Genomic DNA, 279620 nt, shown 5'->3' on the forward strand with positions numbered 1-279620 from the left:
GAACCGTAGCAATAAAGATAAAAGAAGTTGACCTTTTTTCTGGGTTTCTGGTAAGAAAGGTCAAGAAAGTGCATTTGAGAAACGAGAACATTGAAAGCAAGATTTAAGCTTTTAACAAAACGTGGGGTGAGGACTGAGGAGTATGTTTCAATCATGGAAGGCAACTAGGCCAAACTTGGGGTTGTCAGTTTGTGGAGACAAGAAAGACACATCAAGATCTCGAGAGTTTTATTACCCATCTCTTTCTCAATTCTCTTACATTGCCTTAATTGTTACTATTATTTACTGTCCACACCACACATGGGAGATAGCAGAGGTTTACCTCCTAGAATCTCTCTTCCCCCAAAAAAATTGCTCCGCAATAAGTGGATATTAGAAGCTTTTTGCTTTTGTAAAAGATTCAGGCACAAATGGACACAATTTCACCTTTTATGGAGACTGAAAAGGGATACCTGAAATGTCCCCAAGTCAGTGTGGGCACACCATGGCAAAGCAGGGGGGGGGGGTGAAAAGAAAAGAAATTAGTTCATGAATTGTCGCTACGTTATAATAATGTCTCATGTGTCAGAGCAATGGTAGCGATATTTCTGATTTGAGCAGGAATGAGTTATTGCACAAGAAACCGATACTCATTTTGCATTATAGGTAAAGGGATCTTAATTTTCTTTTCTTGTGTTACATTAATCCAGCAAAAGCCATGTTTTATATGTGATTAATGAAGGTAAAAATACCATAGACGTCACTTTATCAAGAGTTAATATAAAGTTTATTCTTTTTACTTAAAAAAATAAGTAATTTAATTCATATATGTTACATTAAAAAGTTAATTGGTTATTTTTATTAAAATTTCATCTATTTTTACGGTTAAAATTGATGTGGTTGATGAAATAACTAGACAATTACACGTGATGTGTCACATATACCTCATGTTAATATACAAGATTGGTTTTAAATAGTATAAATGAACAAAATTTTTAATGAAAAGATCAAATTACTCATTAATCTAATGTACTAATTTACTCATTTTTTTTCGTAAAAGAGCTCAAATGCATTCCAACTAATAATATAAGAATCCTATATTATTAATGTAGATACCAAACAATATTGATGTGGACCTGTGGTTGACCATAATATTAGCTCTGACTAATCCCTTTTCCTTACCTCTTGATTAAAAAAATAGATCAAACATTTTAAATTCTATTTTTGAAATCATGATTTATTTAATAAAGCAAACAAAAATCTAATTAGGTTTTTGATGAAATGATTTTATTTTCCTTGCATTTCTAAAAATCTAATTATTTTAAACACACTTTTTATGGCATTTCAATTTATTAAAACCGTATCTTTTATATACTTTTTCCGCTTTTTTCAAAACAAATATTTTCACAACAATCTTAATCTTTAGGGAGAAGAAACATATGCTAAAGGGCATATATCAAAATGTACGAGGCTCTTCCATTATGGGGTTTGGGATAGGTCAGATGTACGCACCTTATCCTTTTGCAAAGAAGCTTTTTACTACAACTCGAATCATAGTGGAGCAATGTCGTTGCACAAAGGAATAACCATTGATAACTACCCAAAGCAACCAAGTATCCATAGCAAGTATTAGTTGCAGGAATTTTGGTGAAATCAAAATTTGGCAACTTCAAAATTTCTTTATGAAAAGTTTTATATATATATATATATAGAAGAAACTACTGTTCTTTATAATCAACCATTTTCTGTGTTGGGTGACATTGAAAAGCAAAAGAGACCCTGTTCCTCTTATACGCCTAAATGCTTGCCTATTTGTGCAGGGAGCTTTGACCACGGAAGATATTCATGTGCGCTCTACACTATTTATCTTTGAATCAAAATTTTGTAGAAGAAAAGGATAATAGTAATTAGCCATTAATATTATTATTTACCTCCAGTATGAGGCTCTCAAGCAGCGGCCATGTGTCTATTTTCCTTTGAGTTTACAGTAGGCGTACAAACATGATCCCAAAAACCCAAGAGATTGGCCGAGTACATTCATCTAAAAGCAAGAAACGGGAAAGTATCCCAGGTTATTACGGGTCCTGCAAAGATAAACTTCGACAAGGAAAAGGAGCCCATACTCACCAAATCAAATGGAAGCCCACCAAACAGTAGCCATCCCAATCCAATAGTGAAAAGATCCTACCACAGTACAATTAGCTATTAGGCGTCACCAACATGCAAGGGAACAAATTAAATGAGAGGCTGAGAAAAAGCATCTATTGGACCAGTAGGACATTTTGAAGGCATGATACAGACCAAATAAAACCATTATTTCACATGGAAAAACATTTGAACCCCAAGTTTATCTCCATCAACCCCACCCCTTCGACCCTTCCCCTATTCTATAGAACTCTGACCTCTTTTAGTCTTTTGTAAAAAAAAGGAAAAGCAAAATTGTTGCCATGCAAAATTGTTAAACCGTAAGAGTTGAAGAAACACTCTTTTTCCTACTGTGAGATGACTTTTATGGACATAAAAATCTTGATTAGTGAACTTTATGGACATTCAAGAAACTTAAGCCCAGACAATTCATTACTGCAGCTTAAAGTTGGTTTAGACAGACAACTAAAAATTCCAGGCACAGTGATCCAGTGATCTCCGGAATGATTCACCTCATTTGAGTCTTCTTTCAACTCCCCTCCCAAAAACACTTCTTCCCGTCCAAACATAATAAAAGATTCCTTTTAGTGACAAAACATCAAAGCCAATGACAAATATGTCCAAAGCAGAACAAGTGATCACACCTTCAAATTGCCACATATTGTCTGTGTCAAAGCTGAATTGAGTGTTGTATTCAAGAATACATAATAATTTATTAGGAAAGCCATGATACAAGAGAGAAGCATCACAACCTGCACAACGTTAAAATGATTAACATGTAAAAGAGTTTAAATGCTATAAAGTTTTTCTAATCTCATGTCATGATATCATTAGGGTCGGTATAATCTTGGCTTAACTTTAGAGAAGCTAAGAAATTTTGCCCAAATGAGTTAACAAAAGAAAGGAATTTGAAGGATAACAATTAAGAAAAACTTTGTTGCCAGGGAAAGCAATAAAAGAAAGACTGCATGACAAGCAAGATTGGTAATCGCCATCAACAAAAAGAAATTGACTGCATTAGCAAAACCAAACAATATTATAGCTGCAAACTGAGCAGAAGTATTAATGGATAGATTTGCAAAATAGCTAACAATGAATGCACTGAAGTATTAATGGATAGATCTGCAAAATAGCTAACAATGAATGCACTTACTTTCTCAACAACATCATGAGTAAAAGGAATTTAAACAGAGAAGGAGATATATTATTTTGTAAAAAGGAAGCACCTGAAACCCACTAGAATATAAATAAGGGAAGCTCATCAACGCTTCAAGGTCACCTTTGAATGATGTCCAAAATAACAAGATTGGTGCACAAATTATTCCTTCAAGAATCAACCAAAATTTTTTAGAAGTTCAGATAAAGCCTAATTGTAGTTTTTTATATAGATAAGGATATAAGAAAATTCTATTAGTTCTTTTATTTTACCATTGCACCACATAAGGCCAAAGCTAGTGAGGCCACTGGATTTACCTGAAAAGTTAGGAAATGCTCTCAAATAACTAGAAAGAAATTATCATTCCGTGAGAGACGAAGAGACAAAAATGGCTTAGTACCAATATGAGCGATGGAAGCAAGATATACTGCAGAGCAGATGTTTGCCATAAAAACAATGGAATAGCTATAGGCATCAAATGACAAGTCGCGAGCTCCAGCAACAAATGCACCAATTATAATTATCCCTACACTGATGAAATCTTTGGATTAGTCCATTAGAAAGTTATTAGTCACGCCTTGAACATTCAGATACTGATGCATAAAAGATAACATTTCATATATATAATTGCAGAACATGAAAACTATAGCTATCAATTATCAAACTTTCTATTGCAAGTGACACCCTGTTTTGTTTTCAGGCTTAAAATAATTTTTGCACCTCAAGCAAACTTGCCCAGTTGTCTAAACTTAAATCTTCCCATCAACCACATATTCAAAAGTGAAAATTCAAATGTGTGCAACACAAGAGAGCTCAAAATGGAAGGAGTGCTCTGAGCTTTGTGAATATGAAACCAATGCATTCTTTTTTATGATACAGAACTCTTTTTTTTTTCTTTTGGGGGGTTGGGGGTCTTTGATGGTGCTTGAGCTATGCTCAGGCACCAAGGTTAGCTGATGCTCATGGTGCTATGATGAAGAAATTTTAAGACATCCCAGCTGTCTAGACTTAACTCTTCTGATCAACCGCAGAATTCAAAAGTAAAACTTCAGACATGAGAGCTCAAAATGTCAGGAATGTTGTAAATATAAAAGCAATGAGTTCTTGTTTATGATGCAGAAATCTAAGAAATCTCAGTTCTCTAAGCAACCACAATATTCAATGAAACTTCATATGTGGGCAAGACATGAGAGCTTAAAGTGGCAGGAACCATTTGAATTTTGTAAATGTAAAAGCATTCTTATTTATGATGTAGGAGGTGCACGTACCACATAAACCAAATGCACATGCATGCAGATGCCTTAAATACAATGCATGACTGAATTGTTAGACGAATAGCATATAGAAGGGCTCCGTACCTGCCAATGACATATGATGAGTGTTTCCGTCCTGTCAAAAGATACTCCACAATCATGGTAAAAGCCACAGTAGTCCGCCTTAAAGTGGTGTACATAGGAACATTTATGCCACGAACGGATTCCATGGTGATTAACTTTAACCAGACAAGCAAGTAAAGGGAACGATTAGGAGAAAGATTAAAACTTCACCAAGCACGCATAAAGTGAATATCATACCATGTATAGCAAGTATGAAACTGCCAGAGGGAGGGTATGAACTAGTGTCCTCAATGGTATTAAGGTGATTGGGTTGCTTGTAACACTCTGTGGCTCCCCCTCTGAGAAAGAGATGATCTTCCAGCGTTTCATGGCATAGAGAAATGCACAAGAAGATAGCATCTAAATACACATAAAAGCAACTTCATTTATAAACTACTAAGATAAGGAAAAAATTTAATGTGTTGTGGTTCAATTGTCAAACTCCAAAAGTCAAACAGGGTGCAATGACTGAAGTCTAAATAAGATGAAAGAAATTAAATAGAAATTTGCGATACTGAATTTCTTAAATATGATAGTAATTGATCTGTTAACTGTCAAGAGATAATAAAACAACCAAAATACATGTAAAGCCTAATTGTTGACATCAATAGTATGCCCATGTTTTCTTAGGAGAGGAATAAAAGGAGAGGGGGTTGTACAAGGAAGGTGATTTGATCTTTCTCAAGCTCTTTTTCAACCATACAAAATTATAAGGAAAAGACACTACTAGTGTAAATCCATGATCCTTTACCTCGATGTATATCATTGATTTTTTCAAAAACTTCAACAGTTACTGCAGTTTGCTGATGGGTTGATCTAGTATCTTTTAATAGAGGATCGTTATCAATTAATTGGCAACTATGTTACCTGATTCTTCATTTCTCTACAGTACCCATGTCTAGCATCTGTGTCCAACTTATATTCGGAAATGGATATAGGGTATGATTCTTCAAATACAAGGGAAAACTTTAAAAAAGTTAAACATGCATGCTGGACACATACCTATATCAGATACTCTTCCAAGTCTAGGTAACATAGATTGGCAAAGTAATTTCAAGTAGCAAAGCTTTTCCCCGCTCTTTAAAACCTTTCAGTAGTGTCATGGGTATTTGAACCTTTATGTTATAGCACAAATGAAGAGTTTCTCTAGATATCATAGCAGGCTAAGCACTTTAAAGACCAGATCAGGATGCACATGCTGTGGAAGTAAAGGTAATGCAGAAAATGACAAACTTGCAGTAAACAGTGCCCAATAACTTAAAATTGGACAGAAAATGATATTTACATTACTGAAAAACTATAAGGGAGAGGAAATGTCAAATTGGACAATAACTTCCTGATACAGATAGAAAACGGAAATTTTAAGTGCGAGAGCTTCAACTTTTAGAATCTACTTAGGATTGAAATTGTCATCAATCAGTTCTTTGATCCATATCACTTGTTCTGCTCTGTTCATGAAACATCTTGGGAATATATTCAACTATATATGAAGGGAAGTTTAGCTGCTAGCAATTGTTTATGAAGAAAATTGTCACTGAAGATCTTAAAAAGGAAGATATGCTATAAGTCTTTCAACTGTTGGAACATTTAACTATTCTGCCGAGTATACTTAGGCTAGCTCAGGAAACCAACTTAGTAAGTGATCTACCTGGAAAAGTGTGATCACATTTACATATGGAAAGCTGTAAGAAGAAAGGGCTGCTTTGTTGAACAGAACCAAGAGAACTGTGGAGAGAAAAGAAAAGCATAAACGGAAAAGATAAATTAGTAGTGTTCATGGAAAAACACTAATTAATCAAAAACGGTAACTGCAGAGGCTGAAGGTGATTCAATAAATAACTAGAACCATTTATTTCTATTACCCTTGTGTCAAAATTACACATAAAGCCAAAAATCCTGTAGCTTACAAAAAGCACAAACAGATAAGCAAATGGATTCTTATAAATGGAGATAAATGAAGCGGCAATTATGGTCTCCCTCTCTTTTCTAGTTCATGAAGGAATCCTCTTCAATTACATAAAGACTAATTAAGAAGAACAAAGAATTCAAGACATTATGATCAGACGTAGAGAGAAATAAAGAGATAATAGAATAACAATACCACTTCCAATATAAGTGATTTTTACAAACTTCATTCAAATAAAACAAACCAAACATGGCAAGACTTTCTCAATACTACGGCAAAATTTCCACTAGAACTTTTGTCAGATTGTTACAACCTCGGTAACTCTCTTGAATAGCAGAAACTATTATATAGACCCTTTCCACCATGCAAGCTACACGTCGAAGCAATTGAATTAATACACATAAGATATTTTTCTGTCATACTTACGAGGGGATACAAATCTCGAAACTATCTACAGTTTATTTTTTGTCACGTTCAATAACGGAAAAAAAAAGAAAAAAGAAGATGACAAATCTTTCTACAAGCTAAAAGTATAGAATGAAAAGAATCTATGTATTAATCTGATTGGTGGCCTCCGTTAATATAGATTCAAGCTCAACACACAAATAGACAGTTATTCTACTCTATAATTCCTTCTTCCAAGTAGATAGCTCATTTGCAAAATCTTTGTAGGAAAACTCACAATTCTCCAATACATAGAATAGAGGGTACAACTTCATTTCAAGAACATTTATTTCATTCGATATATTATTATATAACACGATTTTAACCAAAAACTGTTTATAAAATTAGTTCTAGTTTAGTATTATCATTCTATACAAGTTTTCGTGAAATTTAAAAACTGTTTATAAATTTTGTAACGTGTCCATTTAACTCGATATGTTGAGCTCATGATTCAAAAATTCTGTTGACTTGTTTACATTCAACTGTAAGCTAGTGAGATTTTAAATTCCACGGTAGAATGATGATTTATTTGTTGTATTCAAAAACTCTATAACCAAACAAGTGATGAGAAAAAAAATAACAATGAAACCACCTACGTATGCTAACAAATTAAATTAACGAACATGAACTAGAGAAGGGAAAAAGGGCTTGAAAAAAGAAAGAGAATCTTCATAGGTGAAAACGCGAACAATCAAACAGGAAAAAAAATGAAGAGGTTTAAAATTTAGAGACCTGCACTGCACATGTAGCCAAGGGCAGCGTGCGCTCCTCTTCTTTTCCCGGGCAAGACAACGGCGGTTTCACGTCGGAGTTCAATTTTGGAGGGATCAGTTAGTGGCAAACCTTCTTGCTTAATGGAAGTCATGGCCGAATTTTCGAATTCGCTTTCTGTTCGAGAAATGGAATGAGGGAAGAGAAGATTCAGAGTGACAGCAAGCATGAGAAGAAGAGTGTCCTCTTAGTGGAGCGAAAAGCGAAAACCATAAAAAGGGACTTTTGAGTGGGCAGAGCCCGAGAATGTGTTGGACTGAGGGTCCACATTAAGTTAATCCCCCGGTCCCACCCAAAGATATAGATTTTGCTATTAAATGTTCTTTACTTTATTTTATAAAAAATATTAAATAATATTTTTTATTTACTTTACTTTCATAAGAGTGTATGATTGTAATTCTTAATTTTTAATTTATAAGTTTTAATCATATCTGATTTTTTTACATTATATCTAGAATTTATAATTCTTCTTCAACCCATAAATAAAAATATTTCAGTATACTAAAACTCAAATATTTCGCATTAACAATAATAATCATGTCAATCGTGGTAACGCTCAATCAAGATAACTCGTATTTTTAATGTATTGGTAAATGAAATTAATATTATATGTAATAATATTTAAAATAATATTAAAGACTTATTATGAAAAAATCTATAAATAAATATTCTATTTATGAAAAGAAGGTAATTTTTTTGGGGAAAAAAACCAAAAACAAACAAGGAATGTGATGATTGATGTCACAATATTTGTTTGGATCTGCGCTGTGCTTTCCTTACCTGTCAACTTTCCATATTTTTAAATGTTCATTGGCCAACTATGGATACAGCATTTCCTTTTTAATGGTTGGGACTCGGATGATAATTAAAGAAATTTTAGATTTAGATTTAGATTTTAAATTTATTTTGATTATGCGATTTAAATAAATAATTGGGTAAATTTTATTTATGATGACAATATATGATAATTGCATATGGAGTAAGTTTAATTGTAACGCATTTCTCGGTTGTATTTCTTTAATTGCTGGGATATGAATATTGAACGTTGGATTTCTTCTAGTATTACCAAGTTGGTAAAATGATTTAATAATAATTGCACTTTAACAGAATATATCTGACTCAAAAGGTTACCATATTGAAACTTTTTCAAATCAAATTTAACATTGTCTTAAACATTAAAAGAAAAGTGTTTGTATTAAAAGATAACTATTTTGGTATTTGTGTGGTATAATTATATTTGTCATGTATATAATATTTTAATTTTATTTAAATAATATATACTAATATTTATTAAATATAAATTAAACAGTTGAATTTTGAATAACATTCATCTATTCATTCGTTAAAAGTTATCTGAATAATTGTTTATATAATATCAATTTATATTTATATTTTATTTAAGTTTTGTATATATTTAGTATAAATTTACGTATCATTAGACTAACAACTATCAGTTATTGATAACTACTCTAATAATTACTGTTAATTATGGTTGTTATTCAGTAGTTATTTTGTTTTATCAATTCACGTTTGTTTGTACATAAATACAATAGTTGTATTTTCATAATGAATAATATAGTTTTCCTTCATTTTCTTTCAGTTTCTCAATTATCAAACACTGATTTTCTTCTGTTAAATGGTTGTTGATCATATAGTTTATAAAAACATTTTGGATAAAATCTCACTAAAGTCGGATAAGAAGAAAAATTTAGGACTTTAGGGTAGAAGCTTGAAGTTTTATTATGCGAGAAATTGGTATTTATTAGTGTAATGGTTCAATTAATTATTTATATATAATGATTGATTGTAAATTCTGTCTCGTTTTTCATCATTTTCTTACAATAAATATTATATATAAAATCGATATTTAATGATTCAATTAAGATTTTATTAGCTTAACAGGTTTTTTTCCAGCTCAACAATCATTTTACTTTAAATTTGGAGAAGAATGAGTTTTCACGATAAGGTTTAAAAATTGGACATAGATGTCAATTTTGATCTTATAAATCATTACCAGTATCTTTAATAAGCCTTGCAATTCAAAAGTTACATGTGTTTTTTTTCTTTCAACTAGGAACTACTATGAATTATATATAAAATAAATTGTATCTAATTATTTAAATTTTAAAAAATCATCTAAAATGTTTTTTTATTGTTGTACTTACGTGAAGATTTAATATTTTAAAATAATAATATTGTTATAAGCAGAGGCGATTCTAGGGGGCTGGCATGACCCCGGCCCCCTAAAATGAAAAATTGTCATTTAAGCTCTTTAAATATTTTTAAAATTTTAAATTAGTAATGGAAAAAGTACATTTTGCCCCCTTAAATTATAAAAAATTAATTTAATCATTTAAAAATTATAAAAATATAGACTATAAAAAATTAAAATTTCATTCCGCCCTACTAAAAATTTGTTCTAACTTCTAACTTGATTATAAGTTATAAATTTCGCCACCATCATTTTGTTAATCATAATCTCGTTAACAGTAGCATTTTGTTAAAATTTAAGTCTTGTGAATATGCTTACGTGCACACTTTGGAACTTCTACCATTTACTTTGCTAATGATTGATGTTAGTTGTCTCGCACATTGGATTTTGCCTAACCATGGCGTCTCTTAAGTGATCAACTAAAACATGATTTATTTTGTACACATGTCAATACCCATGGCTAAGAGAGGGGGCTACCATCACATATAAATACTTACCATTAGTCTTGGGATGACCTTAGGTCTAGGTGTAGCTAGAGGGGCTCGTAGGTCCCAACCCCTTAAAATAATTTTTTATTTAATTTATTTAAAATTTTAAATTAATAAAAGTAAAATTGCACTTTAATTCACTAAAAATGATAAAAAATTAATTTAATCATTAAAAAATTACAAATATATAAACTATTAAAATTATGAAATTACATTTTTACTATCTTAAAAATTACAATTTAATTTCGCCCTTGCTTAGGTCTTTTCATCATACCTCATATGTAGTAAGAACACCACCTTTATCTATGACTCTCCACATATTTTCTATTTCATGAACCATCACATTTTCATTCTTTACATATTTCTCTTGAAGATATAACACAAAAATAAAATGTTCTATATAATACTAAAAATTTTATCACACGCATTTGAATGTGGAAACTAAATATTTAAGACACAAATGCTTGTTTAAAATAACATACAATAAACAATTGAAAATATAGTTTGAAACTAATTATATAATTGGTGTAGATAATAAATTGTGTACATTGAAACAAAAAATGTGTAAAATATATTAAAATGAAATATTGATTGAATGGTAAATTCTAGGCTTTAGTAATCCATTTTATGCGATTATGCATCTTTTAACTAGGTTTTGTTAAAATGAAATGACTAAAATATTCTCAAATAATATAAATTTTTAATTATGGAATGACATTTTCGTAATTTCTTGACCGAATTGGTGACCGAATTGAGAATGATACCAACTCAGTTAATGGTTTAATAAATAAGTATAGATAAATTATTAATATATTAAAAAGTTCATAATATTTTAAATATAATTATAATACAAATATATATACACTATTTTTCATCTAATTATTTGAATCTATATTTATACTATTTATTAAATATTTTACTAAGTTGGTGTGACCCTTAAACCTTCTCGTTTAAAAATTTAAGAGAATATTATTTTACAATTAAAATAAATTATATTATTCAAGGTAATTTAATCTTTTACTTAAAAATCAATAAAATGTATAGATAAAATTCAAACTCGAATTAATTGGATTAATAAAATTTTAATTTATAACTTATCTCAAGCTTTATTTTAATATTTTAATTTTTATTATACACACTTTATCATCTTAATTGATAGTATCTATATATAAATAATTTGATTGAGTTGATGTCACAAGTTGCTCGAAACACCGGCTCAAGATTGATGTCAACATTATGATAATTTTTTTTTCATTTTAACATTGTACATATTTCATATGTTATAATTAATTAGTTTCACACCATACATTTAATTATTTATTATATATTATTTTTAAACAATATTTATGTTTTAAATTTGTGATTTTCACATGTAATAGGATTTTTAGTATATATTAATATATTTATTTTAAATTTGTGATTTACGGGTTATCATTGTATATAAAAAAGTAGAAAATATTGTAAAAAGTATAATATTTTACTCGTATATAGTGAGGAATTAAGGTAGATAAACAAAAACGGGAGGATGTAATCTAATTGCCTTCCTCTGAGAAACTATCCACGAGTCTCGTTCACGAGGGTCGCACCATGATTCCGCTTGCTACTCCTCCTCGCCTCCTCTCCCTCGTCCCTTCTCATTCCTTCCTTCGAAGTTCGAAGCTAAAAGATAATAGTAACAGTAATAAATTAAAAAATAAAACAGCTAAAAAACAAGGTTTATCCTTCCCTTAAAAATCACTACTAAACGAGAGATAGAAAAAAAAAAAAAGAAAAATCCCTAAACGATGCAAGAAACAGAGATTCACGATTTATCAGATGACGCCGATTACGCCGCGTCTCAGCAACAAGTAAGCTAAATGAAACAATATCACATTCACATTCACATTCAACTTCATCCCTCTGTTCTCCTTTTTTATTTAATTGAATTGTTTTTATTCATTATTCATTTTTTTTTCTCTTTTTGCGCGATTCCATCACATAATTAGTTGTTATTTTTATTAGTTTTCTTGAATTGATTTCTGGTTTTGTTGTTTTTAACTCTCTCTTTTTTGTTCGCAGGGATCGGCTAGCATGATGCGATGCGAAAGTGGAAAAAGAAGCTCGTCAAATGAACCGGAGGGAGCCGAAGTTGTTTATATGAAGGATAATGTTACAATTCATCCTACTCAGTTTGCATCTGAACGGATTAGTGGGAGATTAAAGCTAATTAAGCAAAGCTCTTCTCTTTTCATGGTAATAATCAATTAATTCTCAAGCATTTGTATTTACTCATGTCATGTATAATTTTTTAATTATAATTAGCATTGATGAATTGAACATGCCATGAAGATTGTTTAGAGCTTTGATAATGCTATTTGCCTTGCATCATTTGTTCCGGTTATTTGTATCGTCAAATAGTTATAGGATGTGTATCATTTTAGCATATTTTATCTGTGTTTTGCTGTATTTGATTGTAGACATGGATTCCATACAAAGGGCAAAGTACAAATGCAAGGTTGTCTGAGAAAGGTTTTCAGCTTTGGACTATTGATTCGAATGTCTTATGCACTTGTTAATTTTTTATAGATTATATCATTCGCTGAAAATTTTGTTGAATGGTTTTATCACACAGATATGAATCTTTATACCATTAGGGCGGTACCATTTGCTGATGTGAGGTCTATTCGAAGACACACTCCAGCTTTTGGATGGCAGTACATAATCGTTGTTTTGTCATCTGGTAAGGAACCACAAACTATACTGTTTTTATGGCTTGTGGTATAAGAGGTCGTGATTGTTGACCTATGAAGTTCTATGTTCTATGTACATATGATGTTCAGTTGGTCTTCATGTGAGTGGACAAATATATTTTAAATACAAACTAATTTATATGTTTAAGGCCATATTTTTAGAGATATGTTTTATAAAATCTCTTAGGATATTTTGATGAAAGTATGTTGCAATTGGAGGAGCCACTTTTTAATGTCATATGTTGTATAATTTTGCTTGTGTTGTGCATATGTAGGGAATTTCATCAAATGATAATAAAGGCGGTGTGGTTTCAATTGTACACCGATATTGTGCTCAGAACACTCTTAAAGGAAGATAGTGGATTCTACTGCACATTATGTTGTCTTTGGTTTTGGGACCTTCTGAATAGAACCAATTAGTAGAGAAGCTGATAATTTTTTACTTTTATAGTTTTTTAATCAGTTTTTTAAGTGATAATTAGCAAAGTATTTGGAGATTTGGTTCCTATCTTCTTCTTTTTTCATTCTCTCGCTTATTTATTTCCCTCATAGAGTCTGGTGCCTTATATGAACGATGGAAAAATGAGAGGTCAAATCATTGGACAACTTTATAACTAAACTGAACCAACCCAAAGGAGATACTGCATGCAATAACCTGGAATGGTTGATCATGTAATGAAAATATGCATAATTTGAAAATGCTAAAGCATTGTAATAGGTATCATATATCATAAATAGCTGAAGTGAAGCTTTAAGAAAACTTGTGTCTCTGTCATCTAAATTTCTTTATAAGATTGTGTAAAAATTTCTGCTTTACATCTCTATTATGTCTTAACAGTAAATCTTTTCCCTGGACATTTGGAAATTTATTGGGATTTAGGGTTGTTGGTTTGGTTTAACCATATAAAAATGTAATTTTTGTATTAATGCTTTTCTTTTTAGCATACTGGTTGCTTGGCTACTTTTACCTGAAAGTTGAAAAGACTACTAGGCACAGAAACTTCTGAGTGCTACTGCGACATATTTGTGCTATAGTGCTATTTCATGCATGTAAATGCTCGGTAAATGTCCTGAAAAACCACTTATTAGTTGGCTAGTTGGAAATGTATAAAAATACTACTATTCATTCTACTTGCTAGTCTTTGCAATTCCTTTTGATGATTGCTAAGAGATGATGCAATGGTTTAACCCCATGGATTTATTTCCATTTTTTATTTAAAATCTTTATCTTTACATTTTGTTTCATTTCTAGTTTTATTGTCTGCTAGCCTTTACATTTATTAAAAAAAATAATTGTTTCACAGGACTTGCATTTCCTCCCCTTTACTTTTATAATGGAGGAGTTCGAGAGTTCCTTGCTACAGTAAAACAACACGTTGTCCTTCTGAGGTTGGTTTGTGCTATAGATAATTTTGAGTTCATGATTAAGGTTTTTACAGTCCTTGCTACAGTACCTAGACCAAGAATGTAATCTTGAAATTAACCAAGTGTGGTCCGCCTTATTCTTTCTTATTAAATCTAACGGGAACACAGAAATATATGTAAAGGAATTAGGTTACTAAGAAAAAAAAATCATATATATTGTAAAACTTGTCCTAATTTTTGTTTGTCTCACAGAATTGGTAACCGTACAAGTCATTTGGTTTTGAAGTTTGGTTGATTAAATCTTTTTATGCTTGTTTCTATGTTTTCGTACTGAACTTTCTTTTCAGTGATGACCTATAAACTAAAATCTTAGTAGATATGGTAGATTGTTGGACTCCCTATTATGGGATTTTCCTTGATTCTAGAAAATAACAATGGTTTTTGCATTATTTGTTTCTATAGTATAAGTCTTGATTTTTCATCATGAAGAGTTTGCTACGATAGAGAATTTTTCTTTTGTCAAATGTGCCATTTTTTTGTTAAAAAACGTGTGATTGTTAATTAATAATTACTATTTTTAATGGTAATTGTGCCATGAAGCCCTTTGCCTAAAATGAAAATTTTCTTGCATGTGTCTGGACTTTGGACATAAGCTGAGAAGGGTTTTTTAAAGGGAAGAATTTTAGTGATATAAATACATATATCTTCATACTCATTTGATTCTCTCAGTTCTAAATCTTCTCAGTTCAAAAGAATTTTTTTTTGGAAACATTTAGTATTATGCTTCAATTATGGTCATACATTTGAATATTTTGGTGTTATTTCTATGTCTTTAGTGGACAATTTAATACTAATGATTTATTGTTAGATTTCTTTGAGGTTCTTATTTTTCATCTTATTTTCAGGTCGGCAGAACATGCTAATGTATTTCTTGTGAATGACTTTCAAAACCCCCTGCAGGTTTGTGCATGCTAAGTTACCTGCTTGGCTTGTTTTCACTACAAATTTCTTTAGGTAATTGCTACATAGTTCATTAACTTTTCAGCAACAATGTTTCCCATAGCTTTGGTCCAATATGGGAACTAAGGAATACTATAATTGGTGAATATGTTTTTTTTCTTTGTAAAGGTTAATTTTAAGTGCAGTTCTAAGTGTCATTGTGCCAACTAAAATTGTCTTATCTGCATTTTGTTGTTTTCAATTGGTGAACTAAGATTTTCTAATTGGATATACCATTTTATTTTGTTTGCATTTTGTTGATTGCTTATATACGGGTAGAGAGTTGACTTCATTTTAAACCTTCTAATTGCTCGTAACAGCGAACCTTGTCTTCCTTGGAGCTTCCCAGGGCAGTTTCCCTTTCAATTGTGCCATCAACGCCTGTTTCAGGTGGGGAGTCTGCTTCACAGGAAAATGGAGAGAGGACTGATGTTGATGTCCTTGATGGAAGTCCTAGTATTCGTCAGTTTTATCGAAGAGAAAGGCAAAAGGTTCATGATCCTGCTCGAGACATATCAATGCAACTTTTGGAGAAATTTTCTCTTGTAACCAAGTTTGCCCGAGAAGCAACTTCACAGTTATTTTGGGAAACTCCTAGCAATGCTTTTAGTCTTTTTGAGAGGGGAAGCTCTAACCTGTCTACCATTGATTCTAGTCAGAAACCACGTGATGATGTTCTGGAACTTCCTGTACCTGTTCCTCCAGATCCTCTTGAGGTAACTGTTTGTTCCCTTTGTCAATTATTTGCACATCAAAATAGGTTTGGGTTTATACATTTGGATTGCACTGTCAATTAATTAAGAAGCAATGGTACTTTATCACAGTAGAAAACTGAAAACTGTAATAAAGTTTATTTTCTCATTTGTCTATTTGTATGCAACCCTATCAGTAGTTAGTATGAATGTTACTGAATGAAATTTATTGTATTGCTAGTTTGTGTTGGAAAAGTATAATTTTCTATTAGATAAGTGTGCTCTAATGTGGTGTAGTTAAGAATGATAGATGGGGTGGACCAAATATTAATATGTATGAATTTTAACTTCCATAACCGTTGTGTATTATTGTTTCATTTTTGCAATAGATTTTACATCTCAAGTTGATATGTTTTTGTCTTTATTTTCTGGCAGTTAGACAAACTCTCGCTAGCATGGGGAAAACCCCGACAACCTCCATTGGGATTGGAAGAGGTAAGTGACTAGATGCAGACTTTATTATTTTGTGTTCTTATCTACTTTTCTTCATTTATTTTCGACATTTTTTTCTGATTAGGCTTCTTTGGGTCATACCTTGATCACCAGTCTCTTAGTATATGAAAGGGAATGGATCAGTGATACATTTTCCTTTTTTTTCTGTGCTATAGATTCCATTTTGCATGATCTTTGAAGTTACTACATGCTTTACATGTGTTCTTTTCCATGGCATCTGATTTATTATGTGATAGCTATTATACTATTCTTTTTAAATTTAATTGATTTTCAGTGGGCCACCTTCTTGGATTCAGAAGGGCGAGTGGTGGATTCAAAAGCTTTAAGAAAAAGAATATTTTATGGAGGAGTTGAACACAAATTACGAAAAGAGGTTAGTATTTATACCATGCAAGGAATTCTAAGTGGATTGATTATTCTGATTTAAAATCAATCTTAAACTTAGAGATCATACTTATGATTTAGGTCTGGGAAATATTATTGGGATATCAATCATATGAATCAACATATGCCGAGAAGGAATATCAAAGGTCTAACAGAAAGACAGAATATGAGATTATAAAAAACCAATGGCAGGTTTGTAGTAATTTTTTTCTAGTTATTATGCAGCAATATTTCCTTGCATTAGAGTTTATCAAATTTTAGTTTCAATGATCTGTATCTTTACAAGCAATCAAAAATTTTGCCGCTCAAAAAAATGGTTCTTCTCAGTGAAAGACACATTTGAATGATCTTTATTGACATGATACTTTTCCTTTTATTGCTTCTATGAGATGACTTGTTTGGTACTTGGAAATAGTATTTTTCTTTCTCACCTTTTGGGCTGCCTTAATGGTGCATCACTTGTTCCTTTTGAGGGGAATGGGGTTTGGAGAAGGGGCGGAGCTTGTGTTGACTTTGTGGTTTCTTTTACAAATCTATGTGCTGGGATTGTCGGTTGCCTTTGAGGTAGGTGTGCAACATTTTACCTAATTTGCATGCCTCCAAGACGTGCATCCAAATGGAGGGCGAACCAGTAAAGTGCTTCTTATAAAGACAAACACAGTTATCATGTAAGAGCAGCATATATGGTTTATTGGGGACTCTAAGCAAAATCATTGACTTGAAATGATCTCACCCTAGAGATGACATTTATTTTGGGGTTATTCAATGTTGGAAGCATAATGGAGAATGTAGGTATTCTAATTAAGAGTCCAAGTTATTTAGGTTTGTTTGTAATATTTGTAATTATCTAGGTTGTTTTAGATATTTTAGGTAATTTTGGTCATTTATTGTCAATTATCTTTTTACTTATCTTCTTATATTAGGGCTTTAGGGTTATAATTGGTACTTTACGTTTTTTAGGGTTTATTGATATTTTCTGGAAATTGAGTTGTGAATTTCTTGTTCTATGTCATGTACTCTGTTAATTATATTTCGTTTTCTGGATTACATGGACTAATAATGGAAAGCCCAAAAAGACAGTTATTGATACTTAGTTTTAAGTTGTTATGAGTATGGTAAAGTAAAATCTGTGTCATTGTGACGGATGCTTGAATAAGAAATATTGTACTAGGAAAAAAATCTAGAGCGAACATTTTTGGCTGTTATTTTATCTTTATCAACATTCTCTTCATTACAAAATGGGGGCAACTAGATGCTGTAAGTTAGCAAATTTCATTTTTAGGTTTATTCTAGATGTTATATAAATTCTTAAAGGTATAACTGCTTCAGCTTGCAATGCTCTAGTGACAAAAATACCTATTTGTGTTATAAGCTCAACATTATTCCAAATTCCTGATGTTTGGTTAGAATAATTTGTAGTTTATTTGATGGGACTTAGCAAGGTTCATGCAGTGAGTGTTCGGTTAAATAATGTTCTTACACCTGTTGAAACCATTGCCACACCGTTTTATCTGTTAGTTATCTCCTCATTTTGGAAAAACTTTCTTTTCACACGAAGCTCAGTACGAGTTTGGTGAATATTTTGGCAGAGTATCTCTCCTGAACAGGAAAAAAGATTTACTAAATTCAGGGAGAGGAAAGGCCTTATAGAGAAAGATGTGGTATGTAAGATTCACATGTTTGACTTCAGAGTTTTATATATTTTTTCTTTTGAAAAGTGTATTAGTGCAATTCTAACATTTTTAAGTTCAATGCATCCACTTTGTCTTTTTTAAGGTGAGGACGGACAGGTCGATCTCTTTTTATGGTGGGGATGGCAATGCAAATTTGAGTTTTTTACATAATGTTTTGTTAACGTACTCTTTCTATAACTTCGATCTTGGTTACTGTCAGGTGATTACTCCGGATATTCTTTACTTTTCTTTTTGTTGGTTGTCATTAATAAGTTGATTGCATTCACAGTATGCTACGGTTTTTATGTTGGTTATTTTATTTGATTCAATGAAAAATCTTTGTGTTATTAAATGCAACAAGAATAGTGGTTTAAATTGGATATTTGTGTTATTGGTTGAAAAAAGTGGACATGTATCTAAGTGGGTATCATTATCTAAAACTTTATTCAAAGTTTTTAAGGATAATTGAACATCTATGGTATAATTTTTTTTATATACGAGCATAATTTAATTGTAAAATGTTGTTTTAGGCTTTTTCTATTATTCTTGCAGGGTATGAGCGATCTGCTATCCCCGATTTTATTTGTAATGGAGGATGAATCAGAATCATTTTGGTGTTTCGTGGCATTGATGGAACGCCTTGGTCCCAATTTTAATCGTGACCAAAATGGCATGCACTCTCAACTTTTTGCATTATCTAAGGTTCTGTTTCCTCTCTCTCTCTCACAAAGTATTTGGGTCATTATGTTATTTGCTAAAATGGTACTAAAATATCTTTTACTCGAAAGATTTCTCAAAAAGAACATTTTCTTTGAGAAGCATGTATCTAACCTAGTAATGATACCATAAAAACAGAATGTAAACTAACTTTGCAGGGAAAAAGAGTGTCGGTCCTAGGATTACTACTTGGCTTCCAACTGTTACAATTTTTAAAAAAGTACAAGAGGAAGGATTGGCCCCTGGATCAATACCAGTACCAATCCTTCTGGATGGATTGGTATTGCAAAAAACAATTTTCAAACATCCCACAGCTTCTTCCTTTTTTCCCCAATCAACTCCAAACAGTTGTAAATCATTCCCTAGTTATAAATGGGTGCCTCTGACACTTGTATATATTTTTCATATTGTTTTAAGATTAATTTTCATATCATTCATGCTTATCTTATTATTCTACCTATGTTTAGCCTCTCTTTGTTGAGTTTAGATCTTGTAAACACCTGACCTTTTAAAGTTTCTCTTTTATCCACTCTCATATTCTCACTATTTTAAGCATGTTGTTTAAATGTCTCAGTATCGTTATTTTGAACTTTACCTCTATTTTTGCAGCTGGTGGAGTTGTTAGATGCCCCATTGCATAACTATTTCAAGCAGAAGGACTGCTTGAATTATTTCATCTGTTTCCGCTGGATTCTATTACAATTCAAAAGGTAAGACTCTTAATTCATATGTTGCAAATGCTTGATGTGACGTATTATAGTTTTAATCTCTTTCCAATTTTGTGATGATCTCAACATATTTATCAGGGAACTCGAATATGATCAAACAATGCGATTATGGGAAGTATTGTGGACACATCATTTGTCTGAACACCTTCATCTGTACGTATGCGTAGCTCTCTTGAAGCGCTATCGTGGGAAGATTATAGGAGAGCAAATGGAATTTGACACCCTCTTAAAGTTCATCAATGAACTGAGTGGTCATATTGACATTGATGTAACCCTCAGAGATGCAGAGGCTTTATGTTTATGTGCTGGTGAAAATGGCTCTGCTTGTATCCCACCTGGAACTCCACCTTCATTGCCTCGTGAAGATGGTTTTTTATTCAATTCTGAGCTAGATGATACAGTATTATAAATGTTTATCCCCAACAAGCTTACATGAAATGCAATTAACCGTTTTTCTCTTTTACAAAACAATGAACCTCAATAGATGAGGAAATGATAGCAGTATGTTTTCTTGACCCTTAAACGGCAACATGCCATGCATGAATTAGTTTCTATTTTCGCAAATAGATTATTTGGTGGATTTGTATTGCCGTTTCTTCACTTTTATTGAAGACCAAGAAGGTTCTATGTACTTTTAAATTTAGTTCTTACACTTATTTTTTGGAATCTAGTCTTTTTACTTTTCAGATTTTAAAATTCAACTCCAACTATTAATACAATTAAGATTATTTTGTTAACTTTAAGTGTCATTTTTAGTTACATTGTTACTGATTATTATTATTATTTAAAATGTCACATCAATAAATTTAACAAAAATATTATCGATGTTAATAACGAACTTGAATTTTGAAATATGAAAAATAAAATTATATTTTAACTTTGTAAACAGTCAGAGACTTGTGACATATTTTAATAGATTATTGCATATTATTTAGATAATTAATTTTCAGATTCCCCACATATAAGCAAATATCGAGGGTTGAAATAACGTTGATTATATTATTTAATTTAAAACATTGAATATTGTAGATTGTTAATAATTAATCAAATAAGTACCTAGTTATTTTAATATAAAACTAGAAGTTTTAAATTTAAATATTGAGGTAAGTTTTGACATTATTGTTTTGTTATCTTATGATTGCTATTATTTATTATTATTAACGGTGTGATGGGTGGCATCCTAAAATCATTTATTTAGACTTAAAATTTTAATTCAAAATTTACATCTAGTCCCTATATAATTTTTTCTTTTTAAATAATTTAATTATTTTTCTTTTCTTTTAACTTTCCTTTATTTTTTTTAAATTTTCAGTCTCTTCTTTCTCTCTAGCTTTTTTCTTTTAAATAATCATTTCATTACATTCCTCCCAAGCAAAGCAAAGAAAACTGCTCAAAAGAGAAAAAGGAAAAGGAAAAGTTAGAAGAAAATAAAAGAAAATGAATTAAATTGCTCAAAAGAAAAATACAGGGACTATATATACATTTTGTCTAAAATCTTCATTTGAAATGATGATATTAATGTACTATATCAGCTTATCGTCACACCAACAGCTCATTGACCATAACACAACAAATTAATAATGTAAGTCGTTATAAAATAAATTTTAGAAGTTTGATGATCAAAATATAAATTTAAGCAAACAGAAGTTACTAAAGATATAATTTACCCAAAACTTGTTGGTACAGACAAGTCATTTATTTATTTATTTTTAAATGAAGACAAGTCATTTATTTTTTGTTGAATCTAATTCAATGTTTTAAAACAATGGTGGAAACCAATGAAGGGATCGGCAATCAAACTTCAACGCAATTTAATTTGTTGGGACATATAAGAATGTGATGTTCCAAAAACATTTGTACAAAAATTAGTGTAGTTTGAAAATGGCATGCTTCCGAAATGGGTGGATCCCCTATTATCTACCTTGATTATCGCATTTTACCTGTAGAAGGTTCGTTGTTAATGACAACATTCACATGAGACGATGGCCAACAATTTAATGTTTTGGTCCACTCTTTTGCCCTGTGAATGTTTGATTTAGTAATCATATAAGAAAAAGACAAAACAAAACAACAACTGTATGAATGGGAAAATGGAGGTATACTATGCAGGCGTTGTTCTTCCTAAATTACTAGAAGCAACAATAAAGCATTTAGCTGTTATAACAATTGCCATTTGTCTTTGTTTGGCCAAAAGTGGGGTATTCTTTCCCCCTCATGTACTGTTAAAAGAGTAAATTAGTAGAGAATAAAATCAGCTTGTTGCTGACCTTTTAGCTAAATCGGTTGTGAAAGGAGAATCAAACTTGATACTGGAGCCTCTTTGTAATAATAAAAAAAAGGCAAACTATACCTCGTAATCATTCAATTATTGATAAGTTTTTGTTTTAGTCACTTGATTATAGAAAATAACTATTTAATTAACAACGATTCATGCGGAGATTGGTTTGTATATGAATAGGTTTTTCCAATATTCGAAAGTATTAAAGAAGAAAAATTGATGCTAATAGACCGACCCAACAAGATATGGTTGGTTGGAAAACGACCCAAAGCGTTAAATACTTGAAAAGATGTGTAATTCATAATTGAATTTGGGTCCCAAAATTCTCCCTTGAAAACTTTTTTTATCAACCTGTAAGTAAAATATTCTAGGCCTTTTGGTTGGAATTTTGTCCAAGGCTTTATTTTTAGAAAAGGACGGATGCCAAAAGGGACAAGAAGACACTACATTTAATTTGATTTAAAGCACTTCTGCCTTTTTTTTCTTCCTACGTTTCAAACATTATATGGTAATTGGTATATTATTTATTTATTTTATAATATCCAAAATTATAAGTCTGTCAATCCCACATTCGAATAAAAAGAAAGCATACATTTTTTTCATATGAGTCTGGGGATGAGAGTCAGTGAGAAGTGGGCAGGCCAAGTTCCCATCTCAAATATGCTTTTCCACTTGTAATTACAGAATCTTAGCAAAATCCAAACCGACAAATCATGTCCCCATCCCTCTTTTTGAACTCTACATTTTCATCTTACCCTAACCATATACTTTTGTTTTTAAATTTACTGATTGTTAAAAAAGATTAGACTCACTTTCAGACAAATATTGAAAGTATTGTTGGTCCAAAGTTGATGAATTCTTCAACTGTAGTTGGTATTATGTTTGGAATGTTTATGCTAATTTTATTCTCGAATTTTATTTCTAAACTCCATGGAGAGCATTGAAGGATTCACGGAATGGGAGCCCTTCGCCCATTAAGAAAATGTGTAAGCATTTGCTCTTTATGAGATCTAAACACCTCGAGGTTTTTCATAGAGTCAGGAAACAAAACTTAAGATAAAATCGATTATAGACATTCTAAGCACAATACTGATTACCGCTGAAGGGTTCATCAACTCACAACAAACGATACTTTAAAAAATTTTCCTAGAATGAGTTTGACTTCCCTCGATTCTAGTTAAAAAAAGACTATTGGATTAATAAAGCTTTCAAAAGTAATTATTAAATTATTGAAAGAAATAAATATTTTTTAATAAATATTTAAAAAGATCTAATAACCCAAAAAGAGGGGACCTCTAATGAAAATAGCCTAACAAAAAACACGACTCATTCGCTCCACAAAGTGCACTTTGAGTGAGTGAGTGGTAGACAAATTCATCTAATAATTTTATTCACCATTCAATTTGCCCCCTCCAACACCCCCATTAAATTGGACTCACTTCCCACATCGATTTGCGCATGCGCATAAGACTCAATTGACTAAACAAAGCAGTAGTACCCCCCAGACAATACGTGAAAAATGCCCTACCACTCTCACTCCAACCAAATCTACACAAAATTTCGGTCCACATTTGCCTCCCTACTAATTAACTCATTCTAAAGTTTTGGACCACTGCACCGCCGTGTGTGGGTTGCGCCACCTTGACCCTCTGTTTTACGGGCTTTTTGCCCTCTGCTTCCCATCACGTGAATCCCGCTTGGCAACTTAACTTTGTTGGAACTAGTTCTGTTTAGCATAAAACCAAAAAAGTGAGACAAAAACCTTGGTTTAAAAAAAAAACAGACAGAGTCAATCAAAAATTGTGGAAATCAAGTAGTGAATTATGTTTTATAATTCAGCACCAAAACATAACACAAACAAAATGGTGCATAGGGAATATGTGTTTTGTTTAAACATGACAAACTTATCTTTTTGGGAAAACACCATTTTTTGCTGTGGGTTGCATTCTCCACAATGTTTTTCTTCCTCTCTCTCTTCCATATTCCCATACTAAAATAATAGCCATTAAGAAAAAGTTATTTTCTTGACAGCAAAAGTTGTAGTCTGCCCCAACATTAACTCTTTTTTAAAGAGTTTCTTTGATCTTAAGTGCAGATAATCATAAAAAAAAAAACACTTATTTTATAATATAAATCTATGAAAAAATATTTTATAATATAAATATTCTTCAAAACTATAATCCGAACTATTTATAAAAGTTAAGTTTAAATTTTGTTATTTGTTTTGTACTATGATACTTAATTTTTATATTTTTGAATTTTGAATTTTTACGCATGATCAAACAATAGTTTTAAATTATGTTTTCTTAAAAATTAATGCAATAAATACATTATTACATGTTAGCTTGTTATCTTTACATTATTAATAAAAAATCAGTTAAAGGATTTAGCAATTATTATTTGTTATCAAAATTAAAATTTTAAAATTTAAGGACTAAAAAAGACATAAGTGAAAAATTTGATGCATAATACAAAATTAATAACAGAGTAAGAATTATAAATTTAAAGAATAAAATAAAATATAGAAGAAGTAATAGTAAAATTGGGCAAAGGTTGAAATGTTTAAATTGATGGAACAGTAAGAGAGAGAAAAAAAGAGAGATTAATTTGTTTGTAGGACAAAAGAGATTAGAAAAACGAAAGATGCAAAGAGATGGAGCGGGTCGGAGTTGGGGACTTGGGCACCAGAGGGTTTCAGTTTGACTATCAAATCAAATCATATCTACAACCCTAAACAGGAAGGAACGTCTGCTTTGCTTTCATTCTCAATGGGACCCTATTCCTTTCCTAAATCCTACATTGCATTTATATCCTAATGCACAGAAATTAATATTAGGAAAGATACTTAAAACAATGGTAAATTAACAAAAGGAGCAGAAGGGGGGCAATTAGGTCGGCTAAAAGTGAAGCAAAGCTTGGACCCACTTCACCAAATGTTACCTACTTCACCAAAGCATATTTATCATGAACTTTAAAATCTAGAATATGTATGTTTAACATCTTTAAATTCAAAATAGCACCCTTTTATAATATAAAGCTGGCCACATCATTTATTTTTTATTTAATGCGAATTTATAAATTTAAGCATCACAATCACGTCATATCAACAAAATTATTAACATCTATAAATCCTATATGTGGAGTGATTCACCATATATTAAATTATGCAAACTTTGGTTTTGGTTTTGGTACCAAAGAAACCAAATTTGGGTTTTCAGTTGTTATTGACGTGCAGTGCATGGAGCTGCAACTGGGACTCGCTCTTCCACCTCCTCCTTTAATTCCCATCGAAACCTTCGACCTAAACAGCTATGGTAATTACGAGACTAGAGAGGCTTTGGGTTCCAATGCTTTGAGTTGGCCTCTGCTAAAACTAGGACCAGCTGACAATGACATTAACAACATCCACCACCACAACAGCAGCAGCAGTAGCTCTCGCGGCGGCGGAGCTGGCTGCAAAAATCGCAGCTTTGATGAAGCACCATTCTTCGATGAGAAGAGAAATGTTCCCAAAACGCTGCATCTTTTGCTTTGGACTAACCAACCAAATGATGAAGACGACGACCCTAGCAATGTCCTCCACGAAAATTCTTCTTCTGCCATTTTCAAGTCCTTCACTTTCTCCCTTTCTTTGTTTCTGTGTTCGGATTTTTGTCATTCATGGGGTATTTGTGTATATATATGAAATCATTTGGTTTAATATATAGGAATGGTGGAGAGGGTTTAGTGGGGTGGCCGCCGGTGAAAACCTGGAGGAAGAAGGTACATCACCAAATTCCCAACGGCGGAGCTGAAAACAATCGCTTGCTGGCGGTAGAGAATGGCATTGGTGGTAGGGCTTCAAAATCCACGTACGTGAAAGTAAAAATGGAAGGAGTTCCAATTGCTAGGAAAATTGACCTTAGCGTCCACCATTCCTTTGAAGGGCTTACGAACACCTTGATGAGAATGTTCGGCATATGTAAGTAAATTCAAAACATTAATTAAGTTCAATAGCAAAGGAAAACATGAACCAACTGTTATATTTTTTTTCCCATCTTATTTTGAGAACAGCCGATGGCAATCGAAAGATCTTTAAACTCACATATCAAGACAGAGAAGGAGACTGGTTACTTGCAGAAGATGTTCCATGGAGGTACCTGTTTTTCTTCTTTCTTTTCCTAACCTTATGTTTGTTTAGATAGAAAGTGATGGAACCAAACTTGGTTATTACAGGACCTTCATTCGTTCCTTGAAATGCCTGAAATTAATAAGAAGCAGAGGCTAGGGAGTGTCTTTATCATCATGTTTTCATCATGAACAATCCTGGACGTGGCCATTTTTTTTTTAGTTTGCTTGAATTTAGAATCAGTCTATGAAATATATAGTAATTTAACTCTTTTTTAATCTTAAACAACAATCAAGTAAAGTCTATGAATCAGCTTGAGCCGCCTTTTTTTGTTTAAAAGTTCAAGCACTTGATTGACCACCATGGTTAGTCAGGCTACTATTTAAGAGCAATAAGCTTTGAACGCTCTGCTTCAGTTATTATTCTCTCTCATTTCCTTTCTAACTAATGCTACAATGGAGTGGTAACTTTGGGATATTAGTATTTGATTAAAATCTTCTAGTGGATTTAGTATATGTCTTTTGATTTGATTTTTTTTAAATTTTAAAATTTTGTCTTGACAATACTAAGTTTTGTTATTCTCTAAATTTGATATGGTAAACATACCATCACATGTGTCATATTAGCCTATCATTTTCAAATATCATTCACAAAACAATCTAGTTAGGAATGATCTAATTGGAGAACATGGATTAAATCTACAACTTTACTTATAATATAAGACTAAAACAAAATTTAACTACTATTGTTTAGGTCAAGATTGAAATTTCAAATTTTAAAAGCAAAAAAAATTAAAATTGACTAATTCGAAAAGTATAGAAGATAAAATTAATCAAATTAAAGTATAAAACTAAATTCATAACTTACTTAGATTACAGGGACTAATAACAGAACATGAACCTTTCTGGGCTTTTCAAAAGGGCAAAAATGAGGGATATCCAAGTTACAGAGTCTGGGCTACTAAATGTGCCCTGCTAAGTTTTGTTTAGCATTATTTTTTAAAAGTATTTTTGAAGTCAAAAGCATTTTTGAATAAATAATTTTGGGAGTTATATTAACTTTTACATTTAGGAAAAGTATTTTGAGGTTAAATAATATTTTTAACTTTTATTTATAATTTAAAGTATTTTATGTAATACTTATATTAGATATAAAACATTTTATTGAAATTTATTTCAAATATATAAATTACATATTTGAATTTGTAATGTTTATATTTTAATATTTAAAATATAATTTATATATTTCAATTAAATTTTACAAATAAGTAATATTAATTGCTTAAAATATTTAAATTTTTATTTTATATGTCAAAATATTAATAATGAGTAATAATAAATTGTTTTGATAGTTTTATTGAAATAATAATGAACTTAAACATTATTTAAACGGATTTTTATATTTTATTACAGAATGTCTAAAATGAACATTTATTTTTAAAAGCACTTTTTAACAGTAATACATAAGGCTAGTTTACTATTAAGGTTGAAAAGTGTTTTAGAAAATTGTTGTGAAATTTTTTTAAAAGAGTATTTTTGAAAAGTTTGATAGTATTTACTATTGCTCTTAAAAAGTACTTTTGAGAAAATAAAATAACAATTTTAAACATGATGTAAGTAAAAACTTATTGAGGAATTAAAAGGTAATTTAATTGAAAAGCACTTTTCCAAAAGCAAGTTAAAATTTTGACTTTTTTATTAAGTTAAAATAACAGTTTAAAAATAAAATTTAGTTTGAAAAGCTATCTATTTACTAAATTTTTTTTATTTAAAATCATAATTTAGACCTCAATAACAAACCTATCTTAAACACTTATATCTTAAATCCACCTCACTTACTTCACTTACTTTTCAAAAGGTAACTAAACCAGAGTCATGAGTCATCACTGTTTATCTCATAAATGATGGCACTGGCAGCCTATCTTTGTGATTTGCAAAAAGATTTTCTTTTATTTGAAATCTCGGTTAATATTTGACTATTCGGATTATTTTATCAATAAAGGCCCATTTCTAATTTTATTTACGAAAATAGGCTAATTTTTTTCATTATTTACCGGAAAGGGTCGAAAAATACAAAACGCGTCCAAATAAGAGCGTTTTTAGGTGAAATTTTAGCAAATCGTATCCCTGGGAGAGCGATTTGCTCCGTGTTTTTCTAAAGTTAGGGTTTTTTGCATGTTTAGTCCCCAAGGTTTTTTAATTTAGGGTCTTTAGGGTTTAAGGTCTTGTTAAAATAGTTTAGGGTTAGGGTTACGGTTAGGGTTAGGGTTAGGGTTTTGTTAAAATAATTTGAGTTTAGGGTATAGGGTTTAAGAATTTTAAAAAATAAATTAGGGTTTGGAGTTTTTTTAAAAATTAATTAAGTTAGGTTTTATGGGTTTTAAATAAATTAATTAAATTAGGGTTTAGAGTTTTTTTAAAAATTAATTAAATTAGGGTTTATTTTTAAAAAAGTAATTTTGTGTTTAGGTTTAGGGTTTAGGGAAAATTATTTTGACAATAAGGATTTTGTTTTTTTTCTAAAGTAGTTTCAAAAAAATTAATTTTGAGAAGACAGTTCTGAAAAAATGGTGTCAAAAACGCTTTAAGCAAGATGCACTGTCAGCAAAAATATTGAAAAAAGCTCTCATATGGACGCTCTTTTTTTACATTAGTTCTTGGAAATAATTTTGAGAAGACGGTTTTGAACAAATGGTGTCAAAAATGCTTCAAGCAAGATGTACTGTCAGCAAAAATACTGAAAAAAAGCTCTCACGTGGCACTCTTTTTATACAGTAGTTCTTGAAAAATAATTTTCAGAAGATGGTTCTGAACAAATGGCGTCAAAAACGCTTCAAGCAGGATGCACTGTTAGCAAAATTGATGAAAAAAGCTCCCACGTGGACGCTCTTTTTCTACAGTAGTTCTGGTTTGGCCTTAGGCTATAAATGAGCAAAATTTCATTATCAGGTTGTATAAGTTACAACAAGAAAAATTAGAAAGGCTAAACAGAATAGAAATTGAAGATGAGTGAACGTATTAGTGTTGTTATTTACTATGATGGTAAGGTCTGTGACACCGAGAACGGCGTTGTTTTTTTATCGGAGAACACAGCGCGACTGGTTTTTAACTAGAACATAGATTTGATAGAACTTCGTAAAAGAATTAGGCGTAAAATCTTCGAAACGATGCCAATGAGAGTTTCATCTATTAAGTATCGTTTTGTGCTTCGATTGATCCCGTGACATATGACTCATTTGATATAAAAGGTAGTCATAACTTAGAGGCAATGGTGCATACTCATCTCACTAGTGGACATTTGCGACTTCAGCATCTACTGCTGTTTGAGAGGCATACACGACCTCTACCCGACACTCCGTTAGTGGGAGGTAGAACACAGAAGCACCAGTGTTTGGTGGAAATATGAAATACACAACTCCTGCACGACACTCGGTTAGTGGATGAGACATGCACATCATTGGGTCGATGTTCGATGTTGGAAATACATATTGGGAAATGACGTCAACTTCTAGTGGTTGGCGATCTACATCTGATTGGGGACGTTACGAAATGTCCACAAGAAGGGATGATGTACTCTCTACGACATCCACCGGCGATAGGACCTCGTACGTTGCAGATAATGATGGGTCGGATGATGAGTCCAATGTGGATCCACCTCAAGAGCTCAGACCCAATGGTCTAGAAGTTGCATTATTTTCTAAACTGAAACCTGTTCCAATCGAACCTGAAGATGTTGAAGGGGGTTCAGATGAAGAAGAAAAAGATTCGCGATTCAAGGCGTACCGTCTCCAACCCACATGCATAATGTCGATCTATCGACAGATAATGCATTGGAGTTTCCAAATTTATCACACAAAATGTGTGACCGTACAAGTTCGTAATTGAATTCGGGTGAATTGAAAGTTGGTAAAGAGTTTTCCAGTAATGATAGTTTTCTTGATGCATTGAAACAACATAGCATCATGAACGGGGTTAACAACAACATGGTTAAATCCAAATCCGAGAAGTTTGAGACTAAGTGTGCAGTGCAAGATGGTACATGTTCATGGAAAATCATGGTTTCGGTTAAGAAAAAGATAGGCTTGTGGGAGATGAAAAAGTACAAAGGTCTACATATCTATATTGTCGGTACAGTATCACTACGTGTTTAGGGTTTTTGAATAATACTATTATTATTTAATGTTGCATTACTTAACGTACTTTGTTGACAGGTGTTTCACAAGATCATCCTAAGATAGATTCAAATATGATAGCTACCTTAATACTACCGACGGTGAAGGCGAATCCCAAGACTTCTGTATTGGTCTTAATTGCCAATATTCGTAGCCAATTGAGGTAAACGCCCTCTTACCACAAGGTTTGGATAGCTAAGCAAAATGCATTAGAAAATATGCATTGTGGGTGGGATGCCATATAATGAGGTATGACAGTGGTGTCAGGTGCTGAAGAGGTAAGTCCTAGGTTGTATAACAATGATCGATTGCTTTGTGGATGCCAAGTGTTCAAGCGTCTGTTCTGGAGCTTTAAGTCATGTCGATATGCATTTGTGTACTGTAAGCCATTGGTACAAATTGATGGTACATTTATATATGGTAGATATACCCATCGGCTATTGCTAGTTGTGGCACATGATAGCGGTGGGAGAATCCTTTTAATTGCGTTTGCAATAACACCAGGGGAGTCAGGTGATGGCGTGATTTCTTCTTTCTAGGTTAAGGAGGCATGTCTGCCCCCAACCTGATATCTGCATTATATTGGATCGGGGCACTGGAATACTAGTCGTAATTGAGCGACAGGGAAGCCTATAGGATCGCACACACCATTGGTATTGTCTAAGGTACGTTGCGTCCAACTACTACAAGCAATATCGGTCTACCACTGAACGACGACAAGTGACCAACATGGGTATTTAATCTCTATTAATATAATTTCATTTATAATATTCAATTTATTCTGAATGGAAGAGTGATATGTAATTTTCACGTGTTGGTGATTTTGTGTCCAGTTAACGAACAATGCGTAGACTACCTCTATAACATATCCTCGAACAGTGGGTACAAGCATACGACGGCGGCCTACGATATGGTCATATGACCTCAAACCTGGCTGAATGCATAAATTCTGTTCTAAAAGGAACGCGTTATTTGTCGATAACCTCGGTTGTGTGAGAGACATATTTTCGTTAGTGACACTATTTCCAAAGCGAGCAGTGAGTTATAAAAGCCAAATACAGTGAGGCCATGTATGGTACCAAAATGTATTGCAAGAAATTAATAAGATGAAAGCGCGGGCCAACACCAAGCACACAGTGTGTCACGATCGCGACAACCAATGGTTTCGTGTGACGGAGTTTGACAAACCGAACCAAGGTATTACTGGCGGGCAATATCGTGTATACTTGAGAAATAGTACTTGCGACTATGGGATGTTTGACGCATTTCATTATCCATGCGCTCATGCAATTGCAGCTTGTCAAAATCTTCGTTTGGATCCTATGAGATATGTCGACGAAGTGTAGAAAATAGAATACATGTACAATGTGTGGAGACACGTATTCCCATCGGTCCCAGATGAACGTAAGTGGTTGTTTGTATCGCTTGCTCCGTTTAAGTTGTTACCAGATAGAAAATTACGTCGCAAACTAATAGGTCGACCTTCCACGAGTAGAATACGTAATAATATGGATATTCGGGAAAGAACGAACCAACAGAAATTGTGCGGATGGTGTAAAAACTTAGGTCATACAATTCGATCATGTCTACATCGAAATAGTTGATAATTGTTGTAATGAAACTATGTTGCATTATTTCTATTGTATTATTCAAAAGAACTTATATTTTATTAAAAATATAAAAATAATTTACTATTAAATGAAACAATATAAAAATAGTTTGTACAAATATATTAAAACAATTTATATTAAAATAATATTAAAATAATTTACTATAAAATATTAAAAATAACTTTTATTTTTCAAATAAAACAATATAAAAACAGTTTGTACAAATATATTAAAAAATCAATGTATATGCCAGTCGGAATCAATACCACATAGGGGTGGTCGAAGGTTACGCGCTGAATTCCTCCTTGGTTCAGGTTTCGGCCGGGGTTGTGGTTGTTCCAGTAGGGGTTGTGGTTGTGAGTGTTGGGAGGATGACCCAACTTGATAGAATAAATAATGCGGAGGTGTTTGCATCACCCACAGCGGAGGTGTTTGAATCTCATAAGGTAATGGGGATTGGTAATGAGATGAGCTCCCCGACGGTACCTTGTGCGATCCCTCCTGCGACGATGGCCTACATATCGTCAGTTGAGTGGGAGTCATCAAGAAAAAAGATGCACCGGGCCATACATTCCAACCTGGTATAGGACTGAGAAAAGGAAACATATAAGGGTTAGGATACATATAAGGGCTAGGATACGCACCTAGCATAATCTAAAGAGGTTGTGGTGTGGGTGTCGTCGGTTGAGGCGTTAGGCCCGGTATATGTGTGGGCGCTATTGATGGGCCCGTGCCATCATCCATTCTCTTTAGATTTAAAGGGCCCCGTCATTCTCTTTCGACATGAATTTACCATGCCTTTGCTCTTTCGACAGCAAATATGGCTTGTCATATATCCTAAACTATGACATGTATTCTAGCGCATACGCTAACTCTGGAACGTTGATCGGTTCGCGAGTAGGTATATAATCATATTGATTTTCTGAAATTTCAATATATTCCGAGAAGAATACCGACCAATTCGTATTCGATTGCTGTAAGTCGATTTTGTACTTATCATCGAGTACCTTAAGTGCCACAGAAATCGATTGTCGGAATCCAAATTGCCGCAACACTCTCCGTCTGGTGCATCTCGACAGTAGCATAGTTGACCAATGGGACCTTAACATGCCAAATGTTCGGATTTTGAAAGAATTCATCTAGAATTACTGCTCGAATTATCAGATCCTCGTATGGTGTCTATTGAAACTATATGAACGTGATAAAAATATTAGTTATATACATAATACTAAATACTAAATACTAAATACTAAATATGAAACGACTATTTTATGTATATATATTATTTAATACTTACTTGCGCTTCCGACCGTTGGTCTAATAGAAGTCGTATATCTTCAAGAACGGTAGGTATTCCAACATAACTCGCCGAATGGTTCCACCTAATTAAATAAATTTTTAGCATACAATTATATTTTAAATTTATGTAATAATTGTAAATCTAATATAATTTTACCTCGTTATGAGTGGGAATATATATGGGTGGTTCACTTGAGGATGTAAAATGGAAAGCAAAACTGAACATATGATTGTAGTAGAGGTGCTCATAGGCAGGGCGGTCCGTCGGGAAATATGGGAGGATTCGGGTAAAAATATAGGCCCGAAATATGGGTTTGGCTCGGGCAGCAGTTTTTTGGCTCAGGACCGGTCCGGCCCGGCTCGAATATATAATAAATATATATTTTTTATTTTTTTAATTTTAAAATACATTTTAATTTTTTTATTTTTAAAATAAAATTTTGGTGTTTGTTAAAAAAATGGGCTGGGCTCGGGCTTAGGAATTTTTTCCCTGGCCAGGCCTGGACAAAATTTCAAGCCCATATTTCAGGCCGAGCCCGGGCCTAGGACGCGAGCCGAAATTTTTTTCTAGGCCCGACCCGAACCCGGCCCATGAGCACCTCTAGATTGTAGTAGTGATAGAAACCTCCGATTTTGGCTTTATTTGGTGGTGTCGCCCCGCACATCTCCCGGTACAATGTTGCCAACACGGCAGATCCCCAACTAAATTCGTCAGCTGCTTTAAAATCAACGAGTTTCAGCAGCCACCTCAGATGTACGAGGTTTTGTAACCAACCCATCTCGATCCGACTTCCCTAAATATTATCCGGAATCGCATCGAAAAGATCGTAGCATACGGCTCCCCAATCAACAAATTGAACGGACCCGATGAATGCGAACCCATCCACCGGCAATCCCAATTGTAACTACACGTCATCCAAAGTGATGGTACACTCTTCGCATGGAAGATGGAACGTGTGCATCTTGGGTCTCCACCTCTCCATTAACGCGCTGATGAGTTTCAGGTCCAACTTGCACCCCCACCTATAGTGGTCACGTGCCAAAAACCCGCTTCCCTCAAGTAATTTTCTATCAACAGTGATGGATATAACATTGTAACACCCAATCTACAGACTGTTATAAAAAAATATAAAATAAAAATTAATTAAAATTACATAATAAAAAATATTAATTAATATTCAAAAATTAAAATTAACCCGACCATTGCTAACACATTTTTTAAATTATAAAAAAATACTAATTTAGAAAAAAAATTAAAGGAAATAATTAATTAAAAAGAGCTTTGAGAAATTTAGGGAGAAATTTGAGAGCTTTTTTTGCTAAATTTGGAAGAAATATTGAGTGAAAAAATAGGAGGGGGTTTTATAGTGTATTTTTTTACCGTTAGATCCCCAACGGTCAATAATTGAAATAGTCGTTGAGGAAAAAATACATGGAGCAAATCGCATCCCGGGGGAGCAATTTTACCACGTCAGCAAAAGCGCTTCTATGTCATCGCTCCCCCAGAGACGTGATTTGTTAAAATTTCACCCAAAAACACTTCTACGTGGACACATTTTATATTGTTCGACACTTTCTAGTAAATAATAGAAAAAATTGATTCATTTCCATAAATAAAGTTAGAAATGACTATTGATAAAATAGTCCGCTATTCGCCTATGCGAGATACAATTCATTTTTTATTAAAGATTTACATGTAATAAATATGACGGCCATTACCTGTAGCTATTGATGTGAATTTTTTTTTACATCACTATTTGGGCTTTTAGCGATGGCAGACGGTGTGGTTATGCGAAATGGCGACCGCCACCTGCTATTTGAATCCCCATGGACATGAAGACAAGAGAGATGGTGGCAACAAGGGATGAAGCTGAGCTGGGAGGAGGTGGTGGGGTTCCGGTCGTATTGTGGCTTGTTCCAGGCACAGGAGCAGTCCTGGGGCCATTTCGGACTTCAACACTCAGCTTTTGGCCCTCAGCACAGTGATCGGCGAAAGTGCAAATGAAGTGATGGTCACCGATACTGTTAAGCGTAATTCTCGCAGGTCCGGTGCTCCGAGTAAGGATGGTATTGGCACTGCTGCAGGCGTTGTAAGCAGCCTCGGTCACCTTGGCAACATCATGTTCTCCGGTCGTAAATTTAAACACTGCAAAAAAAAAATCGTCACAAGAAAATTAATATCTGTGAGAAACTGAACAGAGAAATTCTCACCAAGAATATCCCCAACTAAGAAGTTCTTATTGTCTGTCCAGTTATGATATTATTCAGTATAACCGGTTGGGATTATCCAACCAACGGTGTCACCCACAGTGTAAGTTCCAGCATATGTGATCTGCAGCACGTTTGAAGCCAAAACAACAAGTGTTGCAGTCATGCTGACGATTTTCATTGCCATTTTCTTTTATCTGTGTCTGGATATTGATCGTGTTCTCTGCTGCTTACAGTCGTTCCCCCTGGCCTTGGGTCTTTTGTCTCTCTTTTTGCAGTACTGAAGTGTTGTTGTTTATCCTTCTTCCATTATACAGTGGTGGAGGCCGAGTTACAGCTTTCATGGAAGTTGCCGAAGAAACTTGGGGCCTGTCAATTAATTAATAGCGACGTCTTGTGGGGGCAGTTGTTTGAATGCCATCCCCCCATCATTACATTTGCAACTACCTCCATTAAGTCTTCCACTTCCTAAAATTATCATTTCCTTCCCCCTTCGTTTTTAGGTTGTATTATTGTTAACGAGAAAACCCAAAATCCCGCCAAGGAAAAACGAGAGATATCCAAGTTGCAGTCTGGGCTTCTAAATGGGCCGAGCTTGCCAGCGGCAACAACCTGTTAGGTTTGAATGTAAGGCATCTACCCATTAATGGTGACACGAGCACCCTATCTATCTTTGCAATTTTTCTTCTTTTTTAACAAATAAACAGTACCATATAATTTATCAAATGGGATTGGTTCAAGCCTAATAAAAAAGATTACGGGATTACCATATGTATGCCTCCGCCTCTCCAACAATGCATGCCTTTTCGAAAGGGTTAAACTTTGTTTTCTTTTGCTGAAGCTTTAAAGGTTCATCAATGACACCATCAAAAATCTAAACAAAACTGCTTTAAAGGTTCAAATTTCACATGCATGATTTATTTTAATATAAAATTTAACACAATTGTTATATTAAACAAATATTAATAGAAAATATTTAAAATATAAAATTAATTATTGGAACTTATTTTTTACTCCAAACATTATTTCATTTACAAATGACAATTATTTATTAGCTAATTAACAAAGCAGTGGCTAGCAAATATTAGAATTCAAACCCTAAATCCTATCATTTCTTCCCTCAATTTGTAATATTATTAAACTCATATAAGGGCCTCCTACACTTAGAAATGGCATAACTAAAATAGTTTTATTATAATTAGATTTGTGGCTAGGTCCAAAGTTTTATCCGAAAAGTGATAGAGTTAAGATAAAAATAAACTCGAAAAATAGGTTTGAGCAAAAAAAAAAGGCTCATTTAAAAAATGAGTCGAGCTTCAGTAAGATATTTTTTGCCCAAATTTAGCCCGAATTTGTAAAAAAAAAAAAACTGTTATTTTGTTGTTATTTTTATACTATTTTCTTGTCATTTCACTATTATATTGCTAGTATTTTGTAGTTATTATTAGGATATTGTGTAATTCTTATTTTATTGTTAATTTTGTTACTATTTTAGAGGCATTTACTTATTAAATTGCACCTATTTTAGTGCTATTTAAGTATAAAACTTTTTTAATTTATTTTCAATTTATTGGAAAATATTTATTCTAATGTTTTTAGTGTTTTTGATGTATTATATTTATAAAAATATATATATAAAAATAAAAAATAATATGGACGTGTCGGACCCGAGTTTTAACTTTTATCAAGGTTCAGTTTGGACAAAAAATTAAATCCATTTTCGGGCCAAGCCCAAGCCTATCAATCGGGACAAAAATTTTATTAGGGCCCGACTCATGGACAACTCTAATTATAATCCAATTTGTTGTTGGGAATACCGAAAGCAAATTGAAACTATTCAAGCACAATAGATTAACCCGACAAATTACTATTGAATATTAAGATGGGACGGAAAAATCATTAAATGCAAATAAAATAATAAAAATAATAAAACACCAAATTTATGAGATTCAACAATTTAATTACATCATCAAGTACCAACATTAGATGATAACTTCATTAATAGATTTCCCAAAAGTATATTCAACACAGTGGCGGAGAGATTGGGATGAAAACAAACGAAGGCAGAAGGCCTTCTTTTATACGACGGGTGAGGCGGCATAATTTGGTCCCTTTTCCAATAATACGATCAACTTGTGAAGATTTCTCTGATAAAATTTTACTAATGAACCAAGATTTAATACGGTTATAACATATTATTCACTAAAATTGTATAAATTAAATAATGCATGGTAAAACATAATGCTAAAATCATAATATATTATAATACTAAAATCTTAGTATATTACTTTAATTTATTTTTATTATATATCCATGCACGTTTAATTTGTATTTATTAAAATATATATTATTATTTAAATGTTTAATAATATGTTATGCTATAAATATTAAAATATATGTATGGATACTTAAAATTTCAATTTAGTAGTCAAAGTAGGAGGGCGTGAACTTAAGTATCTTTGAAGCACATTTATCAATATTATATATTCATATGCATAAATTATTTATATTTATTTTAATATATCTATTAAATGATTAAAATAATATGTAAAAGTTTTAATTCAGTAACACTGCAAAAATATTTTGTAAATATAATTGTATAAAAGACCAACCCCAGCATTTGAATATATAATATATTCATATTAGTATAAAATAATTTAAAATGTTTTTTAATTTAATAATTTTGAATATACGTTATATTACTTGACAAATTAGTATTCACATCCTTAATTGAATAAACGCATCTTTTTTAGGATTATACAAAGAAAATTATTAAAATAATATAAATAAATCTGATTATACAAATAATATATATGGATTATATTTATAAATAATTTTTGTGATAAATTAGCTAAATATATATAATATATTTAATTAGATAAGCAAGTGACAATCTCTCCTTTTTTATATTTAAATTTTATAATTTTTATTTACATTTCAGAAATCAAATTTAAGTTTAAAAAATTTAAAACAATGCTGAAAATTTTAATAGATAATAATAATAAATATTATGTTATAATTTCAATTAGATAATCAAAATTTTAAAATTTAGAGAAAAAATTGATTAAATATTTATCCATTTTATTTAACTTAGATGTTTATTTATATATTATCTACAAAATTAATTTTGAAATTTAGTTAAATATTTAAGTAAATAAAAATATTTTAATACAGTTTTTACCTTTAAAATGGTCTCCTTTGCATTTTTTGAGATAAAATTATTTTAACATTAATTATCTTTAATTTACTTTCAATAATCATAAATCTATTAAAATTATAATTATCTTTTTACCTACCAATAACTTTATAAATACTGCCGTAAAAACTTACACACGCAATAAAAACTACACTTTCAAGGTCAAAGTTGTATGAATGGCTTCCACCATATCCGTGGTGAAGCTAATTAAACGGCACATTCACTCTCTCAATATGGGTGGATAAATTAAGTTAGACTGCTCCATATGGTTTGAGATTTTTAAGCCTCTTAACAGTAGATTTGATGGTCATTTCTTCTTCACTTTTTGCTTCTTCCTGGGAAGATTTTAGATCGGTTTGTGACTACCAATTCAACAACACTTTGTACTCTCATTTTTTAAAGAAATATAATGTTTTATCTTGAAAAAAAATACTAATTTTAAATGAAAATAAATTAATCTGAAGCTTTTAAATATAACAGTATCAAATATATATTAATTACAAACTTTTAAAATAAAATATTATTTTCAGAAAAAAAGACATTTCTATTATTTAAAAATACATGATAAGGTATTTATTACAAAGTTAAAAACACATAATATCATCTAACATTCAATTGATGTAATTTATTGAAAAATATTAAAATATATTTGAAAAACAAGATAATAAATAAATAAATAAATAAGCATCAATTTTTTATTGGATAGGGATGAGAGGAAATGATATTAAATAATATACAACATACAATATTTTGTATAAATACTTAATTTACATTATTATTAATGAACATATATGAATCTTTAAATAAATTTTACAGAGAGATTATTTAATATTTTGATGATAACTTCACTATTACAAAAGTTACAAACTAATGAAACCTTAATTAAAAGGATTTCCAAAAATATACCTGTAAGTATATTAAAGAAAGTGGGAGAGATTGGGAAGCAAACAAATGGAGGCACAAGACCTTTTATACAACGCCTGAGGCGCCATAATTTGGTCCCTTTTCCATGTGGGGCAAACACGCCAACATCCAACACAATCCCTGTAAAATGAATCTACAGTATAAGATGTCTTCTATCTCTCTGCATAAACAATGGTTTCAGCAATGGACATTGCTTGAATAATGATGGCCAGGGCCGAGAGAAACATGGATAAGGAAAACAAGGTGGCACGTGGTGCAGATGATTCATCGGCAGCTATAACATCGAATGCCACCTTTTGGCCTTGCTCACAGTGAGTACCAACAGTGCAGATGAAGTAATGGAATCCCTCTGTGGTAAAAGGCACCCTTACTCCAGCCACTGCGTACAGAGTCATTTCCGTAGCGTTCGTATTGCAGTTATCGTAATCGGCCTGGTTTCTTACTTGAGCTGCCGTGTGATTCCCAGTCCAGTTGAATACTGAAATATATAACAACAAAAGTACAGCACAAAAGCAGGGGTTAGATTTATAAAAATTATATATATACAAGTAATTAGGGTCTGGTACTGGATATTGTTATTACCTGCTGAATCTCCGACCTTAAATTCATATCTATTTGCCCAGCTAGGATAGTACTCACTAGAGTTACTAGGGGGGACATCCCACCCATAACCGTCTCCCACTTCATAATCAGCTGCAATTGCACCCTTCAAAAATGCCATTGCCACCATTAACAATCCAACCAAGCTCAAACTGAAACGATGGTCAGCCATTTTGTGTTACTCAGGTCGTCCCTAGGGATAATACCCCCTTCTTCTTTGGTCCCTTGGTGAAAAGTTTCGATTTAGCAAGAAAATTTAAGTGGATAATTTGCCAACTACCTGCTGCATAAACATGAACTGTATATATATACAGAAGGGCAAGTCGGTTAGAAGATGACAAGTGTATAACAAACATGGAGGAAAAGTAGAAGTCGAATACGTTCCAGCGTTAGCGTTTGAATGTTCAAATGATTGTGTTTCATTCTTGCATGTTTTATAGGATGAGAGACTGCTTCAATTCAATGATCATGACCTGGTGTATTCCCCTGTTTTGCAGATACAGTTAATCATTCATTCAATGGTGTTACCTATTTGCTGATGAGTAAAAAGTTTACTTAATCACGCAAACCGCAATTGATCAGTTTACTAAATCTTCTTTGACATATATACACATAAATAAGGGGAAATGAAAATAAAAAAAAAAAGGTAGAAGGACGTCACGTTCTATAGATATTAATGTATTGTATATTTTGGTTTTTGTAACCCTAACTTCATCTCAAACATCAGCATTACTAAAACTTGGCGTCATGCTAGAAATCAACTCTTGGGTCAATTTTATCTGTCATCAAACAATTATATATATATTGTTCGTAATTATTGACATTATTAAACACTTGCTTTATGATGTTAACTTACTGATTCTAGATAATTCAAAGCATTTTAATTTCTTAAGTCAGCATACTTTATGCATGTAAATAGCTCGAAGTTTGTTTAACTGTTTTAATACATAATTGTTATTGTCACCAAGGGACTTAACATTTTGCAAATAATATTAATTTTAATGTGTTTTGCTTCAATGGTAAGGTAGAGATTTTCATCTAAATATAATGTTTTATAGTGAAAGTCATTAAAATTGTAAAGATTATATTAAATCTAATTACCTCTTTATAAAAATATGGAGAGAATGGGAAAAGGAAACAAAATTATTCAGTAACTGTAATCTTTTAAATTGTTGGTATGAATTTAGTGATTTAAAAGTTATTATATATTAATTACGTGCGTTAACAAAACACTTGTTTTAGTAGTGTTCATAACATGATAATGAAAGTGGTGCTAAGGGCCGTATTTGAACTACATTCAACCACTCACTTGCATTGTTGTCAAGTGATTAATTCACACTACTAACTGTGCCTTAATTTAGTTTAACCAATGTGGTTACTTGAGCTGGTATAACGTACGTAAATGTTGGAAACACGGCTAATGATAATGTTTTTTTTCCTTTTCCACATTTAATTTTCCTCATGATTAGATAATTGTGACAAATTGAAAATGAAAGGACAGTCGAAAGTATCTACCCTGGACTTTTAAGTCCAATGTCATCAACGGTGAACTCATAGGTAAATGTAAAATCGTAAAATGGGCTTATGATTTCTCATATATGTAAATCTAAGTCGATTTGCCTTAGCCATAGTAAAGTCAAATTAGAGAATAATTGGGTCATGTAAAGGCTTAACGCTTTTTTTTTTAAACAATTTTCACAAAAGAAATAAAAAAGTACAAAATAAAAAAGATTAAGTCAACAGAATTAGGTATCATACACCACCGCCTTGGACGGTGATGTTATAAGATTTTAAGATGACATCTGTTAGATTAATAGTTCAAATTTCAACTTGAAGAACATTCTTGGGCAGTTAGCATAGGCTGAAGGGTGTTGAAAAAAGCAACATCCAGTACGTAATTAATTGCAGGGAGGGCGGCTAGCTATAAGGTTAAATAAATGTGTAGCTAAGCTGAGTTGAATGGTTGAAAGATTATGCAATCAAGATATGGTTAGGTTGTTTTTGCTGGTACCATCCATGTCCTTTTTGTTCAATTAAAGCCATGTGTACCAAATTGTAGTATTGAGATTTTACAAAAGCTGGGCGGTGGGCAGCAGCCACTTGACACCCATCATTCCAAAACCTCCCAAAAAGGAGATACTGAGAGGAGGAAAAACAAGAACCATTCTTTCATTGTGTTTTCAATTGAAAAAAAAAAGGGGGGGGGTCTGATTAATTTGTAAAGCAAATGAATCAAGCTTTTTTATTCAAACATACAAAAATCTCACTCCATATGATAAACTATAATGATAATAACAAAACGAATGAAGACTGTGTCTGGGTATACGCTACAAAGTGTGAAGTATACTGAACTGACATATGAATCTCACATAAAAATGAACAGGCAAAATTAGCAGAACAAAGCTAAGGCAATGGACATGAAAACAAGAGATATGGTGGCAACAAGGGCAGAAGCTGAGCTGGAAGGATTGGGGGTTGAACCAGGTGTGGGAGCAGTGCTGGGGCCAGTTCTGACTTCGATGCTGAGCTTTTGGCCTAAGCTACAGTGACCGTCGAAAGTGCAAATGAAGTAGTGTTCACCGGTCCTGTTAAGGGCAACACTCGCCGGTCCTGTAGTATATCGAACGATGGGATTTGTAGTGTTGCAGTTGTCGTAAGCAGTTTCAGTCACCTCGGCAACATCATGTCGTCCGGTTGTAAAACTAAACTCTGCGAAAACGTTGGAACATTTTTCGTCAAAAAAACACCAACTTCTTTAATTCAAGTAACAAACTTAACTAAGTTGGATCTAAGAAACTCACCAAGAACATCCCCAACCACGAAGGTCTTATTGTCTGTCCAGTCATCATAGAATTCAGTATTATTAGGGTTAGGGACTGTCCAACCGGTGGCGTCACCCACAGTGTAAGTTGCAGCATATGTGCTCTGCAACACGGATGAAGCCAAAACAACAACAACAAGTGCTGCCATGCTGATGATTTTCATTGCCATCTTTCGTGTTCTCTGCTTATACAGTCGCCCCAAGATCTTTGGCTCTCTTAATGTGTTGCTGTTTATCCTTCTTCCCACGGATTAGAATATATATAGAGTGGTGGAGGCTGAGTTATACATTTCGTGGAAGTTGTTGAAATAAGCTTTGGGTCAATTTACAAACAGCCATGTGATGTGGGGGAGCAGTTGTCGAATGCCATCCACACACGGCAAAACCGAGTCATTCCATCGACGTCTTTATCATATTCACATGCTTGACCCTTTCATTTTAAAAACGAAAAAAAAATTGAGGAAGTTTGCCAAGTTTACTAAACTATTAGGAAATTTATGTTTTGGTGGTTCAATTTTAAAAAATTAGAAAATGGTCATTAAAATTGTTGTTGTATGATATTTTTTTTCATATTATCTGTACTAATCGAAAGCTTTCATTCTCTTTATTTTCTACAATTTAATATTTTTCATGAAAAAATTTTAAAACTTACAAATTTGTGAATCAAAATCTAAACAGTTTTATTCTTCAATCTCTAATACTGACTAGAACAACCTGGATTTAATGTATGTTCTTTTACTGGTAGATCAATTATCAAATCATCACTTGGACCTTCCTAGTCAAATTAAAAAAAAAAAACTTAACAACTCAGTAATTTAAATAAAAACTTTCAAATAGTTCAATAACATAAATGAACTTTTGAATCGTTCAGTAACAAATTTATAATTTTTTGAAGTCTAATTTACCCACAAACCAAAATCAGCATTCGCCAATCGCCACCGTCCATTTTAATCTATGAACTTTCAACACGGCAAAGGAAGGGATGAAGTAGAACAAGGTTGACTAGTGGCTGTTTTTTTTTTACATTAGCTTTTAATTGTTTAGTTTACTATTTCTACTGTAATATCATTTATAATTCCGGTTCCATTGGTTTTGATGTCTTTTGTGGACCAGAAGCACTCAACATCTAACAACTTAATTAAAATTAGGTGTTAAAGAATTTTATTAAGATGTTGATTTTCACATTTCACATTTTAACTTTGAACTTAGGACAAAGTACACTAATATTATTATAAACACCGTACGATGCACTTAAGCATATATTAAAGTCGCCATATACAAATTTTGTAAGTCTAATGGGCGTCCCAACGTGAATTATATATTGCTTTGACGATTTCGGTATTTGTTTTCTAAAACAAAATCGCTAGATACGCCATTGCCATTTGTCAATATCTTAGGCTAGATATTTATAAAAATAAATTTCTTTTTGGGTAAACTATAAAGATAGTCAACCAATTATAATAAAAATTCATATTAAGCACTCAAAATAAAAGTTTACAATTTAAGCACTCATATTATATAGTTTAGTCATTTCGGTCATTCCGTTAAAATAACAAACGTCAAGCTAACATGAATAATAAATTTAACCTCAAATTTTACATATTATATCAATTTAGTCATGATTTAAAAATATTAACCCTCAAAATTTATAAATAATCTCAATTTGATCCTAATTCTAAAAATTCAAAGAAATCTATAAAAATACATAAATATTTTAAATATATAATAATAATTTTAAATTTTATATCAGTATTTATATTAATATTAAATAAATATAATTATAGTATTATATTTGAAAAGTATGACTAAATTCCAAATTCTCAAAAAGTACATGGATTTATCGCATATTTTACCCAAAAAGTTCTAACCACGACCTAGTCCGGTTTAAATCATGGCAAATATAAGTTCGGTTCTTTATGTTTTTCATTTACTTAAATGCTGAAATTTGTACCGATCAATATGGAACGAGAATGAAAGCTTGGAAATATTCAAAAAAAACCTTTGGAGCTTCAACTTTTTCTGAATTTACTTGCAGACTAACACCAAATTGTATCAAATTTTCAACCTGTTTGAAAATTCTTTCCTTTACAAGAATTACGTTTGGCTTTAATCGTATGCATCATGTATTTTGTTTTTGTTCATGAAATAAATGGAAAAAATAAAATAACATCAATATATAACTGGCACATATACATTTTTCTTTTTCTGAATAACACTGTAACATATTACTTTAAAAACACAGCATATTACACTCATTTGTAGTATAACTTTACATGTTTGCATATATCAGGTCTCACTAATATATCACTAACAGACACACATGCATTATACAGTTATTTATCATTACATGGGAAGATGACTCAATGAACAATCAGTATAACTATCCCTAAGGAAGCTACAGTCATTTGAAAGGAGTCCAAAAAAATCTAAAAGGGTCACAAGGTGGGGTGAAAGATAAGCCTGCATTATGTTAAAACTATAGCCTATAGGAACTCAAGGCTTGATCTCACCTGAATTGCTTCTTCGGGTTTCATGTTAATTTCGTTGACGCCTGAAGCATTTTGTTCCTCATTGCAGTTTGCCAGTTCTTTCTCCTTGACTGATGTTTCGGATTCAGTAGCGTTGCTACCATGTTCCCCCTTTTCTTCTCCTTCCGCCTCATTTTTCATTTCTTTGGTATTGAGTATGTCGGGTTTGTCCAGCTGCCTGGTTCCAACCCCTTTCTCTGTTTCAGCCACTGGCAGTTCAACATTTCCCTGAGATGTTGTGCTTGCACTCTCGAAACCTTCTTTTTTCCTTTGCGCAACTCCAGACGCATCATCTTGTGTGCCCTTCAATTCTTCAGCATTTTCCTTACCTTCTTTGACATCAGCAGATATATTAGCATCTTCTCCAAGTTTCACTTCTTGTGAAGTGGGTACGGTTTTGCTATCAGCATCTTGTGATTTATAGTGTTCATCTGGCTTTGCAGTGACCTTTCCAGCCTCTCCTTCCACATTATCTCTCTCAGATTGTTTATCCTCTTCCATATAAACGTCTTTAGTCACCTCAGTTCCTTCAGGGGCAGTTTCTGATTCTTTGATGTCCTTTTCTGAAGCAGATGATTTTCTGCCTCGTTTTTTCGGAGGCTCACCTTCTGGCATTGGCATTGCTTTTACCTTCTCACTGATCCTTGCTGATCTCCTAGGGTTCTCGCTAGTCCCCCAACTGAATTCTGATACCAGAGGACCACCAGGGTGTGCTTTAAGGTGCTGTTCCAATTGTCTCTTGTTACTAATTTCCTCCCCCGTCGGAGCCGTGAATATGATCTCATTTTTCCTAGGTGTCCCCCTTTTCTTCGGCATGAACTGCAAATAGAAAGAAACCCCAGATTGTACTAGCTTGTAGATAGGAAATGTATATAGTGACATATATCCAATATATATAGATATTCAAGACCATACATGAAAATCTCCTGATGAACTGAAAGTGAGCATATATGCATGCAAAATCTATGGCAGGTTGATAATCAGTCATCTTAAGTCAAGAAAAGTATGCAGAAAAGCACAGAATAATTCACAAGTTCTTCACTAACCATAAAATGCTTGAATGAGCACAAAAAGGAATGTCAGGTCAAAGATGTAAACTGTGCCTCGCTAAAACAGCCAATTTATACAAGCAATAGCGCTATCACGATTTCCAAAATATTAAGATAAACAAAGAAAAGCAGATACACGTCATCTCCAATATGCATCTTACATACTGCTAAGGTTCATTCTCTTCATAAAAGTTCTAGAGAAATCAAAGCATAAAATAGATAAAACTAAAGATAGTAATCAGAAAATGTCAATATGCTCATCACCCCGAATTAACTTTATGTACACTCCAAGGCAACTTATCACATAAAGTTACTTAGTCCATAGTCCGTAAATGACCAAGAAACGTTCAAATTGAACATAACTCCAACAACATTAGAAAGCACCTGATACATTGGAACATGCTTGAACAAGAAAATCACAATCATAAGAGAAATTAAGAATATAAGTCCCGAGAAACAACAGCATTCTGACATCTAGCAAAACATTGTACACAACAAATCAACACTGAATTAATTGTAAACATCGAAATAAATTCTTCAGCATCGATGTTGATTTCAGATATATAAAAAATCATATAAATTTTACAAATTGCTGAAAGGTTTTGAAATAATGTTTAATCGACTCGCACTCTTTTAACTTCATTCAAAGCCAATAGTTAACATAGCATCTGTCAAATGAACATTACGTCTTCCAAAATCCAACTAAATGGAACTAGAAATTTTATATGGGGTGCCCTAATTTGCTTATTTGTCTCATGAAATTATTTAAAAACAGAAACCCAGAAAGTAAAGAAAAAGCAGCTTCTACACAACTCTAGCTATTGCTTTGCTTCCAGTAAACTGGGAAAACCCAGAAATGTTCAAGAACAAGCAGAGCAAATGAACCCCCAAAACAGAAAAAAAAACTAATCAGAAATTACAATTAATTGAAGAAGCACACACACGAAAAGAAAATCCGAATTGAAAATTATCATTAGTTCCAAAATTCTATCACAAAATTCCCAAATATAAATATTAAAAACATAAATGAACAGAAGTCAAACATCCTAATTAGAAATAATCAAAGCTAGTATAAAGTATAACCCATGTTAAACTGAAGCAACTAAGATTTAAAAGAAAAAGAACCTTTTTCTTCCAACCAGGAGGAGCAGGGAGTTCAAAGCAAACAACGTCCTCTTTGCCACTCTCCATTTCCTTCTTCTCCGACATGCTCGCCATTTACACCTACTAATTACCCATACAAGTAATTTATTTTATTTATAATAAGGAAGAGTATGCTAGAGTGGAAGAAAATGTCGACAACTAGAGATCTCCGGTTTTCTTTCTCTCTCAATTTTTTATTATTATAAATTTTAGAGTTTCTTTTTCAGAATATTATATTTCGACAACAAAATTTATCTTTTTTCCGACACCTGTCCACGATTTATTTACTAATGAGTTTTTTCCATAAATATTTTCATGTATATTTATTATTTAAAATTCTTATCGTATCTTATTCTGATGAATAATTGAATTTTTAGATGGATCTAATTTATATCATTTTCATCTTCAATAAAATATTTAGAAAATAATTACTATAATAAATGTAGGAATGTATATTCTTAGTTGGAAGAAGTATTTGGATTGAGTTTAATAAAATTAATTTTAATCAATAAGTGATTGGGTGTAATGGTAACATACATTATTAATAAAAAGATTCAGATTTGAACTTTGAAAACAATATTGTTGGGAGGAGTAACCATGAACCTTTAATAAGAGTCTATATCATTTACGACTCCAACAGGAAATTAGACACTGATAGTATTAAAAAGAATACAAGAAACGGAAGAATTTAAAATTTTCCCCCTAAAATAATAGCACATGATTTGTGTGGATCAATTATTTTGTAGGTCACCTTTTTCATGTTCCATGTATTGTTTTACGAGAGAGAGAGAGCACATCAAAATGTGAAGAATGTCAAATGCAATCATGTTGTTCGTTTTGATAGGAAATTAAAATTATAAACTTTTAAGTTTTATTGTACAGTTGTGTCGATTGATTTCATCTATATCAATCGATATGGAAATTAGTTTTTAAATCTAAAATTAAAATTTTATTATTTATTTTGAATTTGTTTAATTATTAATTGTTATATGATTATTTAATTTATAAAATGTTTATTTTAAGTTGTTTAGTGATGAATTATATTTGTGAAATTAATTGATTAAATAATATTTTATTTGAGATTTATTTAATCTCATTATTTATTATTTGTAATTTATTATATGTATATATTAAATATTTGTCAAAAATAATGATAAAATTTAAGATGAGACACTGAAATAAATTGATTAAAAAAAACGATACATTCTATATTGATTACCTTGCATGCAAAATAGAAACACCCAATACTCATTGAGCACATGTTTGGATGCTGCGAAATGCCCCATTGGGGAACATTTACAAAGCCTCATACCATTTATAGGTGCAATGAAATCAATAATATATATTTTTTTCTAATGAATATGTTAATATATTATTTATGGTAAGATTATATAAATTTCGATAATTAACAATTAATAACTAAATTATAAATAACTTTAAGTGATATATACTCAAAATGCTCACTCATCAAATCGGTCCAATATAATGGAAAAGGAATAGCCTCCAATTTTGAGAACCGCGAACTGCCCATAAGGCCATAACTATATGGCATTAACGAAAGAAGTAGTCCAACCTGTGCACAAATATTTATATATGTGGGTCATTGAAAATCAAAGTATAATTTTAATTGAATGGATATCCTTTCAAAACATTTAATGCAAGATTTTTAACAGAACAAGGAAAGGAACCCCAAATTGTCAATTCTTTTATGGTCCCCTCATCAGCAATAATGATTGATTTTTATCCCCAAAGTGTAAAATCAGCAACCATAAACCCAAGATGGGAACAGTGGGAAAACCAGTGTGACAAGTTGAAATATGTTGAATTATATCGACAAGTGAAAGATTTGGATACTTGGCGCTTTTTGATTTATGTGAAGCTCATATCGAGAAGCCATCATTTTAAGGTCCAACACCTTGGACTCATAACAAACTTCACTCTTCTATGGCCCATGGTTAGTTCACTTGCGAATAAAAATGAAATCTTACGGCCCATGGTTAGGTTTTTTTTTTTTTTTAAATCTTAAATGTATGAATAAATATCAAAAGAGGTAACTCAATTGTGAAAAGTTATAAAATAATCACCTAATTATTTAATTTTATCTTTTTTAGTCACCAACTGGCTAACGTAATAATGGAAACATCCAAATATCTAAGATAGTTGAGCCCTAAAAGAAAAACTAAAATTGAATACCTAAGTGATTATCTGTAACTTTTATAATTGAATAACCAAATAAAAACCTAGTTGAGTGACTACAAAATGGTATTGAATTTAAAGATAATATATACTTGAAAAGTATAAAATATATGGATTTATATGTGTTATATAATTTAACTTACATTAACCACTATAAGAAATGTAGAGAGATTGTGAATTGTGACATGCAAATTGAACAATAATATTCCAAAAGTCTTAACTATTGATGAACGGGAAATGAACCTTTTATTCATTATTCATCTACTAAATTGAATCATTCGAGTTACAAAGGCTAATGCACCAGCATCGTAACCAAGGTATGAAACACAAATTACATTATTCACATACACAGTTCTATGTTGGTGATTTTGACCTTCAAAAGAGATCATCAGCAACTAAATGTGTGTGTGTGTGTATATATATATATATATATGTCATGTTACTGTCACCATGTTTGAGAGATGAGGAGGTTTTATACACATATAGAGTGACCCTAGCAAAGTTTAAGGCCGGTGACTCTCGACAGGTAAGTTCCTGAATGGATCAGATTCTGCCTACAAGGCTAGCTACCATTCAAAGAAATCCATGAGAAAGTTACAGGTCCCCAACAGCCACTATCTAAGCGGTCCAGCCTCCACAAAACCGAAAATCTTCCTGGTCTAGTATTTTATTAGCTTAGCGTAGCCTTTTACTTTTACCAGTGTCCAAAGAGCTTTTAAAAGGGTAGAATGAACCTTTTAAAGCACTGATTTAAAAAACCCTTTAACCAGAAGGGACCAAAACCATATACACCAATCCACTTAATTGGTATATGAATGAGTACTGTTCAAGGACCAGGACCAGCTACATATGTTGATAATTTCTGAAACATATGTATAAAAATATTCTCATCTTTTTCCAACCAGCTAGCTAATTATTATTCCAAAACAAAGTTTGCCTTTGATTTGAATTGGGGCCGGTTTCTATATGTACTTTGGATAAAAGATCAAATCCATTAATTGGCAGTAGGTGTTGGAGCCATTTGCATATGCCACTTTGCCTTCAAAACGCGACTCATGAGTTAAAATGTACCTATTCTTACCTCCGAGTAAATTTCTTTTTTGTCACCCAATTATAAAAAATTACAAAATAATCACTTAATTATTTGATTGTCTTTTTTAGTTGCTAATCATTAAATGACTGACGAAAAGATGACATTACAACTTTTTAAATTAGTATAACAGCAACTTTAATTCTCAGTATTTATACATTGTGAGTAATTTAACGACTAATGACCAAATAATAAAAATCAAATATATAATTGGACGACTATTTTCTAACTTATTATAGTTGGATAACAAAAAAATACTAATAATTTAGTCACGACTAATGTAATTTACCCTTATATTCAAAGAAAATTTATATTAGATAGCTTTATTCAATCTAGGCCCTCATATGCTAAAATTTAGATAAACCTTAAAAGTTTATAATTTTATATCTGCTCCTAACACAAAATTTCTGACTTTGTTATTGAATCATTTGATAATACATCATCAAAAGTTTATAAAAATAAATCCAACGACTATTATCATCTGATTTTACTCGCAAATTATGAGACTACACAAAGCCTTGGATCATTGTTTTTCAGTTAACCACCAATTATTAATGTTTCAATGTCTTAGGTAACCTTGTTGGTAGTTTGTCATGCTCCTATGTTGAGCTTATCTTGTCGGATGCTGATGTTTCTTTTCACTATTCTTTTTAGGTGATTAATATTTAAATTTAAAATCGATTCAGCTAAAATTTAAATAATGTTTTCTTTCAACATCTTTGGATTACAACCTTATTTCAAAACTGTTCTCATCTTAATTTAACCATATTAATCAAGATGTTTATGAGAACTTGATCTGATTATAAAGTAAAATGTCTATGAGACTTTGAAGTAGTAAGTTGGTGAAAAAGGACTTTTTTTTTTTTCTTTTTCTTTTTTGCATGTAATGGAGAGAGTGCCACCCACGGCTATCAAAGGAGGCAGAGAGTTGCAGATCCCTTTGTCATTAAATGACTGCCAATTTTCTTAATTATAATGCCCTTTTTTTTTTTTTCAAAGTTCATAGGTAATTAGGTAGTACGAATTATATGCTGGTACAGTGGAGACAGCTTGGTTAAAGACTTTCAAAAGTTAAAAAAAGAAAAAACAGCACAGTTTTCAAGATACTACGTACTGTTTCTTTTATGTTTTGTTGCATTGAAGGAGGCCAAAGATTTCTTTCCCTATGATCAAATGTTTACATATATTTGCCTTCAACAGCTTTGGATGATGGTTAGAGGAAATAAAAATAGAACGGTAACAGCAAATGGGTTACTGTCTATGGGGGGATAAAAAAATTGTAACTTTCCCTTGGGGGGTGTCGGGTAGGAATTATGTGGTGTAATAAAAGGTGTATCGACGGGTCTATTCTAACTCATATCTGGGGCTGTTTCATTGTCCTTGGGATTGTTTTATATCTGGATGTATCTTGTCATGTACGTGGTATGAAAAAATTTTGTAACCTCTTTGGAGTCTTCTTCTCCATGAAATCTGAACTTATGTGGTTGCAAAAAAGAAAAAGTGCAGCACATGGATACGTCCTTTTACAGCGATAAAGATGTGGAGAATATGCGAAATATTAAATGTATAACAACATTAAATTATATTATGGGTGAACCCTCTCACAGCAATTTTTTTTCAGCCAACACTTCATTTAATTATCAAATCGTGTTGAGTGTTACAAATTGTTTGTCTAATTTCTCTCTAGACATTCCATTTTATTGAATGATGTTTTCTCCGAATCACCCTCCAAAACATCTCCAAAGGACAAATGGAAAGATTTTCTCGTGTTCCCTTGCATGATGTTTCGAGACGAGAGACGATCATTTTTATTGGAAGATCCAAGTATTTACAAGAATGAATTTCAGGCCCTTCCTTCAATCTAAATGCCATATCAACAATCATTTGCGTATTTAGGGTTGAGTCCAAAATTTGCCGCAAAAACTTTTCTTGGACCCCATCCTAACACCGCCTAATTTTACACGAAACCCTATTTATATATTTATATATAGTATATTTCCATGTAAAAATGAAATCCTTCATCGATTTATATAATAAAACGGTGATTTGATAGAATGGTGGCCGTTAGTACACCATGTGAGTTCTAACCTTTTTCTCCCAATGATTAAAGCATTTCTTTTTTTCAATAAAGCAATTATAATTTTACTGCCTAAATTATTATTATTTGACAAAATAAATTATATTTATTGCTTAATTCTGTTTTTCATCCACAGCACTAAGTCTAGAATATTAAACATTTTCATCATTAGTCAATTAAAACAAAAATTATAATTAGAAATTTATGATATGCTTTATTTAAAAAAAATGCATTATTATAAATATAGCACAAGCAAAAATATATATCCGAGCAATTATAGATACGAACCAATATGAAGCACACAAGAAAATAAAAAGAAATAAGCAAAGCTCATCCACGATATAAGGTTAAAGATCCACACATTACAACTGCAAACAGTGAGACTTGAGCTTGAGTACTTAAGAATCCAAAGCCTTCACATTATTCAAGATGCCAAAACCTCATTGGCATGTTATGCTTCATATAATACAATTTCTAGTGATACTCATACTCCACCCATAAATTCGAGGATAATATACTTAAACCTATGTTTCCTTGAGTGTTACGATAATAATAACATAATACACTTTATATTTTATGCACTATCTATAAATAAATACCATACAAACAAATAAATTTTAATAAGTTTATTGTTAACGTACATATTAATTATATGATATGATAACAATGCATTAAATATAAATCCTCATTTTATTATATTTTCATCCTGACAATGTATAAAAAATTAATAACAAAGTTAATTGGTAAAGGATTGAATTATTAATTTCATGTATTAAATATAAAAAAGTTATATTTATATTTATGCACTACAACAAATTCGTTAATTTTGAGCGTCAATGCTTCGTACCTTATTTAAACCTATTGTAATTCCTTGTTGGTTCTAATAAATTATGGCTTAGCCAAGAGAAAGGAAAAAAAACTTGAAGCCCAATATCCTTTTTGGGTTCAAAAGAAGGTGCAAATTAAAGTGAAAATATATATATTCATTGCAAATTATGTGAATATACACACACATACAAAGTAGTGCAATTGATAAAACGTTTGATTGTCTTGTCGACCAAGATTGTATATTTGTAATCAGATTAGCATGTGCCCCTTTTTATGTGTGATGGACACATTTGGGAGATGATGTAAGGATATATTGTCTAGAAATTATGCCAACCGTTGTGTGTTTTGGGCATAATTAATGATGGATAAGCGCTTGAAGGATCTAATTGCCAAAACCTGTATCAGAGGATGTAGAGCAATTAAGTTACATAAATAGACGCCATTACTTTTTGGCCTGCAGCTTAAGTGCATGCGTGGTTCAAACTACAAAGCAAGCCATTAAATATATATGTCAAATGTTGAAGTTGGAGCATGAAATTAATTAATACCATGTCTTTAATTTACTGCGCCTGTAGTCCAAGTACTAGCTAGTAACCAAAAGAAAGGGTTAGGCACCTAATAAACCGCTATTCTTAAAACCTCTTTCTATTTATTAAAAACTTCTTGCAATCAACTTTTTCCATTCAATTCGAATCTTGAAATCCAACTCTTTTTTTTTAAGAGTTTTACTTGAATTCGTATTTTTAAGAAGTTCGATTCAATTAGTTTCGGACTATAAAACATAACTAAAAGATAAAATCACTTGTGATTAGATATATAAAAAAGTATTTTCAAGTTGGATTCGTATTTGAAGCACTGTTATGGTAAGACACATTACACTCTCAAGGATAATTAGATATAGTTTTGTACTTGAAGCACTGTTATGGTAAGGCACATTACACTCTTATGGAGAGAATGCGGGTTCGAGAATTAGAAATGACATTATTGGAAAAAACAGTTACAAGCCCTAAATATGAACGATAAAAATAAACATGAATAATATTATTGTACCCTTACCCTAACTAAGACACGTGGCAGCACGAGAGGCAACTTAAGAGGCATCCACAAATGACTCTTCATCTAGTACCATCCGATTGGTTACCCAATGACCAACCACTGGCATGCCTCACACTGCCCATAGAGAGGCCACTCATCTTCGACTACTCGTTGGACATTCCATCAAGCCACCCGCCTTTAGCGGATCCTCTGTTAGGCCACCTGCTATTAGCAACACGCTCTCATCCCTAGGAGGAGACCACTAAGGGACAATTGAAGCTTAACAATTTTGTACTACTTCAACAAAAGAAATGTCAAAGCATGCCCATACAGTACTATGCATGACAACAACTAACATATAACTAACCTACCATCTGGCCAACAACACAAAAAAGTCACCATCCGTATTGTCAGTAACATGACACTATCAAGCAAGGGAACCTTCTCGCTCCCTTTTTTACTCCTTGAAAGTTGGCTCTCTACAATCTCTTATATTTATCTCCCTTCTCCTTCCGCCCTAATTCATCCAACTCTAATTGATGAGTCAGTCTCCTTATCACCACCACCACATCTCCTTCCTACATATTCCTTATTGAACACTAATGTCAATAAATATTAAAAAAAATTAGAATCAATATATATTACAATTAATCATTACGCGTATTTAATTAACTTCCTACATCATTAAAATAAATATAGTTAGAAAAAAAAGGCAATGGAATAAAATCTTCGTCCCCTTGGTACGCTGAGGTTGTAGCAAATCGAGGTGAGGATCACTCATTTCTTCATAATAGCACATCGAGCCAAGGTCGGTAATACTTCCAAACTTTCCTTTTTCTTTTCCCTTCAAACCCTAACCCTCTTTACCTGACCAATAGCAAGAAATCGAACCGCCATTTTATCTCTAACTAAACCCGGTTTCCCATACCAAACCACCCTATATTTTTGTCCTCTAGGTCCCAGCATTTGTTGATTACCCCTTTTTTCTTAATTGGCTTTGGTTCCTCTTTATTGGTTCCTATCTCTCTCTCTCTCTCTCTCTCTTTCTCTCTTTCCTTTTAGCTTTCTGATTCCCTCTCTCCGAATAAAATTTTCTATATATAAAGGACATTTCGTTAACTGTTGTGATACATAGCCCCGTCTTAAAGCAAGGAGTAGAGTTACGGGAATAAAAGCTTAGGTTTTTTTTTTGGGAGGGTTCCAAGTGTTGCTTTCTTCTTGTTGTTTTAGCTACTTGTTGCAGGGAAACAATTGGTTCTCTTTACTTTACCTTTTCTTTTCTTTGGTTTTATCTGTTGCTTTCTTCTTGGGGGCCGCTTGTGGTATGGTTGCTATAACCTTTGATTTAAATCCTTTTTATTTGTAACTCGAAAGACATGTCGAACTGCATCGATGTTGCGCCTGAGCAACTCTGCTATATCCCTTGCAACTTTTGCAACATCGTTCTTGCGGTATATATATCTCTCTCTCTTCTTTAAGTATTTATGTATACTTTGGTTTTGGTATTTTCCTTCTCCATATATATTAAATCCTGAAAATAAAAGTGGGTCTTTGCATCTGTGATCAGTGCTCTCTCGTGTTCTTTCTTTCTTTTTTTACTGAAATCTATTGATTTTGTTTTTCTGGGGTTTTCTTGTTTTTTTCTTACCACTTACCAGTCATGTCTCTATCGTCAGCTTCTTTTACAGTCATGGAAAAGTCATAATGCAATGACCAGAGAAAGAAAGAGAGATGGAGAGGAAAAGGCTTAGTACCTTAGCCTTAGCTTAGATATTAGTTACTGATCTTTCTTTTTTTAGTTTATTATTATTACGATGACGATGTTGTTTTTGGTAAATAAATTTAATAAGAGTAAAAATTTCAACGTCCAAAGTCCAAACACAGGCATTTTGTTGATATTCTGATGAGTACAATACCTCAACTCCCTTTGTTTCACTGCTGTTGTTACATACCTTTCCCTTTGCTTAAAATACAGCCACAACTTGGTTCTTTTGCTAACTCAGTTGCTTTACCTAATGGGGGAAAATGAAAACATGAAGATCCTTAGTACCTTGTATCATTTCCCAGAAAACACCCTGCTTAAACACATTAAGAAACCCACCCATGCACCCATTATAGAATTACCATCTTGTATATCCATCCATTGTCTTACCTGATCATCTTCTTCTATGTTTACTGCCTCTTTTCTTCTTTATAGTTTGCTAATTATGGGATTATAATGCGCAGGTGAGTGTCCCATGCAGCAGCCTGCTTGATATTGTGACCGTCCGATGCGGGCACTGCACCAATCTATGGTCCGTGAACATGGCAGCTGCATTTCAGTCAGTTTCATGGCAAGATATTCAGGTCCGAACTCTTTGAGAACTTAAAATTATTGAATAAAAAATATATATAATGTCCATTTCAGGATCTTCAAACCCTCCGAAACCTAGGGCTTCAAAAGAGAAATGCTAAAAGTTTTTTTTTCCAAACACTTTCCTATGAAAAATAGTTGCCGACAGTCACTGAAACCCTAGCAGCCGCCATGATCAAAACCTATTTTATTTGCTTTTATATAGGACTGAATTTTGCGGCTTTGAGAAAGAGGTGCCTGTAAACATAAACTATGTATATTTTTTATGCTAACCCATCACAAAAGCTTTTATCACTTTCTTGTGCCGTTAGTTTATTTTTTTCCTTTGTTTTCTGCTTTTGGGTAGTTTGATTTGATTGACATGTAAGTTAGGGTTCTTAGGTTTTAATGATATCTTTTAATGAACTTCGTCTTCAACAAAAGCTTGGTACATAGATTCTTTTCTAGGAACATAAATCAAAATATTTAAATTCTTATAAATTTACCAAAAATCTAAACGTTTATATATACTATTACAGGCACCGAATCATGCAATGCAGGATTATAGGATGAAAGAATCGGGATCCTCATCCAAATGCAACAAGTTCCCAATGCGACCACCTGCCAACAATGTCGTCACTGAGGAAAGGGTCGTCAATCGACGTAAGTTAATCACATCTCTTTACATATAATACCACCTTTTCTTTTCTTTTCTTCTTCTTCTTCTTTTTTTTTTTACATCATTTTAAAAATAGATATATGCTTGGTTTTCCTTTTTCAGCTCCAGGGAAGAGGCAGCGAGTACCTTCTGCATACAATCAGTTCATAAAGTGCGAAAAATCCTATTGGTTTTGTTTAACATTGCACATAACATTAATTTTGTATTATATATAATTGCTGCATGCTTTTACTATATGTACTCTAATTATGAAATGATGTAGAGAGGAGATCCAGAGGATCAAGGCCAACAATCCTGATATAAGTCACAGGGAAGCATTCAGCACTGCTGCTAAGAATGTATGTTCACTTTAAAGCTGCAAAAATCCATATATAAGAACATTAACATATACATTATAATTGTTAAGGTTTCATATAAAATATTTATGGTTATTCACCATTTCTTTTTTATTTTGTATTCCTGTATATATTACAGTGGGCGCACTTCCCTCATATCCATTTTGGGCTGATGCTGGAAGCCAACAATCAAACTAAGCTGCATGATGTAAGTAATTATATATATATAGTTGAAACAGCTGCTGTGGCATGAATATTGAAATAACACAAAGTTTAGCATATAATAATAACCATAAATTTTGAGTTGTTTTTACCAAGTAATATTTGAGATTAGCAATGGTGAGAAGTATGATTAACTGAAGTTTATGATATTTGAACAGGCCTCTGAGAAGCATATCATGTCAAGGACTGCATTGTTCAACAAGTGATTAGTGTGTTTAAGATTGAAGAAGTAATTAACCTTTCCCCAGTGAAGGCTAGCTATGGTTTGAAATTTGAAGTGAAGAATATATATATATATAGTGTTGTTGATGCAATGTGTATTTTGATTTTGATTTTCAAGAACTTGGATTTATATCCTAATTAGTTTTATGTTATCATGTGATCCACTTTGCTTGGTTTGTGTTATCATAATATTATCCAGTACTTTTCAAAGTGAACGTAATTATGTATGTATAAAATAAATTCCAGTGTTCAGCTTGTGGGAATTAATATATCTCATCTTTGTGAAAATCAGAATATTTAGTAATTAGGGTACTTGTTTAATAAATATTTGACGCAAGATGTCACCTCCAAAAACAAAGTTATATGTATCATCCATTAATTCATTGAGAACAAAAAAGCATGCATACCAATATATGATTATTTTACCGTAAGGATAAATCTCAAATTTAATGTGGTTTGAAGATATCCTAAGTTTACACACACACAAAATTGTCCTATAATCTTATTTACATACTGTAGGCTATAGATTAGGAGAAATCAATTAAAATTTAAACAGAAATATTGTAATCGAAATTTGATTTAAAATGAATCGAATATATATGATGTTAAAATGATTATTTTACCGAAAATGGTTCAAACAATCTGATAAAACCAAACTAAAATCAACTCTAGGCAGATGTTTAAGATTTCATGTGGTGGTGGTCTTTATCTCTCTAATTATTAACTTTTAAGGGTTTATTTAAGTAGATATGCAAAGTTGAGAAAGAATCACATCTATTAAATTGATCATTTTAGAAGATAGATGAGATTTTTTTAATTCTATTAATTTAACTTTGAGAATTTCATCACGATTCACTTTTCTTTTTGGTAAAATAGGTATGATTGGTCCATTAATATGACCATTTTTTTTGTGGCAGTTCCAAAGTTGTAAAATGAGTATTAATCTAAATACATCGATATATGCCATTGTAAAGTATCGTTTTAAAGAAATCTTAAGCTCCACGAAAGGTTGTTAAAATATGTTGCATGCAGTATCATTGGTAAAGCAGTTGCCGCTTAATCCCTTGAAGTCAAGCTGTGTCACATAGAAACATTTATAGCTTATATATATCCCATTAAAACTCTATCTTATAACCTAAATTTACATTTTGAAGCTTAGCTTCTTCTTCTTCTTTTTTTTGGCTATCTTATGAAAACCAGACCCCATATTTTGCTTTTGAATTATTGAAAGAGTGAAGGGGGAAAAGGTTTGTTATAATATTAGTGTTGAAAAGCAAATATCTAAGAAAAGTCATTGTCTGTCTAAGCATGGAGATACAACTCACAAAGTCATAAACCTCTGTGAAAAGTAGTATTTGGACCACCATTTTGCTCCTTCACCAATTCCATTTTAACATGCAGAGAATCTCCCATTAAAAAGCACTAAAGTTGTAATATATATATGTATCATGTATGTATGTATTTTCAGCCTGTGATTTTTGCATTCAACTGTTTGACTGAAACGTGTTTATACTCGTGTAATTATTCTCAAACTGCTTTTTTTTTTTATGAATCATTAAAAATTTCCTTTTTCTCGTGAACGATGTCATTGGATTTCATGTAATGGGGAGACGCATTTTATATATATATATATGCAGAGAGACAACAATTAGGGCATCTTTGAAAACAACTGGGTGTGATGTGAAGTGGAAATGTGGTCACCCCCCACCCCCCATTTCCCACTCTGCTCTTTTCTCAAGAAGATAGCAAATTACAACTTTGAATCAATAACCTACATATTAAAACACCCACACTTTTTCTCTTTGGGTTGCATTAGAAACCTTAATGAATCCAAATTTGTTTGATTAGTGGGATGAAAAGAGAAATGACATAATAAACCACAAAAATCAATCAACTTTTAGGCTTATGAATCTTTTCATTTATATCCTTTCTAACTTTATATGTGATATTTGCAAAGCTAACTTGAAAAACCTATTCACCTAATGTATGTATTTTAACATGTTGAGTGAAGTGAGAAGAGAAGTGGATGTACATGCTAATCAAAGAAACCAAACTATATATTTAGTTGGGTTCCAGTACATGTATACAAATATAAAGTTTAGTTCCTTTTAGATTTTTTACTATTTATGTCAAAGTTAAAAGGAAAGAACAGAACAAAAATGGAGAAAATTAGTTTGAAAGAGAAGAAAGAGTGAGAATAAAATACAGTAGTAAAAATTATGAAATTCAAAGAGGTGCATGTAATGTAATATTATTATAATCATTGGATGCCCTCGGGATCTGAAATTGGATTGTAGTAAGATTTCAAGCTGGGAAATGGATTTTACTTTTTTCTCCATAGGGAGCAGAAGAAGATAACATAAGTAACAAATATATATAATTATGACACATTTTCGACGTTAGTGAAAAATATTATATAATAAAATTTATTATATCATAAATCCTAATTTTTTATGAACATCATCGTAAGAAAAATATTTTAATAATTTTATAATTAAATTGATATCCAACTCCAATATAAGTGTGGGAGAAAAAAAACGAGAAGAAAAGGGCAAGAGTAGCAGGAGGTCTGACATAATAAGAATCTGAAATGTCAAATTCAATGACTTGGTTTCATTGTCATTTCACCTCCCATTTCTCAAAGCCTGACTTCACTGACTAGCTTCTGTCTTTCCCCCCGCACCCATTGGACTCTTTGTTTTTGGTGCTTCAAATCCAGCTGATGGCTGCTCTCTTCCAGTTTACACATCTCCTTTCAAGACCCCACCCCCAACAACAGGCACATATTCTTTCTTGTTTGAATTGGGACCAATACGAGATTCCTCCTGTTCAATGGCATCCATCCCCTACTCTTTTCGACGTATATAAATTCTATAATTTGTGAACACAAATCCAGCCGCGTCCACCCTCATCTTCCCCTCCCTTTGTTTCTTACTCATATAAAAACATCAACCAGGATGATCCAAAAAGGCCCCTAAAAAAAGGAACAAAGCATCATCTATCCTATAAAGATATATTCTCACAAAGAACCAATTTCTGGGCCTTTTAACATGATTCTGTTTCTTTCATATTCCCCTCAAATGGAGAATCACACACCTCATAGTTTGAACACTGCCTTAACCTCAACGAAGAAATCAACCATGAAACAAGGGAGGGTTAAGTGCTATAAATCAAGTAAAGTCTTAAGGTTTCAGCTTTAGATAATTTGCACTCCCAACTCGCACTAAAATTCTTTTAAGGGGAAAAAGAATTATATCATTCCTCTGTCAGTAGCATATGGCTTTTTTCCTTATTGAACTGAAAGATATTCTTGATGGCCTATCAGATCCAAAGTTGAAAATATTATCTGAAGCATCGACATGGGTACGGACATTGCTTGTCGAAGGGAAAGAAAAAAAAAGGCCGCGGAAGATCTGTTTGAGCCGCCAAAGCTAAATGAAGGCCCTGTATGTTCCTCTTTGGGTCGATGCAGAGTGCTACCTGATAGTGATGGCATGATGGAAGGTGTTCAAGGCTCAGAAGACACACCAGAAGATGCAGAAACAGGGAAAGTGAAACCAGTGCTATTATCCAAAGTAGATATCCACCGTTGCTCAGGCTTGCTGACAGAAATAGAAGCCAAAACCGGTTTATTTTTAATGGAGTTACAAGGCCTTTCTGAAGCACCAGCCTTTGAGTGATCCTGTTCAAAAAATTGATGTACACTTATGAGTTCTTAATGGGCAGATAAATAAATGGCATATATAACAAATGAGTTCTTTGATAGACATAGGCAAGTTAACAAATGAGACATAAAATGATTAACTCTGCTCCTGCGTAGTATCATGCTCACAAGATTCGTGATCCCCACAAATTTCAAAATTGCATTATAAAAGGGAAGTAAACTAATGGTACATCTTGTCACCAATGTACTTGGCGTGAAAGAAGAAAAATAGAGACAAAAATAAAATGTCTCTTTCACTTTCCAAGTTGGGATATTGGGACAACAAAACGATTAAAATGATGTTCATATATTCACCATAGTGCATTTGATATAATTCCCATAAAGTATGTCAGAAAAATTAGGGTAAAATAGACTAAATTTTCTAAAAGATATTGACAGCTAATTGAAATGCTTCTAGTTTTAACTTTAAATTACTAGGAAAGTACTAAGCAAAATGTCATAGAACAATAATAGAAGGATGAATGAAGTACCTCCTGTGCAGTCTTGATTTGAGAATTTTGAAATTTTCCAAATCTAGTGACGACCCGGCATTAGTGCCAAACATTTTAATAGTGCTATGAGCTTCAAACTCTGAAGCAGAAGTTCTGTTCACATTCTTAGCTTCAATGGTATTCAATGGGGAAGGCACAGAAAATGATTTCCCTCTATCTTCATTCCACTGAGCAGGACTTCTGTTGTTGATTTGATTCTTGCTTTTAGAAGAACCAAGTCCTAAACATGGCAAACAGTTAGCATTAGCATCTAAAGATTCAGATATTTTACTTGAAGTGGCTATCTTTAACACCTCAGACTTCTCCTTACGAGTGACTAGATTTCGCTCTAGGTGCTCTAATATTGACCTTTCCATATGACTGGAATGTGGATGTTCGGGTGGGATATTGATCTCGGAGCTTCTGTTACCATCTAATGACTGAAAAATTGGAAGAGATACTGATCACTCCTTGTTCCAAGTTGTTCTTGATAGAAGGAAATACGCCCTTGGAAACATTGGAATTTGCCATTGGAAAAGGACTGTTTAACAACGAATGAGAATAAATAGGTCCTCTAGGTTGGGTTTCTGCAGTGCCATTATGTCAAATCCTGCGAATGGATCGCACAGTTCCATGGCCATCATCTGCAAGGTTGCTCCTCAACTTCAAATATGTGTTCAAACAAGTATAGGACTCAAATAGATGTAACAATAATAGTTCAAGTCATGAAAAGGCAAGTTTCAAATAGGCAATAGCTACCTACAACATGATGAATATTCCCTTATTCAGCTTTTGACCATGTCCAGCTTTAGGGGCAAAAATACATAAATTAGACTCTGTTCAACCTAGAAGCACATTGTTTCCCCAAGGCTTTGCTTGGTAGGAAGGATAAAAAGGGGTGGGAATAAAAATTTCTTAGTCTAATGGTTAGTTTCCATAACCGCTTTCCTACTTTAGAGCTTAACAATCGGATTAAACACGTTTCGTTCTTCCCCTTTGTATCTTTCCTATTTCCTACCAAGCAATGCCTAAATGGTCTTCGAAAACAATTTTAGATAATAGTTATGGCACAACAATTACAAAAATGACATAACACAGACTCCATCAGAAAACATAGAACATGCTTGTCCACGCATTGGAAGTAACCAAGAATCCATATTGAGGACCTAGTTATTAACATTCTATGTGAGGGTCAAGGTTCAATTTCCCTTTTCATTAATCCCAATGTAACCATTTCTTTTTCCTTTTCAAGAAAGAGGAAGCTGATTCCCTATATTTATAGCACTACAATGGAAGTATAATGAGTAGTAGTACTATGGCTGCTAATCATGAAAACTTACCTGTCCATATCTAGGAGTTTGCAATTGCTGCAAGGGAGAGAATGAACCATTCAGGAAACCATTACCCTTGTCTTGTACATGATCCAACTGATTACATACAAGGAAGAGAAAAGAAAAAATATTTCTCACGCAGTCGATCAGATGTAATCATAGAAGAATAGGTGCAAAACCCACACCTTTGATTTAGATTTTGAATAAATAGTTCTGAAGTAAGGGGTTCTTGGAATATTATGAAGCCCAAATCTGCCTCTTTGACTGTGGAGTTAGATAACCACGCTGATCCTGTACCATGGAACCCGGCCAACATGTGGATGACTTGGGTGAAGGCAATGGAACAAATGATTCTGATTCAAAATTGTCACTGAGCACTATTGGTCTTTCATCTTTTGATATAGCACTCTTAGAACCTACGTTTACTTCTGGTGTCCTCATTGTCATGTATGCTTTTGCAAGTTCAATAGGTCAGCATCCAGTTTCATTTGGGAGCTGCAGTGTTTCATAGAATAAAATTTTAAATAAATAGGGAAAAAATACGAAGGACACAAGCACATCAAGTTTCAATGTACCTAACAATTGACATATGTTAGGCGTGCCCAACGATGCAACTCTCTGCGTGGACTAACATATTACAGAGATCGACAGACAGATAAAGACTGAGAGATGAGATACTTAACTGATACAATAGAAAAGAAACGAAATTGGGGGAAATGCCCTGAGAGTGGATAAACTAGTATGCATCAGAAAATTTCCCTTTTATGTTGGCAGCTCCACAAGCGCTCAATCTCATCCTAACCAGCCTTCCTTTTCCCAATCAGCCAATAGCTTAAGTAACTTTATTAGATTATTTATCTATGACAAGTCTATTCAAAATTATTAAACTGACAAGTATATCATAACTACTAGAAAAAGAGTTCACTCCTTTTGAGCCTTTCACTTCTTAAGTTACAATTATTAGATATCCATCATATAAGCACCTATGCACATCCAACCTCCCAATGGAAAAAATTATGAGATATTTGCAGCTCCTTAATATCTATGATTGAATAATTAAATCGACATGCATATCATAACCACTTGTGATTAAAGTGCACGTTATTTGCACCTATCACTTCTTGAGTTATAATTATTTCCATCAAATAAGTACCTAAGAATCTAAATGAACAAACTTATAAGAATCTCACAGCTCCTATTCTCTCTTTTCAGTTTATGTTTTAAGGAATTCTACCTTAAAGGGTGAAGCATTCCAGCTTTGGTGAGAATGCAAGATCTTTTGTCTCCTTTCTTTTATGGCATCGGTTCACATCACAACCAACCTAACTAGCTCTATTAAAACCATAAAATTGACACCTATCAATTCAAACCCTTGCTGAACCCACACCAAAGCAACCTTCAAGTTTCAAGTGAAACCACCAATGAGATTACTGCTCATAACCCAAATTGGTAAGGATGTTTATTTCAAATTTTTTTCATTTAGCCCAAATTGAATCTTGTTCTTTCTAAACCAACCAGAACACTAAAATATACTCTCTCGTCCAATTACACCCTAAAATTACAAGGTCTTAACCACCAAACAAATAGATTGCTGTATGTTGATGCAAACCAAATACAAGGTCTTAACCATCAATTTTCTTTTGAAGTTTTTTCTGTACATTTAGACTTTAGACAACAGGACCCCATACCATGTCCATAGGAGGTGTTGCAAACAGAAATTTCAAGGAAAATAAAGAGTTTGGGCAACATACTCTTAAGTTGCATTTTTACACAAGGATTATACATGTACAGTTACTAACATAAGACACAGCATCAACCTCAGTATTTCACGCAGATACCAGTGTTCCAAAATACAAGTTCATTATAATGATTTTCACTCACAGTTGGTTTAGGAAGGGGAGTTGCCACATCCCATACAGCTTTATTTGAATCATCCTATTTTCCTTCCGTGGGCCTCCTCAGGCTCTGAGGACCTATAGTATCTTTGGCACCTCTAGCGGACAGGATTATATCCTTACATTCTTGATGAACTTTAGGAACATCAGCAGACCTTGAATTCATAATCTCAATCATATGATTAATTTCATCCCTGGATACAGTTTATAGATGTTAAAAGCCATATTAGATAATAATCAGCTCTTCACACCAAGTAAATGGTCTCCTTGAAATATAGAAACAAACAGGGATATATGAATAAGTGTGCAGAGAGGGATGAAAGAACAAGTCATTAATTAATAAAATAAAAAATCAAGCTCATTTATAATAGCTGGGATATGAAGAACAGGGAGAGAACGTATAATCTCACCGGATAACAACAAGAACTCACCTTGAAAATGTTTTCTCCTCCATTAGCTTCTCAATTTCCAAAAGTTTGTCATCCTTAATCTCACTGTCAGCACCTTTTCGTTTTTCAGCAAAGTCCAAAACCAGCCTTTGATCCATCACTTGTTCCGCTAGTATTAGCTGTTTTAGAAACTCCAAACTAGAAAAAAAAGTGCAAATATAATCATTCATGCTAACTCATTAAGAAAAGCTAAATTAACCCCCTCTCTTTTTTTTCACTTGAATAGGGGAAGTACAATGTGATTTAACAGAGTTTAATGCCATTAACACAAATATATGGATTTGGTGAACAAAATCCTTACAGTTGAAGAAGAAATTTGATCTTTGCCACTAGGATGTTCCTCCATATCTTCACCCAAGTTCACTGTTTCCAACAGAAAAAGTAACAAAATTCATCATGTAATCACATTAAAACATTTAATGAGCTACTAATCAGAAAAACATAACCCCCAAATATTCTCCCACGCTTGTCACTGACAAAGTTACGTTTCATCACTAAAAAATCCTACTAATCACGAAGAAGAGAAAAATTTTAACGAAGAGACGCGTTCTTTTATATGAAGAGAAAAAAATAAAAACTAACCATGAGTTTGAGGTTCTGGCGGCTGGAGGGTATCGTTCGTGAGGTGTTTAGAGAAGAGAGAGGGGAAGATTCTAGAGGCGCCGCCGGCTACAAGACGGCAAGCCGGATCGACAAGTTTGGAGAGAAAGCGGCCGCGTAGGGATTGGTTCTGCTGAGGGGCATAAGGTGTAGCCGGAGGTCGATGCGGCGGTTGTGTCCTTGGCTTGCAACCGACGCCGCGCTCTATTGTCTGGGGAACTTGCATTGAGTAGGACGGTGTCGTTTCTGTAGTTCTCTCCATTTGGGTGTCTTGTCTCAGCACACGCAATCACGCATCACACTCACTGTGCGAAGTGCTAAAGCACCCTTTTTTACACTTTTTCTTTTTTTTCTTTTCTTCGTTTTCCTTTTTAGATACATTTGGTTTTAAGTTTTAACCCTCTTTCTTTTGTTTTTTCCAAAATTTGGGACCGTTTGATTTAAACCCATAGGCACTTCCCAGTTCCCACAAGGTCACATGAAGAAATTTTATGTATGAGCAGAAGTTATATATAAGGATTAAAACCTATACTATATTAAAGCAAGCTACCGAGAACCATTAGCTCAAATGCTCAATACGATGATGTTTCTGAACTTTGTTGTCCTAGAGTTTTGGATCCAACTATATAAAATACATACTCCCATTTTCATCTCCATCAATGTGTAAATGTGTTTTTATATCATATAATTAATATATTACAGCAATAAAAATATCAAATATTAATAATTTAAAATGTTTTTTTGAGATATAATAATGTAAAATATTGAAATAGGAGTGATTCGCATTTGATAGGGTGCAGCCGAAAAGGAAAAAAATTCCGTAAAAACAACTAATCATCAATCCGTCCTCTTAATCTATAACTAATTGCGGCTTCATCCAAAATTAGCAATCAATTAATTCTAATTCAAAGAAACATTTGATTGTTAAAACCTCGGTTAAAAGTGATATATATTTTTTACATAGTTAATATAAATAAAGATATTTTATTTCCATTTTTAAACTCAAAAGTTGAATGAAAAATACTTTAATTCCAAATACCAAGTGCTTTTCATTAGAAGAGCGCACGTAACGCTAGTGACGTCATTTTATGTTTCAATTTTTTATAGATATAAGTGATCCTATCTATCTTTGATCTAGAAGAGATTTGACCGTAAATTTCATCGGGACCGGTATAACGTGTTTGCTGATCACAGTGTTAACGTGGCGGATTGCACGTGAAATGCTCTGACTGCAAATTTAGACTTTTTGTCATTGCTTGCTTCCATCTCCATGGTTCAAGGGTGAAGCGCCACGTCTGATTCTTACCTCTTCATACATGCATGCTGGATTCTACAAATTGTTAGCTAAAAAACACTATTGATGTCCCTGTTAGTACCCAACACACCTTTCCAGTTTCAGAAACAGAATTATGTTGGTCGTCTTCCTGGGAATTCCTGTACATTCCTTCTCTTTGCAAAACCTGGAATAATGATGAAATCTGATAATAACACTTCTAAGTGACAAGGATTTTAAAATGTTCAAAAAGAAAGAAAGAAAAAACTGTGGCTTTTGTAGCATTCGTGATAAGATCAACAATAAGGAACCAATCTCTTCAGAAACCATCGTGGTTAGCAGCGTCATCCAGTAGAATTGACAAAATGGCTAACCAATTTACACATAATTAAAATACAAGGGAAACACCAACGCAAAACATAAATCTAAACAATTTTATTCATAACATATGCAAAACATCATTAGAGAGATTGCGTCATTGGTCATATCTTATTTGACCTTTTTACATGATACGGCTCCAACGATGAGAAATGTAGAAAAGCTCTCTCCATAACTACAAATCTCATCCTTTATACAAGTACATACATATATATATAAACAAAACAAGAAGGGCATATTAACAAAAGTCAGAAACCGCTAAATACAAAGGAGCAGCCGCCAAAGGAGAAGGCGATGGAGGAGCTCCATGGAAAAAGCTCTGTTCTAATCTCTCACTCGTATTTTCCCTTACTTCTTCTTCTTCTTCTTCTTCTTCAGCATCCCAAAGAAATCGTGCATATGATGCTAGCACAAAACTGCAGTTACATCAAAAGGAATATATGGTTAAATGTTATTAATGATTAAAAAAATCCGTTGTAGTTTTGGAGGTATTTACCAGTCGTCAGGGGCGGATTTAATAGCTTGATCGAAGTAAGCTTCAGCTCTCCGATCATCTTTGTGAGTCTGCCATATTAACTCGGCGTACATAGACAAAATATTCCCATCATTCGGATTTATCAATATTGCCCTCCCACAATATTCCTCGGCTTTCACGAAGTCCCCTCGTACCTGTACGGATTTCCAACGTCAGACTCAAACTCTAAATTCAAATCCTCTTTTTTTCTTTTTGTGATGAAAGACTTGAATCGATGTATAAGCAAATTTACCTCCTTTAAAAATTTAGCGTAATTGCTGAGGAGAAGTGTATTTCCAGGATTAGCCTCGATCATTTTCTGATAATACAAATCGGTACTATCATTTCCTTTTTTCGAATCGCAAAATCCCCATTCGTTATCCTCACTGTCCGAACCACCACCTCCTCTTCCTCCGCCGACGATTTGTCCCCCACCACCGCCTATCCCACACTCTTCCACCTCTTCTTCCTCGACACAGATCCCATCCAAGAGCACGTTATTATTCTTAGCGGTTTTCATCTGGGGGACGACCAGATCCCTCAAATCCGTACCCGACACCGTCCTCATCATCCTCCAACTCGAATCGTCGATCGACCCTGCAGAAATGGAGCACGAACATGAAACGGTTCGGGTCAGGGAACTCTGGTGCAATAACTCCGGCGCAGGAGAGAAATTCTTCGAGTGTGAGACCCATGAGTCACGTATCGGTATTGACGAACTCCTTAAAAGCATTTTTGTACTAAAATGAAATGTTGACAAAAACAGAGAGGATATTTTTTATTATTAAGCCAACGACAAGTACTTTTTTTCGTCCCTCGCTTCTCTGCTGCAACTGCAGTGTTAACAACAGAAGTTGAGAGGGTAGAAACGAGGCGGTGGAGGGATTTTTATATAGAGACCGAGGTGAAGTAGGGAAACGATCTGGTCCGTTGATTTAGTGATTGGATCTGACACATTGATGTGAACGTGCGTTTTTGTTGGGTTGTGTTACTAATATTTTGTATTTTATGTAAATTATATTTTATATTCTAATAATATATATTACGCATATTAAATTATTTATTTTATGTAAAAATTTAATCATCCAATAAATATTAATAGATATTATATTTTAGATAGATAGGTTAGAGATATCAAATCAATTTGAAATTTTATATGTGTGACAAGTATAATTATGTCGATAAATTTAATAGTTGAATCATTAAAATATTAATGGTATAAAAGATACGAAAATGTGTAAAATTGTTGTAGTTTTGCAACGGTATAAATAAATATCTTCCTATAAAATTTGTATAAATCACATATATAATATAAAAGGTGCAGGAGCATATATGGAAATCGTCTTTATAATTAAGTTTTAAATATGATTTTTTAGTTAGAATTTATTTACAAATCAACAACGGTATATAATTACATTAATTAGACATTTAAATATATAAATTTTAAACCCGTAATTATATTTGTTTTATTGGTGATATTTAAACACATCAAACATTATAATAACTTTTTAAAAATGTGCTTATTAATTAACACCAATATTAAACATCATACGGTAATCACAATGTATAAAGGACTCAAAATTGTGACTAATACAATATATCATTATCGATTAATTATCATCAGTTTTATATTTCTTAATCAGTCAATTAAAAATAATTACATAATACTTTCAAAAATTATAATTATATATTATCAAATAAGATACTGAAGTAAAAGGAAAACTTTGAATTTTAAATTATATTTAAAGTGAATCTCATTTTAAATTAAATTTAAATACGATTTTATTTCCATTAATAATAATAACAATAATAAACAACTTTAAACAAGTAATTTTAGCTTCTAATTTGTAATTTGTAATTTCATGCTTTTATGAAATTACATTATTATTTAGAAGAAGAAAAAATCATACCAAACAGTCCCTAGAATTGGCACAATCAAGTAAGTGAACTTTTTCTCCTTAGTCATGCTCGAAGGGGACAAGTACACTTTTAACATATTCAAAAGCAGTAGACCCCACCGGAAATGTCACGTGACCTTAAACCCTTCATCACCGTCGCGGTGTATACCTGAAGTGATTCAACGGTTCTGATTCATTCTCTACACGTGATACAATAAATACCAGAGGCGTTTCCTTCCCCTAGGAAAAGGGTTTTCCCACGGTATACACCCACGAAAAATTAAAAAGCCCTGGGTTTGGGTTGAATTACGAAAGTGCCAGTGGTGCACATAAGTGGCTGGTCTTGACCCATGTGGGACCGATGGTGTAAATTGAAAGCAAGCCTTATTGAAGTGGTGGAGCCCAGGGGGGTTGGGCTCAACGGTGTGGAGTGTGGGAAGGCGTCAAGTCAAGACCGTCACCTCTGGGGTGTGCTATTCATTGGTTATAAGTGGACGGATGCAGCGCCCTTTTATTATATTTATGGGTCCCGCCTAAAGTAATTTCGTCTTTACACTTTAGCCTACCCACTTGCAATAAGGCTAATTTTGTCTTTTGTAGTCTCTAATTATTTCTTCTTCTAGTTGGTGTAATATTTGAAGTGACATTCAAAGCAATAACAATACATTCTTAAATTATTATATTCATTTCAAATTAGTGTCTAGATTTTAAAATATTTCAAATTATGGTCTCAAATTATTAGATATCAATTAATATTTTTATTATTAAAAATGTTAATTAAATAAATAATATGTCAAAATTTATATGATATAATTTATATTATTTTTTAAAATAAAACATTAATGTGTATAAAAAATTAAAATAAAAAACTAACTATTATTATATAATTTTAAGGTGGGTTTGGATGGACGATTGGATGCGGTATGGTGCGTTTAGTTTACTTTTTCTCTCACGCTACAATATCGCTACAGTATTTAATCTTACCGCCACCGCTATCTTTACACTAACCGCAGGTAAATATACCGTCCATCCAAACTCACCCTTAAAATGACAAAAAGAAAATGATCAAAATATTATGGAGATTTGTTTTTATATATATTAACATAGCTTGCTCCTTTTAAAACTTTTTTGTCACTAATATAATAGCTTATTAGAATGAAATCAAAACAAAGTAAAATCAAATTTTAATTTGAAATATTTTCGAACAAGATTCGCATATAATAGACTTGAATTTAAAATAAAATTTAGAAAGAAAAAAAATCACTGTTGAGAGGATTCTTCCGAAAAAAGTCTTTGGAGTGTCGATTTCGAGAATGCCAATCCAATCCCCTAACAATGGAGAACATTGTCCCCCCAAAAAAGTTTTGTCCCTCCTTTAAGGCGAGTCGTGTATGTTTCATGGAGAAGAATGCCTTCAACTATAGTACCATATATCCTAACAATTGACTTATATAGTATATGTTAAGGGTTTGAATCCCACCAATGACGAAATGCTCATGTTGTCTCTTGACAGGTGGTCGATCAAGGGTGCTCTCCTCCATGAACCATACACAACTCTCTATGGAAGGTGGGACAAAACCCTCCTCTAAGAAATAATATTTTTTATTATTGACAATTCGGGTCAATGCCCTAAAAAAAACACTTGAAATTTTTATTCCCAAAAAATCATTATGTCCATCAATATACACATAATAATTATAAGACTCGAATATAAATACTTAAATGTAACCAATTCATCATTCACACAACTCAAACTTTTCTATCACGTTTTTTCAGGTCAAGCATTTTGAAATCTCAAACAATCTTTTTCTTTTTTTTTTTCAACATTACTGTTGGTCAATCGAACCTTTAAAAAGGACCCAAAATGAAATAAATTTATAAATACTGCGATGGAAGTGATTGAAAATGAAATAAAAGCCCAGATAAGGAAAACCCTAACAAGGACCCAAAATGACAAAATCATGGAAACTATTCTCAGCCATTAAATGTAGATCAGCATTTTCATAAGAATACCATTGAGAGGCGCCAATGGGTTTATGTTCTTCGACCATGATGGAAGAGCCGCAAAAAAAAAAACCACTTTCACGACAAAAACAAAGTTAAACAATCAAAATTTTCTTTAAAACTTGTCAATTTTACATTTCAATCCAAATTCATATAAATATTTAAGTAATTTTAACTTTTGAGTAACCTAATTTTGATTATATTGGATATATAATTATATGCCACATACAGTTGACATTTAACTGTTAATATTAAATATATATGTTTTTTATAATAATTATATGAGATACACTTTTCCTTTGTAAATGTTATGTTTGTATGTAATTTTAATATTTAAAATATAAGTACAACTCTCAACATTTTCAATATTGTCTTCATTATAATTTTATCTCCTTAAACGATCTATATGTTGTCAAACACGAAATCAAAAATAAAATCCCAACTCAATATAATATTGAACACATGGACAGTTTGACCCTTTGAAATATTCAAATTAAAAATTTCAAATACTTTATATAAATTGTTTAAAAGATATTTAAAATTTATATTTTGTATATATATTCTTTGAACAATCTCATATAAGTTCTCATTATATCTGTTTATTTTTTTTTACATATTGCCTAAAATTACTTATAGTTCTTCCCCAACCCATAAATAGGAGGATAATGCGCTTCAGCGCACTGGAACCCATGCCTTCCTGCATTAACAATAATATTTATGTCAATCAAACTAAGACTCAATCTGAATTAACTTATTTTACAATTTCTAATAATCAGGTTGTTTCCACAACTCTTTCACTATTTATTTATTATAAAGTATTTAAAATATATTTTATAATTAAAATTAAATAAAAATAAAAAATATTTATTATTAAAATTGAAATTGAATTAGACTAAAGTGATTTGAATCAAAAAATATGTTATCCAAACCTGAGTGGAAGCTAGCTGACCTCTTCCATGTGCGGAAAAATGGGTTAACAAAGTAAATCATATCGATTTAACAAAAATAAATGGGTTTAGTCAAAATTTCAATTTATTAGACCAAGATAATTGATTTCTGCAGTTGGTTTTGAATTTCAAAACTAGGTGCACTCAATAATAACCATTCTCAAGCCCAATACCCCACCCAACCCTAACATTCACATTTAATTCTCCTGTAATAATTCCTCATGATTTTATGTCTTGTCCACGCAAAAAGAAAAAAGAAGTCCATCCGAGAAAATGGCAAACCCCAATAACATAAAAACCAAATGTATAAATCCCATTATCATATGAACCAAAGATGGTTTAGAACACCGCAATCATGAATTTTGACAAATATAAACCTAATTCATGAAAATTTTCAAGTAAAGTGATTTTTCACCAATGTTTTTTTTATAAAAATATAAAATTAAAAATAAAGTTTAAACTTTCAAAACTAACCAATTTAAACGGATGAAACTAGATTTTATTATTTCGATCGGTTTTAACATGTAAGTTGATTCATGAGTTTGTCCATTGATACCATTATTAATACTTATAAATTAAAATTTCAAAATGCGCACCTCTATTATAATGCATTGTTTCTCTTTATCGCATGTGTTTTTTAAATAGATAAACAGTTAATCATGAAATATGTTTCATTATCGTGAAAAGTACTCTACTTCATGTTCAGTATCAATTTGTTTTCTTCATCATAATGAAAGATTTCCTGTTATCCTTAAGACATGCGTACTGTTTTTTTTTCCCTTCATTCTCGAGTGTAGTCAAATCTCACAACTTGGTCGCACAATCACTACATTTTTGGCTTTGTCAGAGGAATGTTTTCTCATGATAATTGTCTCTCCTTGTGCCATTTTCATCTTCATTGGTTCCAATTTGTACCTTGCAGCACCATTTATGCCATTGCTATCCATCTTCTTTTACATGATATTTACACACCAAAGGTGAACTTGTTATAGCAGATTGATAAAATCCCCTGTAATTTTCCATTTCATGATTACAACATCTATGCTGCTAGTCTTTTCTTCTAAGCTGCCAACCCTATATGGGCTACACCAATCCCCGCTTTATAGTTTTGCAGAACTTTTCGTGACTTCGATAAGGATATGTACCATACATGAAAGCTATAGTGTACCTGTATGGGCTTGGACTCACCTTTGTCTCTAAAGCTTTCACCAACCCACCGTCGTGCTATAAAACTATGTCTGCCGTGTACGTATCATTTTTCCAGGTTAATGGACCATGAAATCCTTACAAGATGCTGGAATAGGATCAAAAGAATTTATTACACCATGTTGATGTGTATATGGTAGCTAGCTAGGTTCATATGAAAGTCCCTTTTTTTCTTCTTCCTTGCTTTTTTCCCTTTCCATAGAGAAAAAACCTATGGGGCCGATGCATTACAATGCTGGTCCCGTTACTCTTCATATTTTTAGATTATTCTTCTTTTCTTTTTTGTGGCAAAAGCATCACGTGTTAATGTCTACACCATATTCAATTCAATGATATGCTACGTAACTGCAATAATAATGATTCAAATCAAAGCTCAATTCTCCATGTTTGCAAATGGAGCCTCTCTGTTTGTCTTGGATTTTACTTGTTTTATTTACTGTCATTGGCAGTTGAGTAGATTAGCAGCAATCTTCACCACTGTTTGCTACTGCTGAACCTGGTGGATACCCTACACTAAAACCAAGTTACCAACCCATTTCTTAAAAACATATGTAGCTATAATTAATGTTAAATAATCCTGCAATCATTGTTAACATTTTCAAAACCATATTCCTATAGGCAGCCTACTATTTCCCATTATACTGCCCTGCTAGCATATTAACACACCTATTTCGTTTAACATTTTCACCTACAAATTCAATCTTTTTTATCTGGGGTTTAAAACCATATCCCAAAGGATTAATTTATGTAAGGACTTTGTGTGTGTGTGTGTGTTTTTTTTTCTTTAAATTGGCCCTCTCATTCAATAAAGGGGAACAGCAACAGTTGTGAAAGACAGCAGTAGAAGTAGTAGTTGTAGTTAGTACAAGGGGCTACTATTAGACAACAGGGCTACTTATAGAGTGCCCTTTCATCAGACATCAACCCATGTGATCTTTATTTTTTCTTACCTATTACCTATCATTAAATACCCTTCTTTAATTGTGAATTCTTTCTTTTAACATCGAGGAGTTAAAACCAGTGCACTCTTCATTTTTTTTTTCTGCTGCCATTTTGGCTTTTCTTTTTAACCTGCAACCTTAACACTAAATTAAGGATGAGTTTGGATGAACGATTGAGTACGATGTAATATATTTAGTTTATTTTTTATCTCACGTTATAGTATTATTATAATATCTAATATCACCACCATCATTATTTTTACACTAACTACAAATAAACGCACCACTTACTCAAACTCACCCAAAAAAAATTCATAATAACAAGTAGAAAAGTCTCCATTTCTAGTTTCTTCCTTAAAAGGAATTTATATTACAGTGTCGTATATAGATGAATATATGTTCAGCAGTAAACAGTAAATATTTTCATATATTTTTTTGATAAATCACACATGTTTCTAAATAAAAAAAAGTTAGAATAACACAAATTATGACAGTCATGAATTTGGTTTTACTTTAGTCATTTCAAGCCGTCCACAAAAGAGATGAGGTCTGGTCTCTGCTTTATTAATGTTTTATTCCCTAAAAAGATATGTAAGTCACACTAGGAGTGGTAACACTCTGGTTTTTGTTGTAATTTTTTCACTGTTTCTCGAAAACCATAATAAAAGTTCTTTTTTTTTCTTACTTTGATCCAAAGTTGTTTTACAGAATAAATCAATAATTAACAACCTTCCTTTCATTACATCCGCTTTGTTAACCTACTAACAAAAGCTGAGCTCTCCCTCGGCTTTGCAATAGGAGCCTGTTATAACTTAATTAATCTCGAGACCACATTTACTAGTTTTTTTTTTTTAATTTATGAAGGATGTTGTATATATTAAATAAAAACTTAGTTCAATTGGTGAGACAGGTACAGAAAACCATATAATCTTAATATATAAATCATTTGAATACAAATTCGAATATTTGGTCTGTTAGTCAAAAGTGTTTCCTATATTTATGTTGTGGAATTGAATTGTAAAACTTACTTGCTAATACTTGCTAATGGTGTACGGATTGTAACAAGAAAAAACATTTGAACACGAGTAACATAATCAACAAGTGTTGGATGAGTGATAAAATACATTGTACTTTTAAAGAAAGAACTCAAATTTAATATTTAGAAATAACAAATCCTGAAAAAGTTACTTCAATTGTTCAAAAAAACAATAAAAAGGCTTTGTTCATTGTTTGTTATTTTTAATTATTTTTATGTAAAATTTTAAAGGATTTCGTGTATTTTTTTTATCTCTCCTCCTCCTTCTTTGGCTGAGATGAGGCATTTGCTAATTAAGGATATCATTGATTCGAACTTATGTTCTTGGAAATGAGATGTGTTTTAAGATAATCTCTATTGATGCTCCTAAGAGTTGTGAGAAACGATTTTGACACTTTTCGAATAGAGTCTACAATCCTCATTTAGGTTATCAATAGCTCTTGACTCGTCATTTTTTTTTATTTCGATAAGTTATTATTATGATTACATTTTGTGAAAAAATTCATAACTTCTCAAGATTGCACTACACACTATCAACAATTTCTTATAACATGCTTGATGTTACCACTAACGAAAATCTCACCAAGAGATTTCAAAATATGGATCCTTGATGTCCACAATGTGAGGGGGAAGTGAAATTCATGTTGTTGGTTTTTTTTTTTTAACTTGTATTGTTTGGCTGGTGTAGCCACTCTAATATCATATTACCACTGGATCATCTGGTCGTCGATTGTATAGCTTAGGTCATTACTTCACCTTTTTTCTTTTTACTTTGCTTAATTGAAGGACAATGACTTTTCTGAAGGAGCTTTGGGTCCATGGGAGAGAAGCAGACCAAGTTTTTGGAAGCTGAGAAACTCTAGTTTTAGGCTTTTTATAGATTTTGGTTTTCACTTTCCATGCAAATTAATTACTTGTATGTACTATATCCCTTGGTCTTACACGTTATTTAGCCAAATAATTGTCTTTCACCGGCTGTTTGTATTCATATACAATACTACCCATTCTTTACGTAAACATGATTTTCAAACATGCTGCGTACGGTACGGCTATCTAAATTACTACGGTATATAAAGCTTTCACCATGAATTATAGTATATTATAAGCAAATAAAAAGGGAATTTGGTGGGCTTTGATTCAATAATTCGGAAAAAAAATACGGAAAAAGGAAAAAAAAGTGAAGAAAGAGAGTCAAGCCAGCTTACAAAAAGATGAAAGAAGATGTAACTTCAGTCAATTCATCCTGAAACATGAAGACAGAGAGTAACTATTTCTTGATTGTGAGACTTCAAAAAATAAATTTTAAAGTTATATTCTATGGGACCCCCCACTAAATTCACATCAGAGATGCATTGTATTTTTCTTTCTTTAGTTGCTTTGAGTTGAAACTGACGAGAGATGCTTCTGTTTTTACAGGCAAATTAACCCCCCCAACCATCATCTTCTTCTCATTGCTATCAAAATATTCACATCTTTCTAATTCCTTGAGAAACAAACAATCCCATTCCTTAAAACTCTATGCTGCTGTTGCTGCTGCTTGTAGACAAGACTGATGATGGCTTCATTCAAACACAACCCACTTGAACTAAAAGTCACAGTTCTCAGTGTCATGTTCATCTTTTACCTCACGTTTTTCCCTTCCAAATCAGGTAAATAAAACAAACACGACACATATGAAGCTTATTGTCATCATCATATATGTTAATGTTATGTGTACTAACATTCTATTCATGGATTGTTTTTTGGGGCACAGTATCAGTAACAGCAGGTAATGATAACAATTTAAAGCAAGAGAAAACAGTTCTGGGTTCGAGGCCACCCAAGTGTGTGAACAAGTGTTTCAGTTGCAGACCATGCATGGCTACTTTAGTTGCTTCTCCTAATCATAGAAATACTCGAAGCTCTTCATATCAAGGTGATGAAAGCTATTATCTGCTTGCCTGGAAATGCAAATGTGGGAATAAATTCTTCCAACCTTGACTCCCCTCTCCCCCCCCCCCAAAAAAAAAAAATTTAATGTATACATATAATGCTAAACCCTATTGTAGTTGTCAATGAATCTCCCATTGTCAAACTGCTGGTCTCTTCTCTACTTTTTTTTTCTTGTGCCATAAACATTAATTTAGCTCTATATTGTCTCTCGTTAGTGGTTTTTAATATTATTATGCTAAAGCAGCTAAAGGCCTAAATGTTTTATTACTGTATATCTTTGGTTTAAACAGTGCATGCAATGATTATTTTTCTTTCTGTTTTTTGATTGAAATTTTGTAAGCTTTGGGTGTAAAAGAAGGAAACCAGTTTTCAAGATTTAAGAGAGATCTGCTTGATATCGTCATACTGTTTTCAAGTCTCGGCAACACTGAATTTCAGTTTTTTTTAACACTGATTTTCGGTTTATTAATTAATAGGGATTTGGTACTTGAAAGTTTGACTTTTTTAAACATGGTATTTATGATTTTATCCAATAGCATATGTATTTGGCAGTAACACATTGGAAATAATTAATTTGAAAGATTGCTCTTAAAAATCCAAGAACATTGGAAAACAATATATATTGTAAAAAAATTTCCCATTTTTTCTGTCATTTTTCTTCCATCGGGATTTGATCTTTGTGACGGAAGCTACTAAACAGTAGCAGCATTCAACAAACGTTTCATTGAGGTTCTTAGGGTTCTATTATTTTCTTTGAACCGGCTGCAGGAAAGTGGATATATATATATACCTTTCTTTGTTCTTTGTTTTAATCATCTTATGAGATTGCGCAACGAGGATATTTCTTTTTTTATGGTGTTATTAGGGAATTCAAAGGGGGACTCTACTTTCTTGGTTAAAGAAAATTCGGATCTTTCTCAACACGTTGAAGCTCTAAATTTGATCCAAATAAATATTAAAATTAGAGTAAAATATCAAGCTTTATTGATAATAACAAAGTAGTTGCAGTTTCATATATACAGGGAAAAACCTACAAGACAAGGACTTGCAAAACAAAACAAAACAACACGACCATAACGAAGGTTGTTATAGCAGATGAGAGATCCACTAACCATAGCCAAAGTTGAAAAGGAAACACTCAAGGACCGCCTTAGAGGAGTTTCACACACTAGAACACACTTGAAAGAAAGATATTTATCGACTGATATAAACAACATACTTCATGGGATTGAAAACAACGAAAGCTAAAACACCGACTAGGGAACGGCACATCCAACAGAAATACAACCAAAAGCTATGATGATGATGATTGGAAACTTAAAACCATAACTTGATGATGAAATCCTCCAGGAACCATGGCTATGAAATCGCCTCAGGTGAAGGGAGGCTTTGATTTACAACAGACTTTTACATAGAAAGCCTGCAAAAAACTGAGATGGATAGAGGCCATCTGCAAAAGAGCCTAAGTCCCCAGGAAAAAGAACCAAGTCATAGAGCCAACCCGCATGGCTACTTAGTTGAACCGAAAAACTGTGCCAAATATTTTTGCTACCCGTGGGAGATGACTATACGAGATTGATATTTCTACTGTCTTTTAACGCCAGAAGTGTAGTTGTTCAGTGGCTCGACCCCCGATTAGACAAGGATGTCGCATCTCCACAAGCTTTCCACGAGCAGCTCAATGGTTTGGGTGCTGATTGAATTGCAGTGCTGGAGATTCAACCCCACCAGGGTCTTGCCCAATTTTTTTAGGAAGGTCATGCTTTTGTTTGATACTCCTGAACAACCTGAAAACGAAAGGACTTGCAAGTTGAGTTGCTCTGCGTGAGACAAGGCTGCAATACCGACATCGGTGATTGCACACCTTGACACATCCAAGTCGCTGAGGAAAACACAATTTTCTGCAACTGCAGCCAAACTTGCATCAGTAATCCTCCTGCAACCGTTGAGATTGAGCAACTCGAGGGTTGCGCCATGTAGCTTGGTCAAGTGCAAAACGACCTCATCAGTCAAGTTTAAGCAGCCGCTCAGATTCACTTTCACAAGTCCTGCCTCGCAATTCTCTAGAAGAGGCAGAAGACCTGCATCTGTAATGCCGCAAAGTCCGCTCAGGTCTACGTGCTGAAGCTGAGGGCACAATCTGCCCACCATAGCCAGGCTGGCTGTTCCGAATCCTGGGCAGTTCCTTATAGACAAGGATTTAAGGGAATTGCAAGAGGAAGACAAAGGAGCTTCCAAGGATATATCCTTAATTCCCATACACTTTACTAGGGTAAGAGATTTCAACCCACAGTTTGAGAGAACACCGATAACCCCGGATTGAGTGACCCTGTTGCACTCCTCCAACTGCAAGCACTCAAGAGAACCAGCAGACTTGGCAAAAGCCACCAATCCATCACCAGAAACGAAGCAACACCTGCGAAGGCACATCTGCTTCAGGTTAGCGCAGCCCTTTCCAATGGCTTCAAGACTCACATCAGTTACCCCCCAGCAAGAAGCAATTGTAAAAGAGACCAACTTTTGCAGACCCTGAGCATTACCCATCACCCAAAATCCCTTCTCGCTCACATTTTGTAGACCACTCAGCATTAGATTAGTCACAGACTTGCCATAGTGCCCGATCACAGCAAGAGAAAAATCTGTGATGCTCAAACCCTGAAGCTTAACCTTTGAAAGGACAGAAGATGCTGATGACAACAGGCTTGAAACTCCATGATCCCCAACAAGTGGGCAGTCCTTGATAGAGATGGACTGCAGCTTGGGGCAAAGCTTTCCGATAGCTTGGAGGCCCTCATTACCAATCTTTGGGCAAGATTGGATGCTCAACGCAGTCAAATTAGGGCAGTTGGCGGCGATGGCAATTAGCCCCTTGTTTGAAAGGTGGGGGCACTGACAAAGATCAAGCTTCTCCAACAAATGGCATTCTTTAGCTATCTCGCACAGACCTTCATCTCCAACACGCGGAACATTCCACAAAGAAAGTACCTTTAGAGAAGGACAACCACGAGCTACGGCAGACAGCCCGAAATTAGTTACTCCACGTGAAGAGCTGCTTCCCCTAATAGAAAGCTTTCCTAAACCACCATGACCACTTGTTCCAACCGCCACCGCAGCAAGCCTCATGTCAGTTGCTTTCTTTCCTTCTAAGCACCTTGTAAGATACCCATCATCTTCCTCGGATAAGATCATCTCAACATCACCCGAATTCGAACCAACGTTCTCCTTGACCACCTTTGATGACTCATATTCACCCTTGCGAATGCTGGTCAGAAGCATAAGCCAGTGCTTAGAGACACAAGCACAGGAGCTCCTTTCTTTACCCCCAGAAATGCGTTTAAAGATCTCAACAAGGCATTCATCAGGGAGGACATCGATCGATGGTTGCTTATTCTGCTCAACCTCAGCTTCTCCGAAGTGAAATGGGGCACTAATACGCGTTCTTTTACGAGGCGGGCAGTACACATCAACTTGGAAACTGATTGAACACAATCTACCCAAGTCAGTAGAATTTGTATAAAAGGACCCTCCATTATAGAAATCATCATCACCTGAAAATTCCAATAAACATATCATCACCACCTACTCAGAATATTTCAAAAAAAAGAAAAAGAAAAGGAAAGCTAAGTGAAAATCATACATATTCCTACAATATCCTTTTTTTCCCCTTTCCAAGATCAATCAAACAAAAGACAACCAAGGAAGAACCTTAAAACTATGCAAAGCTTTCAACTTTTAATGCAAATCTTCAAGGATCCAAGCCCGCAACACATATTCATATAACTAATCGTTCCAAAATCCTTTGACTTAGTTTTTCTAGCTAAAAACCAACATAGCCATGCTTTAAAACCAATTCCAGACTTGTAAAGTAAATCAAGCATAAAAACACCCACAAGGATATCTATATCAACATATAATGCTTAAAATTCTATCATCAATCTGAGAATTATAAACATATCTATAAGCTCAAGCCAATCTTTACCCACAAAAAAAGAAGAAAAGAAAAAAGCTTACCACTGTAATTAACAAGAGCAGGCATGGTTGAACTTGAAAGAAAAAACGTTTCTCAAAAGCCTTTAACCCCAAAACGCAAAACCCAACAATAGAAAACGCTAGAAAAACGCAGACCAAGTATAGTCCTTGAAAGCTTGAATGCATCAGAACCTGTTGAGAAGAAAGAATACAGAAACCCCACACAGTAGGGCAAAAAAAAATTAAAAACTCTTAATGAAAGAAGAAAGGAAAAAGCAAAGCTTCTTGTGTTTTAGGTGAAACAGAACACAAGAGTTGTATTTATTTGGTTGAGGAATAAGAAAAAAGAATTTTCCAGTTAATTATTAGTTGAAAATTTGACGTGTTTTTTATTGCAGATACATTATACACTGCACATGCAATGTATCTTTCCTCGGAACCTGTTTCTTTTCTTTTTTATTTTCCTCACCTTTTTTTAGTGCAACTAACACCCCTGCTTATCGCCTACTTGCCTTTGAAATTTAAACATTGAATTCAATTGTGGGCGGTGATTATGTAATTATTTTCCCACCATTTTTCCTCTTTCGTTAATCTTGCCTTCGAAATTTTTATATTTCCAGGTTGATGTTACGTCTTCAAAGTATAGGAACATAACCCTTTTTCTTTCTGTCTTTCTTAATATTATATATTTCATAAATCCTGGTTTGATGTTCAAAAACCAAGTTGACAATCATAATTTTCTTTTGTATTATAAAGAAATTATCTGTGTCAAGTAATCGATGATGTTAGAATTCTACAAATTAATGGAAAAAGTTTTTAAAAAAGCTAAATTTTATTATATGTATTTTAATTTTATATTTTTAAATTTTAAAATTTCAATCATGATTTAAAGGTTATTTCTCCGAAATTTTATGTGATTATTATATGAACAATGTTATATTAACTTGTTGTGTTCAGGAAATACTTACAAAGAAATTATATTATTGTAGTTAATGAATTCAAGGAAAGTAATAATTAAATTTTCAACATTAAAAACTATAGCATTAAAATATGAAAAATAAATGTATACTTCACACGGACTTATAAAAATTACCCAAAAATCTAAAATTACTGATGTTTACATTTCGTGAACCAATAATCAGGATTAGGGCAAGTTCCTTTCATTAATATTTTGAAAAAGATTTTGGTAATTAAAGTATTTATAAGAATATAATTAATGTCTCATTAGCTGACTTTGTTTTATTTAATTTTAAAAAATATAACATTTACATAAATACAGTCAAACCCGTAGAGCTCACCAAGAAAGAAAAATACTTAATGGGGCCTAAATAGGCAGATGCATGAGCTTTTAGGCTCTAAGGGAGAATGATGTACATTGAATTTGATTATTAGTAGTTTGTGAATTTATTTTATGTAGGTCCAATGTATGGCCGGAAATGAGGATTAGATTTGACTAATGGCCTCTTTTTCCTTCTTGTTGGTTTTCAATAAATGGGTTAGAATCGTTGAACTGAAGGTTTAGAAATATCAGCTTTTTGGCTTAATTGATTTTAAAAATTAAAATATTTTATATTTTAAAAGTTCAATCTAATACAAAGTATGAAGGCAACGGGGGTCCCTAATTTTGCTCGTCTTTTCGTTCTGGAAATGGATTAACACGGCGCTTATTAGTGTGTATACACGCCTTTTACTCTCTCTATCTTTCATTTCATCACTAATTATTTAACTATTAATAAATTTCTTTTTTATCACCGAATTATAAAAAGTTACAAAATAGTCCCCAACTATTCAATTTTGAATTTTTTGGTCACTAACTGGCTAACAATAGTAACTTTTAATATAAAACCACGATACTCGACCAGATCGCTGGGTTCGAGCTACAATGTATCACATTCGTTGCCAGAGTAACTACAATTTATAGTAGTCAATTGGATAATCAATATACATTTAACTACAAGTAATTCATGTGTATTAATCGTTATACAATCAATTCGATGTCTTGTACAAGCTTAGGAAAGCTTGTTTGCTCAATCGAGGTCGATATGGACCAAAATGTAAAAAATACAAATTTTTGAGTCTACGTCGCTGTCGAAACCATTTTTAAATTTTTAAAAAAACGGGGATCGACTTTGAAAATGAAAATGGGAGTCGCCACCGATCTTTTATTGGGGTGTGATCGGCTCACCTTAAAACGATTTTGTCTACGAGATTTGAGAAAATAGGTTCGGGAGTCAGTTACGCACGAGGAAGGGTTAGCACCCTCGTAACGCCCAAAATTGGTACCGAATCGATTGTTTAATGTCTTAGTGTCGAGAATTTGAAAAGATTTTAGAATACAATTGTAACACCCCTATACCATATCGACTTAAGGAACCTGATATAAGAATATTACATTTGGTGCCAAATTAATTCTTGGCTAATTACTAATATAATTGAACACAAAACTAATACTTAAAACATACCTAATATATTTCATGCATTTCATCAATAATCATTTCATAAAATAATTATTTCATATATTTCATTTATATATCTCAATTCAATAATTTATCTTATTTCATATCTAAAACCTTATAACATTAGTCTTTCAATTTCCCATTACATTTTAATAATTCATCCATCATCGGTTTCCATTGTCAATTCGTTCTTTTATATTCAATTTACAATTGTAATCTTTAAATACTCAATTCATACATTAAATCAACAAATATATCTCAATAACTTGTATTCAATTAAATTCAAGTATTATTTCACTATTTCAAATTATTTCATTTTCACTTCTCATTTTTACATTATTTCATATTATCAAAATCTATTTCATAAAATTTATCCTTATCTGTTTCTTGAACCATAATTCTTACCCTTTCACATATGTCATATCATTCAGATTTAGTTTTATCAGTAACTTTATTTCATTTGCCCCTATTAACTTGACTCGGACTTGGCGGATACACGGATTCCAACCAAACACACCAAGAATAGTAATCAAGAATGGCGAGTAATAAGATATGATATTCAACACACAAAATGCTGAATCATGTGATAAGATAAGAATAAGATTCGACACACAAAGTGCGAATCGATAATAACGATAAGATAAAGATTCGACACACAAAGTGCCGAATCGAATCGATAATATATGAGTCGGCACATAAGTGCCTAATCAGTAAGCCAGCAAATACCCCGTACTCTTCCATATCCTATGGCATGCCAACTATATCCGACTAGCCCGACTAGTTAATAGGGCATTTAATTCACTTTTCAGTATAATTTCCATCTTAGTTCAATATCAATTATAATTCCTTATTTCAATAAGTTTCACAGTATTGCAGTAATTCATTACTTCAGGATTTTCACAGTTCAATGCAGTACACATAACAGTATTCAGTATTCCATGATTCAGTTCAGTATTAGTCTCACATGTCAATTTCTACTTTCTCGATTTCAATTCCAATAAAATCCATATCACTCACCAATTTCAATATTCCAGTTCAATTCAATAATTCAATTCAAACCATTTCAATTTATATTCAATAATCGCATTTCAATTCAAATTCACTTTCCACTTTTTAATCTACCAATACATATTCCAGATATTCACATGTAATCATACTTCGATTCAATTTAAACCACTTTTCAGTCGATACTCAATTCACGTATTCACACTTATTCATACTTTAATTCACTTTCATTCAATTCATATATATATATATATATATATATATATTTATTTATTCATTTTCCAATCAAATTCAAATCACTAATTACTTTTCAGTTCATATACATTTCAAAGATTCACATATTTTATTTTTATTTTTTATTTCAAGAATAAATATATCTCATCATGCATCATATAATTCATGAAATTAACATTTAACCATTAAATTTCAGCCATATGAACTTACTATTTCATTATCTTTCCACACTTGTTTCCTATGCGCATCACACAAGATATAAACATATCATTTAACCATAGTTGCAAGCTAGTGTATTTAAACATAACTCTTTTTTGAACTAACCACATGATAAACCATTCATGACATTATTTCATGCCAAATCATATACCATACACACATACTATAAAACTTTATTTTCACACATGAGCTTAAGCCATGACCAATAATGCACAAATATAAGCATCATTTCTATTTCATCGTTTATTAATTATAATCAAACACATGACCAATTATACACAAATCATTCATATATTTCCCAATTTTCCTCCTCCTCCTCTCCATTTCACATCCTTAATGTGTATAACACGCTTAAACAATATTAACTATAATTTTACTATTCACTCACATGTATGTTCAAAACTGTTTATCTGAGTTAGGGTCACTAAATTATTTTTATCCGAAGCTACAGAGCTCCAAATTAAGATCCGTTAATTTTACCTGAAACTAGACTTACATATCTTCTTACTATAAAAATTTCAAAATTTTTGGTTTATCAAAATAGTACAGTTTATTCTTTAAAGTTTCTCATGTTTCGCTGTCTGACAGTTCCGACCACTCTTCACTAAGAATGAATTATCTAATTGTACAGAATTTGGATGATGTTTCCGTTTGTTTCCTTTGAAAATAGACTCATTAAGGATTCTAAGCATATAAATTATAACTCATAATTATTTTTATTAAAATTTTTATGATTTTCCAAAGTCAGAACAGGGGAACCCGAAATCATTCTTACATTGTCTCACAAAATTTATTATATCTCATAATTTATAAATCCATTACTTGCACCGTTTCTTCTATGAGAAATTAGACTCAATAAGATTTAATTTCATATTTTATTGACGCTCTAATTAAATTCCTACAATTTTTGGTGATTTTTCAAAGTTAAACCACTGTTGCTGTCTAAAACTGTTTTAGTGCAAAATATTGATTTCCATTTTGCCCCAAATTTCACAGTTCATACAATTCAGTCCTTGCTCAATTAACCACTCAATTAAGATAATTTTTTTCAATTATTACTTTACCTAGACATTTTAAGTTATTTCACAACTATTGAAATTCATAATTTCCACATAAAATCCTAACTTCAAACTCTTTTACTATTAGGTCCCAAACACTCACTTTCTATTCAATTCTTTCAATAAAATCAGCATATGAACAATTTAAAACTCTAATGCCATGCTAAATCATCATATACTTCCACCATGTATTCATAGCAACTTTCAACTTCTTACATGGAATCAAAACCAATGAATTTAACAAGTGGGTCTAGCTGTAAAAGTCACAAAAATACAAAAATTTCAAGAAATATTCAAGAATTGAACTTACTTGCAGTAAAAATATGAAGAAACAGCTTGAAGAAACCCTTCTATGGTGTTTTAGCTGATGAGAATGCAGAAAAAATGAAGAGAAATCTAGATAATTTCACTTTGGTCCTAACTTTATTAAGCAAATTTTGCAATATTCCAATTTTGCCCTTAATCCTCCTTACTTTCTTGCTGATTTCATACCTCTACCGTCCAGCCCAAATAGAACTTGGGTCCATTTTCCTTTTAAGCCCTCTTCATTTTATCATCTAAGCTATTTAATCATTTTTTATAATTTTGCATTTGTTACAAATTAGTCATTTTTGTTCAATTAATTATCGAAACTTTAAAATTTCTTGACGAAACTTTAATACTAAATTTTTAACCCTCCATAAATATTTATAAAAATATTTATGGCTTGGTTTAAAATCTCCGAGGTCTCAATACCTCGTTTTTTTTATTCTAATTATTTTAATATTTATTTCTAGTGCACTATTCACTATTTCAAAATTTTTCCTAACTTCATATTTAACTTATATTCACTAAATTAATAATATTTTCTACTCATTTGTCGAATTTAGTGATCTCGAATCACCGTTTCGACACCTTTGAAAATTCAGGTCATTACACTTTTCCTCGTCGGATTTGTGGTCTCGAAACCACTATTCTGACTAGACCCAAAATCAAGCTGTTACAACAATCCTTTGAAAAGAAAATTTGAATAAAACGAATTGGAGGATGAAACTCATTGATTTCAAGGAAATAGATGGTCACACTCAGTAAGTTAGAGTGTAACATTTTAAATCCGCGAAATTAAGTTTGTCTTTTGACTTTTAAAACCTGTACATTTTGAGAAGGATATCTGATTATTTGGGTTAAGTGAGAAAATCAAAACCCAGTAAGTTAGGGTTCGATTTCACAAAATTCCTAAATATCGAATATTGCCTTGATTTTTAGAAGAATCCTCGTCTCGGGAAAACAACATGTCATACCCAATGCGTTAGGGCACAATATATCGAATCCCCGAGAATGAGATTTTTATCTATGTTTAAAATAAAGAGGATATTCGGTTTCTTAGATCCCGAAAAAGATTGGAATCCAGTAAGTAAGGACACAATCTTTTCGAGTATCCCAAATTCCGAGTGTCGTGTTATTTTGAAAGTTTTTGAATAAATTGGTTTTGATACTGAAATGAGGTTAAGCGTAACTTTGAATGAATAAAAGCGCAATGAAGTAACAATGTTCGATGCGAGGTGAAAATTCGTAAACCACAATACATGTTAGCGATCACAAATAAATCAATAAATACCAATAGACAAATACCATACATAAAAATAATAATCTCACACCACACACCATTTAAATAATAATATGAATGATTAAAGATGAATAGATTAAATAATACAAGGCAAATTAAAATGAAATAATCGTAAAACAAATTTCAAAATGGTAACCAAACGTTTTAAATAGGATTTAAAGTAAGATACGTAAAACAATTTGAATAAGAGGTAAAAGATTTTAAATAAATAGTACATGAAAACGAGTTAAAAGAAAACTAACATAAATCAATTTAAAGCAAGTGGTATGGAATAAATTTAAAATTTATGTATAAAGCAACTAAAAATAAAATCATATATAAATAACTTAAAATAAATCATTTGCAAAGTAGGTTAAAATCATATAATGAATTAAATATGATATATACAAAAGAGGAATTTTAAAATAAACCGATTTAAGGGTAATCAAATTTTGAAATAACATATAAAAATTAAACTAAATAATATATATACATATATAAAAAACAAGTTAAACTAAATAATATATACATACATATATTAAAATAGGTGCTATATACAAAAAGTTTAAAATATGTAAATAAAGTAATAATAAAATAAAATAAAATCGTTTAAAATGTAAAATATATTAAAACAATTTAAATAAAGGTTAAAAGCGAATTGAAACAACAGCAAAATATGGGGGTATAAATAATAAATAATGAAAAGAGGCCAGAGACTATGCTGCAACACGCGTATTACATGGGGGCCCGATTGGGAAATATCTCGCTTCCCCAAAACGCAGTGTTGCAGGCTGGGTTGAAATGAAACAAAAGCATAATACAGGGATAAATTGAAATGGAGGAAGGAGACCAATTCAAATACACCAGAAAAGGGATGGACTGGTCGCACAAATATCCCTCCCTACCCTAGAACATGCGGATCTAGCCGTATTTGGGTCGGGTCATCGGGTCGCAGCCTAAAACGGCACCGTTTCAGAGCCATTGACACAGGCCCTAAATGGTGTCGTTTTTCACACTATAAATACCAACTTTAAAACCCTAAAATCAGCAACTATCAGCCTTAAACAGACTTAAAGAAAACTAAGCATTAGCCCCCCAAACTAAAACCTAATCCCTCACATCCTCAACCACCTCAAGTTCAGAGACTCTCTACTATCAACTCCGATTTGGAACGGAGCAAGCAGAGGTTCCGACGTCGCCGAGGTAAGCTTTTCCTTCCCTTTTTCTTTCTATTTTATATATACTCTTATATATATATGATTAATAATAAAAAGAAAAAGAAAGAATACGCAACAGAAAAGGAACAGAATCAAAAGAGAGAAAAAAAAAACCTTTCTTTTCAATTTTTTGATTTTTCTTTGTATTGATTTCGTGTTTGATACAATCTGTGTGGGTTTTTTTTTTGCTTTACATTGTAGTATTTGGCTTTATATAGCCAAATCGGAAAAAGAAATAAAATGAATATGAAAAATCCCCTCTATTTTCTCTGTCTTTTCTGTTTTTCTATTTCTTTTTTTTGCTGCTTCTGTTGCGTTGCTCGTTTGTTTGTCCTTTGCAGGTGTCGTACGAAGGCTAGTTGGGACGTGTACGGAGGCTCGCGTGAGTGGCAGTGGCGCGCATGCGAGGCCAGAGGCTGATTGCGGCTTGATGGCTTGCTGGAGCGGCGGCTGAGGCGTGCGGCTAGGGTTCCAAGGCTTCTTCTTTTTTTTCTGCTGAAATTGTTTAGGTTGTGGGCCAATTAATTGGGCTTAGGGTTTTTTACTATTGGGTTGGAATTTTGTTATAATGGACTGTTTAATTTTGGGCTTTTATTTGGGTTTTTATTATTTATATTGGGTCGGGCAATATTGGGCCATTACAGTCGCGACTTTGGAGTTTTCTCGTCACAATGTAACTCTCCGTTTAGGGCTCATCGTCACCTTAAAGTAACGACGTTGCGACATGGACCTAGCTCTGTTTCTTGTCGCAATGTTAGAGGTTTCTCATTGGGACGTGACAATCTATTTCTTCTAAAATCAACTTGTTATAAGTTAAAATGAACTAGAAACACTTATAATATTTTGTCATGATATTAAATTAATGGCCTTCCAAAGTATAAAATTCCAAACCTAACTTTAACCATTATACCTTCAAAATAACCAACCAAAAACACATACGAATACACAATTTTTGACCTTCAATTTTGCAAATCAACCTTAGAAGTATATTCAAACATGCTTCCTAAGATTTGCATGTGATTACAACTTAAACAACCTAACCATTTGAAACATTAAACCGAAATACTTAGGTACACGCCAAAAAACCAAAATGAACCACTTAAAACAAACATTGTTCGGTTGGAAACAATAGTCAAGATGCTAGCTTCAAGTCTCAAGGTTTCGAGAATCACTTGAACCTATACACGGAGAAAACAAACCGTACACTGAGCAATAGGCTTTGTGGTACTATCTGATTCAAGATAACATAAACATTTACAAGGATCGTGCATAACACCATTACACAATTTAGCCAAGTTATAATCTACCAATCTAACATCACATTTTAGATACAAAGGAGTAGATGAATATAACAAATAACTAATGCATTCGTCAATATTTGCAAGGCAACTAATCTATACGTACCAATTGGCAATTACCATTTTTCATACGTTATTAGATAACACTAACAAACATTTATCACACATCTTTACATGCTATTAACGTTTTGTTGGAAAATATGGACATCACATATATAATAAAGGTAATTACATGTTATTATTTACTATCATGATAGGTTAGCCCAAATTAAAATTGATCTAATTTGGTTAGAATTTTATTGGGTTTTAATTATTAAATAAAGTATGGGTCAAATATGTATAGATACTCTAGTAATTGAGTTCTAATAAAATTCTAATTAATGATGGGCTAATTAGGAATTAGAACTAATATGCCAAGGTTATAAATATTAGGGTTATGGTCCCCAAATTATACACAAGATATCTTTTCCAATATCCCATCATTAGGAAAGAGAAATAATATTCTTTGAATTTCTTGTGTGCTAATTTGGAAGATCAAATCCCCAATATCAAGAAAAGCTTCAAGGAATTCATGGATTTAGGTGCGCTTACGCATTTAGTTTTATTATTGATTTATTCTTGATGATTTGACATGATAGATCCTGGTTTATTCAATTTTATTTTAGATTTATTTTACAAATCTAACACATTTTACTATTCATGTTCCATGACATTCAAATTATTTATCTTGTTTTCATACCTTCCAAACTCGTTTTTGGAGTTTATTGACTTATTTATATTTATTTCAGTATCACATTCTATTGTCAATCTATTTCTTTTCATATTCAAGTTTTCCAATTCTGATCAGAATGTTACACCCGATGAAACCCTAGTAAAACAGACTCGGATACATGTGTAAACTACACCACACCAGATAGCTCATAAAGTTTAAACTACAACACACTAATGCACTGAAGTGAAAAGCCTAAAGGCATCAAATGCATATTCAAATACTAATACATCCCTTCACCACACTACATTATACTTGGTGATCCGCAACAAATGCTAGATCCTGATATAACATGTAATGATCTTTGTACATACACATATCCTAAGACACACACATTTCATATTTCGTGTTGTGAGTGTACAATTACACTCGAGACACACACATTCCATCTTTTGTGCATCATACAGGGCGTGTTTTTAGCATCCTGTTGCCACTTCAGCTGAAAACGCCTCTTGCACAAGGCGTTTTCTTCCCTCACATTTTCAACCCTAACTCGTGAAAAAAATTTAAAGCCTTAGCCCATGAAAAAAATTCAGAACCCGAGAATCCTAGGTTAATTTTCAAACATCCTATCCTGGGAATCTCGAATGATCATGGGGTCCCACTAAATTTTTTTTTAAAATTCCCTCGGTTTCTTATATAGAAGGGGGTTTCGCTCCCTCTTACTAGATTAACTATCTAGCCCACCGTCCTCTACAAACTAAAAAAATTCTCTTCTATTTTTTTTGTTGAGTGTTGAAACTTTCTGAAAGAAAGATTTATTTGTGTTTATGTTTGAGGGAAATATTCTCATAGTTTTAAGGTATTTTTGAATTCACAGTGATGCGGTGGAGCTCAGAGAGCCACACATTTCATCCGTTACATTGCAACTCGGGCTTGAAGTTCATGGTAGTTATACGGTCACGGGTTGAAGTGTAACTTGGGTCCCCAGTTGGCGATGGTTATGCGGTCATGGAGTCAAATTTAATGCCATTGGAAGAGGATGTTTTATAAACTCCATACATAAGCTTGATACCATAATCATAGGGAAAAACAAATGGGCTTTTCTAGTACAATGAACTTATTCTTTTTTGTCTATCTCCACCAAAGCAATGTCCTTAACCTTATTGTTTGAAACCTATGATAGAGTCGGAGGCAAAAGGACTTTCAAGGGGAGGAGTGACTATGAAACTGGAGAAAAGTTGAAACATGACTCAGGACGATAGCGATTGTTGTTATTAAAGAACTCATTAATGACTACAATCGCTGTCACTCCAACTTGAGTTTCATTTTTTTCTCCAGCATCACAGTCACTCCCCTTCTAAAAATCCTCTTGTCCCCAACTCTGTCACAGGTTTCAGACAATAAGGTTAAGGATATTGTTTTGATGGAGATGGAGAAAAAGAACAAGTTCATTATACTGGAAAGTTCTTTTGTTTTTCCTTATGATCATGGTCTCAAACTTAAGTATGGGGTTTATAGAAACTTGAACCCATGACCATATAACCACTCTCAACTAGGGGCATGAGTAATACTCCAACCCGTGATTGCATAAGCATTGTCAACTGAGAGTCTTAGTTATACTTCAACCCATGATTGTATAACCACTGTGAATTGATAGCTTGAGTTGCAATGCGATAGACTTTTAAAGTGATGGTTTCATCCAAACACGATAGATGAAATGCGTGGGTCTCCGAACACTATCGCATCATCGTGAACTCAAATATACCTTAAAACTATCATAACGTCTGAACGCGTTTTCAGCTTAGGTGACTAGAAAGCGTGGCTTCTGTTTCTCTCTCTAAAATCGATCTATTTCCCTAAAAATAAAATAAAAAACCTCAGACTCTAATTATTTTTTAAAATCGGCCTTTTCATCTAATTTACCCTTATTATGCATGTATTACCGTGGATGGATGAAATAAAATGTAAAATCCGAAAAGCCCAACAGGTTGGCGACGTCGTGATTCTTTCGTCGCTAAAAATCGCTACTAGATTAAATGTATGCATGATGTTTTTTCTTTTCAAAAGAATATTGTGGGCCATATTCCAAAACTACATCCGTCTTAAGAGTATAAAATTCAACGACAACAGCTTTACAAAATCCATTTTCCCCTTCTTTTCGTATTTATTTATTTGACTTGATCAGATTTTAGTGGTTGATCACAACCGCAAATGGTTAAAATGTGTTTACCGTACTTGTATTTTTCTTTTCATAATTTAAAATTTAAGTCTAACTATTAATATTATTATTTCTTATTTGTTAAATTCGGGATAAGTACATAGCTACCAAGTGAGTAGTTCTTTTATTTCAAAATATCGTAACAATAAATTTAACTAAAAAAATTAACAGTGTTAATAATTAAACTTGAATTTTGAAATATAAAAATAAAGAGATTAAATTCTAATTTTTGAAAAATATAGAGACTATAGAGATATTTTAACCATCACAAATAGATAGTATTTTAGGTGGGGAAAATATGATGATATCCATAGGCATGGGGTAATTCATAATTGTCCTTTTCCACTCATAATTTTAATTTCATTCCTCTCTTTTATTTGTTTTAAATGCTTATTTAAAATGAAAAAAAATACAGCAAAAGATATCATGAATTTCAAATTTGACAAACTCAACTTGAAGATGGGGTGGAGGAGATGCATGCATTAGATTTTTATGGTGTAATTCGTTGCCTTGAAGTAAAGAAAAATATGCATTGAATGTAAGTTGTTGGTTGGCATATGGGATTGTATCTTGGTCCCATACCTAGTCGGGGGCTGAAATTAAAATCGAAAAAATAAAAATAAATGTGACTGGAGATAAAATTGTGAGAATTTTATATTGTAATAAAAGGAGAAAGAAAAAAGCAAGGTTGAATAATTGAATCCTATCTCTTAAATTTTACAACCTCAAATTTGTGCTTCACTTTGAATACGTGATGGAAAGAGAGTTTTGATTGCCTTGAACAACATCATTTTCATTGCAGTTTGGTAAATATGACAATTTGGCAAAGATAAGAAATTTGGAAAGTGAAGTCTTTTAAACAAGTCATTCAACTTGTGCAAGTGCCCCCATCCATCTTTATGCACTACTTCTTTTGTCATTCTCTATTCAACCATTTTATTTTTTTAAAATTATATAAATAGAAAAAAAGAAGAAGAAAGAATTATTGCATTAGCTGCACTTTCCAGTTTTCCAGTTCAAGTTCATCATGTTGTTTCAGAAGGAAAGCATGATTTTGATTTTGACAGCATAGCAAGTTGCTGGTACTTGGTAATCTGGCGTATCTCTAATACTTATATATGATATCTCAGTGTCAGACCCAAACATGCAATGCCATTTGATTTTTTTTCCAAGTGGATCAATCATGGAGGTAGCTCATAGTTAATCCAAATTCCAACCAGGATTTTATGTCTACATGGAGCAAGTGCAAACCCCAATTGCAATTTTTATATAGGATATAACTAATGAAATGTTAAATGCAATAATCTTTTTTGAAATAATAAATGAAATCATTCTTAAAAAATGTTTATAAATGACGAATAAGCAAACCCTTCTTTTACATATATATATATATATATATATATATAAAGTTGAGGCAATACCAGGGGATTAGACAAATTGGGTTTATTAAAATTCCTTGTCTTTAACGGGAGAAGACGTAAATATTGGGAATTGGGAGGAAACTAGGAAAAGGTATGCGTTTGGTTTGGTACCAGGAATTCAGCCCAAGTTTCAACATCCAATTTGCTTTATTTTTTTATTACACAAAGGAGAGGCTGAAGGTTAGTTGCCAAATGGGGAAGAATATCATATGCATGAATCAACAAGTTGTTAGAAGATTGGATTTTTAAGTTTAAAAGTTTCAAAATAAGTATTCTTTTTTTGTAATGTTTGTTGTAACTCTTAATTTGTCTTAATGTTTTTAAATAGAATATGTTTGCACATACTGCGTTGTGTAATAAGCCAAAAGCAATGGGTCAAGAAACAAGGATAGAGAAAGGAAAAGAAAAAAAAAAAAGGGAGCTTTCATGTGAATGAGATCATAAAGTTGATTATTTCTCTAAGATTCAATTAATCCTTGCTAGATCATTGTCTTTGTTTTTTTATCAAACATTCATTGAGCGAAGCTGTATCTCTGCATTGGTAAGATGGCTTAGCCGTCGTCGAGATTTGACGCATCGGCAGTCGGCACACAGACAGGATGTTGTGCTGAAAGTATCGGTTAAATTTTAAAATTTAAAACGACACGTAAATTGAAAACGTAATGTTATTCATGTTTAAAGTAGTGTGATACCATTTCCCAGCTTTCGCAAGCCTCGAAAAAGAATGGCAATAGAACGAAATGAGAGCAGAAAGTTACTATACCAGTTTATCTAACATGGCATAATGAAAATGAAGAACAGGGAAGGAGAAAAGCATTGGAACAAAAGAGTGTAGACTGTGGATACTATGAAATTATACAAATTGAAATAGGAACTTCTGTTTTTGATCTCTTTTCCCTTTTTTTGCTTCATTTTCCCCATAGCTATATACAGCTTTCCCTAAATGGTCAAAATCACAAAGATGGACAGTTTTTACTAATTAAATGACTGAAATCGTTTTTTCCTTTTTTTGATATTAACTTCAAGCATACAATCCCTCTTCTTCCCATACTTCCACCAGAAAATCAACCATTTCCTGCAAATTAAGTCATTGTTAGAAGACAGAAAAATTAGTGCAGGCCAAGAAAAGCTTTACATAAAAGCCGGTTACACGAAGCGTAGACTTACGGAAAGAAGAATTGGTCGTGGGAATGGATTCCTGGTCCCAAGTAAACTTTCATAAGATGCATTCGAACTGTAACAATGTAACATCAGGGAAATTAAGATAAGTAGGATTAATACAAACTACAAACACAGAATCTCAAGATGAAGAGTGACACACCTTAATCTGGGCTGTCGACTTTGTCGAGTATGGTTCCTGGGCCTATTACTTCCAATCCATTGGAGTCTGGCCTGATTCCAGACAATAAGACCTACAATGAACACAAATATAATTGTACGTTTTAATTTTGAGAATCTCAAAGTTGACAATAACATCATGAATCAAATTTCAATGATCTATCCTTTACTCATATATTCTGTCGACTTAGAAATATATATATATTATATAATAAACAAAACTTGCCCTGATTTACAAAATCAGATGGGTTGACAATGCCACTGCTGCTACTGCATTGGCTTAGAGTTGGGTTTGATGCACTAATTGATGACAAGCTCCTTTGAGATTGGAGGGCACTGTTTTCCAATTCATACGTGCTGCTGCTCCAAAAATCATCAGAAATGCTAGGCTTCCTCACTCTACGCCCTCGAATTCTCAATCCTTTTGTTGGCTCATCCACAGCAATAATCGGTGTGGGTTTAGTGCAGCATCCGAAACAACCACTGCTCTGTTGAAAACCAGGTTAAAACCAGACACAGATATATAAAACATCTAGCAAGCAGCAACTGCAGAACTGAGCCCGTAGCAAAAGGGTTTTACCATTTTAAACAAAAGTAAATTTGGTAGAAAGCTACATTTTCCCTTTGCTTTTTTCAACTTTCAGAAATAGGAAAATATCACTGAAATTCACTAGTTACACAGCCACACTGTATCAACTGTTAAGTCCTGCAGTAATTTGCCAACTATATCTCCGAGTGGAACGATATCATATAATTGAAAAGGCAATAAAAGAAAAACACTCTGCGTCTGTTAGATAGCTTGAGCAGCTAGGCTAGTATTTACAGGTCTGATTTGCACCAATGACATTAAGGAAGTCCTAAGATTAGCTAATAAAAGGAAAGAAAAACATATTACCAAATTGAAAGCTAAAAAAGTCCCTAAAAAGTAGTATTATTGTTGGTTTCTCAGCTGCTACACTGGGAAGGAGGCATGACATTGTCAACAGATTATTCTGCAAATTTGCAACTATGTTCAGAGTATGTGCATATTCCACTTGGAGAAATCTTTTCCTTTCTAGTATAGACAAATAGATACCTTCTTCCCCAATTACAGATTAATTCCTTGACATACATAAGCACCTTAATCCGGCCATACACACAAATCTGAAAAGACCATGCATATTTTATAGGAAGTTTCATTTGGTCAAAGAAATTATACCCTTTCAAGGATTCCTAGAATGACCAACTAGAAACAAATTTCTTGTGAGCTAGTATGAGATACAGTAACAATAACTCAACCTGTAGAGATTTTGTCCATTTTCGACATTTCCCTCCATGATATTACTAGTATTGCCATCTTCTCATGGTACTAAAGTTGCATTGAAACCAAGTTAAATCATATAAGCAAATTAAGTTTCACAAAACCCCCTTGTTCTCCACCTCCTATCACATGTTTATTAACTCAGGATTTTGTCCTATCCCATCAAACAATTTACAGTTGCAACATATTGTGCATAAACAGCTATGCCATTGTATCTAATTCGTACTAACATGATGCTACTCACCCCCACCAAGAAAAGAAAAAAAATGTGGTTCCTTGTCTTTAAAGATTGGGACTTCCAGTTCCACTTCAACGTTTTTGTTTGGTGATTTATTGAAAAAAAAACTGCGTTTTGGTCCTAATTCCTAACAAAGGCCTCCCTTTTAACTCATATTCTATTAAATTGGTACTCTTTAGCCCAACAATATAGTTGCAAATATTAATCTCGTTTTCTCAGCCTATACGTATTCTCAAATCCAAAGGCCAGCACTAAATCAGGTAAACTGTGACTTAAAACGCGCCTTAAGTATCGCAAGAAACTACAAAAATAAGTAAAAAGAAATCCAAAAAGAAAATAAACCATGAAATCATTGAGGGAAAAAAAATTACCACATGCAATCAAGAAGGTCAGTTACCCAAGTAGTGATCATACGATGAACAGTGACCATTTCTTTTTCTTTTTCTTTTTTCCCGGGCGAAACTACCAAACAACACCGATCATCAGTGTACCTCACAGCCACCAAAAATACAACAATAACCCGAAAAAGAAAAAAGAAAACTGAAAACCCAGCTGAAACAGAAACTGAGGAATCTGGAAATAAATTATTGGGTACTTGATATTATCAATATCTGTTATCCTAATATTGGGGATAGTGGGTGAGAAAGATACTTTGATAGAAAGGAAAGGAAAAAAAAAGGGATAATGGCGGTTGTTGCTGCAATTTGATTGGGCAGTTTAAAAGAAGAAAATCATAATTAGTGAAAAGCTTGAGAAAGTATAATTTATGCTATGATTTCATTTTCCTGGGTTACGGGTGTGGGGTGGAGGAGCTGTTTTTTAACTACTCTTATCTAATCAGAATAAGAGCTATTTGAAGGGGTGTGAAATGCACGCGCTTTAGGGTTTTTGATTAATGATGGATGTACCGTTTTTTGAAATATCGGATTAAATAATTTCGCCAAATCTAAATTATGAATAACTTCCATAAAACAAATATATAATTGGAAACGAAGTTAATTATTATTTTCTTATTTAAAAATTATAAATAATTTGAAACGTTTTATTTCCTAAAAGAAGTTGTTATCAATATAAAAGCCCTAAAACATTGGGTAAATCATTTTAAAATGTTTAATATTGCCCCCAAAGTGGCGCCAATTATGTTATAAACATTTGAAAATTTTTTTCTTTTAAACTTTTTGCCCAAAAATTAATTCCTGTAAATTATCCAATTTCAACAAGCCTGACCCGCATCAGCCCGTCTTGTTTTTTTCTTCATTTAATTGTACACCTAATCCTAATTAGTTAGAAGAAATATGGATATTGTTACTGGGCTTATCATTATGGGTCTATTTAGTTTATCTGGGTTATTGGTCTTTGTTTTACACATCTTATCTTAATAAAGCCCCATACCTTTCTGATACGAGAATTTGGGTTCAATCCCAAACTCCTCCCCGATTATAAAAAAAATTATAATAATAATAATAAAACAATACTTGATCTTTCTTATTCTCAAAATAAAAATCAAACTTATTAACAACAATCAAATAAAATAACCCAATGCAAAAGCAATCCATTCATTTAAATAAACTAATATATTGTAGGTTTTTTTAATTCAAGCATGAGTATACAATTATGATCATGGTTTGTGTTTTCTAATATATATATATATATATATATGTTCATTCAATGTTTATCTATGATTCATATGAATTATAATTAAATTGTTCTTATATCCATTTAAAATGTGTTCATATGCATACAATGATGCAACGTTGCACCCACTTAAAAAGGAATGTCTGTTTGTTTAATCCGAAGTTGGCATAATCAACTCATAAATGTACTGCTTTAAAGTACAGATTCCAAATTTGATTTTGTTGGCAAACTAATTAATTAAATGAGTTTCACTTTTATCAACGGCTAAAATAATTATTTTTAAGTTACAATTATAGGAAATAAATTATTATAAGCACTACATAAGGTGAAATTTATAATTACAAAAGTAGTGAAATTTAAATTCCAAATTATAAAGTTTTTAAAATCAAGGATGAAATTTAGTAAAAGTATCATAGAGATCTCTTTATCGGAAGTTAGATTGTATTTTACTTTTCTCTATTTAAGAAACGGTAAATTAGTTTATTTTGTTAAAATTCCATTCATTTGCATAGTTAAAAACAATGTAAGTAACAAAATAACCAAACAATCACGTGTAGCTCATGCTGCTGTACTAAACCAATTTTAAACCATAAAAATAATTAAAATTTTTAAATGAATGACCAATTTACTCTTTGATCTAACCTACCGTAATTAATTTATTTATATTTTAAATAAAGAGACCAAAATTCAAACCGAATTGTGGATTAAATATGGTTAATCAAAATGGATGCAAACACTTGAGAAATGAATGGCAACATCAACTCTACGTCATTACCACTTAATCAAATAGCCTAAAACCCATTATATTAATCTTATATTTAGTAAATAATGGCGGTGATCCTTATCCTGCCTCGCCATTGTTATTATATAGGGCAAAGCCAAAGGCACACTCATCAGCTTACCTCACCCACCTAAATTCCTCAAAGTAATTAGTTACTTTTAATTTAGCCCATTTCGTAAAGAACCCAAATGCCCCTTTTTCTTTTTTGTCTCTCAATAATATACAAACATAAAAAGTGGAAGGAGAATTAATGAGGTCATATGGGAAATGGGATTTTGATCAAATTATTGGGTAACTTTATCTTAATTAATATTATGTAAGTTGGTTGAGGAGCTTAACTTAAGCAAAAAGCATTGGCCCTTTATTTTTTCTGACTTAATGGGTAAGTGGGACCCTATTGGACCACTTTATTAAAAGAATGTAAAAAAGATCCCCCAAGGCATTGCCTCTTTTTTTATTTAAAATTACAAAAATTAAATAATAATAATAATAAAGGTTAACTAGTGAGGTAATTGAGGGGGCAAAGGGATCCGGGGAAGCATCTAAATCGGCATCTTTTATAGCATTGAGATTTGGTTATGTCATGTGCCTTTTTAGTGATGTGGTGACCTTTGATTGAAGCATTTTTCTTTTTTGAATGGGGATGTGTCATATTCCACTGCCTTAGTGTGGCAACTCCTAATTCCCCAAATATTCAAACCTTAGACCTACCAAATTATATTTACATTTCCTTAATGTAGATGTCAAAATTTAATATTAATCTCAAATAGAATGGGTAAAATCTTTTGAACGGAATGCTATATTTTGACTTGAAAGATGGACTTGACATCATAATGGTATGTGTAAATGAGATATTTAGCAAAACAATTATAGTGTAAATTAATTCTGATTATGCATGCTACACTAAGAAATATCACACATTAAACGGTAAAAAATAAAGGGAAAAGAGTTGGTAACTTTTTATCCACTTTAGTTTCTTTCAAGTTTGAGTCTTAGCCAACTTGTAAGCGTAAGGTGCTTAGAAGTCAGCTTTCAATTATCCATCTCCTATAAAGCTGAATTCAAATGTATCTTTTACCCCATCTTTTTTTCGACATTTTTTGGTCACTTAATTAGCTCATAATCTGGGGGTCAGGATGAAAAATTTTCTAATTTCATTATTTTTAATTTTTATATTTTTAAAATTTAAAATTCTATCCACATAAAAATGATATCTATAAATTTTGTTTATTTAATTTTTTTTTTCCGAAATATTATGCGACACCATTTTTATCACATGTATAATGATATGTTAGATTATTATTTTTATACAATATTCACAAAAAAATTATACTTTAATTAATGAATTTAGCAATTAGTATTCAAGTCGCGAGTGAAATTTTAGGGTGTGTTTGTTTGCTGGAAAACATTTTCCGGAAAATGTTTTCCTAATTTTACAGTGTTTGGGAGCCTGAAAACATTTTACACTTGGAAAATGTTTTCCAAAACACGGGTAAAATGGCCTCAATTCAGGGAAAATGTCTTACCAATTTCAATTCCGTAAGACATTTTCCGGAAAATCCCTCCCTCCTTCCGACCTTCTCCTTCTTCAATCTATCTTCCCCTCACGAATTTGCAGGATCTAAACGTCTCAAAGTTGGCCCATCGTCGATTTTGTAAGTATCCCCTTCTGTCTTCCCCTTCTGGTAGCTTGCAATTGGGAATTTTTACAGTTCTTTTTGGTATCCCCTTCTATCTTCCAATATATGTCAACAAACAGTTGTTTGCAATTGGTTGAGACAACTTCAATTCCAACACCATGACTTCAACTTCTTCATGTCTCGTCAGTTCCAAAATCCCTAATGTTAACCCTGGTCATAGTTTTTTTTTTTTTTACAAAGGAGGCCACAGTTTCTCGATGAAATTGCCACTAATTCCATTCCAATTCACTGCTGTTAAGTGCCAATCATCCCTCGAATTTGCTCCATTTTACTTCAATTTCATCCATATTTATCGTACCAATCCATCCAAACATAAACTACTTGCCGTTCTTAAAGCCGCTGCCATGCTCCTTGAAAGCCATTGTGGTGCCTTCAATTTTTGTTTCCATCTCCTTTAAAAAATTTGATGCTTTCCATATTGTGGTTGTCTTTAATTTAAAGCTGCTCTGTTTTTTATTAGTTCAAACCCCAATTTGTTGTTGCTTACTTGAATCGTGTTACAAGATGTTGCTTTGCTTCATTGCTAAGAGGTTAGTATCAATAAGGCTAGCTCCATATATTAATTATTTAGTCGAACGATGTTATGGTCAGTTTACATATATTAAAACATACATATATTAAAGAGTTATTCCGACTTTTGACATCTAGTCTTTTGCTGTATATTCTGAAACTATTTTGGTTATTTTTCAGTCGCCAAACGTGCGGGGTGGCTTCCTCAAGGTGATAGTTATCCCAAAGCTAGCCATGTTGGTTTTGACTTGTTCTTGGAGAAGATGGCAAGCGTTTTGAACCCGTAACAATCAAGTAGTTCATTTAGTTGATCTACTTGATGAAGCCAAGAACCAAGTAAAGCAAAGACTTATCGAGCATGGTATGATATTGAACCTTATCTCTGTTGTTACAAATGTTTTCAACTCTTTTCAACTACCTTATGTTTGTCGGTCTATTAGTGACGTATTTATTCTTGCAAGTCCTTACAGCTTGTTAAATTGTGTAGCCTTTGAACTTTTCAACCTCTTGTATCTGAAATTGTTACTTTGTGTGCGAATCGGTAAGGGTGAAGAATGGACCGAGGAGGAGATTGAGAGTATCATTGATGCAGATTGGTTATGGTCTTTGTAAAGTAAGCTACTTATTATTATATCAAGTTATTTATGTTAAATTAGTATTGCTATGATCTTCTCAGTAGTTCTTGTACTATTTTGTTTTCTTTTTAATATTCATTTTGTATATTCTAGATGTTTATGTTATGATCTTTTTATCTTGATTACTATAATTTAAAAATCCTTTTGGAATGTGTGTTTATTTTGCAGAAAGTAATTTGCAAGGAGCCTCAAGAGTCAAAGATTCCCCCATCTCTTCTTTTTAGTGATAAATTTTGATTTTCTTGATGCAGTCATGCCATTTATACATTTCTGCGAAATTTTGAAGTTGTAATGAAGTTGTAAAATGGCTTGTGTTATTCAAGTTGTTGGTATTAAATTTTGGACTCTGAGTAATATTTGAATCCGCTTTACTTTTGTTGATAGGATATTGAATCCTTTTTTTGAATCCATTTTGTTTTTGGGGATGACAGATTCTGATATACGAATTGATTAGCTACTTTACTTTTTACAATTTTTTGACTTGCTAAATTCGGATATTTTGGCAGATTCAGATCTTTGGTCTGTTTGTTAATGCATATTCAGACCGAGTCACATAGATGTAGTTAGTTTTGCCTAAGTTTTTGAGGGACTTGGTTCTTATGTTCCCTTGCTCAATTTACAGATGAAGATGCATATGTTTTTCTGGTTAACTGGTTGGAAAGGTTTCCACAATACAAGCATAGAGATTTCTATATGTGGGTAATGGAAATTGAGTATTATTATAAATAAATCATTGCAATATATGTAAAAACAATTTCAAATATAAAAAATTATTAATATATATTAATATAGGTAAAAACAACTTTTTCAAAAAGTATTTTTAGGAAATCTGCCAAACAGTAGAAAATATTTTACACAGATTCATCAAAACACCAGAAAATATTTTCCAGTAAATCATTTTACTTTACAGAAAAGTAAAACATTTTCCATAAATTATTTTACTGGCAAACAAATGAACCCTTAAATTTTAAAAAACATAAAAACTAAAAATTATATCAAATTAAAAAATAAAGATTAAATCATAGCTTATTAAATTCATAAACAATCATTTATCTTTTTAAAAAGTACATCAAAGGCATATCGTGAATCAGTCATCACTCTCGGAAAGAGGAAGAGAAATGCCTGCACACCAAGTTGTATATAATTTGTAATTTTAGAGAAAACGAAAAAAAATAGAAATAGAAATAACAATAACAATAAATGTCCTTGATATGATATCTCTCTGTGTGGAGAAATGTGATTGGGTCGTTGCAAGAAAATGGTTTCACATGGCTTGTCCAATCAGCGCTCAAACATGTTGGGGACAAGACAAGATACTGCAGGGATAAATAATAAATAAATTAATGCTTGATTATTGGGTCATCAAACATTGGAAAACCTACTCCAATTGTTTTTTCGAACCATGGCTGCCTAGGTTGCATGATAATTAGTACATATTACATGATTATTTAAGAAAAATATTCAATTGTTCAGAAAAAAAAAGGGGGAATTTGAAATAACTTAAAATTGGGGAGAAATTTGAGATTTGCACAAAGAGGCTCCCCACAAGTACGAATTCAAAAAAAAAAAAAAAGACAAGGTGGGGGTGATGAGAAGAAACGATTGTGTTCCAAACTCACAGCAACTTTTTTCCAACTATATTTTCAGTTGGCACATGCCTTCTTTTTTGAGGCTTTCCTTCCAAGTTTCTCTGATAATTCCCATAGTTTTAGATTTTTATTTTTTGGGGGCCAAACATAATTTTACATAAAGATATATAAAAAAATATATAATATTTAATGAATGTAAAATAGTATAAATCAAGTTTAAGAATAGTTGTATCAGCTTAAAGATTGAATGACTTAAAAGTCTGATTCAAATTACATTTTATTATTTATAAAAGACTTAAATTTGATCTTAATGTTAATTTGGCATATATATATATATATTTCTTCTTATTTGATACCTAAATTAGCTTTAATGTTTATTTTAATGTTTTCATAATTTATACTAAATTTTCTTTGTCCCAATAAAATACTTAAATTTATCTTTAATATTCAATTTGTCACCTTAATTTTGTGTGTCCCAACTAAGTAGTTATGATTTTCGTCAAAGTACACGTATCAAATATTCATTAGATTACATAATGTTATTTAGTCTAAGTACTAAATTAAACATTATAACTATGCTAAAATTATAAATTAAAATGAAAAAACTCTTTATAAAATATTTGAAATATCCATTTTAATTAATAAAAAATGTAAATATTAATAATAAAAAATCTTATCTGGTTGAATCAAAATTTGAGGAATCTATACTGTTATCGTAAATCTAACCCGTCCATTCGTAAGTGTGAAAAGGTCCTTCCGTCATGGAATCAACTAAGAAAAAAAAAGAAGGTAGTTTAGTCAATACAAACATGAACACACATCATTTGTCATGCAAAAGTTGTTTAAGTACATGGCTGAAACTCTACGCTTAATAATGTAAACAAAGACATAACATATACATACAACATCATCATGTGACCCTATGCTAAGTTTTGCCAGCTTGTGATAATTTCACTATTTTAATACTATATATTTTTAAAAATTTAAAAGAATTAAATTAAATTATTATTATTTTCAAGAAGTCAAAATGTAATATTATCATTATTAATTTAAAATTTTATAAATTACAAAAATATAAATAAAAATTTCCTATTTTAAAGAGGCCGAATACTCTCAAAGCACCTCAACAAACAGTTTCAATTTTTTTTTAAATTTTAGGAATTCTCACATGATGTTAAGATGTATTACAAATAATATTAAAAATTTAGGTGTTCATTTTACAATTTTTCTTTTGGATAAAATGTATTGTGAGCCATTAAAAATAACTCTGACAAAGATAAAATCGAAATATGTTTCCTAATAATAAAATCCCAAGTATAGAGTATGAAATTGAAAATTATGCCACTATTCAAGACGTGACGTAAGCTACAAAATTCCAAAACATTCGGGTACATGAATATTTGTGTGTTGTGAGGTTAGTAAATTTGTTTAGTCCATCCATTTTTACCTTAACTATTCATCTGAATTCAGAGGACAGATGTTAATTGTGATCAAGCTATATCCCTCGACTACGTTTAAAATTTAGATGACTTGTCCATGCGAATTAACTTCTTCTAATGGTAAAGGAAGACTTTAATTTAAATAAAATACTAACATATTATTAATTACTGAATTGAACCTTGACAGCTCTTTTTGAGTTAAAAAAAAGAAAACCCATTAGTCAACATAATTAACATCTCTGGCCCCAAAAAATTAAACATAATTAACATCCAAACATTTGATTGACTTACTGACCATCAGTTAAAAACTTCCTACAAACAACTAAGATGAAGAAGAAAAGCTTTGGTATTTACAAAATTACAAACTACAGACACAAACTGTAGTGAAAAAGAAAAACACAAATTTCAAATTTGATTGTACAATAATTAAAGACCAAAATCTGTATTCTTTTTTTTTTTTGGTACTTTAAAAAAAATTAGCAGGAGTAAGCTAATCGTTGAACACCACGATCCCTGAGAATTCCAGTGTATAAAGCAACTCTATTAGCAGGCATTCCTCTATCTTTACCTCCACCAAATTTCTTGAATTTAGTCGATGAATTCAAAGCTGCTGAATTGTTGATTCTAACACGATTTTTCAGCTGTTTTCTGAATTCTTCTCCATCCTTTCTTGGATCAACCACATCTTCAGCAAAGTGCACTTTTTTCTTCTTTTTTTCCTCCCTCTTCTTCCCCTCTTTAAAAAAACAAAAAAATCAAAGAAAACAATTGTTAAAAGCAGTAAGGAACACGGACACCCCATTTTGAAACATATGCATGCAACTGTTACCAGAAGATATGCAGGAACGGAGAGCTTGTTGAGAAGGCTGTGAGATTTGATCCAAAAGGTAAGATTTCTGAAGACGGAAAGCAAGGAGGATTACAGTACCAGAAACTGCCATAGCTGTTGCTAAGACCACTCCTTGTGAACTCAATATTGAAGCCATAATGGGTGAAAAGGAATGATGGGGAAGAGAGACTGGGGGGGGGGGGCAGTTTTCTGGTGTTTACAGAGAGATAAATAGAATGATGATGGTTCATAAATCATAACATAAACTAGTGTGAATGATGAATAAAAAATATTGGATCAAATGGGGCAATAATTTATATATCTAGAAAGGAAGAGAAGACTTGATTGGTGGGTTTAATTTTTTTTCCTTTAAATATAAAAAAAAAAAACCTAAGAAATGTAATGAAAGGCTGAAAAAGCCAAAGGAATGGGTGATGAGTGGTGTTGTTGGCTTTTAGAGAAGGGATTGTGGGATTGGGATCTCTTAACTGCTGCTCGTGCACTACACGGCAAAGCCCGACGGCAATACCTTTGCTGCTGACGTCTATTCATATTTGATGGCCAATTCTTTTATTTTTCCAACACCAAAATTGGCAGCGCGTGATCTGCACCGTCCATTTTTAGTTTTTAATTTGTTTTTGGCCTTTCAGCTCATTGTAATTGACTAGTTTCCAGAGACTTTGGATAAGAATGTTAACGGCGCTTTCAATGCTTTAGTGTTTTTTTTTTTTTTTCAAAATTGCCTTTCTTGATTTTTTTCCATATTGCAAGAAAAATGAGACAATGTGTTGGCATTTTTTTTTTCTTGTGCAATGGGGAAAATTTTCTAATATATGTATATTTTTCAACAGAAAGTTAGAATCTCATGAGAAAGATCAGGCTAATTAAGGAAATGACCAAAAACAGGAGGCAAAAAAACAAGAGGATAGAGACTTGTAAGAAACCGACAATGATCTGTGTAATGTTAGAAGATCGACAAAACATATGTGCTATAACTTTTGTCTTGGAAACTCTAACAAACTCCACACAAAATTGTTTCACTAAAACTGGAGAGTGAATATCACGCACTGGAAAATAAAATGAAGGGAGCGTATGGAGAAGTTGAACAGCTGAATAGTTTTATAAGTTAATTTAGGGTTGAAGAATGGTTGCATGGTGTCATCCATGATGTGTCAGACTGTGGCATGCCAAAATATTGGACAGTGGAGTTTTTAAGATGCTCAGCTTAGATCTCTGGTTGAAGATTGGAAAACGACTGTGTCACCAATGGGATAATTGCTTTGGTAATTGCCAGACATTAAAAATGAAAAAAAGCTGCTGTTTTAGGGCTTCATTGGCACATGCTTGTCTTCAATCATTAATGTCCGCTTGCGGTTCAGGTTTGCAGACAAATATGGCTGTTTCTACTAATTTGTTTAACAAATTGAAGATAAACACGTCCTCATTTGTTAAATCTTTCTGATTAGACATGACCTTCAATCTCTCAGATAATCAATGAAGGGCCGTGTATCAACACTTACAAGCCCTAGTAATACTAATTACATATCTCCTTCATTAAATATAAACATTCAAATCTTAAGTTGTTAGGAATTAGCTGTAATACCACGAAAGCAAGTTATTGTACTCCAGTTTTTTTCTTTAAAATAGATAATTCAATTCTTATATATTAAATTAAAGATTAAATTAATTTTTTGTTAAAAATTTATCTATTTTACTTTTAAATTTTAAGCATAAGATACACGTGGCATGTCAAACATTACTATCTTATTATTCTATTAATTATGTCAATTTTTAACAGTAAAAAAATAAAATTTTAATAGAAATAAATAACTTATATGAATTAATTGGCCTCTTTTTTTTAGTAGAGGGACAAAATATAGTCCAAGACTTAATATAGGAGCTTCTATGGTATTTTTATCGAATTAGCTTATTAAAAATAAAAATCAATATTTAAGAATTAGATAGGAAGTCAAATAAATTAATTCAACTAATTTTAAAAATTAAAATGGATAAATTAATACTTATTAAAAATATTCAAAAAGATTATAAAGCATTAAAAATTAGAAAAACAAACAAACATAATGATAAAATCAAAACTTTTTGGGTTTCTTTTTCAATTTACTTAGAGTCTTTATCAAGTTTTTAACAAATTGAAATGGTAATTATTTTGGATTTTATGTAGTCCAAATTTTGAGGATTAATTTTTAATTTAATCATTTGAATAGATTGATTTAATCTGAGTTAGACAACCAACAAAATAACGGATAAAGTAGCATAGTAAAAGTGGGTGAGATGTGAATTCTTAGAATAATTTTGATTTAGACAGATTTTTCTTTTTGCGTTTCTCTGGGCAAACGTAACAAGCTAAGCGATTGAAATCGGATAAGGGAAGTCCTTTCACAGCTTTCTATTCGACTCGGCATTGAAAGTATCCCTTGATTTACATCAAATCAAATCATTTAAGCCCAGGAAAAATTCGTTTTTTAAAATGGTAATCTCAACAAATTTCCTCGCACACACCCACTTACATTTAAAGTCCAGAAAGATAGTTGTAGGGCAAAACTTTCTTAAACTTAATTTGTAGCCACACGTTAATAGCTTGATGTGGCAAATGTGAGTACACATTTCTATTATTTAAAGACTAATGAATAAGTATGTCAGAAAATCGTGGGCGGATATGACCTAAAGTAAGAAAAGATTGAAGAAGATAGGACTCTTTGTTTTTCCAAAGTAGTTAATATTTTTAGATTGAAATGGATGAAAATTGAAAAGGTCAAGATTTTACTAAAGCAAAACCAGTTTCAGTAGACTGATGGAGTCCACTTGGTGTAGTTTTCTGCAAATTGTTTGCTACAGATAACTACCCCATAAAGCCATAAACAAAGAAGTCCATTATGGCGAAACTTTGGTTTTACAAGTAAATATGCTGAAGCAGTAATAATAATATAATGAGAAAATGGAGCTTCCTGGAAGTTTCCAGTTATCATAGGACTTGGTAAGTCAACAGATTTGGAGTAATGGGTTGGCAGATTCTGATTTTTGGCATTTTGCCATTGGAAATTAAAACTTCAAATTATTGGTTTTTTGGATGGTATGATAGAAGATCATCCAAGCGCATATTTTAAAATATATTGTACTTACTCTACACATGTAGAAGTTGAGATAAGTTTGGATGTTTACCAAACAAGAAGTTGTCCCTGCAAATATTATTTTGGTCTTTGAAAATGGGGAAGCTAATAAAAAAGGAAAAGATTTAGCTTTTGGTTTGGAGAGAGTACCAAATTAGTAGTATTGCATGGATTTGTAATTAAGGCCTTGCTAATCCAATCATATGACTATCTATAAGGATGTAAAATAGACCATCCAATCCAATGGATCCATAGGATATGGGGCTTAAACCTCAGGGAAATTCTTGGCCGGATGAGATCACCAGTTTAAGGGCTGCATCATTTGTTTTTTTGATCAATAACATTTTAATTCATTTTCCATAACAAGACAAGAGAGGAAGTTAGAGGGAATCACAGTAATATTGCAAACCGTGTCAAAGAGATACGTTTTTGTCTACAAAAGTGGATGAGGTATGAATTTACGAAGACATACGATAGTAAGAGGTGTCTGGAGTAAGATCCTGGGCTACTTGCAGAAGGTGCTCTATATTGATTTCAGGGTAGTGTTGTAATAGCTTTAAGTTAGCTGCAAAATCACCACTCAATAGCCTGCTTTTCACACACAACAACATGGCACAGCATACACGTAGAAGCATTTCCTGCACAAGGAACAGTTTGCTATCAACAATTATGCCTTCATTTAAATTTACAGAAAGTAGAAAGGACTATACTATTAGAGATAGAGAGACCTGGATGCCGAAAGGACTACTTATAAGAGAATCCCAGATTCTTAAGATAGATTGGAGATTGAATTCTTGAGTAAGTAGTAAAGTTATCCACCGGAATCCGTAGTATTGAGGCTTAACCTGTTCATTAAAATACATGGTATAAAAAAGAGGAGTATGCAGAAGGCTAGTTTCATAGTTGATACAGTTTGATGATACCTTAGCAGAAATCAAAATGAATAAAAGGGTTTAATAAACACCTTATATACTTTGTTTAAAACTTGCCTTAGAAGTGAATTCAAGATGTCGCCATAGTTCCTCATCATTGGCTTTCAGTAAGTCTGACAAGCGAGAAAGAGTAGAAAGGATGCCCACAGAACTATTATCTAATTGTTGACAGAAATGATCCACCGAGTCACTCAAGAGTAGGACAAAACATGAAAAGCTGTCTGCTTCTGCATTCGACTGCATAATAATGGAATTAAATGAATATATAATACCAAACCAAGCTCTTACGTCTCAATGACTTGCTTACAACAACAGAATTTGTTGCCATAAATGACCAAGGATCATATAACAAAATGGTTCACAAGGAAAAAGAGAATAAAACATGGTTCTTACTGCATTCTTCTCATCTGTATCAGTGCTAAATACATAGTATAATGGTGCCAAGACCTCATTCATGCCTTGGACATAACGGATGGCGGGATTGAGTTTCGAAAATAGGAGAAGAACATTCCTCATTGATTCCTATAAACAAAAGCACATCCCAGCATGGAGTGAGTATTCAAACCACAAGAGGTGCTAACATGGATGCTTGATCATCTATTTGCAATTTGGAGCGCTGATAGAACAGAGTGTGTTTGACTAGAAAATACACCATGGAGGTAAGAAGAAAAAGCCATGTACCCTGTGTTTCCTGCCGAATGATGATTCTCCTGAGAAGAATTTCATTTCAGGATGTGTGCGTTGCAAATCACGGTCGATCTGTTCTGCGATTTCCGTATGCTGGAAACCAATGTATCCATTATAAACATTTGCAAAATTATAACATAAAAAAAGAATCCATCAATGGTTGATACCTATTGAACCGAGATTTACCTCAAAGTATTGATGCCAAACACTAGCCTTACCAAGGCTCAAAGGGTGATCTTCATGAGAAATTTCGTGCCGTATAAGTGGTCCAGCAGTATCACTATGAGCATTATTATGCTCATTAGACTGAAATGCTTCTTCTTTCATCCTTGCAAGTTCTGACTAGATTCCATACTAAGATTAGTGGAATAAAACTTCTAATATACTACCTACCTAAACGGCATTTCTATTAACATGTAAGGTATTCTCCAACTACATTAAACAAAATCTATTGACTAAGCAAATGCTGCATCATAAATAGTTTCTTACAGGAGTCAAAAGAAGCTCTTCTTTCAACTTAGCATATTTTTTCCGATTTTCACTCAGCTCTTTTTCCCATAAGTCCCGAGATGGAGGTAAGTAACCCAGTATCAGCTGCAAGAATTTAACATTCAAAGACAAATAACAAGTTAGATTCTGGTATGAATATCAAAACTCTGGCGGCCTTCGGCTAGCCAATGTAGCCGAGCAGCATTAGGGTTTTTGGTAATCACATTGTTAGAGAAGGGGATGATTCAGGCCAACCAAACAACATTGCTTATCTTCATAGTTCATTATTTTCCCAACTGTTTAAGTTTTAAATTATGTAGAATCTTTGTTACCCGACTCTTCATTTCTTTAAATTACTCCTGTTCGGCACTACATCTATATCAAGGCTACATAATATTCAATAATCTAGCTAACGTGGGCAAAAAACTGATAATGCTTGCAACCAAATGAAGAAATTTATTAATTAGAATGATTTTAAGAAAAATTACTTTCCAAACAGTTGCACGCAAATTTCCTCCTTCGGGAATCCCAGTGCTAGCAATTCTTTGGAGTTTTTCCAAATTTATCTCCTTCTGAGAAATCTGAATTGTACCACAATAATAATGAATGATCAACATTATGAAGAAAAGGATCTATAATTTAATGTTAAAAAGAAAATGAAATACAACAAATCTCTGACCTCGTACTCAATATCAGACCTTTTCTCATCAGCTTCAATAGTTTTGATAACCGAAATGTGACTCGACCCGTCTTTTTCGTGCCTCGGTTGACGCCCGTTATGTTCCAATTCTGCATCCGCTTTCATCTTCCTCTTCACCATCGGCTCCTCTTCTTGAACTTCATTATGATCATGATCATCATCAGTTTCACTTTCACGATCGGACCTGAATCCGGTTGGTTGAAGAATCTCGAGCTCTTCACCCAACTCGCAAACCGAGCCGGATCCTCCGCTATCTTCATCCTTGTCTTCGAATCCGGCGACTAAACTGCCGAGTCGATCGGGAAGCTTGAGCTTTTTGCCTTTGAGCATGGTGATGTGGTAGTGGGTGATTTGGGACTGAGTCAGGCGAGAGTTGGGATGCGATTTGGTTCCATGGAAAGTCTTGTTTGAGAGATTGCAGAGTAGGTTTCATGACTCAGAACCGTTCCCTTGGCTCCATGAAGAAGACTGGTAGTTATAAACGGTTTGAATGTTAGGTGGGTCCATACCGTCTTTTGCACCAATACAAAGTTCTCACGTGTACTATGTTAACTAGCCCTGTGGCACAGTGGATGAACAAAAAACAAAGGGTCCATAAAAAATTAGATAATAAACAATTTTTTGGAAAAATAATTATTACTAAAACAATTTGAAAATTGCACAAATAAAAAACAATTATTATAAAATTAAAAACACCAACAAATAGTTAGAAAAAGTGAAAGTTGAACCAAAACTTATAAAAGACTTGTGGTTATATTTAAAAAAATACTAAAATGATTGAGTTAACTAAAATATTTAATTTTTATTACCAGAAAAATATTTAAATTTATATTTAATTTTGGCTACTTGTTTATTTTCGATTAACATATTACACCAAATTGGACCAATAAAATTGTATAATATTTATTTTTTTTAAATATTTGAAAATGTTTTGGGATTGATAATGTATTTATAATGAATTAACTGACATAACAAACTTTAATTTTTCCGACGAGTTGAAGGAAATAATAAAGAACCATTTGCTGCTTCGATTAAAATTGAAAATATAAAATCTTGTACAGTAAAATTCAACTTTGCACAGCCGGAAAGAAAGGTACCCCTCAGCTGCATCTTTAGTTTTTATGGTCCTTGAAAACTTTATATCACATTAATGCACTCGTTACGTTTCATTCTTAAATGACCTCTTTATGGAACAAACACCCTTTAACATCTCTTTCGCCATTGCTGCCAGAAAGGTCAAAATGCGCCATGAATGCAACAGTAAAGTTTATGACACAAAAACTTGCATCCCCTTGAATCACACTGTACAACTCACGACAGCCTTAGTACCGAAGCAAATGCTTAGCTGTAGCTAGTCAATGGCTCGATGACAAAAAATGATTTGGTAACCCAAAAGGCACCAACCGGGGAAGAAAATAAAGGACCACAGGCTGCACATGGGATAATTAAACAACTTACGATTTTATCTACGGAGCTGTTTCAGTTCCTAGGCCTGAGGGGCTGGGCTGAAGTTGATGCCTTTGCTCTAATCTTTGACATTTCACCATCTACCTGTAATGGTGGTCCAATATTATTTTCCTCATCATCAATATTGTAACTGGGAGGAAGGAGCCCAGTTTTCGTTGCTTCTCGCACACCTGTCTCATCACCATTAGTGTAATAATAAGCTGATACTGCTTTCTAATGTAGCCGCTGGGTGTTTCATGTTACAATATGAAAGGAAAGACTAAAATCCTATACTTCATCTTCTTCATTTATTTTCTGTTCAGATGTCAATTTGTATTAACTATTTCGTAATATCTTTATTTATACTTTTTTCTTTATATTAATTTAATGTGACAGAGTTAATTTAACATTAACTCGTGAATCCAATTACAAAACACTAAAATTTAGTGTGAAGTGAGGATTGATTTCTTTCTAGGCTACAATTTTTCTTGTGATGTTCCATATAAGATTATTGTTTTATTATAAAAATAATATTAAAATAGATGGTAAGTCAAATTTTCTTTTAATGGCCTTGTACTGGTGAAAAGGGAAGCTCAGGAAAAAAAAATTGATTGATAATCTCCGACCTAATTAACTCTTTGTATTTGGGTGTTAGTGATTGAGATTCAGCCACGACATGCATTCGTTACAATCGTGAAAACTCATATACGTCAAAAGGTGACCACATTAGACTTCTTCAACATAGGCCATTTAAGCTCCATTTCTTCTACTACAAAAAGATTATTGAAGTTTTAAAAGCTGTCACTAGGAGGAGGTAAGCATCTACTCTGGGAGTTGGTTTAAGAGACTTCAGTTAGCTGCTTACATATATCTAATCTAAGCACTTCCACTTAAGATCAGTACCTCTGTTATCAATAGCTCTTTGAGCCGAAAATTTAGTTTTCTTAGCTTATATATATGTATGGTCTTAGCTATATGGATAAGCTGCTAATAATAGCATTAATTATAATATAGAGATCAGTTCAAATTCTATATAAAGAGTAAGACTCGCCAAATTCTAAGCAGATAACACAGAATTTGGTGAGAGCGTGGTGAGTAATCAGTTTCTGATCATCAAAAAGAGATATTTATTACATCAAATCATCTCATATATAGATTTGCAAAAGAAAAAAAAATTGGGGGGCCGGGGGGAGGGTCCTTTTTTGAGTTTTGCACTAAGAATCCTTGTCCGAACAAATGAAAGCTGATCAGTCGGTATTTTTCCCAGCAATAGATGCCGACACACTGTGTATTGGTTCCTTTGGAACTCTTTGATTTCATGATCATTGGGCCTACATTAATAGTTATGCCATGTGAAGTTCATAAACTCCCAAGATAGATTGCCCAAAGCATTAGTTTACTAGATATAATTACCTTTTCTTTAATCATTATTCTGCATTAATATTTTTAATGGTTTTAAAAGAGTAATCATAGATTGAGTATTTGCCGATGAAAAAAAGGTTGTCCCGTCATTATTTTCTTTAAACTACATATTGCATGGGAAAGCAAACGGAGTCGTTTGATAGGTTCTTTAAGGTTTTAAAACAAAGGTTTAGGTGACGATGCTAATTGCCAGCTACATGGTACAAGCCTTTTACTTGGCCGACAATTCATCTTTTCAGTAAAAAAAAGCTTCTCCATATATACTATATATCCCTCATTCTCTCATCAGTTCTTATGTACTTGATTCATCTTCTTCTCTGAACCTCCTTTTTTTCCCGTACCTGTTTCAGATTCAAATACCTGCTTTCTGTCTCCAAATTATGGTGCAATCAAAGAAGTTTAGAGGTGTCAGGCAACGACACTGGGGTTCCTGGGTATCTGAAATTCGCCATCCGTTACTGTAAGTAAGCTTCAAGCTTTTTCTCAGTGTATTCAACATCGATTTTCTTGTATCTTTTATGGTATATATATTTTGTTGCAGAAAGAGAAGGGTATGGCTTGGCACATTCGAAACAGCTGAAGAAGCAGCCCGAGCTTATGACCAAGCAGCGATCTTAATGAGTGGGAGGAATGCAAAAACCAACTTCCCCCTATCACAAACAGCAAATGGAGACCCGGAAGGCAATGAAAGTTCCCATTCATCATCACCTCCAAACGAACTATCTGAACTTCTCCATGCGAAGCTTAGAAAATGCAGCAAGGCACCGTCTCCTTCCATGACTTGTCTAAGGCTTGACACCGAGAATTCCCACATCGGGGTGTGGCAAAAGCGAGCAGGGAAGACCTCGGATTCCAATTGGGTAATGACTGTCCAGTTCGGAAAAGGGAATGCTCAAGCTTCCGCCAAGGGTTCCAATACCCAGGGACCCTCGGCTAGTAGCGAAGTGAGAGGAGAGATGGATGAAGAGGAGAGAATTGCACTACAAATGATAGAAGAGCTGCTTCATAGGAACTGTTCTTCTTCATTTGGTGTGGCAGAAGAGGAGGGTAACTTGTTTGTTTAGTCCTTAATTTTCTTAAATGAGTTAAGAAGTCCATGTGTTTATAGGATACAAAATATCATGCCATTCATGGGTGAATTTATACATAAAAGAATTTCAAGTATGTGATAGATTATAATTATAGGTTTACAGAATAGAGAAGGTGTCAGTTATGTTTACAAGAGACGGAAATAACATAATCATATGATTACACTATTTCTCATATGCTTACTCTCTCCACCATACTTTAATCTTTTTGTCTTTTTGAATCTTGACACTCCATCTATTCACACCTTTGCTTTTTGTTTTGTTTTTAAGATTTTATTGCTTTTTAGGGCAACAAAATGCTTAACTTTTTATTTTAATTATGTGTAGAAATTTGCGGTTTAAAAAAGCTTATGGATGTGTTCTAATTTTCATGATGTTTATTATGATCGTGGGATTTCTTTTCAAAGAAAATGATGTTTGATTGACAAGCAAAAGCAAGGCAAGCTTCTTTAATTAGATTGTAATCGTCTCCCTTAATTAAAGCTTGGATGTCTTAATCTACTTATCCATCATTTACTAAGTTATATTTACTTTTCTATTTAAGAGAACAGTTTTAAATTTTGTATCAATTTTTTTATTAATTTGGTGCCACGATTTAATTGAACACCAATTTAATTAAGAAATTATTAAAATTTTATATAATTTACATTATTATAAACATCAATAAAATTATTATAATTTTAAATATTAAGTTCTATTTCGCTTTTATATAAAATTTTAATTTACATAATTTTGTCTCATTCACATTGTAATTATAATAAAGCATTATATACCTGCTGATACCCTGTTAGGCAATTTAATATTTTTTCATTCCTAACAATCGGTCTTACTTCTTCTTCTTCTTTTTGAAATTATCCTTATATAATATATATATGTGTGTGTGTAGGGATTAATCTAAAAGCCTAAAAATTATATGATCTTATGTGAAGAAAGCTTCATACGAAGCTTATTAAAGCTATAATCTTGGTAGCAATACATGACAATATCATCACTTCACTTCAATGCCACAGTTTGAGGCACTTAAAATGCAGACGAGTTGGGTCGCTAACTCCTTCCAATATTCAAAATCTACAATAAAAAAATAATATTTTCAAAAAATAAAAAGTTTTCGATTAAATTCACAATGAGATAAGTGAAGGTAGTTGGGTTTGTTTTAAATGCTATGTTGTTTAATTGAATATGGAGAGAGATGGGGGGTATATGTTTAGGGCTTCATTTTCAATGGTCCATCCCATAGGCCACATCCATCACCCAATTCCTGTACCTTTGATTTCACCCCGTATAAAAGTGATAAGTGCTGCCAACCCAAGTTATACACATATATATATATATTTATATATTTATTAAACTAGAATAATTCTTTTTAAATATTTTTTATAAATGAAACTAAAAATTTATTTAAAAAATTAAAATATGAAACCGATGAATTATTTTTAAAAATTTTTACATTTTTATATTTTAAAAAATAAATTTAAAATTTTCAATCAATATCTTTTCTTTAATATTTTTTAAAATAAAAATAATATTTATTTTCTAAAATCCAACACACATGGGCCGGATTGAAGCTCGATTCCAAAAAAATTCATACTCAAACTCATTTTTGGACTGACCTGTCTCATTCAAAAAACTCATTTTACTATTAAAATTTTTTAAAAATATATTTTTAATAAATATTTTACTATCAAAATAAAAATAAATTTATCTTAACTAATTCAAATTAAATTGAACCTTTTAAACCGGATGAACAGAACCGAGCAAATAAAATCATCCATTTGATCAAATTTTCTATTCCATTATATTTATTGATACATCAAAAAGAAAAATTGGCCACCGTCATTTCATTCGTCGGCTAAATAAAGAAGTTAGTAAATGAAGATGATATTTCAGCAAGTAAAGATTTGAAGGAATGAAAGTTAAATAAAAAAGATTGAAGGACAAAACAAATCACAACTTTTACATTGGAAAATTAGTTTTTTTTAATGCCATTGAACAACATTCAAAACTGATATTACAAAACTTATGAACTTGACTTTAATGCCATTTTTAGCAAATAAAAATACGAAATATACCATAAAATTTTCTTTTTCATACTCAAATCACATTTCCAATTCATTTAATTTATTTTCAAAACCCAAATTGTAAAAAAAATTATATTCAATTTTTTTCTTATATCGAAAAGGCCATGTCAAGGAACAAAATAGATAATAAAAATAGAGAACCAATAATTTTCCTTAATATTTTTATTTTTTATGTTTTTTAAAGAATGGGTATTTAATATTTTTATATAGAAGATATAGAGAAAATTTGGAGGTTTAAAATAATTTTCCTCATTTTCTCTCACTTTATTTATTTTTGAAAAATTCATTTACTTTTATTTTAATTTTTAGAATTTTCTAAAAGTTTTAGAAAAGAATGATATTTTATCATTTTATATATTATAACTAGATCAAATTGACAGGAAGTATAAAATTGAAAATTAAAATTATTATTATACCAATTAAAAAGTGTCACCTAATAGTCGAGTGATCAAAAAAATAAATTTGTAAATTTTAGTGATCAAATTGTAACTTTATAACAGCCTATTTTCAGTGAAATCGGAATAGTGATTTCCGGACCACAAACCCGAGATAGGAAGAAAATTCATTTTAATATTATTTTATGATCTATGGTATGATAGGAATGTCGTATGAAAATTTCGTTAAGAAATTTTACCAATTACATGTCTAATTTGTTAAAAAGAACTAAATTTAAAAAAAATTGCTAAACTTACTAATTATGATAATTAAGTGACTAAATAGCTTAACTAATAAATATGGGAAGGCTTAAGGCATAAATATGTCTAAAGTAAAAGGATGAGGCGGCATAACATAGGAAAATAATAAAAATAAAACCAAATTAATGGCAAAATTGTAAATAAGTTGAAATTAAACTAAAACAAATTGAAATTAAAGGATTCTAGACGTTTTCATCATCAATTTTGGTTCATAAACAGACTTAGAAGAGAGTTTAAGCTGGTTTTCATATTTTTGCTTCATGTGAGTTCAATTCTTACCCGTTTCTTATATTTTTTATGTTTTTCAGATTGTTACAATTAGGTCCAACTAAATCTTACCTTAGTTTTTATTTTATTGAAAATCTTACTTTTTTATTTTATTGAAAATTTTGGAAGTTACCATTGATGATTTTATATTATTTTAGTTATTAAATGATGAATTTGAGATGTTGATGGGTATTTAAATGTATTTTGTTAAAGAATTTTGATGAAATCATGATTTAGGGACTAAATTGAAAAGATGATGAATTCATGAAAATTCTAAATCTTTATGAAATTCATGGGTTTCTATTGTGATATATGGAAATTGGCTAGGCTTGGAATAAGGATTAAATAGTATGAATTTCACTTTTCGAGCCTAGGGACGAAAACATAATTAATCAAAAGTATAGGGGCAAAATGTAATTTTACCAAAGATGTGTATTGGACTGAATTGAATATGAATTGTATTAAATTGATGTTAAATTCATTTATATAGATCCGAATGGATCAAATACGGAGTTAAATCAAGGAAAAGAAAAAGTATCAGATTAGTAGACAACAAATCAACGTATAATTGTCGAGGTAAGTTCGTGTAACTAAATTGTATATTTATATGATTTAAATTGAATGTTATGTATTTGAAATGTATAAGTGCCATGTATATGGAATTAATCACATATTCGACGATGACCGACAAGTATTAAGTCCCGTTTGAATAAATGAAATTCGATGGATACAGGGCTCCCGAATTGGTTGTGGTCCTGCATGTGTTGCGGACATACCACAACTCGCAAGAGATTCCCATTATTAGCTCTCATGAGCATCTCGATATTAGCTCTATTGAGCAACCCGATACATGGCTCTCACGAGCTGTAATACCCCGAAAATTTCTACAGTAAGAAAGTAAGATAGTATCCTTGATATAGTAAAATAAGAAAATAAAGTAACAATAAGGGAAATTTTGAGTTATGTCAACACTTGGAAATATATTATCGTATATTAATTTAAGAAAGGACTAAATCATAAAAGTGAGAAAAGTTTTGTTGCTCAATAGTAAATACTCAAAATTTGAGGGGTTAAAATGTAAATATGAAAAATTTAAAGTACCAATAGTGTAAATATTTTAAGGGTGGAATGATCTAGAAATTAAGAAAAATGGATGAATTGAGACCAAATTGAATAGGTGAAGAATAGGTGAAGAATTGACGGTAAAAAGGATCTAGGCCGGATGGGTGATCGTATCCTAATATAGCCCTCCCGAAGAATATGTGTAAAATAGATTTAGCCTGGACGGGTAATCTAAATTAGGGTTTGAATTTAGCCTGAACTGGTAATTCAAATCTAAGCTCATTAGAGTAAATTGTCGTTGTAGGGAATTTAGCCTAAACTGGTAATCCCAATAATACTTTATGAGATTATATTACAGGGGATTTAGCCTGGACTGGTAATCCCGTTGTAAGAATGAGGTTTGCGAGAGTGTGCTATCTGAAATGGAAATGTGCGTACATGAATATGAATAGACGGACCCAGAATTGTACGCTAAAAGTGTACCTCTGAAAATTCATCAAATTTCTGAGAAATTCAACAGGATAAATATGGGAAATAATAAGGGTAATAGAAAACATGGAATTGAATTATTATTGGAAATATATTATCGAATTTAATACTCAATTTGGATTGAACGCGGAATTGAGTACAATCGTTCTGTGCCAAATGATGAATTGATGGATAAGACCATAACTGGGTTATGGCACTATGAACGTAAGACCATAGTTGGACCATGGCAGTTTTTACATGTAAGACCATAGCTGGGCTATGGCATTCTGATGATAAGACCATAACTTGGTTATGGCACTACGAATGTAAAGGATGAATGGACGGCAAATTACCCGAGTAAACTGAAGTTCAGCATTTGTTGCGAATTTTCGTGTTTACTATCTATTTAGCTCTCATGAGCTTCTGTTCAGCCTTTGGGCTTCTAAAAATGATGTACTCATATCCGTAAGTCGTTTTTCGAAAGGTAAAATATCGAAAGTTGTTTTGAATGATATATATATAAATATGAAGAAATGGTAAGAGAATGATATGTATTATGATGTGTATTTAAATCAATATCTTGATATGTTGATATATGGAAATTATGTAAGTGGAGACAAGTAAATAACTCAAGTGTGACATGTCAAGAAAATAAGTTTATCAAACTTGAAATTATATGTAATATGTGCAAGTATGCTAACTAGTGTAGTTGTTTGATGCTTAGGCAAGTGCCAAGCTATTGGTTGAATTGGTAAGTATTTAAGTGAAAATATGTTAGTGCTCATGAAAAAGTGGTAAGGTTTAGATTAAGCAATTTCTTATGAAATGACTTATCATGTGATCAGTTCGAGAAAGGCTTTAGTTAAATGCACTAGCTTGTGACTATGGTTGAATGATATGTTTATGACTTGTGTGACATGCATATGGAATAAGAGTGGAAAGTAAAGAAATGCAAATGAAAATAAAGAAATTATGAAGAGTTAAAGTTATATAAAATCCTACTAAGCTTGGGATAATATGTTTAAGTGATACTGTGGATTTATTCACCTTGTGAGTTGATGAATATAGCTTCATGAGTATTGTGGTATCAATATTGGGTTATCCTTGATATGTATAGATTTCATATTTTAAATGAACTAATATGATTAAAGACTATACGAGCTTACTAAGCATTCATTGCTTACGTATTTATTTTTATTTACCCTATAGATTATTGGAAGCTCGATTAGGTTGGAAGCTTGTCGGAGATATATCACACTATCCATTGGTTCTATCGATAATTTTGAATGATTTGATTATGGTTATAATGGCATGTATAAGTTAATTTGGCCAACATTGGCTCATTAATATTTTAATTTTGATTGGTTTCAAATATGAATGCTAGATGAAATGAAATGTATGATAATAAAATTGTAAACTCCGGTAATGTTTCGTAACCCTGTTTTGGCGACGAATTCGGGTTAGGGGTGTTACATGAGCTTCTCGTTAATAGCTATTCTGAGCATCCCGATTGGATGTGATCCTGCATGTGTTGTGGACACACAGTAGCTCTTATGAGTGTCTCGATATATGGATCTCTAGAGCTTCCCGATTAAAGGCTCTTTTATGAGCTTCCCGATTAATGGCTTTTTGGAGCTTCCCGATTAATGGCTCTCTGGAGCTTTCCGATATTTGGCTCGCAAGAGCTTCTCGTTACATAGCTCACATGAGCTTCCTGTTATATGGCTCGAAAGAGCTTCCTGATTATATGCTCGATTTGGCATACCTGTATATGAATTGACGAATTACAGAATTGTATATTTTGTGTGTACCACCCGTGTATCCATCAATATTTAAATGGTTCAATGGGCAAAGTTATAGTATGAGACAATCTGAGCTCGAGACGAATTATTATATAAATATATTCAAAATACATGGATATGATTTGTACATGTCATAGGGAAAAATTGATGTGAAAGTATATGTACATGGAAATATGATTATTGTTGAGTTCATACATGTTCCTTGATATTTATATGAAATACATGTCTAACATGATTGATGAGGATATGTGCTAGGGTTTTTGGTCAATTTGCTTGAGTATGCCTTAGATGTTTCCTTTTATGTGATTAAATGGTAAGTTAAATTTCATGTTATACGAACTTACTAAGCTTTAAAGCTTACTTTGTTTTATTTTCCCTGTTTTATAGTACTCGGAAGCTCGTAAAGGTTGGAAGCTGGTCGGAAGCTGGTCGGAGCTACATCGCACTATCCATCGGCTCATTCGATATATATAAAATTTCAATTTTGGTTATAATGACATGTATAGGCTAAATAGCCAATGTTGGCTTTTAAATGTTATGTTATAATTAGCCATTAGAATGACTTGTGTTGGACATATTTTGATGTAATTATATATGGCCTTATCATGCTTGATGTGAGATTGGTATGGTGGAAATATGAATAACTCATAAGCATATTAATGGTTGCTTTGAATTGGTATAATAGATACAAATAGTCCTATATGTGTGATTGGGCAAATAGGCAAGTATAATTACTTGATTATATGTGGAGTTATGTCATAATTAAGACTTAATTTGGTTTTGTTTGAATGACTTGTGTTGGCTTAATGTAGGTGGTAGACAACTTGGGTAAGAAATGTGGCATTGGAAATGACCTATTTTCGTCCACACGGGCGTGTGCCTCAGCCGTGTGTGACACACGGGCTAGCACAAGGGCGTGTGGTTCGACCGTGTATCCCCTGCATCTTTAAAATTGCAAAACAGAATGCTCAAATATTTTCACATGGCCTAGCACACGGGCATGTGACTTGGTCATGTGACCTCTGCACCTATTTAATGCAAGTCAATATGCTCAGACGGCCTAGCACACGAGCGTGTGACCAAGTTAGAGAGCACTCTAATTTGGACACGGACTAGGACACAGCCTGTGCCCTTATTTCGGATGCCCACACAGCCTGAAACACGGGCATGTCTCTTGACCATGTGAGACACACGGCCTAGCCACAGAGGCGTGTGTCCCTTGCACCTTGGAAAAATTTTGATATTTTGCAAAAAATTCTTTGAGTACTCGGTTTAGTCCCGACTTGTTTCTAATATATATTTTGGGCCTCGAGGGCTCATATAAGGGACGTTATGATTGATTATGATTGGTTTCTGATATGAACGTGAAATTATATAAAATGTTTGTATTTAATCTATAAATTCTGGTAATACTCCGTCACCCTGTTCTGGCGACGGATATGGGTTAGGGGTGTTACAAACTTTTTTTAGTTAAGTGACAAAAACGAAAACTTACTCATAATCTAATGACTAATGGTGTAGTTCACCCTAAAACTTTCAATGTTTACTTTGCTTATTACTTTGGTCTTGATTATTTTTAATACTTTCACCTTCAACTTTCAAATCTTAGTCATTTTATTTTATGGATGAAAATTTTGACTCATCATTTAAAATTTTAATAGCATTGTCGTGACAACTCATGTGTTATTATACATATATTTCATAAAAATGTAAAAATAACTTTTAAAATCATAAAAATATTCACATCTGAAATAAAGTACACACATGGTGCCATACGGGCTACTACATCAATATTGTTAAAATTTTAACATTTCAATTAAATTTTATTAACAATAATTTGATTAAATTTTGAAAATTGAGAACGAAAATGATTGAAAAAGATGTAAGACCAAAGTAACAAAATGGAAGAAATAACATAAAAAAACTTAAAACACATATTTCCTTTCATTGAAAAAAGGGATAAATATAAAAAGTATACATAAAATTTAATTCAATGTATAAAATCGTAAATTTTGGTTTTATTTGATTTATTTTTCATAAATGGATGTATTTATATTTTTAAAAGTGCACAAATAAATTAAATCAAAATTTCATTTATACATGAAGCACAATTAAAATTTTATTTGTATAATTGCATTGAATAAATATTTTGTATTAAATTATACATTGAAAATGATTAAGAAATTTAATTATCCTTAATTAATATATAGGAACTTTGATTTTAAGAAACAATAATAGAAGCAATTTTTCCCGATATTATGAAAGTCTGGTTGATAAAGAAATTGATAATCAATCAAACTTAGAATAGAGAGAGAAAGTTCAAACGCTAAAACATGTTTATTCTCTCATTTAAAAGGTTGAAAAGGGTATAGATAATTTGAACACTTGTATAAAAAAAATAAAAAAGAAATATTACTAGGGACTGGACTTATAATTGTTGAAAAACACTAGTATTATTTCAACATTTGAAAAGGTAAGCAAATTTTTTTTTTCTTGTTTGAAACTTGAATTCAAATATTTCGGAGATTTTCAGTAAATAATAATGACTACTTTGATATTAATGAAAAATAAAGATTGTGAAAAGGATGGGTCGGAAGTTTTCAAAGGTGGGAAGAGTTCTTGGAGTGGGTGATAAGCGCAAAGGAACGAATATGGAATATGCTGAGTTTATTAATTGTGAATATTAAAAATATATGTTAAAATTAAACAATATATATATGAAAAAAGGGGCAATGTCACATCATACGTATTCAAACTTCAAAGACTCCAATAAATATCTTCTATATTCGGTCAAGCAAAATAAACCGGTGAAATGACGGGGTTGATGGTTATTTTGCTAAAAAAAAACTCATTCTCAATATTATTTACTGGAATAGTTCAAAAAAATGTAAAATAGATGTGATGTCTTTTACTTCGTGTCAACAAAAACACACTAATGTGAGCACTTTTTTATCCATGCTCAAACTAAATTTTCAAAAGCGACCATTTTTTTAAAATATTATAAAAATAGATCAATTTTTGAAAATTATAAGAATAAGCCTTTATAAATACCTAAAGTGGCAGCACCATTTTTTTTATTTTTTGGTGACATCAATTGATGTGGAAATAAAACTTATAAAACAGATCTTTATATAGATCCAAAGTCTTATTTCTCTTATTTTTTTAAGTAATGTAGGATGTGAGATATGTGTATATATAGACTCATGAATAAGTTTGTAACTTGTTCCTAGACAATAAACCTTTCCTTTTAATTAACAATATAAAATTAAAGGTTACACAGTATTTTATATTTTATATTTTATTACTTATAACTAACAACATAACATTTGTTACATTATAAATAAAATTTTAAACTCTATAAGTAAAAAATTATCAAATATAAAATGAGTATAGTAAAACATTAAAAATAAATATTTTAAAAATTACTAATAATTGAGTGATCATTTTGTAAGTTTTATAATTCGATAGCCAAATAATCATAGTTAAATGACTACTAATGTAATTTAATCTAGATATAAAATATGAAAAATAATTATTATATTTTATGTGTACTATATATTTATATAAAAAACTTATTTAACATAATTATATACCATGTTTAAATAGATTATCTATCTAGTCAAAATACATCTGAAATAAATTTATCAACATTCATTAGGTGATGAAAATTAAATTAAAATTAGGATTAAAAATAGTAAAATATTAAAAATATATTTTAAAAGAGATATCAATATTTTAAAACTACAAAAAATATAAGTACCAAATACTCACAATTTATTTATTAATCAAACATTTATAACATAAAATAAAATAAATAATAAAAAATTAAAAGTATAACTTCTAAATTGAAATAACAGAAAATTATTTTAAAAATTAGAGTTGCATGGATATTAACTTCAAACATTTAAAATTGAGTAGAAGATTATTGCATGTACAAGTTTTCATATGTGCAATTTGTTCTTTTTTTAATAGTCCTTTTGTATATGCTAACAATTCTAAAATGCAACAAGATTGAAGATCTCAAAAGATAGTTTTATAATTTGAGAAAATGTTAACAAAATATAAAAAAAATAGAACTTGTTTTGTAAAAAGATTATAAAATATGGTGTAACCTTTAATTTTATGTTGTTAGTTAAAAAAAAAAGGAAGGAATTAAACATTGTCTAGGAACAAGTTGCAAACCTATTCATGACTCTTTATATACACATATCTCATATCCCATATTGCTTAAGAAAACAAGGGAAATGAGACTTTGGGCCTATATAAAGATCTGTTTTGTAAGTTATGTTTCTATATTAATTGGTGGCACCTTAAAATAAAAAGGATGGTGTTGCCACTTTGGGTATTTATAAAGGCTTATGTCGTAAATTTTCAAAAAATTGGTTTGTATTTGTAATATTTAAAAAAAGACATCTTTTTAAAATTTAGTTTGAGCACGGGATAAAGCATGCCCATGTCAGCACAGTTTTGCTGACATTGGGTAAAACGTGTCCTCGTCAGTGTGTTTTTCTGCGTTTTCCCTTGAAAACGTTTCCACATAAGCGCGTTTTGCATTTTTTGGACCATTCCAGTAAATAATGTTGTAAGTAGTCTATTTTTATAAATAATATTAAAAATGGGCCTTTTTTAGTAAAATATATGGAGTTGATGGCAATTCAATAATATTATAAAATAAAAAATAGAAATTATAGAAAGTAACACACTCAAAATTCGTTACAAAGTTTGTGATTTGTTCCGTTATGAATGCTTTTATCCGTTTTTCGTATAATTCTATGTTTATTTTTGTTTTTACTAATATAATTTTATAATATAATTGTTCAAACTTTGTATTTATAATAATAAAATAATTAATAAATCGTTAATAAATTAACTTTACAAAAGTAATTAATATGTTATGCGTTGTTATACTTACGCTACATTCGAAATTGATCTTTTCGATTAAAAATTTATTCATTTGTATGGTTAAAATTAACGTAATAATCGTCAATTATACATAGCGTGCCATATTTACCTCACACTGATGTATATAGACCAGTTTTTAACAGTAGAAATAAATGAAATTTATTTATGTTTTTGGTAGATGGGGCAAAATATAATTTAACTTTTAATAAAAAAGCTTATGATATTTTTATTGCTAAAAGCAAGGATGGATCTAGAGTAGAGGTGTATATGGGCTGGGCCGGGTTAGGTTCAACCAAAAATTTAGGCCCGTTTTCTGGGCCCAGACTCGACCCGGATAAAATGTTAAAATCGGGGCCGACTCAGCTCGCCCATATTAATTTTTATATATAATTTTAAAATATATATAATACATCAAAAATATTAAAAACATCGAAATAAATATTTCCCAACAAATTGAAAATTAATTTTAAAAAATATGTATACTTAAAATAACATTAAGATAGATGCAACTTAACAAGCAAATGCCTCTAACAAATGTCTTTAAAATAATAACAAAATTAACAATAAAATAAGTTTTATACAATATCCAAATAATAACAACAAAATAGTAGCAACATAATAGTAAAATGGTAGCAAAATAGGGAGAAAACAATAAGAAAATAATATTAGTAGCAACATAATAGTAAAATGGTAGCAAAATAGTGAGAAAACAATAAGAAAATAATATTAAAAACAAAAAAATTGTCCTTTAGTGAATTCAGGTCGGGCCCGAGCAAAAAATGTCTTACCCGAGGCCCGGCCTGTTTTTTAGATAGACTTTTTTTTGTCCAAACCCATTTTTCAGGCCTATATTTTTGCCCAAACCCTCCCACATTTCGAACGAGCCTTCGGGCAGGGCCGGGTGGCCCGACCCATGAACAAGTCTAATCTAGAGGTGCTGGTATGGGTCCAACTCCCCTAAAATGGAAAATTTTCTATTAGGCTCTTTATAATTTATAAAATTTTAAATTAATAATAATAAAATTACACTTTACCCCTAAAAACTTATAAAAATTTGATTTAATTATTCAAAATTATAAAAATAAAAACTATTAAAATAGCAAATTTACATTTTTACTATTTTGCTAAAAGTTATTTATTTTAAATGTACAAAAACTGAAAGGACTTAAGAGTGTATTTTAGCCATTAGAAAAAAGTGAGGGGACAGGACATCTTTTTTATTTAATCGTAAAACCAAAAATATGTTGTTGTTTTTCTCTTTAATTGTTGAATTAGGTGAAAGGATATGGATATTCCAAATGCTTTGGAATTATACCAAGTGTCATAAATCAATGCGATTCCTGTTCCCCACTTCGGCTCGGCTTTGTGGCTGTGCTTTTGAAGCTCTTTTCTGGAAGTATTTTGGACGGCTTCTTTTCGCTAAAAAAGTATTTTTAAAAGAATAGATTAGATTTGTTGTATATATAACAAAAAGTAAATTGATATATTCAAATTTTTTTATAATAATTTTTTTATTTATCTAAATTTTGCTTGTTATATATTTTAACCACATGTTATAGAATAATAATTGCTGTAAACTTACTATAAAATTTATATTGTAAATTTTCATTAAATAAAAAAATAAGAATCATATTCAAGAAAGAAAGAAAGTAGAATCAAATCAACAAAATTAAAAAACGTATAAACATTCATGCATCTTTTATTTTACATAATTCTGCATGATTAATTATAAAATTAATAAATCTAACAAGTTTAATTAATCAATGATTTATCAAATCAAAAGTAATTAACCATTGTTAACCGTTGAAGTAAAAAGAAGAAGACGATAATGATTGATTGAGGAAAAATGAGTGAAGGTTGGGGAATAGTTTCAATTTTAAAGATAGTCAAGGAATCAGGAAGGATGAGCGTGTAAATAGTCTGTATGGATTGTTTTCATGGCTCTTTTATAGTAGGGAACAAGCTTGGATGTGTGTATTGAGGTTATCGACGTGAATGTTTGATTTAATATATTTGGCAACGAAAGTGATGCTACGTCTTAGGATAAGACATTCTAAAGTGACAAGTAATAAATTACTTTGGGCCTATATGTGGCCCCCACATAGTCTTGGCGAATTTGTTCCTCTCTAAAGTTTACCGAATTGATGTTCGTGAACTAACCCCAAGTTTGTAGTGTAGTTGGTTTTATTGAGAGACACATGTTTAGCTCTCTATAAATACACTTTGAGGTTCATGAAGCACCGTGTAAGGTCGCGAGTAGGGCTACTGTATGGTTTAATAAATTTATGTTTGTTTAAGTTAAATGGTTAATTTAAGCTTGTTTTAGATTTTTTTTATATTTTTATTTCGTTAAAATTTTAAACATAGATAAATTAACATATTTTCTAACGCTTACATTATAATAAAAAATATTATTCTAGAATTAAATGACAAGAAGATAAAATATTTCAATATTAAAAATGGGTTGGGTTGGCATTAAATTTAAATTTATATTATTGTCCTAATAATATAGAGAAAAGTGATTGTATGGTAAATTGGAATGGTCAAACATTGTGATTTCATTAAACAATGTAATTTCACTTTTGCTAGAAGCCTTTATTTAAATTTAAATTGAGACAACCATCGATGTAAAAATAGAATGCTTAAATTTATTAATTTAGTTTTTTGACCACCAAACGGAATGGTTAAACTTATTTGATAAATCATTTAATTAGTAAAAAAATGAATTTAATCCTTATTACTCGATTAATTAAATAAAACTCTGGGTGTGAATTATTTTTTATACAAATATTCTCAGTGTTAATTAAATAAAAAAAAACATCTATCCAAACTTATGTTCAAATTTCAAAACCTTAGTAAGTTGTGTGTCTCGTTTTCACCGTCACACAAATCCTAGCTGGTGTGAGTTCCAACTTCCAAGTGCCAACCTTAGGCTTGACGCGGCTTCGGCTTGTAGCGGCAACTAAAAGCCACGTGTCAGTACTTGAGTCGTTTATAGAATTAAATAATCCGAAAGAATACTGAGAAAAGATTTAAACAAAAGTAAAAAAGTAACCTCTCTTCTCTTCCGAAAGGAATATATAAAACCCAAAATATTTATCAAATAGAAAAAGAAACCGACGGATATTCTCACCACTTCCCTCCGAATATTCTTCATTTTCAGTTATATTTACCCTTCTTCTCCCTCCCCCACCCCCTTCCTCCCGTTATCAGTCTCACCCCCGTTCCGTTCTCTCATTTTTCTCACTTACCGAGCACAGAGTTTTTGCCATGAAATTCGGGAAGAGCCTCAGTAGCCAGATCGAGGAGACGTTGCCTGAATGGCGGGACAAGTTCCTTTCATATAAGGAGCTTAAGAAGAAAGTTAAGCTCATTCAACGTAACTCCGGTGAGAGACCGAATAAACGGCTTAGGCTGGATCAAAATTCTGGAGACGTTGTCTATGCTGGAGATAATGTCGGCGACGGAGACGGTATGTCGAGAGAGGAGACCGATTTTCTTAATCTGTTGGAAGATGAACTCGAGAAATTCAACACGTTTTTCGTTGAGAAAGAGGAAGAATACATCATTAGATTGAAGGTAATTACAACTCTGATTTGATTTCCATCTGTTTGATTGATTTGTAAGAAATTTCTCTTCTTTTCTTTCTCCTTTCCCGGTTCACAAGTAGAGATGTAAGATTTATTAACAGAGCCAAGACAAAACGACGTTTTGTTTAAATAATAGCAGATTTTCTTTCTTTTCTTTTGAAATTCTTTTTCCTTTCCGTAACGAGTCCGTTAAACTGTGTAAAACTTTTCTTGCTTGTCAAACTTGCGTGATAATTTCTTCTACAACCATTGCACATATATTAAAGAATTGTTGAAAGTCATTTTTCTTGTAATGTATATATACTTGAAACGTAATTTAATTATAATTATTTACTTGCTTGGAATTCGTTGGATTACTGGAATAGAATATTTGAGGGATTAAGATTAGAAAGAACACTGTAAAACTTATTTGATTTAGTGAAGATTTGGTTACTTCGATTGCGATGTAAAGATTCCAAAGTTCCAGACGCAATGCTTTTTAATTTTATTCGTTGTGTAAAGATTATGCTTATTTGATGAGTCATTTTGGTTGGAGATGCAGGACTTACAAGACAACGTGGCAAAAGCAAAGGATTCTGATGAAAAGATGATAAAGATAAGGAAGGATATAGTGGACTTCCATGGCGAGATGGTTTTATTAGAAAATTATAGCGCCCTTAATTACACAGGTACTTATGCTTTTCTTATTCCCTACCTCTCTATTTTGTTTAATCAAATAAATATTTGCCACTTGCCTTGTTTCAATGATTTACATATTTGATAGAACACCATTTTAGCCGGCCGAATGAGTTGTTTAGGGAAATTATTATTACGTTTTATAGCAACTTGCAAGCTCCTGTTCTAGGGAAAATGACTTTATTCCGTGATCAAAAAGGAAAAAAAACTATTTTATCCTCCATGCTTTTCCTTTTGACATCAATATATTCTGCCAGACTACTTATCCACATCCATTCTTCAATTAAACATTAAATGTTCACCATTTCTTTAAATGGCCCCGTTTCAGTGTAGTGGGAGCATTTGCTACAGCATGTGCTGCCACTATTATAGATTTATGCCAGTCTAGTTCTGAATTTCATTTCTCCCAACGGTTATATGGGAAAAATCTTTGGTGATGGTTTGTAATTCGCAAACGGAGTTACAAGTATTAAAATATGCCCACTTTGATCATTTCTGTTCTATTTGACACAATACTTAGAATTCCCCATTGTTTCTTTTCAACCCATAAATAGAAAAATAATGCGCTTCAGCGTACTCAAACTCACATCCTCCTGCATTGTCAATAATGCCCATATCAATCGAGCTATGACTCAATCGACTACCCTAGTTAATATTTGAAATTTAGTTTTCTTATTTATTCTATTTTTTAAATTTAAAAATGTAAGTTTAGTTGTTAATCATATTAAAAATCCTTTAATAAATTTACGTTCATTACTACAATTTTTTTGTTACATGCTTACAAAGTGATTTTTTTTAAATATAGCGAATTTAATAGAAAATTTTAGCTGGATTAACAATTAGATTTGAATTTTGTTATATGAAAAGTATAGATATTAAATTTATGAAAATAAAAATGGAGTCAATTTCAAAAGTATAGTATTATACAAGAACTTGAAGCATATTTTAACCATAAGTTTGTAATTTTGAAAAGGAACAAGACTATAATCGAAATAAACTCTAGTTATTTATTGGCAACTTTTGAATTATTTCTTAATGTATCAAGGGATAAATCATTAACACATTATGCAATGAACAGGATTGGTGAAAATACTCAAGAAGTACGACAAAAGAACCGGTGCATTGATCCGCTCGCCTTTCATTCAAAGGGTGTTGCAACAACCCTTCTACGCCACGGACTTGCTTTACAAGCTGGTGAAAGAGTGCGAGGCGATGCTGGAACACGTCTTCCCCAAGAAAGAAAAACCGGATTCAGTTGAAGCAAAGAATGTGGAGAGCTTATACATGAAAAGCACAATATCAGCATTGCGGGCATTGAAGGAAATCCGTAGTGGAAGCTCAACTGTTAGCGTTTTCTCATTGCCTCCGCTGCAAAGTAACGGATTGGAGGAGACATGGAAAATGATTCCCGTTCTGGAACAAGCAGCCAAGTAGTTGAATTTGTGGTTCAAAATTATAATCTTATATTTTTGGGTCTTTACTTTTTAACTTCTCTAAATTTTCACACGCTTTTATAATGCAAGTCTTAGATACAAGTACTAACAAATGTAAATCCTATATTAATTGAAGGCACGGTTTGGTATAATCATCAATTATTGTTGAGATGTTTATATACTAATTAGTCGCTTATTCTTACGAGAGGTATCAGGAACGTGTTATTTCTGTAACATTTTAAGTTCCAATTGGATGGAAAATACTAGGGGATTAACAACTCGGTTAAGATCGACAAAACAAGATGTGATCAAATATCTTGACGAGAAAATCTTGAGAAATCAAAAAATATTCGAATCGAAGTATTTGGATTATGATAAAATGTTGCTATTATTTTATATGGACAATGAATATTATTTTATCCACTGGTACAAGAGATTCACTAAATGTCACGTGTTTGTTTTTAATATAATTTTATTTTTTAATATCACATTATGGTGTTTTTAATTCCAATATTTTTATATAAAAAGTATTTTTAAATATTATATAAAATTTATTAATTATTTTTATTTACTCGAAATTAATATTAAAATCGAAAATCAAATTGATTCAAAAATTTCTATTAAACCCAACTCATCCTTAAGAGAAACAAAAGGAAATCGATTCGATTTGAAGTTTCGAAGCTTTCTAAACAAATATAATAATGCAATTTTTTTGGGATTTTAAAGAGAAATCCTTAGCTAAAATTGAAACTCAGGCAACACATTTGAGATTTGTACAATCATACAAATCTTTTATAAATTAAAAATTGTCCAACAATTCATCTTCGGAGGGGTATTTGGCAGGGTGACCCTCTTTCGCCGTATCTATTTCTTCTTTGTGCTGAGGGGTTTAGTTTTCTGCTTTGGCAAGCAGAGGCACGGGGAACTGTGCATTGTTTTGCAGTGTGTGGGACTGTGGACCATCAGTTTCTCATCTTTCACTTGTCGACGACAGTTTCTTTTTTTTTAGGGACACTCAGGAGGAAAGTCGGGCGGTGCGTCATATTCTTTAAACTTACGAGCAGGCTATCAATTATAAAAAAATCTGGAGTTATGTTTAGTACTAATACTTCGTTGGCGGATAAGCAGTGTGTTCATTTTATGCTGGGGGTGGACTCCCTTCTTTTATATGGGTCGTATCTAGGTTTTCCGTCACTAATTGGTAAGAATAAAAATATTGAGGCTAAACTTCATATTTGTGAAGCTAAAAGTCGACATGATAAACCCAAAATTTATTCCGTTGCCGGGACTTGAACCCGGGTCTCTCGGGTGAGAGCCGAGTATCCTAACCACCTAGACTACAACGGATTTGTAACTAGCGCTGCTTTGAATTTTATATATTTATTTTTTAACGAAAATGAATCTCTGCTCTTAGAAATTAGTATGTCAACCATTTATTACAGGTATTGCCCTGTTTATGTTTTGTCCAAAAATAAACATGCAAATGTAAGAACATCAACATCCATGTAATAAATAATTTTTACCGAATTTTAATAATTAATTTTTTCACAGCATTATTCATCGGAATCTGTAATGTTGCATTAGCCATTAATTCATTTTAAAATTTTATAATAATATATCACTAAATTCTACAATAAACTATTAAAACCACTAATTAAACTAACCATGTCCATCCACACATATAAATCACTCATTATATAATACCAAATTATTATTTTATATAGAAAACGACAAATATGGCATCTATAGCACAAAATGTACATTAATTTTCATTATTAGTCATTTTTCTTTTACTTGCTCACCGTTAAACAAAATAATGAATTGCGTACACAATGATACATAATCCTCAATTCTAATAATAAACTTTATGAATCATATCAGTGTGAAGGTGAAGAAAAACATAAACAATTAAAAAAGATAGGAACATATACTTAATCCCTCAATTTTCAACTTGAGCAAGAAAAACGCGTTGAGGAATAAAGGGTAAAAGCACCCAAGGATAAGAAAGGCCTCTTACGTTATCATTTGCCATTTCTTGTAGCATAATTAATATGTACTTATATCCACGTATTATCGCATTAATCATTTCAATGCACTACTATTATAAACGGTCCTACACATTCCACTACAAAGATGGTGAAGAGTAGCCCATATTTGGACGAAAAGACAGGCCAATAATGCAATATAAGCAAAACCCATTATCCATATGTATATATAAATGCTGGTGCTCTGAACCTGGTTGGCTATTTATGATTTGGTTCTTTGTTTAGGAGCAGTTGTGAAAATGGGAGCTTTTTGGTTGGTTTTTATAGTAAACATAGTGATGGTTTCGTTAGTTCAGGGCCAGGGATCAGGTTTGCAGAATGGATTTTATTCATCTTCGTGTCCAAAGGCTGGAGCTGTTGTAAGGTCTACTGTTGAATCACACTTCAACAAAGATCCTACTATTGCTGCTGCCTTGCTTAGGCTCCATTTCCATGACTGCTTCGTTCAGGTTGCTCTGCTCTTCTCATTGAATTCTTGTATTGGAACTGATTAAATGGTGGATCACATGATTTTTTATGCAGGGTTGCGATGGCTCGGTGCTGATCTCCGGCTCTTCTGCCGAGAGAAGCGCGTTGCCGAACCTTGGATTACGAGGATTCGAAGTCATTGATGATGCAAAAGCACTACTGGAATCTTTATGCCCTGGAGTCGTCTCGTGTGCTGATATATTAGCAGTGGCAGCTCGGGATGCCGTCGACTTGGTAACATTCCTGCGCCCGCACACGTACACATATAGACATGACTTTAATTCAAAATACAGTGATCTCATTAATATGTTTCCATGTCAGAGTGATGGTCCAAGTTGGGCTGTTCCAACCGGAAGAAGGGATGGCAGGGTATCTTCGTCTTCTCAAACCTCAAGTTTACCGTCTCCACTCGAGTCCATTGCTGTTCAAAGGCAAAAATTTGCTGCAAAAGGCCTCAACGATCATGATCTTGTAACCTTAGTAGGTATACATATATATGTATATACATGTGTAAATAAATAATACACCATCGCCTCTAAAATTCCAATGGTTCAATTACATGTTATGTTTACATGGCAGGGGCACATACCATAGGACAAACGGATTGCTTGTTCTTCCGGTACCGCCTATACAACTTCACAACAACTGGAAGTGCTGATCCGACGATTAACCAATCTTTCTTAACACAACTACAATCTCTTTGTCCGAGAAACGGTGACGGCTCAAAAAAGGTTGGACTAGATATAGGTAGCGAGACGAAGTTTGATGTGAGCTTCTTCAAAAACGTCCGTGACGGCAAAGGAGTGTTGGAATCGGACCAGAGGCTTTGGGGAGATGATGGCACGCGTAGGGTAGTGGAAAACTATGCAGAGAACGTAAGAGGATTGTTGGGGTTAAGGTTTGATTATGAGTTCCGTAAAGCGATGATAAAGATGAGTAGCATTGAGGTGAAAACTGGTTCCGATGGAGAGATTAGGAAGACATGTTCAAAGATCAATAAGTGAATGTAGATAAATTGGTTAGCAGTAACAGAACATAGTATTAGAATCTGAAACAAAAAGTAACCGTCGCCTGAGAGATTCGAACTCTCGCGGGATGAACCCATGTACTTAGCAGGCACACGCCTTAACCACTCGGCCAAAGCGACTTGGATGTCAAATCTGTCACTCCAATTTAACTATTGGTAATGCAGGAAGTGGATTTGCCATGGAATGTTTCATGTTTGTTTAAGCTATTCGTAGTAGAAGTGTTTGTCTGTTCGCCTTACAGCAAAAAAAACTTGGTTTAAGGTTGTCTTTAACTGAGACTTGGTTTACTTGGTTTAAGGTTGTCTTTAACTGAGACTTGGTTTAGTTAGAATTGGATGTATAGATTATGTCCCCCCCCCCCCCGCCCTTTTTTTTTAAGAAAAAAATAACACTAAATTAATTATATAGCGACATTTGAGCAAAAGAAACATCTATAGACTTATTCATATCAATAAAGGTGCGAGCCATCAAGGGAGGGACATCAAGGACTTGCAAGTTGTCTTTCTCAATCAAGGCTTGCTTAGCTAAGCAATCCGCAACTTGATTTTGTTCCCTCGGGATATACCGCAGAAACCGCTGATTTTCCTGAGATAAAATATTAGGAATTCGCCTAATCAAAGCGAAATTTGAAGCAGTGGAAGAGTTTCCAAGGATGGTTTTAATAACTTCCAAACTGTCAGATTGAATGATGACTGGATCATAGCCACTTCGTTGAACAAGTTTGAGACCTTAAAAAAATGCCCCAGAGTTCCGCATCAAAGACCGAACATTTACCAAGGAACCGGTTATATCCAACAATTCAATTTCTATCATTATCGCGAACAACACCCCTAGCTGTAGCAAATCTAGAATCCAGTTGTACTGCCCCATTTGTGCTAAGATAGACTCGTTCCCCAGTGGCATGTGCTTTGAAAGAGCGTTCAAAGCATCCGGTAAGAACTTTTAGAGTTGAAGAGAAAAAATAAATCGCCCAAAAAATAACATTAATTTTAAGTTTTTGAATTGGTATCATTATTCTTTTAATAACATTATTTGCATTTCAAAAAAAAAAAAACCACTTCAATCATTTGTTTTACTATTTATTATTTACTAGTAATTTCATATACATTTTTTAATGAAAATGAAATGATAAACATCAATCTATTTATAACATTATAAAATTAAATATCAAATTATATTGAATTAAAATATAAAATTCTAATTCTAAGCTTTAAAGTTGTACTTAAACCAAATAAGTTTCATACTTTTTATTTATTAATATTCAAAGAGATAGAAATTTTTTAATGGTTCGAGTGTAGTGAAAATCTGAACTTGAATGAAAAATTAGGTAATTTTTAAAAATATATAGATCTCATTGAGGGATGTCTAAGATTTGTATCTAAGATTAAGTCTAGGACAAAATTTTTATCACTATATTAGGAAAAATATTTGGTACACTATCAAAGGAGTTTTTAAACTTTAAGGTCAGGGGTTGACAAGTGTCCTACAAAATACAATAAGTTACTAAAAATATATATTTAAAAAAACACATGTCAATTTTTAAGATTACTCATGAAATAAAAAAAGGGTACAGTGTCAATGTACCAAACACATGTAGATTTTGAGAATTGCTTGGTTGAAAAAATGAAAACGAAAGAAGATGTAATGACTTATTTAGCCCTCCAACTTTACAAAAAATTCAATTTAACTTTTATTTATTGTTTTACTATTTTTAGCTATTAAACTTGTTTTTTTATTAAATCACCCCAAAGAGATAAATATCAAAATTATACATGAACTATGGTTTAATGGGCAATTGTATACATGAACTTTGGTTTTGTACAATTTTATACATTAAATTTTGATTTGATCCAATTCTTGTGAATTGTTAACACAATTATTGATATAGCATCATTTTATGTTTATATATTGCATGCCTAAATAATTATATTTATCCAATATAAAAAAGTAAAAGTATTTATTTCTTTAAATGTATACGATTAAATCAAAATTAATGTTTCAAGTATACATTTGAACCACAATTAGAGTTTCATGTGTATAATTGCACTAAAATAAAGTTAATGTATACAATTACACATTAAATCGAGTTCATATATAATTTTGAGATTTCTCTCAAAATTAATGTTTTTAACTTTGTTGATATGGCATACACTTGGATTGCCACGTGGATGATACGTCGACATTTAGTTAATGTTTTAAAATTTCAAAAATCATATAAATTTCACTTTTAAAATTAAAATTATTAAAAATATTTTTAAATTAACAAAATTAATTAAATGTTAACATGTTATCCACGTGTATGTCACGTCAACAAAGTTAACAAATATTAATTTTTTTATCCATTTTGAGATGACTTGAAAAGAAAAATATGACATCAATGCTAAAAAACGAAAAATAAATGAAAAATTAAAATAATTTAATTTATAAATTTAGAGGTCAAAAGGTTATTATAGCATGAAAAAATGCACCTCTAATGAAATTTTAAAATTTCTCATTTAAATTCTTACCTCTTTTTAAGAGAGTGGGTGGGATTAACACACGTACTTGATTGTTTTCATTGATGACTTCATTAACGGGGATCATGAACTTGAACATAAATAATTTTTGAATATGGAATTAATATATCAATTGAAAAGTTGTGTTAGATTTTAATTTGGTCATTTTCAGTTTTTATGTTTTAGAATTTGAAAAGTTTAGTCCTAATCAAATAATAATTATTACATCCATTAAATTATCCTATTTTTAAAATTTGATATGTCAAATATACTATCATATGTGTAATGTTATATCTGTTTGTTATTTTCACATATTGCTTACAAGAAATTAGTTAATAGATTTAACAATTCTCATTAATACTAAGACTAAAAGTTTGAAATTAAAAAATATAACCACTAAGAATGATCCAGGTTGGTGAACGTGGATTAAGTCCCAAATAGATTTAATTGTTACCATTGGATCGAGACTAAAATTTTAAAATTAGAAAAATATAGAAATTAAAATTGATCAAATTAAAGGCATTATTTAATAAATTTAAAAATTAGATTTAATTGTTAACTTTTAATAATAAAAAGACATTATTTAATAGATTAGAATTTAACAAATATTTTAATAGCATTAACAATTCTTAAAAATTCACATAAGCATTTCAATAAGAATAAAGTACTTAGGTGAACTAATGAGATACTAAATATGTGAAAAATAAAATATAAAGATCAAAATTGAAATTTAACCATTATTATGTAATCCTTTATTATCATATCAAAATCAATTAAATATAGATTTTGAATAAATATTAAATAATGCTTTGTATTCGTATTTTATTACAATTTCATTATAAACTTTTAAAACTAATTTATTATTTAAATTGAGATTATTTGTATTGTGATAATAAAAACACAAAAAGACATTAGAGATGATTATTTTAGTGATTTTAATCCTTTTACCATGCTACAATTTGAGATTTATTTTCACTCTTTTCACTATGATTTATAAATCAATTCTCCTTTTCTCATATTTTAGAAAATCTTATAGACATTTTTAAACACTAATTCATCTCCTCTTAATTTTTTCATTTCTAATATTAACGCCAAAAATTGAACTTGCACAATCCTCTAATCTCACACTTTAACTGCTCATTCAATGTTTTTAAAAAACTAAAAGCAATTGTAATATTTAAAAAAAAATGTTAATGCTCTTATAATAAAATTTATTAGTTAATTATACACAATAAGCTTTACGAACTTATTTATTGTCTTCTTTTGTATGTTTTTGAGCTATGTTTATACATTCTCATTGGTTTCTAACCGTTTGAAGTAGTTAGAAGAAAAATTGAGCCGTTGAAGAAATTAAATCGAGCGTTAAATCCAATTGTAACAGCCTATGTTATGCTACTCTGCTTAAATAATATGACCATTAAAATCTTAAGCATCGGACCTTGAGGTTGTATTCTGATACCTCTAGGTTTGAGGTTTGATTCATCCTCATTTGGAGTTCAACACTCTTAAATATTCGAAGGACAAATTGACCCCTCAAATTTCGAATCTAATACATAGTTATATGTATCGGACCACAACCTAAGTTATGCCAAAATAAACTTTGAATGATATTTAAGAACTTTTGACCTCGTAAAATTTCTTTAAGTGCTTAAATAATTTTGAAAATTATGTGAAGATAATTTATTAAGATTTAACATAAAATCTTACAAAATTTAAGTAAAGAATTAATTTATTATATCACAACACTTGAAAATAAAAATAATATATTTTATTTTATTTTCATTTTTATAAAAGTTAAGCATAATACTTTGAATATTTCTCTTTTAAAAATATGTTTTCAGCATTTATTTTTTTTTAAAAATGAACACAGCTAAGTATTAAATAAAATTATTATTAGAATACGGTTAACAAATTAATTATTAAAAGAAATATTTTTTTTGAATACTTTTATCAAACACCTTGAGTCAACCCAATACTTTCTTTTTATTTGTTTTTCATTTTGAGTTGTTTAGTTCACGTTAATCGGCTTCCCTCTATCTTTATTCTGTTCATGGGTCAGGTCATTCGGCCCGACTCAAAGACTCGCCAAAAATATAAGAGGGTTTAAATGAAAATATAGGCTCGAAAAATAGACTTGGACAAAAAAATAAGGCCCGTTTAAAAAACAGGCTGGGTCTCGAGTAAGGCTTTTTTGCCCTGGCCCGGCCCGAATTCACTAAAGGACAAAAAAATTTGTTTTTTTAATATTATTTTCTCCCTATTTTGCTACCATTTTACTGATATGTTGCTATTATTTTGCTGTTATTATTTGGATATTGTATAAAACTTATTTTATTGTTAATTTTGTTATTATTTTAAAGACATTTGTTAATTTTGTTATTATTTTAGAGCCATTTGCTTGTTAAGTTGCATCTATCTTAGTGTTATTTATATATACATATTTTTTAAAATTTATTTTTAATTTGTTGGGAAATATTTATTTTGATGTTTTTAGTATTTTTGATGTATTATATATATTTTAAAATTATATAAAAATTAATATGGGCAGGCCGGGTCAGGCCCGAGTTTTAACATTTTTATTCATGTCAACTTGAGCAAAAATTTAAACCCATTTTTCGAGTCGGGCCGGGTTCGAGCCTAGCAAACAGGCCTAAATTTTTAATTGAGCCCAGCCCGGCCCGGCCATGCACAGCTCTAGTCTAGACAACCTAAAATTAGAAAAGAATGAATTAAAAGTACGTAAATTAATTTTCATTTGTCTGACCGGAATAAGTGTAGTGTCATAGACTCATAATAAAGATTACCAACCTATATCCCCTACAATTCCTGATGTAGAATGAAATAAAATATTATAATTGATTAGTGGCTCTAGTTTTTCAAAAATTATTTATGATTTTTTTAATAATAATCTCATTATAAGTTGTTATCATATATACTTTTTTTAATGTAATGTTTAGTAAGACCTATAGCCCCTCTCCAACTCTTAAATAGGAGGATAATGCATTTTAGGACACTCGTATTCACATTCTCCTACACTGACAACAATACAAATACTAATCGAATTAAAATTCAATCGAAATTTATTTATGAATTTTTAACTATGGAGATTTTCAGCGGATAAATTTCCTTGCTAGCACATAATTGTTATCTTATCTTGTTATAAAAGTAATTTTAACCTTTATCTTTCTTAAATAATCTTATATTTTTTATAATATTATATATTTACAATTTTACCTCAAATTTCAATGATTTTTTTACTTTACTTAAATTGTAACACCCCTATACCCGATCCGATCTCCGAGTCAAGGCATCAGGATGTCACATTCGTCGTCGGAGCAACTACTGAAAATTTAAGATCAATTTATCATATTATTTAATTAATATAGATCATTAACTAATTTTAGTAATAATTGAATTTACAATAGAACTAATTATGAGTTAAATGAGCTCATTAAAACATCAATAATTGATCAAATGCCAAATTGTAAAGTTCATAAAGATTTTTGAATTGTCGTCGCGACGTTGGGGTTTCCACGACGTGACATGGCGAACTTATCATCGTGACGTCGTCTCCATTTTCCTACAAGTTTCACGCTTTATTTTTATTTATTTATTTTATATCATTACCTGAACCGTATTCAGATGTCATAACCGCCACTTCATTCTACATATCATCCACTTATATCTATTTATAATCTCAAGTTCTCATAAAAACATGATATTCAACCAAAGATAACAAAGTTTATAAAATTAACACAAATATTAAAGTTTTACAAATAAAACCATTGGAGGACTTGCACTTGCAAAATTAGTTTACCCACATTATGTATATTTCATATTTATTTCTAAATTATGCCAATCAATTTATTTCTTCATAATATTTTAACAAAGAATTCAATATCATATCAATTAACAATTATTTACTTGTTATTTTATCAAAACATACTCACATGTATTAATCATCCCATCACCTACAACCATTTCAAACATTTCAAATTCATCTACTATATATATATTCCTATATTTTTTCTCCTCCTCCTCTCCATTCCACATCCTTTATATATATATATTTGTTAGAATCTTTAGCTTTTAGTATATAACATACTTATATGTAACATTATCTATAATTCCACTTTTTACTTATGTGTTTATATCAAAGTTGTTCACTTGAGTCATAGTTACTAAATTATTTATATCTTGAGCTACAAAATTGAAATTAAGATCTGCTTGATGTTTTTAAAACTAGACTCAAATATATTTTTTCCATAAAATTTCAGAATTTATAATTTAGCCAACAAGTATAGTAAATTTTTCAAATTTGTCCCTGTTTTGCTACTTGACAGCTTCGACATTTTTTTACTAAAAATTAATTATCTCCTAGTACGGGGTTTGGATGATGTTTCTGTCTGTTTCTCTTAAAAATAGACTCATTAAGAATTTAAACATATAAATTTAAACCCCTAACCATTTTTTTTTACAATTTTTAATGATTTTTCAAAGTCAGAATAGGAGAACCCAAAATCAATCGACATTGTCTCACAAAATTTATATATCTCATAATATGAAATTCTTTTGCTTACACGTTTCTTCTATGTAAAACTATACTCAATAGTCTTTAATCTCATACTTTAATTAACCTCTAATTAAATTTCTACAATTTTGGTGAATTTTCAAAGTCAAATTACTTCTACTACCCAAAACTGTTTTAATGCAAAATGTTGATAACTAAGTTTTAACACCTTCCTTTCATTTCTCTATAATATTTCCCATCACTTCCTCTTATTTTCCTTCACTAACATATTAAGAACATAAAACCTTATATAAGAAAACTCTAATTTAACATCATTTTCATGTTTTTCAATAATATCAAACTTAAAAATATAATGAAATCTTGATGTTGTTACCTTGTGTATTGGATTACAAATCGAGAGAAATAGAGGATACGGTATAAAAACGCAAAAGAACTTTCACGACGGAAGTTATCCTATAGATATTGCATTCATGCCTGTTCGAAATGCAAATCATAGTATTCATTGTTATGGGAATGGTAATGAAAAACATGAGATACTTTTTCTAGAAATATGGACAAATGGAATTTTAACTCCGAAAGAAGCACTTCATGAAGCCTCTCGCAATTTGATTGATTGATTTATTCCTTTTCTACATGCAGAAGAAGAAAACTTACATTTAGAAAACAATCAACACAATGTTACTTTACCTTTTTTTCCTTTTCATGATAGATTAGTTAAACTAACAAAAAAGAAAAAAGAAATAGCATTGAAATCGATTTTTATGGACCAATCAGAATTGCCTCCCAGGATCTATAATTGTCTCAAAAAGTCCAATATACATATATTATTGGACCTTTTGAATATTGATTTCAAACTTTAACTTGATTTTCTCTCTCCTCCAACTTCCATTTTCTTGAATCCAAGGTGATTTTCTTATTCTCCATAGTCTCCTTATCTCTTTTCTCTCTTGGTGATTATGAAAATTCCTTGAAATTCTAGATGAAAATGGTGGATTTTTTATAGAAGGACCAAATTGTAAAGACAATAAAGTTTTCTTCTTCTCTCCCCCTCACTCACGTAGGAAAGATAGGAGGATGCTCTCTTTTTTTTTTTCTTCTTCTTCTTTCTCTCCTTTTATATTGGCTATTTATAATAAAATATTAGTAAAATATCTCATTAAAATTATTGCCTTCTAGAGTTCTCTCTCTTTCTAATTGACCATTTTGCCCTTTATGATCTTTTAAAATTTCATCATTGAATCATCATTTAATTTGGTAAAATTGCAATTTAGTCCATTATACTTTCTTTTCTTTTCTTTTCTCTTTCTTTTTTTGCTTATTCAATTTGGTCCTTATTAATCCATTTTCCTTAATTTCTAGATCCTTCTACCTTTAAGGTATTTGCACTATTGGTCTTACACTTCAACTTTTCCATATGTATACTTATGCCATAAAAATTTTCACATATTTACAATTTAGTTCATTCCTTAATTTAATACATTATTTCTTACTTTTGATTTAACTTTCTTTTGATATCTTGCAACTTTCGTTTCATTGATCTTATACCTTTTTTTTTCCTCTAAGATTTTATCTTATATTATTTACTACAAAGGGTATTGAGGATGTTACATAAATCAATACATAATACTAATACTACTAATAATAAGTAGCGAATAAATTTTGCGTTATTTTTAGTATAAATTCAAATTTTGCGATTATTTTATGGTGATTCATTTTGGTAGTAATTTTTAAAAAAATTATGATAATCATTATAAAATATTTTTTAAAACACAAAATAAATATCGAAATGGCTTATTTGCTTGAAATTTTTACGGTAATCCATTTTGGTATTTAATTTTTTGGATTATTGTGGTAAAAGAACTATATTTTACAAATATTGAAGATATGTTATGTAATAAAAATTATTGGGATAAAAATGAAAAATAAATAAATGAGATTGTTTTGAAAAAATATGTGTAAAAATATTAGTAATTCTTCAAAAAATAACGTAATGGTACAAAATTCACCCTCCACCATTTAGACTATATTTTTGCATCAAAAAATACTAGTGTTGCTCATCCCTCTCCCTCCACCCTTAAAAAATATTTTTTTATACTGGTGCTGCCCATCTCTCCCCCTCCACCCTTAAAAAAATTATTTAAAAAAACACATAATTTTGTAATGATGTTTCAATTATTGTGTCAGAAAAAACCATGGTGTCGCCCATCTCTCTCCCTCCACCCCTTGGAACTGTTTCAAACACCCTATTTTGGTAAATAATGGTACTGGCATACCATTTCAATGTTTACTTTTTTAATTTGTATTATACAGGAAAAAAAAAGCCCAATTTGGTTACTAAACTATTCAAAAGTTTTTATTCAAGTCATTAAGTTGTTAAGATTTTTTTAAAAGTTTTGCCAGTAAGCTCTAACGAATGATTCGACGATCAATACGGTGGATCAATACCCATCGATGAGTAGAATAACATATCTTAGATCCAAGTCGATCTGACGGTCAGTATTGGAAATTGAAGAAAAAAGTTTTTTGAATTTTGGTTCACAGATTCGTGACGTCCAAAATTATTTTAAAAAAAACTAAAATGTAGAAGAGAAGTGGAATGAAATCTTTCCATTGGTGCAGGGAATGGGAACATAAAAACCATGTAGCATTAATTTTAACAGTCTAGTGGCTTAAATGAAAACTTATGAATAGTTCAGTGATTAAATTGTAATTTTTTTAAAGTTAAGTGACCAAAATAAGAATTTACCCATGACTTAGTGTCTAATGGTGTAGTTTACTCTTAATAAAACATGATTAATAGATTTTTTATGTAAAATTTAAACATTTTATTAAAATAGTATCTTAACTATAAATTATAATTTTAGGGATTAATATGCAAAATTACCACTATACTTTAAATGGAAATTAAAAATACCACTATACTTTACTTTGATTGATATTTGTCACTGTTCTTATGAACTAGAGAGGAATTTACCATTAAACTTTAACTTTATATTGAATTTTGTGCCTTTACTTTTATTTGATTGAATTTTACTACTAACGTTAAATTTTTATTAATTATTTAATTTTAAATTAAAATATTTTAAATAAAAATTTAATAAAATATTATTTTCATATTTTACTTCAGTATTTAACAATAATAAGTTAACTAATATAATATAATATTAAAATTAAATAAAATGATTATTTTATAAAATAAACTTATTTTTTATATTATATGTATTTTTATTTTTCAAGTTTTATTTCATTAAATAAAAATTATAATTTAGTTTACTAATTTTTAATATATATGTTAAATTATTTATAATTATTAAAATAAAATATTTAAAAGAATTTAATTAAAAAATCAAAGTTAATGGAAAATTTTAATAAAATTTAAAGCTTAGTGATAAAATTCAATCACATAAGAGTTAAATGATAGATTTACTTATAATTTTAAAATATAATGGCAAATATCAATGAAAACAAATTATAATGATAAATTTCAATATTCACCTATATAATATGATGACATATTTGAACTTTAACCCTAACTTTTATAACTAATTTTACTAAAATTTGTAAGAATAAGTTGTTATTAAAAGTAATTTAGCAAATATTTTAAAATTTGTTAAAAGAAAATATTTGATGCACCGTCAAGTATAAAGTTAATGCTCTATCAATAAATAATAAGATGACACATTGTCACTAATGTAAAATAAAAAAATATTGAAGGGTTTAAAATAAATATAAATAATTTTATAATTATTAAACATAAATAAACATAATAAAAGCATCGAATTGAAACACTAAACTTAAAACCCAAAATTACAAACTTAAAAGAAAAATAAAATAATGACAATTAATATTTAATAAATTTATTTATATTTATATTTATATTTATATTTATTTTTAATTCCTGAATATTTTTATTTTACATGCATAATTATGCATCAAATGTTAATCCATTTATTAATATATATTTTAGCTTTTTCTGTAGGCAATAGCAGCATGGTCCAATGAGACAGCATTAGCCGACTAACGTCCCAATGGTCGAGAAACAGCCCATACCCTTGCGGTCACCCTCATCGACTCTCTATATATAGTCTAGAACAATCGCTTTAGCTTCGGCAAGTACTTGAACTGTCGATAACTCTAGCCTTTTTAATCTTTTATGTACTACTGAAAACTCTCTCGTTTTCTTCTTTTTCCATAAAAGCGAGTGATCTCTCTTTCAATGGAGTCTCTAACCCTAATTTCACAATCCCGCTCTCTTTCTATAAGTTCAAACCTTAGGATCCTTTCATCTCCCAATGTCTCCTCCACTTTTATCCCCAAGGATGTCCCATATTTCAAAACTCAGTTTCTTAAACTTCCTGGCATGGCTACTAGGAACGTTATCGTATCGGCCGCGATGAGTGAGAAGCCCTGGAAGAGGTACAGTACTGGAGGAGAAGCTAAAGGGTTTGTGGATGAGATGAGGTTGGTAGCTATGACACTGCACACGAGACAACAGGCACAGGAAGGAGAAATGGAAGCCAAGGCCCCCGAAGAACAGCGTGTAGAGGAATGGGAACCTACTCTTGATGGCTACTTGAAGTTCCTTGTGGATATCAAAGTGGTTTATGATACGCTTGAACAGATTATTGAAAAGCCTTCTTTTCCTAGCGGTAAGTAAAGTTTGCTATTTGACCCATTTTAGGCCTCATTTGAAACTTTGGATATATATATATATGTATATGTGACAGTGTTAAGAGATATTGAATGCATGGGTGTGGTGCAGATGGTGAATTCAGAAACACTGGGTTGGAGAGGTCTGAAAAGTTGGCCAAGGATTTAAAGTGGTTCGAAGAGAAAGGGTATGGAGTTCCAGAGGCATCATCTCCTGGTGTTGCTTATGCCAAATATCTTAAACAATTATCTGAGAAGGACCCTCAGGCATTTATATGCCATTTCTACAACATTTATTTTGCCAACACAGCCGGTGGTCGGATCATTGCCAAGAAGGTATAAACTAAAAATTATATAGCTACAAATGGGTACAAACTATAATGCCAGCACGTGCTTTTTTATCTTCTGCCTCTTTCATTTCCAATTTGGTCGGCTCATAGATGATAGATCTAATAAGTTCATATTTCCGATTCAATCACCTGTTCGCCGATAATTTATATTTTATAGGAATAAAATCTTAAAAATATTCCTTACACGTCATTTATATAAGAATATGATCTTTGTATTAGGTAGCTGAGAAGATCCTCGACAGCAGGGAATTGGAGTTCTATAAATGGGATGGTGAACTTTCGCAACTATTACAAAATGTAAGGGATAAGCTGAATAAAGTTGCTGAGGTAAAATTTTCTGTTTTCCCCCTTGTATTTTCTTCCCAATTTTTAACAGTAAATCTTATGCCTAACACCTATTATGTCCATCTATGATGATTCAGAACTGGAGTAGAGAAGAGAAGAACCATTGTTTGGGAGAAACTGAGATATCGTTCAAGTTTTATAGAGAGATCGTTCGACTCATGTTGTCCTAGAGCTGGGTAGCTAGGGTTGGTTCCTAACTGCCTGCTTGTTGTCGTGCTATTGTGTTAGTCCAAGTCTCATGTTTACTGAATAAGACCGTGTCCTTCAAAAAAACAAGTCTACGCGTTACGATTGGAATAAATTTACTAGGATGGAGTTTCTCGGTTTCCTTGGAAGTTCTGATTAATATTCAATTCATGATCACATCATATGCTACGTCACGAGTGAAGCAAAGATACTATTCATCTATCCAAGAAACAAAACAAAGTTACTAAAGAAGCAATTTTCAGTTTTTACATCAGTCATGAATTGTGTTCATAAATCCACAGCTCATATGACTAGGAATTTTGTTTAGAAGGCATAAAATTGTTAACTAAATACTTAAAATGTTTAAAATAGCAAACTCTGAAGGGGGACAAGGGCCCGTGGCTACGCCCTGAATCTCGCTTTTTCCTCATGCAATGCAACAATACAAGGGTAAATTACAAAAATAGTCACTTTTTTTGTCTCAGGTTACATTTTAGTCAATTATGTTTGAAATGTTATGTTTTAGTCACTTATGTTATTATTTTGTTACAAAGTGATCACTCGTTATCTCCCTAACGGTAATCCTACGTGGCAGTCCAACTAGATTTTAAGTGCCAACTTGGATTTCCTAATGGGATGAGAATAGATTTTTAATTAAATAAATTTAATTAATTATAAATTTTAAACCCTAAATCTTAGTTAAAAAATCGTTTATCTCCCCTTTTTTTAGTTTTCTTTTTCAGTTGACTAAGAAAACTATTATCATCAGAATTTTTTATTCACTTACAAAAACAAAAGAGTATTCAATGGAGGGTCCAGGTATGTCTTCTTAACTGACAAATTAATGTTCTAAGACTTAAAATCAAGTGGCTGTCGATAAATTTATGTAATAAGATGAACTGCAATGACTGTAGCATGTGAAAAAATGATGGTAAATATATATATATAAGAAATGAAATACATGATAAATTTATAAATTTACTTGTGAAGTTAAAAAAAGTGAATTATACCAAATAATCACTTATTAAATTAACGGTTTTAGCAATGAAATGGTAGATAAATTTAGAATAAAATGATTCTAATTTAAAATTAGTATCATAATTTGAGGAGTTAACCTTCAGTAAAAGGTTTCAAGTATAAAAATCTAATTTAAAATTTAAACTAAATACTTTATAATTTTACTTTATTTTTTTATTCAGTCAAAAGTTCGAATGAATATGATATTCTTTTAATTTCATCTATAAATTTAAAAAGCCTTCCAAGAAGTAATCATAATTTCATGAAAGAAAAGGAGTGAGCGTTTCTATAATAAAAATAATGAGAATTAAAATATTATTAACCCTTCAAAATGAATATTCTTAAACCATAGATTTGTTACTTATCCTATCTCAATAAAATAAAATATGAATTTTGTTGGTAGAAAAAACGTTAAGCGGTTACATTAGATAAAACCATAATCAAGAGGAAATAGACATGTTGCGATCTCTTCCCAACAAGTTCATGACCAAAGCCAATGAGGATCTAAATAAACATATCAAAGAACTTCCTGTATCGACAGATTTAGTCATGTGGATACGAATCTCTCATTTCCAACGCAAAGCTTGAAGTAACAGCCACAGTTTCACTAAACTACCATTAGCTCCTTCACCAGACAAAAGTAATTCAACCAACAAAGCATTATCACACTCAATTTCAACTTTCTGAAACCCCTTATTCCAAGTTAAAGAATAATATTTCCAACATCGCTTTTGTTTCAACTTTAAAGACTGACTAATTACTGAAATCATAGAAATTATCCATTTCCAATAAAATAAAATATAATTGTTCTTAAACCATAGATTTATCACTTATCCTATCTCAATAAAATAAAATATGTATAACTCAATTTTATTGTTTATTTAAATAATGATATAAAATTTTTGAATATCTCAATATCTATTTTTCTCTTTATAGATTTGAAAAAGAAAACGATTATGTGACTGATTTAATTTTTAGTTTTTTTTTAAAAAATTCTACTTTTCGGATTAATAATTTAAATCTATAATTTAAAAATATTCATGGATTAATAATTATAAAAATTTTGGCAAAGTAAAAAAATTGGCCAAAACAATTATAGCTCGTTAACTCCAATCTTACCTTTGTTTATTAATTTTGAAGCCATTAAAGATTACATGAAAGTAAAGAAACAAGTGAATTCAGGACGGCACCAGGCGTTCAGATTTGTCAGAATTCAGACAAAGAATCTTAAGTTTTACTGGGAGCATTCCAGTTCCCATTTTTTATTTTTGGCCCTTTCCTTGCTTAGTATCCATCGAGAGATGCTGTTTTTCTCCCTATCGGCTCAAATATACTATTCTGCGGTTCTATTTAATTCAAAAAATGGGTCCCGAACTAATAAATAAATGTTGGTGTTTGCAAATATTTAACCTATGGTAGCTGCCATATCCATTTTCACTTGATTCCATCATAGAGCTCCAAAAAAACTCTAGGCTTCAGCATGGATGCTGTTAACAGGTACATTACAATCAACAACCACGTCAATGGTGCGCCACAAGATTCTGATTTCGAGCTCAAGGCTTCTCCTCTTGCTCTGTCACTAGACCCTGCCTCCAATGTAGTCATTGTTAAAAATCTCTACGTTTCAATCGACCCTTACCAGTTAAACCGCATGAAAAGCTTTAGCGCTTCCCAAAAGACTTCAGATTTCGCAGTTGCCATCGTTCCCGGTGAGGTAATTTGTCAAACATGTTCCTTCAGCAAAAAGACTTTGTGTAATCTATATATCTATAACAGAGTTTGAAGACTGCGGACTCTTACACAGGCTATTGATACTTATGGTGTGGGCAAGGTTGTGGCTTCTACGAACCCTGAATTTGATAAGGGTGACATTGTTGTTGGCCTCCTTAACTGGGGAGAGTTCACCGTTATCAAAGCCGGTGGCATGTTGAACAAGCTCAACACCATGGGCTTTCCTTTGTCTTACCATGTTGGAATTTTGGGTAAACCACAAATTCATTTTTCTCATGATTGATGTAGAGTTATGCTTAAAGGCTGAACATTTTCATACACTTGTTACAGGATTCAGTGGACTGACAGCTTATGCTGGGTTGTTCGATATATGTAAGCCCAATAAAGGGGAGAAAGTGTTTGTTTCTGCTGCTTTGGGATCAGTAGGGAACTTGGTTGGTCAATTTGCAAAATTGTCTGGCTGCTATGTAGTTGGATGTGCTGGTAGTAAAGAAAAGGTCAGCTTAACTAATATATATAATATGTCCATCATTCATAGTTTAATTGTTGGTTTGAAAAGAATCTTAACTCAGAGCTATAATTTAACATGTTTATACCAAATCTTGTCAGGTAGCGTTGCTTAAAGAAAAGCTTGGCTTTGATGATGCTTTCAACTACAGGGAAGAAACTGATTTGAACTCAACTCTCAAAAGGTATTAAAATATATGTCCATTTGGAAAGGTAAGCTATTATATAATTAACGGCACTTGCATTCAATTCTGTAGTTATTTTCCTAATGGGATTGACATATATTTTGACAATGTGGGGGGAGAGATGCAAGAAGTAGCAGTGAGTAACATGAACATCAATGGTAGGATAGCTGTTTGTGGGGTGATTTCGGAGTATTTGGATTCCGAAAAACGAGCTGCACCGAGTATGATCGAGGTTATATACAAGAGAATCAAGATCCAGGGGTTTCTGGCTGGTGATTACTTGAATATTTTTGGAGATTTCCTTTCAACAACTTGCGATCACCTTCGCACTGGGAAAATTCAGCCATTGGAAGACATCTCGGATGGGGTTGAAAGCATCCCCTCTGCTTTTATCAGTCTCTATAGAGGCCAAAACATTGGGAAGAAAATTGTTAAAATCGCAGAAGAGTGAATGGGAGGAAGACTAGTTCTAGTTTGGCTGCTATCTTCCTCCCTATTACATTTTTAGCAAACTGTATCCTTATTTTCCATGAAATTAGCATGCATGTGGGTAGCGAAGCAATAAACTAACCTTGGTCTCACCAATTGGCCTATGAGCTGAGATGGGTCATTAATGGTCTAGATTTCCATTTTATTCATTAATCTTTTGCTATAGTGGTAATTGGGGCAAAACAAAAAATTTTTCTTTGATGGGCCGAGATAAAATTAAAAAGGTTAAATGGGTTAAAGCTAAAATTTTTGTGCTAATATCACTTAAATTAAATTACTAATTTATCAAAAGGGGCCAAAAATACAAATTATCCACTTAATTCAAGAGGGCCTTAAAAGCTAATTATGCTATTCAATCAAGGGGAACCAAGGCTTCTGCGTGTCCCCAACTATGCCTCTTAAGTGATGAAGTAAATTGTGCTCTTAAATATAACAATGACATTGTTTAGAGAAACTGTCATAAAAAATATACTTAATTCCAGGAAAAAGATCATAACTTGAAAACCAAATTAAAAAAAAAAAAAACCTGAAACAAATATGTATTTTTTAATTTTGTAGAAGTTAAGTTTTGAATGAAATTATGTTTAATTACAGTTTTTCGCAATTTAATTTCTTATATCACTTTTTTACAATATCTATTATGGTTCTGTTGGGTTAATTATTTGTTTGTATCAAATTATAGAGTAAAAATCCTAGGTATAAAATATGTTTTAAGATCCTGTACACTCCGTACATTTGAAATTTATTTCTCCTACTTTTATTTTAAGAACTTAGTCCTCCAATTTTCAAATTTAAAAGTTTAAATCTAGTTGTTACCACCGTTTAAATTCTTCTATTAAATTCTTTGGCGTCACATTTTAAAATTAAAAAAATACACTTGGTAGTCATGTATAATAAAAATAATGCTAAAACTACTAATTAGAATTTTTTCTTGAAAACATCCATTCAAATTTGTCATGATAAAATAATTTTTTTTGTTGAAATAGGGTTCATAAGAAAAGTTGGCGTAAGCATTTTGATGAAATAGCTAAAATAGTAGCTATTTAGATTAATTAATGACTTAAAAAAAGAGGAGCCAATTTATGTTAAAATTTAAAGAATATGGATTAAATTACAAATTTTAACACAATCCAGTGTCAAAATTGAAATTTAACCTTTGTCTTATAAAATAAAATAAAAGCAATTATATATATATATATATATATATATATATAAGAAATGAGAAGTCACGTGTCAATCTATAAGATCTTTGGGCATTCAAATTATATATGAAAAATTTACGATATTAACTATTTAAATTAACGATAAAATTACAAAAATCTAAGGACCAAATTATGTTAGAAATGAAAGTATAGAGAATCAGAGATTAAAATCTTATATTTAAGCATAATAGAGTTATATTGTATTTTATCTCCTCTGCTCAAATTAGTCTCTATACATTAGATCAAAGAGCAAATTGCTTATGTTTAATAAAAATTTCATCAATTTGTACAATTAAAAACTGGAGAAGTTAAAGGAATAACTAAACAGTGACACTTGTCATGCCACGTATATCTTATGCTGACATAAAGTGACTACTTTTAAACAATAGAAATTGATGAAATTTTTAACAGAAGAACAAAATTGCTCTTTAGACTAATTTACTAATTTTTTAAGTATAGAGGATAAAATATAGTCTGACTCCTAACACAATAACTTCTTTAATACTCTTACCCAATATAAACACTTTTTTATATGTAAGTATATAGATATCAAATATTTGTTAAAGTTTTTTAAAGTCACATTTTCCTCATTTTACCACATTTTTCTCAAACAATGGATACAAACTTCCTTTGAAGGAAGACAGCAATAAGCCTGCGTTGAGATGAAACCGTCATATGAAGTAAGGCCCACCACCATACATAAATATAACTCAAATAACGCAGGGTAAACGTGATACGATAAGAAGGTCTCTAGAATTGTAGTTATTTTAGTAGTATTGGATGTAATTGTAATTTTGTTTTTATTTGTTGGAATAATTTGAAAAAAAAATATGGCAAAAAGAAAATATTTATAAATAATTGAACTTCATCAATCAAAACATAGTTTTTCCACAATTTTACTTAATTAAACATAACTTCAAACCAAAAAGAAAAAATATATATGCATTTATCTTCACGCCACCATCTCTCCCTGCCTTAATGGTATCTATGCTGACCTTTTCAAATTTGAGAGATACTTTATAACATATTATTATGGCTGAATTTACCTCACAAGTTCCTCTATTATATGGATTTAATCAAATTAGTCCTGTACTATTAAAAGATTCGAATCATGTTAGCATTTATTATTCAAAGAATTTCAATTATTGTTTGATGGAGTTAATTTTGTAAATGAAAATGAAAATTTTTGTTTGGAATTGAACTGCAATTGAAAAAATAACAAATTTTTATAGTAAATGCTAATTCTATTGGAATTTGGACATATTTGATTCTTTTAATGGTATAAAGTTTAAATTGATCCATTTAATAAGAAATGGACTAATTTGATCTAGTCTCTATAATATAGGAAACTCTCAATATTTTAACCCAATATTAAGTATTTAAGATCACCAATCAATAAATAAAGAAATAGAGTCAAATTTGGCATTCAACGTTATCTTTTATCAATTTGACCTTTGTTTCTTTTTAAATTTAATTTGATCTTTAACTTTTAAAAGGAGTAAAATTTGATCATCAACGTTCGAGAAAGAGTCGAATTATTGTTTTTCAAACAAAAAAGAACTAAAAGTTAAATGTTTAAACATTACCGTCCACATGACAATCCACATATACTCCAATCTATTTTTAAATTTTGAATTTCTTTTATTTTTAAATATTTTTATAATTTTTAAATTATTTATTAATATAGCATATAAGATAAATAATATCATACCAATATGTAATGCAACGCACTTTAATCAATATTTTTATTTAAAAAATCAATTTAAAATAAAAAATAAAGATTAAATTAACAAAAGAAATATAAAGGTTTAACAAGAAACCGAAAATAAATACAAAGATATGATGAAATGGAGAGGAGAAAGGAATGAGATGTGTGAGTGGCAAGGAAAAAGAAAATACAGCCCGTTTAACACTTTTGTCGCCGTGATAGTTGTTTGCAACTGCGTTTCCTTCACTATACCTTTCGACTTTTTCCTATTTGTTGCCGTCCAAAAGTGAGGGCGATGGTTGAAGACTCAACGTGGCGTTCTTACAAGGCATTTTAGCCTCCCAACGATTGCGGGGTTCAGACTCCACCAGGAACCAAACATGGTTTGAAGATGTAGACATTGGCCCAAATTTTGGTGAATCTTAAGTTACTGAGTTTCTTTGGGTGTGGGAAAGTTTTCTTTGAAAAACAGCAGACCCAAGCAGACTACTATTACTTTTCTTTAGCGACTTTTCTTAAATACACTTTCCATTTCTTTCTTTTTATTTTTCACATTACTAAATATACTTAAATTAATTCCTTTTTATGATAGCAATTAACAACTTAACAAGAAACTGGCCACAACAAAAAAAGTTACTCATAAAATTATGATAATTATCTTATATATTTCTGTGAATTTCTACAAATATGATAAATATATTATTTAAATATTAAACAAAACAATTTAATATAATATATATATGAAATGTTACATAAATGATGTGTGTTTTATTAGTATTACTTAAAGACACGTGACAATATATATTATTAAACTTGTATAACAAGGCTAACATAGTTAAATAACTAGTTTATTATCTCGTGCAATATATGAGTTCGGTATTATGTATTAATTAAAATATATTATATTTATTTTTGAAAACTGTTGTAAAATTTGTAACTTTTGAAAAAGTAAAATTATATAATTCTTCACTTTTATATTTAAGAAGTAGAAATAATATAAATATATCACATATAGACCATTTCCTTTTAGTTAAAACGTTGCATTTAATAATATTAAAAGAAATTCACACATTAATTAAGGCGGATTATGTTCTTGCTTTGAATCATTAGTGTAATTTTTGAATTTTTGTTTTAAGCTGTATTTTTCTACCAAAAGAAATTCACACATTAAATGTTGATGTCATATAAATATAGTTTTATTTGTCTAGCATTAAAAATATTTAAATTTAAAAGAATTGCTTACCGTTTTTAATATATTTTAATTTAAATAAAATACTAGAAAATTATGTCAAATGAAATTTAATATTATTATTACCAAAATATGAAAATATAATAATAATCCAATGTGCCATATAATCATGAATAGTTCAATACACCAAACCTTATTGAAAACAAACCTAAACCATATTTAAAGCCGATCAAAATTACCACCCTTGCAACACTACCAAAATTCTCTTCACTTAACCCCATATTTCCGGGGCCAAAAATCCACAAGCAACCACTATGGGAGCCGCCACCGACGCCCCCACAACCTCCGCATCATCCACCAGCACCCTCTCCCCTTCCATTATCAAAAAAATCCTCCTCTCTTACACATATGTAGCCATATGGATCTTCCTTTCTTTCACCGTCATAGTTTACAACAAATACATCCTCGATCAAAAGCTTTACAATTGGCCATACCCCATCTCTCTAACTCTCATCCATATGGGCTTTTGTTCCTCCATAGCTGCTCTCCTTGTCCGTGTCTTCCATGTTGTCGACCTCCCTACTTCCATGTCACCCCGTCTTTACCTCTCCTCTGTTGTTCCCATCGGAGCCCTTTATTCACTTTCCCTTTGGCTGTCCAACTCGGCCTATATCTATCTCTCTGTTTCCTTCATCCAAATGCTCAAAGCCCTTATGCCGGTTGCTGTTTATTCCATTGGTGTTCTCTTTCGTAAAGATTCTTTTAAATCTTCAACCATGGGTAACATGCTCGCTATTTCATTTGGGGTTGCCATTGCCGCTTACGGAGAAGCCAAATTCGATTCTTGGGGTGTTTTGTTACAGCTTGGAGCTGTTGCCTTTGAAGCTACGAGGTTGGTTTTAATCCAAATCCTTCTTACTTCAAAAGGAATCAGCCTTAACCCGATTACTTCACTTTATTACGTTGCTCCTTGTTGTTTCGTTTTCTTGCTTATTCCCTGGATTACAGTGGAACTGCCTATACTTAAAGAAAACTCAACTTTCCATTTCGATTACTTCATCTTTGGGACCAACTCTTTTTGCGCTTTCGCTTTGAACCTGGCGGTGTTTTTGTTGGTCGGGAAGACCTCGGCGCTGACGATGAACGTTGCGGGTGTCGTCAAAGACTGGTTGCTTATAGCTTTTTCGTGGTCGGTGATTAAAGATACGGTGACTCCAGTTAATTTGTTTGGTTATGGGCTAGCGTTTTGGGGGGTTGCTTATTATAATCATTCAAAGTTGAAAGCGCTTAGAGAGAAGGAAGCAGCAGAGAGGAAAGATGAAGAGGGTGATGATGAAGAAAGTGGCAGATTGTTGGATCAAAGAGAAGGGGATGTGACTACGAGAAGAAATGAATCAGAGGGATAATTTTGATTTGCTATACATCCTTTTTCTTAAACCTTTAGATAATGATACGATTAAACTAGAAAGAGATTATAGAGGTATTTTAGTTTCTTTTCTCTGCTTGCTCTGTTTATGGTTATTATTGTGAATGGCGCCGACTGCCATCACATGTTGTAGATCATAATTTAGATAAAAACGAATTATACTAGTATCTCACCAATTTTACTTATTGTCGTGGATCTATAGACTTTATTTCCATTTATTGGATTGAATAAACTATGTTCAGCGCCAGTCTTCTATTTTGTGCTCAAATGTTATTTTCAGATCAATAACATATCACTTTCAAATTCTTGGCGAAAATATTGCTGGAAAATTGTTGATTGCTGGTTTACTTGTGCAAAACAACGCATTAACAAACAGCACTTATCGTCAGCAGAGTTGCCATTAACAATAGTTTCCACATCTGTAGGGTAGATTTTGGTTTCCCTGGCTTGAACCAAACACCACAAACAAGATACAGTACAAAGTTTATCTAAACTACTGACAAAGAGATCAAGCGACAGTGTTGTGAGGAAGAGAACAGAGCACATGGTTTTCATTCCTTTGGGAAGCTGATGGTGGAGCAGAGGCACCAGAAGCATTACAAGTTTCTGGGGGACCGTGAGAGCATTTTGTTTCAATACAACTTTGAATGTCATACTGACCATAGCCCATGACTTTGATCAATAGTAGGGCAATAACAGTTACTGGTGGGGGGTTGCTGGACCAATGGCATTATCATTCTAGCACTGACCCAGGAGATGTTTTCTGCTCAAATCTTTAAATGGTTTTAAGGTTTGAAATTTTGGCATATTAACAGCTTCGTCATATTCACATGATGAAGTGAACGTTCTCATAATAACAGCTTGGTCATATTTATGTAACCCTTATCTATCTCTCTTCCATAAACATTTAGACCAACCCCAATTTGATAGTAATGCCCAAGGCATCACTTTGCCAAATAACCAATCAAATTGCATCGCTATGTGCATTCTTATCGTTTTCTTTTACATTCTTTTGTTGAGCTCGTGGAGTAATTCCAATGGCTCAAACAGTTTCAGCATATTCTGCCGGTTAGTTTAGTTTCGAGGTATTTTCTCCTCTCATGGTTCACTGACAGCGGCAGATCCAGTTGTCATTAAATTACAAAGCTGGCGGTTTCAACTCCATTAGATAATAGGTTAACACATCACAGTAACTGACATTTTCTATACCCCACAAGGCTACCTAAATAAACAACAAAAAACTTGGTTGAGCGTTGTTGGAATATCAAAAGGAATCTATAACCCGTATACCCAAATTGAAATTATAAAATACCATGTTGCTGAATGCCAAAAAATCTAGTTCCTGGACACTGGCTCAAGGATCTAGAGCCTATACAAAAAAGATATCTTTGTGGACTTATCGGACAACAGCATTTACAAATGGATACATGTACATGAAGGGAACAAGTTGTTGCATCAAGAGTTACCTTTTCGCAAGTTGTTGGATCATGTCTCTGGCCTCACTTAGCTGATCCACATAGCAAACTTCTAAGGCTCGTAAGTTTGCCATGGGAGGCATTGGCATCTGCATTTCAGCCAGGTGTTCTCTTAACGAGTTGACTGCATTAGAATCCATCACTTCAGCAACCACAGTCTGCCAAGTGACAAAAACCTCATTCAACCAAATCTTTCAACATAAACTAGAGAATATCTTTTACCCACGGCACTGAAGCCATGTAAATATATTATGTTAGACCAATAAACTCACCCAGGATGTATTGACGCATGCATTGAAGATTATGGATACCAGGACGTCAAAATCTTCATCCAAGCCAGTTAGTGCCCTTCCTGAACCGACAGTAACAGTGAAATCTTGATCAAAAGGATCAGAAGTTGATCTAGCGCTTTTCACAGTAATCCTGTCATGCTCCTCTACAATTCTTTGAAGATGATACATGGTAGAGGTCCTGGCAGTGTTCTGCAGCCTCAGCAATGTTGCCGCTCTTTCAGCATTAGCCCAGCAACACCAAGAAGATGACCCATCATCTACACGTGCAAGCAGGAAGATTATTAGTTAAATATATCTTAAGGAGGCACAAAATCAAGTAAAAAGAAATCCTACTAACAGGCATCTGGTCACTGCCAACCACTGATTTTGGCAGCTGATGCATAGAACTTAAAATATTCTTTTCACATTATTAAACAGTTAAGGAGAAGAGGAGGGAGCAGCAAGTAACTTAAGAGAACAATCATCCAAAAAACAGTTTTGGTTGAACAAAAACATGCTTTCAGATATATAGCTTAACTCATGCACTACATATCTATCCTGGCATTAGCAAACCTCATAACACGCAATAATGAAATTTAATAGAAGCTAGTAAAACTTGAAAAGCACACAATGGAGCCACAAGAAAGATTAAACTCTAGGAGAAAGAAACATGCCGCTCTTACCACCAAGTTTGATCTTTAGGAACCTCTAACATAAAGCTTAACCTAGTAAAGTTTGAAGTAGCAATGCTAGATAAAATAATATATAACGTGAACAAAATAGCAATTAAGAAATTGTGTAGGCTATAGGAAGGCTAAAAAATATACAAATCCATCACATTCCATCAATAATCTCTTAACAATGAGCAACTCACCCAATATAAAGCAAGCAAGTGGAATGTCAACACTATGAGGTCTGGTGTAAGTATTTGATTTTATGTTATCACATTTCCGGTTGCTCTTCTCTAGAACCAGGACATGAACAGCAACAACCTGTCAAAATGTTGAACAAATAGAGCGTTATGAGCATTGACTACCATATCTATGACCAATGACCAACAATAAGTTAAACAACTAGGAGGCACATTTAACGGGCTTTAAAAGGAAACTTGAAACCTACTCTGCAGCGGAACTGATTTAGATTGCAGTCTAAGCTGTGTGCTTCATTGACGGTCCTGATTGAATTTATCTCAACGCTAGATTCAGATGTTAACATGAATTCACTTGGGACCCTGGACACCCAAAACATACCAATTACATCACTTCATGTCAAATAAAGAATGATTCAAGAGTATGAATAATCAAAAGATCAGAAAAACCACATTGATGGCAATATTCTGCCAGCCATATTTTGAAACTACATTCATATAAACTGAATAAATTCCAAAAATAGCCCTTTTTATCATCCTATAGAGCATAGTCTATTCTGAAGAATCAAATGCATGTTCTCAGTTCAGTGGATGCTTCTCCCTCTAATGTTTATGACAAATTCAATATAAAATTTCTATAATCAGAGAGCACTTACACATAAATCAAACCAAAATAGTAGTAGTAACCTTTATCATAACCCATTAACATATGCCAGTTAATTACATTCATACAATACCATATTTATCCTCAAGAACATTTTTATCAATAAAGAATATAAATATGGCAACAAATTAAAGGATCAATTTGATTGTTGGAAGAGTTGAGTATGTTTATTGATTTTTGAACGTTAAGAAAAGAGGGAATAAGGACCAAAGAAAACAGGAAAGAACCAAATGGACTTCAGTCTCCAAATTTAAGTAACAAGTGAAAGACAGACATCACAAAGAGATCCTAGAACAGTGTAGGATTGAAGCACAAGCAATAAAGTAGTTGACGTTCAAAGTTCATACTGAAGTTCAAGAATTCGATGGAAAGTTGCATTTATGCCAGACCCAAACCCAGTAGGGAACTGATGTTGGTCAACAGATCCAAAAATCTTCACCTAAAACAATAATATTTTGAAATAAGATAACTCATAAATTCTCCAGGTAATGAAGAAAAAGAGAGGAACAGGAATTCTAATAGGCATTTACAGTTTGATTGGCCACTGAAACATGAATGCAACAATTTTTTGTTCTATCACAAAACCCATATCGATAAAGATCACCATAGTCTTCACGGCTTGAACACATGTCAGAAAACCCTTGGTCAAAACCGTGGACAGCTATTATATCTCCACGCAGAGAGGAAAATTTTCCGGCAGGAAAGAGGAAACTAGGACCAAGCAAACCAGAATTCTCATCTGGGTTTGCATCCATTGTGGTCTCAATGCCCGATGAAACACTAGAGTTCTCTAGGTTTGCACCTGGTGGATTATGGCCATTTCCAAGTTCCTCTGCATCCATCTCCAAAACACCTGTTAAACTTGAAGGGACATGAAGATGAACATCTGAAACTGAACAATCACTGCCAATGTCCAGGACTTGATCTTTTGTAAAGACTTCATTACATAGAGAAGAATCATGCAATGATTTATCACTAGCAAGAACCTCAGAGGAGAATGAAAGTCTTCGCAAATATGTTCCAGAAGTCATTGGTACTTTAACACCAATTTCATCAGCATCCTTAATATTACAGAGAGGACCTTCTATATGGTGCTTCATTAAGTAAAAACCATCAATCTGCAACAACTGAAATTGAATGAAAATGAACAAAACAAATCCGTTTTCTATGCGCAAAATTCATGCGCAAAACATCCATCATTTATGCATTGTGTGAATAACAGAAAAAGGGGAAAAGTAGGAAATTAAGAATACCTGATACTTCAAATCACTTTCAGATGTGAACTCTAGGAAAATCTTCTTCGCACTACCTTTACAAGCTTTAACCCTTGCATTGGCCTTCATTCTACACAAGGTCCCTGCACTTGTATAGATGAAATTATTAACACCTCGTATGGTAGCCAAGCATGGACTTTCATGAGAAAAACTTGTTCTCAGACAACTAGGATCCCCACAAGTTTCCCTTAAAGATGAAGTGCCTTTTTCCAAACATGCACTGCAAAAATTGTCCTCGAATCCTGGACTCAACTGACTAGATCCACTATCAGTCTTCTGCCTCTTACTAGAAGAATGATCTGCGTGGTTACCAACAGTACAACCTCTCAAAACATTTCCCTGATGCGCACTTCCATCTTTTTCAGCTAGAAACAAATACCAGGGTAAGACTCCGGCCTCAGCAAACACAGATCTTACTAATTTCTTTGAATGACATGGCGGATGGAATTTGCGTCTGATGCGGATAAGATGGAATTTTCCACTACTGATTTCATTCAGTTCATCCCTGGAATCTACAGATGGATAAATGAGACGATTTCTGCATGTTGCATTACATAAATGAAAGTAGACAAATATTTTTATGTTTGGTTTTCTTGCCAACGGGAAAGCCCGGAAGAGACTTCCAGGCAATAATGGGTCAATAGTTGATAAACCTGAATGGACCGACTCAGGCATGCCTTCCACAATTACACAATAATCAATCACCTGAAAATTTAAAAAGAATGGAGTGACTGGTGGTGCATAAACCCTCTTACACAGCATTATGCAGCTCAAGACAAGATGATAAAGAGAATGCCAAAGTATAATCAATAAATATGACCTCAAATATACTATTAGGATCCCAAAATGATGGAAGGTCTGGTATAACAACATCAATGCTATCAGTCATGTCAACCAATTGCAATCTTCCAGAAGACAGAGATATCTGAGAGTTGAGATAGAACCATGATCAGATAATGATAGCTAATATCCCACCAAAAAATAAAGACTTAAGAGCACATATAAATCCCTAGTTTCAATAGCAAAAAGAGGAGAGATATAAAAGGAAAGTATTTACCATTCATAATTCTTTGTTAACTAGCCTAAAATTCTTCCCAAAAGTTGTAATTTAGAAGAAATAAAATTAACCGTTCTAGTTTTCTTTTTCTTTTTAATTTCCAAAAGGAGTCCCTCAACATCATACATAGAACACGAATAAAAGATCACGCTGTAATAAGTTGCAGTAATTCCATCCTAATTACTTGGTTATGATTAACAAATGAAGAAAGATTTAATTGAACTTTAAACCAATTGTCATTTGCCTCCTTTTCCCTTTACTTTATTTGCAACTTAAATTGGTAAATGCATGTTGCAAGAAAATACTAAAAATGGCAAATACTCAAACATGCGTACTATAGCTTTAACACCACATCAAAAATCAAAATCCTAGTTAACCTTTTTTATTATCTTGTAAGATAATTTTTTAATAAAACAGCTACTGTATTTGGATCTCCTTTTCTCCTCTATGAAGAACTAGAACCTTCATAGCAACTTAATTTGTATCACACCATTCGTACCTTCGGTATTCGCTTAGAACTAAATGGCCTCACTTGCCTGCATATGTACATACAAGCTAAATTACTAACCTTTAACGTTCCTACTAAAATGATACCCAAATCTTCACTCTGAAAAGCCTTCCTTATTGACTGTTGATAATATTTGCCCCCACATGACACAGGAAGGATATTATCTGATGGTAGTAGTTCCTTTATCCAAAAATTCTCACAATGATGGATGAAATTAGAGATTGGTACCACCTAAAAATAACCACAAGACATTAAAAGTGATGGCTAACAAGAAAACCAAACTAGCAAAAAGTATTAATCAATTAGACACTTGATAAGTTTAAGTATGCTAATTCACACGTATTCCAACAAAAATCAGGGCCAGGACTTACCAACTTCAGATTGCCATGATATGGTTCAGTAGTAGAGCAACATGATTCATTTTTATTGAATTCCATTACCACACCATGCTGCCAACACAAATTCATGACAAGATCATAATGGAATGACCAACATAGAAATTTAAGCACAATATCAATAGGAATTTACTGATTTACCTGTGCTTGAATCACTGATGAAGGCAAATGTGAATTAGCAAACATTTGAACCAGTCCTTTCTAAAAATACCTCAAAAATATCCAAGGTTAGATCAGCAGAAACAAATGTTTTGATTGCTGGAAGAAAAAAGCAGACTTTTCATAAAACTAGAACTCCATGCCAATCAAAAAAATCTCACAAGATCGAAAGCAAGTTAATTACATGTGTTGATCCCAAAATCTTCTTTGTGGATAAGATCCCAGAAAACTTTCTTTGGAAACAAGAAACAAGAAGTAGGACCCTGAAATCCAAAAACTATATTAAGCAAATAATATAGAGAATTATGCACCTTGAACCAATCAAACCATGAATATCTCTAGAAAGCTTTCCATACCATAGTCTTGTAGAAAAAGCTAACGTCTCAATGAAGTTCCCCAACTGGCTTTTTGACTGCGACATTATAAGACACCTGCAGCATATGTTTGAATTACATTTCACGCATGTCAGTCATTCTTTCAGGCCCTAAGCATGTCAATTACCTTCATGAAACCATCCATTGTTGAACTGGTAGAGCCAACATATAAATGAGTCCACCAATTACTAATATGAAATGGAATTCAATTTCAGTTTCCATAGAAATTCCAAAAAGAAATAAGACTAGTTATATGGCATCGCTAAAAGTGAATAAAGGCAATATCGAATAATAAGTTTTGGAATGAGCTATACCTTGTCTTTAATGGTGAGAATGATTTTACTATGATGCTGGTCCTGGTGCAAGCCCCAAGAACGAGAAACTTTGCCCAAGAAAATTTTGGAACCACAAAGTGCACATTTTTAATCAAAATCTGCTCATAAGAAACATACAAATGGTTAAAAATAAACACTCAACAAGCAGAAGATTACGATAATAAAACAATAAATGAAAAAAATGAATGTCTTACTCACATCGGCACCAATCCTAAGACCATGAGGTGGCATGAGTGACTGATTTGTTAGTAAAAGCCATGCTTCGTTGTCCAGTTCAACAACCATTCCTTGCATATAAACATTTTTTACAGTGCCTTTATAAGAACCATATGCATCCTTTCTCTTTACTTTCTTCAATAATTGAGGCAGATGGAGAACAGAGTTCTCTGCAGTAACAAACATCAATTCAGACCCTCCTTTCCCCATGAAAACCAACTTCATCCTCAAACCAGAAATAGTAACAACGTTCCCGATGAGCTTCGTCATCACGGGATGCCAACACCAAGAAGGCCCACAAAAATACACAAACACCGGTTCAGTAAAAGAATGACGAGCTGATTTTCCATATAAAACCCCGACAGCCTCTGTAGAACGACACAATTGGCATTCACAAGTGATAATCCTCACATGAAAACCTCGAAGATTCATTGATTTACTGGAGCTTGAGTCGTTAACTGAACAGGGAACAACAAAAACAGGACTAACTGCTCCTATTATCCCGTGAATCTGATAGGACTTAGACTTGCTAGTGCTAGGTACAGATTCGATTAAATTAGAAACTAAAGGGAACGAATCTATCATCAAGCTTGAACATCGACTGAGCCCGCGACTCGAATCCGGCAAGTCCCATTTAACAATTTCCAACAATCCACCGGAAAGATGATCAGAAATAATGAAATTCCAGGTAAGAACGTGGATTTTCTTACCAATTATGCGAACATCAAGCCCGGTCAAATCGCAACAAACGGCCACTGAATCGTCTGAAAATTCAAGGCAGTTGTTGTGGGGACATTTTATTGTAAGGGTAGGAAGTCTTAGGGTTCCGACGACAATAGCCGGGTAATCGAACTGAGGCAGAGGTTTAAGGACCCGGTAAGGGTCTGAAGTGGAAGGGCCAGGTGGCGATTGAGGGTTTTGATCAGAGATGATCGAAGGGCCGGGAGTTGAAGACCCAGTGTGGGGACGGCCGTAGCGGAGAAGATCGGAGACAGTTATCGTCTTCACGTTTTCCATTTGGATATGATTTTCATATGAATGTTGGAAGACGATTTCGGACAGTGAACAAAACAGCAACTCAGAGTTTAATGTTGTACGGTTTTTAAAGGAATCACCAAAGCAAATGAGTGGTAAAGAGCCTTTTCCCGCCAAGTGAGTTTTCAACAAAACAGCAACTCAGAGTTTATGTTCTGCTGTTTCGACCCGCTAACTCGTGAAAACGGGTTGGAGTATTAGCAGGCAAGTCACGAAAGGGAGCGAAAGAGAAGGTTGATTTTTTCTTTTAACAATGAGAAGAGAAGGGTTGATAGTCGCAGTGTCAGAAATTTTCTTTTGAGCAACCACAGCGTAATAGTAAAATTGTAATTTTATTATTTTAATAATTTATATTTTTATAATTTTTTCTTCACAAATTTAAAATTTTATAAATTATAAAAGATTTAAATAAAAAAAAAGGAAATTTTAAGTAAATAACATGTTGGATTTTAATGAAATTGTATTTAAGGATAAGTTTTTGTTAGATTCAAATGACTGTCACGTCTTCATCTTGAGGAATACTTTAATTCTTAACTATGTTCAAAACAAAATATTCTGTAAAAGAAAAAGTATACTAAATCAATACACATATCACAATGTATTGTGAACATATATATTTCTTGCCATCGGAAAAATTAATATTTATTTACATGCCAATTCACAAAACTATGTGTAACTCAGCTCATGGATGAAAACACAATACAGAAACTATGGGATTATTTCAATTCACTTCTACCTCTCGAAAGAGACTCATTTGCACGAAAGTTCTTCCACCTCTAACTTAACTACAAATAGAAATGGGCTCATCAGTTACTATTGTCAAATTTGATTCAAAAATAAAAAAGGAAAACAAAATAAAAACGTGAGCGGCAGGATTCGAACCTGCGCGGGCAGAGCCCACATGATTTCTAGTCATGCCCGATAACCACTCCGGCACGCCCACCGAGTTGTAAGCTTTCAGCTTAGTTTATTTATTTACTCAACCTCACAATAAACAGCAACTTTAAATCAAATCATAAATTGCAATCGATCTTGAGACAATGTCAAGTATAGAACATGAATCCGATTTTACCACTAGCAATATATGTTTAATTTCCTGATGAAGGTTACACTTACAAACTGCTTGATTCTGTGATGGAATTGTAAATGTGTATTGCCTGGAGCATTAAATAAGGCTTTTTGGCTTCTGTGTGAGAGCTTCGAAGTTAAAACCTTAATTCCACTCTAAATATACTATGAATCAGTCGTTCTTCACATGAAAATAGAACATTACAGAGTAAGCCTTAAAACTTAAAGAAAAGACCAAAATGAAAACAACCGTTAACTTCCCAGAAATGAAAATACATATATAGCCTAAACATTTCATGTGTCTGTCACTAGGCTCTGGGAGGATACTCGAATGAAAGGGAAAAAGGTACCTTGGCAGAGGCTTATCTGGTTTCCACTTCATGTGCCTAAACACTCACTTATTGCATGGATGGCTATTTTGAACAGGCAACCTACAAGAGACAGGTTAATTGCTTGCGGTCCTAACATTGATAATAGTTGCCTTCTATGCTCCTCCGCTACTGAAACAAGAGACCACATCTGTTTTGAACGTGAGTTCTCCCGAAGGCTTTGGGGACTGATTTTGGTTCTATGTAGTATTACAAGATCTATTGGGACTTGGGTTCAAGAGTTGAATTGGGCTATGGCTTACTTGAAAGGTAACTCTCTCATAGTCTGCATTCTCAAACTTGTATGGACTGCATTTATACATATCTTTTGGCGTGAGCGAAATGGCAGGCTCTTCGCAAACCTTCTAATCCGATGGAGGTCTTGCTTTCAAGAATTCAAGAAGTGGCGAGAATTCGGCAGAACGGTAAACAGATTAATAGGATGGACACCATTACCCAACAGTTTTGCTTGAATCGGGGCTTATCCAGCATAGGAATTTATAGTTTTGTTTTCTTGTATAGGCTTTGTATAGTTTCATGCCATAACCAATAGGAAATTAGTGGAAGAAGGCCGAATGGTTCATGCGTGTTGTGTAAAAGGTAACATTTTGTCAGAACCAATTGTTAGCTGCAACCTTATCACCGTGTAAGCTAATTTTGAGTTGACACGAGACTACTAAGATTTTTGAGGAACTCGAATTCAGAGTCGAACGCTTTAGTTTCAGGCTATTTTCAAAATGGGATGTCACTTTAAGCTTTGAGGACATTTTGATCAGCAGTTAAGGAATATAATCCAGATCGGTGCACATATAAGAGTGTGTTGATCGCAATCGGCTCTGGTGAACATATATCTCTAAAAGCCATTGGGGATTTCGGAAATAATCATTAGAAAACATTAATCCAGTTTTGAAATCTTAAAACAGCGAATTAATCAGTATATTTGGAGTAATTATCCAAGTATATATGCAAGCAACTTCAAACAACACATACCCCAAAAAAAGGATACTAAAGAGTTACCAAAAAAGCAAAAGGCAATTTTAACCAACGAAATCATAAAGCTTCCAACTGTTTTCCATCAATTTAAATGAACATTTGCTGAGAAAGCAAAACGTACAAATGATGAAAAGCTTAGATCTCCAGCTTTAGACGTTACCCAGCCGAAAATCAAACTCTAAGCTCTCTCCCCTCTAATCCTCCTGGCAAGTTGAATATCCTTGGGCATGATCGTAACCCTCTTAGCGTGAATGGCACAGAGATTGGTATCCTCGAACAGTCCAACAAGGTAAGCCTCGGCAGCTTCTTGAAGAGCGGCAACAGCGCTACTCTGGAACCTCAAATCAGTCTTGAAATCTTGAGCGATTTCTCTCACCAACCTTTGGAATGGAAGTTTCCTGATCAAAAGCTCGGTGCTCTTCTGGTACTTCCTGATTTCTCTCAGAGCAACAGTTCCGGGCCTAAAACGATGAGGCTTCTTCACTCCTCCGGTTGCCGGAGCCGACTTCCGAGCCGCCTTCGTAGCCAGTTGCTTACGTGGAGCTTTACCACCGGTTGATTTCCTTGCTGTTTGCTTGGTACGAGCCATAGGGGTTAATTGACGGTGAACAAATAGGATTTGGATTGAAAGAAATCGAAGGAAATTCGTAGAGTAGGTGACGGTGAAATATTGGAGAGGATATATATAAAAGGTATTTTGGAAGGAGAGGGAAAGAATGTTACTAAATATTTTAAAATAGGAGGGAAATATGGACGGTGGATCGGATGGGTTATCAACGATGGATAATTTGTTAAAGTTGTGATCCATGTGCGGAGCAAAATGACCAATAGAATTCGATCATTTAAGCGGCAACTTTTCCAAGTTTGGGTTCTTTTCAAATTTTTGTTGGCATTTTGAGAGAAGATCTGGGCCGTTTATGGATTAGATTATCAACGGATATAATGTAATGAAACCAGCGAGGATTTGATAGTACTAGAATACGTATTTGATAGTACTAGAATACGTTGTTTGGTATTATTTGGTTGGTTGAAATAATAGTCTTATTCTTTAATTATAAAATATTATTTTATACATTTAAAATAATTATATTTAATACAAATATATAAATTAAATTAATAAAATTATATATAAAATTTGATGATAATTAAAATATAATAATATTGGATTTTTTCTTAAATGTAATTGAAAATATTATTTGTGAGGTATTAAAAACAATAGTTTTTTTTCAAAAGCAATTGTGAGTCTCAATTCTCTCTTTTCTCATTCAAATTTATTTACAATTATTTTCACCACTACACTATTATCAATGACTCCAAAACAATACTAAATTCACCCATAAATTTCACTCAGACCTAGCTTTTTATTGCTTCTTATATTTTTCTCCATCCTCAATGGCACCAAACACCTCTCTCTTATATATGTTCTTCTCTCCTTGTTATTTTGTTAGGATTGTCCCGATTAAGCAATAAACAAATAAAAATAGCAGAAGAAATTGAGAAGATGACCACACAAATTTAACGTGAAAAAATCCCTCCAAAGAGGATAAAAAATCACGGGCAAATATAATTTTACTATAATGGCAAAAGAATGAAGAGTACAAAAGATGGAGATAAAAACTAAACCTGAAAAACAAATAACCCTCAAAACGTAAACACAAAATTCTTTGAATGTGTTATGAGTTCTAATCTAATGGGTATTTTTTTCTAAGATTGTAAAAGAGCCTATTTATAGGCTAAATTAGTAAGTCAAATAAACTATACTAATAAATGCTAAATATATTATACTAATAAATACTAAATCTTCTAGAAAGAAAATATATTTTTGTTTAACTTGACTTGCAAGCAATCTCTTAGAATTTGGGTCACACAACTCTAACAATCTCCACCTTGACACAAATTCTTTCAATGCCATATTTGCCAAAACTCGCCACGGGCCTATCTTGAACTATGCAGGGAATTAACTGAGTCGAATCTATGCTTAGAAGCTGGAAGACTTCTAGCCTTCGACTTATGCACTGCCAAATCAATACTAACCCGGGTCTGATTTTCACGAACACAGTGCCCTAACTTTTTAAAACCTGCATCCAAAAGAGAACCTCTCTTCAACGAAACGGTCATACATTTTTCCCTCCTATGACCAAGTTGCCTCCGTTCCAAACGAGTTGACTTTGACTCCGTAACGGACGAGGGACGTCCGATTTCACCGGTCACTATAGAACCTTCTAGAATATAAAGACTGCCAGTTCTTTTACCTTTTAACAAAACGAGAGCTCCACAAGATACTTTAATATCGCTCGACTCGATGTTAATTCTACATCCTTTCAAGTCTAAAATACTCAAGGAGATCAGATTCTTTCGTAAATCAGGTACATACCTGACATCTGAGAGTGTCCTAATTGTCCCATCGTGTATCCTAGTTTTAACAGTACCAATACCGATTATCTTACTAGATGAATCGTTTCCCATGTGCACAACTCCACCTTCAACTAAACTGTATGTGGAGAATCATTCTCTATTGGGACACATGTGGAAAGAACATCCTGAATCTAGGATCCACTCAGACGTAAGCTTGGAGTTATCGCTCGTTGACACTAACAAGAAATCATCACCACCTTCATCGACCAAATTAACACCAACTACATCTTCCTCGTTACTCTCAGCAACTCTTTTATTTCGTAGTTTATAACAATCTGCTTTGACGCGACCTAACTTTTTACAATAGAACACCTTTTGTCTTGTTTCTTTGATGCTACCAAAACGGAAGCTTGTCTATCTGCTTTGCTATTCAAACCAAACTCATTGTCGAGTTTGTTCTACTCAACAAATGACCCTTCACATCTTCGAATGAGAGTTTATCTCTGTCATAAATCAAGGTCTCCCTAAAAGACTTATATGAAGAGGGTAAAGAGCACAATAATAGCATAGCTTGATCTTCATCGTCAATATGAACCTCAACGTTCTTTAAATCATTTAAAAGAGTAATGAATTGACTGATGTGATCTCTAAGAAGCTCACCTTCGTTCATGCGAAACATAAATAGACGTTGTTTCAACACTAAACGGTTAGCCAGAGACTTAGTCGCATAAAGAGTTTCTAACCTTTTCCACAATGCGAATGAGGTCTTCTCCATCAATACCTCCTGCAATACTATATTCACGAGGCACAACTGGATTGCTGACAAGGCCTTTTCATCAAGCTCTTCCCATTCTGTTTGATTTAGATTTTCAGGCTTTTTTCCTGTAACAACCTTTTTTCAAGCCGTTTTGAACTAGAATTGCCATCATCCGAACTTGTCACAGATTGAAATTTGTCTCACCATCGAACTTCTCAATTTCAAATCTTGTTGCTGCCATCTCTGCACGGGCTACTCTATGAAAATTGAACTAGCTATGATACCACTTGTTAGGATCGTCCCGATTAAGCAACAAACAAGTAAAAATAGCAGAAGAAATTGAGAAGATGAACACACAAATTTAACGTGGAAAAACCCCTCCAAAGAGGATAAAAAACCACGGGCAAAGATAATTTTACTATAATGGCAAAAGAACGAAGAGTACAAAAGATGGAGATAAAAACTAAACCCCAAAAACCCGAAAAACAAAGAACCCTTAAAACGTAAACACAAAATTCTCTGAATGTGTTAATCTAATGGGTATTTTTTTTCTAAGATTGTAAAAGAGCCTATTTATAGGCTAAATTAGTAAGTCAAATAAACTATACTAATAAATGCTAAATATATTATACTAATAAATACTAAATCTTCTAGAAAGAAAATATATTTTTGTTTAACTTGACTTGCAAGCAATTTCTTAGAATTTGGGTCATACAACTCTAACATATTTTCATTGCAGTCAAAATTGGTGTTTGAAATCTCACTTAAAACTCAAATTTTGAAGAGATAAAAAGTATATCTCATCCATTTTTCTGTTTTTGATAAGTTTCTTCTGCCCATCTGCTATGAAAATTTGGTTTAGTTTTTTTTTTTTTAGATAATTGATTTGTTTATGAGTAATCTGGGGGGAAAAATAACACTTATTTCAAGTATTGTCATTGAATAGTTATTTAAAGGTAGCCGTGAAGAATGACTGTAATGACATTATTGCTTAATCCCATAATAATCATTCGGCTAAATTATTGTTCAACTAACCAAACACTAGCACGTCTATAGAGGGCTGAATATGCCCTGAATAGTTAAGTCATTCCATTAAACTAAACATGGCATAAAATATGTTTAACCTGGACTAGAACCGGTCAGTGTACTGATCCAAAAAATGTTATTAAACTAGGTGGATCAAGAATCTCTACAAATCGGTTGAACGAACTAAAAAATGGATTGAATCGATTTTTTTATATTTTTTAAAAATGTTAATAATTTTTTAATCGAACTGATCAAACTAGTCAGATTAACATACCAATAAAATGATTAGTTCAACCACTAATCTAATTCTAAAAACATTGCTTAATTTACTAGCATATTTTTATTTTTTTGTGTATCACAAGAGGAGGGCAAAGCCAAAAATTATGAGTATTTGTCCATTATGGGTCATCGTTGCATACATAGCATAGCAAGCAGAGAGCACAACGTGAAAGGCGTGGTGTTTGTCATTGTCTCTGCTACCAGCATGTGTTACCAATGAGGGAAGTCTCAAAGAAATTGCTCCATCAGCATAGCATAGAAAAAATAGAATGCAGTGCAAGTAACTAATTATGAACTTCAGTTAAACACATTGCAGTTGGCGTTTCAAAAGGGAAAACATTTTCTTCGACTCACCTTGTCATACATGTTCAATAAACTTTGTTTATCAATTAATTAACAAATATTATTATTTGTGAATGTTAACAATTTTAGTTTAGTGGTAAGAAAATTTCACAAGTAATTTTAGCTTTCACCTTCAATTGTCTAAAAAATATTTATTTACAAACATATTTATTTAATGTGAATGAATAAATTCATTTGAAATAAATTAACATGAACAGAAATTCAACTACAAATTCTGAACCTATTATACCAAAAAGAAAAATTCAGAGCATAGCTTTTCAATACATGCAATTTATATCATATAGACAAGCATCCTAGACAGAAATTAGAGGAACATCGAAATGACCTCAATGGAAGCCATTTAAGCACCCATCTGAAACTTCTGCAACCATTCAGAGGATTAAAATTTTTATATTAAAAATAAAGTGATCAAAGTTCAAAAATCTGAAAAATATAGGAATTCTTCTCATAAATTAAATCCTAGCCATCCATTACATGTTTAATAAACAGGAAAAATAACAAAACAACAAGATATAGCAGTAACAAGAAATGCTCCTGCGAGACAATGTTGAATCCAGTACAGCCCTTATCTCCCTTTCCATGCTCAAAGTTAAAACTTTGAAACTGAGTCGTTGCTTCGAATTCGGCATCATAAAAACCATTATAAAATCCATTGCCTCCTCCACCACTATATGTGAAAGCTGATCTCTTTTCATAAACGGGTTCATATGATCGAACAAGATCATAAGTTTTCCTTCTTTCTTCATTGCTTAGGCACTGAAACGCTTCGGAAATAACCATAAACGCTTCCTCAGCCCCAGGAGCTTTGTTCTTATCAGGGTGAACTTTCAAAGACAGTTTTCGATATGCTTTTCGAACATCTTCAACGCTACATGTTTTCTCTAACCCCAGAATTTCATAATAATCTTTTTTCTCCTTGACTTGTTTGACGGTCATGATTTGCTCATCGGTGTAGGCAGGCACTGATAAGAAACTGTCGATGGGTAGTGTTGGGTCGAGGCGACGGGCTTTTCTTAGGAAGCTGAGCGCACGGGCTCGGTCTCCGGCGTTCAACGCTTCTTTCCCGAGCTTCAAGCTTTTCAACGCATCAGCCTTGTTTGCATCCATAATTATTTATTTATTTATCAGCAAGAGTGAATTTGAAGGTGACACAAAATTGGTCAAAAAATCTTGACCCAGAAGAAGTGGAGAGTGAAAAAAGAGAAACGAAAAATGTTTTGGAAAGGAATTATAAGGTACCATAAATCTTCCCTACTTTATGCAAATTAAGGTAATAAAAAGTCATGTCATTTAATAATATTAAAAAGTAATTAAATTTTATGATTTGGTTTCACTTAAAAAAAAAAAGGAAAATATATGGAGGCTTCTGAAAATTAGACTATTAGCTTGTAGAATGGGGCATGCATTGCTATCAATAAGTGAAGTGATGCTAAAATTTCTAATATGGTCGTGTCTTATAATCCACGATGTCAAAGATGGCTTGTATTGACTGGCTTCAACCGGGTACGCAGTTGATAGACAATGTGAAGCTTTTTTATGGTCTTGTTATGACAACTTTTGTTTTTTTTGTAGAAAAGACTGAGTCAACGTACTCGAAGAAGACTAAAGAAAACTACAGGGGAACCACTTCTGAAATGTCGTGATTTAAGATGCTCCACATGGCATATAGAGACATAGAGAGGCGGCTTGTGATCAAAATTTTGTATCCTTGTTAAGCTTTGCCTTATGGTGAGCAGCCTAATTAGAAAGCTGATTAACGTCAACTAGATCAACCTCTTAATGCAGCTGCAACAAATCCGAGATATGCTTCACCAGGCTTAGGCCCCCTCCAACTTCATTAGCGTTGGTATGTAGCCGGAACACCACCTCACTGTCCCATTCCAAACGCACTCTTCTGAACCCCATGTCCCATGTCAGTCGGAGCCCATCTCAACTGCTCCAAAGCTATGCCCGGATCACGAGCATATCCGTTATCGACCTTCCCAGAACAAAGCTAACTTGGGACGGAGAAATAATCTGGGCTTAATTTTCTTTGATCTATTCATGAGGGCCTTAGTAACAACTTTAGTAAGAGCAGAGCAAAAGTTAATAGTTTAATAACTTAAATATTTTTTTAATTTATAATTTAATAAGTTTGAGTATTTCAACATGTTGGTTTACATTATGTACTGAGGGTGTCTAATAATGTTATTAAATTTAAATTTTTTACAAAATCATAATTAAAAAAACCATTACATATTTTATTTTGCTTATCTTTAACAAATACTATTTTAGGGAGGAAAAAGTAGTGACAATGGGCTCTATATTGGGCTAGAGCCGATGAAGTGGCTGGTTCGGTTTCCATTTGAAGTTGTTTGCTACGCGCTATTCTCAACTGGTTCTGCTTTGCCCTTTCGCCGTTAGGTTTTAATTTTAGAAACGCGAAACCAAAACGAAGCTTAGAACTTGGAACCACACAGAAAATGGAGATGGAGACGGAGACCCAGAAACCTTTTCAAGTAGACATGGGAAATCTTTTGGCTTTTAACCCTTTTCATAACTTTCCTTCTCTCCCCACTTCCAGGTTCACCCTTTTTGTCTTTTATAATTATAGTTTTGTATTAAGTTGCCTCAAAGATGTGAAATTTATGGTGCAATGGAGATTGTATTTTGATGATAAAATTTCAATTAACTGGGTATACTTTAGAATTTTGACACTTGGTTTCCTTCAATGTTGGTTTAATTAGTCGTTTCAAAGCATAAATTGTCCTCTGTACATTCCTTGTTCTTTATGTCCATTTGTGTTCTTTTTTCTTTATCTTATGTCTGCTGGCCAATATGTTTAGGGATGAGCTAGTTAAGGAATGTATACAGGAGGGCACCAAGTTAGTTCAAGCAATTGCAGATAGTATTTTTAACTTACCTTCAACTGAAGATGCGGATGGACCGCTTGTTAAGCTGCCTACCCCAACAACAAAACTTCCTAGGGAGAAGCATGTAAGCTTAGCCTCTTATTTAGTATATCCTAGCAATGAATTTGTATTTTATTTAGTTGTTCATTTGCATACAAAGGTATAGTTTGGAAGATGCCTTGAAACCTGAAAGGCTGTATTGCGCTTGTGTTTTCAGCTTCCGAAGCCTAAACCTCCCACAAAATGGGAAGAGTTTGCCAAAAAGAAGGGTAATTCGTTTCATCTATCATCTGCAGTTTTCAAGGCTATTTTAGAATTTTGAGTTAAATCTCATTTTTCATTGTCTGAAGATTCGCTGTTTTTGCCTCTTCTCATTTGAAACATCTTGTAGGTATAAAGAAACGTAAAAAGGACAAAGTTGTATGGGATGAACAGACTGGTACATGGAAACGCCGTTTTGGTTATGATCGTGTCAATGATGATAAAGATATACCCATCATCGAGGCCAAGATGACTGATGGTGAGGATTTAATGGGTTGTTTCCTTGGAAGAAATATAATTGACTTTTAAACTGTAATTGCTATTAAAATTCAATGTAAATGGCATTTTTAGATAATAAAATGGAAATAGTTTACAAGTAGCAATAGGACATAGTTGAATAAATTGATTTCGTTGACCCTGATTGTTGCTTTTTGCAGAGCCAGGAGTGGATCCTTTTGCTAAAAGGCAAGATGACAAGAAGAAACGAGTTGAGAAACAAGAGAAGAATCACCTCCAAAACTTGAAACAAGCTGCAAAAATTGGTGCCTTGCCAAGGTTTTGCCTATCCATTGTAGTTTTCTTTATGTAGAATCGCCACTCTTATCTTCAATAAGAATCAACTTAGGGCCAGTTCTTCATTGCTTTTGAAAAGTGCTGTAGAAGAGTGCTTTTGAAAAGTTTGGTTTAAAATTTGACTGTTTAACATTGCTGTCAAAAAGTGCTTTTGAAAAATAAAATGTTTATTTTAGATATGTTATTATTAAGTAACAAATATATATTTAAATAATATTTAAATTAGTTAATATTATTATATTTTAGTAAGAATATAAAAAATTTATTATAACTTGTTGTTAATATTTTAATATATGAAATATAAATTTTAAATATTTTAAGCAATAAATATTAATTATTTATAAAATTTAATTATAATATATAAACTATATTTTAAATATTTAAATATAACCATTAAGTATTTGTAATTAGTATTTTAAAAAATATTTTTTTATTTTTAATTAATGATTTTAAAACATTTGTAATTAAGCACCAAGGAAAAAAAAGAATAATACTATGTCATTAGAGGGGTGAAAAAGTAATTAAGCACCAAAAGTGCTTTTGGGAGAGGAAAAGCTAAGACTTTTAGCTTTTCCTTTTCAGCTTCTTTTCAGAAGTGCTTTTCAAAAGTTAAAAATATCAGTCAAAAGTAACTTGTTCTTCACAGCCCTTCTTTCAAAAGTGTTTTTGGAGTCAGAAGTGCTTTTTTTAAGCAATGAAGAATTAGATCATATTTGAGACAGTATTGGTATCAATAAGTCTCATTTTAGCTTAATCTTCTTCTGACATTGTTATCCTGCTTTAACCTCTATTGTCCTATTCTTTGATACCATTCCATTATACCCTAACAATTATTGTCATTAGTAGTTTAGGTGTTAGACCATGACTGCAGATTATGCTTATAGGAATTTCTTATAAACATCAATGAATTTGAAGTCAACTTTGATTATTTTCCATAAGCATCATTTCTCATCCAAACTGCTCTAGTTCCTGATGGGAACTTCCACTTACTTTAGCTTGCATTAAACAACTAGATCTTTGGTTCAGTTTCATTTCAATGCTCTTCATTTATTTAATTTTGCTGGTTCGACTTTAAATGGTTTGCTGCAGCCATGTTCAGCTTGCTGCTACAGCCCTGCCCATAACGGGAACCCAAGCTCCACCGAAGAAAGTTTCTAAAGATGAATTAGGAAATGTAGCTGGGATGGCCGCGACTTCTACAGCCAGTGGTGGGAAATTTGATAGGAAGTTACCAGGAGAAAAGCCTGCTAAAAAGCAAGGAAAGCATCGCAAGGTTTTCATTCTTGGTCTTCACCTTAGTGTAAATATTTCTCATGAATTATAATGGCATGTTGTAATATGGTCTTTTCTACTTTTGTTAGTTCTTACCCGTTGTTGAAGGATCAGGGATAGGTTCACGAGAGAAGGAACAAACCGAGAATGTTCTAAATAAGCTAATCTCTAAGCATTCCCATGAGATACTCAATGTTGACAAGGTAAGCTTGAGCTATAAATTGTTGGGTTCCAAATGGAAATTCTTTGTTCATCTGAGATGACCTTTTTTTTTGGTTTAAAAAATTCAGGCAGTTACAATGTATAATGTGAAGAAAGAGAAGAAAGCTAGGAATAAAAGAAACCAAGAAGGGAAGTCGTCATCGGCCACAAACAAGTTGAAACCGAAAAAGCAACTACATAAGAATGGAAAGAAAGGACCAGGATCTTCAAAGAAAGGGAAGGCAAAATGAACTTATCAATCGGTCAACGTTTCGGTAGGCTTGTAGAGATTTGGGTTAATGCAACCATAATTTTGTTTGCTTTGAGCAATAGAGTTTTATTTACCAAATCTTCTATTTCTTAAGTCAGGTTTAAATTTTTACAGTATTTTGCCGGCCCTAATATGTCAAAGTGAAAGCTTGGGATGACTTTTTGGAAACCTTAGTGATATAATCTTAAATTTTATATCATGTACCATTATTAATGGTTATAATTACAATAAGCTACTAATCATCTCGTTTACAAAAAAAAAGGGGACCTATTAGAAGCCGTTCACTCTTGTATTTTCTTTCTTTTTCAGTAGCGAAAGGAACAAAAGGCAACAGCTTGTTTTTCAATTTTGGTTTTTTTTTTTCATTCAATGTATCCCTACTTGAAGTTTTGAGAGCCCCCCAAAAAATGTTTACAATGAAAATCTGAAAAGAAAATATTTCCATTGATCCAAAACATATTCTATCTGTACTTTTATTAGAAAAAATGTAGATTAGAAACCAAAATCGAATATTGAAAAGAAAAAGGCTTTTCCTAGCATACTAAAACACCTACAAAGTGTAAAAAGATTCAGTGTTTTCACCAAAATATAAAGGGCATTAGAAACTGATCACAAGAGAAACTAACAAAGCAAAACTTGTCTCATGTTTCAACTCTGATACTCACCATCCACAGCCTCTCTTTCTTCAGCTGCAGCCACCATTAATTCATCGAAATTTTCTGTCTTCCCCAGTAATATCTCGATCTGAGAAACAACATACAAGAACACCTATCAATCTTAAAGCTTAGAGGATCAAGGAAAGTCGGCATTGTCAAAGACTATAAATTATGGTTAAATAAGGGCATCAACAGGCCATGTTGAATATACAATAATTGACTGCATTTCAGATTGAATCTTTTTATTTTTGGCATAAACGTGGTTTATCTAAATGGCAGCATGAAGAAACTATTAAGTTTATTTACCTTGGCTTTTTGCACAGGCCACCCTCGAGACTCCTCCTTCATGTCAACTGTTGCGGTAGTGATCTCTGAAGAAATGAAGGTTGATTCCCATTATTATCAGAACTTCATATTAACATTAACACATCATATATATATATATATATATATAAGAGAAACGGAAGACATCTTACTCTTCTCAACAGCCAAACCACTGTTTTTCAGAATTTCCGCAATTGTGACCACCGTCGCAATAGCTGCATGTATGACATGACCCAGAGAAAATATTTACTGCAATTCTCAAAAAAAAAAGAAAAAGAAAAAAGAAAAAAACAGTAGCATTCATATTTGATTATGCTAGGAAAAGCTGTTTTCATCGATGAACAAAAGCTGTATAGCATCTTCACAGCACAATTACCCCACAGAAACGATACATTAATAAGTCCATTGCCTTTTGGATAAGCATAATTTGAATAAAAAAAGCAGACCCATAGAGTTCTACCGGTGTATATTGCAATAATATAAAAATAGAACAGCTAATGCAAGTAACTATGAATTCCCAGCTATTCCTCTAGAGCATAATCAATTGAAGCATAAGGTATCATGATAAGACGATAACTGAGAACAATTCATAATTAATATTCAGATCCAAAGAAAGAAAAAGGTTAATATGAAATTAAATTATCAAAGATAGAGAGCTTAAAAAGTAAACATTACCCATTCCAAGTGCAGACAGCTCCACCTCATTGTGCTGCTGCATATACCTCTGCAAATAAAAAGAAACGTAATGTATTAACAAAGAATTTAATCGTCTCAAAGGAGGAAAAACAACTAGAACCCATCAAAATTCTTAACAACGTTATTCAAATTCAGCACTTTATTTTGTATAGCACATGATGCAAAATTCAAAAAAAGAAAAAAAAAGTGAAAGATTTGGAGAAGAAAAGAGGGGGGAAGGAGAAACCTTAGCGAGATTAACGTAGAAAAACAAGGGCTTTTTGCTATGGGAAACTTGAATCCTGTTCTTCTTGTGGGAATCAGCGCCAAAGTTGATGTTGTTTACTCCTTGAGTGATTGCTTCCATTATGAGACACTTTTGCTTCTCGAACCCTAATACCAAGTGCCGAATCTTGTACTTCTGACCCTACGAAGTGTATAAATGGGAGGAGAAGTGAAACAATTTAATGGCAGGTTTTCTTCAGAGCTCAGTGGTGGCTACGCTAGGGTTTTGAATAAAAAGTACTTAGAAATCTATTTATTAATTAATTATACTACAATTTTATTTATATGACAGTAGGTAAGTTGGATCAGGAATTGTATGTGTTAAATAAAACATATTTTTCTTATTCATTTTTATTTTTAAATAAATAAATTATTTATTTTAAATTCTAAAATTAATGATAAATATATATATAGCTCATTTTACATTAAACAAAAGTTACAATTAATTCTCATCAATTTATTTTAGATTTTGGTATCTAAAAATAATTGTACATTACTAATATCCAGTATTATTATATATATTCAACTAAATGATACTTTAAATTACAATTATTTTTAAAACAATTACTTACGTTAATTCACAATTTATCTATTATTATTTTTGAATTAAACTTTGCAAACCTTAACATAACCACAATTGTTAAGTATCATTAAACCTTTTAAAACATGAAGTTACAAGTATGATTACAGACACACAATTACAATAACAAGTATTAAACATTCAAATAACTATTATATCAGAATTAATTATTATAAATTAAGATCATATTGATAAATGGAACATTTTCTATCCCAAGTTCACACATAATATTGTTTTAAATTACGCAAATTCATAACTGAACTGATCAATTTAACTAACTTTATTTATTATATCTAAAGTAGTTGTCTTATAAAAAGTACCTTTTCCCCTATTTCACGAGTACATAATCAATAAACGTTGATGAAAGGCTGTTCATAAATACATGATTCCTTAAAAAAAAAAAAAAAACTGTTGCAATAAAGCTTGAATATGCAGTCCTCCACAATCGCGCTCATGCAATAAGCCAAATGTAAAGGTCAACCCCGCAATTGAGAAAGGATGAAATTATACCATGAATATTACTTCCTTTTAAACTTACATGTATACTGCAAACACTCATCCCTCTTTTGTTACTCATTTGGCCTCAACCTCATCTGCTCATATTATAACAACGCCGTGTTCGATTGTGAAACACCATCTGTGGAGTTACTTTCACTCAACAGTCGCTCCTCCACCTCCTCGAGTCTTTGCAACCACTTTAGTCCAAGGTCACAGCCAGCTGTTGCTGCTATTCGAAATTGTTCTTTTGCCATTTCAACAGGGTTCCCTGCTGGGTGGTCCACATTCTTCTTTGTTCTTTTGGCAGCAGAACCCCTCTTTGAACTAAATTTTGTTAGGCATTCTGGGACTAGAGCACCTAAGAAGTGACAGCAAGAACAGCACTTTTTAACAATTCAATCAGCATATGTCAACCAAAGTAAAATGTAAAGCTAGTAGTCATTTTCATTGCAATATGTTCCATTTTTACCTTCAATCCGAGTTACACCAGCTAATACATGTTAATATGATAACTTCCTAAAAACTCACTAGCTATGGTGTCAAAGGCAAATCATGAGAAGGTGCATGTGTATATTTAACCTCTAAGTAGCAGAGATCCATATGCTATAGCTGCTCCAGCATGTCCCTGCGTATATTTACAAGGATAGAAGGTAAATTTGTATACAATAGAAATAAAGTGGCCAAAAATAATGCAAAGATTATACCTTTTTAGTTTTATACTACAGCAGTTGCTTAAAATAATGAGGGATAACCAGACGTCTACTTCATAATTTAGATCATGGATTTTCAAGTTTAACTATATGATTTTGTTCAATTTAGCTAATGAGGTCAATTAACAAGGTTCACAATTCCCAATTCCCACAGCATCAGCACTCAGTTATAATGTTCAATCTGAAAAAGTCCTCCTTAAACATTACTGACTAACAATTTGACAATCATGCAATAACCATAGAAGATTCACATGCAATAAACAAAACCACAAATTATAAGAACAAAGAGAAACCTTACTTTCTCCGATGCCCGGTGGAAACACCATAATGCTGAAGAAATGTCTTTCTTCACACAGTCCCCCGTCAAGTATACAGCACCTAGAAGGTAAAGAGCACCTGGATGAAGCTACAATATAAGGAGTTCTAGTAAGGTTTCGAGAGATATCATGAAAGCAGAACATACAAGTGGCTTCTAAAGACTCGTACCTGGTCTACAGCTTTCTCCAAATAATAGAAAGCTTGTTGATCTGATTGGACATAGTCATTCTGTCCAACATAATGATCATGATGTTAGAAAGCTAAAGATGTCATTTGCAGAAAGACGTAACAGCTCACTGAGGTGTACTCCTTAAAAGAGTTCCTCAACAAAATTATTAAAGAAACATTTTAAGAAAAATGATTCGAACCTCAACTCTAAGGCGACAACCCAATTCATATTGGGCGTCTTTATCGCCCATATCTGCAGCTTCTACTAACAAAGCAGCACCTCTATCATAATAAGGCCATCAGTTTTCACATTCATGTCCATTAGATTATTTAATCTAACATCTAATACAAACAGGATGAAATTACAACCAAAAAAACATTAACATGGAAATAAAGTATAAGAAATCATATACATAATACAAGGATGCTAACAATCATTGAAAATTTTCACATGCATCAACTTAAGACACTAACATAATTTCAATCAATGTAGTTAACAATGGTGAGAAAAGAACACGCAAAATCTGAATTTTGTGCTCTCATAATTCAATAAAATAACTATTCAAGTAAATAACCAGACTTACATGGCTTTACATGCCCCGGGAACATGGTACTTCAAATGCAATTTGGACAGCCAATACCTAGCATGTGTATTGGAATTATCAGCTTCCAATGCCAACTCAAAATTCTCCTTTGCTGCCTAACAAAAAACATTAAAAATTAGGGAAATTAACCCTAAACAGAAAAAGATTTGTTAATAATATTGGTAAAACGATAATGAGAAGAGTTTCCACTTATTGTGAAATACCCTTAGGAGAGGGATGAGGCGTTTATCATTGAGCTCGCAGTAATCAATAACTCTGTCAACTTCTTTCAAAGCACTCCACCCTTTTGCTATTAACTCCATTGCTTTCTTGTTTCTGCTATGCATCTCCCTCTTTAACAAAAAAAAAATACAAACCCACAATTGTAAATTTAACGATTCGAATGAAAACGTATTGGGAAAGAGAGAAATTTGAAAGAGAAAAAGAGAGAAATATGACCGACGTGTGGATTAAACAGAATAAAACTGAAAGTGGCATGTTTGGCTGTTGATTTTGCGAAGAGCTGTCTCAGCATCGTCTCCCTAAGTGACTGAGTTTGTGAAGAAATGGCTTCTCTGTACTCTGTTTTTTGTTGTTGTTGTTGAAAGTGCTCGAATGCAGTTGCAGCATTTCCCGTTTAGGCTTAACTTTTATTGGGCCAGGCTACCACTGATGGATAGTCCATTTCCAAGTGAAACCGATTATTTTGATATTTAAACAGTGAAAACTGGCCTTATTTTATGGGTTTTTTTGGTTAATTAAGCTAAAAATTAATATATCTATACTTTAAACATATGATAAGGTTAATATCACGAATTAATCGAATATAAATTCAGTTAAAAATAGTTAAATGGTAAAATTTTTACCAAGTAAATTATATTATGAAGAGGGTGTTTTATTTTTTATTATATTTTTATATAAAATCAATAAAACTCATATATATATATATTATGATTTTTAAATCTTCAACTTCACAACCTCGACCCTTTTTTTTGGTAAAATGAGGTTTATTTAAAAACTAGCTAGTACATCCAATTGTTGGGATAAACAAATATTGCGATATCTTTTAATATAATTGACTAAATTTATCGTGAACGTGTCATAATTTAATTTGAATGAGTATCTCTATAAATGTTAAACTTTTTATTGAGGTAAGTGTCACGAATCAATCGAGCAATCGAGCATCAACTCAGTTGAGTAATAATGAAAATACTCTTACTTTTATAAAGTAAATTGTATTATTTTAATGGTGTTTTTGTCACTTTATATATTTCATGTACAGAAATAAAAATAAAAATGCACATAATAGAAATTGAATCGAAACTTTTATAATTTTTAACATTTGTATTTTACGATTCATCCAAAACCTCATTTATTAATCGTATCAATTTTTTTATAATTATATTTTCTACATAATTCTATTTTTTTCCATGCCATAATCTAAAATTATAAGTTAAGACGATAGTAAAATTGTATCTTAATTCTTTTAAATAGTAAAATTTTAAATTAATACAATGATAAAATTACACATTTACCCTTAAATAGAAAAATAAACGCACTTCAACATACTCAAATTAACGTTTCGATACATTACATTAACAACACTACTAATACTTAAAAGATTTAGTTATCATACATTGAAAGCCATTTTCTTTTTATTATTTAACAATTATTTGAATATTTTTTTTCTGACGTAACAATAAACTTGACCATCAAATAATTCAAACACGGATCACATTTTTAATTATATATTTTTATTTACGTTGATTAAAACTATTATGATTTGTAGTCAATAATTCAAGAAAATGTGTTCACAAAAGACTGCCATTTTGGACTTAGCCAAAGCCTTGACACCTTATTTTAATTAGCTTGAATTATTCAAATACTTACTATTTAATTCAGTCATTTAATCATCCATTCGTTACACGGAAGTGTAAATTTAAATCAAGAGTTTAATAATAAGTATACCATTTCCAAAATTTTATTTTATTTTATCTTAACGTTTAATTCAACAACAGATAAATTCTTGAGCTCCTTTAAGTTTTTTTTTTTAACCGATCTAAGTACTTGAATTTTGAATTTCTTACCGAAATAAGTACCTGCCTTAAAAAAGATCCAGCCAACGGGATTGCGCCATGTCATTTTAAAAAGAACAAATAAACTATGAAATAGCTCAAATACCCAACTTAATTACTTCTGGTTCAATTAAGCCTTGTTTTAAAGCAGGTATTTCAATTTATAGACCATGAACTATAAAATAATTTCCCAGTCCAAATCTTTGAATCAATACCTTAAAAGATTGCAAAAAATGAAGGTACGTATAATAAAGTAAAAAAAAAAAAATCCCAAAATCCCATTTATTTTATATAACATTTGTTGGTTAAATTCCATACTTGTCATTTTCCTTTCTCCTACTCTCTCATATACTTACAACACCACATTGAAAAAGTCGTATTTCATCACGCACCTTTGGACCCAACGTCCCTCCACCTTGTTCCAATAAAAACCCTCTAACAACTCCCCCCCTACCCCCCACAAAATTCCAGAACAAGAAGGGAGAAGGAGAAGGAGAAGGAGAAGAAGAAGGAGATGGATGGTTTGCAGAGGTCTACGACGTCGTTTAGGAGACAAGGGTCGTCAGGGTTGGTATGGGATGATAAGTATTTATCGGGAGATTTGAACCAAATGAGGGCTAACGGCAACCACCAAGAAAATAAAGAAAACCGAGGGTCGTCCCATGGTATGATGAGACGAAGCCGATCCGACGGAGGTAGCGGAAGTATGTACCGCACGACGAAAGCAGCATCGCCTAACGTGGACCCTCCTTCTCCGAAGGTATCCGGGTGTGGTTTCTGTGGTGTTTTTGGCAAACCAGAGGCCGCCAAGAAAAGAAGATCAAACAAACGTAAGTCATGATGAATATCATAATACATATAGCTTAATTTTTGTATATGTTTTTTGAATGTGATATATCCGGCTTATGGGATTCCCTTTTCCAATTACGTGTGTGCTGTGCTTAGAAAACATGTAGAAATTCCATGTGAAAATCATTTCGTTAAATTGAAGGACACAAACCTCGAACTTATGTCTTTTGGTTTGTCTTTCAACAGCTTATGTTTTGTTATAGAGTGGCTTTCTTTTGTGAGCTTTGGGTTGATTTTTTTAATTCCTTTGTATAAATTTGTTCTTCAAAAGAAACTGAGTTATAAATTATTAATCCATCGCAAACCCCTCATTCTTGTAGTTGGTAATTGATAAGGTAGCCGACTTTTTATTTGTTTGTTACCCAATTGTCTCTGCCGCTCACCGATCCTATCATCTATCACCTAAAATGCCTCCACATATGATTTTGCCACCTGCCCTTCCCTCTTGTTTTTTTAATGAAGAACAAATTTAAGTATGATTAGATGGGATTTTCTACATCTCTCTTCATGTATTCCCTTTCTTATCTTCACTTTGACATAAAATAAAAACCAACAAGTTTAGATGAGACACAAGATATGGTATAATTCTAGAAAATGAATTTTCCCATGGTTTTATTAATAATACCCATCAGCTTAGACGAATTTAAAGAGGTGTCAAAATTCGATCCAATTTTTATTTTTAAAATAAAAAATCACTGATTTTTGTACTTTATTTAATTTTAAATTAGATGATAATTACATTAATCATTGTTAGATCGTAAATTTGGGATGAAGTTATGTTGACCAAGTGATAACCAAGAGAATTTTTTAATTATTGTTGATTAGGGTTTGGCTTAATGGTTTATGTGCGGACTTGATATTTATATTAGAATTGTTAGATATATGATATGTTATTAATTATTTAGTGATATATAAATATAATAATTGATTACGATTCACACTAACCTTATATTAAATATGATATTTAAATTTAGTTTAGTTATTTAAGCACCTCCGGTTGTGGTGAGTTGAGCTAGTTAGCACTTTGACAGGTTTTGATTCAAGTACCTAGTCATGTCCAACACTTTTAAGCTTCAAAATCTAAAACCGATTATTAGAAGACCTAAAAGCATACAACAACATTAATGAACTAAATTATTCAATTACACTTTCTTGGCTTTGTTTATGATGCATCTTTTTGTAACACTAACAATTATTTTTTTTTAATTTCAAACTAAATAATATAAATATAATTTTCTTAATTCATCCAATATTGTTGGGTTAGTCAACGTACATAATTCATCATCGGTGGCTCCCTCTTTGTAAGGAAAGATTAATAATAAATTAAGATTACCCCATGCCCAATTGAATAAGACCAAGAGAAAGACCCAAATTCAGACCCTCGCAGCTCTTCATATTTAAAGTTACGTTAAATGAACAATCCGATCCATCCACCCATCAATACACGTTGCTATCATACTCAATCTATCAGCAGCCACAGATGGGCCAAAATAGTCATCATGCTTGCGGCCGATTTGTGATTAAATTATTTCCCTTTATTTTTGTTCAAATTAGAGTAACCAATTTTTTTATTATATCTTTCTTTTTGATTTAATGTTTAAAATTATCACAGCCACTCTTTAACTCATAAATAGAATATAATATGTTTCAATGTACTCGAACCTATATATTCCTATATTGATAATAATGCGTTTTCTAAGATCTTATTGAATGGGTTGATTTTCAGAAAAAGTCAGTAAAACAACGAAAAACTATAACCTGTCACTATTTGTATTAAAATGATGTAAATCTAGTTGTTGGTAAAATCTTTCCCATCTAAAATACTATTATTTAGTATTAAATAGTTATTAGGTATGCAAATTGTCCTATCCTTGGAATTATTAATGGTTGAATCTATTAGATTATGAGTCATCATTAAAATAAAATAATTTGTATAGGAATTTATAATAATCTTTCACAGTTATACTATTACAGTAATTTGTTTAAAATTTACAAACATCATGCTGACGAAAAAACATACAAAATTTTAAAAAAAAATAGATTTTTTGATTAATAGCCTTCAATTATCTTTTTAACTCTTAATTTTCAACCCTCCTAACTTTTGTTTTAAATATTAAAATGTACAACTTCTCCATTGAGAAATAAAGAAAGCAACCTGTTGAATGTGTAACAAATGAGCCGAAATTTGAGCCCACAATACAATGCCAGGCCGGTCCATAAACTTTATCAAATTCCTACATTAGAGAAAAGAAAAGAAAAAGTAGTAACCATGAGACATACATATTAGGACAAAAAGAAGGTAATCAAAATGATTAAGAGCTCATGAGACAGATTGGACATAATTTGACATTATAGTAGTTCAACACATGCAAATGACTCAAAGGAGGTAAATAAAAAGAAGAAGAAGAAGATTATTTGATTATTAGAATATGGTGCTGTTTGTATTTGATAATTGATATGAGTTTTTGAGGTGCCTCTTGCTGGTTTTTACACATGAGCTGTTGGATCATGATCTGATCTTATTATGGATTCCCATACTCCAGGTTTCAAAGCTGAAACTCTTTTATTCTACTGTATATACGTGTGTGAAATTGACTGAAATCTATTTCAATATTTGCAAGCATAGTTAATGTGAAGAAACCCCAAATTTTCTTAGTGTTAAAAATATTATGGAGGCTTTTATATCAAGTATTATTGTATTTTGTCTCTACTATTAAAAATTGATCCCTATACATCAATATGAGGCACACGCTATACGTTGTGTGTTACTATTTAGTTATTCCGTCAATCACACTAAATTTTAACAATACAAATAGATGAAATTTTTTAATAAAAAAATCAAATTACTCTTTAATCTAATGTACAAAGACTAATTTATATATTTTTAAATAAAAAAAATAAAAACTCCTAATATAATCACCATTACACTAATTTTACGGCAATAGAGTAAACACAACCCCTTTGAGCCAACAGATCAGTAAGTTAATGTTTTGTTTATAGTTTTCATGATTTAACTTTTTGACAGGAATGGCAAAAAAAAAAAAAAAAACACCTAGTCAATGGTTCCATGTGCCTCTTAACACCTAGATTCTGCTGAAAGAAACAGATCAGAAAGAAAGTCATATAATTTCTTTTTCTTGCAGAGTTATTGTCTCCTTCTTGTGACTTGTGAGGTTCCATGAATAATCCTCTCAATCATTCAAACTCAGGCAATTCCAAAAAGAAACACCAATAGCATATATATTCACAAACAACTTCGATTTCCAAATATGAAAAGAATTGTTAAAATTGAGACATACCTTCTTGATGTTATAAGCGACGTGCCTTGAGCTAAACTTCTCTAAGCTATCGTAAGTTCTTCTGGCACAGCGGAAGGCATGCACTTGCATGAACCCTGGCATGTCGGCAACCAAAACTTTCACCTGAAGAAACGAAATCACTGATGATAAATTCGTTTCAATGTGGGATACTGACTTTCTTCCTTGAACAACTACCACCTTTCCTCCGCCGCCTTCCTCTCCTTCAGTACCTTCTTTTTCGATTCCTCTCCGGCCAGCTTTCTCTATAGCATGACCATTTTCCAGTTTATTCAACAATAAACTCTGTGAAACCGACTTGTTGTTATTTACCAGTACAGCAGGCTCTGATTTCGGCTTCTGACTTTTAGCATTGGACCTATAAAAAGTGCTCAAGAAATCTCCTAATTTCTTATGCTTTTTCTCTTTGGAAGCCATTAATCTTTCTCACTCTCTCTGTGTCTGGTTGTAATAATGTTGTTTTGGTCTATGAAGTCGAGCCACGAAGATGCATGAATATATATAATGTGAGCAGGGGTGGTGTTGGGAATCATTAGGCAAAAAGAATACCCATATACATAAAATAATAATGATTAGAAAGTGGATGGGATTAATTATATAGGCAAACCATGTGTTATTGCCTGTAATGAAGGATAAATATTTGATGGGTTTTTTTCAATCAAAATTAACAGTCTACGTGGCAGTGGCATATTTGTCCCCAATGAGATTGTTTACTCAAGAACCAGCACCCATATGGACTCACCTTATACTGCACCGCCTCTTTCCATAAGCTACCTAACGAAACTGTCGCTTTCAGACTATTATTAGAGATATATTGCAATTAGAATCTAACCAAAGAAGTTTATAATTAGACCAAAATCTATGATAAAATTGGATTAAATTACAGCTAAAATGATGGGTATACTTCTGGTAATAAAAGACAGAAAGCCCATGATCAACTCCTGGTTGATGAGTTTGCAATCTGTTAAAGAAATTGTGGTTCTGGCTAATATATATGATTCCACAAAGGTATAGCCACCTGTTCTTAGTCTGGCTCTAAACTTGTTTGCTTACAATTATTTCATCCTTTGTGATTTAATTTGTATAATGTTTTCGTCAACAAAATATTATTTCCACATTTATGTAACTGGGTTTAAACGGAAAGGGTAAAAGATATCATTTTCATACGTCTTACCATATGTAGGGAGGCATATAAGTTTTTTTAATAAGACAAGTCAAACTTATTGTCATTGAATACAATAAACATTGAAATAAATTGAGTCATTTAAATTTTAGAATAATTATTTTATATACACATTATAAAAACTGGATGAGTCACGTAGATGGGGTGGCATTTGAGGATGGACCACATAATTTCAATTTAATCATTCTATTTATTAACATGTCAGTAGTCGGCTATTAAAAAAACATCACTTAAACCAAAGGAGAAAAGGCTACAATTATTTTAGTTTCATCCTATACCATAGTAGCACGCTGCACACTGCTCTCGATTTCAGTGAGATCGACTTCGAAACATGGGCACAGCATGTGCATTTCTTAATAGTTGATATTCGCTTTCATCAAATGTTTTATAGTAATAATATAATTGTTCAAATTTCAAACACACATAACACTGTAATTTAATCATCAATAGTTCTTCTACTGTCTTCCTCATCAATTTCAGAAATTATTAATTAATAAAAAAAGATGGGGATAATATTCTTTCAGTATGTAATGATTTTGAGGCTATGATATGGTGTACAAGAATGGCCCCTCACATATTGATCTTCGGAGACAAGCGAAGCCAGAGACCTTAAAATTATGCAATCATATATTTATATGTTCCTTTCTTTCAAAATAAAATTGCATGACATGAATATTGATTGAAATTTTTGGATTCTGGTTGTTTATCCTTAGAATAATACTAATCATTTTTAGTTTATGTTTCATGTAGGGCTCGAGCTTACAAAACTGAGAATGGCCCCCTTATTAATTGTTGCCTAAAAGCACGACACATTTAACCATTTTATTTGGATGGTGGTTGATTAGAAAAAAGAAGAAGCTATAACTATCATAAACATTTTGTATTAAGAATTAGATATTGTTATTCAAAAAATAAATAAATTAATTCTTATATATTAGATCAAAGAGTAAACTGGTCATTTCTGTTAAAAAAATTATTCATTTTTACAATTGAAAACTAACGTGGTTAACAGAATAACCAAACAATTTTTGTCTCAAGACAAGGGCAAATTAAAGTTAAATTAGTTTTTTGTCTCGTTCTAGGTCTTGAGGCATTCAAACATCGAAGTTAAAATAAGAAAACAATGGAGGTTTGTCTCGAGACCAATTTCGAGACTTGAGGACCTTTGTCTCAAGACATAGGCTCCAAGGTCTTGAGACATGATTTCTTCGAAGCAAAAATACCAAAAATAAATTAAGATCTATCTCGAGATATGTAGTTCCCTATTTCGAGACATCATGCTAAAATTTGATATAAAAAGTTGGATTTGAATCCTAACTTCGTTTTTAACCCCATACAACCCCTGAATATACAAAATGTGATCAATTGGTACTCGTGAGTGTATATTGAGTATGTACGGATATTTACTTGTTTGAATATTTCGATACTTGTTAAATGATATTGAATCAGTTAACTGATTGGGTTGGGTGTCGCATTTAGTAGTTCGTGTACATCATTATGATATTTAGAGACCAGTTGTTAACAATAAAAATGTATAATTTTTTAACAGAAAGACTAATTTGCTCTTTGATCTAACGTATAGATACTAATTTACCCTTTTTTTAATAGAGAGCTTAAAATATAATCTATCTCTTGATATAAGAACTTTCATTTTATGAAAAGAATCTTATTTTACTTTAATGATAAAGTGACGTTATATATTTCTATCATTCAAGTATAGATTTTTATTTATTTACTTCATTTCATGTGAGTGTAGCATCATGATTCCTAATATTTGTTTTTGATACTATTACTAGAACTACACGTAATCCCTCCTAATCCTTAAATAAAATGATAATACACTTCAACGCAGTCAAACCCACATTCTCCTGCACTATCAATAATACCTATACCAGTATCATTCAAATATAGATAACACATACAATTCATTAACTATATAATTAAAAATTCAACATACCTATAATTTAGTGGCTATTATGCTACACAATCTCCTTGGCAAGTATTTTTCTTGAAACATCTGTATTTAGTGTCCTTGTCTAACTTATTTTCAAAAATAATATAAAGATTAAATACATGAAAACTTTCTTTAGAAAATGAATATATTAATATCAATTAAAAAATCAACATCTTTATATGCAAAAACAACAACAACAACATCTTTTTCTTGGGTACAGTTTCATTCATAAACAGCACAACGGCCTGGCAGGTTAAAACGAAAGATGTTGTCAGGTTGGTCAATTAACCAATCTTAAGTAACTAGTTTGGTCAGACTACCCCCATTAATTTCTCCAAAGAACATGCTCAATCGTCTGCACCTGCAATTGTACTTGCTGTTCTTGTTCCCTTTGTCGTCGAACGTTGCGGTTGGTCAGCGAGCATGATGACTGGATAGAATCGACCGGCAATGGGGTTACAGGGAGGATATCGCAATTGCATAGCTCAATCATGTAGCCATTGGGGTCGTGGAAGAAGAGTTGATCCACGCGGATTCCACCTTCTTCCACACCACTCGTCACGTATTCTATGTTCAACTCTTTCAATTTCTTCTCCAATAGCGCCATGCTCTCGCACTGCATGCCAACGAAAAATTTACCTTCAGAACATAATAGTATTCATTGATTTCAACTACTTATAATCAAGCCAAGCCGTACTCAAAAACCTCAAGCTCAATTGAATCTCACTTTTAATCTCGCTTATCATGCAATATATATTTTTTAGGAAGCCAATTCGATTTTTATTAGCTTGCACTATATATACTACACACACACACATATATATATAACGTACCTGGAAAGAAATATGATTGTTCTTGGGATTTATACCGCCAATCTTAGGCATGCTATCAGGGTTGTCAGATTGAAGAAGATGGATGCCAATGCCATAATTGAACAGCCTATCCAAAATCAAAACACCATTAATTAATATTTTTAATAAAGAAAAGAAAAACATGGACAAGAGACTAAGATTCAAAGTACAATTACCATGCACCAGAGAAATTAAAGGAACCAGGTCTCTTTACGGGAAAGAACCCTAAAATATTTTGATAGAAATCTACAGATTTTTCAACTGATCTGCACACAAGTGAAATGTGATTCAAGCACTTCAACTGTAGAGGATTCTCCATCTGTCTTTTTTTCTTCGGCTCAACCAAAAAAAAGGAGAAGAGATTAAGAAAATAAGTGTTGTTAATTCTTTTATATATGCAACAGAGGTTGAGAAAGAACCGCAGGAAAACGAATGAGTAAATAAAGTAAAGAAGCTTTGATGAAGAAGATGATGCGATTGGACACCGCTCTACCTTGCACCTATTTATAATGACCAAATTTTTGTGTGGAATTTCATTTTCCCTCTTTCTTCTAAGTTTGGTTAAACACCATATTTATCCGTATCTTATCATTAGTGCTCTCACACGTAGATGCCACGTTTATAATTAGAGAAAACAGCGATCTAATAGTAAAATTTGACAATTAATGCATACATATAATATTTTCCTTAATTGTATTTAGAATATTATATATCAGCTACGAGGGTTCCGGATTTAGTGGGACAATTATCTTTGACCACCCAAAACGATAGACTTACAAAGCTATATGGCTTTCTCGGACGGTTGGTTGTGATGAGACAAATGTTTTAATATTCAAGAAAAAACGAAGTTGGCTTTCTTTTACTTCCTTCAAGATTACAATCCAAATTGGTAGAAAATTACAATATATTTGTGCTAGGAATTTTCTTCTTCTTCTTCCTTGATTCTTATCCCCAAAACAGAAGCTTTTGATCCTTTCAAAGTTTAATATCTTAACTGATCGCGGGCACTACACTATCTATTTTACCTATGCTTCCAAGCCTTATCCTGATCTTAAGGTTTATAAACCTCTGACTTTTATTTTTATTTTTATTTTTCTTTGATACCTTATATTATACATCAAACATTAAAAAAAAATTATATACCTAGTATTTGTATTTAACAATAGTTTGACGTCGGTTTTGGTTAGTTCGGCCTATTTAACGTAATTAGGCATAAAAAGAAATAGTGGTCATATGCACGTAACGCGTCTATTCAACTGCTGGATTGCCTCATAAGGTATTGTATCAATGGATGTGAGTGGTTTGATAAGATTCCAAAGGGTAGAAATTACTAATTTAATGAAGAAAATTTCCTGAGACAGACGAAGAGCCTAATAAACGGGTGAAGAGAGTTGCCTTTGATCTACTTTTTGGCCAACAAATTATATTTAAGGTTTTTGTTAAAAGAAATTGATTAGTAATTAAAAACTGGATTAACTGTGGTAATAAATTCAATGATTATTTTGTGTGTGTTGGGGGGTGGGGGGGGTAGGTAATGTATATGAAAAAATTTCAGAGTCGGCTAGTAAAAGTCTACTAGAGAAACAGGGGACAGAAGAAGAGTAGTGTTTGCCTACTCCATTGAATGTTTGAAATGCAGCTATCCGGGAGAGTATGAGTGATGAAGGTCTCAACTGTAAAGCTGTTCAAAGTCTGCTACAAGCCTGCAACCAAAATCTTTGTGGGCTTCTATCAGTGTGGTCCTTTAAATTGTAATGCTAAATATCTTTGTATCCTAATGGAGGCCATAACTAGAACGGTGGTAGATCATTTTTAAGCTTCTTGTAATCTCATTGGTCACTTTTAGTCAATGTTTGAAATGATGCTCATAACACACGATGGCAATGCCGTTTACCAATGGAACTGTCGTACTTGCAACTTTTTTTAGTGAGTCGAAAATTCATTTAACATAAAAGCAAGGAGATGGGTCAAACCCAAACAACTACAAATCAAACCCAAAGACTTGACCCGTAAAACCACTTAGAAACCATAGTGACCTAAACACCTCCGGTGTTACTTTGGAGGACGGGAGAGAGGACCAAAGTTCGGCAAAGCGGCAGTTGTACCGGCCGAAGAAACGCGCCTCCAAATGAGGCCAATGATCGGAACGCACAGAAAACATCGGAGTCCCCACAGTACCGAAGAGATCTCCAAGCAACGAATGAGCAAAGGTTGAGTCACACCCTTGATGGACCAACCATGATAGCCACCAGGCAAGGCCTGATGTAATTACACCGATCGCTGTTGGACACCATCACCATTGGATGTTCGTAGACAATGTCAACATCCTAACAGTAAGAGCAAGGGCCTCGAAAAATGAGGGGGAAGGAGATGAAAAGAAAAAGAAAAAAACAACAAATGGTGGATCAGCAGCGGCTACTGACGAAAGAGAAAAAGGGGAACCCCTTGAAAATGTGGCACCACCTCTGACAAAGAAAAACAAGCTAGCACTTCGAACGAGCGGCAAGGTGCTCATTAGTGTGGCTATTACCCCTCGTGTTTTATCACACGCTAGGGACATGGTGTTTGGATTGTTTGGGCCGAAAGGTATTGGTCTTTGTTCTTCTTTTAATCATGGGTTTAATTTGGTCCAAGATGTTGACATGTTATTTGGTAATTTACATTTTGGTGGTAAGGCAGACAGGAAAAACAAAATTTCACTTCTGATACCAGCAAGAACCTTGATGTAGATGAAATGACTGAGGCTGAGGTACAAATGTTTGACGTGAATAATATGACTAAAACAAGAAAAGTTAAGTCTTTATATGAGATCGAAAAACAAAGAATTACAAAACTTGAAATCACAAGAAAAGGGAGAGGTAGGAACCGTAAGAACAAGTTTCCAAAGCCAAAAGCTTTTGCCGAAAAATTCACAAATGAGTCTCTTTCTGACTTTGATTTAGAAAATCGCAAGAAAATTTTTTGGAATGAAGTTATGGATGTAAAGGCTGTGCTTTGTCTCGGAGCTAGGTACAGTGATGAACTGGGTTAGAAAATAGTGGTGAATTTTAAAAATTGACTAAATATGAATTTTGAGTATTAAATTAGGAAGTACTTAGACTTGATGGGAAAATTAGAAAATATTTCTGAGATAGGAAAATTTAAGAAGAAGCTTTAGACTAAATTGAAAGAGTATAAAAATTGTTGTGGTTGCAGTAGGAATTTAGAAAGCTATGAGAATTTTTGTAAGTAGTGGAAAAACAAGGAAGGACTAATAGGAAATTTTGCCAAATTAAAATATGATTCTTACATGGGATTGTGAAGATGATTAAGGGTAAAATAGTAATAGTCGTATAAGATATTTATAGGGTGTAATCATTAGTGTCAAAGAGTAAAGATGATAGGCCAAAGGACTAGTCAGGAAATTGACAATTTCAAAATAAAAATAATGGATTTTTCTTAAGAAATGTGTGGAAAGATGGAGAGAGAAAAAAAAACATTCCCCTCCTTATTAGCAAGCCAGTCGTCACCAAACTTTCTTTCTTTTTTTATTATTCCATTTAGGTCCTTTCTGCATTTTTAGCCATTCCAAGCTCATTTTCTTCCATTTCTTTGATGTTCTTTTACTACAAATCTTAGATAAAGTTAGTAGATATCTTAGTTTTGTGATAAGAGATTCCATGGAGGAGTTATAGGAAAGAGAAAGTAAGAATTAGTTGGTGATTTTAAGAGATTAAGGTAAGAAATGAGAGAAACTCTCATAACGTACAAGTTTATTTCGTTATATGATATAGAAAGTTGTTTGATTAGATTTTAACATATGAATACTATGTGTTTGATATTTTGTTGAAGAAAAGAGAAGGTCAAGAGTAAGAAGGAAGGAACAAATCATCTCAAATTTTGGTTGTAAGTACTTCAAGTAGTCAATTTTGTTTAAGTTATATTAATTAGATAATTTTATTAATTAAGTAGTTTAATTACTATATTAATGATGTTATGAGAACTATTTAGTAGAGGTAAGTAATGTAAATGTTATAAATTGTAATCTTGATATACTATTATAGGATGAATTGTGGTGATAGTGGAAAAGGACTAAATCAAAAGAAATTAAAATATGTTATGATATTCTAAAAATGTGGAAAGTGGGTTTAGATGAAGTAGTGTAAAAACTATGGCGTTGTATGTGATAAAATTGAATATAATTTACAAGTTTTAGGGTGGGTTTGGATGGGCAGTGCGTTTACTTGTGGTTAGTGTAAAAACAGCGGTGGCGATGAGATTAGATACTGTAGCGATACTGTAGCATGAGATAAAAAGTAAGATAAACGCATCACACCGCACCCAATCTCACATCCAAACCCACCCTTAATGTCATTATTGTGATAAGGACTAAATCATAAAAAGAATAAAGTTATATTATTTAATGTCAAGTAAATAAATTTAAAGGTTTGATAATAAGAAAAACCCATGTAGATGAGTCTCAAAATATTATAGGATATAGATGGCATGCCATTAAGAAAAATTAGTGTGCTTATTGTATTATTTCGCACTTTGGTGCTAATCGTTGTAAAATTTTGCACTTTAGTGCTTATCGTTATTTGCACTATGTGCTTAATGATATATGTTATTCATTAACAATGCATTAACAATACATTTTTGTATATCCTAAGTGTTCAACTAATTCATATTGGGCTACAGTTTCGCAATTCTGTTATTATCAATTAATGGGTTACGGTAAGTAATGGTAAGTACGATTTTGGAAAACGTTGAACTTCAAGTACTAAATTTTTATGAAGTATATGTGTATATAATGAATATAGTTTTATTTTATTATTTGTAAATTTTAAAAATCTTGAAGTACTTACTAAGTTTTCACAGGCTTACCGTGTTAATTTTCTAACGTGTAGGTACAGTAGATCCCGTCAGGCTAATATTGTAGCAGCCCGTTTTTCAGTGGTGTCGGAAACAGTGGTTTTGGGGCCACCAAATTCGACGAGTAAGTTTTTAAATATTGTTATTTAATATTTACGAGTCAAATATAGTTTTAAAAAAGTTTTCGATTTAATAATTTATGTTATATAAGCGATTTATTAAGTTCAAGTGGTAAGACCATAAGGTCAAGTGGTTTTAGAAAATGAGGTATCGAGACCTCGTTTCATAATCTGAACCGTAAATATTTTTATAAATATTTACGGAGTGTCATTAAGGTTGTATTAAAGTTTCGGTGAAAATTTTTAACGTTTCGATAGTTAATTAAGTAAAAAGTGTAAAATGTGATCACTATTTAATTAGAGTGATTAAATGGTTTATTAAATAAAGGTAAGTGGACTTGAATGGTAAATATACCATTTTAAAAGGTGTTGGACGGTTAGTGGGGTTATTTAGTTAAAAAATGATGTTTATTAATTTATAAAAACATTATATTATGTTATAATGTTAATAAAATAAGAAAAAGAAATTAAAAGATGATTCATTCATCTTCTTCACCATTGTTAGTCAAAACAAAAAAGGGGAGAAGCTCCAAGCTTCGGCCAAGTTTCAATCGGTGTGTAACAACCCATACCCGAGACCGTTTCCGGAGTCGAGCACGAGGCATTACTTAGCTTATCTTACCAATTCGGAGCATAAAAACTAGGTTTGAAAATTTATTTCACTATTTACAGCAAATCTGTCTAATCGCGCAGCAGTTACTAAATTAATTATAACTTGAGCTACAGAACTCGAAATTTAATTCCGTAAATTTTCCCTGAAACTAGACTCATATATCTACTCACCATAAAATTTTTAGAATTTTTGGTTCAGCCAATTAGTACAGTTTATTAGTTAAAGTCTCCCCTGTTTCACCATTCGACTATTCTGACCTCTTGTTACTAAAAATAAGTTTTCTCACTGTAGGATTTTCATATGAAGTTCTTACTTGTTTCTACAGAAAATAGACTCATTAAGAAATCTAAGCATGTAAATTTCAACTCATAACCATTTTTGTACAATTTGTAATTATTTTCTAAACTCAGAACAGGGGACTCCAAAAACAGTTCTGACCCTATCTTACTAAAATTCACATATCTTAAAATATAAATTTCCTTTTGCTACACCGTTATTTTTCTATGAAAATAGACTCAACAAGATTTAATTCCATATATCATTCACCCTCTAATTCATTTTATACTATCTTGTGTGATTTTTCAAATTCACGTCACTATGCTGCCTGAATTCTGTTTCTTTGCAAAATTTTATCCTTTCATGATTTCCATGCATAATTTATCACCTAATCTTTCATAACAACAAACACCTTCATCCTTAACCATTTTAATGACCATACATCATCAAATACTTACACATCACTCATTAGCAAAATCATCATTACAAACATACAAAATAACTAAATCCCTATACATGCCATAACTCAAACGTGTTTCGATATAAAATACCGAGCAGTTGTAGTTGATAGTGTGGACGATCTCCGACTTCTTTAGGATCCTTGAAGTAGCTTTGCAATACTATAAGAGAAAGAGAAATAAAAGAAGTAAGCATAAAGCTTAGTAAGTTTACTAGCAAATAAATAACAATATTTAACTTAAATAATTAAACTCAATGTCTATATCTCTAGTTTACTCTTTAGTTAATCTCATACTAGTTCTCTTACTTGTTTACTTAGAATACTTGTGTGCATAACTTACTCAATCCTTGCTGCATCGTTGAACATCAATTGATAGTATAATAAGTTCTTAAGTCTTACAACTTACCTGAGCTTGCCATTTATGCTTTAAACTGAACTTTCATGAACATGATTCATTTACAAGCCCGTTGAGCTACATTGGAATAATAAGGATACTCGGGTCTCTTCTAATAATAACATGCCAAAGCCATGTCCCAGACATGGTCTTACATGGGATGTTCTCATGTTGGTGCCCATGCCATGTAACACCCCTTACCCGAGACCATGGCCGGAGTCGAGCATGAGGCGTTACTTGACTTAACTTAAAAGTTCGGGGCATAAAAATTTACTTTCAAATTTAATTTCATCATTCATAATAAAGCTGTCCTCCTGTACAGCAGTCACTAAAATAATTATAATTCAAGCTACGAAACTCAAAATTTAGATCCGTAAATTTTCCATAAAACTAGACTCATATATCTATTCACCATAAATTTTTCAGAATTTTTGCTTTAGCCAATTAGTACAGTTTATTAGTTGAAGTCTCCCCTGTTTCACTAATCGACTATCCTAACCACTCATCACTAAAATTTAATTATCTCTTATTAAAGGCTTCATATGGTGATTAAACTTATTTCTACTGAAAATAGACTCATTAAGGAGTCTATACATATAAATTATAACTCAAAATTCCTTCTGTACAATTTTTAATGAATTTCTAAAGTCAGAACAGGGGACTTCAAAAACATTCTTGCCCTGTTTCACTAAAATTCAAATATCTAAAAGTATATAATTCTTTTGCTTACTCCACTTCTTTCCTATGAAAGTAGACTCTTTCAGCTTTAATTTCATATCTCACTCAACTTCTAATTCTATTTCCACTATTTTTGGTGATTTTTAAAAGTTACATCAATGCTGTTGTCCAAGAACTGCTCCATTGCAATTTTTAAAAAAAATTCAATATAACCCCTTTATAATTGTCTAACCTTCCCTGCAAATTTCAAATCACAACCAATTCCAGTGTTTCATCTACTTCATTTAAATACTAATGAAGTTCAACCAATCAACCATTTCAAACTAAAAACATGTATATATTTCGATATCTAACGCAACCATAACATTCAAATTTACTTTTTACTTCAATTCCCTATACATGCCATATAAATCCAAAAGTTGCTTAACATAAACTACGGAGTATATCGGGTAGTGTGATTCTTGATGTAGATCCGATCCTCCGAATGTATAAATACGTTAATCTACAAAACAATAAACACACACATGTAAGCTTATAGAAAAGCTTAGTAAGTTCATAGGCATAAAACATAAATCTTACCAAACACTTGTACACTTATACAATATACACCATTACTAAATTTACTGTCAACCACAATCTTTGGTGAGTTCCTTGGTATAAACTCACTACTACTTATTCTTTTACCATAATTCCTTTGGGCCCATTTGTCACTTACCATCCTTGATCAAAATTAAGGAACAGTTATGGAAATTTGAGTACTTCACTTTCACTTTGCCATATGACCTCTTATCACTTGTCCTTGATCGATAAGTGTAGCTAGGCTACCACTTATCACTTTACCACTTGATCGATAAGTGTAGTGAAGCTACCACTTATCACTTTATCACTTGATCAGATAAGTGTAGCCACTTATCACTTTGTTTCTTGATCAGATAAGTGTAACCACTTATCACTTTGTTTCTTGATCAGATAAGTGTAACCACTTATCACTTTGTTTCTTGATCAGATAAGTGTAGCTAAAACTACCACTTATCACTTTGTCACTTGATCAGAAGTACTCAAATCCGACGTTCCACTTAATTTGATCATTTATTCGATTTTCACATTTTTATTTTATTCTCATTTCAACAATAAATACATTTCACCATACATTGTATAATTCATGAAATTAACATTTAATCATTAAATTTCAGCCATATGAACTTACCTGGATCGATTTGCAGAATTTGTAAAAGTTCAGGGACTAATCGGCTACTTTTTCTTTTCCTCGACTTGTTTCAGGTTCTCGATCTAAAATGCAAATTTATTCATTCATCAGCATTTAATTCAATTCTAATTCATTTCACAATTTATGCCCTTTAATTTTCGAAGTTACACTTTTACCCCAAACTTTACAGTTTTTACAATTTGATCCCTACTCAATTAACCCCTCAATTGATCTAATTTTTCTCAATTAACACCTTTTCCAACTATTTTAGACTACTACATAGCCTTTCATACTCAAAACCGCAACACCATAGCCTTTCATACTCAAAACCGCAACACCAAACCTTAATTCCCAACTTTTTCACAATTAGGTCCCTAAAATCAATTTCTATCAAAATTACTTAATAAAATCATCATATAACAAAATTAAAGCTTCAATTTCATGTTTATTCATCATAAAAATCGAACACTAATCAATGGTAACTTTCAAAATCAGCCATGGAATCAAAAACTAATGAAATAATTAGTTGGACCTAATTGTAAAAGTATCAAAATCACAAAATTAGAAGAAATAATCAAGAATTAAACTTACATGATTCAAAAATATGAAAAACCAGCTTATTCCAGACCTCCTATGGCGTTTTTGCTGATAAATTGTGAAGAGATCTCTAGATTTTTCACTTTTGTCTTTGTTTTAAATGTTTAATTTGTTAAGTTTCCAATTTTCCCCTGTTTCTCCTTACATTCTGCTGATTTTTCTTACCCAACCGTCCAGCCCATATAATTTGGGCCTAATAGCCTTTAAATCCCTCCACTTTAGTCACTTAAGCTATTTAATCACAATTTAACAAATTTTACACTATTCCCAATTTAGTCCTTTTAGTTAATTAACTATCCAAACGTTAAAATTTTCTAACGAAACTTTAATACCAACTCAATGACACTCTATAAATATTTCTAAAAATATTTATGGCTCGGTTTAAAATCTTGAGGTCTCGATACCTCGTTTTTTATTTTAATTATTTTAATATTTATTCCTAGTACACTATTCACTATTTCAAAAATTTTCCTAACTTCACATTTAACTTATACTTACTAAAATTATAATATTTTCTACTCGTTTGTCAGATTTAGTGATCTCGAATCACCATTCCGACACCACTAAAAATTCAGGCTATTACATGCCATGTCCCAGACATGGTCGTATAGGGGACCTCTCATCTCGGTGCCAACGCCATGTCCCAGACATGGTCTTACATGGGACCTCTCGTCTCGGTGCCCATGCCATGTCCCAGACATGGTCTTACAGGGGACCTCTCATGATCTTAAGGATGCCAATGTCATGTCCCAGACATGGTCTTATATGGGATCTCTTTACCCAAATGTCATGACATTCGTATCCAGTACCATCCTTATGTATCAACGGGACTTTCAAATTTTAATTCTCTATCATCTCATGCTTGGATCATCATCAAATAAATTCATAAAATAAATTCATAATTGCTGGAAATTAACAGCATTGATAATAAATATTGAAATATTGCATTTATTTACCGTAAACTTACCTCGGTACCAATTATAGCCAAATTCACCAACTTAGTCTTCAACTTTATTCTTCCCTTTGTCTAACCTCGAGTTTCATACTTCTTGATCTAAAATAGTAAATTTAACTTATTTAATAATCACATTCATCAAAACAGCCCTCGACTCTAACTTTTCAAAATTACAATTTTGCCCTAAACTTTACATAATTACATTTTTGCCCCAAGGCTCGAAAATTAAACTTCATCTCTTATTCTTATGTTTTATAACATTCTGAACATTTTTCCTTCTATGGCAACATCAAATTCCCACTCTAACATGTACTTATGAACATTAGGTATTTTTGCCGATTATGTCGTTTTACTCGTTTTCACTTAAAATCGCTTAGCAAAAGTTGTTTAACATAATTTCTAGCTTCATATTCTATCATAAGACATCAAAATAAACACTTTTCACCTATGGGTATTTTTCCAAATATAAACCCTAGGTTAAATTATTGCTAGAATAAGCTAAATTAAGCTACGGGATCTCAAAACGTAAAGAACATTAAAAGCGGGCTTGGGATCACTTACTATGGAGCTTGGAAGCTTGAAAACCCTAACTATGGCTTCCCCTTGCTGATTTCGTTCATATGAAGAAGATGATGATTTTGCCATCTTTTCCCTTTTAATTCATTTTAATTACTAGATTACCAAATTGCCCTAACTTAAAAATTTTCTATTTCACTTATCTCATGTCCATTTTTGTCTACCAAGTTACCAATGGTATAATTACCATATAAGGACCTCCAATTTAAAGTTTCATAACAATTGGACACCTCTAACATGTAGAACTCAACTTTTGCACTTTTTACAATTTAGTCCTTTTGGCTAAATTGAGTGCCCAAACGTCGAAATTTTCGAACGAAATTTTCACGAAATCATTTTGTGAAATTGTAGACCATAAAAATATAAGAAAAATAAAATTTTTCTCATCAGATTTGTGGTCCCGAAACCACTGTTTTGATAACCTCAAATTTGGGCCATTACAGGGTGCATATTAAGATCGAGTGGAAATTTGAGGAGAATGGAAAACTACCAAAATGCCCATGTACTTTGTCATTTCTACAATTTAGCCAGGTAAGTTTATTCGGTTTAATTTTAGTTTATTTTTAAGTGAAACTGTAACACCCCCTTACCCGTGTCAGATGCCCGGACCGAGTACAAGGCATTACAGAACTTTAACAAAGTTAATTTTTTCATATTTTATTTTAAAGTCCCTTTTTGCATTTAAACATTTACATACTTGCATTAAAATTTATCAACACAACATTGAAATTTCATACACGTGGAATTTAATCCATATTAGTCCATATTGATAACTTATACAAAATAAACTATTATATAGTATATACAGAACAATTTATGACACATAACAAAATGACCAAGTCCTCTATACATGCCATAATTCCAAAATAATATTTTTGACTAAAATACCCAAAAGGAAGTTGATAGTGTGACTGGATCTCTGACAACCTCTGATTTCCGAGCTGGCTTGGTAACACTATAAAACAAGGGAAAAGAGAAAGGGATAAGCATATAACTTAGTAAGTAAGTATGTAATTAATAAACAAGTTTCTAGCATATTTCCATAGATAATATAATCATAATCACACATAAATTCATTCTTTATTCAAGTTCCAACAAGTTGTTTATTCGCGTCATAGTCACTAAATTATTTTTATCTAGAGCTACAGAACTCCAAATTAAGATCCGTAAATTTTCCTTGAAATTAAACTCACATATCTTCTTACCATAAAATTTTCAGAATTTTTGGTTTATCCAATTAGTACAATTTATTCTTTAAAGTTTCCCCTATTTCACTGCTTGATAGCTCTGACTTCTCTTCACTAAAAATTAATTATCTATTTGTACAGAATTCAAATGATGTTCCTGTTTGTTTCTCTTGAAAATAGACTAATTGATAAATTTAAGCATGTAAATAACAAACCATAATTATTTTTGTACAATTTTTAGTTATTTTCCAAAGTCAGAACAGGGGATTTCAAAATCACTCTGACCCTGTCTCACTAAAATTCCAATATCTCAGAATATATAACTATTGTCTATTCTTTCTCTTTTATATGAAAATAGACTCATTAAGCTTTAATTCCATATCTCATTCAACCACTAACTCAATTCCTATAATTTTTGGTGATTTTTCAAACTAACGTCACTGTCACTGTCCAAATCTGTTCTATTTCAATTTCACTCATTCATATAACACTATAACAATTTATTCAACATTCAATAACAATTTAATTTGTAGGCACAATACGAGACTTTATCACTCCAGTTACTCCTTTGCAATTTATCACATTTCAATCACATTTTCATATTTGTTTGCAATTACTCATATCCCGTTGAACATGTCGAAATAATAACGAATATTCAGTGGTTTGCACATAGTACCACCCATGTGACCATTGTCATCCGACACATTTAGTAGCCTACACATAGTACTACACACGTGATCAAGCTTTCCTGTTCACGTAGTAACCTGCACATAGTACTACACACGTGACCAAGGCCATCTGGTACACATAGTAGCCTGCATATAGTACTACACATGTGACCATTATCTATCGATACACGTAGTAGCCTGCACTTTGTACTACATACGTGCTCATAGGTACTTCATTCAAGCCTTTCCTATTCCGACGGTCCAACATGGATTCTCACTTTTTAATATTTTATAATTTATTCGAAATCAAATCACAATTTCCAATATTTCAGTCCAATACCATAACAAATTTAATAATTCGATTCGAACTACTTCAAATTTTACTCGACAATCATATATCCCCAATTCAAGCTAATTTTGTTCAATTCAACTATCAATACTAAATTTCTAATTGTTAAATAACTATTTCATATTCAACCATTTATCATATATTATAACAAAATATTAAAAATAATTATAAACGATGTATTATTTACATACAACTTACCTCGATGCAAAATGTAGTGATTTTGCAATTTAATCCGAAATCTTTTCCTTTCCCCGGTTGAGATTGATTCCACGTTCTTCTTGATCTATAATATCAAATTTAGCTTGTTTAATATTCACATTTATCCAAAACAGCCCTCGACTCATTTTTGGCAAAATTACAATTTTACCCCTAAACTTTTGCATATTTTCACTTTTATCCCAAAGCTCGGAAATTAAACTTCATCCCTTATTATTATGTTTTATGACATGCTGAACATTTTTCCCTTCTATGGTAACATCAAATTCCCACTCTAACACTTACTTGTGAACATTAGGTATTTTTACCGATTATGTTGTTTTATTCGGTTTCACTTAAAATCGACTAGTAAAAGTTGTTTAACATAATTTCAAACTTCATAAATATTTATCACTCTGGCAAGTTTTACACCTTTTCAATTTAGGCTATTTTATCACTCTGGCAAGTTTTACACCTTTTCAATTTAGTCCTTTTTAACTAATTAACTATCAAAACGTTAAAATTTTCTAACGAAACTTTAATACTAACTTAAATACACTCCATAAATATTTATGGCCTGGTTTATGAAATTGAGTTCTCGATACCTCGTTTTTGAAACCACTTAACCTAATAAATTATTTTAAAACACAAATCACTAATTAAAAAATCTTTCTAAAATCACACTTAACTCATAAATAATAAATAATAAAATTTTTGAACTCACTCATCGAATTTAGTGGTCTTGAACCACTATTTCTGACACTACTAAAAATTGGGTTGTTACTTACTAGTGGTCTTGAACCACTGTTTTTGACACCACTGAAAATTAGACTGTTACAGTAAGTGTTTAATATGAACCAAGGCATGTGTGTATGAAATTTATTGAAATGGTGATACATGGAAAACATGATATGTTATGAAGGATGATAAATCCAATTAGATCATTCTCAAGTATAATGGTTATTTATGTTAAGTTCACATGAATTATATTCAATTATGCTAACATGTGTTGTTGGTGGTGCTCAGGCTTGTGCCAAGTTGGTGATTGAATTATATCATGTTTAATCTTAATGAAATACACTCAAATTGTAAGTGTTCAATTGGTAATGTGCTTATGTCCATGAAAAGGTGGAATAAATTCAAGTATGTAATTTATTATGCAATGGATGATTATGTGGTTGATTTTAAAATAGCTATGTTTATATGCACTAGCTTGTAGTCATGGTTGATGTTATGCTTATAACTTATGTGTTGTGCATATGAAATGGGTGAAGAAAAGTAATGAAATGGTAAATTCATAGTTGAAATGAAATTTGAGGAAAAAGAAAGTGATGAGTTTGAATGATGTATTATATGTGGAAACTGGCGATGCTATGGATGAATATACTTATAACATAGATAAATACACTAAGTCGGGAATTGATAATATTGTTTAGGCTTATGATAAGCATTGGGAACAAAATGAAAAAAGAGTAAATTGAAAAGTGTATTATCTTATAAAAAGGTTGATGATTATCTATTAAGTCTCATAAAATCCTATCATCGATTTATGAATCTTATGGCATTGATATAGATTTATGTTTATTCTATAATTTTTATTATTGAAATGGAATATTATGCTTAAAGTTTATATGAACTTACTAAGCATTCATTGCTTACGTAGTTATTTTCCTTTTCTTTACAGATTATCAGAAGCTCAATCGAGTTGGAAGCTAGTCGGAGATCCATCACACTATCCTTCGGCTATATTGGTAGATTTTCATGATTTTGAGTCATGGTTACAATGGCATGTATATGTGTCTTTGTTTGATAAAATTAGCCATTATGTTTGGCTTGTAAATATGTTATTTTAAGTGAAGAAATAATTGTTATGTTGACATGTATGTATGGTACTTTAATGGTTGTTAGTTTGGTATTTAAGTTCTTAAATGATGGTAGTTGAAATGATGAATATAAATGTATGCTATGAAATGTTGGTTTGGTATGGAATGATATAGTGCATTGAGTTGTTAAATGGCTAGTTTTGGTATCTTTGGTTGTGGCTGGCATATGGCTAAGTTGCCAAGGTATTTGCTAAGGCATATGGCTAAGTTGTTAAATGGTATATTGGTGGTTATGAGTACGAAAATAATATGTGAACATTATAGTAAATGTAGTATATAAGTTGTTGAATTGGTTGATTGATTTATGGCTAAATTTAACAAATGTTAAGTCAAATTTGATTGTTGTGTTTGAGGTGCCTTTAAGGCATATTGGTTGTATGGATAGATGTCATTTTGATTTAACTACATTATGCATGTTTTAGGTACATTTTTGAATGTTTGAAATAGGTATAAATGGTTTGTATGTGTGACAATGTTTAGGGTGAATGAAATGGCTTGAAAATGGTCTATTTCTCGTCTACAAGGCCTAAGACACAGGCGTGTTTCTCAGTTGTGTGTGACACATAGTCACGCGACATGGTTGTGTGTCCCCTGTAGGTTTTTATAAGTTGTATTTCAAGAGTTACACGGCCTGGCACACGGGCGTGTGGCTTGGCCGTGTGACCCAAGTTAGAGAGTTAAACGGGCACGAACACAGGCTGGAACACAGCCGTGTGTCCTTATTTCAAATGCCCACACGGCCTGAGACACGGGCGTGTGGGTGTGTGTCTCAGCCATGTGACCCATGCAGTTTGAAAATTTTTATCTTTTCCTTAAAAATTCTAAATGTTTCCGATTTAGTTTTGATTTGTTTTTAATTTGTTTTTAGGGCCTCGATGGCTCGTATAATGGACAATGTGCATGTTATTAATGGAATTTGCTATGATTGAAGTTGTGAAGTAAATGATTTATATTTTTGATTGTTTTGAAATGTAAACTATAGTAATGCTCCACAACTCTATTTCGACAACGGATATGGGTTATGGGTGTTACAAATATCGAGGTCAAGGGCATCCCATATTATTACCACTCCAAGTGACAAGATTGTATGTAAGAATTTTGGGGTTAGTATGAAATGTACATAGGTTCTTGGTATAGGTGAATGTTAGATGGACTAAAATGCAAACATTGGAAACCTTGTTACTTTGATGATATAATGATATATTGTGTTAGTATTGAAAATGAATTTATGAGAGTTTAACATTTGCATGCATATGTGATGTTATTGTATGGCTATTGTGATGAACTTTAATGAGTTTAAGGTTAATTGAATTGGTTTTGAAGTGTTGGGCTATTTTGAATCAATGTAGGGAGTTTAGCAATTTTTCCAACTGTCTTAAGGTATCGATACCAAGGGGTAAGGCATCGATACTTGGGCCCTAAAATAAAAAAAAACGAAACAGAAAGCAGTTTTAGCATCGATATTGAAGCCTAGGTAACAATACTTATTAATACTTTCATCAAAATTTTGAAAATTTAGAGTTCCAGAATACTATTTTGGTATTGATACTCATCAAAGAGTATAGATACTTTCATATAGGTATCGATAACTCATGTTTTAGTATCGATACTTGTCCCTTGTATTGATTGAAAATCATATTTAAATCATTTCTAAACATACTTGGTTAACCAGTAAAGCCCTTAAACTTTTAATATAAATGAAAACATTATTCTTATACTCGGTTAATCAGATTGTTTAAATGAAAAAATTATTATTAAATGTTCAAAATACCTAATGATTAGCCAATATCGCTTTGGCACAAAATGTAATATTCCTATATCAGGTTCTGAGGGTCGGATCGAGTATAGGGGTGTTACAATGAAAATAGTGGAGCTTGGTAAAAAGTTGAGATTACGTGTTTAGCTTAGGGATGTTATCTTTTGCTTGAGCATTGTCGTGCTTATCACTTATGTGCTAAGTGTGGGTAGGTGTCACGGTTCGCCAAAGAGTAGCACACCCCATAGTGCTAAAAGAGGCCATCATGGTGCAGAGCAAGCCACTTGAGGAGCAGCAAGCCCGGAAGGGCATAGAATTGAGACGGAAGAGACTGAAATGTCCTGGAACATGGTGGAAACTTGTAGTATGCATTGGAGAAGTCTAGAAGGCCTAAAAGATTCCGAAAGGTTATGGAAAGGGTTAGACCTTTTTGGAATAGGGTAGAAGGTTCTAGAAGGTCTAGATACATCCACTTGTATAGATGGAAATGTTCTAGACACGCAATATAGGTCGTCAAATCGAATAGATCTTAGCCATTAGTTTTGAGGGCCAATAAATAGGAAGGTTCCATCCTCAGTTGTACATACTTGGCTTGAATAATGAGAATCCTCCTAGCATTTCTCCCAACCATTGTGTGCTTGAGTGTTTGAGTGTAGAAACTCTCTTGGTGGCTTGTTATAGCCTAAAGGCAAAACTAGCCTCTTTCAATAAAGATCGAAGGTTGTACTTAGGCTCATTGTCATAAGAACTGAACCTTAGGCCACATGTTGACAGAGCTAATATCTCTGCACGTGACATATGCTTGATGTGGGTAATATTTTGCTTTAGGTTTCATTAAACTCTAGCTTAGTCCCCTGTTTTGGGATTTTAATAAATATTTTCCTTTCGGTTGAGAAAAAAATGAATATAAATTACTGTCAAAGTTATTAATTATTATTATCGACTATCATAATAATCTAGTTTTTGGAATCGAAAGCAAGTCCTTAAATAAGAAACAATGTGATGTGATTCTTTTCATCTTCTAGTTTAATGGAAGCAAGAATTGGTCAACAATCAACCCACCTTTACATTTAGTTTAATGAAGTAAGCAGTGCACACTATTTTATATTATCATATATAAAATATACAAGATACTTTATATATAAAATATATAAGATCATTTCAAAAAAAAAATCAAAGATTATAGATAAGTTATCAAACTTTTAAATAAATAAGTTAACAATTTCAAATAAACAAATTTAAAATACATAACATAATTTTACAAAATAAAAACGATAAATATTCACTTTAACTAAAACCACCAGCAACATACATATTATGAAATCAAAAGTCAATAAATACACATATTTCCCATTGTTTTCTCTTCCTTTCTACTGTTTACCCCCAGATTTTCCACATTCTTTTTTTCATTTCCATTAAATATGTGCTTCCTCACACTTTTTCCACATTCTCGTTTCTAAGCTAAAAAGTTATTGCAAACATTACAATGCAATTATGAAATTAAATGAACATTTGTAGAGCCAAATCAAATGAACATTTTGTGTACCATTGAGATTGATACTTAGGAATAAATCTTTTATATAATTTTAACTATGTAATATTTCTTTTAATTTAATAATTTTGAGTTTTTTAATAATTTATAGTGTTAAAAATAATTTTTAATTATTTTAATAATTATTATTTTTGGTTGCCTTATTAATTTTTTTATAGTTTTGCATTAATCCGAAATGGATTTGAATAACCCTTTATCCAGAATAATTTTAGATGTTCATGTTATTAATTTTTACATTTTTATAAATTATTAATAATTTTATTTTTAAATTTTAAAATTATAAATTTTAGTATTTTTAATAAATTTATAAGTTATTTTTTTATAAAATTACACTCATTTAGAATGAATTTAAACAAATAATTGTCTATGTTTTCTTTTATAATTAATAATTTTTAAAAATATTTTATTTAACATGTCACATTAAGACGGTTAACAATAAAATTGGTGAAAGAAAATAAAATAAAAATAAAATATTAAATATTAAATAATAATATTTAATTTAAATTTAGTTAATAATAAATTTAAAAATTTTATAATATTAAAAATACTACGATTCCTTAATTGGTTGAAGAAAATTTTAAATAATGATAATAATAAAAACTTATAATAACTACAAAATTATATATTAACTATATTATTGGTGGGCGGTGAATTGAATTAAGCCTTAAAATTAAGGCTTAACTAGAAAAATCTTGAGCCCAAAGAGTGGGTCCACCGAAACCAAAACTATTAATTTGTGGTTTTGGATGGTTAAAAATTAAACACGCTCCCTTAAAGAATTTCCATAAAAAAACATGCTGTGTGGCCCCCAACATAAGCATTAATTTGGACCCTTGCATGAATGATGTCACCACTGAACTCACCTACACGATTCTACCACAGTTCCTATCCTATGTTTTGATTCGAAATTGAATGCAAAGGCTCAATACAAATTTTCGTTATTAGGTCCAAATGGAGTTTTGATTAAATTTGTTCCGCTTGGTTCCATCTCGAAAATTTTACTGAAATATTTTTCTATTAATTTCATATATAATTTTAATTAAAATATTTTTAACATTTACAAAATTTTATATGATTTAACTATTTTGTATATATTTTAAATTTTTTTATAAAAATATAAAAGACATTGCATACAATTATAGACTGTGACATACAAATGATGAGAATCAACGACATGAACAAGAGCAATAATATTGCATGAGGCTCTGCCATGTATGAAATAAAAAAAAAGGCTTATGATGTAAATACAAATATATAGGACCCTCAAAGTGTATATATATACACGTGTAGGCCTAGCCCATATATGTGTGTCCGTAAACATAAGCAGCAATTATGTTTCCTTCTAACACACACCAATAAGGTAAAAGAAATTCATTAATGAATTATAAGATGTGTGGTACCGATGCTAAAGCATCTTTTAATCTTTGTTGAAAAAGCCACGTCTTTTGTCATTCTCAATTGCCAAACACAGAGACACACTCAATTCCTTTAAATACTCCATTAGTAGTACCCACAGCACTCACAATTTCAGTTTTATATCTTCTTTCGCATTTCGCTTTGGCCATGCCTCCAATTTTCCTTCAATGGCTTAGTCTAGTTGCGATGGTTTTGCTTCAATCCATAAATGGAACTAACTCAAATTTCCCGGCTTACTCATCCCAACTCAAGCATCTCCTCTCCATGTCACAAATTCAGCTCAATAACCTTGCCTTTGCCTCTGATGCCGGTAAGTTGTTCGGGTGGCTTTCAGGCATAGCTGCCAATTACCTGCCCATGTGGCTGGTCCTTATCCTCGGTTCATCTCTCGGGCTGGTTGGTTATGGAGTGCAATATCTCCTCCTCATAGGCCGTGTCTCCAACTTGCCATATGGTGCCATTTTCTTCCTCGCTATGCTAGCAGGAAATAGCATTTGTTGGATCAACACCGTTTGCTACCTCGTTGCCATTAGAAACTTCCCCCTCGACGGCCAACTCGTCATAGGATTGACAGGTAGCTACCAGGGATTAAGTGCAAAAATCTATACAGATATTGTGGATGTCATCTACCCTTCTTCAGACGTGAAGAGAGCCAGAGCCTATCTTTTACTTAGCTCTATCTTACCCCTCATAGTTAGTGTCATAAATGCACCATTAGTTAGAGTTATTAAAGTTATGAAGACAAAGAGGGCCAAAGATGCATTTATATTCATTCTTGTCATAACAATAGCCACAGGAGCCTTTGCTGTCATGGGCAGTATAGGATCAACATCAAGCTTGTTATCACCATTTGCTAGTGCTGTTGGAATGCTAACGTTGCTATTAGCCCCACTTTTAATCCCCTTAGGTTTGGGACTAAGACATCAAATTAAGCAACTTGCAGAGGAAAAAGTTCATATAGAGGAGATTAATAATGTTTCTATGGACAAAATGGAGAGTGGGGTGAAATTAGATATCAGTGAAATCATAAGTGAGAGCCCAAGTGAAAGTTTCGAGTTAAGTTTTAGTTCTACTAGTGAAGAATTTAATGGAGAGATAAGAGAAAGCAATAATGGAGATGATAGGATAAGTGAAACAAACGAGGTAATTAGTGTGATAGAGGAGATCGGTGTGAAGGTGATGCTAAGGAGATTGAACTTTTGGTTATATTTCTTTGTTTATCTTTTCGGTGTTACACTGGCCTTGGTTTTCTTCAACAACTTAGGACAAATAGCTGAATCTCGAGGGCGTTCAGCTTCGTCTCTTGTTTCATTATCTTCTTCGTTTGGTTTCTTTGGCCGTCTCGTACCATCAATCGTGGAATACTTTGTCTCAAGGTAACGTAATCCAAGCTCTTAACTCTTTTATTTTTGGCAAAGTACCTATCTAATATCTTCAGTACAGCAATATTATTTAAACCAAACAAATGAGAATCAGTTGAAGGTTGATGAATGCATTGAAGAAGCATATTTAATTATATTACAATTGGTGGAATTTCAGGAGAAAATACATGATATCGAGACCAGCATTTGTGGTGGCATTAATGGCACCAACAGGAGCAGCCTTCTTCTTATTACTTGCCAACGACACCAGCGTACTATGGCTTTATATTAGCACCGCCATTATAGGAGTGTGTTCGGGGGCAATTACTACCATATCTGTATCTTTAACGACGGAACTGTTCGGGACCAAAAATTTTGGCGTCAACCATAATGTTTTGGTGGTCAATATTCCCATCGGATCCTTACTCTTTGGTTACCTAGCAGCTGTTGTTTATCACAAAGAAGGAAATGCAGAGGGGAAATGCTTTGGCATGAAATGCTACAGAAAGACCTTTAGTTTGTGGGGTACGCTTTGTTTTATTGGAACCTTCCTCGCTTTAATCCTTTACGCTCGTACCCGAAAGTTTTACAACTCGAAAAGATCATAGGGTAATAGAAACTAATTATATTTTATTATTACAGGGTTAGATTTAACTTGCTAATTATTTTTGTATTTGTGTTTAACTTTAAAAGAAATAAATAAATAAAATTATGAATTTCATACTTGTTATTGTATTGGTGTTTGAATTTGACATTATTCTTATATTAATATCTGAATTTTAAAATTTTGAAAGAAATATCGAGAATTAACTTAAAATATATATTTAAGTCTTAATATGAGAATAATTAATAAATTAAAGATGTAATTTAAATAAAAATTTAAACCCTAATACAAATATAATTATCAAATTCAAGACTTAAAATTAAAAAATATTATTGAAAATAGTTACAAAGTTAAAAATAATAATATAAGCCTTATTATTTATCATGCATACACAAATATTTAATATGCATAAATGAAAAGCGATGTAGCCTAGTAAAAGTTTTTACATAAATGAAAATAGTTTTGCCACGCCACTTGTTCTTTAGGTTTGCTTCACATCAATACATTGAAATGACATTCTTTTACTCGTTATATTCGATGCTGGTATCTATAGTCTCGTTTTCTAATTTTTACATTTTATTTTAATCTTATAAAATACTATAAACCCTTATGGTAAATTATATAATAAATATGAAAAATTATACTTAATATGAAAACACCCTTCAAATATTTAAAACGCTCCATTTCTTCTTTAATTTCCTAGACTCGTGTGTTCTTCTTTGATTGAACAATTACTATTGACATCTACCAAATGTTAGGCGCAAATGCAAATTAATTGCCACACAAACAATTCTATATATGTTATATTATGTATATATCATTATATGATATGTAGGTAGTTATTATACTCTATATATACATATAGTGTTTTATCTTAAAGTTTGATATTGAAATTTCATCTTCGGATATGAATACATAAATTAAATTTCTTAATCTAAGCTCTCAGAGTTTCGACACTAATAATTTTGATTCTTCAAAGTTTTGGCATGTACTATTACATCTTAACAAATTTAAATACACAGCATTCTACAAAAATATTTATCAAATATATTCCTTTGCATGTATGGCTTTGTATTCTCAGAATAATTTCTTGAAGTGGATATTAAAGTACAAAATTATCTATTTTACTTTTTCATTATATTTACTCTTTTTCTCTAGTAAAAGTATTAATTAATGCATTTAGGTGAGAAAACAAAATATCCAATAATTTTAAGCATTATTTGTTGAAAACTCTATCATAACATATGCGTATGATTTAAGATTGGTATTTAAAAAACATATAATAAATAATGAAATGCATTTGAAACTAATTAATAATAATAATAAATTAGATTAAGTTGTAAGTAAAACGAAATTTAAACATATGGATACGTCATCTTATAAGATTTCTAAATGAATTATTTATCGTTATGTTGTCATCAATCCTAAGTTTGGATTGAGTTAATTTGTGACACTATCTCAATCAACAATTAATGCTAGAAATTATATTACACACGTATTTGTATGGAAACCACAAATTTAAAACACAAATGTGTGTTTAAAAATAATATAAAATAAAAATAAACGTATGGTTTGATATTTAGTAATAACGCATTAAATATATATGATATTAAAATGAAAAATATTAAATTAAATTATTTATCACGGTGTCAATATTGAGTAAGTGTCGGGTTAATTTAGACACTAAGTCAACAACATTATTAATATACATAAAAATATAACAAATAAATTTATTAAAGTTTCATATAAAATAAAATAAAATAAAAATGCTTTAACTCAAATGGTAAATGAAAATGTTTTACATGCATGGTGGCCTTAATTCAAATCTTATTATAAATAAATTTTATTGATTTATAAAATATAAAAGGCCAAAAACACTCACATAATCATATAACTTGAAAAATAAAATTTTTTTAATAATGTCTAATTAAATTGAGACCGAATTAATAGGTGACACCAACTAAATAAAACTTTTACCAACCTAGATAATGTCAATTACGAGCCGATAATATTTTACATACCAAATTTCCTCTATTTTAATAAATATACTTAGATAATCCATTATTCATTCTAAATATTTTACCTTCCATTATAATTTTTGTAATTTATATATTACGAAATTTATTATTCATACTTCAACTCATATTCTTATCCTTTATAATAATCGTAAAATTAATTTAGCAGCAAATATTTTTCACCATTTTTATGTATTAGGAGATTTCATTAAAAAGCGAAAACACTCCATTACCAGTTTTGCCTATCATTGTAGACTTTAATGCACAAACCTTGTAAAACTTATCGGTGAGACCATATTGATACGACACAAAAAGTAACGAAGAATCAAGTAGGCGCTTGATCAATAGATTGAGTTTGTTGCATCTTATCTTATATTTGAAGCCGCAACTCTATACATATATTTGGCAATAAGCCGCATGTCCGATTAAACGTCAATAAATTTTAGGGAACCAGTAACGTGATTGGTAAATACACCGCATTATCGGTTACTGTATCATGTCATTGATATTTTCTTTTAATGCGGTTAACTTATAGTTAATAAAATACTAACCAACAAAATAATACTTCAAGAGGGAGAAAACATTTTATTATTGTGGATATAAAAATAATTAATAATGCCTATAATCTAACCTTACATGTAGTGTTACAATTTCATGTTTATATTTTAATAAATATGATAAAATATTAAAAACAAAATATTATTCATAACTTACCTTAAAAAATTAAAGTAAAAGATAGAATAGCTAGCTTAATTAACTAAACGTATATGTATATGTAACCACAAGTCCAGTGGAAACATATACGAACTAACCTCTAAATCCTGTACTTTTCCTTATTAAAATATCGTATAGATCAATGCATCTGGTCATAAATTGATATCTACCCTTTCATTTTCATCTTTTAGTTCACGATTCTTGAAAGTAAAACCTGCGCTTAATTTTCAGTGTCATGAACAACTAACGACCTATATATAGGTGCTTAATTAGCTTATTAAAATGAATGCAGTTGCAGGCCCCAGAAGAAAGGCAGGGAACAATTGCAGGCCACATGATCTGCTGTAATCAAACCAAACAAGCAATCTAAACAGGGACCACCACCTGATTCATAGATATCCCCATAAGTTTGTGTGACTGAAAGCAGCGCCACATTATTCCTTTTTTTATTGTCGAATTATTCAGTAAAGGAATTCAATTCTTTGTCTGTTTTACTTTCTGCCCTCGAATTGCATACACACGAGGGCACAGACGTGTGCAGAAGTGGTTAACGTTTGGCTAAGTGCCATCTTAAATCTTTCTTTTTCATTTGATGCATGACGGCTTTTTCACTAAAATAATATAACAATATTTTTTTACCCAAATGACATAAGAGCAATATTATTTATGTAAATAGCATGAAATCTATCGTGATTTTGGGAGGGACGTACGGCCTGGCACCATTAGTATTTAGTGGTGATTTGGGCAGGGCACAAAACTTGTCCCAAATCCTTGCCAATAATTTCGACGATTTGAGGTATGAAAAAATTGAAATTTTCTTTTACAGGAAAAAAATTGTTGATTTATCTAAGTTAACATAATTGGTGATTTTATCCAGCAAAACTCTACATGATCCCTTTTCTACCTAACACTAATCTCTCATTACAAAAACTCAACATAAAACACAAAAAAAAATTCCAAAAAACCACTCCCAAATTTCTGAGGAAAAAAATCATTTCGATTCAAAAAATTCACTAAAAAAATTTAAACCCTAAATCACTTAAAATTTCAAATCCTAAACCACTTTTTTTAAAGCAAATTTTATTGGTTAGCATTCTAAGACCGGGTTAGTAAGGTAAATAATATTTTGCATTATATTATGAACCAAAATTTAGATTAGTGTAATTAATATTATTACAACATTAATAATGTTATAATGTTAGTTGAATTAATACTATGTTATAATTGAAATAGTTGAAAGTGTTATAATCTTATTTAAAAAATATTATGTTATAACAATGTTAGTTATAAATTAATTAGATTAGTGTAATTATGTTTGATATTTAAATATGTTTTTTAATAAGTATGTGAATGTATATTATCGATAATTATGGTGAAACATTTAATATAAATGTAGTAAATTATAATGAATTAAATGACAAATGTAAACGATAATTGTAATAGTAACTTCAAATTTACTTGATGGAATGTAAATAGCTACGACTTTTTGAACTTTAAGATAAATTAGGAATCAAGATCAAAGAGAAACAATGATTAGTTTTCATTCATTAGTAACATATATTAGGATAACTATTACATATTCATTTATGAAAAAAAACTCTATTATTAACATTTAATAAAATCATTCGTCCTAAATAAATGACTTGCGACCATTTTTTTTTCATCAACCATGTAATGTCAGTGAGAAGATACATTTCATTATTTATTGGGTTATAAATTTTACTGTTATTTAAGTCATATACCCAACGTGCTAACTTTCAAATCTATTACCAATTGAGTTCCGACTTTTAATATATTAAAATGTACGAGTTACATACACACAGTTAGTTACTCAATATTGAGGTAAGTCACACCGTGAATGTTACAAGTGAATAAATTTATAAATGGATCTAGGATAAATTCACCTTGGGTTCTATCAAATTTATTGTCAGTCCATACAATCACACCTATATTTTTATCTTTTTGGGAGTCATTCGTTTTAATATCTAAGACAATGTATCTCCTTAATTAGACTTGATAGATGACATAATAGTCTATTGAATCAAATTGCTCAATATTAATTCTTTAGACCATGGACGATTTAGATTACCTATTAACATAAGTTGTCTTATCGCATCATGATCTGTCCACATAATGTAACTTGATATTTGTTAGGTAACCAGTAAACCAATATTATTTGTCTATTCACTAAGGACAGAAGAAAATATAATAATTTAAATGATAAAATTTTATTAACTAATCTATTTAAAAAAATACAAATATTAATAAATAAATAACTACACTAAAAACACTAAATCACAACACTCTCTCACTTACCCTAAATGAATTATATTTTATATACCCATACCCTCGTTATACTAGTCATCAAAATTTTAGTAATCGAATCCGCAAAATGATACCGAGGACTTTGACTACATCAAATATTCTTTATTTATATTTTAAAATTTCATATAATGAAATACATGAAACTGTAGCATATTTGGAGATGTTGGATGATTGGGATTGGGCTAAAAGAACGAAACAAACCCAAGCCTAGCAGAACCTAATCAAGCCTTCAGCCTTGGTTTCTACTACTCCTTCCCTTTTTGCTATCAAGACCTATTCATTTGTCAACACTGAAACTCCATGGGAGAAACAGACTTTTCGCTTTTAAATCTCACAAACACTCAAGTCTGATCTCTCAAACTGAAGCCTGCGCTTTCTTCGAGGGCTCAATTCAGATTTTCCGGGAAAAAGAGATGGACGGGAACCTAGAAATCTCCTTGGATAAGCTTCCCGTTAAACGCCTCGACGCCATCGAGGAAAACGGCCTCGAGCGATACCCTCCGTAAGCGTCTCTTTCCGATCAAGCTCCGTTATATCCTAACTGATTACATTTGCTAATTTTGACTCTCTTTTTTTTTTTTTTTTGGTTTTATTTTTAAATTATTGTATTACATAGCGAGTCTAGCTACGACGAGAAGCGAGTGTCGCTTATACGGCGAATAGACTTCGCGTGGGCGGTGGAGGAAGACGAAGAAAAGGAGAGAAAGAAGAAGCAAAAGAAGAATAGTTCTAAAGATGCCTCCGCCACGTGGCAGTGGCAGAGCATGGTGGAGAATCTCCAATTGGCTCATCAGGAGCTTTCCGTCATCATCGACCTTATCAACACTGTGAGTTCCCTAGCTTTTTGATGTTTTACTTAGGTATCGTTTTTGTGCTGTTACGTATTTATATTTGATTAAAAATTAATAAATGTTTTATTCAACACAAAAGTAAAACTAAAACCAATTATATTACGTATCAATACTTGAATTTTTGTTGATTGAATTTAATGCCATATTTGTATCAATATTAAATTGTTCTGTTTCTTTCCCCTTAAGTAAAAACTTGGTTTCCTGTACATCATTGTCTTTATCTTGGAATGAATGAGTGCTGAATGTAACAGAGTCTTAATAAACATTACCTTTTGGTTAGGTGAGTTCAAAAGCTATATCTGAAGTTTCCATTAGCTTCTTTGTCTGGTTGCATTTCCATTTTCCTTGACATAGTAAGTTCAAAATGTGGAGAGTTCTGCCTTTTTTAATGGTAAATGGGAAGTCATTTAAATATGATTTTTATTTTTATTTTGTGGAAAGGTGGAAGCTAATGATGCTGTAACGGTGGCTGGCATGACCAGGCCTAAGCCATTACCTAATGAGCTTATGTCTGATCTTGCCGTATCTGCTGCAACCAAGCTGCAATGTTACCGGGTATTCTTCTTTTTTTTCTGGGGAATTAAAGTGATGCTCTCAACTCCTCTTGAGCTTAAGTTTGAGTTGTGTAAGATGTGTAACTACCACTCTCATTGAAAACATGCCTATTTGTCTTGGTATCAGAGAAATTTTACGAACTTCCTATTGAGGTTTATTTCTATTGCAGCATCTGGGAAAATACTTCAAACAGTCTGCCAATGCTTTGGAACAGCAGATTGCTAGGGAAGCAAGATTTTATGGTGCTCTAATCAGGTATCCCTCTGCATTGGTTTAAAAGAATCTGAAATTTTGTTGCTACCATGTTTCGTATTCTTTACTTATTATTCTATAAGCTTATTATGCGATTTGTTTTGTGGAGGCCTTGTTCTTTTACCTGCTCCATTTCTCTTATTTCCTAACAAGTGTATAGATTGCAGCAAAATTGGAAAGTTAAACGACAGCGAGTGGCAGGTCCAGGCCCAGCTTCTAGCAATGAAGGCTTCACTATTGATCTTTTTGATAATTCATTATATAGTTCAACACCAATGTCTCGCCCGTCTTCTTTATCTTCGATACGTGTTGAACATGATTCAGCTGGGATGTTGTCTATCAACTTACCTCCAAATTCATGCCACTCTCTTCATTTTGGTTTTCTTGGTGTGCATTCTGCTGATATACCAAAAGAATTTAATAAGATCAGGACCCATGGCTCGGTTGGGCAGCACACAAGAAACACTGAGAAAGAATCAATGAGCGATGATGAGTATGTCAAAGAAACACATTTGCTCCTTCGCGATGTTCATCAATCAATCTTCAATGATCAGGTAGAATTTGCTTTCTTTAAGCTATTTTGTGACTCTAATATGCTTTCTTACTAATATTATGTTGCTTTGATTCAGGTATTTGATATGTTGAATTGTGAAGCATTCAACCAATCTGTTGGAGTCAATGTAACTGGAATGCGAGAAAATTATCTACAATTGAGCATAGGTCAAGGAACCTCTCTATTCATATCACTTGTGCCATCTAGTGAGGGTGACAATCAGGCTGTTGACACTGCCAATATGCAGAATGTAGATTCTGCAATTGTACCTTTGGACTCGTTTAATGAGGTGAAATTCGGAGAACGAAAACATGATACTCCTACAATGAAAAAGAAATGGGGTTTCCCTCATCGTATCAGTTGTGAAATTTATCTGCAGCAAATTGTTCATGAACATGCATTTCTAAAAGCAAAGGATAAACCAAATTTATCTGGTACTCCAGTATCTGGCCAATCAGGAAAGGATGGACCTGGTCTTCTGGGTCATTTCTGTCTGTCTCTGGCTCATAGAATCTTTTCGAGCAGAGTTCTTATAGAGCTGGAAAATGTGGTATTTTCCTCATTAACCATTTGACTAGCATTACTACAAGTTTTACCATTTGACTAGCATTACTACAAGTTTTCTTTGGATTTTATTTTTCCTACTTCATAAAATATTTTTTCATGATATCTGTAGGTATGCAGGGTTCCATATCTCCATTTAATGACCCACCCAACTTGGCATTCACGGAAATCATCTTGGACAATCTTTATGAAAGTTCCTCAGTCCATTCTTCATGCAGAGTCCCAATCCCCAAGATCAGACTTCCAGAACATTAAGGATGTTATAAAATCACAATTTCATACCAAGGTGGTGCTGAGTGATGACCGTATAAATGTTGAAGGGGAAGGTGCTCCTAATGTTGTTGGCCTGTTCAAAAGAAGCTCTGAGGACATATGTTCTGTAAACAAATATGACTGCGACTTGGCTGATCTTCCTGTTATATTACTTCAGCAGGTAGGTTGCTTGTGTAAACTTCATGGAATTATGCCACTGAGTATTATTTAGATCTGTCCAATGGCCATGGACAAGTCTAGTATTGTTCTGTGACCACTGTTTTTAAGGTTTAAATTGACTGTTAATGCTGACATGATCTGCATGTCATTCGGTATCTGCATACAATTAATATAATGAGGCTGACCAACAACCTAACATTGGCATAAATCTTTAGCAGATTTGAGTACTATCATTTAGCAGATGTCTGAATGTAATCTATCTGCTTTCCCTAAGCATAAATCTTTATCCCTCCCTATGCTGAGAGGCCGACACTAATTATTAGTAATACTTAGTTGGCTGAATTACTTGCTAGACAGTATCTATTGCAACTTTAACAGATTTAGAATACGGTATGGAAGCTATACCTTGATGGAAACAACTGTCTACTAACTTTTGGTGGTTTAGATACTTTTGACTTATTGTTTGTGCAAAACTAACGATTTCATATTATCATAATCAAAATGAGGATAGCATAATTTATTCCTAGAAAGTTAATTAGGGTAGTGCAAATTCCTTGCTGTGCTTGGTTGTGTAGGCACAAATCATGTGATTAGTGATTACCCTGTGAGTGTTAACATAGATGAGGTGATTAGACAATAATGTGGAGGAGGAGGTTCCTTTGGTTAAAGGGGAAGAGTGGGCTGATATAGAAGCATGAGGAGAAAGTGATGTGTTAAAGTAAAAGAATGGTTAATTTTTTTCTTAGTGTGAGAAAGACGGCCCTATTTTTCATTTTTGCTGCTGTGCTTGGTTGTGTAGGCACAAATCATGTGATTAGTGATTACCCTGTGAGTGTTAACATAGATGAGGTGATTAGACAATAATGTGGAGGAGGAGGTTCCTTTGGTTAAAGGGGAAGAGTGGGTTGATATAGAAGCATGAGGAGAAAGTGATGTGTTAAAGTAAAAGAATGGTTAATTTTTTTCTTAGTGTGAGAAAGACGGCCCTATTTTTCATTTTTGCTGCTGTGCTTGGTTGTGTAGGCACAAATCATGTGATTAGTGATTACCCTGTGAGTGTTAACATAGATGAGGTGATTAGACAATAATGTGGAGGAGGAGGTTCCTTTGGTTAAAGGGGAAGAGTGGGTTGATATAGAAGCATGAGGAGAAAGTGATGTGTTAAAGTAAAAGAATGGTTAATTTTTTTCTTAGTGTGAGAAAGACAGCCCTATTTTTCATTTTTGCTATTTTCTGGCGTGATCTATTTGTTGTAATGAAATAGGTTTTTCTTGCATAATCACGAATCAACTGTGAATTTGATTATTTTAACTTTTGTTATTTGGTGGGTTTAATGTATACTGCATGCTATTTGTTTTCTTTACTTGCATTTGTCTGGAAGTGTGATTAGAACATGCATGCTTGATGCATGTTCATGACTAAATATTTTGCTGATATGGCATTGACTCTGGCTACAGGTTGCAAGCCAAGTTATTCGTTGGCTTCATGGGGAAGCTCTTATGGTGGGAATAAAAACAAACAGATATTTTCTGAGCTTGGCTTTTGATCTAGAACAGGGGGAGAGTGTTAGCCTGGTGGCCCATGTGGACCCAGAAGACATACAAGGCGGCATCTCTTGGTGGTTAGTAATGGAAGATGGGTTTGCAGAGGATTGGAAACTTCAAATGGAAATTTATGATGGTACACCTGAGTATAGAAAATTTTTGGGTCATTTAAATTTGGATGTATTATACTCAACAATGATGGACTTGGTTACCTTGAGCGATGGAGGTGGAAACCACTGATTCCGTTAAAGTTTCATCAACATTCCTTCACATTTAAGCTCCGTTTCTATACTCAAATCAGCGATACATTTAAATTAGTTGCTGTATTATTGTGCAAGTAATTTCGGTCGTTAGTTCTCTACTCTATACTCCACATTTTCTCGCCAGCTTACTGGAATAGAGTATTAGTTTTATTGACTTGTTACAGGTTACAGCAGCTTAGAGTTGATTTTAAGTTTGCAGGTCCCTCAAGGAAAGCCCCAAACAGGACTGACAGACATCAAAATTTCCAGGTTAGGGTCACTTTCATTTCTTTATTTCACCAAAAATAATTAAATGCAGGGCTTATAGACAAGAATTGGAGGAGAAATAAATCAGCCAATCATGTTTTCGACTAATTAATAAAAATGCCTATCCAATTCTCTTCCATTCCTGGCTTCCAGCACAGTTCGAAAAATCAACATTCCCTTTAATAGGCATATGGTATGGAATGAAATTGAAAGATGATCATATCATTTTAATGTGATAGTAACATGATAGGCGTTTAAGTTTTTAGTTAATACCTGTCTCGGGTTTGATTTTTAGATAATATTTGTTCCCTACTTCTTGGTGGCCGACTAAAAGAAGAAAACACCGTCTTGCCTCCTCTTTTCTCTTCCCTTATGCAAAGTCAAAGCTGTAGAAACAAAACCTTTGACGTTCAACATCTTCACCAATCAATAGTCAAATATAATGTCATTGAGCCTTGATGCATTGTTATTGCATCTTACGATTTGGAGTATTATTATTCATCTGATGAAAACCATGTCTATGTTTATGGCGTTCCCTTGTTCTGCAGTGTGTAACGACCCGGAACGGAGAAGATGTAATGAAATGGAGTGTTGTTTTCATATTACGATCAGAAAATTTTAGTTTTTCTTGTTTAGCTACAACTTACCCATGATTTTATTATAGAATAAAGGGCAGAGTCCATGAAGGAGGCTCCTGCACGAATGAATCAATAAGCTTTAATCAATGGTTGACTCATATTTCTGGATTGCATAGTGTTTTCACATAATAAAAAAAAAATTGGAAAGTGAAGTTGCATCATTACTAATCAATCATCAGTAAAGTGGAACACACTCATTAATGGCTAGTTTTTTCTGGGGAAAAAGGAAATTCACTGTTAATAACCGTGATAAACAATGTTTCCTTTGAAAATATTCATTACGAGTAATAACCGTGGTAAACAAAATGCAATTGAAAATACATCCACAACTTAATTTTAATCTTGATTTTAAGTTTTGAGAAATGGAAAGTCACTGGTAGAGGAAGATGATGACTGAATTCCAGAAAATAAAATTCCATAAATGGCAGGATTTTATCTTGTGAAACACTACCTTTCATCTCCAGAGGCAAAACTCTGCTGCACGGAAGATATTTTTTTTTTGGCTGTAGATACTTCACTTTCTTTGATGAGATGGCTTACAATGATTAATTAGATTTTATGTCGCGAGTCAATTGCAGATTTGATATTACCTGCCGCATAAGTTAATACGATATTCAGCAGAGGGATTATGGGACATAAGACTCCAATATTAGAGGCCAAACCAAAATGAAAATACAATGATTAATTAGCCATCATTTTTCTGTAAGAAAATCACTATATCAATTAGAAGCACTGAAGAGAACCAAACCGCATATTAACACTGGAAATGATTACAAACAATCTGAGCTCCAATGATTTTTCAGTAACATTTGTATTCTATGGGATATACATACACTCTTACTTAATACAAAGAAAAATATCATAATCAAATTAGACCCAGTGTCCAATAGCTGTAAGACTAGAAGCCTTCATATTCATGAAGTAGTGGAGATTGTTTTTAGGCTGGAACTTTGTGTCTGCCTGACATGATTCTATTGGATCAGCAATCATGTCTCTCACCCTGCTTGTCCAAGAAAGACAAAAAGCTCTTTGCCATGCGCCATTTCTTGATTGCTCATCCATCAATTAACCAAATTGTCTTTGTCAATTATGTTCCTTAAAGAAATTAATATCCACATCATTATCTTGCAGCAAAACCCATCACCATATTCAAAAGGGTTAAAAAAAAAACGTAAACTAACTAGTTGGTCACTCAACTTTTAGGGTGCTTTCATTGTGGTCACTTAAAATTAAATCATTACAATTTGGTCACTTAACTTTTAGAGTGTTTTCATTTTAGTCACTCAAGCGTTAAATATTTGATGGCGGTTAACTTTATATGTCACATCATGTTTACACTTTCATTTTAGTCACCCAACTTTTAAATGCTTTCATTTTGGTTACCCAAAAAATATCTTTTTTAAGTATTGATTGGGGTAAAAAAGTAAATCAATGATTAAAGTAAAAAGTGATAGAAACTAATATAATAGAATTTTTTATCAATTTGTACTTGTTTATCCTGTTGTCTAAAATTCTAAATTAGGGTTTTGAAATATAAAATTTTTAAATATTAGGATTCAAAGTTATAGTAGCAAATAGATTCACATTATCAATGGATAAAAAATTTCAACAATTTATTTAATTTATTTTGATGTTTTGAAATTATTTTCAAAAACTATCAATGAAAATTATCTTTATTAGTTGTCTCTGAAACCCAAATTTCTTTTGATTATGTGATCTTAAATCTTACATGCTAAGCTAAAACAAAGAAAATCCTTACAATTAATTAAATTAATTAATTTTATCTTCTATTCCAAGCAAAACTCATAAATTTTCTTCACTTCTTTACCAAACGAAGAATAACAATTAATTCATAGTTTTGGCAATGGAATAAACAAGTATAATTTAACAATTTTTGTGTATTATTTTAATTTTTCCACCTTTTCACTTTAATCCTTAATTTTTTTTATCCCAATTAATACTTAAAAGAATATTTTTTGGGTGACTAAAATGAAAACGATCTAAAAGTTTGCAAATATTTTATTTTAAGTAACCACAATGAAATCGGCTTAGAAGTTGGGTGACCAACTTGAGAGTTTACCCTAAAATAGATTAAGTCCATAGGAGTTGTTGCTTCACAAGCAGACGATTACAGCAGTAATTTTGCTGAGCACCCCATAGTTAAGGACTTCCCTTCTGACAACTGAGCGTGAAAATTTGCTGTAAACAATGTCACATTTTCAGTTTTCAGGAAAAGGGTAAAAAATAATTTAGGCCAAAGGTGATGTCTGTCTGTCTTTATTTGGAATTTGTTAAATAATTCCTTGAATTATTAATTTATCATATATGCTTTCAACGGTGGGAAATTGATGCAATGGCAGAAGCTAAGACGGTGACAAGTATGGAGATTCCTTTCCCCATTTACTGTTCATTCATTGTCATTGATGCAGATATAAATATACCCTTTGCAGAGTTAAGGATCATCGTCTCCGTGTGCCCTTCTTTGCCTTTTTACCTTTTCTACAATCAATAAGATAAAATATCTAGGAACCTGCAAATTAGAGTCACCCCCCACCCCGAAGATACTTTTATCAGTGAACTCTGAAAAGTGAGAGGCATGAACATAATCTACACATTTCATTGGTGAACTGTTTCATCTGTTAGGGATGTTTGATGGAGGGTTGACTATGTCTTTCCATAAAGTAAACTGTCCACCAGTTGTAGGTAATCTAAGTAAAATCAGAAGCCAGTGTAGAACAAGACCAAACCCATGTTTTGCAGTACAAATGTCTTCAACTCTGGTACAAACAGATGAAAATGGAGATTTTTATGAATCCAAAAAGATATCAGGTTCAAGTTCAACCGAACTAAAAAGTCAGCCCCAGAATTCCCTGCTTAGCCAAGCCAATACAGTAGGTATAATTGGAGGGGTTTCTGTTTTGTCCACTCTTATATTCCTTGAGAAACTTGTGTGGTGGAGCTCTAGGAATGGGGAGGAATGTGTTCCTTTCGTTGTCTGCAGTGAACCGGCCCTAGACGGCGGCCGCCGTCCGGTTCATTCATCGGAAGTGAATGATGAACATATTATTATCCAGAATCTGAGGCAGAAAAGAATATTTCTCGAGAAATCTGGAGCTCGTTGCATTGTGATGCCATGCCATATCTCAAATGCATGGCATGATGAGATATCTGAGAGCTGCTCACTGCCCTTTTTTCACATTGGTGACTGTGTTGCCAGGGAGCTCAAGGAAGCGAAATTGAAGCCACTGGATGCTGGGAGCAGTGTTCGAATTGGGGTACTTTCCACCTGTGAAACCATAGCTGTTGCTCCATATCAACAAAAATTACAGAATCAGGTATCTCAATGGTCTATTTGATTCTGGATTTGATTTTTTTTTCTGGTATCATCAAGTTTATATACATTGTACGATAATAGAAAGCTAAATTTGTGTCCTAAAAACTTTGGGTCATAAAATCAACAATCAAATTGTTAGACCAGGCGCTTAGTCATGTTATCAGAGGAAACCGGGGAACTCTTCAAATTCAAGTTTATTAAGATTTTATTCGCCATTGTTTGCAAAATCTGTTCCTTTATTTGGTTTGGTTGGAAAACATCATATGAAACAACTAATTTAAGACAAAACATGCCACTAGGAAGAATCTTCACTATGTTCATCCAAAAGTACACATTTTTTGCAGGGTTTTGAGGTGGTTTTGCCAGACAAGGAAACGATGGAACATATTCTAATGCCAGCAGCTGAATCATGGAACCAAAGGGACATAGAAGGGGCTCGAAACTTGCTGAGAATTGCAATTCAGGTTCTTTTAATTAGAGCTGTGAATATTGTCATCCTTGCTTCGGATGTACTGCAGAACATTTTACCTCGAGAGGATCCTCTTCTTAAAAAATGTATGGATCCCATGGATGCTTTAGCCAGAACAACTATAAAATGGGCTAAATCTGCAAAGAAGGTACGTAGGAAAACTTGAACTATACAAGCATGGAAACTCTTGCTGTCTTGTAACTTGTAAGGGTATATTTGCCTATCGAAAGTGCACAACATCTTGTTCATACTATGGTGTCAATAAAAAAAAAACAAGGCTTACACAGCAACAACAACAGTACCAAATAAGATAAGGCTGAACCGATAATGTTAGAAGCAAATTAAATGATCGCTCTATGAATGTATACAAAGAGATACCTACCTACAAATAAAGACAGACAAGGGACAGAGGCTTAATTTGCATTTGATGATATGAAATTTTTGTAAAGTAGATGTTCTTCATATTCAATACAATTCGTGTTGAAATATGTTTAAAAGATGCCATCTCAAGTCGCCATGTCGTTTTGTATTATTTCATTATTAAGAGAGTAATATATTATTTCAGCATTAAAACAACAGTCGGGCAGCTAAGAAGATTGAGGACAACAGCATCCATTCACTTCCATGCACGTTTTGAAATCTGAATACAAAATATAGGAATTTATTATTTACTCAATGATAAAAGATTTCCATTGATATCACGTCATTGGTTTAGTAACAAAACTTATGTTTCTAATTAACTGGCATGAAGTTTGAGATTTAATCCCATGTTTGTAAATTCTTTCTCCTGTCCCCTGTAATATAATTGCTTGCCTGTAAAAATAAAATAAAATTCAGAATCTAAACAACCAGTAAAAAAAATATTATAAACGTAATCCTATAACCCATCAAAATCCTAAAGTGCCACTCAAGTGTTCCAATAATTTCTGAAAGGTCATTTGAAAGATTTAATTAAGAAACAAAAGAAAATGCATTGAATTGTATTGATTTGGTTTTGGGTGCTTTAAAAATGATTATCATAATCATTTTTGCATGTTTGTTTGAATATTCTGTTTGGTTTTAGACTTTTAGAAAGTTATATTTGTCGATGCCTTCATTGTATTGAAACAGAGTAACAAGATTCTTGATTTAGCACCATAGTTTTGCATGGCTAGGTTCCATAGTCCAAATTAATTAATTTATTAAGCAACATTATTGAAATTATTTTAGTGTAAAGTGAAAAAAATGAGCAACATATAGCAATGTACCCTCTTACCTCTGTCTAGACTCTGGACCCCCCATGGATGTGCTGTTGCAGAACTGGTTCACTTGAAATTGGGGCACTTAAACATCTTAAAGAATAATATGAGCAACATAAAAGCAGCACTGCCCAATCCCAATTAGAATCTTGTGAAACAAAAGCTACATTACTGGGCAGTAGGAGGGAGACAACAAAGTATGTGTGTATATATATATGTGTAAAAGAAATTTACTTAAAGAAAAGGTTATGCAGACAAATACTTGTGCCAATAATAATGTGTGGGATTTGACTTTGCTTCGAACTTGGCAATGGGCATTGGCATCTATGCTTCTAAAGAAGGGAGCATCTGGTTCTTATCTTCATTATTATATTATATATATAGTTCCATAAAGGTTTTAGGCTTAAAAGAATCATAAATTATTGCACTGAGACAAAACCCTGCCTTTTGATCCCTTGAATCTTTATTTCTAAATTTCAGCTATCTTAATTTTGAATTTAATTTTATTGCATTTGTTGAATGCTGAGACCGGTGGTCCTTTAAGTAATATTAGCCCAAAAATGTAGTAGTATTCAATTATGGGTTTCCCCACATTCATACATACACCCACAGGCTGAAACAAAGATATTATTTTCCATTAGAAAAATTAATCTCAAAGCTTCATGTTCATAAAGCCTGAAACCTCTTCTGCTGATCAGTGCAGTTTACATATGAGCTATTCTTGGTAAAAAAGGCCTTCACCTTTGGTTAATCTATCTATCTATCTATATGTTATTTGATTCCAAAACAGAAACTGATGATGGAAAATTTGCGACATTGCATACCATGTTCTTCTTGAATATCCTAAGCACCATCTGAAAATAGAAGGAAAAAAAAATGTCATTTTTCTATGCTATGATAAGATCAATGGTGCAATGGCTATACCAAGATTTTTCTTACCAAACTCCCTTGGTGTCTTGCATTTGAAGCATTCAAGCCTGCTAGCGTAATTGTGAACTCCACACCCATATCTGTCAATACAAAATTGCAGTCACATTCACTTGATAAATCAGGCATATCATCATCATCATCATTCAAATGAACACTGTGATGGGAATTTACTATCTGCTGAAACTTCCTATTATCATTGCTTGGAAAATGGAAAAGAATGCAGTATCAAGAATGTCACAAACAGAGACAATGCAGCTTATTTGTGGAATTTTATAACAAGGCCAACTCACCTGGTGCACATCCAGTCACCAGTTTTCCACCCAGGTGGGGCACTGCTTTCGGACCCCATCACAGTGTAACCACCATAGTCGGTTTTCATGGTACCACATCGATAGCAGTTTGGTCGGCTAGCGTAGTTGTGAGCTCCACAGTTCATGGCAACGCAATACCAGTCACCGGCCAAAGCTTCGGTCCTGTTGTACAAGTAAGTCGATACATCAGGGCCACCATACTTAGGATACCCGCAACGTTGGCACGCTTCTCTCTTTCTGAAATTCTGGTGTTGGCATGCTGCACACATCCAATCTCCTCCTGTCCAGCTCATTTTTTATCCCTGATAAGCCATTTTACAAACCACAAAATAAGAAAAAGAAATCAAACCCCAGTTTTTTTTTCTGGTTTTCATAAGAAAATGAAAGCAAGCTTAGATTGAAGAAGCTTACCTCCTTAGAAAATAAAGGGCTTTGAGTGAAAGAAAAGTAGTAGCTAAATCAATAAGTTTGTTAGTGCAATTGGTGATTTAGGTGTTTGGGATGGGAGGGGCTATATATACTTGTTAAAGGGCTAGGTTTTTTTTTTGGGGGGGGGTTCTTCATGGGATTCTTAAAGCTGACATTTTTTTTTCTTGGGTGTTCAGATAAAACCTAGCTAAGCTGGTCATAGTTCTGATACTTTACAGTATTCTTGGGAAGATAGGGTTAGCAGTACACTGCATGTCATATGATTGCATGTATTCATGCACGCATACTTTTTCAAAATTAAAATTCCATAACATGCAAGCATGCCTCTTTCTTTATGTGATTCCCTATCGTTATTGCTGGAAAACAATGTAAAAATATTATATTCTCTTTTCATCCATATTACTCACTAGCTATAGGTGTTATGAGGGGAAGCTCTTATTTGGATATGGAGTCTACTATTTCCCTTCATAAATAGATAAACCATTAACTCTCTTTTCTTTCAAGTCTTGTAGTTCTTTTTTCTTAATAAGGGAAAAAGGGGTTTAGGATTGTCTATAGACTTGAACACAAGACTAGTTTCAATGGAAATTTTAGTCGACTTTAAGTATTGTAAAATTTGATACTGAAATCCATCTTTAACTCAATAATTTTAACACTTCAGTCGAATTGATATTATTACTCATTTAGGTAATAATTAACATATATACTATTGCCTTATTAAATCAATAATATATTTTTATTGTTTTTATCTTTTATGTAAAATATAACACTCTAATTTTTACCTTATCATCTTTACTATTTCAGTCCAACTGCATTCAATTTTATATTATTTTTTATCATGAGTGTAGCATAATTATATATATATATATATATATATGATATTTACTTCTTAAACTAGAGGATACCTTGTTAATAGTTTAAGCATACATACATACATACATACACATATATAGGCGTATGTGCTTACAACATCACTTTATTATTAAATGGATCTATTTAATGTTTGATTCTTTTAATAGTACGAATGACGACACTTTTATTTTTTCATACTTTTATATTATTTCAAATAAAACAATTACAAATTCAATGGTCGTCCAATAATATTAAATTACGAATTTATTACTATTCCATCTATATATTTATTATTGACCAAGTTTTTTAAAAAAATTCACATAAAGTTTAATATATATTAAGTTTTAGAATCAAAATGATTGCTGAGGTGGGGTGTCCACTTGTGCAGACACGTCACGCTCCTCCCATAAAGCTGACTTGGATGAGCACGTCCAGTGCCAACTGAGGCTCATCCAACTAGAGACAGATATGTAGCTTCCATGAGTAGGCTTATGCAGTGGCGGTTAAGAAAACATTTGAGGAAAAATATATATACACATATATGCACATTGCATTTGGAATTGATTCCTTATAATGCACATGCATTGCAAAATTCCTTTTTTTTAAATTTTTTTAGTGTTTCGATTCCGCTTTCGTGCAATAATTCAAAAGCTATTTGAAGATTCATATCAATTGGAGCTTCTGCGCATACACAAAAATATCCCGTGAATGATACACATTATTTTATTTATTATTCATGATGAAGTTACACGTCTGCTTCTTTTTTATATATTTTTGGAGGATTTAGAGCTTTTATTTTAACCAAATATTTAATGATTCAATATTAGTGAGATTTATCTTATGGTTAATAATAACTCATCTAATTTAATTCTCTCTTTTGGTTGATGAGTGTATATGTGTAACATTTCTTTCGACAAGGGAATAAATGTACCCATGCACATGCACTTGCCAAATTAGGGAGTAACTTCCATTCTACTTTTCTTAATGCTTGTAATAATATTGTTGTTTGAAACATTTATTATTAGTTGATAAACAATATCGAGCTTCACTTATGAATCTAATCGCATCTTTTAACAATAAAAAATAATTTTAAATATTGCAATGTTTTAGGTTATCGTATATATGTATTTTTTTTAGATTTTATATAAAAATATTTTCAAAATAATATATTTTTTAATAATTTAACTCGGTTTATAAAAAGCATAAATTAAGCTAAACACTAGACTTATATCTGTAGTTTCCCTCTAATCACACAAAAGTGAACCTTGAAAAAAGGGGAATGTTATGGATGAATATGGTTCGCGGCGGACCGACGCTGGTGGGCTATAAGTAATTATCGGATAAAATTTTTAAAAGTAAGGTTTGCACACTGAAGTTGGGCTCCATTGCACCTGAAAAATTCCATCCTTTTTTATTTTTTATTTTTAACATATGATGTGATGAGCTGCATTTGACCTTTCATAATAAAGGCATTGCCAAGATTCTTAGAACGTCCACGAAAATCGTGTCAAAAGTTGAGAGCTAACAAACCCACACCAGATATTAAAAACAATCAATAATATAAAAGCCCTGTAAGAACAAAAAAAAATGTGTTTGCAACGAAAATTGCAATTTAAAAGGCCACTAAGAGAATATACTTGTTGATAAAAAAAAATCGGTGTAAAATTAGAGGTCATTTTAACATTAAGAGCGAAAATACATCAATTATAAGTAGCAGATTGAGAGGGAGAATAACATAGAGATGTAAGTAAGAGGAGAATTGAGGGAGAGAACGAAAAAGGTGGTGTTGGTTTTGTCTCATTTTTAAAGATGAAACTCCTGATAGGTTGATTGGTACTTTCAAAAATTTTAACTAAGTTGATAATGAAGACTTGTTCCGAAACTAATGTATGTAGGTAACAAATGATAACCATCTTTTCAATTTAAATAGTCTATTAAAAATAACAGCTTAACAATGTATAATCTGACAAAAATTTCTTATGTAATCATACTAGTAGGTGATGACTATGGTAGATGAGTGTCGGTCTCTATTGCTTACATGGTAAACATGTTGAACTCCAAATAGTCATATAGTCATAAACGTTACTTGTTTGGCATAATTTTATATTTTAAGTAGACATGATGAATATTCCCTCAAAGGGAAAATACCTTAGAACAACAGCCATGGAGTCCAGCTTTATTCTCTACATGTCACTGTTTTAATTTTTGGGAAAAAGAAGAAGAAGAAAAGGGTCCATTTCCCTTCAATAATACTTGAGAGAATCCACCTTCATTACTAGCAGTTGGTTTTCAAATTTGTATATTCTCTTCCCCACCCTTTTGCTTCACCACATGACTTAAAATATATTCAATCCTTAAGTATACGCGTTGCGGTGGACATTTCACATTCCATAAAAAATTGAAATATTTTTCACCCTATTTTCATAATAATCACACCATTTTAAAAAAAGTGAGAAAATGACTAGTAATCTCAGCATCTATCTATCTCCTGATTTTGGCACCAATTATTGTACGAGATTAACTAGTGATTGTCAATCCACGTGCTGTTAAAAGATCTGAAATAAAGTTGGAATTTCTGAAGAGATTGGATTTGGATGGTTAAATCCTACTGCTCCATTAAATTATCTTCCATTAACCTCGTTTCAGCCAATTGCCTTTTTACATGCACCATTCTTTTAAGCTGATTAGAATATCAATTACCACACCAAAGCTCTCCGATAGAAATCTTTCGGGGATTTCAATGTCTTCCGAGTCATTGTTTGTGAATTAAGTTATTCTAATATTTTATTTTACCTTTTCATGAAATATGTGAAAAAATTAGAATGAAATAAGCCTAAAATTATTTTTGTCAAGTTTTGTTAATACAAAATTCTTATTTCAACTCATACTATTCCATTGAAAAGAAAATTAAAAGAGAGGCATATCATTTTGTTATTTTATCAATATGAATGGTTGAACTTTTTTTCCTAGAGATTTTGAAATTTTGATTTTTAAGTTTGTGAGATTTGATTTATTTTGATTTTTACTTATTTTTTATATTTAATACAAATATTTAGGCTTGTTGAATATAAGTTGTGTATTTCATAGCTTAAAAGATTTACCTTGTTGATTAGAATATTTAAATATTTAACTATTCTAATATTGTAACAAATAGTATGATCCAATTCATGTTATGCGTATATATAATCTAAACTAATAAACCCTCCTTGTGCATGTTTGTTGACTAGAATTGAGTATCTTTAATTTTTAATGCTATTAATAAATTAAATCCTAAATGTTTAGTTATAGGATCATCAATATTTTGCTATAAGTCAAGCCATCAAGAATTTACTTGAATTTCCTTGGATGGTTAAGATAGAACATATTTTCAGAGAGTGTAATAGGGTTGCTGATGGTTTGACTTCAATGGTGTTTTCAAGACCGTTGGATAGATATATTTTCATGCAACCGCCGGATGAAATGCTCAAATTACTGCACGATAATTATTCTGGAATGACTTGACCTTACTTGGTGTAGTTATGGTTTATTCCTTCCTCTTGTACCAAAAAAAAATATTTTGTTAGGAGCAATGTGCTATAACTAAAATTAATTTATTAAAAAATATTATATTTATCTTTATATTCATGATTTCTTAAACATTTATTATGATAGTTTAAATTTAAATTTTAAAAGTCTTACATTTTTTAGTTATTTTTTACTATTGAAATAAAAGACTAATTTACCATTAAATGTCAAGAAAAATATTTATGGGACTAGGCCAATTAAATAAAAATTGATGGGAATGGGCCAATTTTTGAAAAACACTTCCAGCTGGAAGCTTTTTCAGGTGATACGCAAAAAAGTGCTTCAGCTGGAAGCTCTTTCCGCCATTTTTCACCAAAAGAGCTTCCAGCAAAAAGCTCTTTTGCCTTGATCATTGGGGGAACAGAACTTGCTACTAAAAGCGCTTTTGTTGATTTGGCAGAAAGGACTTGCTGTTGGAAGCACTTTTGTTGAAAAATAATAGTAAGAGCTTCCAGTTAAAAGCATTTTTCTATAGATCACCTGAAAAAGCTTCCGGCTGGAAATATTTTTCAAAAATTAATCCTGTAATATTTTATTTTTTTAGCATTTATGAATAAAGTAGTTGAAATAAAATTATCATTAATCTTTATAGATACCATCTACGTATATAAAAAATAAAATTTTAATTTTATTGATCTGAATGCTTATCAAATTTAAGTCTCCAACCTCCATAAAAAAATGATGCTTCTGTGAGATTAGTGAAAGCTACTCTATCAGCAAGATATTGCCTACATTTATAGCATCCATGGCAGTCAAACAAACATTCGTTGAGCGGTAAGGTTCCATCACTTTCATAGTTGCGAAAAGGATTCGCATATTGGAAGTCCTAAATCAAATATTGTAAGTGTCCAAAAGACAACAATACCATATTGGGCTTTCGAACCCAAATCACAAACCAGACATATTGCTAACCATAAATAATATAACAGAATAACCCTGAAACATCACTGGTTTTGTTTTATGTTATTTTAGAAAAATCCAAGGTGGACTTGGAATCTGAATATAAACTAGAAAGCCATTAAAACCTCGTGCTAGCTATGTAAGCTAATACCCAAAGCCCCTGCAAACCAGCCAACTCTTATTACATGAGTTACCAGACACAGAAACCGATCCAAATGCAAAGGGTATAAAACTTCTTGTAATAAAAAACCATCTTTATTTATATATACAAATACAAGTCTCCCCGCCCAACCCCCCCCCCCTTTTCTTTAGCCAACTGAATGGTAATATAATTATGGCTTACATGTTGAGTTTAAATTAAAACCAGCTCAAATACATGCTTCCATATTGTTAGGAGCATGCTTGAAGGAGTTCTTCCGTGCCGTAGCCAAAACAGTCTTGTCTGCAACTATAAAATAAGCAGCTCCTGCCGCTGTGGAGATGATGAGAGCTTGTGCGGTATGATTAAGATTGGCTTTTGCCCAAGGCAGCATCCTTACACTAGCTAGCTGCATATGCATGGTACTGTTACCATTTAATCATCAATCACTAAGAAAAAAAAAGGATCTAATGTGGGATATTGTCCATCGTATACTTACAGTCGGAATTGCAGTGGCAATGGTAGCAACAATGGCTGCCTTAGCTCCAGCAACCACGCCCTCTGATGGTGCCAAAGAAGAAACAGATCTTCATTTAAGTTACCTTTTCGTTTAAATAAGTAAACCAGTAGAGTAAAATAGTGTTTATACTTACCATGAGAGCAGCGCTTTGCCAAGGCCAGCTTTTGGTCAAGGGAAGCCAAGGTAGCAGATTGAGCCACATTTTTAGCCATTATGAAGTAAATATGATGACAATCAAATGAAACAAGTTGAAGAGGAAATTAGAAAGTGTAAGTATGATTGTGAATGTTTTGATGAAGAGATTGTAATTAGTGAATGGGTATTTATAAGGGGAAAATGTGTTATGGAGTGGGTGTGAGATACAAAAGGGACTGTGCCTCGGGTGTTGAGGGGAGTGTTTGATGGTTTCCTCCAATTCCAGCGTCAGAGACTCTTGTTTTTTCACTTGGATTTCTGATATTGTCGGTTCGGCCCCTTGCTCATGCACTGTTCCCTATAATATGTAAAAGGAATTTTATTAATGCTGAAAAGAAATATTATTTTAATTCACACCTTATATATTATTACACTATGGTACATTTGTGATTAAATGAAAATAATATTAAGTAAAATTTTGGTTTGAAAGGTTAAATTCAATAAAGTTCAAATTTTAAATATATATGAGTATTTTGTTCAGCTTATATAAAAGACAGAATATATTTAAAATAATATAATTTATTTTATAAAAAATATAAAGTGGGTTTAATTTTGTCTAATAAAACTTTAATTATTATGGAAAATAACATCTTATTTCTATACTTAATTAAGTTTTAACAATTTATAAATAAATTCTACGCAATTATGGATAAAGATCCCAACAAAAAAAGCATGGACGGTGGAGTAGAAAGAGATCACGTGGAGCCGACAGCTTGTAATGAGATGATTTTAAAATGAAATTGGAGATGAAACTTGTTATTGGCAAATTCCAAGAAGATAGCCCAGCGGGGAAGATGTTGGGCTTGTTTTACTTTCTGTGTAGAAGAATGCAGAGCTGGAATTAGTTTTTTTTATTATTAAAATTGTAATAAAATATTTATTAATATTTCATGTATTTTTATTATTTAAATTGAATTTAGGCTAAATTAAGACAAATTAAAGTGTGATTCAACCCAAGTAGGAACAGGTTTATTAGGTTGACCTGACTACCGACTCTATGAATGGTCTAACAATAATTAAGGTAGAGATACTTAGAGGTTGGTTTAAAATGTTTAGGATTTTGATTAAATATAATTACTTGATATAAAGAATGTAATATATTCTCTCAATTAATGTTAAAACTCACTTGTAAATCAATAATATCAAATAAGAGTAATGTGAAGAGGGTATTATCAAAGAGGTGCAGCAAATAGCCTTGCCGTAGCTCTACCTAAAACCGGTATACAACTTGATTACGCTTTATCTGGTACTTTTGGGTGGATTTTCTTATATTAATTGTTACTTTTATATTGGGTTCTTGATTTAATATTTTGCTGTAGTTTTTAATATAGATGACTCGTTTTGTTTTTATGTTATTTTAAAGCTTCACATGGATAAAATGGCATGATATTTTAATGATCCGAAATCCAAGATGAAATTGGGGAGCATATGATTTGGAGAAAGCAATTAAAGTTCATTAGGCCAATCTAAGCTTAAAACCTTGTGCTATTTAAGCAAACCAGCCAACTTTTATTAAATGAGTTGATTTCAAGGATGGTATGCCTTCATGCAAAGGACTACTGGTGAAAACTGGATGGATGGAAGTGAATTTTCTTAGTCCATACTTGTAAATAGAAACCATCTTTTATTTATATATATACAGATAGGATGGATATTACATAGCAGCTGAAGCTAATAGCTTCTACGGATACAAATACAACTCTCCCCACCCAGTCTTTTATAGCCAACTGAATGGTAATAATCATGGCGTTCATGCCGAGTTTAAATCAGCCAACTCAAATTCATGCTTCCTTGTTAGGAGCCTGCTTGAAGGAGTTCTTCCGTGCCGTAGCCAAAACGGTCTTGTCTGCAACTATAAAATAAGCAGCTCCGGCCGCTGCAATGGAATAGAAACTTCATTAACAAAAGGATTTTATTATTACTAAAAAACAAGATCTCGAGCTGATGGTAAAAGGATGATTGATGAAAACCAGTGGAGATGATGAGAGCTTGTGCAGTGTGATTAAGATTAGCTCTTGCCCAAGGCAACATCCTTACACTAGCTAGCTGCATATTCATGTCAAGACAAGGGATAGAAATGTTACCAATTAATCATCACTAAGAAAAGAAAAAAATGATCTAATATGGGATATTGTCTTTCGCATACTTACAGTTGGAATTGCGGTGGCAATGGTAGCAACAACGGCGGCCTTAGCTCCAGCAACCACACCCTCTGATGATGCAAAATAAGAAACAGTGTTTATACTTTAGTATTAATATATTTCATTTAAATCAAATTAAACCTAAAGCTATTATTATCACTAACCCTTTAAAAATTTTGAAGAAAGCTGAAAGGAAAAGAGAAACTTACCATGAGAACAGCGTTTAGCCATGGCCAGCTTTTGGTCAAGGGAAGCCAAGGTAGCAGATTGAGCAACATTTTTAGCCATTATGAATGAAATATGATGATAATCAGAGGAAACAAAATGGAAATGATAATGAAACTAGTTTAAGAGGAAATTAAGGAAGTGTATACATGTGATTGTGAAGGGTTTGATGAAGAGAACGTGAGAAGTGGATGGGTATTTATAAGGGGGAAATTACAGTATAAAATGGGGTATGGGAGTGGCTTAGATACAAAAGGGACTGTGCCTCAGGTGTTGGGAGTGGCTTAGATACAAAAGGGTCTGTGCCTCAGGTGTTGGGGGTGGAGAGTTTGATGGTTTCGCTTCAATTCCAGCGGTCAGAGACGCTTGTTTTCACTTGGATTACAGATATTGTCAGTTCGGTCCTGTTTACTTTACTCTCCTACTGTTCCCTATATTATGTAAGGAGGAATCTAAATAATAATAAAACTAAATCTTGTGGGGAAAATAGACCACGTCACAAAATAGAATTGGAAGGTGGTTTTCCAGTTTTTTTAATACATACCCTAAATTACTTGTCATCCATCAAACTCCAAGTATTCACGTAATCCCACTCAAGTTTATATTTTTCAAATTACGGATGATAGCTAAATTAAAATTAAGTCGACTCATTATTTTAAATTTAAATATAATTATAAATGAATTTAATAAGAGTTAGGCATTTAATGGAAATCTACCACTTCATGTTTTTTCAAACATCATTAAATCAATTTTGTTTAATAATAAATTGAATAAATAATAATAGCAATTTTTGTTCAACTAAAATTAAGATTTGTGGTAAGGCGACTTAGAATTTAGAATGGTATGGTTTATGATTTTAGGAAAAGGGTTTGATTAAGATTTATGATCTAAACAGATGTAGGATTTTATTAAAAATAGATTAATTTTAGAGTTAAAATAGTAATAAAAGTTAATTTAATGTTTATTTATGTATCATATTTGATAACTTACAACGAGCCACAAGAATAAAAAATAATTGAAGGACTTGTTCATAAATACTCAATATAGTTATTTATACATTCTAAAATATATATTATTAGATGGTCAAAATTCTAAGTTAAATTCATTTAGCAAATTTATTATAATAATTGACTGAATTTTAACTCAATTAATTGTTAATAGTGCAGGAAAATGTATATCCCTATTTAAAGATTGAATTATAAATAGTTATATGCGTTGAATTATATCAGATATTAATATTGTTTGAAAAACTTACCTGACGGAATCTATCATTTAAATGGAAATATGTAAATAAGCCACGTGGCAGACTTTGAACATATTCAGATTTTCTTAAAGAGCATTTAGTTGGTTTTACTTTGCATAATAAAGATGGAATGCAAAGGGCAATTAGAAGGAAGAAACCATTATAAAACAGTGGGCATTGAAAATTGGTGACCTGCGCACATTATCAAATGGTGGTTGGTGATTTCACATACAATACGCAGAAACCCATACAACTTTTTTCAAACTCCTTTTTCCTTTTTACTCATAATGTTTGATTGCAGTAGCCCAATGCTTTCCACAATACCATGGGTACCCCACCTAACCTTAGAGCAAAGGTGTATCTTAGATCATCTATAGTTTTTTAGATTTTAAATTTATATATTTTCATATCTTGAGTTGGGCTGGAGTGCCCATGAGATCGGACCACGTGTCCTGGAAAACACATGGGATTGGGATTGCTGCTCACTCTCTGCCTATGAGACCGACAGACATCAGCTCCAATACACACAGGTAAATGGTAAGACAAAGAAGCAACATGCAAAACGTTGGATGGGGGGGTTGGTGTTGTAGTTCATAGTTTTAGGGTTGAGTGGGTGGCCACTGCTGGGGTTTTCATTCACCACATGCATTGAATTCATTATAATTTCACAATCATAATTGCTTTTCTTTTAAATTACTTATCAATTTTATGATTTGAGCATTAAAATAGAACTTTCATAAAGGGTTAGAATGCAGGTATATTTGGCTAAAAAGGAAGAAAATAACATTTTTTATATATATAATTTTTATTATGGTTTATCAAATCTATTCAAATAATAAAATTACTAAAAAATTAAATTTCAATATTAATTTAATTTTTCATTAAATAAGGCCTAATGTATCGATAGTGCTTTAACCCATGATTAAGATATATAAATTTATTAACCAATATTTTACTTAATAATTTTTTTCATAAAAAATATATGTACATGTACTTATAAATTTCCTAGATTTTTAGCTTCAAGTAAAAAGAGTGGAAAAGGCCCAATCTATAGCCCAACCTTGGAAGCCTAATACATATGTTTAAGCCTAGGCCCATATTTTGTTTGGGCTTTTGGAGTATCATGAATTTGTAAGTTTAACAGTGTGTCTGAAAAAATGAAGTTGGCATGATTTAAGGCCAAGACAAAAAGAAAAAGATAAAGATTAAAGCTTTATGAAGTCGAGGTTTTCCTTTTAACTAGTCCAAAGAAAAAACAAAATTTCTCGACTTGTCGATGAAAAAGTTCTTAACAAAGAAGATTATTCAAACTTTTTTGGCCTTTTGCATATTAGCACGAGAAAAAGGGGGCAATTAAGCAAGCAATTCTTATTTTCTTAAAAGTATGAGTAAAGCAATGTTTAGTCATAAATTAAGGAAAGCAAACAAAAGCACAACTCTGTTTATAGGAATATTCTCTCTCTTTTTTTCCTAATTTTTCCATGTCTATTTTATTGTTTATATTAGGATTGAAACATTAATTCAACAAATTACATGATTTTAAACTGATTTTTTACTTCAAATTTATCTAAATAACTCAACTCGAAAAATAAAAATCTCACAAAATTTCACCAAGACATCAATGCCTTCACAAAGCAAGCAAGCACAACAAGCTGCCAAAGAGTATGTGCAACAAGTATTCCAGTAAATACTTTCGATTAACACTAACATCGAATGATTGCAACTCTGAGTACAATTCATGGTGATTATAAATTCTTAGGTAACTCTAAATTACTTGAAAGTTTCATTGGACCATTAAATTTGAAAGTTCTAAGGAGTTAAACTCTATAAAATCTTAATCCACTGACCTCTTTGGTGATTTTGTGCGCTTTGATGTGCAACCTGTTACATGTGGATGTTCTTCTCAATAGTTCTGTTTCTAAAGTTTAAGCCTACAATATCTCCTTAAAAATACAATATATCTTACTATTACACTAGTTAGAAAGATTCCCTTTTATTAATAGATTCTCTACTTATCTGTATCAATTGTTTTGATTTTCTGTTAGTGTCGGTTTAATTTCCAGTTTTGTTAAAGGTGAGCATGAATATATGAGAAAATTGGAATGCTAGATTAGAGATAACGATGTCACTTTCGCCATGCAACAAACACACAGAAAGCATCAAGTGGGGGTTGATGTTGAAGTTGAAGTTGAAGTTAAAAGAGGAAAGCTCACTCGCGTGCTTCTGCAAGCTGACGCCTCACCGGTCCCCCTCAACCCCAGTCCCAATATTCCATATCAAATGGGTCTCACCAATTTGGCTTTGCCTGTCTGTATCTATTCAATGTTGAAACCAAAGTCCTACCTTATTATTAACCTGTTGACTCACACACACACATATATTCCTCTACAAAGTTCTGACCCATTTCATTAAAATTTGACTTATCCTTAATGAACCCACGAATTGTATAAAAATATACTGAAAAACAGTGAACAACTTGAATCCATCCTTCTAGTAGTACTTTAGGCAGGTTTGCAGTATCATAAATTCTTATTACCTAATGTTCTATTCTACCTCGAAATTTACAAATAGGGTTTAAAATCATGAATTGCATCTAAATTTTATTATATATAAAAAGGGAGTCAAATTATCACTCTTCTCGATGTGGTTAAAGTTTGATTAGTATATAAATGAGTTAAATTAAAATACATTATTTTATTTACTTTTATATTTCTTGATTATGGTGGTATTATCCAACCACATTCTAATAATCATGAAAGTGGTCCACATGATATTTAATCTATTTATTTCTTTTTCTATGTTTCTCACCAATATTTTCGACTTTGCAAACTTCCTCTCCTCCCATTTCTTATTAAATCATCATTGTATCAATGGATTAAATAATATTATGTTAAAAGTTCATTTTATTAAAACGATAAATTACGTTAATAGTCACTCAACTATTTTTTTTTGTTATCAACTATTTAACATAAAATGAAAACATCCAAAAGTCTAATATAATTGAGTGACAAAAAAATTATTAATAGTTGAGTAATTTTTAATAATTTTATAATTAAGTGAAAAATGTTAATAATTAAATAATTATCAGTGTAATTTTAACCATATTAAAATAACACAATTTAACTTTGAATGGATAAATGATGGAAGGGGAGATTCATTGCTCCAATGAATTTGTTTAAAAAAATTCACTGTTATTATTGCTTTTGTTTGGGGCAGGAAAACATGATTGATAATTTGTCCTTTTTATTATAGTTTTTCTTACCTTTGATCCGTGAAAGGACATGTGAATGCGTGACTATGAAAGTGCTCATTTTATGTAAAAAAAAAAAAAAAGCAAAGAAAAGTGGTGGAATTGATAGAGAAAAAAAGTTGCAAAGGAAAGCCTCAGTTGTTAAAATTCTTCATTTAAAAATATTATTTTTACCATCATTGACAAGTAGTCATCATAATTGTCACCACATGAAGTTCATAGATTTCTCATGGAATCACATTGGGACAATTATGGGATCCCTTCCTTTTACACGTAAGCTCTAGATATATTAATGGAAAAATACATAAAAATAAATTAAATGTTAAAATTAATTCAAACCATAGAAACAATTAGAAGCTTACAATATCTTCTTTTTTTTTGAAAAGAAAAGAAAAGAAAACTCTCTCATTAGCAAGTAAAACAGCTCTTTGTTTTGGTGTAATACATGATTTTAATTTACATTTTTAGAGTTAGAAATAGTCAAAATGACGAGGGATTTGATATGGGGCATCTCTTTCTTGTTTGCTTAGCTTCGGAATATGAACTCTGCTACTCCTAACCTTGTAAAGATCACTGGGGACTTCAGGTGGCCGTACTGATCTAATGAGAGCCCAATTCACCCCTTTGAAGAATTCATGCCTTTTGATTTCGACAGATCCTTTCATGCTTCCAATTCTCTTCTTTGGATTCTTCACTAGAAGCTTGCTGATGAGATCTTGAACTTTGACCATATCTTCAAACTCTTTGCCGCTTTTAACACTGATTCTCGGGAAGCTTAATGGCTGTTTAAGGATGTTAATCAGTGTTTTCTCATTGTTTTCGCCTTTGAAAGGCGTCCTCCCGTACAGCATTTCATACAAAAACACCCCAAGTGTCCACCAATCTACAGCGCTGCCATGGCCTTGCCCTGATATCACTTCTGGGGCTAAGTATTCGTGGGTACCAACGAAGGACTTGGACTTAGCATTGAGTGGTTCAGCCACCAATTCAGGACCAACTTCTTGGGCGGCGGCGCTACTATCAGCTTGTTCTGTAATTGTTGTGACCCTAGAACCTTTCTTTTTCCTGTTGGAAGATGAGAAACAAGACAGCACCGGTTGCATGGGGGAAGCACATGAAGGTGTCAAGCAAAAGTTATCGTCATCTTCATTGTCTTCCAAGTTGGGCTTACTACGCCTTAACAGCTTGGGAACGACATCACATTTGAAGGAAAGATCGAAATCCGAAAGCATAATATGCCCATCTTCTCTAACCAAAACATTCTCTGGTTTCAAGTCCCTGTAAACAATGCCCATCATGTGCAGATACTCTAGTGCTAAAAGTATCTCAGCAGCGTAAAACCTGCATTGTGTTACAATAGATTATATAATTAATTATAGACCTTAAGTCGGTGAACCATTACTTGAATAAATAAACATAACATGGAATTAATGATCATTAAATTAATAATAAGATCATAAGCTTACTTAGCAGATGAAATATTGAAACGCTTTCCGGGTTGGCGTTGCCTGGCAACATACAGGTCTCCACCAGGGCAATACTCCATGACCAAGCAAGAGTAATGAGAAGCCTCGAACTCAGCATACAAAGTGGGTACAAATGGATGATCAAGCATACCCAGGATCTCTTTCTCCATGTCAGCTCTCTGCAACTTCTTCCTTATAGCCAGCGCTTCTCTATCCACCACTTTCATGGCGTAAAAACACTGGGGCAAACCAACCACGGGGTTCCTTATCTGGCAAAGGTAAACATTCCCTATGTCACCGCTTCCCAGCCTACGCAAAAGCCGAAAATGGTCGAGCCCGACTTTGCCTTTGGCTCTCTTGAGTCGCTTCATGGCTTCCCAAGCTGCCTGGTTCGCCTTGTGCGGCTTATGAGAGGTGTAGAGAGAAGTTTCAACGGAACAAAGAGAAACCGAGCTCCGGCGACTACCGAAGCTAAGATTGCTCATCCAGCTACGGCTGGAGTCAGGTACGGTGATCGATGAGGAGCTGCTGTCGTAGTCGGATTCATCTCTGGTTATTATGGCCGCTGCCATTGTTGTTGTTGTAGCATGTAACAGTGATGATAGTAATGAGATATCTATATCTATATATATATATGAGAAGCTTATAATGTTTTTTTGTAAGGGTTTTCTCTTTTGCTGCTTTCTCAGGCTTTTTATATACAAAAACACTGTGCCATGAAATTTGTAATGCCTTGATCGAAGAAAGTTACAAAGCCTTGCTTTTTCCTCTAATTGAGGCTTGTAAGATTAATAACTATTATTTAAAGTGAGTATAAGTTTTATGTGGTCGACTAAACGACACTAGTTTTACCATTTATTACAATAGTGCCATTGTCCCTTTGTTAGATTAAAATGGAAGAAGCAAAAAGGAAGTATAATTTATAAGCCTAAGAGTATATATCCAAAATTAAGCTTAGGTCTCGACAGTGGAGCGAAAGTGCTGGATCAAGTGCCATTCATGTTTACACAAATTAATATAATTTACCTATAAAAAGAAACTTGGCCAATTTAGGACTTAAAATGAAACAAGGTAAAGAAAAGGAGCTTTTTAATTTTAGTGTGATGAGCATGCTTACTCCGCTGACACAACCACTACTCTTTGTTTTCATCTAAAGTTCATCACCTCTAAATTTATATATTACCAAAAACAAGTGCTGTACCTCCAACTTTTGTATCCATTGAAAATTTCTCATATCTTACAATAATTAATATTTGAATCATTTATGAAAATTATTATTTATTGGGTAACTGGTTTTTCAATAAATTATAAAATATTTTGTTTGCTTCACCTTTCCTAATAATATGTTTTTTTCATAAAACAAAATAAGGAATTTCTGCGTCATATCTGATTACCATTATAAAAAATATCATTAATTTAAGCCATCAGAATTCGCGAGAGTCGGTCAAAAGCGTTGCTTCTTTTTCTGCTATAAAGCTTATATGCACCCATTTTTATGCTACTTTTTCCAGCAACCAAACTTCTTAATACCCAATTCATCTAAATGAAATTTTAATTATGACTAATTAATATTGCTTTTTTGTTAATTTAATATTTATACAAACATATATCATTTTTAGTAAAAAATTTTAATGATAAAAATTAGGCCCAACTACATCCAATATCACTAAACATTTTGATTATTTAACTTTAAAAAATTACAAAATAGTCACTAAATTATTCGAAAATTTACACTCAAGTCACCAAGCTATTAAAATCGTTGTTATATGACTCTTTTTTCACACTGACTGCACCAATCAAAAGCTCCCATTCCCCTTCTCTTCTACAATTCTTTTTTTTTAATCATGGAACAACTGTGAACGTCGCGAATTTGTGAACCAAAATCTAAAAAACTTTCTTTTTCGATTTTTGACACTAACCGTCAAATTAACTTGGATTTAAAGTATATTTTTCTATTCATCGATAGGTACTAATCCACAGTAAGAATCGTCGAATTGTCACTTAGAACTCACTGGTCTAAATTAAAAAATAACTTAATAACTCAATGACTTAAATAAAAGCTATCAGATGATTCAGTGATTTAAATGAAAACTTTCGAATAGTTCAATAATTATTTTATTACATTTTGAAGTTAAATGGTCAAACCGTAAATTTATAAATAGTTTAATGAGCTTAGATGTAATTTACCTAAAATATTATTAACAGGTATTTATTTATAAGCACAATTATTGACAGAATTCCACCGAAACGACAGGTTTACCGTAGGAAAAAAAGTATCGTTTTGAAGGGTCAAACATGAAATTTGCCTCTTCCCTCCCTTTGAATGGTAGTTAACCTCTTAACCATGAAAAGTTCAACGAAGAAAGAAAAAAAGAATACGTAAATAATAAAGTAACGGAGCTTTTGGTAATTTAAAGATGTTAGGTGAAAACCGTGGAAAAAGGATGGTAAGTGCACGAAGAACCCGTGCCCCAAATTCATTTTCGCCTTTTTGTTTTAAAAAAAAAAATCTTATCTTGTCTTTTACTAATTATTTAGAAAAAGGTTATTTTTGTGTGATATTTTCGATAAGAAGAAAATTTGAAAATAATTAATAGCTAATAATAATGGGTTAGTTGAAAATTAATTATTTTTATTTTTAAACTATGCTATGAAAAATAGTTTTTAAAAAATATTTATATTGAATTTTGTTATTATTTTTCTCTTTTAGGACATCTTTGAATTTTGTTATTACTACCAAGAAGTGAATTAATATCTTTTTATGATATTCTTGTTATGCATGTGATGGCGATCATATAAGAGGGGACCTGTATATTAGGGTCCATGCCTATCACTTTACACGTGTCGATCTTATTGGTTTTGAAAAATCTCAATTTTGTACCAGAATTATGGTTTAATGTGTAATTGTATACATAAATTTTAATTTTGTATAATTTTATACATGAAATTTTGATTTGATCCAAATCTTGTAAATTATTAACACAATTATTAATGTATATCATTTTATGTTTATATTTGCATACATAAATAATTATATTTATCTAATATAAAAATAAATTGATGTATTTATTTTTTTAAATGTGTAAGATTAAATCAAAATTAAAGTTTCAAGTATACATTTAAACCACAATTAGAGTTTCATGTGTATAATTGCACCAAATTAAAGTTCATGTATATAATTTTACATTATATTTTATATAGTGGAGCGGGTTGGGGTGAGGCAAGCAATTACCATAACCGCTCTATACCCGCTATCCAAAAGAAAAAATTCATCTTGCTCCGCATGCATCCACTTTTCAAACAAAAAAACCCACTCCAAATCTAAATCCATTGAGCGGTTCGGGTTTTGTCATCCCTAATTAATGTAGAAAATATCAAGTTGATCTTACTTTATTAAAAAATCGAAACAAATTATCATTAAAAAAATGAGATATTCAAATTGTCATATTTACCTTTTACTCAAAACTATTCAACACAATATAAAATATTATATTAATAAGATTAAAAGTAAGAAATAAATATTTTTTTAAAAATCAGTTTTTACTTTTAACAAACAAAATCATTTTATTTAGTACTTATATTTTAGGGATAATATAATTTTTTGCCTTTGAATTGGATTTTAGTCAAATTTGATGATGTGGCCAATGTTACTAGAACAATATTGAATTAGTTAGTCGACCGATTAGACCGAGAATGATGAGTACAACAATTCGAACAAAAAATTGAAGTGATTTAATTAAAAGTTGCTTAAAATTTGTAAAATAAAATTTAGAGTTGAACAAATAAAATCGATTTAAATAAATTTGTTTTATTATTTTTAGAATTTTTAAGTATTATTAATTTAGTAGTGAATCCATGAAAATAAGAATTAGTAGTTTGGTCAACTAGACTATTGATCTGATTAAATTAAAAGAATTAGTAGTTTGGAAGATTTCATTTGACCAAATATTATATTTGCGACATGGTTTGTATTCATGAACTTGCATTGACTTTCGGTTCACAGAACTTTGACTTGATTTTAATAATTCTAATTTAAACATTAATTGACGAGCTACGTAGAATTTGAAGACAAATATTATTACTATAAATATTTTACAAAGGCTTAGGCGAAATTATTACTATAAAATATATAGATTTTAATTTAATAGAATTAACATTCAGAATCTTAACCTGGAGATGAACATAATAATGTTGATAAATTGAATAACAACAATTAATTAGAAAATATACAGAAAGAAAAAAAAAGGTGGGGGAAGAATGAGATTCTAAATACAAAAATGTCAGCAGATCTGGATTCATGAAATGAAAATTAGAAAAAGTAAATGTATTTCTGATGTTCCCCACTTTCAAAGCTTTAATCAGACACTGTAAACTCACCCAATCACTTCTGGTTTGGGACTTCTTGTCACATCCCCTTTCCCACTATCATCAATCTTTGTGGCTTCTAAATTACCATATTCCTATTGTTACTTTAATTCAACTGGACCGGTTCATCGAGATATTGAGTTGAAAATAGGTATTGAATAAGTTGATTTAAGAATTGGTATATATTGATTAAATTAAGTTAAAAAATTTGGTTGATTTAGACTGCTTTTTTTTTAAATATTTTCTTTTTAATGATTTATTTAATTAAACCGGACAAATCGATTAAATTGACGAGCTGATGACTTAACCAATTTAATCATCAATCTTATTTTGAAAATTTTGATTGGAATTTAAAATCTGTTTTTTTTATTTTAATTTTCAATCAAATTTGTACAATAAGATTAATTTGTCCATTTTTAAGTAAAGGGATAAAATGTAATCTAATTTCTACTATAAATCTTAATCCCATTTAGAAAAATTTTCTTGGAATTTTCATTATAATTAGGGAGCACAAACTTTGTAATACTATATATATTTTGGGTTAATATAACTTTTAGTTATTAAGCTTGGTATCCGCACACTGTCATCTAAATATATATATTTAAAAATTAAATTTTAATGGAATTCAAGTTCAAAAATTAAAATGGACTTAATTGTCAAGCATGTCAAAATGAATTTGATTGCCAAATTAAGGACTAAAAGTTATATTAACCCTTTTCTTTCATCCGCTTCCTTTGGGAGCTTCACTTTTGTCTGAAAAATCTTATCATTTAAACTTTTGGTTGCAATTTCAGGCAGCAGACCCAGCAAAACTTGCAGCATTGCAGAGTGACAAATGTATAGGATGATTGAAAGCTCCATAACTTGCCCCATACATTCTTCTCCCCCAACCATCCTTTTTCTATTTAGATTTTTTCTTTAGCTACAAACAATAAAAATCACATTAAAAACAATGTCAAATTTCTAATAACATTTTATATAATATATGTTTCCTTTACTGTTTTTTCTAATGTCATGATGAGTTCAGCTTATTTAGTTATTACTGTGGATTAATTTTACCAGTAATTAACTCTGTTAGTAAATGACAGTTAAACAAAATGAAGCAATCATTTGGTAAATCTTTGAGGTCTCTCATTTTTTTTTACCTTTCAGTGGCTCTTTTTTGTCATGATGGATTTCCTTCCATTTTTCTTTGTCTTCTTTTTTGTTTTTGTCAATAAAAATAATTTCATTTTATTTTTTGTTTTTGATCGATTGTCAATGATAATAATTAGCTAAAAGAAATTGGTCCTTCTTCAATTATTTTCCTCCAACCCCAATGATGAATGATTTAAATCTTAAAATGATATGTAAACATGATGACCATGTTCCACCAGCTCTGTAAATCGTAAAAGACTAATAATAGTTTCTTTAAAAAAAACACTATAATCTTGTTGTACTCCTACCCCAGCTTGGACGTGTAGCAGCGCCAGAAATAACTCAACGAGCACCAATGGATAGCCCTCAGCCTCATACCTTCAGAGGCATTCATCCAGTTAATCTCACTCGCATACTCCACACCACTCCCTATAAGGTACGTGTTGCAGATTGTCCATGCGGACTATTAAGGCATAACAACATCATACTACCTCAACAAAATAAATGTCTATATTATACTACTCTTGATTCCTCCTGACATATAAGAGACCTGTCACTTGACTGGCCACATAAGTAATTCACCATTCGTATATCAGTGACATGACACTATCAGACAGGAAAACCTCCTCGATATATACCCCAACACACGGTGTAGGGAGATCTCTTCTCCCTTAAGCTTTTCACAATTTCTTTTGTTCTTTCCATTATTTTCTCATCTCTTTCTGATTGATTCCCAGCATTAACAAGTTTCAAATTGATTTTTATAAACTCTGATATTTAATATCGATGCACAATTACTTTATCACACCAATTATGTCAAATTTGTCTTAGAAGATGCAACTCCATGTAAAATATATTTAAAAAATTAAAAATTTGGAGTAACATGGGGCGTTTTAATGATCATAAATACATTCTTTTCTACATGTGAATTTCCTGGTAACTATATTTATTAACATTGCTTGTCTACCGCCAGATTCACCTAAAATAGAGCTTAGGATCCTACTGCAAGTACCAAGAAACTGGTGATTGATTTAATTGCAACAAAATATTGCAGGCAAGTAGTAGAATTGGTAACAATCAAAACTGAAATTTTTTACTGAAAAAGACAAGAACAGAGCAAACTTTCTACTACCCTAACTTTAATAATGTGTAAAATAAACTGAGCAAAAGATGGCCAGCCTGACAACTCCACAACACAATGTTTTGTCAATGCAACGGGTGATTTAACAAACAATCACAGCATCAATTTCAGTGGAAAAGGAAAAAAATATGAGACCAAATTCAAAACAGATATGGATGCATACACTGAGGCAATATTGTTTTTGATCTTTTATATATATTCTTATTAAAATGGAGATTTTGTTGAGACATATATCATGGGCAGCTCCAACCCTTGGGGGTCCAAACAAGACATTTGTTTTGTTTTTTATGATATGTTGGTTTGAATTTGCACACATATCATATTTTAATTGGTCCCACATTCAAAGATTATGGCAAAGATGGTATATTAATTTTTAAGAACAAATTTAAATAGGGTATACAAGATCACAGAAGTGAAATACTGAAATAGGATTAAATAACAGTTGTTTTTTTAATAAATGAAGAGAAATATTATGATATACAATTGTAATAATCTGTTTGTAATGATGAAATGCCTTGAAGCAGGTTATTCATTTAACTTAGTCAAGGTATGTAATATATATTTAATTTGTTTTCTCCTCCAACTAAACTTCATCAGCCAACACAGATTGTCTAGTTGGTTGGGGACATTGAGAAAATGATAGAGAAATCAAGATTGTTCGTCAAGTCACCATGAAAGAACAGTAACAAAGCAAAGGTTCATATAATGTTATTTTATAAAGCTAACCATGCATGCAAGTCTCTTTAAAAAGAGTAGTACGAAGCTTGATCACGGTTTAACCTTATTTTCCCCCCCTCAAAATAGCAAGTTTCAAAGATTAAATGCATCTGTGAAAACAAAATAAACTTGCAATTTGAAAGAAACTTCCATTCCAAATGGACTGCTTTTCAGTTTATGATACCCAATAAATCTTTAGGGTCATTACTTGTAATGTTAAAAAGGAAAAGGAAAAAAGAGAAATACAAATGGCCCAGAAATGGACTGGGTCTGGGCTTTGACAGTTTCAATCAACTGTTTGTTGTTTTGGTTTTGAATAGAATGGAAAAAAATAAAAACACCAGAATCAATCTACTCATATGATTTGTTTTTCAGTACAAAGGGTGAAAGCGAAGAACTAATTTTCAACATCACTAGGTCTATCTTCAAAAAGACCCTCAATCTCTTCAAGGGTTTTACCTTTTGTTTCAGGCAATAAAAAGTAGAAGAAAATGGTGGCCATTGTCATAATCCCTGCTAGTATAAAAAAAACTCTAGCAAATGTAATCTTGTTTGCAATGGTTAAGAAACTCATTGCAACACCACCACTCACCAGCCTGTTTACTGATATCGCAACGCTGGTGCCTTGTGCTCGATATTTCATCGGGAAAATTTCAGATGAATACACCCATGTGATAGGGCCAATCCCTATGGAAAAGAATGAAAGGAAAGCACAAACTGCGATTATACTTAATACAATAGCCCATGTAGGTTTACTGTTATTTTCTGCTAGAAATTTGGACCCCAAGCCTAACCCCACCAATGAAAAAACCATCCCTAGTGTGCCTAATAAAAGAAGAGGTCGCCTACCGAACCGGTCCAAGAAAAGAGCAGAAACCAGAACAAAGAATGTCTTGCTGAGCCCCATGATTACTGTAATGCCGAAAAGGTGTCGTTTGTTGTGGATTCCAGCAGCTTTGAACACTTGGGGACTGTAATAAACAACAGCATCATTGCCTGAAGCTTGCATGAAGAAGTTGATCCCAACAGCTGCTATAAGAATCCTACGAAGTGAAGGAGATGGGGTTAATAATAACTCTTTCCAAAAACCTTTACCACTGAATTGGCTCGAGTTTTCACTATCCAATCTCGAAGCAGCCATTTTTATTTCTTGAAACCTTGACTCAGCTTCTTCCATGGTGTGTGATATTTTTTGAATGATCTTTTTAGCTTCACCGTACCGGCCTTTCATCACGAGCCACCTAGGAGACTCAGGCATCGCTAAAACACCTAAACCAATAGCCGCGGCTGGTGCTCCTGCTATCCCCACCATTATTCTCCAATTTATACGATTGGGGAGACCAGCTAAAAAGTAGTTGGATAGGTAACCGAATAGGATACCTAAAGTAATGAAAAGTTCAGGTAATGATGCGAGAAACCCTCGGCTTGTTGCTGGTGAAAGCTCGGTGGTGTAAACTGGGGCGATCATAAGGGAGTAACCGACTCCGACACCGGCAATCACTCTGCCAGTCATTAAGAAAGGATAAGATGGTGCAAATCCCATTAGAACTGCACCAACGAGAAATGTTGATGCTGCTAATACTATAGTCAAACGTCGACCGATCAAATCAGATGTTTTCCCAGCTAGGAGTGAACCAAATAATGAACACACATTCAAAGAACCAACCAATATCTCTACTTCAATAGTTGAAATGTGAATGTTTTCTTTGATGAAAATGATCGCACCACTCATCACACCAATATCTAAAAACAAAATATTACCATTCATATCAGATAAAGATGACAATATATATATATAATTAAAGAAACACTCACCATAGCCGAGTAGAATTGAAGTTGCAGAAGCCAGTAGAGCAGCCGCAAAGGCATATTTGTTAAGAACGGGTTTTCTTGGATGAGGGACATCATGGGACGAACTGTTTTCCAAAGAATCCATATCCGAAAACCCAATGACTGGTTTCTTTCAAATGTTCTTTTAAAAAACTTGGAGATGATCAATAATAATATTAGGCATGACTCTGCAAATGAAAAGTGTTCTTGGATTAATTAATGTATAAGGCGATATTATCATGGTGTCACCACCGTTTATGGATATGTTGGATTGATGTTAATGCTATCCAAACAACTTAACAAAATCCTTCTGCATCTCCTACTTTTACTCCTCTTCTTTTGCTTCACGGAGAATCTCTTTTATATATTATCTCTCCTTCTATATTAATGTTGTTGCAGTTCAATTCTAGGAAAATTATATGATGGGATTTGTCAGTGTAATTTTAAATTTTAACCAACAAATTTAATATAGTAACACTTGTTTATATATACAATATTATAAATTAAAATAATGAAAATAAAGAGAAATGATGGCAATGGTTATAGTAGGGAATTTTGATTTAAAATTTGAAATATAAGAATAAATACAATTTAACACATTCTTTTACATTGACAATAACGTAAATACTAAGCTAAAACTAGTTTAATAAATTATCATTATAATTTTTTAATATATTAAATAATTGAGTGAACCCTAACAATGTAACAAAGAAATTATTACCATTATTTTAATTATTATTATTTTGCCAAATCACCATTTTTTTATTTTTTTATATAAAGTATTTTAAATAAGAGAAAATATAATCAAATATTTCAGATAGTAAAAAGACTTTTGGGCCAGCAACTAGTGTTGGGCTGTTACTAAAATATTAATTAATCTAAAGCTAATCAATGATGTGGACTTGTGCATAGAAGTCCATTTTAAAAGAATAAAAGCAAGAGAATGTTTGCATAATTATAAAAAAATCCGTTGCCTGAAGCATGTTCTTGGTAAGAATCTCTATGTCTCTCTCGCTACGTTATTCACTTTTCAGGCTCTTCAAAATTCCTTTGCTTCCATTGAAGAAGCCGCAAGGGTTCCAGATTTCTCCCTATTTACTTCTTTTGCCACTCTGCTCTGCTCTTCTTTACTCTTTAGAGTTTTTACTTATGTCTGATTTTTTGGAGAAAACCTCAAATTACTAGTTTATTTTAATATAGTGATGACACGCCACCGTTTTTCTCGTTTTCTTTGAAAAAAAACCCGACTCCTTGCAGTTTCTGTTGCAGACTGTGGACATCTAAAACTCTGTCTTGTAGCGCAAAAGTCTGGGTATATTATGCACCGAGTGTGTTCGAAGAAATTCCTCTAAGAAATTAAATTACTAGAAAGGTTTAAAAATGATCCCAAAGCAATTTCGTATATTGGGAAAAGGCGCTGCGATAGTTTTTGGAGGATTTATGGCTCTCAATCTTGCAGCTACCGTTGCCATTGGTGCATTTCGCTCTGTAGCCGAAAGGAATCGGGTAAAAGACAATTTGCCAACATCTTCTCTTTTTCTTGTTTTCTTAATTTCAATCTTACTCTCTGGGTTTTGTAGAGAAAATTTGCCTTGCCTTGTGGGGTTTGTAAAGGGAAAGGATTTTACTTATGCAAGCTGTGCAACGGAAATGCTACAATAAAGTGGTCACCTTTGTATGATCCTATTCATATTAACCCTTGTGTTTGCCCTACTTGTGATGGTAACAGGTTAGCCTTCTTTCTTTTTATCCATTCAATACTGTGTTTTCTTCTCAGAGAGGATTTTCTATTGGTTTCTGATGGTTTCTCTCTCTCTCATGGGATTATTACAGGGTGCAGCGCTGCTTAAACTGTCTTGGCAAAGGTTATAGTTGACTACTACTTAACTTGTAAGAGTTTCGATTGTCATTGCTTTATAATTCTGAATTCCATTTTGTAAGTGAATAATTTTCTGCTATGTATTAGAGCCTTATTCTTGCTGCTTTATAATCTATGTTACACCGTCTTCATGGCAATCAGAAAATCAAGAAGCCATCTCGCAATGCAATGAGGTACTTCAAATCTCTATAGAAATCCAGTCTCCTTTATGTTGGCCATCATGAAACTTGTGTTACTGAAACTAGATGACTGTTATCTTTCCAAGGTCTTGTTATTTCATTTCATCGTCGACTGACATTCAAAATTTTGATGAACTGCTTGCTTTCTGCGATTGTCTCTGACAAGATCGATGAAATGAACTACTGCTACCTGATTTTGAACTACAATAGGATTACATGCTCTACGAGCTGCTGTGGGTCATGACCCCAGTTTGCAAGATGGTTGCCAAGTTAATGTGATTTACAGTACAATTAAATTCGCAAATCCTATTAAAGTGAGTTGGTACTGGGAAATCCAATTTTTTTTCCTTTGAACTCTTTTAGATCACTTTCTTAATCACATGAATTATAATTAGATCAATAGCTCCTTCAAATGAGTATGTTCCTTGGATTGGGAAGAAACTATATATATATATTGGTATTTTTCATTTTCGTTTTACAGTCTGCGCAGTTCGTGATTATCTTTCCTTACAATGTCGTCTCCATCTCTCCTTGGAATGCAATGTCTTACTATTGTACTCAACACTTGTTAGTCTATAATTATAAATTTAACTCTTAACATTTCTCATTTTGTCATTATGATTCTAATTGATTTTCTTTTTTTTACCCTTAACTTTCAATGTTTGGATGAAAAAGTTAATTGAATTGTTGAAACTTTACCAATACTAAAGTGGTAACTTACATGCCATTTTACATGTATTTGAATTTTATTTTAAAATTTTAGGTTAAAATTTTAATAATTCAATCAATTTTCATTAAAAAATAATTTGATTAATTTTTGAAGATTAAGGGTTAAAGTAATAAAAAATAAAATCAACATAAAAGACATAATCAATAAAGCATTAAATTTATCGTTATCTTAAAACTATAAGAAAGAAACTAATTCAATCTAGTTCATTTCAATTTTATTTTCTTTTAATCTTTGACTGTGATCATTGTTAATAAAATATATAATGTATATTTGTGTAAATTAATTTATAAATTGTGTTTAGGTTATTCAACTTTCAAAAGTTATATAAAATCATTAATATTATAAACTTGTTACACTTTGATCATCGATCCATTAACTTCTATTAAGAAGATGTGACATATTAATTCAAAGGGTTAATAACTAAATCGACCCTTGAATTATAAATTTTTTGAAAGGTTGAATTATAGTTAAAGTATCATTTTGATACCTTTGAAAAACTTCAAAATAAAAAAAAATTGAAAGGAAAAAATATAAATAAAATAAAATATGAAAGTATGTAAAAGATCATGAATATATATATAAATTTAGAAATTATATATATCTTAATATTAATCTCTAGAATTACCTATACTCATAAAAGTATAATATGATTTAGCACACTCAATTCACTTGATAATATTTCTCCATATGTAAAATTTTAAAAATAATTACAAAATCAACTGTTAAAAAATTTGCAACCTTCTTGCAACACTGGAGCCCAAACTTTATTTTTTGAGATTTCTTTTTATCTTTACAAGTAATTTCTACCTTCTGATTGTTCTTTTTCTTCATTCTTGTTTTTCAATTTCTACCTTCTTGCAATAATGGAAGAAAAAAAATCCCATATCTTCATCGCTCTCCTCTCTCTTCCTTTTTCTCCTCAACGGCAGGAGCCTCTGCGACAGCAGCACCTCCACCTCCGATGAAGCCTCTGCCTCCACATCTCCAATAATCATATGGAAAACGGCAGAATTATGGGTGACGACAGAACCTGAAAGTTGTGTTAGTGTTGTTGAGAAATGTGATGTAAAGTTTCCAAAAGAGAAGTTTTTTGTTGATGGTGGCACTAAATCATCCATTAACAAACCTTTGACCTCTAAACTATAACTTAATTTAGATTTTTATTGAGATTGAAATTTTAAAAGATGTATGATAAACATTTGCTGAGATAAAAGATAATAGTTAATGAGAAATTCATTTTTTATTTTCTTGAATTTTTATATGATTTTTTATTGAAGTCTTTTAAAATGTATTGATTTTGAAGAAGCCTTTTAAATAATTTTGGTTATAGTTTAAAGGTCAAAATTAGAGTATCACGTCATTATTTCGTTAAGAAAATAACAAAAGTTAATAAATGAATTACTAAAATGTAATAATTTGATAACATTAGTAATTATTATGTAAGTTTTCAAAGTTAGGTGATTGAAACGTAATTTCAAATAGATTTTAATGATGATCGTGTAATTTACCTATATATTTTTATATTTAAATCCAATAAAATGATTAAAAATATTTTTAATTATGAAATGATTGAAAATTAAAAAAAAGAATTTATGAATCTAAAGAGCTTGAGTCAAATGTATAATAATTTATTTAAATTATTACGTGTAGAAAAATAATAATATTTTTGTGCATGATATTAATCGTAAGCGCAGCCGCCAGCGAGTGAACAGCTGTATTCACAAAACCTCCGCTAAGGAAGTTTAAAAAAAATAAAAAAAGATCAAGCGCGCGCGTGGTAATTAGTCATTCTCCGTCCTCGTCGAATCCCGAAACGGCGCCGATTTTTCAAATTTCGGAAGAACAAAAATTTATTGAACCGAACTTATCCACGTCAGCTTCCACCTTATATAAATATAAGATGCCCCCTATTTTTTCTCAAACACTTAATTTTTTTCTAATCTTTTTTGTTTGGATTTTGGAGCTCAAACAAAAAAGGAAGCTCGAAAGAGCCCTAAGTAAGAAAAAAAGCTGCCTCTCCCTCTCTTCCTTTAGTTTTCTTTTTCTTTCGGCTTCTCTCACTATTCAAATCCCTAATCACCAAATTTAAATTCTGTTAGTATTTAAAAGAGAGAAGAAAAAAAATTGAATCCAGTTTAAAGGATCTTAGCCTCCAAATCAAATCGGGAGTCTGTTCGTTTTTTTTTCTATTGACGCCTCGAAGTTGAAGTTGCTGGTAATTATCTAATTCGAAAAACCTCTTGTTTTTCATTTCTATTCGGGTTTCGAAGGGCTCGAGTTTACCCTGATCTGATCGATTCCAGTATTTTTCTTCGGGTTATTATAAGTTCCCGATTCGATTTCTTTTTTCTTTTCACGTATTTATTTCATTGCGAAAGACTTTCTTTGTCGGGGGTTTTGAACTTAATGTTTTTGTTTTATTCGAAATCGATTTAATTTGTTTAATTTTGGAGCTCAAAGAAATTTTATTCCTGAGATTATTATCGCTTCGGATATTGTGTCCTTTTTTTTTTTGGTATTTCGATATCACTCTCCGCTTGAATTTAACATTTTTTTTTGCGCATGAAATCAAATTTGATGCTATGTAAAGTGCTAGTTTTGTTTGGGATACTTGCCGCAGTTTCTTATAGTTGAGTTTCAATCTGGATAATTGATAAGGTTACATGTCGGGTTAATCTCTTTTGGATGAAAATAAATAAATAAAGATTTGTGGGAAGATTACTAATGGATAGTTTCGCCGTTTTCGGTTCATGTTGGCACTAGCTTTGCTTAAGGATTTTTTTTATCTTGTTCTAGTTGGTTGTAAGAAGTAAGCTTTTGTGCAAAAAGAAGTAATTGTTTATGATAGTGCCTGAGACAATTGTAGGACCCTAATGAAGCAAACAGATGGAAAACAGCATCAAATTTTCGAAGGAGTTACAATTGCACAAGAGTACTATTTGCTGGATTTGATAAGGCCCGGTGATTATGGAATAAGATGTTGCAATTGATGGGTGGTTTGTCTTCTTTTGAATTCAAGTGATTTAGATTTTAGATTGTTTTGACTTTTTGAGTTGTTTAACTTTAAAGCATGAGGAAAATTTTTTGAAACCAACTGAACTAAGGTAGTGTCCGTTTGGATTTTGGGAATTTGTCCTTGGTTAGGGAGTTATTGAATTATATTTAAGATTAACTTCGGTTCTGACTTATTATTACTATGATGCAGTTCTAGAATCATCTCTGCTACAATCATAACTAGCAGCATCATTTCTCCCGATATAGTTGTTGAATGCCAACTAATTGGCCGACAGATTTATTTACTTATTTCTGTGACATCTATAAGCTATTTCTAGCGCTTATCTGATATTGTGAAATTTCATTTTTAAATGTACAATATCTTCTCTTTTTTATTTTTTCCCTTGAAATCTATGACATGTTTGTGAAGCTTTGGTTTTCCATTTTCATACATTGTATCTTTACTTGGGATTTTCTTTATTTATTTTTACTTGTTAGCCTTGTGTCAGTTCTTTTTTCTTCTGAATCTTATACTCTTTAATGCATTAACTAGTGATGGTGTTATGTTTTGTATTTTAATCAGTCAGTTTCTGCCTTCTCAAAGGTCCAGTAACTTAGCATTAGTTTTGGCACGTTAGAGAGTTCAACATGCCGAAGGTCAGAAGAGATCGTTCCCTATCTTCTGATAGGTGTAGGAGATCTCCCTTTTCGTGCCACCAATCTTCACCAAAATTCCCTTCTGAAACTGAGGAAAATCTAAAGGAATGGGAAGATGCCAGGTGCCCTGTCTGCATGGAGCATCCTCACAATGCAATTCTGCTCGTATGTTCTTCCCATGAGAAGGGTTGCCGTCCATACATGTGTGATACAAGTTATCGCCACTCTAACTGTTTTGATCAGTTTCGCAAGTCATTTTCAGATACCTCCGCGACAACACCACAAAATCCTCAACTAGGAGCTCAACTTGTAACCACAAACCTATCACCAGTTGTGAATGCAACTTCAGAATCAACTGTCTCCGAGTTGCGGGAAGAAAGGACTGAGGAAGGTCCCTCCAACCCATCTATTGTCTCATGTGAAAACCAGGTGCTCCCAAAACTAGTATGCCCTCTATGTCGTGGTGAGGTAAAAGATTGGCTTGTTGTAGAGCCTGCTCGTCATTTCATGAATGCCAAATCTAGAAGCTGTTCCTCTGAAACATGTAATTTTACTGGTTCCTATAAAGACCTAAGGAAACATGCTAGACTAGAGCACCCTTCTGCCCGCCCATCTGAGGCTGATCCTGAGCGACAACGAAACTGGAGGAGGTTGGAGCGTCAAAGAGACCTTGGAGACTTGCTCAGCACACTTCAATCTTCATTTGGGGAGGAGAGGGCTGATGACAGCATTTTGCCAATTGATGATGGTAGTTGGCTGACCGTCTTTTTCCTTATTCGAGTGTTTCAACCAGGGTCTAGTCCTAGGAGCAGCAGTTGGTCTGGCACCTCAAGAGCGAGAGCTCAACTGAGTATTAGGAGGAGATCCACAAGACTGTGGGGAGAAAGCTATGATGGGGAACCCGGATCTACCAGAGATGAGGACAATGAGTCTTCAGATAGTGGATCATTTCCTTGGAGGCGCCGTGTAAGGCGACGGACATCTCCCGATAATCAACCATGACTGTCATTGTATCTTTAATGTGCTCTGTTTCTTGTTTGCATGTGAAAGTTTCAATTGTAAGTGTCATGCAAATTCGTATACATTTTTTAATTGTTTGCTTTAGTTCCTTCTTGGCATAGCTATAGTAGATTATAATATAGTAACGAACTGATTCCAATTTTTGGTGATTTAGGTTGGACAACAAGAGGAATATATAAAGTCCATTGCTCGAGCGTCTCTTGTATCTGTTGCGCACAGCGTGGAACAAAGTTGGGGTCCCCAGTTGTTGGGTGTTTTTATCAAATGAGTGAACAAGTTTTAAGGTATCTGGGAACTTGAAATCATGCAGTATACCTTTTTCTGATTGGCAGCAATTTTATATTCTGTCTTTATGGCTGCAATAATTTGAAGGCTTACTTTTTATGAGGGACATTTGTTTCTGGGTTCGTTGAACAACTGTTATGATGTTCTATTCCTGCCAGGTCTGCCATTTGTTTAAAGATACTATGTTCTAATTAAAATGAATTCAACGGAGATGTGGTGGTTATTAGAGAGGTTTAGAGGGTGCAATTCTAGCCAAGGATAAGATGCCAACTCAAAGAGATGTATTTCTTAATAATGAAATTTTCAAGGGAATATTTATTAATAATGATATAATAAATAAACATGTTATTTTAAAACATAATAAATATAAGATATTGTATTTATGTTTGACTGAGGGAAAAATTATACAAAAGCGATTATTTTTTAAAATCCTCATTTTGGGATTATTTTCATTATCTTTCATCTTTTAAATTCCATGACATTGATTGGAGTTTCATTTCGCATTCATTAGTTCACGAATAGATTTTTTTCTCAGCAACGAATGTAAATTGTTATTGGACCATAATAATTTTTGTAATACATCTAAAATATTTGATTTATCATTTAATATAAAAAATCAATTAAGTTCTTTTAAGAAAATGCATTGAATTAAGTCCTTGAATTTTTAAATTGTATTAGTTAAGTTCTTTCATCAACGTTTTCCATTTTTAACCATTATGTCACTGACATTGCCATTGACGGAGTTAATGTAGTAGTCCTATGTCAGCAAAAATAAAAATTTAAAAGTTGCATGAGCTACGTGGATGAAGTTTATAAACTAAAACGCTTATATAAAAGTATGGAAAACTAAATTCTCATCGATTCCAAATGAAAGTATGTGGTCGCTTATCTTGAGCACTCCATTCGAGTTGGTATTGGAAATGTGTTTTGTCATCCAAACGAATTAGCGATATTGTCATTATAAAAATAAATGAAAATAAAAGAAATTATGAAATATTAAATTAAAACAACAAGAAATTGAGAGAAATTGAATGAAAAATTGAGAATCAAATAGTTGAGAGAATTGAGAGAATAGGATTTGAATGCAAAAGCACGAAAATGAGTTAGGTTTATATAGCAAATAAAATAGCTGTTAGGGAAAAAATTAGCCATTTAAAAAAAACATTGGAAATTAGTCGTTGGACTTTTTGACCATTTGACAAAAACGCATCCAGCAGGATGCATTTTCAGTCGAGATCGCAATAGGGATGCTGAAAGTACATCCTATATGTAACAACTCGATTTTTCAGTGGTGTTGGAAACAGTGGTTCGAGGCCACCAAATCCGGCAAGTAAGTTCATAAATATGATTTTAAAAAGGTTTTTGAATTAGTAATTTGTGTTTTATAATGATTTATTAGATCAAGTGGTTTTAGAAACTGAGGTATCGGGACCTCGTTTCTATAAATCAAATCTTAAATATTTTTATAAATATTTATGGAGTGTCATTAAGATGGTATTAAAGTTTTGTTGAAAAACTTTAATGTTTTGATAGTCAATTAATGAAAAAGACTAAATTAAAAGGTGTAAAACTTGTTAAAAATAATAATTAGGTGATTAAATGGCTTAATTAATAAATAAAGAAGGAGCTAAGTAATAATTGTACCTAAATTTAATGGATGAGGAAGCATAAGAGAAAAAATAATAAAATAAAGCCATTCAATGGCAAAATTGTATTTTTTGTGAAATTATAATAAAACAAATTAGATTTGGATAGTTTTCTAAACATTTCTTTTTCAATTTTCGGTTCAAAACAGACATAGAAGAGAGCTTAAGCTGGTTGTTCAATTTTTGCTTCTTGTGAGTTCAAATCTTACCCGTTTCTTGTAATTTTTATATTTTTGAGATTGTTACAATTAGGTCCAACTAAACCTTACCTTAGTTTTTGATTTTATTAAAAATTTTGGAAGTTGCCATTGATAAATATTAGATTTTTTTTATGAATAACATGGATTTAAAGCTTTGATTATGTTGTATGATGATTTTATAAAGTGATTTTGTTAAATATTGATTTTAGGATTAAATTGTGAAAAGGTTAAAAATACAAGGGTTTTTGTGAAATTATTATATAAATGGGATTTTTTGAATATCATGAACATTTGGTTAGCTTTTTTTATTAAAATGGTTAATTTTCATGTTTTGGGCTCAAGGGCTAAATTGAATAAAAGTAAAACTTTAGGGGAAATTTTGTAAAAATGTCAAAAAGACCAAATTGCATGAAACGAAGTGTTTTATTGTCTAAATTAATATATGGAATGAAATTATTAATTTATATCAAGGTCGAGTGGAAAATTGAGGAAAATAAAAAATTACCAAAAAGTCCCTAAATCTTGGTATTTCTGCAATTTAACTAGGTAAGTTCGTATGAACTGTATTCTGTATAATTTTGATTAAAGTGAATGTTAATTGGTAATTGGTATTATATATATATATATATATATATATTCTATTTTAGGAATTGAATTATTGTTGGAAATATATTATCGAATTTAATACTCAGTTTGAATTGAATGCGAGATTTGATACTTTCGTAAATTGGTGTATGGTGGTATTGGAGGGAGATGTCGACATATTACCCAAGTAAACCGGGGTTCAGCATTTGTTGCGAACTCTCGTGTTTTACTTTTTGTTTGGAGTGATTTGGGTGGATCAGCTCTCACAAGCTTCGATTTAGCTCTCACGATATTCTGTTTAGCTCGTTTGAGCTTCTGTTCAGCTCTTACGAGCTTCTGTTCAGCTCTTACGAGCTTCTGTTCAGCTCTTATGAGCTTCTGTTAACGATGTACTCTTATCCATAAGTCGTTCTTCGATTTGGAAAAGTCTTTGGTAAAGTGATTTATTTAATGAATTTGAAAGTTATCCAACGATATCCTAAATGGTTCAACGGGCAATGTTCTGTTACGAGACGATATGAGTTTGATACAAACTAATACAGATATATACACGAAATACATGGAAATGATGGTACATGATATATTGATATATAATGATATATTGAAATGGATGATATATGTATATGAAGAAACAGTAAGAGAATAATATGTATCATGAAATGAACATATACGAATATCTTTGATATGTTGATACATGGAAATTATGTAAGTTGATACGAGTAATAAACTCAAGTGTGACATGTTGAGATAATAAGGTTATCGATGTTGAATTTATATGAAATATGTTCAAGTATGCTAACAAGTGTTGTTGTTTGATGCTTAGGCAAATGCCAAGTTGTTGGTTGAATGGTAATATGTTTAATTACAAGTTGTATTGAAATGGTAAGTGTTCAAATGAAAATATGCTTGAGCTCATGAAAGAGTGGTAAGGTTTAAAGTTATTTAAAATCCTACTATGCTAGGGATGATATGTATAAGTGATGCTGTGGATTTATTCACCTTATGAGTTGTTAAATATAGCTTCACGAATCTTGCGGTATTGATATTGGATTGTTCTTGATATGTATAAATTTCATATTTGAAATGAATTGATATGATTAAAGTTTATACAAGCTTACTAAGCATTCATTGCTTACGTAGTTGTTTTCCTTTACTTTCAGATTATCGGAAGCTCGATCGGGTTGGAAGCTTGTTGGAGTTATATCACACTATTCATCGGTTCTATCGGTACTTTTGGATGTTTTAATTTTGGTTATAATGGCATGTATAGGTATACTGGTTAATGTTGGCCTATATGTATTTTGTTGAGATTAGCCACTTATTTGGCTTATGTTTTGGCACATTTTGGGTTGTTCATATTTGCTTTATATGGTTGATGTGTGGTTTGTTTTATGGTTGTATGGTGAAAGGTAAAATGTTAGCTAAATGTGAATTCTATACATGTGTTTTGGAATGTGATGAATTGATCATGAATCGGTACCTTGATATGTAAGTTATATATATCTAAATATGTTAGTATTTGAAATACATTTTGGCACCAAATGGTATGTTTTGGTAGGTAAGTGACTTGGTTTGAAATAATGCAAATTAGCTTGATAAACTTTGGGTACAAATATGCATATAAGTTAATTATACATATGAATAAATTGAATACATGAATACACATGTTATAAGCTGTCATCTGAAGTGTCTAAAGGCATATTGGTTGTATGTGAATATATTATATGTTTAAAACTTGATTTTGGCTTGCTTTGGATGCTTAATTATGGCTTGTTGATGTGCATAATGTTGATTGTAGGTTGACACAAAATTGAGTGAGAAATATGACTTGTAAAATGACTTATTTTCGTTCACACGGGCGTGTGTCTCAACCATGTGTGGCACACGACCAGGTGACACGGTCGTGTGTCCCTTGTATTTTTTTTAAGAATGTAAGTAAGTATGCTCACAAGGCCTAGCACACGGGCGTGTGACTTGGCCGTGTGACCCAAGTCAGTATACTCACACAGGCACCGACACAGGCTGAGACACGACCGTGTGTTCTTATTTCGAATGTCCACACGGCCGTGTGTTCCTATTTCAAATGTCCACACCGCCTAAGACACAGGCATGTCTCGTGTGAGTCACACAGCCTGGCCACACGGCCGTGTGACCCCTGCAGTGTTGAAAATTTTAAATGTTTCTAAAAAAATTCTGAGTTTTCGATTTAGTTCCGATTTGTTTCTAATGCGTAATTTGGGCCTTGATGGCTCGTTTAAGGGACAATATGTATGATTTTGATTGGTTTTTGACATGAATGCTATGTAGACCTGTCCATGGTAGGCGGCTGACCTACCGACAAATTACCAAATATGGAAGGGTTCGGGTAAAAATATAGGCCCAAATATGGGCTTAAAAAAAACGAGGCCCGTTTAAAAAAGCGGGCAGACCTCGCACCACTTTTTGGCTGTGGCCTACCTACCAAATATAATAAATATATATTTTTTAATTTTAAAATACTTTTAAAATATTTTTATTTTTTATTTTTAAAATAATTTTAATGTTTATTAAAATGGGCGGGCTGGTCAGCTTATGATATTTTTCGGGCTGCCTGGGCAAAAATTTAGGCCCATATTTCGGGTCGGGCCGGGCCCGGGCCTAGGAGGCGGGCCAAAATTTTTTTCCGAGCCCGGCCCGACCCGGCCTATGGACAGGTCTAATGCTATGTGATATGAAATGTTTGCATTTTTTTTGTTTGATTTGTAAACTCTGGTAATGCTCCTTAACCCTGTTCCGGCGACAGATTTGGGTTAGGGGTGTTATACTATAGGGCACGCTTTCTGCCACCTTAGCTGAAAACGCGTCTCGGTGGAGGTGTTTTCTGTTTCTCTCTCCAAAATCAGTTTATTTTCCTAATTATTTTTGAAAAACGACATTTTTTGCTACTTTTCCCGCCTAAAAAGTACTAGTAAACTTAAAAAATTGATACATATCTCATATTTTTTAAAGAAAAATAATATTTAATATTTTAAACTTTATATAATTTAAATTAAATAATTTTTTAATTTTAAATTGCTGATTTGGGAACACCATATCAGCGGCATAATAGTGAAGGATAAAAAAAATGTTGATGGAGTTTGAAGAATTAATATAAATTATATGTAAGAAAAGGATGGTAATTAAATGTTATAACATAAAGTCCCATTTCATTGGAGTTTTGAAATAGAGAAATCCTTTTGTAAATCCAAAAAACTTTGAAAACAGGAACTCAAGTCATAATAAAAAGGTTGTAACTTGGTACTATTTATTAAGAATCGATTAGTAATAGTTTAGGAACCATTTGACTATAGACAATCATAGCCAACTTGTGTTTGCCATATTTGCCCACTATTATCTTTTTCCCTTCCTTTTCTCAGTCTATTTCCTCCAGAAAAGGAAAAATAAAAATAAAAGAACAATTTTAGCTTTGGATCTTTGGGAAGGGTTCTCTAACATACTGAAACAAAAAGAAAAGATTTCTGGGATTTTTGGTAAATCTTCTTTGGCAAACATTTTTTTTTCTTGTGTATGTGTGTGTGTGTGTGTGTGTGTGTGTGTGTGTGTATTAATAAGAATATAAAAAAGAAAAAAGAATGGGGGCAGGGGAAGAAGTCTCAAGTTCTAGCTCTGGGAATCAAAATGGGAGCCATAGCGACATAACCAATGTGATTTTGAATGTTTATGATCTAACTCCTATCAATAATTACTCTTATTGGGTTGGTTTTGGGATTTTCCACTCCGGTATTGAAGGTTTGTTCTCGTGTCTTGATTTGTTTTTTCTGCTATGGATTTTATTTTATTTTTGGGTATGTTTTAAGATGTGGGTATCGATATTTTAGCTTATTATTGCTCCAAAATGGTGAATTTGGATTCTCCTGATAGAAAAATGGATATGGGTTTCCTTTTTAAATAACTTTTTTCACTTGATTATCTCTAATATGTAGCTGAAGATTGATATTTTAAAACTATAGTAATGGTATTCATTTATGGAGAAAATGAGATCTTTTGGTGTTTGCTTAGATCTTTCTATTGACTAATGAAATTCATCATCCAATTCTTTATGCATGAACCAATGTATGTATATTTTAGAAAGATAATGTTAAGATTAGATGAACATAAATTGTGGTAAAGGACTCAAAGTTCCTTTAGTAGGAATTAATATTAGGCATTGAAATGCATCGAATCTTAAAGAAAATTGTAGCATGTTTGTGTTGTTGAGGGCTTTAGGCTAAAGCAATTTTGCAACTTAACATGACTTTTAGTTCTTGTGTTGATGATCCTTTTTTTTTTTTTTTCTTTTTTTAAATTTCGGAAACTGAACTATTTATCGCAATGTTTACAAACAGTTCACGGTAAAGAGTATGGGTTTGGGGCTCATGATTTTCCTATTAGTGGAGTTTTCGAAGTGGAACCAAAGAGCTGCCCGGGTTTTATCTATCGATGTTCCATCTTGTTGGGGTGCATAAACATGTCATTCTCTGAATTCAGAGCATTGATCGAGAGTGTAGCTTCTGAGTATCATGGAGATACCTATCACCTCATCTCCAAGAACTGTAATCACTTTACAGAAGACATTGTGCATAGGTTGACAGGCAAACACATCCCTGGATGGGTTAACCGGTTGGCTCGTATAGGTTTGTTGATCCTTTCAATTGTTCATCAAATTCTGTATATGCATGTATACATATGTTCATATGTGTGTGTGTGTGTGTGTGTGTGTGCGCGCTCGCATTGGATGATGTCAATGATTTGTCAAAATTGTAGGTTCTTTATGCAGCTGTTTACTACCTGAAAGCCTTCAAGTAACTACAGTGAAGCAGTTGCCTGAATACCACGAAATGGGTATGCTTCTTATCTTTTCTGCAGATTTCAAATACTTGAACCTTCCATTTACTCTGTACAATTTACTCGTTCTAATCAAATTTTGGGACTTTGCTTCTGCCTCTTTTGGTTGGTTTGTTTCCAGAAGATGGAACCGAAACTCTCTCAACTGCCAGCCCAGGCGGCTCAACAGAAATCGACGATACAGATCCAGAAAAGCAGTTGCTGTCACCAAAAGATGGGAATTCGGATATATCTTTTATTAAAGAAGCCCAAATGTGTGAATGCAAGGTACCATGAAAAGGGAGCTTTCCATTGAATGTCTTTCATAGTTTCATCTGAATGTTGTAATTAGATTTCTAGTATTCCCTCCATCTTTTTTTTTTCGGTTTTTTCATTTATTATTATTTTTTCTCCTTTTCATTGTTTAAGCAGAAGAAAATGGCATTGGTAGTGTAGTTTGTTGTTGCTGCCTTGTAAGAGTGGATGCCAATTGGCATTGCAAATAATTATATTGTGAGGTTTTATGACAGGAAGTAAAAACATTTCAAAGCCATACAAAATCTGGTTTTTGTATCAGTTGAATAACATTTGCCTATAGATGAAGGAATTAGTGGCTCTTTTACTTTTTTAGCTGGAAATTTTAAGTGCTCAAATTTAAAACAACAGACCAATTAACGAGTAGTGTTCAGAAACAGATTTCAAATGAAAAAAACTCGAATCATACTCGAAAAGGAAGTAGACGGCTCGGTTTCTGCATACCGATTAAAATAGCATTTGCGAAAACATAAAATTTAGCATCCACAGTGCATTCCAAAATAACAAGAATCCCAACTGCCAAGTTGATGGTCTCATGTTTTATCACACGGTTCCAGCAAGGTCCATAAACAAATTGAGCAATATCAGTCAAAAGAGAACAAACAAAAGGCCTGCATCTTATCACTATACCATGTTTATGAAACCCAAAACCAGAATACTTTCGCCATTTTCGTTACTTGCAACTTGTAAATAGTTTCTCCTCTCTGTTTCGCTTGCTCCAAATGATAAACACTTTCATGTTGCAACTTTATGCGGACCGACCCTCAAGCCCAAGTTTTGAAGTTAACCAAGCACAGACCTCGTCCATCTCCTCAGGAATGGTATAGTGACCAAGCCTATATTGTTCAATAAAGTATCCAGTTTTAAGTCAAATTGTCTAAGAAAAACGCAAGTTCTTTCAGACACTTGAGTTCCATACCCGCTGTAGGATTTGAAAGTAGTGTCCTGAAATCCATTTGAACTCAATGCTCGAGAGGATTTCTCACCAAATTTATGTGGAACCACGTCATCACCTGCAACCAGCCATTTAACATATAATATACTTACTCGACAACTTCCAACAAGCATAATAAATCCATAAGGCTCTCATATACCATCAAATGCACACAAATATAGCTAACATTAATTATGTAAAATCAAATACATTGCTACAATCACAGCTCATTACCATTTCATTGATCCATGGAAAAAGAAGAAATTTTAGATGTAATGCAAGTACTTTTATTCCCCTTGAATATTAGTCTAATGAAGCAAAACAGGGATTTGCTTTTTCTAGTTAAGAACTAAACTCATATTGACACTAAATATTTGGCTGGTCAAACCCCTGAACTGGCAATGTCAATTTATTTCGGACACCATCTTGTCATATCTTGATGCTACTTGCTTATCAAGACAAATGTGCTATTGCTAGTGGTCATAGCACCACTTCTCCACCAAAGAAGTACATAAAGCAATAACCAGAAACACCTCCTCCGGCAAAATGAGCATGCATAAACCCACGATAATTTGCATAATGAAGGTTACTAAATAAATACCTTTTCCATGGCATAGCAAAATGGGTAAGGATGCAGCACGTCTAGCAGCCTCGTCCTGTCCTATTTTGTTTTTCAAAGTCCTGAAAAAGAATAGATGTTATAACAATAAACCAGAGAAAAGGGGGGCGACAGCGAAAACATCAAGCTCGCATGAGAAGGAGTCAATGTAGGAAACCAACTTTGAACATGGAAGCCATCCGCTAAGTCCTACAACTGCACTCAATTTGGCAGGATACGGATTGCCATTTTCATATTTTCCATGAGTAAAACAAGTTGCAGAGTATAAGGAGGTAGCTGCACCCATGCTGAAGCCTCCAACACCAAGTTTAACTGTAATTGGAAAAGGCTACTATTAGAATGATGTCATAAACAATGACCATGACAAGATTTTAATTCTTAAAACTGAACACTAAGATGAGCCAGTTATCTTTAGTGTGCATGTACAACCTGAGAAATCAGCCACAAGATACACACACAAAGACATCTTTGTCCAACTAACTCATTTACAAGAACCAGAATGAAACTAAAAGGCATGCTAAATCTAACGACTTCCAAAACCAGCACTGTATGTTCTCATGTTCTTGCTTTATGGCCCAAAAAAAGCATAAAAATATTGTTCACATTTGATAGCAAAACACCATAGAAAATAAAGGCGGTGCTATGTAAGCTTTCCTAAATATATAGAATCAACCTCCCCCCCAAAAAAAAAACCATATATATATATATATATAGTGGCAAGCAAAAACATACTGTCAGCAGGCTCTGTTGACAATAAATTTGCAACATGTGCTGCAGCAGCATCCAAACCCTCAATATCATCAGCAGCATCTTCTGAAATGTCTCCCACATCAAACCCTGACGTATGATGTCACATTAGAATTCAACAATTTGATTAGCATTCAAAGCACTCTCAGAAAAGATAAAGGTTGAAGAAGAAGAAGAAGAAGAAACTAAATGTATTTTGTTTCTTTCATTCGAGATTGCATGTCATTACAGATTTAGAAAATACTTACAAGCAGTTGACGGGAATCCACCAAAAATAGTTATTGGCTGAGTAGGGGCAGTTGGGCATATCCATTTAATCTGTGCACCACAGGATACAAGCATGGAAAATTATGAAGTTATGAAGAAAAGAAAATTCATTGGTTAATACTTAAAAGTTAGAATATATTCTCCTAAAGATTTCCAGATACAAACAATCATCCTTACATTTGGAAGAGGGAGAGTCTCCAGGAGCTGGGACCAGCTGCCAAAAGATGAACAAAAAATGAGGACAAGTAGATTTTTCAAAAAGATATCAAAGATTTAAACAATAAGATTTGCTAAAACATATACTAATATCGGAAGATATGAAAATAACTTGCAATTGAAGATTAAACTCCTTGAAAAATAAACTAGATTTATCTTTATTATCAACTTAATTTGTAGTTTAGTGCAAACCTTATCAGCAAAGTAATAGCAATTCAAGACTACATCGTAAAATATATGAACACAAAAAAAGTTCTTTTGCATGCAAATATGAATTCCTTACTACTTAAGCATCAATCGCAATAGTGCTATACTACAGGAACAAAAATTGCATAGAGAAAGAGAGGCTTCTAATTAATTCAAGCAACCAAATGTTTTCTTGAATCACCCAAAACAGAAGGAAATAACAAGACAACATCTCAAACTCTTGGGACTATAGTTAACCTATGCAATCACTCAAAGAAGGGAAATGACCTAAAAAGAAAATATAAAAAC

The 279620-nt window shown here is 32.3% G+C and overlaps 41 protein-coding genes, 2 long non-coding RNA genes, 3 other non-coding genes and 1 pseudogene across 76 annotated transcripts in view; 19 read left to right on the forward strand and 28 right to left on the reverse strand.

The window, feature by feature from the left end:
• Positions 1-283: 283 nt before the first annotated feature.
• On the reverse strand, positions 284-7956 carry LOC105771396 (UDP-N-acetylglucosamine transporter UGNT1). 5 transcript variants are annotated; one of them, XR_008196019.1, is made up of 12 exons: positions 7739-7956; positions 6305-6381; positions 4855-5016; positions 4639-4772; positions 3681-3811; positions 3553-3597; positions 3351-3448; positions 2769-2876; positions 2107-2163; positions 1911-2020; positions 1492-1575; positions 284-452 (listed from the first exon to the last, which is right to left on the reverse strand). XR_008196019.1 is itself a non-coding variant. In XM_012592847.2 (11 exons), the coding sequence occupies exons 1-10, from the start codon at positions 7944-7946 to the stop codon at positions 1946-1948; spliced, it is 1095 nt and encodes a 364-aa protein (XP_012448301.1). In that variant the 5' UTR covers positions 7947-7956; the 3' UTR covers positions 1141-1575; positions 1911-1945. The 5 variants fall into 5 exon arrangements, 4 of the variants coding, with proteins under 4 accessions (XP_012448301.1, XP_012448299.1, XP_012448300.1 ...); XM_012592847.2 differs by lacking the exon at positions 284-452 and having other exon boundaries at positions 1141-1575; XM_012592845.2 differs by lacking the exons at positions 284-452; positions 1492-1575 and adding an exon at positions 1622-1833.
• A 4040-nt stretch (positions 7957-11996) lies between these two features.
• LOC105769166 (uncharacterized) lies at positions 11997-20916 on the forward strand. 5 transcript variants are annotated; one of them, XM_012589623.2, is made up of 15 exons: positions 11997-12324; positions 12536-12709; positions 12934-12985; positions 13089-13196; positions 14511-14595; positions 15477-15531; positions 15891-16286; positions 16698-16757; positions 17050-17148; positions 17241-17351; positions 18749-18820; positions 18936-19052; positions 19385-19534; positions 20159-20259; positions 20356-20916. In XM_012589623.2, the coding sequence occupies exons 1-15, from the start codon at positions 12262-12264 to the stop codon at positions 20684-20686; spliced, it is 1974 nt and encodes a 657-aa protein (XP_012445077.1). In that variant the 5' UTR covers positions 11997-12261; the 3' UTR covers positions 20687-20916. The 5 variants fall into 5 exon arrangements, with proteins under 5 accessions (XP_012445077.1, XP_052487141.1, XP_012445079.1 ...); XM_052631181.1 differs by lacking the exon at positions 18749-18820; XM_012589625.2 differs by lacking the exon at positions 11997-12324 and having other exon boundaries at positions 12599-12709; positions 12934-12971.
• A 4791-nt stretch (positions 20917-25707) lies between these two features.
• Positions 25708-27082, forward strand: LOC105769168 (auxin-responsive protein IAA9). Its single transcript, XM_012589626.2, has 4 exons — positions 25708-26164; positions 26263-26516; positions 26609-26690; positions 26771-27082. Exons 1-4 carry the CDS (start codon positions 25794-25796, stop codon positions 26820-26822), a joined length of 759 nt encoding a protein of 252 aa, XP_012445080.1. The 5' UTR covers positions 25708-25793; the 3' UTR covers positions 26823-27082.
• Positions 27083-35327: 8245 nt separating this feature from the next.
• Positions 35328-36430, reverse strand: LOC105769113 (stellacyanin-like; annotated as a pseudogene).
• Positions 36431-39895: 3465 nt separating this feature from the next.
• Positions 39896-41239, reverse strand: LOC105769114 (cucumber peeling cupredoxin). The gene is made up of 2 exons (XM_012589544.2): positions 40654-41239; positions 39896-40549 (listed from the first exon to the last, which is right to left on the reverse strand). Exons 1-2 carry the CDS (start codon positions 40841-40843, stop codon positions 40224-40226), a joined length of 516 nt encoding a protein of 171 aa, XP_012444998.1. The 5' UTR covers positions 40844-41239; the 3' UTR covers positions 39896-40223.
• A 1647-nt stretch (positions 41240-42886) lies between these two features.
• On the reverse strand, positions 42887-43738 carry LOC105769115 (umecyanin). Its single transcript, XM_012589547.2, has 2 exons — positions 43473-43738; positions 42887-43380 (listed from the first exon to the last, which is right to left on the reverse strand). The coding sequence occupies exons 1-2, from the start codon at positions 43660-43662 to the stop codon at positions 43061-43063; spliced, it is 510 nt and encodes a 169-aa protein (XP_012445001.1). The 5' UTR covers positions 43663-43738; the 3' UTR covers positions 42887-43060.
• Positions 43739-45665: 1927 nt separating this feature from the next.
• LOC105769111 (methyl-CpG-binding domain-containing protein 11) lies at positions 45666-48411 on the reverse strand. The gene is made up of 2 exons (XM_012589542.2): positions 48195-48411; positions 45666-46839 (listed from the first exon to the last, which is right to left on the reverse strand). The coding sequence occupies exons 1-2, from the start codon at positions 48285-48287 to the stop codon at positions 45976-45978; spliced, it is 957 nt and encodes a 318-aa protein (XP_012444996.1). The 5' UTR covers positions 48288-48411; the 3' UTR covers positions 45666-45975.
• Positions 48412-56501: 8090 nt separating this feature from the next.
• LOC105771135 (axial regulator YABBY 5) lies at positions 56502-59516 on the forward strand. The gene is made up of 7 exons (XM_012592538.2): positions 56502-56889; positions 57665-57784; positions 58310-58433; positions 58552-58600; positions 58712-58787; positions 58924-58992; positions 59165-59516. Exons 1-7 carry the CDS (start codon positions 56815-56817, stop codon positions 59210-59212), a joined length of 561 nt encoding a protein of 186 aa, XP_012447992.1. The 5' UTR covers positions 56502-56814; the 3' UTR covers positions 59213-59516.
• Positions 59517-61694: 2178 nt separating this feature from the next.
• On the reverse strand, positions 61695-68124 carry LOC105770046 (uncharacterized). Of its 6 annotated transcripts, none has more exons than XR_008196265.1 (8): positions 67680-68124; positions 67399-67460; positions 67080-67235; positions 66635-66842; positions 64939-65248; positions 63792-64849; positions 63423-63663; positions 61695-62910 (listed from the first exon to the last, which is right to left on the reverse strand). XR_008196265.1 is itself a non-coding variant. In XM_052631581.1 (2 exons), the coding sequence occupies exons 1-2, from the start codon at positions 63797-63799 to the stop codon at positions 62571-62573; spliced, it is 717 nt and encodes a 238-aa protein (XP_052487541.1). In that variant the 5' UTR covers positions 63800-63879; the 3' UTR covers positions 61695-62570. The 6 variants fall into 6 exon arrangements, 1 of the variants encoding a protein (XP_052487541.1); XR_008196263.1 differs by having other exon boundaries at positions 63754-64849; XR_008196264.1 differs by having other exon boundaries at positions 63423-64085; positions 64763-64849; positions 67680-68111.
• Positions 68125-69385: 1261 nt separating this feature from the next.
• LOC105770570 (uncharacterized) lies at positions 69386-70731 on the reverse strand. The gene is made up of 3 exons (XM_012591827.2): positions 70116-70731; positions 69845-70017; positions 69386-69764 (listed from the first exon to the last, which is right to left on the reverse strand). The coding sequence occupies exons 1-3, from the start codon at positions 70593-70595 to the stop codon at positions 69587-69589; spliced, it is 831 nt and encodes a 276-aa protein (XP_012447281.1). The 5' UTR covers positions 70596-70731; the 3' UTR covers positions 69386-69586.
• Positions 70732-79250: 8519 nt separating this feature from the next.
• LOC105767483 (EPIDERMAL PATTERNING FACTOR-like protein 8) lies at positions 79251-79968 on the forward strand. Its single transcript, XM_052631083.1, has 2 exons — positions 79251-79543; positions 79648-79968. Exons 1-2 carry the CDS (start codon positions 79447-79449, stop codon positions 79872-79874), a joined length of 324 nt encoding a protein of 107 aa, XP_052487043.1. The 5' UTR covers positions 79251-79446; the 3' UTR covers positions 79875-79968.
• An 819-nt stretch (positions 79969-80787) lies between these two features.
• LOC105768682 (EIN3-binding F-box protein 1) lies at positions 80788-84116 on the reverse strand. Its single transcript, XM_012588769.2, has 2 exons — positions 83838-84116; positions 80788-83374 (listed from the first exon to the last, which is right to left on the reverse strand). Exons 1-2 carry the CDS (start codon positions 83860-83862, stop codon positions 81462-81464), a joined length of 1938 nt encoding a protein of 645 aa, XP_012444223.1. The 5' UTR covers positions 83863-84116; the 3' UTR covers positions 80788-81461.
• Positions 84117-98034: 13918 nt separating this feature from the next.
• On the reverse strand, positions 98035-100910 carry LOC105768683 (uncharacterized). Its single transcript, XM_012588771.2, has 5 exons — positions 100466-100910; positions 98783-99039; positions 98540-98630; positions 98386-98452; positions 98035-98293 (listed from the first exon to the last, which is right to left on the reverse strand). The coding sequence occupies exons 1-5, from the start codon at positions 100522-100524 to the stop codon at positions 98240-98242; spliced, it is 528 nt and encodes a 175-aa protein (XP_012444225.1). The 5' UTR covers positions 100525-100910; the 3' UTR covers positions 98035-98239.
• A 7726-nt stretch (positions 100911-108636) lies between these two features.
• Positions 108637-109672, reverse strand: LOC105768684 (uncharacterized). The gene is made up of 2 exons (XM_012588773.2): positions 109213-109672; positions 108637-109119 (listed from the first exon to the last, which is right to left on the reverse strand). Exons 1-2 carry the CDS (start codon positions 109367-109369, stop codon positions 108860-108862), a joined length of 417 nt encoding a protein of 138 aa, XP_012444227.1. The 5' UTR covers positions 109370-109672; the 3' UTR covers positions 108637-108859.
• Positions 109673-112720: 3048 nt separating this feature from the next.
• Positions 112721-115607, reverse strand: LOC105770426 (TBC domain-containing protein C1952.17c). The gene is made up of 9 exons (XM_012591623.2): positions 115128-115607; positions 114937-115029; positions 114449-114553; positions 114146-114301; positions 113954-114052; positions 113666-113794; positions 113330-113509; positions 113069-113185; positions 112721-112978 (listed from the first exon to the last, which is right to left on the reverse strand). Exons 1-9 carry the CDS (start codon positions 115476-115478, stop codon positions 112799-112801), a joined length of 1410 nt encoding a protein of 469 aa, XP_012447077.1. The 5' UTR covers positions 115479-115607; the 3' UTR covers positions 112721-112798.
• A 1965-nt stretch (positions 115608-117572) lies between these two features.
• On the forward strand, positions 117573-119279 carry LOC105771391 (ethylene-responsive transcription factor WIN1). 5 transcript variants are annotated; one of them, XM_012592840.2, is made up of 3 exons: positions 117573-117685; positions 118367-118476; positions 118558-119279. In XM_012592840.2, exons 2-3 carry the CDS (start codon positions 118397-118399, stop codon positions 119078-119080), a joined length of 603 nt encoding a protein of 200 aa, XP_012448294.1. In that variant the 5' UTR covers positions 117573-117685; positions 118367-118396; the 3' UTR covers positions 119081-119279. The 5 variants fall into 5 exon arrangements, with proteins under 5 accessions (XP_012448294.1, XP_012448292.1, XP_012448293.1 ...); XM_012592838.2 differs by lacking the exon at positions 117573-117685 and adding an exon at positions 117729-117848; XM_012592839.2 differs by lacking the exon at positions 117573-117685 and adding an exon at positions 117739-117882.
• Positions 119280-133511: 14232 nt separating this feature from the next.
• On the forward strand, positions 133512-136228 carry LOC105770516 (SPX domain-containing protein 1). Its single transcript, XM_012591740.2, has 3 exons — positions 133512-133957; positions 134510-134636; positions 135722-136228. Exons 1-3 carry the CDS (start codon positions 133649-133651, stop codon positions 136075-136077), a joined length of 792 nt encoding a protein of 263 aa, XP_012447194.1. The 5' UTR covers positions 133512-133648; the 3' UTR covers positions 136078-136228.
• Positions 136229-137350: 1122 nt separating this feature from the next.
• TRNAE-CUC (transfer RNA glutamic acid (anticodon CUC)) lies at positions 137351-137423 on the reverse strand. The gene has a single exon. It is a non-coding gene; the product is annotated as a tRNA-Glu (tRNA).
• Positions 137424-138322: 899 nt separating this feature from the next.
• Positions 138323-139889, forward strand: LOC105771164 (peroxidase 25). The gene is made up of 4 exons (XM_052630978.1): positions 138323-138570; positions 138644-138823; positions 138911-139073; positions 139169-139889. Exons 1-4 carry the CDS (start codon positions 138361-138363, stop codon positions 139591-139593), a joined length of 978 nt encoding a protein of 325 aa, XP_052486938.1. The 5' UTR covers positions 138323-138360; the 3' UTR covers positions 139594-139889.
• On the reverse strand, positions 139655-139736 carry TRNAS-GCU (transfer RNA serine (anticodon GCU)). The gene has a single exon. It is a non-coding gene; the product is annotated as a tRNA-Ser (tRNA).
• Positions 139890-150717: 10828 nt separating the features above from the next.
• On the forward strand, positions 150718-152316 carry LOC105767478 (heme oxygenase 1, chloroplastic). The gene is made up of 4 exons (XM_012587029.2): positions 150718-151292; positions 151406-151629; positions 151863-151970; positions 152066-152316. Exons 1-4 carry the CDS (start codon positions 150860-150862, stop codon positions 152156-152158), a joined length of 858 nt encoding a protein of 285 aa, XP_012442483.1. The 5' UTR covers positions 150718-150859; the 3' UTR covers positions 152159-152316.
• Positions 152317-154565: 2249 nt separating this feature from the next.
• On the forward strand, positions 154566-156126 carry LOC105771269 ((+)-pulegone reductase). The gene is made up of 5 exons (XM_012592684.2): positions 154566-154905; positions 154996-155173; positions 155253-155419; positions 155532-155614; positions 155687-156126. Exons 1-5 carry the CDS (start codon positions 154672-154674, stop codon positions 156063-156065), a joined length of 1041 nt encoding a protein of 346 aa, XP_012448138.1. The 5' UTR covers positions 154566-154671; the 3' UTR covers positions 156066-156126.
• A 4284-nt stretch (positions 156127-160410) lies between these two features.
• On the forward strand, positions 160411-161883 carry LOC105769317 (probable sugar phosphate/phosphate translocator At4g32390). Its single transcript, XM_012589867.2, has one exon. It carries the CDS (start codon positions 160517-160519, stop codon positions 161606-161608), a length of 1092 nt encoding a protein of 363 aa, XP_012445321.1. The 5' UTR covers positions 160411-160516; the 3' UTR covers positions 161609-161883.
• Positions 161884-162761: 878 nt separating this feature from the next.
• LOC105769316 (CST complex subunit CTC1) lies at positions 162762-170531 on the reverse strand. Of its 2 annotated transcripts, none has more exons than XM_012589865.2 (15): positions 169208-170531; positions 168989-169107; positions 168657-168731; positions 168485-168563; positions 168283-168342; positions 168118-168195; positions 167807-167977; positions 167002-167106; positions 166161-166886; positions 165438-166025; positions 165255-165346; positions 164495-164606; positions 164250-164367; positions 163376-163653; positions 162762-163261 (listed from the first exon to the last, which is right to left on the reverse strand). In XM_012589865.2, exons 1-15 carry the CDS (start codon positions 170240-170242, stop codon positions 163091-163093), a joined length of 3807 nt encoding a protein of 1268 aa, XP_012445319.1. In that variant the 5' UTR covers positions 170243-170531; the 3' UTR covers positions 162762-163090. The 2 variants fall into 2 exon arrangements, with proteins under 2 accessions (XP_012445319.1, XP_052487121.1); XM_052631161.1 differs by having other exon boundaries at positions 165438-166034.
• A 590-nt stretch (positions 170532-171121) lies between these two features.
• TRNAS-AGA (transfer RNA serine (anticodon AGA)) lies at positions 171122-171203 on the reverse strand. Its single transcript has one exon. It is a non-coding gene; the product is annotated as a tRNA-Ser (tRNA).
• A 1528-nt stretch (positions 171204-172731) lies between these two features.
• Positions 172732-173361, reverse strand: LOC105770421 (histone H3.2). The gene has a single exon (XM_012591618.2). It carries the CDS (start codon positions 173276-173278, stop codon positions 172868-172870), a length of 411 nt encoding a protein of 136 aa, XP_012447072.1. The 5' UTR covers positions 173279-173361; the 3' UTR covers positions 172732-172867.
• Positions 173362-177928: 4567 nt separating this feature from the next.
• On the reverse strand, positions 177929-178576 carry LOC105765894 (chaperone protein dnaJ 49). The gene has a single exon (XM_012585170.2). It carries the CDS (start codon positions 178574-178576, stop codon positions 177929-177931), a length of 648 nt encoding a protein of 215 aa, XP_012440624.1.
• Positions 178577-179771: 1195 nt separating this feature from the next.
• LOC105770038 (ribosome biogenesis regulatory protein homolog) lies at positions 179772-183132 on the forward strand. The gene is made up of 8 exons (XM_012591067.2): positions 179772-180032; positions 180295-180445; positions 180578-180629; positions 180752-180880; positions 181059-181176; positions 182284-182467; positions 182556-182669; positions 182757-183132. Exons 1-8 carry the CDS (start codon positions 179932-179934, stop codon positions 182916-182918), a joined length of 1011 nt encoding a protein of 336 aa, XP_012446521.1. The 5' UTR covers positions 179772-179931; the 3' UTR covers positions 182919-183132.
• A 250-nt stretch (positions 183133-183382) lies between these two features.
• Positions 183383-185134, reverse strand: LOC105770039 (uncharacterized protein At2g34160). The gene is made up of 5 exons (XM_012591069.2): positions 184841-185134; positions 184594-184642; positions 184071-184133; positions 183901-183965; positions 183383-183682 (listed from the first exon to the last, which is right to left on the reverse strand). The coding sequence occupies exons 1-5, from the start codon at positions 184958-184960 to the stop codon at positions 183587-183589; spliced, it is 393 nt and encodes a 130-aa protein (XP_012446523.1). The 5' UTR covers positions 184961-185134; the 3' UTR covers positions 183383-183586.
• Positions 185135-185707: 573 nt separating this feature from the next.
• On the reverse strand, positions 185708-188367 carry LOC105770601 (uncharacterized). Of its 2 annotated transcripts, none has more exons than XM_012591878.2 (8): positions 188200-188367; positions 187961-188089; positions 187737-187852; positions 187353-187434; positions 187153-187212; positions 186965-187072; positions 186536-186581; positions 185708-186314 (listed from the first exon to the last, which is right to left on the reverse strand). In XM_012591878.2, the coding sequence occupies exons 1-8, from the start codon at positions 188269-188271 to the stop codon at positions 186061-186063; spliced, it is 867 nt and encodes a 288-aa protein (XP_012447332.1). In that variant the 5' UTR covers positions 188272-188367; the 3' UTR covers positions 185708-186060. The 2 variants fall into 2 exon arrangements, with proteins under 2 accessions (XP_012447332.1, XP_012447333.1); XM_012591879.2 differs by having other exon boundaries at positions 188196-188363.
• A 1804-nt stretch (positions 188368-190171) lies between these two features.
• Positions 190172-190881, forward strand: LOC105766742 (uncharacterized protein At1g15400). The gene has a single exon (XM_012586320.2). The coding sequence runs from the start codon at positions 190326-190328 to the stop codon at positions 190650-190652; it is 327 nt and encodes a 108-aa protein (XP_012441774.1). The 5' UTR covers positions 190172-190325; the 3' UTR covers positions 190653-190881.
• A 1499-nt stretch (positions 190882-192380) lies between these two features.
• On the reverse strand, positions 192381-194510 carry LOC105767539 (uncharacterized). The gene is made up of 2 exons (XM_012587104.2): positions 193960-194510; positions 192381-192894 (listed from the first exon to the last, which is right to left on the reverse strand). The coding sequence occupies exons 1-2, from the start codon at positions 194392-194394 to the stop codon at positions 192739-192741; spliced, it is 591 nt and encodes a 196-aa protein (XP_012442558.1). The 5' UTR covers positions 194395-194510; the 3' UTR covers positions 192381-192738.
• Positions 194511-197241: 2731 nt separating this feature from the next.
• LOC105765827 (glyoxylase I 4) lies at positions 197242-198444 on the reverse strand. Its single transcript, XM_012585083.2, has 3 exons — positions 198142-198444; positions 197948-198053; positions 197242-197730 (listed from the first exon to the last, which is right to left on the reverse strand). Exons 1-3 carry the CDS (start codon positions 198282-198284, stop codon positions 197440-197442), a joined length of 540 nt encoding a protein of 179 aa, XP_012440537.1. The 5' UTR covers positions 198285-198444; the 3' UTR covers positions 197242-197439.
• A 3352-nt stretch (positions 198445-201796) lies between these two features.
• On the forward strand, positions 201797-213019 carry LOC105767598 (uncharacterized). Its single transcript, XR_001125543.2, has 4 exons — positions 201797-201850; positions 202852-202940; positions 209135-209222; positions 212775-213019. It is a non-coding gene; the product is annotated as an uncharacterized LOC105767598 (long non-coding RNA).
• Positions 204219-208266, reverse strand: LOC128041369 (uncharacterized). Its single transcript, XR_008196342.1, has 2 exons — positions 208128-208266; positions 204219-204444 (listed from the first exon to the last, which is right to left on the reverse strand). It is a non-coding gene; the product is annotated as an uncharacterized LOC128041369 (long non-coding RNA).
• A 4728-nt stretch (positions 213020-217747) lies between the features above and the next one.
• Positions 217748-219779, forward strand: LOC105766743 (protein NUCLEAR FUSION DEFECTIVE 4). The gene is made up of 2 exons (XM_012586321.2): positions 217748-219073; positions 219237-219779. Exons 1-2 carry the CDS (start codon positions 217845-217847, stop codon positions 219664-219666), a joined length of 1659 nt encoding a protein of 552 aa, XP_012441775.2. The 5' UTR covers positions 217748-217844; the 3' UTR covers positions 219667-219779.
• A 5125-nt stretch (positions 219780-224904) lies between these two features.
• On the forward strand, positions 224905-229891 carry LOC105769407 (mediator of RNA polymerase II transcription subunit 17). 2 transcript variants are annotated; one of them, XM_012590018.2, is made up of 8 exons: positions 224905-225218; positions 225333-225543; positions 226009-226122; positions 226292-226377; positions 226535-226928; positions 227004-227477; positions 227604-227924; positions 229381-229891. In XM_012590018.2, exons 1-8 carry the CDS (start codon positions 225130-225132, stop codon positions 229705-229707), a joined length of 2016 nt encoding a protein of 671 aa, XP_012445472.1. In that variant the 5' UTR covers positions 224905-225129; the 3' UTR covers positions 229708-229891. The 2 variants fall into 2 exon arrangements, with proteins under 2 accessions (XP_012445472.1, XP_012445475.1); XM_012590021.2 differs by lacking the exon at positions 224905-225218 and adding an exon at positions 225848-225920 and having other exon boundaries at positions 225415-225543.
• A 3076-nt stretch (positions 229892-232967) lies between these two features.
• LOC105770535 (uncharacterized) lies at positions 232968-234927 on the forward strand. Its single transcript, XM_012591778.2, has 2 exons — positions 232968-233949; positions 234293-234927. Exons 1-2 carry the CDS (start codon positions 233260-233262, stop codon positions 234581-234583), a joined length of 981 nt encoding a protein of 326 aa, XP_012447232.1. The 5' UTR covers positions 232968-233259; the 3' UTR covers positions 234584-234927.
• Positions 234928-236204: 1277 nt separating this feature from the next.
• LOC105770536 (RNA-binding protein involved in heterochromatin assembly dri1) lies at positions 236205-237517 on the reverse strand. Its single transcript, XM_012591779.2, has 4 exons — positions 237308-237517; positions 236876-237198; positions 236595-236665; positions 236205-236509 (listed from the first exon to the last, which is right to left on the reverse strand). The coding sequence occupies exons 2-4, from the start codon at positions 237187-237189 to the stop codon at positions 236499-236501; spliced, it is 396 nt and encodes a 131-aa protein (XP_012447233.1). The 5' UTR covers positions 237190-237198; positions 237308-237517; the 3' UTR covers positions 236205-236498.
• A 5184-nt stretch (positions 237518-242701) lies between these two features.
• Positions 242702-243593, reverse strand: LOC105767452 (early nodulin-93). Its single transcript, XM_012586998.2, has 3 exons — positions 243434-243593; positions 243280-243341; positions 242702-243189 (listed from the first exon to the last, which is right to left on the reverse strand). The coding sequence occupies exons 1-3, from the start codon at positions 243510-243512 to the stop codon at positions 243010-243012; spliced, it is 321 nt and encodes a 106-aa protein (XP_012442452.1). The 5' UTR covers positions 243513-243593; the 3' UTR covers positions 242702-243009.
• A 1503-nt stretch (positions 243594-245096) lies between these two features.
• Positions 245097-246256, reverse strand: LOC105771158 (early nodulin-93). The gene is made up of 4 exons (XM_012592569.2): positions 245846-246256; positions 245646-245707; positions 245466-245541; positions 245097-245371 (listed from the first exon to the last, which is right to left on the reverse strand). The coding sequence occupies exons 1-4, from the start codon at positions 245922-245924 to the stop codon at positions 245277-245279; spliced, it is 312 nt and encodes a 103-aa protein (XP_012448023.1). The 5' UTR covers positions 245925-246256; the 3' UTR covers positions 245097-245276.
• A 4403-nt stretch (positions 246257-250659) lies between these two features.
• LOC105770614 (protein kinase PINOID 2) lies at positions 250660-252586 on the reverse strand. The gene is made up of 2 exons (XM_012591890.2): positions 251821-252586; positions 250660-251695 (listed from the first exon to the last, which is right to left on the reverse strand). Exons 1-2 carry the CDS (start codon positions 252390-252392, stop codon positions 250825-250827), a joined length of 1443 nt encoding a protein of 480 aa, XP_012447344.1. The 5' UTR covers positions 252393-252586; the 3' UTR covers positions 250660-250824.
• A 1203-nt stretch (positions 252587-253789) lies between these two features.
• LOC105766744 (probable polyol transporter 6) lies at positions 253790-261116 on the reverse strand. Its single transcript, XM_012586322.2, has 3 exons — positions 260996-261116; positions 259595-260923; positions 253790-253827 (listed from the first exon to the last, which is right to left on the reverse strand). Exons 1-3 carry the CDS (start codon positions 261114-261116, stop codon positions 253790-253792), a joined length of 1488 nt encoding a protein of 495 aa, XP_012441776.2.
• An 890-nt stretch (positions 261117-262006) lies between these two features.
• Positions 262007-263546, forward strand: LOC105770646 (protein BUNDLE SHEATH DEFECTIVE 2, chloroplastic). 3 transcript variants are annotated; one of them, XR_008195919.1, is made up of 4 exons: positions 262007-262516; positions 262591-262739; positions 262844-263062; positions 263155-263546. XR_008195919.1 is itself a non-coding variant. In XM_012591940.2 (4 exons), the coding sequence occupies exons 1-3, from the start codon at positions 262391-262393 to the stop codon at positions 262884-262886; spliced, it is 318 nt and encodes a 105-aa protein (XP_012447394.1). In that variant the 5' UTR covers positions 262007-262390; the 3' UTR covers positions 262887-262900; positions 263031-263546. The 3 variants fall into 3 exon arrangements, 1 of the variants encoding a protein (XP_012447394.1); XR_008195920.1 differs by having other exon boundaries at positions 263235-263546; XM_012591940.2 differs by having other exon boundaries at positions 262844-262900; positions 263031-263546.
• Positions 263547-265718: 2172 nt separating this feature from the next.
• Positions 265719-268977, forward strand: LOC105769349 (uncharacterized). 7 transcript variants are annotated; one of them, XM_052631213.1, is made up of 4 exons: positions 265719-266013; positions 266647-266794; positions 267376-268507; positions 268624-268977. In XM_052631213.1, exon 3 carries the CDS (start codon positions 267441-267443, stop codon positions 268449-268451), a length of 1011 nt encoding a protein of 336 aa, XP_052487173.1. In that variant the 5' UTR covers positions 265719-266013; positions 266647-266794; positions 267376-267440; the 3' UTR covers positions 268452-268507; positions 268624-268977. The 7 variants fall into 7 exon arrangements, with proteins under 7 accessions (XP_052487173.1, XP_012445380.1, XP_012445376.1 ...); XM_012589926.2 differs by having other exon boundaries at positions 266665-266794; XM_012589922.2 differs by having other exon boundaries at positions 266647-268507.
• Positions 268978-274500: 5523 nt separating this feature from the next.
• On the forward strand, positions 274501-276587 carry LOC105766745 (deSI-like protein At4g17486). 2 transcript variants are annotated; one of them, XM_052631377.1, is made up of 4 exons: positions 274501-274953; positions 275550-275837; positions 275968-276045; positions 276173-276587. In XM_052631377.1, the coding sequence occupies exons 1-4, from the start codon at positions 274797-274799 to the stop codon at positions 276322-276324; spliced, it is 675 nt and encodes a 224-aa protein (XP_052487337.1). In that variant the 5' UTR covers positions 274501-274796; the 3' UTR covers positions 276325-276587. The 2 variants fall into 2 exon arrangements, with proteins under 2 accessions (XP_052487337.1, XP_052487336.1); XM_052631376.1 differs by having other exon boundaries at positions 274503-274953; positions 276170-276587.
• Positions 276588-276748: 161 nt separating this feature from the next.
• The window catches only part of LOC105769798 (uncharacterized), a 4365-nt gene continuing 1493 nt past the window's right edge, over positions 276749-279620 (reverse strand). For both annotated transcript variants that reach the window (XM_012590670.2, XM_012590671.2), the window contains exons 4-10: positions 279087-279123; positions 278891-278960; positions 278628-278732; positions 278057-278207; positions 277878-277957; positions 277262-277355; positions 276749-277178 (exon numbers count right to left, since the gene is read on the reverse strand). In XM_012590670.2, the coding sequence (XP_012446124.1) occupies positions 277091-277178; positions 277262-277355; positions 277878-277957; positions 278057-278207; positions 278628-278732; positions 278891-278960; positions 279087-279123 (625 nt within the window). In that variant the 3' untranslated portion in view covers positions 276749-277090. The remainder of the gene's footprint in view (positions 277179-277261; positions 277356-277877; positions 277958-278056; positions 278208-278627; positions 278733-278890; positions 278961-279086; positions 279124-279620) is intronic.

Source organism: Gossypium raimondii, chromosome 5 (genome assembly GCF_025698545.1).
Source record: "Gossypium raimondii isolate GPD5lz chromosome 5, ASM2569854v1, whole genome shotgun sequence".
NCBI classification, from domain to species: Eukaryota; Viridiplantae; Streptophyta; class Magnoliopsida; order Malvales; family Malvaceae; genus Gossypium; species Gossypium raimondii.

Coding starts and splice junctions, on each gene's coding strand:
- LOC105769168 (XM_012589626.2), top strand. CDS start 25,794: ATGGAGCTGCAACTGGGACTCGCTCTTCCACCTCCTCCTTTAATTCCC. Junction 26,165..26,262: donor TCTTCTTCTGCCATTTTCAA/GTCCTTCACTTT, acceptor TTTAATATATAG/GAATGGTGGAGAGGGTTTAG. Junction 26,691..26,770: donor GCAGAAGATGTTCCATGGAG/GTACCTGTTTTT, acceptor TGGTTATTACAG/GACCTTCATTCGTTCCTTGA.
- LOC105771135 (XM_012592538.2), top strand. CDS start 56,815: ATGTCGAACTGCATCGATGTTGCGCCTGAGCAACTCTGCTATATCCCT. Junction 58,601..58,711: donor GCATACAATCAGTTCATAAA/GTGCGAAAAATC, acceptor GAAATGATGTAG/AGAGGAGATCCAGAGGATCA. Junction 58,788..58,923: donor TCAGCACTGCTGCTAAGAAT/GTATGTTCACTT, acceptor TATATATTACAG/TGGGCGCACTTCCCTCATAT.
- LOC105766744 (XM_012586322.2), bottom strand. CDS start 261,116: ATGGATTCTTTGGAAAACAGTTCGTCCCATGATGTCCCTCATCCAAGA. Junction 260,924..260,995: donor TTCAATTCTACTCGGCTATG/GTGAGTGTTTCT, acceptor TTTTGTTTTTAG/ATATTGGTGTGATGAGTGGT. Junction 253,828..259,594: donor TCTTTTTGAAGATAGACCTA/GTGATGTTGAAA, acceptor TAGACCAGTGAG/TTCTAAGTGACAATTCGACG.
- LOC105769407 (XM_012590018.2), top strand. CDS start 225,130: ATGGACGGGAACCTAGAAATCTCCTTGGATAAGCTTCCCGTTAAACGC. Junction 225,219..225,332: donor GGCCTCGAGCGATACCCTCC/GTAAGCGTCTCT, acceptor TGTATTACATAG/CGAGTCTAGCTACGACGAGA. Junction 226,929..227,003: donor AATCAATCTTCAATGATCAG/GTAGAATTTGCT, acceptor GCTTTGATTCAG/GTATTTGATATGTTGAATTG.
- LOC105771158 (XM_012592569.2), bottom strand. CDS start 245,924: ATGGCTAAAAATGTTGCTCAATCTGCTACCTTGGCTTCCCTTGACCAA. Junction 245,708..245,845: donor GGCTAAACGCTGTTCTCATG/GTAAGTTTCTCT, acceptor TTGCATCATCAG/AGGGTGTGGTTGCTGGAGCT. Junction 245,542..245,645: donor TTGCCACCGCAATTCCAACT/GTAAGTATGCGA, acceptor ATGAATATGCAG/CTAGCTAGTGTAAGGATGTT.
- LOC105769111 (XM_012589542.2), bottom strand. CDS start 48,287: ATGGCGAGCATGTCGGAGAAGAAGGAAATGGAGAGTGGCAAAGAGGAC. Junction 46,840..48,194: donor CTCCTGGTTGGAAGAAAAAG/GTTCTTTTTCTT, acceptor TTCTATTTGCAG/TTCATGCCGAAGAAAAGGGG.
- LOC105770516 (XM_012591740.2), top strand. CDS start 133,649: ATGAAATTCGGGAAGAGCCTCAGTAGCCAGATCGAGGAGACGTTGCCT. Junction 133,958..134,509: donor AATACATCATTAGATTGAAG/GTAATTACAACT, acceptor TTGGAGATGCAG/GACTTACAAGACAACGTGGC. Junction 134,637..135,721: donor TAGCGCCCTTAATTACACAG/GTACTTATGCTT, acceptor TGCAATGAACAG/GATTGGTGAAAATACTCAAG.
- LOC105769166 (XM_012589623.2), top strand. CDS start 12,262: ATGCAAGAAACAGAGATTCACGATTTATCAGATGACGCCGATTACGCC. Junction 13,197..14,510: donor AATCGTTGTTTTGTCATCTG/GTAAGGAACCAC, acceptor ATTGTTTCACAG/GACTTGCATTTCCTCCCCTT. Junction 18,821..18,935: donor GCCTTATAGAGAAAGATGTG/GTATGTAAGATT, acceptor GTCTTTTTTAAG/GTGAGGACGGACAGGTCGAT.
- LOC105768683 (XM_012588771.2), bottom strand. CDS start 100,524: ATGGTCACTGTTCATCGTATGATCACTACTTGGGTAACTGACCTTCTT. Junction 98,631..98,782: donor ATCTGATTTTGTAAATCAGG/GCAAGTTTTGTT, acceptor TGTTCATTGTAG/GTCTTATTGTCTGGAATCAG. Junction 98,294..98,385: donor CACGACCAATTCTTCTTTCC/GTAAGTCTACGC, acceptor CTTAATTTGCAG/GAAATGGTTGATTTTCTGGT.
- LOC105770570 (XM_012591827.2), bottom strand. CDS start 70,595: ATGCTTTTAAGGAGTTCGTCAATACCGATACGTGACTCATGGGTCTCA. Junction 70,018..70,115: donor ACGCTAAATTTTTAAAGGAG/GTAAATTTGCTT, acceptor AAATCCGTACAG/GTACGAGGGGACTTCGTGAA. Junction 69,765..69,844: donor AAATCCGCCCCTGACGACTG/GTAAATACCTCC, acceptor ATGTAACTGCAG/TTTTGTGCTAGCATCATATG.
- LOC105768682 (XM_012588769.2), bottom strand. CDS start 83,862: ATGCCTGCTCTTGTTAATTACAGTG. Junction 83,375..83,837: donor TGCTCTTGTTAATTACAGTG/GTAAGCTTTTTT, acceptor TGGAATTTTCAG/GTGATGATGATTTCTATAAT.
- LOC105770421 (XM_012591618.2), bottom strand. CDS start 173,278: ATGGCTCGTACCAAGCAAACAGCAAGGAAATCAACCGGTGGTAAAGCT.
- LOC105770601 (XM_012591878.2), bottom strand. CDS start 188,271: ATGCTGAGACAGCTCTTCGCAAAATCAACAGCCAAACATGCCACTTTC. Junction 186,582..186,964: donor TCCACCGGGCATCGGAGAAA/GTAAGGTTTCTC, acceptor AAATATACGCAG/GGACATGCTGGAGCAGCTAT. Junction 186,315..186,535: donor TGGATCTCTGCTACTTAGAG/GTTAAATATACA, acceptor GTCACTTCTTAG/GTGCTCTAGTCCCAGAATGC.
- LOC105767452 (XM_012586998.2), bottom strand. CDS start 243,512: ATGGCTAAAAATGTGGCTCAATCTGCTACCTTGGCTTCCCTTGACCAA. Junction 243,342..243,433: donor GGCAAAGCGCTGCTCTCATG/GTAAGTATAAAC, acceptor TGGCACCATCAG/AGGGCGTGGTTGCTGGAGCT. Junction 243,190..243,279: donor TTGCCACTGCAATTCCGACT/GTAAGTATACGA, acceptor ATGCATATGCAG/CTAGCTAGTGTAAGGATGCT.
- LOC105767483 (XM_052631083.1), top strand. CDS start 79,447: ATGATGGCTTCATTCAAACACAACCCACTTGAACTAAAAGTCACAGTT. Junction 79,544..79,647: donor GTTTTTCCCTTCCAAATCAG/GTAAATAAAACA, acceptor TTTGGGGCACAG/TATCAGTAACAGCAGGTAAT.
- LOC105766743 (XM_012586321.2), top strand. CDS start 217,845: ATGCCTCCAATTTTCCTTCAATGGCTTAGTCTAGTTGCGATGGTTTTG. Junction 219,074..219,236: donor GTGGAATACTTTGTCTCAAG/GTAACGTAATCC, acceptor GTGGAATTTCAG/GAGAAAATACATGATATCGA.
- LOC105770535 (XM_012591778.2), top strand. CDS start 233,260: ATGTTTGATGGAGGGTTGACTATGTCTTTCCATAAAGTAAACTGTCCA. Junction 233,950..234,292: donor AACAAAAATTACAGAATCAG/GTATCTCAATGG, acceptor CATTTTTTGCAG/GGTTTTGAGGTGGTTTTGCC.
- LOC105771164 (XM_052630978.1), top strand. CDS start 138,361: ATGGGAGCTTTTTGGTTGGTTTTTATAGTAAACATAGTGATGGTTTCG. Junction 138,571..138,643: donor TCCATGACTGCTTCGTTCAG/GTTGCTCTGCTC, acceptor TTTTTTATGCAG/GGTTGCGATGGCTCGGTGCT. Junction 139,074..139,168: donor TGATCTTGTAACCTTAGTAG/GTATACATATAT, acceptor TTTACATGGCAG/GGGCACATACCATAGGACAA.
- LOC105770426 (XM_012591623.2), bottom strand. CDS start 115,478: ATGCTCAAAGGCAAAAAGCTCAAGCTTCCCGATCGACTCGGCAGTTTA. Junction 115,030..115,127: donor GGTCTGATATTGAGTACGAG/GTCAGAGATTTG, acceptor GGTACAATTCAG/ATTTCTCAGAAGGAGATAAA. Junction 112,979..113,068: donor GTAGTCCTTTCGGCATCCAG/GTCTCTCTATCT, acceptor TTCCTTGTGCAG/GAAATGCTTCTACGTGTATG.
- LOC105769316 (XM_052631161.1), bottom strand. CDS start 170,242: ATGGAAAACGTGAAGACGATAACTGTCTCCGATCTTCTCCGCTACGGC. Junction 166,887..167,001: donor ATCCTAATAGTATATTTGAG/GTCATATTTATT, acceptor TTAAATTTTCAG/GTGATTGATTATTGTGTAAT. Junction 164,607..165,254: donor CATCGAATTCTTGAACTTCA/GTATGAACTTTG, acceptor TTGGGTGTCCAG/GGTCCCAAGTGAATTCATGT.
- LOC105765894 (XM_012585170.2), bottom strand. CDS start 178,576: ATGGATGCAAACAAGGCTGATGCGTTGAAAAGCTTGAAGCTCGGGAAA.
- LOC105768684 (XM_012588773.2), bottom strand. CDS start 109,369: ATGGCTTCAATATTGAGTTCACAAGGAGTGGTCTTAGCAACAGCTATG. Junction 109,120..109,212: donor CCGTTCCTGCATATCTTCTG/GTAACAGTTGCA, acceptor GTTTTTTTAAAG/AGGGGAAGAAGAGGGAGGAA.
- LOC105770536 (XM_012591779.2), bottom strand. CDS start 237,189: ATGAGCTGGACAGGAGGAGATTGGATGTGTGCAGCATGCCAACACCAG. Junction 236,666..236,875: donor GGTGACTGGATGTGCACCAG/GTGAGTTGGCCT, acceptor TTGTATTGACAG/ATATGGGTGTGGAGTTCACA.
- LOC105765827 (XM_012585083.2), bottom strand. CDS start 198,284: ATGGAGAATCCTCTACAGTTGAAGTGCTTGAATCACATTTCACTTGTG. Junction 198,054..198,141: donor TTTAATTTCTCTGGTGCATG/GTAATTGTACTT, acceptor GATTTTGGATAG/GCTGTTCAATTATGGCATTG. Junction 197,731..197,947: donor ACAATCATATTTCTTTCCAG/GTACGTTATATA, acceptor GTTGGCATGCAG/TGCGAGAGCATGGCGCTATT.
- LOC105770038 (XM_012591067.2), top strand. CDS start 179,932: ATGGAGATGGAGACGGAGACCCAGAAACCTTTTCAAGTAGACATGGGA. Junction 180,446..180,577: donor AACTTCCTAGGGAGAAGCAT/GTAAGCTTAGCC, acceptor TTGTGTTTTCAG/CTTCCGAAGCCTAAACCTCC. Junction 181,177..182,283: donor AAAATTGGTGCCTTGCCAAG/GTTTTGCCTATC, acceptor GGTTTGCTGCAG/CCATGTTCAGCTTGCTGCTA.
- LOC105770646 (XM_012591940.2), top strand. CDS start 262,391: ATGATCCCAAAGCAATTTCGTATATTGGGAAAAGGCGCTGCGATAGTT. Junction 262,517..262,590: donor CTGTAGCCGAAAGGAATCGG/GTAAAAGACAAT, acceptor TGGGTTTTGTAG/AGAAAATTTGCCTTGCCTTG. Junction 262,740..262,843: donor CCTACTTGTGATGGTAACAG/GTTAGCCTTCTT, acceptor GGATTATTACAG/GGTGCAGCGCTGCTTAAACT.
- LOC105771269 (XM_012592684.2), top strand. CDS start 154,672: ATGGATGCTGTTAACAGGTACATTACAATCAACAACCACGTCAATGGT. Junction 154,906..154,995: donor TTGCCATCGTTCCCGGTGAG/GTAATTTGTCAA, acceptor ACTCTTACACAG/GCTATTGATACTTATGGTGT. Junction 155,615..155,686: donor TTGAACTCAACTCTCAAAAG/GTATTAAAATAT, acceptor TCAATTCTGTAG/TTATTTTCCTAATGGGATTG.
- LOC105770614 (XM_012591890.2), bottom strand. CDS start 252,392: ATGGCAGCGGCCATAATAACCAGAGATGAATCCGACTACGACAGCAGC. Junction 251,696..251,820: donor TTCAATATTTCATCTGCTAA/GTAAGCTTATGA, acceptor AACACAATGCAG/GTTTTACGCTGCTGAGATAC.
- LOC105770046 (XM_052631581.1), bottom strand. CDS start 63,799: ATGGAAAGGTCAATATTAGAGCACCTAGAGCGAAATCTAGTCACTCGT. Junction 62,911..63,422: donor AAATCAAGACTGCACAGGAG/GTACTTCATTCA, acceptor TTTTTTGAACAG/GATCACTCAAAGGCTGGTGC.
- LOC105769349 (XM_012589922.2), top strand. CDS start 267,441: ATGCCGAAGGTCAGAAGAGATCGTTCCCTATCTTCTGATAGGTGTAGG.
- LOC105766742 (XM_012586320.2), top strand. CDS start 190,326: ATGGATGGTTTGCAGAGGTCTACGACGTCGTTTAGGAGACAAGGGTCG.
- LOC105769114 (XM_012589544.2), bottom strand. CDS start 40,843: ATGGCTGACCATCGTTTCAGTTTGAGCTTGGTTGGATTGTTAATGGTG. Junction 40,550..40,653: donor TAAGGTCGGAGATTCAGCAG/GTAATAACAATA, acceptor TATATATTTCAG/TATTCAACTGGACTGGGAAT.
- LOC105771396 (XM_012592847.2), bottom strand. CDS start 7,946: ATGCTTGCTGTCACTCTGAATCTTCTCTTCCCTCATTCCATTTCTCGA. Junction 3,449..3,552: donor TGGCCTTATGTGGTGCAATG/GTAAAATAAAAG, acceptor TGATTCTTGAAG/GAATAATTTGTGCACCAATC. Junction 2,021..2,106: donor GTGGGCTTCCATTTGATTTG/GTGAGTATGGGC, acceptor TCTTGCTTTTAG/ATGAATGTACTCGGCCAATC.
- LOC105769115 (XM_012589547.2), bottom strand. CDS start 43,662: ATGGCAATGAAAATCATCAGCATGGCAGCACTTGTTGTTGTTGTTTTG. Junction 43,381..43,472: donor CGTGGTTGGGGATGTTCTTG/GTGAGTTTCTTA, acceptor ACGTTTTCGCAG/AGTTTAGTTTTACAACCGGA.
- LOC105767539 (XM_012587104.2), bottom strand. CDS start 194,394: ATGGCTTCCAAAGAGAAAAAGCATAAGAAATTAGGAGATTTCTTGAGC. Junction 192,895..193,959: donor TCGCTTATAACATCAAGAAG/GTATGTCTCAAT, acceptor TCTCTAATGTAG/GAATTTGATAAAGTTTATGG.
- LOC105770039 (XM_012591069.2), bottom strand. CDS start 184,960: ATGGAAGCAATCACTCAAGGAGTAAACAACATCAACTTTGGCGCTGAT. Junction 184,643..184,840: donor TCTACGTTAATCTCGCTAAG/GTTTCTCCTTCC, acceptor TTTTATTTGCAG/AGGTATATGCAGCAGCACAA. Junction 183,966..184,070: donor TGGTTTGGCTGTTGAGAAGA/GTAAGATGTCTT, acceptor TCATTTCTTCAG/AGATCACTACCGCAACAGTT.
- LOC105766745 (XM_052631376.1), top strand. CDS start 274,797: ATGGGGGCAGGGGAAGAAGTCTCAAGTTCTAGCTCTGGGAATCAAAAT. Junction 274,954..275,549: donor TTTCCACTCCGGTATTGAAG/GTTTGTTCTCGT, acceptor GTTTACAAACAG/TTCACGGTAAAGAGTATGGG. Junction 275,838..275,967: donor TAACCGGTTGGCTCGTATAG/GTTTGTTGATCC, acceptor TCAAAATTGTAG/GTTCTTTATGCAGCTGTTTA.
- LOC105769317 (XM_012589867.2), top strand. CDS start 160,517: ATGGGAGCCGCCACCGACGCCCCCACAACCTCCGCATCATCCACCAGC.
- LOC105767478 (XM_012587029.2), top strand. CDS start 150,860: ATGGAGTCTCTAACCCTAATTTCACAATCCCGCTCTCTTTCTATAAGT. Junction 151,293..151,405: donor AAAGCCTTCTTTTCCTAGCG/GTAAGTAAAGTT, acceptor GGTGTGGTGCAG/ATGGTGAATTCAGAAACACT. Junction 151,630..151,862: donor GTCGGATCATTGCCAAGAAG/GTATAAACTAAA, acceptor TCTTTGTATTAG/GTAGCTGAGAAGATCCTCGA.
- LOC105771391 (XM_052630870.1), top strand. CDS start 117,868: ATGCCGACACACTGTGTATTGGTTCCTTTGGAACTCTTTGATTTCATG. Junction 117,937..118,366: donor TCATTGGGCCTACATTAATA/GTTATGCCATGT, acceptor TACCTGTTTCAG/ATTCAAATACCTGCTTTCTG. Junction 118,477..118,557: donor GAAATTCGCCATCCGTTACT/GTAAGTAAGCTT, acceptor ATTTTGTTGCAG/AAAGAGAAGGGTATGGCTTG.